Consider the following 288358-nt stretch of genomic DNA (forward strand, 5'->3'; position numbering starts at 1 on the left):
GTTTTGGTGCTCGAGAGGCCTCTGATAAAGAGGATTTTGTCAGTGGGCAGTAAGTTTAAACGCGCTCTCAAGAAGGTGTGCCTTAGCGGTCTGTTCGGTAATCTCTTGATAAATTGCATTGTTACGTTCAGCTTCGTTGAGTGCGGCGGTAAATGGGAGAGGAGTTTGTTTTTGTTTGCCCTTTCTAAGGTATCGATCCAATCTGTCTTCGCTAGTTTCTTTTTGATTCTTACTGGGTTTGAGATTAGGTCGTCCTCTGTACAATCAATTGAGTCAAGCTGTTTTCTTTTTTGGGTTGCCCATTTCGTCAGCATTTTGCAGTTTCCTCCTTTTGCTTCATTGTCAATCAGTCTGTATAGAGGAAGGGCGTCAGGAAGTAGCATTGTTCTGAATAATGACATACTGCTGGATTCGACTGTGGCTTTTAAAGAGGTCAGACCTAGCTCTCTCCTGATTGTTGTGGTTGAGGTTGATTTTGGCAGGTTCATCACCGATCTCCAGAAGTAACCCTCTAGTTTTTGCCAGATGTCTTCAGGGATTGATGGCATTGCCTCTCCTCCATAGACCAAAGAAGGGACAACCTTTGCTTTGTAAAACTTAATTGTTTGGATTAAAGAAAATTTCTTGCCCAGCATGCAGGCTTGCGTTGTTAATGAGCGAGTTTTAGTCCAGAGGTATCTTTGCATACTCAGTTCAGATTTAGAACTGTCGACCATTACTCCCAGGTATTTGAAGTCAGTGACTATTTCAATTTGGACGTTGCCGAGGTTCCAGTGCAGAGTTTTTGCTCTTTACGCCTTTCTTTCCAGTATCAAGATCTTTGTTTTCGATTTTGAGATTGTTCCGGCCTGTATAATCAGACAAGTTGTTCAATTGCAGTTGTAGGCCGAATGGGGTTTGATCCAGCAGTGTGATGTCATCAACATATAGTAGTCAGGATACCGGTACACCTCAGGATTTCTGGTGGAAAGGATCTAATGGCCAGGCACAAGTCTTTATAGTCACCAAGGAAGGCTGTGAAGAGGGCTGGTGCTAAAGGGCAGCCCTGTTTTACCCCCCTGCTCATAGCTATTTCTGCTGAGAGGAGGCCTTCCTTTGTTGAGTTTGACTTTCATTGTTGTGAGGCAGTGAAGAGCTTTTATGGGATCTAGGATTTTGCCTGGGCAGTTCCAAGCCATCAGCTTTGACCACAGCATGTTTCTATCCACTTGGTCGAAGGTTTGCGTAAGATCTATAAACGCTAGGAACGCTCTTGTGGTGCCTTCGAGAATTTTTCTCTTGACAATACTGAGCAACATGATGTTCACTGTTGTGCCTGAGTTTTTCTGAAACCCGCTTGGAAGGGGTCAATGCTGGGAGCTGTTTTTGCCCAAACTTGGAATCTCTGCAGTAGAAGCATCCCGTATATTTTCTCAATGGTGTCGAGGAGGGCGATTGGCCTGTAGTTTCGTGGGTTGGCCCTATCCCCTTTCTTGAAAATTGGCACCACCACCGATGAAGTCCATGACCTTGGGATCGATCTTAGGTCAGAGCATTTGCCGAAAACCAGCCTGATAAAAGTCGCCCACTCTGATGGAAAGTTCTTGAGGTCGATGTTTGTGACCCCATCTGGGCCTGGGGCTCGTGAAGCTTTTAGCTTGCGTATGATTGATTTGATGTCTTCTTCGTTAGAGAGTTCTTCCCACATCGTTTCTGAGTCATCCACTAGGGTCAGGTGGTCTTGCGAGGGGGCTTTGAATAGAGATTTGAAGTAAAGTTTCCATCGTTCTTCGCTGAGGTTGTTTGATATCGAGGGTTCCCTCTCGGCGCCTGAAGTTTTTATTAGTGGCCAGAATTCCCTTGCGTTCTTTCCCACACCTTTCTTCAGCATCTCCTCTGAATCTCTTTGATAGAGGGTTGCGCGATTACTTTTTATCCAGGATTTATATTTCTTGGATTCTTCAAGGAGTTTGGCTTGGAGAAGGTACGAATTGGAATTTGTTGCTTTCCTTTTTAGTTGTCTTAAGAGCGCACGTTTTTCAACCAACCGCTTATCATATTGGTGGATTGTTGGTTGCCATGGTGGTAGGTTTTTTCCAGTCCCTATCTTGTAAGGGCTAAGCAGAGGCTTATAGTCTATTTCCACGTCGGGTCTGACTGTGTTGTGGTTTCCCTGTCTTTGGTAATTGAACGTCAGTTCTTCAATTCTTTGAGCTGTTAGCCTAAGCCGGTTACCTTGACTGTTGCACTCTTTGTTTAGCGTCGTTGTTGGTTTAAAAGCAGAGAATGATTCCCATGTTGCTCTTAGGAGATTATGGTCGCTTGCTGCTGTTCGAATGACCTCAAAAGATGTTACTAGCTTCAGCATTTCTAATGAGACAAAGATGTAGTCAATGCTTGCCCTTGAGTTGTCTCTCTCCCACGTCAGAATGCGGTCCAGATTAGGGAATACCTGGTCTATGTTGTGAAAGCCTTGGGAATCCATAAGATCTTGCCGGAGCCCACCTCTCTTTTCCGTTCGTGTGCTTAAGTGTTTCTTCTGAGCGAGAGGAGCTTCTTTCGGACATTTAGCGTTTAAGCCAATGCAGATGATAATATGGGCGATTTGTTTTTCAGCATAGATATCATCGAGTTCTTTTTCGATGGCCCTCAAAAACGTTTTGTCCGAGATTGTTTGTGAGTTCCAATATGTCGTAATTATTGGTATTGGAGTATTCAGATTTTTCCTCGTCATTGGCTCGACCTGAGCCAAATTATCAGTACCACCAAGTAGTTAAGTGAAAATGCTAACGTTTTTTGGATACTGATTCCAATCCCCGAACGGACAGCTAGTAAAAGTCCAGAGCAGGGTCGTCCTAAACGACTTTTCGCTGCTGGTGAAATTGCTATATCAAAGCCGTCCAAATAGGGTTTATCCATCAGCCAGGTTTCTTGCAAGGAGAGTATATCAAAGTTGCCTAGGTCTATACCCCCAGTTTTCATGAGGTGTTGGTGGCCACGGGTATTCCAAGTTCCAATTTTTATGGTAGTTGTAAGTACTTTGCTCATCGTTAATGTGTCTGTTTGGGCTGGCCCGTTAGCATGGACCACGGATTGCTATTTCTTGGTGTTGGTAGATAAGGATTTGGGGAGCCAAGGCCAGAGCTGCTTCATTGGTGCCAAGACGGTAATTTTTGAGTGCGGGTCAAGAAGATTGTTTGGGGTTGTGGGTACCGGATTTCATTCAGAGCCACTCCGGTGTCTAGTTTGTTCAGGAATTTCAGGAGTGTGATACTGTTGGTTGACGTAAGGGAGTGGCTTAGATTTATCATCTCTTGTTTCAGTGTGGCTCCCATCTTCTTTTGCATCTTTGAAAGTTGCTTCAGTTATTTGGGTTCTGGCAGTCGGTTTATTGGGTATTTCACTTTCCGTATTGCGGGGCATCCAGTTGCCTTGAAGGGGGTTGCATTTTTGGACCGATCTGCAGTTCGTCTTCTCGTCTATTGGCCGACAAGTCTGTTAAGTGGTACCCACGTTGTAGCAGTTCTTCCACTCCGTCTTTGAGTGGTATTCTTAGCGTAGATGATCTTATGTGCAGGAAGGACTTTGCTTTAAAGGCTTTATGGTATGGTTCCACCAAGATGTAATCATCCGGTTTCAGAGTTTTAAACACACAGTTTTTTCTAAATATTTTCATTACCGTTCCCCTGTTTAGGATGAGATCTTCGCAGTTCCGAGCTATTTGTTCCAGTTTAAGAATTGTCATTGGAATGGCGTTTCTCGTCTTTCTGTCTGAGGCAGGTTAATGATTCACTCTCAGTGTGGAAAGTGCGCATTCTGGAGATTGTCTTATTGTGTCCTTAGGTCTAGCCATAGGATCTTTTGGAGAGATGGATCTAAAGTGATTGTTAGTTAGTTTCCGGATTTTACTTTCCGGCTTGCAGCAGTGTTTTTGTTCCAACGGACCTTCCATTCTTCTTGGTTTGCAAGATGGCGGAGAAGAGTAATGTCTTTGATTCCTCTTCCCACGATGGTGCCAGGGGCTGCGTGATGCACGGCGCGGGCGGACCTCTCTCTCGGGTCTCTTTGGTTTCGCCCATTGGTCTTTTCTCTGTTTTGTGTCAGATGGTTGTGTGTTGATGCGGACCTCCTTGTTTTCCTCCGTATCAGACTGAAGGTGCTGCGTAATGTTCATGTAGTTCTTATCGGCCAGAAAGTCTTTGACAGTTGTCAGAGATCCAGACTGTGTCTCCTGCAATGGATTATCAGTTGTGCAGGACTCGGTCGCAGCTATGGCTGGCTGCAGTGCTTTCGCAGGTTTAGTTGTCTTTAGTTGTGTGTGAGTCACTGAATTGTTTGTCGCTGAAGGCGAGCCATTTTTTAAGCTAGCAGGATCTTGGAGTTTCAGTAGCACTTGGTTTCTCTTGTTTTCCTTTGTTCTGGGTTTCTCGCCCACACCAGTGAGGAGGTTATTGTCGCCCCTGCCTCCTTTGGAGGACGATCTATTATGATGCATGAAGGGTCTTCTGTCTGTGCCTGAGCGGGTTCAGCCGTTGCGCATGCCGGCTTAGCGGATGGTTTGGGTTGCTGGTTCTTCTGGAAAAAGAAAACTTCCGGTGGAGAGTTTATCACCCCTGTTGTACATCCTTGTTGGCACTTAAATATGCTGAAGTTTCCTGAATTCGTGTCAACCCTCACTAAGGGGGTATCAGGAGTGTTCTCCATTTGGGGGAGGTGCGATGTTTGTGTTGCCACGTTTTGGGTTGACTTTTTGCTGTTCGATTGATGTATGTTCTTTCACTGGTCTGATACAGCATTGTTAGTCGCTAGCTCTTCTATCTCTTCATTTTTGGTCATGATGGTTTTTTCCATTGCTGTAATATAGCCTTCTAAGTAGATCAGTTTTGTGTACATCATGGCGGATATGGTGGTGTGATCCTTCAAGGTGTTGTTTAATGCTTCGTATAATTTTCTGAACGCAATAGTGACTGCTGACATGATCGTTAGCATGTCTGGTTTCTTAGATGGAGTCTCTTTTTGGGTGGTAGGTGGTTGTTCGCTTTGTCTACATATCCTCAGAGGAGTGTTTAGGGTAGAATCATATGTCGCTGATCGTGGGGGCGACTGAGTTATGGATAGGCCTCTGTTGGATTGTCGCCATAACGGAGACTTAGGTTGGGCATCGTTCTCTGAGGGCAAGCTGGAGGCTGCTAAGTCACTACATTCATTTGGCGGTGCCAATCTTTTGTCTGGCGCAGGGTTAGTGACAGAATTTACACTCGACTTTCTTGAGGAAGGGGCAGAGAGTGCTTCAACACCTTTATGAAGTGGCGACAAATGTAAATTGATCGGATCACAGTTTAGATAGTCCGACAAAGGGTCTGGCGATCTCTAAACTTGGAGGCGAGAGGGACCTATTAAGAGTATTTTCTTTCGTTTTTGCAGAAACATCAGCGTTGGGGCTCTTGGTTTTTTCCTCCTCAGCCCTAGGCTCCAGAGGCTTGACAAGTCGGGCTTCTGGAGTGGGGATTAGAGTGCTACTCCCCAATCTAGGTTGTTTCTGTGGAGAGATTGCCTCTAGGTTTCCTCCTGTTTTGCGAATTCTGATTGCTGGTGAAGGGTCCTGAATCGCATCCAGTGTTTCTGCATCGGATAGTTCTTCTAAGAGATTGTGTTTCCGTTTTCCTTGCCTTTTAAAGAAATTTTTTAATGAGTTGCAGTATGCAGTTTTTAGGAAAGGTTTCTTCAGTGTCGCTCTCTGGTTTCTTCTGTTTTTTGCGCCAGTCGGACGTCTTGCACTGTTTTTTTCAGGTGAGGGAGTTGACGGTGATGCTAAGTCCAGAGTATCTTTTTCGGTTGTGAATGTCTTTTTTTTTCTCTGGTAAGCCCCCGCAAGGTTGGGGGTATCGTTTGTCTTTTTGGTTATTATTATTATTTTTTTTGTTGTTGAATCTGTAAGAGTAACGTGTTGTTCCCCTCCTTGTTCTTGGTTCCAGCCCGGTCAGTGTGGGGTAAATCATGATCAATGGTGAGGGGCTCGTCATGCACGCAAAGGTTTGATGGAATCGTGTCTTCATGGAGCGCCGTCGCGCCCCCACCGCTCAGATGGAATTGATTGCAGACGCCGTCTCTGTTTACATGCACCAGTGTGGCAGTCATCAGGCGGTTGCTGTTTCCTCTCGGTTCCTCTTCCTGCCCTGTGAGTCGGGCGGACGGTGCGAGTGGCTGCTCCAAGTTCACCGGGTTTTGCTCAGTCCCAGTCGAGCCAGTCCCTGCAGTGTCAAGTTCATCGGTAAGTGAGAGATTTACCCCTTGGGGCGGGAGCATTGTGCTCGCAAGCGGGTGCTCACACAGGGACGGCCGCTCCATAGCCGCACTAACTTGGTCCTTGGGCCGCATACTCCCCCCTACTAACTCCGCCTGGGCAGTCCCCCTCCCCGTTGGCCCTCCGACCGGCGGCGTGGGAGCATCGCACTCGGCAGAGACGAGTTGTGAGGTAACAGCCGGGGTTTTGGTCTGAGATTTGGGCTTCCATAGTTACAGGCCGCGTCACCTCAGAGGTCTTTTCAATTTCCAGTCCGCCTTCCGGCCCCATCTGACAGTCGGTTCCTTTGGGAGACTCCTTGGGGTAGTGCTCACTTGGAGCGTTGGTCGAGATTGGTAGTGATATGGGCATTTGTGTGGGCGGAACCATCTTGCAGGCATTCCGATGAGGCAGCATCTCAGACTCCCTAACCGGGGCCGACAGCAAGCGGCCTCTGCTCGATGGATGGGTGGAAGGTAGATCTCGCCTCGGAGCGCTTCCCGAGAGCTCCGCATACATCTTTTCTCGTTGTCACCTTCATGCTGCTTCTTTGGTGTTGAGCTGGGCGCATGGTGGAGTGCCTTCTACTCCATTTCCAGTCTTCCAGTCCCTGCAAGGACTGCAAAGACTGCGACTACCTCTGCGACTAGCTCCGCAGCCGGTAGTAGGCTTTTATGGGTCCTCCCACAAAAGTTGCTGCAGTAGAAAGACTCAGGATCAGAACCGGAGCACACAGCAGAGTAGACTGCAAAGACTGCAACTAACTGCGACTAGCTCCGCGGCCGCACCACGGCCGGTAGTAGGCTTTTATGGGTGCTCCCACAAAAGTTGCTGTAGTAGAAAGACTCAGGATCGGAACAGGAGCGCACAGTAGCATAGACTGCAAAGAATGCGACTATTTGCTATTACCTTGCACAGTCCATTAGAGTACCATTTGCACTCATAATAGCACTGTGTAAGGTGCACTGTTGTAGTATGAGAAATTGCAATGGTGTACGACTGTTTTGTACATGTTCCTACTATGGTTGCAGTTGTATGGCAGTTGGTGTATTGGAACTGTTTACCTGCTTCCGTTTGTTAGCACTGTTTCTTTGCGTTTGGTTGTTGCTGATGTTTCCCAAGTATTGTGCTATTGCACTGTGCTACTGCATAATTGTGAGGGCAGTTATGTACCTGTTGGCGTACTGTAACTATTCATACTTTGAAAGTGTTTGAGGATATGTTTGTAGCACAGTGGTTGGTCAAGGTTGAGTTGGCCTGTGTCACTGCTGTAAGTAATATTGCAGTATTCTGGTTGCAGTTAGATACCAGTTGGCATATTCTAACTGTTTACAGTGTCCCGTTGTATAGGGTACATTTGGAAGGTCCTGCACTCCTGCTGGTAGTTTGACATATTTCCACATTTTGAAGTGGTGGTCCACCACCATGGATTTATGTACTGATGCTTGTATTTAAAATTGAATTTGTATGGGCATTGTTAGACAGGTGGTGACGTAGTTGCGTACTTGATGTTTTCTGAGGTCACAGAGGATAGTTTTGAACCCTTATACTTTGTTGTTTTCTTTTACGTATCATGCAGTAAACAATATTAGTCTAATTTTTGTACACTTATTGTTTCTCTGCGTGTAATCATTGGGTTCATTGAGTAAATAATTGAACAACAGACATTTTCATGTAGTTGCTGCATACTTACTGCATGCTAAGTTGTTCTAGTTCCACACTGTAGAAGGTAATTCCTTTTCTTGTGCAATTACGTAGATACTGGTGGGTGTTGAGGAGTAGGGATTTCCAATTTTGAAGATCAGTACGTAAATATTGGCTTTAGTAAGTAGGCATTTGCAAGATTTGCAGGTAATCTCTGCCTTGGAATGATGAAAGTATCATTGCATTCCCACCATGACCATTGCTTTCTAATGTATGCAGTATAGTGGCCTGCACTGGTTGTGTCGCCTATGTGGTAGATTATGGCTACTGTTGTGAAGGTTTTCTTGCCAAGTGATACTTGTCCATGTGTGAAGGTAGTAAGTTTGCAGTTATTTTTGGTTCCATCTGCTTTGTACCTTAAAAGCATAAATATTACATATTGACTATGTGATTGTATATGTAACGTCAAAAGATTATCGGAGTTGCAAGAAGTACACAATATGCTATGGTTTGCATTTTGCACCAGTTGTTGAAATAGAATGGATTCACAGTTAGGTATTGATACATAGACAAAGTACTCATTAGGGACTTGCTCCTGAATGACATTGTTGCAGAGAGTCCATGTATGTTTCCACATGTAGGAAATCTGAAACATTTCATTTATGGGTATGTTTTGTTTTCCAGGATTTGTAGCAAGTACATTAGAAATTCCTGTGGATCTTCTTGTCTGTTTAACGTGAATTTCAACATTCCTGCACAGTAGTCCAACTCCTGCCTTACTCCTGAGACACTGTAAGTGTTGTCAGGATTATTTGCTGCATTTCTGTGAAGGATTAGCATTTGTAAACACAATTGGCCGCCGGAGTCATATAAAGTGGATACGGCAGCCACACAGACAGCGCCCCCCCAAGACTAGGCTAAGGAGTGTGGGGGCGAGGAGCCCAATGAAGCAGCACATTGAGGAGCCTGGAACTTACCCCTGTGAGTGTATGGAACTGGAGGTGGTCAGGCACGGAGCAGAGGAAGTAAGTAGCAGTATACTACTGGTTGGGCGGTGAGCATGATCCACCCAGCTCTGAGTTGATAGGGGGAGTTGGAGGCCTACAGCATTAATACCCAACAGTGCACCGGTGATAGGCACTATACTCTAAAGGTTCTCCTCTAGACCTGTTTCCTCTCAACCCAATGACCTTTTCTCCAATAAATAAATTTGAAATATATTGCAGTGCACTTACCCAGTCCTACTAATCAGAGTGACTCAAGGTTTATAATACTATATGATAACCAAAACAGACATAATACATAAACAGGCAATTTTGAGGTTCCTAGAACACGCAAAATAACGACAGAATTACGGTCCCGTTTCAAAATGGCGCCTGGCGTGATTACATCATCGCGTTATGCCAAAAACATGTGATGTCATCACGCCAGTCTATATAGTGGACATTTTGACTGGTTACACAACACGGCGTCGGTTATCAGGCCATTTGAGAAGCTCATCCATCAATTTTGGCACATCCAGCAAGGAGTGAGCCCATCTTAATCACTAAAGGTAAGATTATCTATGTGAATAGCCTTGGGTTTTCAAAAGGTTATTCCTTCTTGCCTCACTAGAGCAACACTAAAGGGATCACAACAGAACAAGGATTGATCATACCTTTCAATATTTTTCCTAAAATGACAAGAAGCTAAAAACAATGGAGTTTTACTAACATGTGAAAACAACCATTTTTGACATCACTACTCCTGATTATGATACATGCGTACAAACTCTGTTTATCCTTGAGACACTCACCCACTTAAAATGATAAATGTGCCCCCTCCATCACACCTCTATCCCTTTTCCTTGATTTTTATACTGACCATCAAGTACGCACAACTTATATGGTGTATTCATTTACAGCTTCTTTCACCCAAAAAAACCCTCCTGAAGAACCAGATCATCCCATCTGGAGAAACACGTGTCGAGGGCATTAGTTAACAGTTCCATCAGTCAAATTTGGAAGAAACCTTAGGACAAAATACATGTGAAGTAACATGTATCTAAAACTTTAAAGGCAAAAAAGACAAACTGCAACATTTCTGAAAACGTCATTAATTGTGTTAAGGATCTGTACATTTTGAAGAAACCCATTCTGATAATGAAAAACACAAACTGCAACATTTCTGAAAACTTCATTAATTGTATTAAAGATCTGTACACTTTGAAGAAACCCATTCTGGAGGACTAAATACATGTGAAGTAACATGTATTTAAAACTTTAAGCCAAAAATGCAAAGTTGCAACATTCTTGAAAACGTCATCAATTGTGTTAAGGATTTGTACAAACTGCAAATTTCTTTATTTTTTTCTCATAACAAGTGGAGCAACATGTTATTAACAAGTGTTTTGTTTTGAACTTGCACAAATACAAACGTCAAACACTAAGAAGTTTCGACTTGATTTCTTTCTTTCTTTCCTCACAAGTAAAGGGCACAGGGAATTACAAGGTATTTTTCTTTAATAGAGAAGGAAACGTGCTTGTGAATGGTGGCTTGTCTGCTTTTCAGTTCAACACAGGGATGCTCTTTTTTACCCATGAGAACCTTAGTGCTTTTAATGTGACGTTTTTTGGTGGAGCTCATTTCTTTTTATCCCCCATTGAAAATGCTGTTGTGTTCCAGAATCTACAAGCTATTTTGGAGAAGCTCGTGTAACAATGTAAGGAGGAGAAGAAGAGAACAATACTGAACAAATAGAACAAAAAATGTTTTTTGTTTTGAAGCACTTTTACAAAAAAATATATATATATACTTTTTAGAACCACCAATAAAGAGGGGATCCTCTATCCAGCTTCAAATGTGTTCCCGCACCCGCGCTCAAAGGACAATATGTCTGCGGAGACCGCAGCATTTGGAGGTGCGCACGTGCCATATGTGGGTCTATGCACGGTTGGTTGACATGGAAATGGGACTGTGCTGGCATGGGGATTGGTCAATAAGGTTTCCTGCGTGTGGCGTGCAAGGTCAGATTGTGCCAGAAGGTGTGTTTGTGAATAGGAGAGCACATGGATATGTTTATGGCTGTGCCGTGCAGTAGGCAGAGTGTATGGCTTTTGGGCGACTCTTGGATACATTGGGTAAAAGTGTACGCAGAATGCTGTGGAGTGGCTGCACACCTTGGGTTCCATAATGTGGATGTCCACTGGTACGGAGTCCGTGGGATGCAGTGGCTGCATGTGGCTCCTCTTTGTGCCAGTTTGGTGACACAGAATTTTCCAGACATTATTATTATTCATTGTGGTGGGAATAGTTTAGGACTTGTCACTGGCATCTCACTGCAGTTTTCGATGAAGGAGACACTTAGGCAAGTCATGGAAATGTTACCAAAGTCGCGAGTATTTTTTCTCGCATTATCCAGCGACAGGTGTGGTTGCGTTCTTCCTCATTTGGCCCACAAATGGAGAAAGTGAGGCGCAATGTGAATAAGGCTGTTTGCGCCTTTTTGCGTGACATTGGCATGTTCTATTCCACAATTAAAACATTACGTTTCGTAGTACCAACATTTTTCGATCAGATGGAGTCCATCTTACTGATGCTGGCAACCAGCTATTTCTGCGTAAGATCCAAAACGCAGTGCAGCGCTTCTTAGAAGTACACCAAACATTTCCCAGTAGGTGTTCACCACTCTAAACATTCCAACCACAAACAGAACAAAAAGGCTCTTTTAAGAGCCACCACTTACTTTTGGGAATGCGTGCAATCTTTGTGACAGAGCCACGCTTTGCATTTTTTGTCATATTGCCTGCAGAGCTTATAGTGTGCACAGTGACATGCATCGTTTCATTTGCCTTCTATTTTTTAACTGTGAAAGGTGGCTCTAAAAAGAGGTTTTTTTCTCACTTTTTCATTGTTTTTGCAATTATCCTGTTCTTCCAACACACAATACAGAAGGAAATGAAAGGGAAGGGAGGTTAGGGAATGGGCACCAACCACAGGGAAAAGAAAGGGAAAGTGGAGACAGGAAGATGGGTGGGCGTTACTTAGGTAGGGGGCACGCATTCTCATGCTCCCGGACCGAAGCCTCAAAAGCACTTCGAAGTTGCTCTCCCCTGCAAAGCACCGCATCTCAGTATACGCACAATACAGTGACCTTTGAAAGGTAGGGGTCTGCTGAGGTGCATATGGCCTGCAAAGCTGGTATAGGGATCCGCTGCCCCACTGGAGTGTCCCTAGTGGTGGCAGGAGCAGATGCGGAGGTATGGGAGAATGTTGTAGAGGAAATTAACCTACTGCCTTGTTGGAAGGGGACAACCCTTCGAACTGCTGTCTTGTGGTTCGCTTTTAGGTGCCGTCGCATGGCGGTGGTGCCCTAGCTGTACAAGCCAGTTTTTCTGTGACTGAGTATTGTATTGCACTCCGTGCATCTCACCTGGTTCGCTCGAGATTTGGGGACGTCTCATTTGGTGGTAAATAGTTTCCACACCCATGACTCACGCTGTGGGCAATGGGGAATTCCTCTACTTTATCCTCGTTTTCCTGGTGATCTCTATCTACATTACCACGCATGTTCCCTTATCCATGACCTTCGGAAGGAAGTGGTGGTGGTGCTGAGGGTGTGGGTGCTGCTGAGTTGGAGGCAATAGGAGCAGCCATGGTTGCTCGTAGTTGCAAAGCTAATATAGCAGAGCAGAATTGCTCCCAAAGCAATTTGAGCACGAAGCAATGTGCACTGCTGGTCTGCTCCGGAAAGCCAACCACAGAATGCAGAGAACTGGACCTCTGGGGTGTGGCCTTTTATAGGGCTGCTGTGCAGCACTTGCAACCGGACAGCGGCCCGAAACCTTTCCCAAACAAAATTAGATGTGCAAGGGCAGAGTGTACGGGTGCACTTTCATAGTTATACTCCATACATTGCAAAAACCAGTAGTTTTCCAATGTGCAGGGGCTCGGATCATGTCCGGCAAAAAAGGGCCCACGCGGAGCATACGTTCAGTCCCATGGTGACATTGCAAATGTTCTCTATAGGGATGGCTGTCCGCAGGACGCGTATTAGGTGGAATACTTTGTGCGCTTGTGCATAGGTGTCCTACAGATACCGATGGGATCCGCGGACTAATTTGCAGTGCTACACACATGCACCGAAAATTTTGGAACAAGCTGGGTGTTTGTAGGGTACAGCAGGTGGGATGTTGAGGTGCACAGCTACACGCAGGATGTGGTGGTCGCCTTGAACTACTAAAAAGTAAGTCACATGTTTCTTTGGATATGATGCACAGGGGCGGTGTTACCAGGACACAGAGGAAGAGATAAGCATGAGCGCATGTTGTGCAACAGACAAACGTGCCCACCCACACCTAATTACAGGTGGTTCACAAGATACAGACATGCAGCCCGTAGTGACGTCCTACGGAAGTCTTCATTGTGATTGCAGATAGGCCGGCCATATGCGGTGTCCGTAGGACACCTCCATTTTGCTTACTTGCAGTCATCCCTACCAGTACTGTGCCCCGTTGAGTCATAACAGGATTTTGAAAACAAAGGAAAAAACACATGTACCCTCAGCAACACATTACATATGAACCTTTATTTCCACACATTCATAGACACTATTAGGAATGGTAGCATGAAGAACAGAACTGCATTGCCACATGTCGGTTTCCTTTACAGGTTAGAGGTAAGATGATCATTGACTACCACAAAATGAATGTCTAAAAAAGTTAAAGGGGTAGTATTAGCTACCATAGACAGCTGTAAATTCATGGCACTGTTATTTAAATGCTCAACATAACTCATAAGTTTTTCTTGAGACACATTCCAAATGATAAATAAATCATCAATAAACCTATACCAAATGACTATGTGTTCTACAAATTCAGCATACTTTTCACTCCAAGCTAGGGTTTGTTCCCACCAACCCATATACAATTTAGCATAGGTGGTGGCCATGCATGGACCCATAGTAGTAGCTCGAAATTATCTGTAATGTACCTTGTCAAAAATAAAGAAATTGTGCTCCAAACAAAACCTTAACAGGGATCAAAGCATCTCATTTTGCAGTTTAAAGCTAATAGAACGTGTATCTAAAAAGTACTGGCATGTTTGCAATCCATATTCATGATCAATAGATGTATAAAGTGAAACTACATCCAATGATACCAATGTAAAAATAGTTTTCCGGGTAATGTCATTCAACTTATTCAATAAGTCTGAAGTGTCATGTATATAAATTAAGACTTTGTACAAAAGGTTGACATAATAGTCTAGAAATGTAGAAGCTGATTCAAGAAGGCTAGACATAGAGGATACAATGGGCTGACCAGGAGGATTCAAAGTATTATTATGTACCTTAGGTAACAGATACAAAATAGTCACCAGGTATTCTTTTTTCAAAAAGAAATATTCCTCTGTGGCCAGCAAGTCGTCATCAAGCCATTCCAATGATATTGAAGTTGGGTCTCCATAAGAGTGAATTCTTCCACTATTGAATAGCATTGGAGATCAATGAACTGTCTCATGGCTTCTGCATTGTGCAGTTCCTTGCACCATTTCCACAAAGACTTTGATTTGATTGTTGATGATGTTCAGACAGAATTTACACTTGATTGTAAAGCCACTGTCCACAGTCAAATCAGTGTCAATACCTAATTTGTCTGACAAAGTCTGATTGCTATGAATGGCTGTCACCTCTTCATTGCCAGTTCCGTCCTCCAAATGCGAGTGGCAGGTAAGATCCATCATGTGTCATGATCTCTGCTTCCAAAAGGTCAGGGTTTTCCCAACTCCCTTGGAAGCAGATCCATAACCCAGGTTTCGAGTGCCAACCAGTCCCAATTGGGACCTTTTGGACCCAGTCCTGGCGCCAGTGGCACCAGGCTCATAAATATGCCCAGTCCCAGCGCTGGAAGCGCCGGGCTCATAATGCTTGGGTGGACTTACCTGCAGCAGACCATGCTGCTTACTTGCCTGCCAGTTGAGCCTCTGATCCTCTTCTGTTTGGAACTACTTTTCCTGTTGGGTGGGGCAGGAGCCACTCCCTAGATTCAGAACACTGGAACTCTTCTGGAAAGCAGGAACTCTTTTCTTACCTAGGCGTGGCTGTGGAAGGAGACACTAAGCACTACAGGAGGCTATTTAAACCACACCCGATGGATGAATTTTGCTTTGCGTTATTCTGCATCCTCTGCAGCAGAACGCTCATTGTGTCTTCTGCATCTGATCCTGGGCCTAAGGAAAAAGGCTTACCATCCTGAATCCAGTCTTCAGCAACACCTATAAAGACAAGAAAGAACAGGTTAGCATTACGGTCTTCAGTGACAGCTCTTCACTTACCTGGTCCATCGGCTGTCACCAACGCCTCGCGCTGCATTCCGGCATCTGAAAGACAAAGGCTTACCTACTCTTCGTGCGCTCCGGAGGTCTTCACACTGCATTCCGGCATCTGAAAGACAAAAGCTTACCAACTCTTCGCACGCTCCGGAGGCCTTCGGCGCTGCATCCCGCATCTGAAAGACAAAACAAGGTGCGTTTAAAGACATTGGGGAACTTTAATACTCACGTGCCATTACTCCTTTCCACATCTAACCCAGTGGGTATTCCGGCACCCTGCAGCCGCTCCGAACTTGTACCTGCAAAATAAAAAGACAGTTAGAGCGCATCGTGAAGCAGGCAACAAGCGCTTACTTACATGCTTCCAGGCGCTTCTATTCATCACACGGGCTCCATCTTCAACTCACTTCAGCCCGTCATCCGCCATCGCCGGAACCCTGCAAAACAAGAGACATCATTACTAAAGACTTTAAAGACATTAGAATTACTCGAAACTTACCGTTCGTGCAGTAAATGACGGACAGCAGTCCTCTGAAGTCAAAAGGCCTGCTCCCCTTATCCAGTGAAGAAACTGGTTACAGCACCCTGCCCCGAGGCAGATGGAGAGCACAGCGTTCACTTACCTAAGACATCTTACCCTTCGAGTCAGACATACAGTGCACAGAGGTCCAGCCCAAAGAGCCAGCCGTGTGTTACACATCACCTTTGAAGATACGGTATACGCCCAGTCAAGACCGGCGCCTCTACGGGAATCAGGTGAGCGTTACAGAACGCAAAGCCTACCACAAAACTCCCGTCCAGGCGCTATGGAAACCTCGGATACCGACCAGCTAGCCCAGTTACTTGGGGAACTAAGGGCAGAAGTGCATGCAGCCCGTCAGGAAACGAACGCTCTAAGAAGGGAACTGATTATTTCCAAGGAGCGAACAGATGATCTCGCTAGACAATTGCTACAGTCACAAGCCGGACAGACCCCGTTACCCGCATCTGGGGGAAATCTTCCTTCTACATCCTCTATGAATCCAGTGCAGATCAACCTACCTGGGAATGTACCTCTGGCTCCGCCCGAACGATTTTCTGGTGACCCAAAGAGGTTTGCAGTATTTATCAATCAGTGCCGGTTGCATTTCTTATGCCGGCCAGCAGCCTTTCCAACTGATCAAGCTAAAGTAGCTTTCGTGCTTTCGTACCTTAGTGGCAATGCGGCAGACTGGTCGATCCCTCTAGTAAATCAAGATGATCCGGTCCTCCATGATTTTCAAGCTTTTCAGCTCAGTATGGAAAAACTGTTCGCAAGACATTCACAGGGGCAGGCCTTGGACAATGAGCTTCTTTCGTTGCGACAAGGTAATCAAGACCTTTTGGCTTATATTGCGTCTTTCAACAGACTGATAGTGGAAACTCAATGGCCTGAGGACAAAAGGATTACGCTGTTTTATAGAGGTCTACGTGGAGAGCTCAAAGATGTGTTAGCCCAAGTAGTGAATCCCCCACAAGATTGTTCGGACTATATAGACTTAGTCGTTCAAATAGATCACAGACTGCAGAACAGGAAGGCCGATCGTTCCAAGTTTGATGCTCGAGTATTTTCCAAACCGCCAACTCCTTCCAAAGGAGTAGACTCCGGGGAACCCATGCAAATAGGGGGTCTGAAAGGTCCTCTAACACAAAAGGAGCGGGAAAGGAGAAAACAGTTGCAATTATGCCTCTATTGCGGAAACTCAGGGCACTTTCTTTGAGACTGTCCGGTGAAACCTGCCAAGAAGGCAGTAGGAGCTGCAGTTACCAAAGTTACAAACTCTGAGCAGGGAAACGACCTCGCCCGACAAGAATAGAGGTCCTCTTGCCGAGCGTGAAAACCAGTTCCGTGACCTCGCATTTCGTGATACCTATGGTCCTCATTAGCCCTGATAATCCGGATCGATTACATGCAATTGAAGCTTACGTCGACAGCGGTGCCATCGGCAATTATGTGGATCATGAAATGGTTTTGAGGATGAATCTAACACTTTGTCCCAAGGCTGTAAAGGACGTCATTACTACGGTGGATGGTACGGAGATAGCCTCCGGGCCAGTAACGCATACCACTCAAGAGGTGACGCTAGTAAGTCAAGATGGACACCATGAGAAGATCGTGTTCGATGTGATCAAGGCCCCTCAGTTTCAGATTATTCTAGGAATACCTTGGTTAGAGAAACACAATCCTCTGATCAATTGGCGAGCAAGAACGGTCCAGTTTCCAGAATGTGTCTCTACTTGTCACCCTCCACCTGGTGTTGCACTGGCAGCAATTTCTTCAGAGACTCCCCAGTTACCTCCCGAATACCTAGAATACCAAGATGTTTTCCGGAAGGATCAGGCTAACTCTCTACCTCCTCATAGGTCTTATGACTGCCAGATAGACCTGATACCTGGATCTACTCCTCCTTGTAGTAGAATTTATGCCCTCACCGAGCCTGAGAACCTTCACCTTCGACAATACCTGGATCAATACCTGGCAAATGGGTTTATTCGTCCTTCCAAGTCCCCTGCTTCTTCAGCTTTGTTCTTCGTTCCAAAAAAGGAAGGAGACCTTAGAACTTGTATAGATTATCGCTCCCTGAACCAGATCACCGTTAAGAATAGATATCCGTTACCTTTGATCCCTGAACTCCTGGACCAAGTCAGAAAAGCATGCATATATACAAAGCTGGATCTTAGAGGAGCTTACCACTTGGTACGAGTAAAAGAGGGCGATGAATGGAAGACGGCCTTCCGCACCAAGTATGGGCTATTTGAATATCAGGTCATGCCCTTCGGACTTTGCAATGCCCCGGCCGCCTTTCAATATTTTATGAACGATGTCCTCACAGAGCTCATAGATGTGTGTGTTGTTGTTTACATTGACGACATCCTCGTTTATTCTTCATCGGAATCTGAACATCGGAAACACGTGAAAATGGTCCTCGAAAGATTGCGTCAACACAAACTTTTCGCTAAGTTGGAAAAATGTGTTTTCAACGTGACTGAAGTTGAATTCTTGGGATTCATATTATCACCTGCTGGAGTGCGTATGGATTCAAAGAAGGTCGATGCAGTTCTCAAATGGCCATCACCATCCTCCGTAAAAGGTGTGCAAAGCATGTTAGGCTTCGCTAACTTTTACCGCAGGTTTATCCCCGAATTCTCTCGAATAGTCCAGCCCATCACTGCCTTGTTAAAGAAAAACAAACGTTTTGAATGGTCTACCGAGGCGGAACAAGCTTTCCAGGATTTGAAGACTAAATTCATCTCTGCACCAATCTTAAAACACCCTCGCCCCGAACTCCCCTACATCGTGGAAACTGATGCTTTAAGCCTTGCCATGGGGGCAGTTCTATCACAAAAGGACCCGCTAACCAATCAGTTGCATCCCGTGGCATTTTGGTCCCGCAAATTCTCGCCTCCTGAAATCAATTACACGATTACTGACAAGGAACTTCTGGCTATCAAGTCTGCCTTTAAGGCTTGGCGGCATTATCTGCTGGGGGCCCGACACACCGTTACTGTGATTACGGATCACCGAAACCTGCAATATTTGAAAACCGCAAAAGCCCAATCCTCTAGACAACTCCGTTGGGCATTATTCTTTGTCGAGTTTGACTTCATAATTACCTATCGACCTGGTACAAAGAACGGTAAAGCTGATGCCCTTTCTCGGATGGGAGTGGAAGAACACTTGATCATCCCTAAACCTGTACCAATCATTCCCGAACAAAAAATTCTGGGTGTAATCGCCACAGAATCCCTAGAGGAAGTTAAGGATAAAGCCAGGCAACTTGTAACTCCAGCAGACATACAGAATTGGCATCTGCAGGGAAAGGACTTTGCAGTAAAGGACAACTTATTGTATTTCCAAGAACGATTATACCTACCCAGCACAGATTTACAGAAAAAAGTAATCTCTTGTTATCACGATTCTTTAATGGAAGGACATCCCGGTATGGCCAAGACCTCAGAAAAGATCAAGCGCTACTTCTGGTGGCCGTCTTGGAAAAAAGATATCAGAGACTTTATAATGTCCTGTGGAGTATGCGCCCAAAACAAAAGTCAAAAGGAAAGACCAGCAGGCCTCTTACGCCCTATTGACATCCCACCTCACCCTTGGCATACGCTTTCTATGGACTTCATCACCGATCTACCTCCATGCTCCGGATACAATACGATTCTAGTAATCGTGGACTTATTCTCCAAGATGGCGCATTTCATTCCGCTCAAAGGCTTGCCAACAGCAGCAACTCTGGCCCGAGAATTTCTCGAAAACATCGTCCGACTGCACGGTTTTCCTTCGGTTCTAATTTCGGATCGAGGTAGTCAATTTATTTCTCATTTTTGGCGAAGTTGCTGTCGGTCGGCTCAAATTGATGTGAGACTATCGACCAGTCACCACCCTCAGACCGACGGACAAACCGAGAGGACCAATCAAACTCTGGAACAGTATTTACGCTGCATGCTGCAACAAACTGAAAAAACTTGGAAAGACATCCTTTGGATAGCCGAATATGCCTACAATAACTCTGTCCATTCGGGAACTGGGAAAACCCCGTTTTTTCTTTTGTACGGCAGTCACCCTCGAACCTCGGAGTTGGATCCCCTCCAAGATCTTGAAACACCAGCAGTAGACTACCTGCATTCTACAATCACCCAAGCCTTTAAGGAAGCTGTTTCTCACCTTCAAAGGGCTAAAGAACAATACAAGAAAGGAGCAGATCAACATCGGAAGGAAGCCCCTCAATATCAAGTAGGGGATCAAGTCTGGTTATCCACCAAATATCTACCTCTAAAAGGGCCACGCACATTCAACCCAAGATACCTTGGTCCCTATTCCATCACTACCATAGTAAATCCAGTAGCGGTCAAGTTGGACTTGCCCCCGCACATGAAGATACATCCGGTCTTCCACGTCTCTCTATTAAAACCCGTGCAACCTCAAACCCGACTAACTAAATCTCCAAAACCTATCCTAGTTGATGGAGAACTCGAGTTTGAAGTCAAAAGCATTCTGGACTCCAAGATCTCCAAATCTAAACTATTTTACCTAATTGACTGGAAAGGCTACGGCCCCCAAGAGAGATCCTGGGAACCTGCTGAATATGTCCACGCTCCTCGCCTAATCAAAAGATTTCACCGAACATTTCCTGACAAGCCAAAACCCCCGCAGAAGCCCGGTTTGGGAGGGGCCTTGAGGGGGGGTACTGTCATGATCTCTGCTTCCAAAAGGTCAGGGTTTTCCCAACTCCCTTGGAAGCAGATCCATAACCCAGGTTCCGAGTGCCAACCAGTCCCAATTGGGACCTTTTGGACCCAGTCCTGGCGCCAGTGGCACCAGGCTCATAAATATGCCCAGTCCCAGCGCTGGAAGCGCCGGGCTCATAATGCTTGGGTGGACTTACCTGCAGCAGACCATGCTGCTTACTTGCCTGCCAGTTGAGCCTCTGATCCTCTTCTGTTTGGAACTACTTTTCCTGTTGGGTGGGGCAGGAGCCACTCCCTAGATTCAGAACACTGGAACTCTTCTGGAAAGCAGGAACTCTTTTCTTACCTAGGCGTGGCTGTGGAAGGAGACACCTAAGCACTACAGGAGGCTATTTAAACCACACCCGATGGATGAATCTTGCTTTGCGTTATTCTGCATCCTCTGCAGCAGAACGCTCATCGTGTCTTCTGCATCTGATCCTGGGCCTAAGGAAAAAGGCTTACCATCCTGAATCCAGTCTTCAGCAACACCTATAAAGACAAGAAAGAACAGGTTAGCATTACGGTCTTCAGTGACAGCTCTTCACTTACCTGGTCCATCGGATGTCACCAACGCCTCGCGCTGCATTCCGGCATCTGAAAGACAAAGGCTTACCTACTCTTCGTGCGCTCCGGAGGTCTTCACACTGCATTCCGGCATCTGAAAGACAAAAGCTTACCAACTCTTTGCACGCTCCGGAGGCCTTCGGCGCTGCATCCCGCATCTGAAAGACAAAACAAGGTGCGTTTAAAGACATTGGGGAACTTTAATACTCACGTGCCATTACTCCTTTCCACATCTAACCCAGTGGGTATTCCGGCACCCTGCAGCCGCTCCGAACTTGTACCTGCAAAATAAAAAGACAGTTAGAGCGCATCGTGAAGCAGGCAACAAGCGCTTACTTACGTGCTTCCAGGCGCTTCTATTCATCACACGGGCTCCATCTTCAACTCACTTCAGCCCGTCATCCGCCATCGCCGGAACCCTGCAAAACAAGAGACATCATTACTAAAGACTTTAAAGACATTAGAATTACTCGAAACTTACCGTTCGTGCAGTAAACGATGGACAGCAGTCCTCTGAAGTCAAGAGGCCTGCTCCCCTTATCCAGTGAAGAAACTGGTTACAGCACCCTGCCCCGAGGCAGATGGAGAGCACAGCGTTCACTTACCTAAGACATCTTACCCTTCGAGTCAGACATACAGTGCACAGAGGTCCAGCCCAAAGAGCCAGCCGTGTGTTACACATCACCTTTGAAGATACGGTATACGCCCAGTCAAGACCGGCGCCTCTACGGGAATCAGGTGAGCGTTACATCATGTCTCTCAATGACAAAGGATGTATTGTCCTTTCTTAACTTTCAGATGTCAAATGTCCCAATGATACTTTTGTGGCATAAAATTTGATCAACTTAAGTTTATGAACAAATTTGAAGAGGTCAATTCTAGCATCCGTAGATTGAAATCATGGGTTGGGCAAAAGGACAGACCAAGTTTAAGAATAGATTCTTCAGACAGAAGAATCAGTTTAGAAGAAATATTATAAATCTTCATGGATAATTGTGCAGCTCTCGTCCTTGGCCCTCGATCTCTGTCCCCTTCCAGATCAAGTTGTTCGGTGATGTGTTCCCTGAGGGCTCGTTTTCCCCTCCTTGTCTTACTGTGTCTGCTCTTCCCCCTCTTCTCCTTGATCTTGACGGTGGTCTGCCTCTCCCTCTTCTTTCTATTTTGCTGTCCAGATGTAACAGCTTGAACTCCTCCAAATAATAGAAGCAATTGGGTATCCTCTCCAGGTCTGTTGTATCCACTTTGGAGCTGCTGGCTTCTCCCATAGAAACTTCTTGCACTGATTCTGATGGGAAGGGTATAATAGCACGAGTCTTGATTTGATCATCAAACCTCTTGGCAAACGTATAGATTCTTCCATTTTCGTGGTCTAGTTTGTCTCTTGTAAATTTAATTTGCTTTCTAACCATAATCTCGCCTTAAAATCTTTCGAAGTTCTCCTCTAGGCATGTCATTCTCTTTTTGCATTCATCTCCATCTGCCAAGGTGAAAGGTTGTTCCTCCATGGTCTGAATTTCGTGGATTAATTTAAGTCCGTCCAATTTAGCATATTTCACAAAACTTCCCATCATCTTGAAAGAACAGGCGTTAGTTAGTATGTTCCATCCATTCTTTTATTAGAAGAGGATCGATTTCCTCACAAGTAGGGATGGTCAATATTCTTAAGCCTCTGGGAATCATTTGTTCCTCTAAATAGGTTTGCAGGGTCATGCTTCGCACCACTTGCAGGTTTCTCCAATTTGTCCATTTTTTGACGAATAGTCATACCAGCCGACAACGTCTCTTCATTGGATGTCTCTCTGTTATTGCTGTTTGTTTTAAATAAAATTTGTCCCACTGCTGTGCGTTTTGCCTCCGTGTCCTCTGCCACGATGAAAATATCACGGGTAAAAAACTGTCAAATACCTCATTGATATCTTATCTTCACTTATATTCACAATGACTTTAGAACATTGTCTGCTAGCTTGCATGTAAATGACCATTTAACTATATATATAAACACACTTACTCTGAGCACATACATAATACACTTTTTCTCCAAAAAGTGGTGCTCTTCCTACTGCCAGTGGGCGCTCAAGGACTTGGTCAGAGAAAACCGTTTAGACACACACTGTACATAGTTTTCAGTTGCCCGTTGCTCCTAATCACAACATTGCACACTGAAACAACAAAAAAGTCCTAGCACTCGGTCTAATTTTAGTGCAAAAATGCTACTTTTATTTATTAAAACAATCCATTAAAATTAAGGCCAGCATGGACTTACATAGCAGCATGTATTTAACTAGCAAGAAAATCTGCGCCATGCGTTCCATCCCGTTTGCTGGGACTTCTTCAGGCATACATTACATTGTTTAAAATGGGCTTTCCTCTATTTTCATGCCCATCACAGTCAGCTGATTACACACTGGTCATGTGACCACCACTTCTACACATGAGAATACCAGCCAAAATGGCAGCCATTTTACTCTTCTAATTCCTTCACAGCTCAATCTACCAAACAAACCATCGTCACACAAATGTTTGTTTTATATTATTGCTCCACGGTCTATTAATACATGATAGACTCTACACACAAGCCATGATCATGCAGCGTCAATTTCAGGGACAACGCCTTCAAGCACCTTGACACCTTCCAACATGGCTTGAGTATGCGTTTGTGAGCTTTGAGACTGCACCATAGCCTTGGCCATCGGTGAACCCCAGACACAAGCATTTGTTAGGAAGAACCTGCCATTTTTGCAATGTGCATGCCACGCCCACAGCTTGTTTCTCCAGTCCAGCTTCTCAGAATTGGAGTATATGGAGTCCATGGGTCTCTACTGCTACGCCCTGACAAAGGCGGCTCTCAACAATGCCACACCGTCGAAACGTGATTTGAATTGAGGGCCAACCACACTTGCCTACATTCACCTTCTACTTATTGCAGCCGCCCTGTCACGTAGGCAGGCCCTTTGGTTTTGGTGTATCATCTTCAGGTTGCTTCTAATTCTTTCAACCTAAGAAGAACACGAGAAAATAGAAGCAACTTATCTTCCAGCAATGAGAACTGTTAATATAATATAAGTTATGTGTTCTTATATTATTTATTGTTGCCTCATTTCCTGTTCTGAACAAATAGAATTATTAGATGTAAATGCTCAGTTGAAATGTAACTGTATGTGATTTGATCTAGTATGTCTGTTTCACTCCATGCTATAAACAGGGTATAAAGTTAAGACACATACTTTGTAACATTGAGGACACCTGACGAATAGTGTCCCTACAACAATTTGTTCATTATTTTGTACATATACACATAAATTGTCTGTACACATTTTGTATGCGCACTGTATTGTCGTTCTTTCTCTTTCTTTATTAATTCTCTATAGTGCCCTGTAACCCCTACCACCTAGTCGTGGTTACAGGCACTACCAACACTGGGTCTCCTTCTCGATCTCTCTCTCAATATTACCACTAACTTGTTGTGGTTTTTTTTCCATCCTCTTGAAATTTCTATGTTGTTCCATGAACTATATCTTGAATAATCCATTGTACTATAGGAATAAACTAACATTCATGTTCCATTTTGAACACATTTTCTGGTTTGCATGACTGTTTTTTGTTGACTGTTATCCCTTGAATTATATAATACCTTTAGTTGATGCAATTGGGTTTTTAATTTATAACCACATTAGCATCAACATCGGCAACAGCAATGCTCTCTTGTGTCTCCTCACTGCCTATGATGTGCATATATATTTGATTTTAACTATCCTTAATATAATGCCCTTATGTCCAATGACAAAAATCTTTATAAATATTCTTACAACTACAGATTAATACTGTGTGGCTCGCCCTAGAACACTAACACCGTAAGGCCAATGATATGCAGCTCAGTCCAATTTTTCCTCTCCTGACCAAGTGGGCTGTAAACCAAATAAAGTTTCAAGTGCGCATATGTTACTATCTAAAACATTAACATAAACATCTTAATGTGATACTATTCTAAAATACTAACAGCTTACCATACTAAACCAATATATTAAATATTGCTTTAAACCAAAAACAGGACCAATTGTTAAAAAGCTGATTTTCTTGAACATACAGTCATGATTATCTTAGTTTGATTACAGCATTGCCCTGTAAAATAATATTTATTTATCTAGCAGCAGTTATCTGTTTCAAATAAACTCATCAACATATACTATAATTTATTCACATAAACTAATTTTTCAACAACTTCTTTTCATTAACAAATCTAATCTCTGGTCCTTGTCATGCACTATTAATCATCGTGCACATGTATAGCCAATTCTTCATCTGAGTTGTTTCCATTGGTTTTGTTGTGTTAAATTCCATGATTAACTTTGATTCTAACTTGCATAGTTTCTGTTCCCTGTTTTCTTTCCTTTTGTGTTCTGGGATATGTGCCAATGCAAAGAATTTAATAAGAGTCACATTCCCATCATGCTTCTCCGCAAAGTGTATCTGGGTGGTGGGAGGGCGAAAATAGGATCACTAACCAGCCTCTATGAAGTTTGTGGGGCTGGGCTTTTAAAGAGATGGTAGGGCATGGGAAATAATAAGTACAGCAACATAACATTGCATCTGAGACCTGGTGGCTGGTCAGATCCAGGGGCTACTTTGGGTGGGGAGCAATGTCACAACAGGCCATGGCTTTCATAAGTGGGGTTTAGTTCACAGTGATGTCAACTATAATGGAATACGTGAAATCATCTGTGATGTCATCTGTTTGCTCATTGGCTGCCCATGGATGGGCTCAGAGTTAAAGTAGTGTAGCATCCAACACATCACTTTAACTAAAGTTGCTTCATCATGAGCCTTTTAATCATGCCTCACACAAATACGCCTGCGAGAATAAAGTTGAACAGTGGGGGCACTTTTACAAACCTTGTCAGAACATCACAGAGTCTGAGACAGGGGTACATGTTGGCACCGTTTCTCTTTAACCTTTATCTTGCCCACCTGGGATCCAACTTGGCCATCCCTAGACCTTTTCCACCAGAATTAGGTAAGACTACATTTCTGTTATTAGCCTACAATGACAATATCATTTTGTACCTAACACCTATTGTGCTGCAGCACATTTTAAATGAAGTCAGTGAATTTATAGTAAATAGCGATTTAATTATCAATCAAAAGACTATAATTTCTTACTTTTCTTTATAAAGAAAAGATAGTGCCAGGAATTGTTTATATCTTGGAACTAAACATAAGTTGTGATCAAAATCTACTTAAAAATATTGAGATCTTGTTTGACGAGCCGGTTTAGAGGTGTGCCCAGATTGCCTTTACACTCAATGAGCTTGGACTCCTTTACCTTCAACTCCTTTACCTTCAAGCTATTGTCACCTGGATGTCTTCATTGAATTGTTATAAATTACACATTCCACCAGCCAACTCCCTATATGCAGACTTTTTTCATTCTGCAATGAGCAAGAATCTAAGATTCGTTGGAGACTTTGTCATTCATTCTGATAATCGTTTGAATGAAATCAGTATATATAAAACTTCCTTAATTGAAAACCTGTACAAGACAGGCTGAGGGAGTTTGACTGACTGGTCTAACACGATCAACATAATTTATTCCTACTAATTAATTTGAGGATGTGTTAGAGACGGGGTGATCTATGGCTACCTCCCATTATATGTAACAAAGTTTCCTTGCCCCAAGGCGCGTAGGCTGAATTTAAGATTTTGTTGTAATGTTATGTCTATGCAATATATTATTGGTACGAGATTAAAACTACCCATCCATAAACTAAGGTGTAGATTCTGTGAATGTAAAGAGAGCTTGGAAACATTGAAACACTTATTGTTACTTTGTCAAAGTTCTTTAAGGTCAATGCACTTTGATCACTTTTTACATTGAAATGATTGTGACCAATACGTTTTGGGAACGTCTGCAGAGAGGCAATCAGGTTTCCTTAGTCCTGGCAACCACAAGATTGTTTTGTGCAAATTTGGATAAGCTGAATATATTTGATGCAACCTCAAAGTTTTAGCCATTGGTTACAATATATGTGAGATGTCTGGATTTTAGGAATGAGAGTGTATCCTAAAAAAATGGAAATCATAAATATTGAATATGGTTACTTAGTTGTTCATTTTAATGAAGTGTAAAAGATCCATGGAATAAACAGAGGCAGGCTAGGGGAAATCCCCTGACCCAAAAAACGGAGGAGACCAAAAAACAAACTACTGTTTTATTTAACAAACCCCAGACAAAACAGGGATAGCATGAACATTAGGCAAAACTCTCCATGTTTCTCAGTTTGCTTCAGGCCTGACAGTTTGTTTTAAGGGGCTGTGATGTCTTTAACAACGATAGATTGCACAGACCTAAGGTGGGCGGGGATTGGGTGAGTAGTATGGTAAGGTATACATCCTATATGGGGTTGGTGATCTAATTGGTCCAATCATATTGGGCAGCTTTGCCTGGGACCACCTACAAAAAGAAACATGGGAAAACACATCATCTGGGTGCTCTATGATTGGTGGCTCCAACACTGTTAAGCTGGGCGTGAAAGGTGGATGGCGATTGGTCAGGGGTAGCTTTCTCAGCCTTGGCATCTTGCACAGTTACCAGCACATGAGCACAATAGGGGGTGGTGAGAAGGGCCCCAGATGTCTGCATGTCCCACTAAAGTTACCATTCCCTGATTCCCTACACCTCGAGCCAGGACATTTAGCTTTCAACTTATTGTATTATGGGGCGTGGCCAGCAGCCAGGGAATGAGCACATAGCTCTTTGTGGCTCCCACTCCGCTGGTTGAAATCTTGTGTATAAATCCGGCTTTCAGTGTCAAAACACCACCTACGACTCTGGAAATTGTAGCAGAGAGGCTAGTGCCACTTTTAGCCAAGTAAGGGAGGAAAATGCAGAAGATCCCGGAAGAACGGGACGAATCCCCCCTCGTTGGGGCAGTGGGCTGGGGAGTCAAGATGGCCATCGGCCCAACTGACGGACCACTTACGGGCTAAGCGGTTCATATCCACCGGACCCACATGGCCCACGGGGGTGATAATACCCTGACACGCAGCAGGACAAGACTCCAGGCGGGGTGAAGAGGTAATTGCCCGGCAGGCAGAGGCAGCAGCAGAAGTAGGTGAATAAGGGTGCTGGGCTCCGAGTGGTGCAACGCAGCGCCGCAAGAGGAGGTGCAAGGGTGCACTAAGGAGGTCGGGCCCCATCGGAGGGAGACCGGCAAACCATATGTTCTAGCCAGCACAGAGGCCAGCGGGAAGGGCACAGGCTGGGGGCCCACCACACTTCGCCGGACCGACACTAATACAACAGTCCCTCAAAGCGGGGGAACAAGAAGACATCAACGGGAGTTAGCGACGGCGAGAAACACTGGAGGGTGGTGGGCTGGTGGCAGACTCTCGCCGGAGTCATATAAAGTGGATACGGCAGCCACACAGACAGTGCCCCCAGAAGACTAGGCTAAGGAATGTGGGGGAGAGGAGCCCAATGAAGCAGAACATTGAGGAGCCTGGGACAGGGCTAGACACTGCAACTTACCCATGTGAGTGTATGGAACTGGAGGTGGAACAAATATATAAGGGACGCCTGCTTTTAAGTCTGTGGTCTATCAAGCAAAACGATAAAGCTAATGAAAATTAGACCATCCAGACCAGAGATGACTTTTTCAATTTGTAATCATGAACTATTTATTTTTGTAACAACCTATATGTCAAATTACACAGTAACAAAATATATTTATATAAAATAAGGCTCTTTGAACTTAGAAAACAAACACATCCCTCCAAACAAACTTCATTCACAACTTCTTCATGCATTCATCACATTCACAAACAATAGAAAAAATGATATTTTGTTCATATCACAATAAAAATGGCAATTAAAGCATTTCTCGGTTTCACACTCGATTAATTTACAATGTGTCCATCTGTCAACATTCAGAGGATAGAAAAACTGTTTGTCGACATGTTTCGGTTGAGTTCTTGAAGTGGGCAATAACTTCCCTTTGTGTATTATGTTCAACCTTCTTCAGGACAAGAGACGGTCGCCAATTCCGCGTGGTCTCATAGATGAGTGGGGGTGTGTGTAAGGCAAAGAGGCCTAGGTCTAAAGAATAGAAAATAAGAAAGAATGTCATCTCTGTATTCATAAAAACCCATTTCTTGAGTAACAGCTAACTACTAAGGCTGTGTGTGGACCGGCTCACCTCCTCTGATTTTTTCAGTGGCTGGCGTGTCGGTTCGATGGAGTAAATCCCGGCGTGAGAGATCTCTTTTAATGAGTTCCACGTCGTGCGTCCTACAGAATGAAGGGCATATACTCTCGTAAGTTTTATGAGAGGGGTATAGCATGCTGTCAAACGGAACATTAATGAATCGGTACTCACTCAGTTCGCAAAATAGTCAAATAGTCCGAGCTGTGAGTTCGGTAAGACTGCAGGGGAGGAAACAAAATGTAAGAGCTTGCGGATAGTGCACCCTTGTGTCGCATGACTATTATCACAATATAAAACTTGGTTTAAGAATTCTATTGGGTGTCTGCTCTACGGAATAGAAACATTGTGTGAGGACCCACACTCGGGAGCCCTGAGCCTGCATATCTAAACATCCCTGCGGAGAACTCTCAACCACTCGTGGAAAATGAAACAAAATGGAGCTTACTTCTTAGGTTCTCTGGAGTGAATCCCTTGGGAGAGTGTGCACATTGCTGGTCAATCGCAAGTCACGGAGTCACAAAACTGAAACAACAATACATGGTCTCAGAATATAGACGGAGGAGCACGGACTGGCATAGGCTATGTCTACTGCTATCTACTTACTCGGTGTGACCTCAGCTCTATCCGTCAGTGTATGCATCTGTTAACGCTCCTTCGCAACTGATCGCGGCGATCCGGCGTACGTTCCAAATAGCGCCAATGGACGCGCAGTCGCTTTGAATTCTGGATGCTATGCGGCTGCTCGGCATTCATGGCCAACTTCGAATCAAGGAACATCGACGACATACTACGAACACAACCACATGGACAGCTGAAGATGTGGCGTCGCTATATAGACGACGTATTCCTCATATGGCGAGGTGATAATACATCTCTACTCACCTTCCACAAGTGGCTCAATACGTGCGATTCCAATATAAAATTTACCATCGAATGGAATAATGATCAAGTCAGTTTCCTAGACCTACTGATTAGAAAACAAGGGAATGCGTTGGTCACTTCACTCTATAGGAAACCCACAGACAAGAACACCCTCTTACATTACTCAAGTTTTCATCCGGAGAGTTTGAAATTTAATCTGCCATATGGACAATTTTTAAGGATTCGACGCAATTGCACAGATAGGGCTGATTACAAAACACACGCTACACAACTCAAAGAAAGACTGGACACACGGGGTTACCCGAAACAACTGGTAAAAAGGAACATGAAGAGAGCAGCCAATACCAACAGGGCTCTCATTTTACAGAGTCAAGAAAAAAAGATCCACGAGAGATTGGTCTGTGTCACAACGTATAACCCTATTAGCAATGCCATTAAGAAGATCATTAATAAGAACTGGGATTTAATCAAGAACCCGGGTACATTATCTAAGAAACCCATGTTTGCATTCAAACGAAATTGCAACTTACGACAAAAGCTGGTGCACACGTATTATGAGAAACCCAAAGAAAACTCAATTCTGAATCAATGGGGACTTCCCCCCATTATTGGACACTACAAATGCGGGAACTGCAGCGTATGTCCCCTTACCGAGACCAAACATACTTTCAAATACGGGACTAATACATGGACGATGAAGAATCATACCAACTGCCACACAAAAAATGCAATCTATATCATCTCATGTCCGTGCAATCTATTATACGTGGGAAAAACCACACGAGAGGTCAAAATACGTATTGGGGAACACCGCTCGTGTATTAGGAACCATACAGCTGACAAACCTCTGGTGGATCATTTTGACAGACTTCATCACAAAGATACAGACATCAAGTGGTTTGTATTACAAACCATATGCCCTAAATTAAGAGGTGGGGATATGGCTAGTGCCTTACACCGCCTGGAACAGAAATGGATCTATTCTCTAGATACGGTCCGCCATGGGTTAAACATTTCGGTGGAATGGAATGCCCTGAATAGTACTTGATACTATGGTGGTCCAAGACGAGTACCATACTCTCACATTCGTCAGTAACTTTTCTTCATAATCCTGCGACATGGGAAGAGAGGTTCCATGATTTAAGTGAAATAACAACACATGCGGCCATTGACATATCCCTTAGTGTTTAGCCTTTACATACTCAGTATAGGCACACCAACCATTGTAAGGTAACTAGACGCTGTATTCATGTGGAGATAGTTTTCGGTTCCGCCGGTGTTCGGGAACTACTATGTCCAGAATGCCGAGCAGCCGCATAGCATCCAGAATTCAAAGCGACTGCGCGTCCATTGGCGCTATTTGGAACGTACGCCGGATCGTCGCGATCAGTTGCGAAGGAGCGTTAACAGATGCATACACTGACGGATAGAGCTGAGGTCACACCGAGTAAGTAGATAGCAGTAGACATAGCCTATGCCAGTCCGTGCTCCTCCGTCTATATTCTGAGACCATGTATTGTTGTTTCAGTTTCGTGACTCCGTGACTTGCGATTGACCAGCAATGTGCACACTCTCCCAAGGGATTCACTCCAGAGAACCTAAGAAGTAAGCTCCATTTTGTTTCATTTTCCACGAGTGGTTGAGAGTTCTCCGCAGGGATGTTTAGATATGCAGGCTCAGGGCTCCCGAGTGTGGGTCCTCACACAATGTTTCTATTCCGTAGAGCAGACACCCAATAGAATTCTTAAAGCAAGTTTTATATTGTGATAATAGTCATGCGACACAAGGGTGCACTATCCGCAAGCTCTTACATTTTGTTTCCTCCCCTGCAGTCTTACCGAACTCACAGCTCGGACTATTTGACTATTTTGCGAACTGAGTGAGTACCGATTCATTAATGTTCCGTTTGACAGCATGCTATACCCCTCTCATAAAACTTACGAGAGTATATGCCCTTCATTCTGTAGGACGCACGACGTGGAACTCATTAAAAGAGATCTCTCACGCCGGGATTTACTCCATCGAACCGACACGCCAGCCACTGAAAAAATCAGAGGAGGTGAGCCGGTCCACACACAGCCTTAGTAGTTAGCTGTTACTCAAGAAATGGGTTTTTATGAATACAGAGATGACATTCTTTCTTATTTTCTATTCTTTAGACCTAGGCCTCTTTGCCTTACACACACCCCCACTCGTCTACGAGACCACGCGGAATTGGCGACCGTCTCTTGTCCTGAAGAAGGTTGAACATAATACACAAAGGGAAGTTATTGCCCACTTCAAGAACTCAACCGAAACATGTCGACAAACAGTTTTTCTATCCTCTGAATGTTGACAGATGGACACATTGTAAATTAATCGAGTGTGAAACCGAGAAATGCTTTAATTGTCATTTTTATTGTGATATGAACAAAATATCATTTTTTCTATTGTTTGTGAATGTGATGAATGCATGAAGAAGTTGTGAATGAAGTTTGTTTGGAGGGATGTGTTTGTTTTCTAAGTTCAAAGAGCCTTATTTTATATAAATATATTTTGTTACTGTGTAATTTGACATATAGGTTGTTACAAAAATAAATAGTTCATGATTACAAATTGAAAAAGTCATCTCTGGTCTGGATGGTCTAATTTTCATTAGCTGGAACTGGAGGTGGTCAGGCACGGAGCAGAGGAAGTAAATGAGAGGAAGTAAAATGGCAATCTACTACTAGTTGGGCGGTGAGCATGATCCACCCAGCGATCAAGAGGGATGCAAGAGACACAGGACACATACGTGTGGGCCTCACCAGCTCTGAGTTGATGGGGGGGTGGAGGCCTACAGCATTAATACCCAACAGTGCACAGGTGATAGGCACAGAATGGGGAATACATATCTGGACAACAGGATGCACAGAGGGTCTCCCAGCAGCAGAGGCACGGTGGGGAAAAACGGTAGAAAAAAGGAGCGACCTCCACAGACACAGTGCCACGAATCCGGAGATAAACCTGCCCTGGGACACAGTCAGAATGGTTAAAGGGCAGCACAAAATATACAGACTCAAAAAGTTAAGAGCAGAAGCAGGAAGGGTCAGACCAAGAGGCGGAGGGCACAACTGAGTAAGATGCAGGAGGTGTCACCCTGGTCACGCTTATGGAAGCAATACAGGCCTCAGGGTCGTCCCTGGAAGGAAGCATCAAGGAGGTGGGTGTAGATGGGTCCCTGGTTAGAGCAGACTTGCAGGAGGTGTGTGAGAGGGTCACAGAGGGTCACGGAAGTGGAGCCGAGAATCAGCATGGTGGAAGAGGACCTCCAACACCTCAAGAACCAAGTGGCAGTTCTTTTGGGCGCAACCAGGACCATGGACGCAGAGGACAATCCAGGCAGTTTTATATCCAGTTGGTCGGGATTCCAGAGAGAGAGGAGGGCCCCATTGTGGAACTTTTTGTAGAAAACCTCATTCTAAAGGTGTTGGGCATAAAGGGCTTGTCCACATTTGTTCACGGTCGAACAGGCTCATAGGGTGCCCGGCAGGGATCCCCTACCAGGGGGCCCGCCAAGAATGATAGTGGCAAAGATCATGAACTTCAGAGACAGGGATGCTATCCTGCAGGAAGCCCGCAAGGTGGGATTTTATGAAGTGGGGAACATGAAATTACACATTTTCCCGTACTTTACACTGGAGGTTCAGCGGCAAAGGAGAACATACGATGCAGTGCGACAAAAAATTTAGAGACCTGAACATGAAATACATGATGTTTTTTCCTGCCAAATTGAAAGAACTTTCGGGGCAGGAAGTCATGTTTTTAAACGTCCCCCCCAGGAGGTATGGGATTGACTGGATACACTACCATGCGGTTCAGCTTTGCAGAACGGGAAGGGGGGGTATTACAACCAGGGGATTAAAGATGGACCTAGAGGAGAAGGAGGTTAAATAAGAGGGGGCACATACGTCAGTTAATAAATTCACAGAACGCAGTGGTTCACGCTTGGGAGGGGTACCAGGGAGGGGTGTCCGCTTCCCCCCAAGTTGTGTGCTATGTCAATAGAACCGCTTACCCAGAGGATTAGGGATGACCCAGGAGGGGAGGTTATTAAATTGGGCGGGGTGGATTATAAAGTGACCTTATATGCAGACGACATGCTCCTACACTTCAGCGACCCTCTGGTCTCGGTACCGACAGCGCTCAGACTGATCGAGCAGTATGGCACTATGGCCGGCTGAAAATGAATAGGGTAAAGTCAGTTCTCTTTCCCTTGGACAGGGGGCGAGACAGGGACATCGTGAGGTTCGCCCCAATAGGGTTGGAGGTTAATGTGACCACGATGCAGTATCTAGGTATCAATCTCACCAGGTATCTTGCAAGCTTATTTGACGCAAATTTCCCCCCACTGAAGTTGCAGATATACACGGATATTTCCAAATGGCAAAAACTAACAATCTCTTGGTTGGGTCGTCTCAACGCAATGAAAATAGTGATTCTCCCGAGCATACTGTACTTATTTCAGATGCTACCAATACGCATACTGGAGGATTTTTCCCAGGAGATGCAGGCGACACTTCACAGGTTCCTGTGGCAGGGGAAAAAGGACAGAATCCCAAGTGCCACCCTGATGCTACCAGCGGAGAATGGAGGTGTCGGCCTACCAGATGTGCGGCTCTACTATAAGGCAGCCCAGCTTAGAATTCTGATCCCCCACCTGAGATCGCAGACAGACCAACAATGGGTGGCAATGGATGATTTCCATATGAGCCCGGCCACGGTTGGGGAATGACTGTGGGTACCCAGGAACAAATTGCCAGGGAGAATACGGGAGCACCCCATTCTGGGCACCATATGGGAAATCTGGAGAACGGGGGCTGATATGAAGGGGGTTACTATGTGGCCGTCGCACTTGGGTCACCTCTGGGTACTGGGTATTAGAGACACTTTACCCAACCCGGGAAGGTTTCAGGAATGGTTCGAGGGGTTTTTGTTAACATTACGGACCTTGAGGAGCCCCTGGGTATAGGAAAACGTTCGGTGTTCCTGCTCTTGCAGCTAAAAGGGGCACTCACGGATCCGAAAGTTAGAGACAGGTCGAGCAGGGAGCTCACTCCATTTAAGAAATTATTGGACAGAAGTATAGTAATGAGAGGCCTAATCTCAGCCATGTACAGGGCGTTGGTTGGCGCAGGAGGTGGATCCACTGAGAACCTGAGAGGGCGATGGGAAAGAGAGTTAGGGGCGGATATGGAGAAGGCTCTCTGGAACAGGCTTTGTTGGGGGGTTGCCAAGACGTCATTATCCAGCCAGTACAGGCAGCATGCTATTAAGCCCCTCCATAGGTGGCAGTACGACCCAGTCAGACTGTCAAAGATGTTCCCAGATACAGGTCCCATGTGTTGCAGGGGTTGTGAAGGGACAGCTGATTATTGGCACATGTGGTGGGATTGTCCCAGGATACAGGTGTTCTGGTACAAGGTCCTCGGATGGATCAGGAATTTAGAAAGGGTTCCCAGAGAGAAAAACAACCCTGCTGGTTCTGTTTGGGATGGAGGGAGTGGATGGGCAATACTCCAGGCTTCCAAAAATGGCAGCATCCTTGTTGCTGGCCGCAAGGGCATGCATTGCCAACAAATGGAAAAATGAACATACACCCAGCAGGAGGGAGTGGGCCAACGTGGCCAAGAGCATTAACACAATGGAAAGAATCACAGCGGGGATCCATGGAGGGTCGGGCCGATGGAGTTGGAGTGGTAACCTTATATTGTCAAATATATGAGCCCAGGCCAGCAGGTGGGATAGAAAGAGGTGGAACTTGACAGATATAGGGTCTAGGGGTGGAGTGGAGGGGAGACGTGGGGGGCCACGGACGTGTGTTGGCGTGGCCCTGTGGGGGGCCACAGATGTGTGTTGGTGTGGCCCTGTGGGGGACCACGGATATGTGTTGGTGTGGCCCTGGGGGTGATGTTGGAGTATGGGGGCGGGTGTAACGGAGGGCCTTAACATTGGACAATTAATTGGACAAAGGCCATGGAACCTGAATATTGGAGGAATAAGCGGTACCAGGGGGGAAGGGACGGGGGCAGGGGTGATGTGGGAGGAAGGGGGGGTTAGCAGGGTTTTTCCATTGTGGATTTTTTTCTGTTTCTTTTCGAAGCATTAATGTTGTAAGGTTGAAAAACCATGTTCCTCTGCAAAATAAAAATAAAACCAAATGTGAAAGAAAAGTCTGTGGAAGTAGCGGTAGAAGGGGAGCGTGAGATGTGAAGTAGACGGGTTGGAGTGGGAATGGCAGGGCACCCCCCGATTGAGGACCAGGGTCACTATGTCCAAGATGAGAATGGGCGATGGGAATGGGAGGGAACGGCCCAGGGGACAGGGATATGGGGAGGGGGGAACCGCACCCTAATAAGGGAAGGTTAGGAGGAAAGAGTGGAGGGGGTGGGACTGGGGGAGGGAACGAGGGGGGAGCGAGGCAGGAGGGAGAGAAAAGGGAGTGAGGGGGAGAGGAGGAGGGGGGAGTTGGAGAGGCGAGGGAGGGAAGGGGAGTTGGGGTTGCGATCAAGTTTGACACGGTTGCCTAGTTAGGTGAAGTTCAATTTCATGAAGGGGGGAGGGACTATACGGGAAAACCGGGGAGTAATGGAAGTAAGGCTGAGCAGCGGACCCAGGGAGAGAAGGGGATAACAGTGGACGGGAGGAGTGGGAGAGGGACTCGTTAGAACAGGAGAGGACTATAAGGTATACCGGGAGCTGACAATGGGGTCCATGGAACTGGAGTTTGGAACATGGGCTGGGAACGACTCAAAAGAAACAGAGAGTGGGGGGGGTTTCTAAAGAGACAGGGAATACCGAATAGCGATACAGGAGACGCACCTCACTAGAACCAATCTGACGCCGCTAGGGAGGAGATGGGGAGGGCAAGTGACTGCCACATCCTACTCGTCGCAGGTTAGAGAAGTGCTGATCTGGGTGGTGACAGGGGTGCCAATACAGGTAGAAAAGGTCCTGACGGATGAGGTGGGATGGACGATAGTACTTTTGGGGAAATGGGAGGGACCAACAATATGTATAATAAAATTGTATGCACCGAACATTGATGATAAGGAGTATTTCCCCACGGTGCTACAAATAATAGGGGCATACAGGGATGGCGTGATGATGTGGGGAGGGCATTTCAATTCTCAGCTGGATGCAAAGTTTGGTGGAATTGTGGGACAGGACCCTGCAAAAAATGTATAGTGGCAACACTGCACAAGGTAATGGAGGAATTGGATTTAGTAGAGATGTGGAGAGAGACACATGGGGAGGAGAGGGGGGTTCTCGTATTACTCAGGGACACATGGGTCGTATTCAAGATTGGATTACCTGTTGACGGGGAGGGAAAGTCTTCACCTATTTGGAGGGGTGGAATATTTAGGACGCACCTTATCGGACCATTCACCCCTAGTGGCGAGGTTGCTGAGGTCGGGTAGGAGACCTCTGTGATGGTTTTGGCGTATGCAGAGGACGACGCTGAAGGATGATGCCGTTAGGAGTGAGCTCAGAGGGCGGGTAGAATGCTATTTTGAACAGAACGTAGGGTTGGTGGCAACAATGGGAATGCTGTGAGCAGGGTCGGATTGGCTGGGCCAAAATTGTCCCTGGGGAGTGGGGGCCGGTTTCTGGCCATGCCAGGGCCGGTTTTGAAGAAAAAAAATGGATTTTTTTTTTTTTTCAAATTATTATTATTTTTTTCAAAAAGCCTTTCATCCTTCTTAGGTCGATAAGTGAGTACCAACACAGGTTGGGTGATATTGTATGCATATTTGTTCTATAAAAAAGAGCTTAAGCGTGAGTGCTATACAATAACTAATTATCATTTGGCCTTGGACGTCTGCTTGGATTCACAGTAATTTAGTTTACTTAGGAACAATGCTTTGTGATGCCACTTCCTGTTTTGTCAAGGGGTGAAAGGTCGTGTTTCATTGCTTCCCGGGATGTCACTTTGGGGTGGGGTCAAATGACATTGCTTCCGGTGATATCATCAGAGGTCAAGGGTCGTGAGGCGAGGGGTGCGCCACTTTTTTTGAGTAATCGGGCCTATTTGTTGTCCGAGTCCGACCCTGGCTGTGAGAGGCCTTTAAGGCATACATAAGGGGGTTTGCATCTCTATGACAGTAGGTATGAGGAAAAGGCTGCAGGCAGAACTTGCAGCAGGCAGAAAAACAGGTGGCGGACCTAGATGGGGAAGTGGCAGGAGAAGGACAGATGAGTGATCGCTTAGCTCATGTCTGGTCGTCCTATAACAGGACCTTGGCGGAACTTGCAAACTTTGATAGTAGCAGGCGGGGTGTAAGACTGCATGGGAAAGGGAATAAGGTTGGGAAACTGTTAGCCTGGCTAATAGAGAGGGAACATCAACGCCGGACCATAACTCAAATTAGGACTGGGACAGGGGAAATTGTGGGGACCCAGGACCAGATCAATAGGGCATTCCTGGAATTCTACAGGGAACTATACACGAGTGAGGGGGTCTACGTGGAGGAAGATGCCGATGAGCTTTTCTGTACGGTCCAGTTACCAAGGTTGGGGGCAGACCAGAGGGAGGACTTGGAAGGCCCGATAGAGAAGGAAGATATCCATTGGGTGGTGTGCTCAACGAGGAAGGGAACGGCTCCAGGCAGTGACGGGCTGCGAGGTAAAATTTTATAGCGAATGTATAGATCCCCTGGCCCCATGGCTTAAGAAGGTCTACGAAGAGGAATTTGAAAGTGATGTTCTCCCTGAATCTATGAGGAAGGCTATTATCATGGTCCTGCTGAATGAAGGGAAAGACCCACTGGACTGTATGTCGTATCGCCCCATCTCATTGTTGAATATTGACGGGAAGACCCTGGCAAAGATTCTGGCGAACATAGTGGCGGGAGTGGCCCCGGAACTGGTGCATCCGGACCAGTGCGGGTTCATTGGAGGGAGAAGTACCACAAGGAATATCAGCCGCCTTCATCATATAATGGACCAGACAAGAAAGCAGAAGGGGGAAATGGCGGTGGCAGCGTTCGACACTATGAAGGCGTTCGATTCACTGGAATGGAGCTGGTTGTTCCGGGTACTGGAGAGTTTCTGGTTCGGTAAGAACATACGTAGATGGTTGGGCTTACTCTACAACAAACCGATAGCAGTGGTGAGGACAAATAATTGGGTCTCGGACAGGTGGGAACTTGATAGAGGGACGAGGCAGGGTTGTGCGGTCTCCCCGTTCCTATTTGCATTGGTGTTGGAGCCACTAGTGGGATACATGAGACAAGAGATGTGTTGTGATCTTGAGTGTCATGTAGGCAGAAGAGACCTCCGTCCCCAAGTGCCGCACAGCGAGGACCAAAATCACTCCCTGTGCAGCCCTTGAGGCCATAGGTGGAGATGTTACTCCGGAACCACGAACCTCTGGAGAACCCGATCCGCTGCAAGAAAACAAGTGTTAAGTACCAAGCAATCAAGTAAGCAGCAATACCAAACAACGTGACAAGAGCTTACCAATGATGACTGAAGAAGGGCTGTAAACCTAGGAGATAAGGGTTCCAGGACTCACTTATGCAGCACCGCTCAGGTTGGAGCATCCAGGAGTGGTATAGTGTAGTGTCCACCTGATGTCAAGAACGTAACCAAGCTATGAGGTTTCAAAACATGAAGTCCAGGTTACCAGATGCAAAGGGAAGTTCCGTGTGGCAGTCCGATAAACAATCCGTGGTCGGTGAACATCCAGGGTAAGTTGATGCCAAAAGCGAATTCCAAGAATAGTCTGTGTAACAAAGCCGAGTTGAAAAACCAAGCTATCCAAAGTCCAACAATAAGAAGCATGTGACGCCAAACACGTTACGAGTAACAGCTGTGAAGCAGCGAGTATACGTAAATCTGTGTTTAAATACTCGCACTACTGGCGTTACCCTGTGTATTTGTATTTGTATTTTATTGATTTATAAAGCGCCTTACGCCAAAGCGCTGTACAAAGAACAACATGATACATAACAACATGAACGATAAACTGTGGAAGCATAACAATATGAATCAATCAAACAACAAAACAATGGAAAGAGAAATTAACTGAAAGGGGAGGGGGAGGGAGAAGGGACAGGTTGGGGGTGGAGTGAAGGAGGAGGAGGGCACGAGCGGGAAAGGGATGGAGGAAAAGGGGGTAGAGGAGGGGAGGGAGAGGATGCGTCGTCGCATCACGTGTCCGGCCTACCGGGTCACGTGAGCGAGCGACAGCTGTCACGCGATGCGGAACTCCAACGCCATTTCTCCGGGCTGCCAGACGCCAAGGAAGTTGCCAGTGTAAGAAAGGGCGCAACTTGGAAAGTGTTCTGTTGCCAGCGGAGAGCACATGTGAGTCCCGGACCGTGGAAGGGGAAAGTGATGGAATGGGGGGAGAGGGGCGAGCAACTGGGATTCCAAGGTCTCGGGCAGGAGAGGTATGATTGTCAGGGGTGCGTGGGACAGGGGGTATGACAAGATGGGGGAAGCAGGGATTGTAGTAGGAGGGGTGCGACACGTAGTATTGCTTTACGCGGATGACCTGTAGCTGTATGTGAATAATCCTCGGGATAATCTCCTAATACTGCTGGAAGTACTGGGGAATTTCCGGCATCTGTCGTGTTTCCGGATAAGTAAGGAAAAATCCCTGCTGTTTCCGCTGGGGGGAGGGAGGGTTGTGAGGTATTAAGAGGGAAGATTTGCCGGAGGGGGGGATAAAATGGGAGACGGAGTCCTTTAGGTACCTGACGATCAGGATATTTCATGACCTAGAGAATACCTTCATACACAATACTGGAAGGGCGTTGTCCAAAATAGGAGATTCAGTGCAGTTGTGGAAAGGGCTCCCCCTTTCCCTGATGGGAAGGTTGGCAATATGTAAAATGGTAATACTCCCGAGATTGATACATTTTTTACCAATATACCATACGTAGCCAAAAAGATCTTTTTTTAAATGCTGGATGGTAAAATTGGGGAACTACTGTGGAACACAGGGAAGAGGAGGGTCTCGATGGAGATGTTGTGGCGGCCAAGATCGGAAGGTGGCCTGGGCCTTCCAGACTATGAACGCTATTTCACGGTGGCTCAACTGCACATGGCACTGTGTGTGTGTGTGTGAGGAACCAACGGCCAGCCAGTTGTTACAGGTATTAATGGAACAGGCAGGGGGGAGGGCGAGAGTATCACGTAAATATAAGGCCCTACAGGTGGAGGAGCCCAGGAGGGATTGAAGGTGAAGGGCAAATGGGAGGTGGATATGGGAAACCAGATATCAGATAAGGAATGGACAAAGATCTGGGAACAAGTACAGAAGGTATCGCAAAATGCTAGATTCCAGTTGATCCAATTCAACTTGTTGCAGATGGTATATATGACTCCGACTAGGTTGAGAGCGATGAAGGGGAACCTAAGTTATGACTGTCTGAGGTGTGGGAGGGGACCAGCGGGACACTGGCATATGGTATGGGAATGTGGGGTCATAGCAAGATACTGGGAAAAGGTGGTGGAAAGGGCTGAATGAGCTATTAGGAACATAGTTGGAATGTAATCCAAGACTATGCCTGTGGGGTATTCTCCCAGGCGTAAAAGACATAAGTCGCAAACAAGCTGGTGGGGTTTCTCTTGATTTTGGCTAGACGCCGAATGGTGATTGCCTGGAAGCACCCACAAGGTCCATCGATAAGGTTGTGGCAGGGGGATGTCCGCAGATGGGGGCTGGCTGAACTGGAGGTGCTACAAGCCCACCGTAGCCACATAAAGGAAGAAGGGATAACAGTGGATTGGGGTCAGTTGCCTAATGACCTGTGCATTTCCAAAGACCTGAGACCACCATGAACCCTGGGAAGAGGAGGAGGTGGGATGATAGGAAGAGAGAGGGGAAGGAATGGGTAGGGCTGAAGCCATGGTGAGAGCACCACTGGAAGGGGCTCTCATGCTGGGGCTGCCACTGATGGGAACAGGAGAGGTTGAGACAGGGGAACTGGGAGAAAGAAGTATCTGGGTCACAAGACACTCGGTCGAACAGACAAAGGGGTAAATAGGGAGTGGGGGGCGAGGGGCAGGGAGAGATAATGTGGAAATTATGTTTTTGTTTTGCTTCTTGTTATAAATGCCAATAAAGAGTGTTTAAACAAAAATAAAGGTTGCACTGTATTGTATCTTTCGTCCCAAAGAGATGGATGGGATTGAAGGTCTCTGCCTGCCCATGGTTAGCCCTAATGAATAGGCATTCCCTGCCAGCTGCAAGTCACATGTGTAGGGACTGCATTTTGAATTATTCTGCTCTGTAATTATGAGGATTTTAGCACTTTTTGCTATGGGTGTCATCACCTCCTTGGCCTTTGGAGAATTGTTCGAGCTACTTTCTCTTAATTGTCATGTGTGAGCTGATGGGAACTTGACCTCCCTACAACATTTGTTTCTTTGCTTCTTCAGAAGGAGTTGTGTCTGTTGTCTGGGATCTGCTCATTGTCTGAACGTTTACAATGCTGGTTCAAACCTGTCTTTCCCAAGTAACCTTAGCAAACTGTGCACATTGCTATCTGCACTATTCAGGCTTGGCTCTTTTGCTGGCTCAGCATGACAGGGTCTCTCTCTGCAGTGTTAAAGCTTCTCGATGTCTCCCATTCACCTAATGTGGCTGTATCCTCCATCTTTCTTTGCATGGCCACTCATTTCAGTTTCGTTCTGCATTAAGCAACCATTTATATGTATTCTCATGCGACTTGCGTTTTCAGCATAGAAAAAAAGAGTATATGTTTTCTACCATGGTGGATGCAAGCATATTTTTCATGTCTAAGTGCAATTTGGCCCTAGTGTTTGTGTATCTTCGAGCTTGGGCCTATATGTGCTTTGAGTCTGATGCACCTCCATGTGCTGGACTCAGCCATGACGTCATGTGTCTCTGTCATGAGTACAGCTCACTCAGTTGTCCCATCAAATGTGGGTTTATTGCCTGGATGATATCATCTGATTAGGGCCTTTAGGGCTGCCTCATTGAGTGGCATCTGTCACTTTGGCGGTACAATGGCGGGCAGGGGCTCGATGCCAGGAGCAATGTGCAACGTTCTTGTCTGTCACGCCGAAATGGGGGGAGGGGCCGATGCAATTCGCCTCTCTTCAGAAGAAACTGAATTGTATTCTTAACTGTTGAATTTTGTGGGTTTCCGGGGTCTTTTTTTGTTATTTTGTTTTAGTAAACCAAAACACGTTAATTAAAACAAATTGTTTTAAAATGTTTTATTGTATTTGAGGGGTTATGTTGTGTTCAACTGTTTTAACTTAATTCTCTATTTGCTAAATTTTTTCCACTGGAGTTCCTCCCTTCGTCAAGGTCATCCATGATGCCATTTATTTATGGTAAAGAAAAAGGCTGAATTTAATAAGACTAAATGGGATGATCTCCTAACCTGCTGTAGAAATGGAGACAAGATCAATTTCTGGAAGCGGGGGAAGACAACAGTGCAGGAAATCGGTTGCCATGGTCAATACCTCATTTTGCCTGGTTTGAGTATTTTAGCTGACGGTACGAAGTAAGGCATGTAGCTACATCCAATCTATTATTGCATGGCACTACTGGGGAAGATATAGTGCCACGACCTTCTCTATCAGGGAAGTGAAGGAGGCTGTCAGTATTGTGTCTCACCTTCCTGGGTCTGGCATCCTTTTCTGGCATAGTCTTCTTGGGTTTGGTTTCTTTAGAGGCAAAGGGATAAGGCCTATCGCTCCAGGTCGCCAATGCGCCAAACCAATGTAGAATCTGGGTGGCTCAAGGGCCACCCGGAGAGCTAAGTCTCTAGGAAAAAAAACTCCAGGGGGAAAAACCGGGTGGTCCCACAAAGTATGATCCCCAATAGCTGGTACGTGGAAAGTAGGGTCTGCTTCCCAGCAGGGGAAATGTTGTGAGCGCTGGTAGGTGAATCGAGTCCCAATGCACACTGAGCCAAAGAAGCAGAAGGCAGGATGAGGTCCCGTGGGAGAAGCTACCTTCAGAGCATAAGCGGCAATGAGGCCACCACGAGGAGACAATGAGAGTCAAGGGAGAGATGAAAAAAGTTCGCTGGCAGTGGGATGCCAGAGCATGCAAGGCAGAAGGAAAGTAGCAAGGGCTTAGAGCAGAGAGAAGACAGGAGGGAGGAATGGTAAGCCCGAAGCCGGCACCTGGAACAAGGCACAACACAACCCTGAGGGAGGTGCTGCAGAAGGAGCAAGGAAGAAATGCAAAAGCGAGCAACCTGACAGAACGAGAAGAAGCTAACTAGCGCTTTGCAACATTGAGAGCAGTTGCAATGCAGAGCTTACCGGTTAGTGTCAGGATTAAATGCCAGTTTGTTTCTTCCTGGTTGCATGCTAACGTGATGACGCGCACGCATTGTTTCATGACACACGCAGCCATCTTGGTAGGGGCAGATCATCTCCACCGTTCCCATAGGGATGTAGATGGCAATAGTCTCCAAGGACATGGGGAACGACGCAAAGGCATGACAGCATGCCCCCTTTTATGCCCAATACCCCCAGGCTTCCAGGGGTGCATGCGATGAAACTGGTGAAGCAGCCAAGGGGCCAGAATGTTGGAATAAGGTTCCCAGGATCTGTCCGCATAGGAATCACCCTCCCCATCCACCAAGTATTGGCGGATTCCACAATGAAATTGAGAATCACAAATCTGTCTCACCTCGTAGTGCTTTTCATGGTCTGGTACAGGTGGGACAACCTTATTCTTGGCTTTGCCCAAAAAAAGCTCCAACAATGAGGTGTGAAAGACAGGATGTATATGCTGCTAGGAGTCGGGCAAGCGGAGTTTGTAAGCAACAAGATTGATGACTTTGATGACGGAGAAGTGTCCGAAGTACTGGGGTGAGAATTTACCTAGCTTTAGTCGACCGGGAAGCTGCTTGGCCAGACCAGATTGCCTTTCTTGGATATTTCAGTCTGTCTCCTTCTCTGATCTGCAAACGTCTTGTTTCGCGCTTGATCTTGATGCAATGCTTGACTGGTCTTTTGTTGGATCTCTTGGAGATGTATTATGTTTTCTTCAACTGACAGTACTGTAGTAACCACAGAGGGCAAGTTAGGAATCCAAACGGTGTGAAAGCCAAAGGAGCAGAAAAAGGGCTCTTTCTGAGTGCTGATTGAACCATATTATTGTAAGAGAATTCAGCCAATGGTAAGAGTGCCGCCCATTTGTCCTGAGCATAGTTGGTGAAACACCTAAGATACTATTACAGGGTCTTGTTCAATCACTCTGTCTGCACATTTGTTTCAGGCTGATACCCAGACGACATCGCCTGGGAAATTTCTAGATGTTTGCACAAGGCTCCCCAGAACTTGGAAGTGTACCGTGCCCCTCGATCAGAGATGATGGTTTCTGGCAAACCATGCAGATGAAAGATATCCCGAAGGAACACCGCACTCATCTCTTCAGCAGTCAGATGTTTTTGTAGAGCTGAAAAATGCACTCATTTGGTGCAGTAGTCCACTGTGACTATAATGACTGAGCACCATTGGGTGAGAGGTAACTCCACAATGAAATCCGTTGAGATCTTTTGCAAAGGTCGTGAAAGGATCTTAGGTGAACAGAGAAGACCGGCAGGAAAATGATGGGTGGACTTCTTTTGTGCACAAATTGTGGATTCTTTGATGTAGGTGTTAACATCGCACACCAAGGAAGGCCACCAGAAGTATCTCTGAATCAGTTTGATGGTAGATCTTTGTCCACAATGTCCTCTGACCACTGAATCATGTCCCAGCTCCATCACTTTCCTGTGGTATTTCTGTGTTGGTGCGTAGATCTTGTCTTTATGGTAGAACAATCCATCTCTTTGGAGGAGTTGAGCACGTATCTGAGAGGCAGGAGGATTACCAAGGACTTAATTTCTTAGTTACTGCATCAAAGTGTTTATGGCATGAATGAACACCGTTTTAGGAAACATCTTTCCCTGTAGGGGTCCTTGGGTGTCCAACAGACCATTCCGAGACAACCGATCAGTAACCATGTTTCTGGAGCCCGGGAAATAGGTCAAATTGAAGGTGTAGTGAGAAAAGAAATGTGCCCACCTCCCCTGCTGGCTGTTTTGAAACTCCAGATTCTGTAGCGACATCAGGTTCCGGTGGTACGTTCTTATCTCAATGGGGTAGGAGGCCCCTAGTAGTAGATGCCTCCACTCCTTGCATGCTAACTTAATAGCAAGCATCTCCTTTTCTAACACAGAACAGTTGCGCTCTGCTGATGACAGGGTTTTAGAAAAATAGGCTAGATGATGTTCCTTGCCGGTGTCCTGCACTTGTTTCAGCACTGCTCCCACTGCCGCATCGGAGGCATCTGTTTCCATGATGAAGGCTTTTTGGTGGTCGGTTTGTCTCAAGATGGGTGCCGTGATGAATAATTCCTTGAGGATACAAAATGCTTCTTGGCTTTGCTGGTTCCACTCGAACGGGGCTTCTTTTTTGAGCAATCGGGTGAGTGGTAACACGCAAGTATATAATCTGGAAGTGAACTTTCTATAAAAGTTTGCCATTTCTAGAAAACACTGTAATTCCTTGATGTTCCGTGGGGCAGGTATCTGTTGAATATCTTGAACTTTCCTTGGGTCCATGGTAATCCATTGATCCGAGAGGATATACCCCAAATAGGGTACTGAGGAGGCATTGAAAACACATTTCTCTAGTTTGACCTTCAGATGTTGTTTTTGGAGGTGTCCCAATACTTCCTGGACATGTGAGGTGTGTTCTTCGGGGGTAATGGAAAACACCAAAATGTTGTCTAAATAAACGACTTCTGTACACATCAGAAGATCGACGAAGATTCTATCCATAAATCTCTGGAATACCGCGGGGGCATTGGCCAAACCAAAAGGCATGACCTGGTGTGATAATGCCTCAATGGTGTTCTGAAAGCGGTTTTCCATTCATCGCCTGCTTGTATACTTATCAAGTGATATGCACTAGGGAGGTCAAGTTTAGTGAAGATTCTGGCGTTTGGGATGGCTTCCAAAATGTCCGATATCAATGGTAGCTGGTATTTATCTTTTACTGTGACTCTGTTTAACCCCTGATAGTCCAGGCAAGGTCTATCGGCTGTATACTTCTTGGGGATAAAGAACAGGGAAGCTCCCCCCGACGACTTGGATTCCGTGATCAGTCGGTTGTGCAAGTGCTCATCCAAATACTTCCTTAAAGCCAATCTTTCAGGAGGAGACAAGGAGAACATGCGACTGAAGGGAACCACCACCCCGGTGAGAAGGTTTATCGCACAATCGTCCATCCGGTGCGGAGGTAATATCTTCTTGATGTCGGTGCCAAAGACTTCCTGATATTTCAAATATTTGGAGGGTAGCATAGTCGCCACTGTGGTTTTTATGGTAGTAGAGGCCGTAGCGAGTAGGGGTCTTTCCTTTGACAACCCTGAAAGACAGGAATGTTTACAGTATTTGGAACCCAAGAACAGAGTTTGCGCCGACCAGTTGACATAGGGGTATGTTTAACCAGCCAGGGCATCCCCAGAATCACCGGGTAATGTGTGGTTCATATGAGATCGAACACCAGGGCTTCCGTGTGTTGTTGGATTGACATCTTCAACTGAACTGTGTGTTCCTCTATGGGTCCTCCACTTAGCGGAAAACCATCAACCCCTTCTACAGGTATGACCTGAGACTATTTGATTGTGCGTATCTTCATGCGTTGAGCCTATCCGATGTACATGAATACTCTGGCGGCTCCCGGATCCACCATAGCATGCGCTTCGACAAGAGGTTGGCCAGGTAAAGGAAAACAAACCAAAAGCAGTAGCAAGCCAGTGCTCTGTTCTCCAGTGGTCTCATTAATCAAGGGACGATTGCCTGTCTCCCGCATGTAGGTCCCCACTACAAGCAGGAGTTGGCGTTTCCCGCGTTGCTAGCTGGGGCAACCAAGCAAACTCATAGCAAATGTTCGGCTGAACCGCAGTACATACACAAAGCGAGCCGCATGCGTCTGGGGTGTTCTTCATCTGTCACGGGTCCCCTGGCAGCACTGACCTGCATGGGCTCCTCCTTACTGCCAGCCTTGGGTTCAGTGGTTGGTAAGGTAGAGGAGTACATGGGGTTGAGTTTCGGGAGCGTCTCCACTCCAGGCGTCTCTCCTGAAGTCGGTAATCAATTTATAGAACAAGCTTCATAAGTTCCTTGAAGGAGGGAGGCCTAGGGATGTGTGCTAACTCGTCCTTCAAGTCTTCTGCTAGCCCTCTTTGGAACAGCGTTATGCATGCTACTTCTGGCCATGCGGTTTGATGTGCCAAGTGTTTGAACTTGGTGTCGTAGGCTAACACATACATGCTCCCTTTAGTAAAGTCCAGCAAGCTGTCTTGTCTCGTGTATGTGATTTCCGGGCGGTCAAAAATACTGGAGAAGGCCTCGAGGAAACCTTTGTAATCGCCCTGCAGGGGACTGGAAGAGACCACTAGGGGAATGGCCCAGGACAAAGCACTCCCTGTGAGGTGAGAGATCATAAAGCCCACCCTTGACCGTGCCGTCTGGAAGGATCCTTGTCGAAAGATAAACACCACCATGCAGGTGTCAAGGAATTCTTCAAACTTTTTTAGTTCTCTGTTATATTTCTCCAAAGAAGGACCATGATACTGTCCACTTTCCACAGAGTGGTCCTGCTGTAACAAGGCTTGCTGAAGGACCGCATTCTCTGTCTTCAGGTTTTGTACCTCCAGGGAGAGGCCCTGCACTGCAGCTACCAACTCTTGGACTTGCCCCATATCGACTGTGTCTTCTTTCTTTTTTAGGCGTTGCAAGCTGTCAGTATCGTGTCTCACCTTCCTGGGTCTGACGTCCTTTTCTGGCATAGTCTTCTTGGGTTTGGTTTCTTTAGAGGCGAAGAGATAAGGCCTAACGCTCCAGGTCGCCACCACGCCAACCCAATGTAGAATCTTGGTGGCTCAAGGGCCGCCCGGAGAGCAAGGTCTCTAGGAAAAAAAACTCCTGGGGGAAAAACCTGGTGGTCCCACGAAGCATGATCCCCAATAGCTGGTACGTGGAAAGTAGGATCTGCTTCCCAGCAGGGGAAACGTTGTGAGCGCTGGTAGGTGTATAGAGTCCCAATGCACACTGAGCCAAAGAAGCAGAAGGCAGAATGAGGTCCCGTGGGAGTAGCTACCTTCAGAGCATAAGCGGCAATGAGGTCACCACGAGGAGACAATGAGAGTCAAGGGAGAGATGAAAAAGGTTTGCCGGCAGTGGGATGCCAGAGCGTGCAAGGCAGAAGGAAAGTAGCGAGAGCTTAGAGCAGGGAGCTGGCAGAAGGGAGGAAGGGTACGGCCGAAGCCGGCACCAGGAACAAGGCACAACACAACCCCGGGGGAGGTGCTGCAGAAGGAACAAGGAAGAAATGCAAAAGCGAGCAACTTGACAGAACAAGAAGAAGCTAACTAGCATTTTTCAACATTGAGGGCAGTTGCAACGCAGAGGTTACCTGTTCGTGTCAGGATTAAATGCTGGTCTGTTTCTTCCTGGTTGTGTGCTAACGTGTGTTAGGGAGAATTCTCCAGAATGACTAATTTCCCTTACCTACTGAGTCCCTCAGAAGCTTTGCTGGATTTCTGGGATTTATTTTTCTCACCTGGTAAGAGTGTGAGCCTTTTTTTCCCACTCTAACATGTGTTTTGCGGTGTGTGTTTTACATTTTTGTGTTCATAGACTGTGGAGCCTCACCAACTCCACAGGCATCATCTTTTTACCGTGTGTTACACAGCACCTTCAGTGCAGTGACATAGGGTTGTCTTTTAGACTTCCCAACTCAGACTCCATTTTCTGGGACGGACTACTGTCTCCCAGAACATATAAAGTTGCCATTAACTTTATTAGCCTCTGTAAAACCACAGACCCAGTACAAACCATCTTACATGGAGTACTGGAAAGGGTTAATACTTGTCCCTTTTTGTCTGTTTCTCTTGGAGCATTGCTTCGCTCCCTTTTCATCAAGACTTGGCTGGTGGCAGCGGTTACTACCCTATGTTTCCTACCGTGGTTATGTAAAATAACCTTGGTATTGTTTTAGGCTATCTTGGTAGCCTCAAACTTAAACCCGCTAGACCAAATATGTTTTATTACGGTTCCGGCTGGGTTTATTCGCCATTTCTTTTTGAAAATGTCTTTCTCGTGTTTTACCCTGCGCGCCAAACCAGGTTTGATTCCTTTGTTCACCGTCTTTTCACAGGCTTCTATGCAGAAGCCCTCCTTAGGCGCCTGTATGTGTGGGGGGGGACAGGATGTGAGGGAGGGGTTTAGGACTCCCTGCACAGGGTCTCCTTGGAGACCCATGTCGCACTCTGAAATGATTGGCTGTGGTGACTGTCCAGGCGGGACAGCCACCCTGCTGTGTGATTGACAGCCAGGCTGTGTGAATGGGGGAAAACTGCATAAAAAGCAGGTCTCTGGGTCTGGAAAGGCAGAGTCGCCACTGAAACGAAAGAACCGACGAGGAGCTGATGGAAGCGATCCCCTACCACGACTGAACCGCCCGGTGAAGCCCTGCTGCAGGTCTGAATCCTCGAACTCCAACAACAGAGAAGATCCTACAGGAATCTTCTTCCCCTGAGCTGGTGGGACCAACCAGTTCACCCAAACTGCAAGCCAGGACTCCCTCCTCTGGTCGAATTTGCTGTACAGAGCTACAGTGAGCCGGATAGCCAGGAAGGTCGGACCCTGCTTGGGTTTTAAGGAGCGCACCTTTTATTTCTTGCTTTGCTCTGCTGCTGGTTTCTACCCTGGGTAGTGCAGGACCCTCCAGTCTTCCTACTTCATGTCAGTCTGACAGTCACTTCAGAACCGTGAGCCTGCAGGAACTACCAGGAACATCTGCCTCAGCTACAGCTTCTTCTCCATTGAAATGTACTCTTCAAATCCAGTTGTTCATTTCGTTCAGCTCCGGTGAAAGTGTGTGAAATCTTTCTCCAATCCGAGGGCTTGTCCTTCTCTACTCTTTAACCTAACTTTTCTGCCGACCAACTTCGTCCGGAACTCTTGGCAAAGACTACCCTGAACTGTGTGATCTTGAGCAAACGACTTTTGTCCTATTGACTTTGGCCCTAAGCCTTTTTGTTTTGATTCCAACTCTGTAGTTCCTCTTTTTAGATTGCCCTGCTTACTTACCTGTTGGTGCTGTTCAATTTCTGCCTAACTTTGTCTTTCCCTCCCTTTTAAATTTCTTGAGTGCCATTTTGCTCCCACTTCATTTTGTGAGCTTAACTTGTCTGGAACCTATTGGGAGTGGTGTGGTGTATTAAGAGTGTGATTTTTAAACTTCTAGTGGAATGTTATACAACTGATGTGTAAATAAATGTATATTATTTTACTCTGAAACCTTGAGTAAGTGTTTGTTTGAATCGTAGTAATTGCTGTCCTTTGTGTAACTATTGATCCTGCTCACTTGCTCTTGAGATAAGTCTGGCTGCTCAGCCATCGCTACCACTTTTATTGTGTAGTACAGGCTTGTACCAAAGGTGAATTTGTACTGTCACTTGTAGTCTTAATTGTGTGTGGTGTTCCCAAAGGGTACTGCATATAATTCTGCCAAACAACGTGATGACGCGCACGCAAATTTTGTGACACGTGCAGCCATCTTGGTAGGGGCAGAGCGTCTTCACTGTTGCCATAGGGATGTAGACTGCAATAGTCTCTAAGGACGCGGGGAACAACGCAATGGCGTGACAGAGGCACTTGAGAGTTTATGTGGTGGTAAAGCCCCGGGCCCAGATGGGCCGCCGATAGATCTGTTCAAGGTTGGGCCCGATGTGTGGGCGCCCATTCTAAAGCGGGTCTTTAACTGTATTTCCAAAAAGGGGAATGTACCGCAATCTTGGCGCAGTGCAATAATAGTCCCCATCTATAAAAAAGGGAGACCACAAGTTGCCATGAAATTATACACTGATATCTCTACTTGATGCCCCAGGTAAAGTTTATGCAAAAGAACTGACTACTCAACTCCAAAAATGGTCCACCGAGAATGGCATTCTAAATCAACTCCAAGCAGGGTTTCTCCCAGGTGTCAGTACTATGGACCCATGTGTACATTTGAATGCCATTATCTCTAAGAATGTATTGGGAAAAAAACTCAGGGTTTATGCTGTTTTTGTGGATTTACGAACAGCGTTTGACAGAGTCTGTCGTACCAAGCTATGGCACATACTGACAGAAAAAGGAATCCCTGCAGCTCATTTAGAAAACATCCAAGCCCTTTACTGCGACATTAGGTATGCTTTAAGGCGGGGGATGAATGGTGAAACTACCGATTACTTTGCTGTAGAAAAGGTGGTACGGCAGGGTGTGTCCTGGCCCCCATCCTGTTTTGTTTATACATTAATGTTATCATACAGGGTCTGCTAGTGGCATGTCTTGACCCCCCAAAAGTTGGGAGGGGACATATTTCCAGCACTACTTCACGCAGATGATGTGGGTCTCCTAGCCACAAACCTGAGGGGGCTAAAACACAACCTAGAAAGTTTTACGGAGAAGTGCCAAGAGCTGTCTATGTCACTTAATCTCTAGAAGACCAAGGTGATGGTCTTCGGTAAAAGGAACCAGAAGAAACCCAAACTAACCATTTCTGTAGGTGATTATGTGTTACAACAGGTGCACCAATATGACTATTTGGGAGTTAGATTTGCAGAGGACCTCACATGGTCAGCTCATCTTGTTAAAGCTGCAGCTACCCTGGAAAAGTATTGCGGGGGTATACACTGCCTTTATAACAAAATGGGAAGGGGTGCAGGTACCCCTGCCATTAAATTGTATCAGGAACAGGGGAGGGCAGCGGCTTCATATGGAGCAGAAATCTGGGGTCACTGCTCTTCAGTGGAACTGAGTCGGGTGGACAGTGGCTTCCTAAGTATCCACTTAGTGCAGTTCAAGGGAGCCCTGATGGCAAGTGTAAGGTGGGAGTGTGCCCTAAAACCCCTCAGGGAAGTTATAGCCATGAGATCACTGATGTACGGGGCAAGGCTTTGGTGTACTCCGAAACTTGCCAAATATCCCGAAGCATTGCTAAACGTGAGAGGCACAGCGGGCATGAGCGCTATGCCCTGGCTGTGATTTATTAAGTGTGGCTCAGAGAAGATGGGCATGGGGCTTTTCTGGACTAGCCCAGAGAGTCTAACCCTGAGAGATAAGGCTGGGTTAAGGAGTAAGTGCAATGATGTCATAATTACCCAGATGATAAACTCATGTGAGGTTTTAAGCACTGGGGCATTGTATATACTACAGAAACAGGTATATGGTTTCGAACCTTATCTTTACTTTGTATCTCCTGTTTATGCCCAGTGTTTATATATCCAATTACGCACCAACAGCCTCAAACTGGCAAGCTACATGGCAGAGTGGTCTATGTCTCCTGAGATGGCTGGTAAGGTCTTTGGCAAACCTGAGGAGTCCCCTATGCATTTTTTATTATTCTGCCCAGGATACTTACGGTTGAGAAAGTGCTATCTGCTCTCAGTATTTCGCATAAAGGAGGATAGATCGGCTACTGAGGCCCTGTCCCTGTGTAAAAGCACCACAGACTTAAATCTGATCTATTATATTGCAAAATGTGTACACAGAGCCTGGTTGCACAGGGCTAATTATTGAACATTGGCTCCGTAACGGGGCTAGCTGGGGAAAACTTTTGTTCCAGTAGTTGATGAAATGTATACTACCCTACCCTTGGATCATGGCTTTTATCAAGTGTACTCTTAACGATTTTTGATTTAATGAATTTGTGCAGAAAGCAACGGGATGAGTTGGTGATAACTAACATATATATATATATATGTATATATATATATATATATATATATAGAGAGAGAGAGAGAGAGAGCGAGAGAGAGAGAGAGAGAGAGAATGATGTATCAATCCCACTGTCACTTTGGGTAGCCATTCATGAGCTCTCTCCTGCTCGGTGTTACTGATTCTATGACAAGACAGGAGGCTCATATTATGCATTTCAATCTTTACTCTGAAACCACAGCAGCAAAGAAAAAACTTTTACAAACAAAAACGTTGTAACGAACAGAACTAAATAGAGCTCAATGTCAATGTAAGGGAGCTTCCCAATCCATCATGGAGGACAGGTCATGCCCTGCAGGAGACCAATGAGCAGGGACCCTTCCTTATATAAGTCCATTACTCTAAACCCAATTCCTTTTTCTTTGCTGCTGACACCACAGCTAAGTCACCCCTTTCAGTTGTGTCTTGCATGTTAGTCAGTGGTAGACCTTAATAGTACATTAAGGCCTTAAAATGTATAAATATAAATATGTTTTGTGAATATAATATTTAGGTTACCTTTATTATGTGAAAGATGTTTTACTGATTGAGTGCATTGTCTCTGAGAGGCCGCGTGCGGCCGTTGCTTTATTATGTGTTTTTTGGTTAGAATGTGTTCTAACATTGGGCTTATAGGTTGGCTGCTGCCACCTGCAAGTTAAGTTTGTTATAATGGTAACAAACGTTTCAGCATTTGTTGACATAAAGACTGATATTTGTCACGCCATTGTGCTCTTATTACTGAATATAATATTTGAGTTTTGGGAAATTAATAGTGAATGTGCACTACGCTCTCGCTGCTAATTCTGTGGTTATTAGGAGCGTATTAAGTTTAAACCCATGCGCGAGCTGAAACTTCTGCTCCAGACACGACGAGCACAGGTTTCTATTTCTGTTTCTTTCATGTTGAGCCTTGTGATTTATGGGGGGGTTATCCTGAAAGAAGCTGCGAAGCTTCAGGCCGGCACACAGGGGGGGTTTGTTTGTTTTCTTTGACCTTTTTATTTCACTTCGTGCACTTTATGAGGCGGAGGTCCTTGGGGGTCCTTGTCTGTTTAATTTGGGAAGACACTTCCAGGTATCATAGAGGGCTTGCCTGCCCTTTTATTGTTACGTGCGCATTGGTCTGACAAAAGCTGATAAAGCTTCAGACCCAGCGCCATGGACTTGTGTTTATTTTAGAACTCCTCACTGTAAACAGATGCCTGAGAATTCCAGGGGCTGTTGGCTGGCCTGCCCTTTATGGTCACACACAAGCTCATAGGACGCAAAAGCTTCTGTTTCACTCCATAAGCTGGTTAGCTCAATGATGAAGCTGCATGTTTCTCATGCAGGAGGACCTGGGTTTCCCGTTATATCCAGTACATATTTTTCTTTTTTTTATATACATTTTAAAATATATATTTTAATTCCATATTTTAAACAATGAGGATTTTTAAATTTGTCTTTGACAATAGCCTGCAAGAGGCGCTGCCAGGATGCAGTTTCTTTTAGCGCTGCATATGGCATAGGGGATTACCTTCACCATGGGAGGCCTTAACTTGCTTGGTTTCAGGCGTTGCCTGGGTTCTACTGCGAGGTTCTCGCTCGTGTACTGCTGGTTGCCACACCCTGCTGGGTTGAGCAGTTGAGGTGCACTTGCTCAGTGTTTTCCTCCCTCAGCTTTGTTTAGGTGCTGCATATGGCAGAGGTCATTATCTTCCCTGGAAGGGTGCCGTCACCTGCTCGGTGGAAGGTTTTGCCTGGGTTCTAGTGTGAGGTGTACCCTCGTGTATTATGGGTTGCCACACCCTGCTAGGGTGAACAGTTTGAGGTACACCTGCTCGGTGTATTCCTCGCTTAAAGTCAGCAATTTTGTTTGTGTGCTGCATATGGAATTGGTGATTACCTCAACTATTTGTGTGCCATAACCTGCTCGGTTTCAGGTTCTGCCTGAGTTCTAATGCGAGGTTACCCCTCGTGTACTGCTGATTATCACGCCCTGCTCGGGCGAGCAGTTGGAGGTACACTTGCTCAGTGTATTCCTCCCTTAAAGTCGGCAACTTTGTTTAGGTGCTGCATGTGGCAGTTGTCATTATCTTCCCTGCAGGTGTGCTGTCATCTGCTCGGTGGCAGGCTTGCCTGTGTTCTTCTGCGAGGTAACCCCCTCGTATACTGCTGGTTCCACACCCCGCTAGGGTGAGCAGTTGAGGTGTACTGGCTCAGTGTACTCTTTTGCTAAGCAATAGGTTTAAATGAGTCCTGGAACACAGTTGCATTTTCAGAATTGTCAGTAGGTATCAGTTTCTATAAGGGCCGGGGTTCGGACCCCTTTGAGAGCGTAACCCCTCTTCCTTGGATATTTTATATATTTTTATATTATTTTATATTATTTATTTAGTACTTTAAAGAAAAGAGTGTGTGGAGGTAGTGGTAGACAGACCCACGTGGGGGGTTGTACCTTCCACTCTGGCCATCACTCTGGTGTTAACCTTCGTTTCAGTAAAATTCTGTCGCCCTTTACCTTAGCTAGTTTCAGGACAACTCAGTCCTTTCCTTTGGTTTTGCTTTCCCCAATAACAATTGCTCCACCCAGTACTCATGCTGATTAAGCTGCAGAATTTTTCTCTCAACATAAGAAGGAAAAAATGATACTTTCTGCCCCTATGGAGGTCTGCAGGGCTTGAGGCTCTCTTTTGTGGGGACGTGTTTTCCCTTACTATTTGTCCCATTTTGACATTCATTATACTATTGGACTATTGGTGGAGACAAGGTGAGCTCGAGGGTAACTGTTCAGTTTTGTTGCATGGCAAGTTGAGCAACCATGTCCTACTTGGATGGAGTGTTGGAAACACTTGCTGGTATCAGATGGACGAGTTGCCAAATAATAACTTTCTGGCTCCTGCCCCATGGTTTTCTTACCGAAACTTGGCCTGTTGTTCAGCTAAGCGTCTAGCAGTGTGTTACAATTTCCACTCTGCTCGAGGAGTACAAGCAGGCTTCTGTACCCTCAAGAGAGTTGTTTAACCTCATTCGTTATTATATATATATATATATATATATATATATATATATATATATATATATATATATATTACATGGCTGCAGTAGCGGCCATGTAGTTATGGTTAAGTTGGTGTTTCCATAGGAAGAGCACTTTTTGGGCGGCTTATAACTTCGCTCCCCCTGGATGAATCCTCACCATACTTTGCAAAAAAAGTATATGACCCACTCTGCATTTTTTTGCAAAGTTTGGTGAGGATTCGTCCAGAGGGGGAAAAGTTATAGGGGGGATCCCAAAACTTTTTTTTTCCCATAGACTGAATGGGAAAAAACTTTGCGCACGGCTACAGCCCGAACCGCTCGACGGATTTACACCAAATTTGCGGCAGGAGCGGCGGCCTGGTCCCAAAAGCGTTCTTTTCCAAATTTGGTGTAAATCCGTCTAGTAGTTTTTTTTAAAAATGACCAAAATGTAAGGCAAAAAAATTAGTGATATCTGTGTTCGCTTCGCGGACGGACTTCCCTGTTCGCTCCGCGGACAGCACCCCGATTGGCCCAGCGGCTTGCGTCATGTCCACGGACATGCGACGTGTTCACTGATTGGGCGGCGTGGTGCGTGATGCGCGTCACATTTTCTGTCACGCCCGCCATCTTGCATTTGCGGACGTCCGCGGACAGCGCAGTGAAAGTTTGTTCAAAATGTGTATTTAGTAGAGTGTGTTGGTGTGTAGAAGTCTTTGGGGAGGATGGGGGAGTATGAGATAGGTTCAAAGTTGTATTTTCTTTATGTGCTAGACGCTTTTGTTGTGTTCGATTTGTCTGCGGAGAACACGGCTGTTCTGACATTTTGTAAATAAACTAAATGGTGGGGTGTTTAGAGGACGGAGTATGTGTCATTTTTGTTCGCAAGGAAGGTAAAAATGAGCTATGAACACTCGCGGTGTACTTAATTGTTCGTAAATACACAAACTGGGGGTGTCCTCAGGACGCTGTCCGTATTGTAATCTGTCTAGTTGAATGTTTTCTAAGAACACTCGCAGTGTCCCGAAATGGTTGCAATTACACAAAATGGGGGAGTTCTGAGAACGTTGTTTGTATTGTTCGTTGTCAGGGTGAAAGTGTTTTAAGACCACTCCTTTTGTCCGCTAATAGTACAATTTCCTATGGGCGTCAACCGACTTTTTGTCCACTAAAGAAACGATAAATCCGGCCAGTGTGCGCCGACATTATGTGATAATCCTATGACTGGCGCTATTGGCCTGGCTGACTTGCTTTTGCGACACTAAATCATATCTCCCGCCCCTAAGCCTGATATTATCAAAGCATTCATATTCCCCGCCTCTCTCCGTGACGTTACAGGGTGCGTCATCAAACGCGCCCAGTCCTCTCCAGTCCTAAGTGACTTTACACAGAACCCGGAAGACAACACATATTATGTCACAACACAGCGCACCACGATTCGGAATATGAAACAGTGATTTAAAAGCAAACAGGAAGATTGTAAATTTCGTAAAGTACATTTATTTGACATCAAATGTTTAGAGAATATTCAGCAATTTGCATTTTTCGTTGTTATCGATCCGCAAAAGTTCATGTTGAGGCACGCGATGTTCCTTTGCGGTACAGAGGGTGTTAGATCAGCTTAGAACACAGTGCGCCACAATTCGGAATATGAAACTGTGGTTTAAAGTAAACAGCAGGATTGTACATTTGGTAAAGTACATTTATTTCACATGAAATGTTTAGTGAATATTCAGCTATTTGCTATTGTCTCTGCTGTCGTTCAGCAAAAGTTTATTTGGAGCCACGCGTTGTTCCTTTGCGGTAGATAGGCTGTTGGTTTATGATAAAAGCAGTAAATGGTCGCTCTGATAATCGGAAGGTTGCTCCAAAAACGAGCCATTAGACCACCCTATTGGTTGGTATGTTGTTTGTAGCCGCTAGTACTGCGTAAGGGCATATTGTTCCTTGGCGATTGTCCCATAAAATGGTATGGGTCATGAAGTTGCATATTTGGACCTGCACCTGGCAGTTGAAGACCTCATCCACTGGAGTCTGTAAATTGTGACATAGGCAAAATGGGGCCACATACCTGTTTTAAAAAACATAAATTAGTCTCACCAGCCGATCTTCATTAAAAATCATCATTTTATTTATTAGGGTGTGAAACTATTTGCTATCGAAGATAGTGCAACGGAGTATGTTAATAATAAAATAATAATATTTTCCCATTCATATAGCGCTAAGAACCATGAGGTATCTAAGCAGTGCTTATTATTAACCACAGTGGGTGGTGCTCATTTATCGACCACGGAAGGATGAAAGGCTGAGTTTGGCCTTGCCGGGATTCGAACTTGCGTTAGCAAGTTGTGCACGGATGTCAAAGCGAGTGTTGTACTCGCTGTGCCATTTGACAGGCTACAGTGAAGTGGCACAGCGAGTAGAGCGCTTGACCGCCTATAGACCGGTTAAATTATTTGTACTAACCCACCCTGTGTCGTCTGCCTTTTTCAGAGCCCTCTAAACAACAGGGGATCAATTTGGCGGTGATAGCGCGCGGTAGAAAACATTATGCCACTTTCAACGAACAAGTTCAACTTGAGCGGTCTTTAATGCTACGCTATTGTAATTATATTTGGTATAAAATAATCTAAAGGGTTACTAACAGTACAATTGCAATTTCCATTGTCTACGAGTGGTGCAGTCCCAAAATACGACTCCGCGTGTGCCAACGATCTTTCGCATAGTGATATAATATATAAAAGTGGTTTCGTTTCATAAATTTCATCCTTATCTTCTCTTACGTTTTAGCAACACTCCTTCAAGAGAAGTCTTTCATCACAATCTCTGTCTGTCAAGGTCAAAACACAATACAACCTTATAGTCCGCTTCGTGAGCCTCTCCGGGGCCCGAGAAAAAAATGGAAGCAGCTGACCTTCACTGTGAACGAGCATAAATTCTTACTTTGCAACACTCTGTGTAAAGCCATCTGTAGAAGTTGAATTCACAAAATGGGGGTGTTCTGAGGACGTTATTCGTATTGTGTGATTGCTTAGCTGTATGCAATGAGGGAATGGCACAGAGAGTAAAGTGGACGCTGTCCGCGGACACCGTGGCTGTTCGTGGACAGGGCGTGCTACATCCGGGTTTTTCCAGGAAATCCAACATGGAAAGAAGACTGTACGGATCAGCCAATCAGATGTCGAGGTTGTGGATTTGTGTTGAAAGAGACTGTGTGTGGTGAAGATGGCAGAAGTGGAGAAAGTCAGGGTGTTGGTGCTCAGAGATATGTTTGTGCATGGTTTACAGCAGTACGCTGAATGCAGGCATGTTGCAAAGAACTTTGATGTGAAAGGAGTGGAGGTGGTGGGGAGCACTGTGCCTGATTGCAATGTACAGGGAATTGTACAAGTTTGTGAGGATATGGCCACGATGAACAGTCTGCATGTGGTAGTTTTGCACTATGGTGCTTTCCATTTGGGCAACGTCAGTGCCCCTACTTTGTTGGCTGATTTGGAATGCTTGGTTCAAGCCGTAATGAAGATCCTTCCAAATGCGAAATTATTTTTTTCTGGATTACTACCTAGGGCAATATGGGACAATAGTTCAGTTTTTTGTCCTCAGCAAAACATTGCTAGGTGTGTCATCAACCGAGGCATGTGTGCCTTCATGCTTAGAGCTGGTATGTTCTTCTGTAACAATGAGAATATTGATGCCAGTAATGCTGTTAATTTTAAAGAAGATGGCATTTCTTTATCTTTTACGGGAAATGCCTTTCTATTTTGGAATGTAAGGGTTGCTTTGGAGAAGGTTATGTAAAGATTTTAGGAGTAAAGTAAGAAAAAAAAACAAGAAAAAAAATACAAAAAACCAGGTGTCCGTCAAGCATCTGTAAAAAAAAAATACAACGGCTCTTTTCAGAGCCAACTTCAAAGCGGAAATGGGGCACAATATTTAAATTTACATTCACCACGCTCAGATTTTCGATGTGTCCGCGGACATGGCGGTAGTCCGCGGACATGAAAATCACTACGAGGGAGTTAGTATGTTCTATGTTACATGTATCTGAAGTCACGGATATTATGGTTAAGTTGTGCTACTAAAAACCTATGAAATTCAGTGAAAAAACTTTGTTAAAGGGAGGTTATGGTTAAGTTGCGCTACTAAAAAGCTATGAAATTCAGTAAAAAAAACTTTGTTAAAGGGACGTTATGGTTAAGTTGCGCTACTAAAAACCTATGAAATTCAGTGAAAAAACTTTGTTAAAGGGACGTTATGGTTCAAAGTAAAACCGAAAAACCCCTGAAATTCCGCAGTTATGGTAAGATAAGCAACCATAACTCGCGCCGCCACCGTGCACTGCTAACACTAACACCCAGGAAATCAAAGATGACATCACAAATGTCATTGATGACATCACTGATGACATCACAATGGGCATTTACCTTTCATGAAAAGTCTATACAAGGGATTCTTAGTGTAATGTTAATTAAAAAAGTGTCAAAGATTATTGGAATAAATATCAAGTGCTAATCAGTGCATTAAGCTATGCATTGATATAAATAGCATTCTATTATTAACTTCAATCCAGTATACTAAGGTACTCATGTAGAAACATAGGCATTCTGTGCAGCATACATGATGGAGGTGCAATATTCATAAGCTTGCCATGTTGAATATTGAAACGATAACTGTTTTCATATTAGAGTTTTGCGTACAGTGAAACTTGTGATAAGTAGGTAATAAAACCCACTTACTACATAATTGCATTATTATACACAAATCACAAAGAGACAACACCACATACTAATATGAATATATACAAGGGAATTGAAGTAGGAAAAAGAAACAGCAATAGTAGCAGAAAGTGTTCATAACCTAACTGATTACCTTTATGGAGAGAAATGATTGCTCTGTTTCAAAGCTGTTACTTACCCTATCTATATATATCACATGATGTGTCTGGACCCTAAGGAAAATAGTGTGAGTACAACATATACAAATATGAGCATATACAGGGAAAGTACAGTAATAAAAAAACATCAAAAGTATCAGAAAGTGCTGATAAATCTACTAATAATTTTAATGCACAAAAAGGATTGCTGTCTTTCAAGGTTGTGACTTCTCCTATGTATATGTTTCATATGATATGACTGGACCATAAGGGAATTATTCTAAGAACATACTTGAAGGATAAATCTACGAAGGTTGCCAGTCATTTGGTTGACTACAAACTGGTCGACTGCAATTTGGTCGACGCCATTTGGTCGAAAACCAAATAGTCGAATTTTTTTTTTTATTATTTTCACCCCTTTTTTGGTTTTTTTTGGGGGGGTCCCCCCCCAACCCCCTTTTTTTCCTTTTTTTTTTTTTGTACACGAAAACCCACAAAACACATATATAAATAAAATAAAAAAAATTCGACCATTTGGTTTTCGACCAAATGGCGTCGACCAAATTGCAGTCGACCAGTTTGTAGTCGACCAAATGACTGGACACCGTCTACGAATATAGTAATTTACAATTTTTAGTTCCTGACTGTTACTGAAGAAAATCATGTGGTCTAGATATGTCAGGAAAGTAAAAAAAGGGAGAGCCAGCCATGTGATGTCATCAGTGATGTCATCAATGACATTTGTGATGTCATCTTTGATGTCCTGGGTGTTAGTGTTAGCAGTGCACGGTGGCGGCGCGAGTTATGGTTGCTTATCTTACCATAACTGCCGAATTTCAGGCGTTTTTCAGTTTTACTTTGAACCATAACGTCCCTTTAACAAAGTTTTTTCACTGAATATATATATATATTTCTTTTTTTCTACACTGCATCGAATAGAGTGCTGGCTTTCACATCCGTGCTGACCCTACTGATGCAAGTTACTAATTTGGAAAGGTCTAAATCAGTCTTTCATCCTGCTGCAATCGATAAGTGAACACCTCACACCACACGCCGTTGGTAGTAGTGATGAGCCACACTCGTATGCCTGAGAGTTTGTAGCACTATATAAGTGCTATTTTGCTATGGGCAATGTGCTTAATTTTTTCCTTCCCCTGATTCCTTTAGTGGCCAGTCAGCCTCACACGAATACAGAGACTCAGACCTCAGGGTTTGAGGGGACAGTAGTCCCAGTATTCTTACACAACCTTTCATTTACGGGGCATTGATAATTATCCCAGAGTCCTTTCCCCCTCATTCCCCTTCCCGCCATCCTTGGGGGAGATTGCATCATAATATTACACCTCTTGGAGTAACACCCGATGGTTTCCGTCTTTCCTTTTACAGGAGTTCTGGCTTGTGACCAGTGCAGACTTGCACTGAGCATTTCCCTCCCGTCAGTTTACTTTCCTTTGCGCTAATTTCTGGTATTTCAATAAGTTAAGCGGAGCCCTCCCACGGTCAGGGGATTGGTTAGAAGTGCAAGAGTGTAATTATTTTAAGGGTGTAAAGCGGGGCTTTAATGTGGCCTTCAGGGTAGCCTTCTTCTGGGTTGCAAGGTTTTCCTTAGATAAGTGGAGAAGGGTTCTCCTCCTTTGGGAAGGCTCAATATCCCTTGGTGCGATAGAGGGGTATGGGAGTGCTACTAACCTCCCATCCAAGTTATTACGACCCTCTATCACAATGCGTTCCAGCGTCTCTACATTAACTATCAGAAAGTGTCTGTCAATGCGATTCCCAGAGGGCTGGGATATAGTTAGATAATGACTTGATTCTCCTAGTCACTTGCATAGCAGGTGGACCTTTGGGTTTTTCACAGGTGTTTGCTTTTGCAATAAGGTGCCAGCTCAGGGTGCTGTGAGCTTCAAGGTTCTTCCAATTGGCTAAGATAGAAGTTAGTCTTCTTCTGATGAGCAACTTCAGTTTAACTGTTTAATGATCAGTTCTTTGCAATTTAGAGTCTTTGTTAAGACTTTGGGATTTAGGGGTCCTCCTTCGGTTAGTTTTTAATCCTCTAGGGGATTTATCAACCATGGAGGAGGGAACAAGGTTCAAGCACCGGGCACATCTACAAGGGGGTTTAGGTATCACTATAATGGTAGCGATTGGATGTAAGATACATTTTTATTTTCTCCTTGCCAAGTTTGGTCTCTTAAGCGTCAGGTTTTTGTGAATATCTGCCTTTTGTCATGGTAGCAGAGTGCTTCTTCAAGAGCTCGGAAGGTCTGAAAGTCTCCGTGTTGACGGTGTGACAGGTTTAGCTTTTCAGGTGGGGCCCCTCTCTTCCATTCTGCTTCTGCCTCCAGAAGACATACCTTTCCTTAGTATACGCATATGTCTGAAGGCAATTGTGTGTTAAATCTATTGCTTTTCAGCTCTGCTCAGGATGGGTCGTCCTATTACAGATTATTAAAATGACCTTTTACTCCCATTTTACCTTTTATGAAGATTTGTCTTTCCCACTTGGTTCCCCAATGTAGTTATGTGACATGCCGTGTTGCTAATGCAATATCTTCCTTTAACGCATGGGATGGAAATTACAAAGCTTTCACCCCTAAGGGGTATTTTTTCTTAATCTCCAGGAGAGCTAAGTGCTTATCTTCTTTGGTTTGAGGGCTAGGTTCCCAAAGATCGTATGAATTTAAGTGTTTTAAATGTTTTGATTGGACCACGGAGGAGTTTATTGTTCCGATGGGGTTTGTCCTAACCTATTAGTATAGGAAAACTATGTTCAGTGTTTTCCCCCTCTTTTTAACCAGTTGGTTTTGGTGGCCTGTAAGGGACGCTGGAATTGGCACATCTTCAGTTGTTTTTTCTTGCAGTGGATTTGGCTATGCCTTATAAGACAGTTATTCGGCCAGCCTAGTCTTGGGCAATTCTCTTGCGGTCAGCTGATTGATCTAATGAAAGCATTGAAAACGTTTTCTTCTCCTATTATTTTATTATTTTATTATATTGTCTCTATTTTATTGATCATTTTATACTAATGGGATGCAAGTGCTTCGAACTTGCATAATATGAGCCTCCTGTCTTGTCATAGAATGGCTAATCCCCCACACTAACGTGAAATGGGGGTTTAGATTCTATTAAAGACAAGAAGGCGATTATTATTACACCCACCCACCCCTGATATGATATGACAGTTATGACACGCATGTAAACAAGTGTTTCAAGAGAGAACATTCTTTGGTTTGTTGTTCTTCCCATCCACCCACCCTTCTTGCTTGTTGTTCTTACAGCTACGAGTTGAGGTTCTGATCAGGAGTGTGGCTCGCAGTTACAAGTTATGGAGTGCGTGGTACGAGAGCTTCGCTGGATTTGCCTTCATCGTTTATCATCTAATCTGTGCAGTGGACGTCTGGTTCAAGACAGCTACAGAAAGAGGAATTGGGTTTAGAGTAATGGACTTATATAAGGAAGGGTCCCTGCTCATTGGTCTCCTGCAGGGCATGACCTGTCCTCCATGATGGATTGGGAAGCTCCCTTACATTGACATTGAACTCTATTTAGTTCTGTTCGTTACAACTTTTTGGGTTGTAAAAGTTTTTTCTTTGCTGCTGTGGTTTCAGAGTAAAGATTGAAATGCATAATGATCGCCTCCTTGTCTTTAATAGAATCTAAACCCTCATCTCACATCAGTGTGGGGGATTAGCCATTGTGAATTACAAATCAAGGATGGGGCCTTGACAAATTTCCTTTCAAAATCCAATAACTCAAAGCCTGTTTTCATTAAGTGGACGACTTATGCATGCTTTCTCGCTCTGCTGCATCCTCTTGGTTGGGTATTGGCCCCGAGCCCAGGATTCGTTTGCATCTTAATTTCTAAAGTAATGTTGGAGCGCTTCCACCTCAGCCACACTGCCAGGGACTTCTCGAACACAAGAACCTTTCTTGGTTAAACACGGTTTTACGAATTTTCAATTAAACATGCTCCCCTCCCCCACTGTTGACATTGGAGCCGGTCCATTTTTACACTTTTCGATGAAATGTTTATCGTAAAATGCAAAGTGGCTGCCAAACACGGCCTAGTCTGTCAACAATGCATTATTCAACTCATGCATTAGCTTTAATTGGTTCGCTGATGCTTCCGTCTGATAAAGCCTACGCACAATATCTCTCACCCACTGCAATTCCAGATTGGATATGCATTTATGGGCTGTATAATGGAAGAAAACGGAAAACAACACGTGTGTGCCGCTTGCAATCGGAGTGCTGCCCGGAACCTGTCTGCCGGCTGTCAATCAGAGCCCCCCTAACGGCGCTGAGCCCAGCTCCCGCTTCCGCGCGCGAGCCAAGCTGGCCCTCGCGTTACAGTGACAGCTCTTAATGGGATACGGCAAGAGAAAGGCCGCTGCAGGCGGGCAGGCTCGCGAGGTTCCAGGCTGCGCCTCTGCTGAAGGAAGGCAGGTTCTGATTCACTTTCCCGCGCAACTTTAATTCCAATTTAGGGGCGGACCGACTGCCACTTACTTGACCTCCCCCAGCTTAATTTTTCTTGCAGGCTCGGACTGGGACATATCATTAGGCTGAGAAGTACAAAAAAAACCGCGACAGGGCAACTAACATAAAAGCAAGACTAACTCTTGAAAGTGGCCGTCAAAGCACTACACTTTAGTAGTGTTTTGAGGAGAAGGGGGTTTAAGTGTTACTGTTCAAAGAGACACACAACATAATTAATTTATCACAAACTAACACTATCCTAAGTTGTAAAAAGCAGCATTTCTTCAGTGCGAGAGTGTGCATTCTTGCCTGGCAGCTATGAAGACCTACTACAAAAAAACAGAGACCACTGCATTTTCCAATGGGACCAAAATCTTGAGAAAGGGGGACCGAGCACAAAATACCGGGACAGTCCTGGAAAAACTGACACGTCTGGTCACCCTACATAAAATGGACTCAGGCACCAATCAAAATGTAGCCCACAGTTGCAAATGTCGATTCATTCCTCTTGCAACAGGCCCAAGGGGGAGGTTTTTGATAAAATATGATGCAAATTGTGCATTTTAACGAATATTCATTCAGTAAAACTGGTCAATACTACTAGTCTCTTGGTGGAGTAAATTATCAAAATGGCCTACGTGGGCCAAAAAAACAGTCCCACACTAACATTTTGTGATTTTGGTTCGGGCATGCCCTATTGCCCTACAGGCCAGTACGAGCCTATTTTATTGGCACTACCCTTTGGTGTTGGAAGCGATGTGGCTTGCTAGCCTTCAGAAGTCTTTAGCACATCAATTTTCTTTCTCATATTTCTTACCTATTGAGGTGTTAGATACGCCCAGCCAATTCTATCAAAATACAATAAAAGACACACATCTCATGAAAGTTCTGGGAAGAATTCCCTTCCTGTTTTAGTTACAGGTGCACCTATGCGCCATCTGTAAGTCAAAACTATTTTGTTACAGTACAGCTAGGAAGGAGATGAAATATGAAAAGTAAAACACTGCTTGGGGTGTTGATTGATTCATTTAACCACCCACTGACTGCCCATATTCATGAAAGTCCCTATATATTGTCATTTGCAGTGGCGGCTGGTGAATTCTTTAATTGGAGGCGCGTAAATATTTGCCACAAATATACGTGAGCGACCGAGGCAACCCAAACCAACCAAAAGGGTTTTGATAGGTGCCCCTCCCGTGAAGATTCTTTTAATAATTAGTTAAAATGTTGCATTATACAGCACACCTTCTATGAAAAATTGGGGGGAAAGCCAGACAGTTTGCAATCAGTTTTGTATGGTAATGCATACAAAAATGAAATAGCTACAAGCTACCAACATTGTAAAAGAGCATTTCCCAACACATCTTCATGATACTGTTCTCCACAATATATACCAATATGAGCGGGCCTCTTGATTAATTCTCTCATCAAAGGCCTGCTCACTGTGCTGGTAAGCAGACCTCCTGATTCATTTTCAAATCAAAGGCCTGCTCACCAGTAAGCGCTGCTCACCGTGCCGGCGAGCAGGTCTCTGATTTGGGGAGATCCCCAAATCAGAGGTGCGCTCACTGCTGGTGAGATGGACTCTGATCTGTGGAACGGTGTAGGGGTGCATTTTTTCACACATTCAGTCATACACATTCACTCACGCACCCATATACATTCACTCTCTCATTCACACACGCCCCCACACAACATACACTCATTCACACGCACACTCAAACATACACTGATTCATCGTACACCCAGTCATGCATGTATTCACATGTGTTTCTTACCCGAAGCCTCCAGGTCCCATGATTGCTCTCCAGCTCGTCTCACAACGTGAAGAGGAACCAGGAGGCAGGGAGCACTTCCTGGTCCCTGCACATGCACGTAGGAGCAGAACCAAATGTGTGTGGAAGCGAAGCGCCCCCTTGCACATTCAGAGCTGCAGTACCCCAGACTGCATGGCCCTTTGCACATGCGCGCTGGAGCACGCACTGTCAAAGGGAAACCGCATTTCCCTTTGACAGTTCAAGCAAGCCCAGGGGCGTTCACTCAGCTGCTTGTTGCAGCTGAGGGAGTGCTCAGTGTTTTTACTCGGATGGCTTACCTGCTCATCCAAAATGAGTGGGTCGACGCTCTGTCGCCCATTATGAAAGGGAATCCCCTGGCCATTTGTACCTACTACCTGTTCTATCAAGGAGTGTCATCAAACTTTGACCTGGCAGTGTTGTGGCTTCATTGCAGCTGTAAAAGTGCTACGGATGTATTTAAATTGTCTTAACCAGGTGTGCCTTCAGTCACTTGATTTATATCTGTTCCTTGCACTGAACTACTCTTAAAAACACGCATTTGCAAAGCCAACAGTTTTGACTTGGTATAAGTATTACCCAGGCACTGCTATTCCATGCCCAGGTAATCGTATACTTTTCCAGATGTTTCCATCTGATGATTATGGCAGTGCACGAAAAGCCACAATTGCTCTAAGTGTGGAGAGCAGAGGAATGCATTTGTGGAGGTGTATACATGTAGCTCTGATTCTATTTGTCGCTGCCCTATTCATAAAGTTAATGAAAATTAGACCATCCAGACCAGAGATAACAACTGATTACTCTTTCAATTTGTAATTGTTAGCTATTTATTTTGCAACAATCCATATATCAAATTACACAATGACAAATATATTCATATAAAATATGGCTCTTTGAACTTAGAACAAACACATCCCTCCAAACACACTTCATTCACAACTTCTTCATGCATTCATCACATTCACAAACGATAGAAAAATGATATTTTGTTCATATCACAATAACAATAGCAGTTAAAGCATTTCCTAGTTCAACACTTGATTGATTTACAATGTGTCCATCTGTGAACATTCAGAGGATAGAAAAACTGTTTGTCGACATGTTTCGGTTGAGTTCTTAACGTGGGCAATGAATTCCCTTTGTGTATTATATTCAACCTTCTTCAGGACAAGAGACGATCGCCAAATCCGCGTGGTCTCATAGAAAAGTGGGGGTGTATAAGGCAAAGAGGTCTTGGGTCTCCTCTGATTTTTTCAGTGGCTGGCGTGTCGGTTCAGTGGAATAAATCCCGGCCTGAAAGATCTCTAATAATGAGCTTCACGTCGTACATCTCAGTTAGAGTAGTGGGGCTCGAAAGAGTGCCCGAGCTGTAGGTTCAATCAGATTGTTGGGTTCCCTGTAATGAATCCCTTGGGAGAGTGTATCCGTAGCTGGTCAGTCGCAGATAAAAATGTCACGAAGTCGGTGTTTTCTTCGGCTAGGTCCGTCAATCTATGAATCTGTTGGCGCTCCTCCTCGAGAAGAAGAAAACACAGACTTTGTGACATTTTTTTCATTACAGGGAACCCAACAACTGAGACGTACGACGTGAAGCTCATTATTAGAGATCTTTCATGCCAGGATTTATTCCACTGAACCGACACGCCAGCCACTGAAAAAATCAGAGGAGACCCAAGGCCTCTTTGCCTTATACACCCCCACTTTTCTATGAGACCACGCGGATTTGGCGATCGTCTCTTGTCCTGAAGAAGGTTGAATATAATACACAAAGGGAATTCATTGCCCACGTTAAGAACTCAACTGAAACATGTCGACAAACAGTTTTTCTATCCTCTGAATGTTGACAGATGGACACATTGTAAATCAATCAAGTGTTGAACTAGGAAATGCTTTAACTGCTATTGTTATTGTGATATGAACAAAATATAATTTTTCTATCGTTTGTGAATGTGATGAATGCATGAAGAAGTTGTGAATGAAGTTTGTTTGGAGGGATGTGTTTGTTCTAAGTTCAAAGAGCCATATTTTATATGAATATATTTGTCATTGTGTAATTTGATATATGGATTGTTGCAAAATAAATAGCTAACGATTACAAATTGAAAGAGTAATCAGTTGTTATCTCTGGTCTGGATGGTCTAATTTTCATTAGCTTTATTGTTTTGCCTGATAGACCACAGACTTAAAAGCAGACGCCCCTTATATTTTGTCTGCTGACCTATTCATGCCTATTACAAGTTCACATTGGTTGCCCATGTCAAAAAGGCATATGTATGATGTCATTCAGGATGCTGTTCTTGTGAGAACCAGAATCAAGCAACATGCAATGAGGAGGGGGCATTACAAGTTGATAATGGGCCACTTCCCCAAGTTAGAGGGCTGAGCAAAGCAATGGACTTAGCACTGGCCCAGGGTCATTAACAACCAGTTATCCCACCTCCGACGTGTATGTAGCTTGAACTCTAGGCAAGCCAGTTTAAGTGCTTATAGCATGATTTGTGTCAAGTACACGCACCAATTTCCCATAAAAACCATAGGTGGTGAACATGCGCATAGAAGCACAAACGCTTTTCTATATTTATGGCAGCAGCAGCAACTAAATGCATAACCAAATAGGTAGGGGATATGTGCTGGGTTGTGAGAGAGTTAGGTGCCGTGGGTGGCCAGTGAGAGAGGGCGTGCATGGGAACTTACTTGCTGTTGTTGGGTGCATGGGGCACCTCAGTAAATGTCGGAAGGAAATGTATGAATGTGTTCTATAATTTCTGCTTGGCAACGGATCTCCCACGCATGCGTGAGGAGCAGCCTACTGGTATTTTCGTCAGGAGACGATCAGGACTATATTAGAGTCCGGAACATAACATCCCTCCAAAGCCAAAACAATGTTTAAAGTTTTTTTAAAAAACATTTTATATTTGCATTTTCACAATAACAACAAACTTCAGATGGTAACCATTTCCCTCCCCCCTGCCCCCTTGTTCGCATTCCTAATTTTGTATGGCCTGGTCTCTCCCCTACTTGCGGGCATCATCATTTCTGATCTTCTAGCCCTTTCTGGACCTTGTCCCAGCCGGGTCATGTCTCCTTCTCCTTTCCCATATCCATCGTTCCTCTCTCCCCCTGTATCAAGTGTTTCAGGGTGGTTTCAAGTCATTGGCCCTAGCAAGGTGTTAGGGAGAATTCTCAGAAATGTGCTAATTCCCTCCACCGTAGAGACACCCAGCAACTTTGCTGAATTTTGAGGACTTAATTTTTTCAACCTGGAGAGAGTGAGGCCCTTTTTCCCACTCTCTCATGTATTTTAATGTGATTTCTGAACTTTGTGTTTCTTTTGGTTATGGAGCCTGACAAACTCCATAGGCATCATCTTTTACATTGTGTCACACAGCACCATCAGTGCAGTGGCACAGGGAAGTCTTTCAGATTTCCCAAAGGTTTAAATACCTTCTCTGGGATAAACTACTGTTTCCCAGAGCAGTTAAGTGAAATTGACTTTACTTGCATTTGTAACTTTCTAGACCCAGCACACACTATCTCACAATAGGGTGCTCGAGGGGTTACTTAGTATCCCCTTTGTCTAGCTTCTCATGTAACATTTTTTATGTTACCCTTTCCTCACTGAATGGCTGGTGGCAGTGGTTTCGTTTTAACTACCGTGGTGTGCATTTACCGCGGGCTGAGTTCGCAGCTGCAGTAAAGCTCCCAAGGGTGCCATTTTTGTCAAAATGGTCCTGGTCTTCTTTTTTCGCCATTTCTTTGTGGAAAGGTCCTTCTTGAGATTTACTCTACGCGCCAAACCAGGTTTGGTCCCTTTGTTTGTTTTGCCTTTGGCAGGGTTCACGAGTGAAACCCGCCTCTGGCTCCAGGGTGTCTGGGGTAGGCAGGAAGTGAGGGAGGTGGCCGGAACTCCCTGTGCTTAGTCTCCTAGGAGACCCAAATGCACTCTGTGGTGATTGGCCGGCTGACTGTCCGGCAAGGACAGCCACCCTGCTGGGTGACGGACAGCTTGGCTGGAATGAATGGGAGAGAACTGAATAAAAGGCGAGTCTTTTGGCTTGGAAGGCAGAGTCGACCACTGGATGAAGGAACCGAAGAAGAACCTGAAGAGATGCCTGCTGCAATTCCTGGACCGTTGGTTTGCCCGGTTAAGCCCTGTTGCTGTGCTGAAACTCCAAATTCGTATCGACAGAGAAGCACCTGCAAGGACGACTTCTCCCCTTGAGTTGGTGGGACCAATCAACTCCAAAGTAAGCCACCTGGACATCCATCTCGGAGCTAGTTGAATTTCCACAGAGTTGCTGCTGGAAACCGTACAGCCAGGGAGAGGAACACCAGATTGTGTGCGTTGCTTTTAAGCTGGCTAAGAGCTCAAGGAAGATCCTGCGGACTCCCAGGAAGCAGGACTGACCGAGCCTGAGCCCCCTCAACAGAGTGCAGGACCCCAGAAGCAACGAAAGTCCATCTCGACAGCCACGAACTGCAGTGTTGCTATTTGCGGTAGACGTGAGGAGCTGAAACACTGAACAGCCACTGAAAGTGAAGTTTGCCGGTTGCGAGCTTTGACCATCCCAGCGCAGTGCAGGAGTCCCCCGACGTCCTCCCTCTTGTCCCCACGACTGAGGCCCAGGAACAGTGAGATCTGCAGAGCTGCACAGGAAAAAGAGTCATCTGCTGCATCTTTTCTTCATTTTTTTTTTTTAAACATGTTTATTTAAAACAGGCAGGTTATGACAATACAAAGCTTTATCACTTGCGACATGAAGCATAAAGCAATACCACTTGACGCTCTTCCCACCCCACCCTCCGGTCTCAAGTTCCGTCTTCACGTCCCCGCTGGGGATCTCCATCCTGAACAGTTCTCCTGGCCAGTTGGGGCTTGAATGTCAGGGCCGGGAACCTTTGGTAAAAATCCAAAACCGGACCCCAGATGTTGTGAAAGCGATGTAAAATGCCTGCCCCGGCAGCCGTCACCTTCTCAGCGATCAAGATGTCCCAGACTTTCATCCACCAGAAAGGCATGAGCGGGCCTTCCGTCTTTTTCCAGGTGCGGGCCATCACGTTCCTGCCCGCCAGTAAGCATTGGGATAATAGTTTGGGCTTAGGACCAGACCTTGGGTAGATCCCGGGGATCGGTGCTCCAAGGAGAATAGGTTCGAGGTCCAAGCGCAGTCGCACCTGAGTGATGTCTGCTATCGTCGCTAGGCATTGTTTCCAAAAGGCTTGAGCCTTGGGGCAGGACCACCACATGTGGAAGAAGGAGCCTATTTGGCCACATTGTCTCCAGCATTGTGGGTCGAGTGTGGGGTTCATGTGGTGAAGTCTTAGGGGAGGGTAGTACCAACGGAGGAGGATCTTGTAGGCACATTCTCTGTTTGTGATGCATGATGAGGAGGTGTGAGCTCGGGACCAGATGTCAACCCACTGTTGGTCTTCAATCGGACGGCCCAGGTCCACCTCCCATAGGGCCATGTACCGAGTTTTGGAGGTTAAGAAATCCGTTTGGAGGCGTTTATATAGAGTGGAGATTCTCCCTCAGGGCGGGAGCTCATTAAGGGTCAATTCGATGGCTGTGGGGGGACGAATAGCTGCCTGGCGAGTCTGTGGATGGGTGCACCAGTGGCGCAGCTGGGTATATGTGAATATATGAATCTATCCTGTTCCTGCATCCCAAAGAGTTCTTTGCATCGCTCAAAGGTGCAGGGTTGGCCCCCTTCAAAAAGTTGTCCCAGGGTCTCCAGGCCTCCTGCAATCCAGGACTTAAAATTCCAGGCAGACAGACCAGGTGAAAAGGCCGGGTTCATAAACACCAGGGAGAGGGGGCTGAGCCCCGCTGGGATCCTCTTCTGTTTCAACGCCTTGTCCCATACCGAAATGGTGTGTTTGGTGGTCGCCAGAAGATTCCGCCACTGTCGCCGCTCCAGATGCGGGATACGTGGGAGAAAGCGCGGCGGGAGGGGTAGTTGCGCCTGTCCGAGATCCACCAATCTAGGGCGGTTGGTAAGGATTTGCCACGATTGGATACAGGACAGTTGAGCCGCCATTTGGTATTTCTGTAGGTCTGGGACCCCGAGGCCACGGAGTTTCGCGCTGCCCAGCATCGTGGATTTAGGGATTCTGGGTTTTTTCCCCCCTCCAAATAAACTGCAGCATTTTCTTCTGTAGGCGTTGAAGGGCTGGCGCCGGAACCGGCACCGGAACCGGCACCGGCGTGAGGAGCAAGCGTACAGAAATCTCGGTAGTAAGTTCATTTTACAGGCTGTAATACGGCCCATCAGTGATATCTCTTGTGCCGCCCAGCGCTTCAAATCTGCCTCCAAGTTTGTAAATAATGGGGGGAAATTAGCCCGATAGGCTTCGCTTGGGTTGGCCGGGATCTGGACTCCTAAGTAGCTGATTCCCTTGGTCGTCCATTGTATTGGGCACAGAGGGATTAGGGCTTCTCGGTCTTCCCGGGTCAGACCCACTCCCATGGCAGCTGATTTCCGGAAGTTGATGGCGAAGCCTGTGAGCCTTCCATAGCTCGCTATCTCAGCCAGGGCTTGAGGGAGGGAGGAACGGAGCTTCGTGATAGTCAGGAGCACATCGTCTGCATAGAGGGCCAGCTTGTGGTGTGCCGGGTGTAACGCTCACCTGATTCCCACAGAGGCACAGGTCGTGGCAGGAAGGTGTCTGTGACTCGAAAGGTGATGTGCAGGACTTGATGGGCTTCCGGGGTCGAACCTCTTCGCACTGTGTGACGAACTCGTAGGGTGAGGTTTCTGCAGGTGAAAGAATATAGGGGTTAATGGTCTGGGTTGTGTACTGCCTCTCTTCCTCTCTCTCCCCAGCTTCTCCGTAGAGCCCCCTGGTCAACGTGCTCACCTTAGATAGGTGAATGCTGGACTCTCCATCTGCGTCTGATGCAGGGCGCTGTTGCCAGTTCCTTCACTGGTGAAACATAGGCCTCTTGGACTCAGAGGACCGTTACCGTCGTTAATAGCACGAGCGGTGAGTTTCCAGACACCTTTTTAGTCTTTATAGTCTTTAGAGTCTTTAGGTGCAAGGCAGGACTTCGTATGATGCTTTTCCCCCCTTTTGCTTGCAGGACTCTTGAGGAAGATGAAATAAAGCGCCTGGAAATGCGTGAGTAAATGCAAGCGCTCTAGCTGTTTTTTCCCTTGCAGCGTAGTTCGGGTTGAAGAGGCACCGGAGTATTTGCAGACGTTCTATTGTGAAGAGCGCGATGAGCGTAAGTAAATACCTGTCTAATGTCTCTTCTTTTGTCTTTCAGAAGTTTGTTCGCTGCGCCGGAGTCCGCAGAATGCCCGTAAGTAAATACAATGCTTTTATCTCCGCAGGCGGCGATGCAGCGTGAAGAATTCCAGAGTTCACGGAGTGCCGGTAAGTAATGACAATGCTTTTGTCTTCACAGGCGAAAATACAGCGTGCCGAAATGACCGCAGCCGATGGATCAGGTGAGTAAGCACTGCGAGTTAAGACTGCCTTGCTAACCTGCTGTTTCTTGTCTCTGCAGGTGCTGCTGTCGACTGGATACAGGAATGGTGAGTATGATTCTTGCAGATTCAGGATCGAAAGAAGAAAGGCTGGAACAGACTCGGTGAGCGTTCTGCTGCAGATGCAGAATAACGCGAAGCACGTTTCTTCTATCGGGTGTGGTTTAAATAGCCTTGGATTGATGAGGCGTCTTCCTCCACGGCCCCGCCTAGGTAAGAAAAGAGTTCCAGTTCTAGAAGCTTTCCCCATGCTGAATCCAGGGAATGGAGCTGCCCCACCCAGGTAAGAAAGTAGTTCCTGTTCACAGAGGACTTCTAAGTGGCTGGTAAGTAAGCAGCATGGTCTGCTGCAGGTAAGTCCACCCAAACATCTGCACACATATTATGAGCCCGGCGCTTCCAGTGCCGGGACCGATGATTCTGATGAGCCTGGTGCCACCGGCGCCAGGACAAGGTCCAAAAGGTCCCCGTGGGGACCGGCTGGTGCCTAGGATTAGGGTTAGGGGCCTACTTCCAAGGACGTTGGGCTGGTCCTGGCTCCTTGGAAGCAGTGATCATGACAGTACCCCCCCTCAAGGCCCCTCCTAAGCGTGTCTTCTCCGGGGGTTTTGGCTTGTCGGGGTGATTCAGATGGAATCTCTTGACCAGACGAGGTGCGTGGACATATTCTGAGGGTTCCCAAGACCTTTCCTGGGGACCGTATCCTTTCCAATCGACCAGATAGTATAATTTAGATCTGGAGATTTTGGAGTCTAGGATGTTCTTTACTTCGAATTCTCCGTCTATCAAAACGGGTTCTGGGAGTTCAGTCAATCGAGTTTCTGGTTGTACTGGTTTTAATAAGTAGACATGGAATACTGGATGTATTTTCATATGCGTAGGCAATTCCAATTTGACTGCCACCGGATTAACTATGGTAGAGATGGTGTAGGGTCCAAGATATCTCGGGTTGAAGGTGCAGGATCCTTTTAGAGGCAGGTGCTTAGTGGATAACCAGACCTGGTCTCCTACTGCGTAGTGAGGGGCCTCTTTACAGTGTCGATCTGCTCCCTTTTTGACTTGAGCTTTAGCTCTTTGCAGATGGGCAGTGGCTTCCTTAAAAGCACGGGTAATTTCAGAGTGTAAATGATCCACAGCTGGTGTTTCGAATTCTTGGGGAGGATCCAAATTAGAGGTTTTAGGATGATGTCCGTATAATAGGAAGAAGGGAGTCTTCCCGGTTCCAGAATGAGTCGATTGTTGTAAGCGTATTCAGCGATCCACAGAATATCCTTTCAAGGGTTTTCAGTTTGTTGGAGCATGCAACGCAGATATTGCTCTAGAGTCTGATTAGTCCTCTCGGTTTGTCCGTCAGTTTGGGGATGGTGACTGGTTGAAAGTCTTACATCAATTTGGGCTATACGACAGCAACTTCGCCAAAAGTGGGAGATGAATTGACTTCCCCTATCGGAGATTAAAACCGAGGGAAAACCGTGTAACCGAATGATGTTTTCTAAGAATTCTCGGGCCAATACCGAAGCCGAAGGTAGGCCCTTCAGGGGAATGAAATGAGCCATCTTGGAGAATAGATCCACGACTACTAAAATGGTATTATACCCTGAGCATGGAGGTAAGTCCGTGATGAAATCCATGGACAGGGTATGCCATGGACAGGGAGGAATATCCAGAGGGTGTAAAAGGCCGGCTAGTTTCTCCTTCTGACTTTTATTCTGAGCACACACACCGCAGGAGATTACAAAGTCTCTAATATCCTTCTTCCATGATGGCCACCAGAAATGTCTTTTGATCTTTTCCATGGTTTTGGTAATGCCAGGGTGACCCTCCATCAGAGAGTCGTGATAAGCGGAGATTACTTGTTTTTGTATTTTCTCACAGGGCAAGTACAATCGTCCTTGGAAATATGGTAGGTCTTGATCCACTGAGAATTCTTTTCCCTTTAATTGCCAGTCCTGCAAATCGGCCGGAGTTAGGAGTGCCTTGACTGCAGTCTTGATGTCTTCAAAGGATTGAGTGCTGACTAACCCCAAAATTATTTGTTCTGGGATTATGGGTATTGGTTCTGGATTGGTCAAATGTTCATCTACTCCCATCCGAGAGAGGGCATCTGCTTTTCCGTTTTTACTGCCGGGTCGATAAGTGATTATAAAGTCAAACTCAGCCAGAAACAGAGCCCAGCGAAGCTGTCTGGAAGACTGAGCTTTGGCCGTCTTCAGGTATTGTAGATTGCGGTGATCAGTCATTACGGTGACTGTGTGTCTGGCTCCCAAAAGACAATGTCGCCAGGCTTTAAAGGCCGATCTGATAGCTAAAAGTTCCTTGTCTGTAATGGAATAGTTGATCTCAGGAGACGAGAATTTGCGGGACAAAAAGGCTACAGGATGTAATTGGTGTGTGACTGGATCTCTTTGTGATAAAACTGCCCCCATAGCAAGACTAGAAGCATCCGTTTCCACGATGTAGGGGAGTTCTGGGCGAGGATGTTTCAGAACAGGTGCAGAAATGAATTTTGCTTTTAAGTCCTGAAAAGCTTGTTCTGCTTCAGTAGACCATTCAACACGTTTGTTCTTTTTTAACAGAGTGGTGATGGGCTGGACTATCCGGGAGAATTCAGGAATGAATCTGCGGTAAAAGTTTGCGAAACCTAACATGCTTTGAACTCCTTTTACTGAGGTTGGTGATGGCCACTTGATGATTGCATCGACCTTCTTTGAATCCATATGAACCCCATTAGGTGACAATATGAATCCCAGGAACTCAACTTCAGTTACGTTGAAAACGCATTTTTCAAGCTTGGCAAAAAGGTTATGTTGCCACAGTCTCTCGAGAACCTTTTTAACATGTCTCTGATGTTCCTCTTCAGATGATGAATAGACAAGGATGTCATCAATGTAGACAACAACACACACATCTATGAGTTCTCTAAGGACATCATTCATAAAATACTGGAAAGCGGCAGGAGCGTTACAAAGTCCAAAGGGCATCACTTGATATTCGAATAACCCATACTTGGTGCGGAAGGCCGTCTTCCATTCATCGCCTTCTTTTATTCGTACCAAGTGGTAGGCTCCTCTGAGATCTAACTTTGTATATATACATGCTTCTTTGACTTGGTCCAGGAGTTCAGGGATCAAAGGTAACAGGTATCTGTTTTTAACGGTGATTTGATTCAGGGCGCGGTAATCTATACAAGTTCTAAGGTCTCCTTCCTTTTTCGGAACGAAGAACAAAGCCGAGGAAGCTGGAAACTTAGAAGGACGGATAAACCCGTTAGCTAGGTATTGGTCCAGATATTGTCTGAGGTGAAGATTCTCTGGCTCGGTGAGGGCATAAATCCTACTGCAAGGAGGAGTTGTTCCGGGTATCAAGTCTATTTGACAGTCGTAAGACCTATGAGGAGGCAGGGTGTTAGCTTGATCCTTTCGAAAGACATCTTGGAATTCCTGGTAGTCGGAAGGTAATGTAGGAACCTCAGAAGAAATTGCCGCCACTGAAACTTCAGGCCGAGGATAACAAGTGGTAAAACATTCTGGAAACTGAACCGTCTTTGCTCGCCAGTCGATCTGAGGATTGTGTTTCTCTAACCAAGGGATGCCCAGAATGATCTGGAACTGAGGGGCCTTGATCACATCGAACACAATTTTCTCCCGGTGTCCATCTTGGCTTACTAGCGTCACTTCTTGGGTGGTATGCGTTACTGGTCCGGAGGCTATCTCCGTGCCATCCACTGTAGTAATGACGTCCTTTACTGCCTTAGGGACAAGGGGTAGATTCATCCTTGATGCCATTTCACGGTCCACATAATTGCCGATTGCTCCGCTGTCGATGTAAGCTTCAATTGCATGCAAACGATCCGGACGTGCTGGACTAATGAGGACCATGGGCACCACGAAATGCGAGGTCACGGGACAGATCTTAACGCTCGGCAAGAGGACCTCTACACTTGCCGGGCTAGGTCGTTTCCCTGCTGAGAACTTGTGGCACTGGTGTCTGCGGCTCCTACAGCCTTCTTAGCTGGTTTCACTGGACAGTCTCGAAGAAAGTGCCCTGAGTTCCCGCAATAGAGGCATAATTGCAGCTGTCTTCTTCTTTCCCGCTCCTTTTGGCTTAAAGGACCTTTCATCCCCCCTATTTGCATGGGTTCCACAGTGTCCGCTCCCTTAGTAGGAGTCTGTGGTTTAGAAAACACTCGGGTATCAAATTTAGAGCGATCAGCCTTCCTGTTCTGTAATCTGTGGTCCAATCGGACGACCAAGTCAATATAGTCTGAACATTCTTGTGGAGGATTCACAACTTGAGCTAACACATCCTTGAGCTCTCCACGCAGGCCTCTGTAGAAAAGCGTTATTCTCTTGTCCTCGGGCCATTGAGTTTCTACTATGAGTCTGTTGAATGAGGCTATATAGGTCAAGAGGTCTTGATTACCCTGTCGTAATGAAAGAAGTTCATTGTCCAAGGCCTGCCCTTGTGCATGTCTTGCAAACAGTTTCTCCATACTGGACTGGAAGGCCTGGAAATCATGTAGAACCGGATCATCCTGGGTGACTAAAGGGATCGACCAATCTGCGGCGCTGCCACTGAGATAAGAAAGCACGAAAGCCACTTTGGTCTGATCTGTTGGGAATGCAGCTGGTCGACATAAGAAATGTAAGCGGCACTGGTTGATGAACACTGCATATTTCTTTGGGTCACCAGAAAAACGTTCGGGCGGAGCCAAGGGCACATTACCAGGTAGATTGATTTGCACTGGATTTACAGATGGTGCAGAAGGATAACTTCCTCCTGGAGTGGGCAGAGGTGTCTGTCCTGCCTGCGTTTGTAGCAATTGCCTAGCGAGGTCCTCTGTTCGGTCCTTGGAAAGTGTTAGTTCTCTTCTTAGAGAGCTTGTTTCCTGACGAGCTGCATGTACTTCTGCTCTTAATTCCCCGAGCAACTGGGCTAAGTGATGAGTGTCTGAGGTTTCCATTGCGCCTGGGTAGGAGTTTTGCGGTGGGCTTCGCGTTCTGTAACGCTCACCTGATTCCCACGGAGGCGCAGGTTGTGGCAGGAAGGTGTCTGACTCGAAAGGTGATGTGCAGGACTCGATGGGCTTCCGGGGTCGAACCTCTTCGCACTGTGTGACGAACTCGTAGGGTGAGGTTTCTGCAGGTGAAAGAATATAGGGGTTAATGGTCTGGGTTGTGTAATGCCTCTCTTCCTCTCTCTCCCCAGCTTCTCCGTAGAGCCCCCTGGTCAACGTGCTCACCTTAGATAGGTGAATGCTGGACTCTCCATCTGCCTCTGATGCAGGGCGCTGTTGCCAGTTCCTTCACTGGTGAAACATAGGCCTCTTGGACTCAGAGGACCATTACCGTCGTTAATAGCACGAGCGGTGAGTTTCCAGACACCTTTTTAGTCTTTATAGTCTTTAGAGTCTTTAGGTGCAAGGCAGGACTTCGTATGATGCTTTTCCCCCCTTTTGCTTGCAGGACTCTTGAGGGAGATGAAATAAAGCGCCTGGAAATGCGTGAGTAAATGCAAGCGCTCTAGCTGTTTTTTCCCTTGCAGCGTAGTTCAGGTTGAATGCTTTTGTCTTCACAGGCGAAAATACAGCGTGCCGAAATGACCGCAGCCGATGGATCAGGTGAGTAAGCACTGCGAGTTAAGACTGCCTTGCTAACCTGCTGTTTCTTGTCTCTGCAGGTGCTGCTGTCGACTGGATACAGGAATGGTGAGTATGATTCTTGCAGATTCAGGATCGAAAGAAGAAAGGCTGGAACAGACTCGGTGAGTGTTCTGCTGCAGATGCATGAGCCCCGCTGGGATCCTCTTCTGTTTCAACGCCTTGTCCCATACCGAAATGGTGTGTTTGGTGGTCGCCAGAAGATTCCGCCACTGTCGCCTCTCCAGATGCGGGATACGTGGGAGAAAGCGCGGCGGGAGGGGTAGTTGCGCCTGTCCGAGATCCACCAATCTAGGGCGGTTGGTAAGGATTTGCCACGATTGGATACAGGACAGTTGAGCCGCCATTTGGTATTTCTGTAGGTCTGGGACCCCGAGGCCACGGAGTTTCGCGCTGCCCAGCATCGTGGATTTAGGGATTCTGGGTTTTTTCCCCCTCCAAATAAACTGCAGCATTTTCTTCTGTAGGCGTTGAAGGGCTGGCGCCGGAACCGGCACCGGAACCGGCACCGGCGTGAGGAGCAAGCGTACAGAAATCTCGGTAGTAAGTTCATTTTACAGGCTGTAATACGGCCCATCAGTGATATCTCTTGTGCCGCCCAGCGCTTCAAATCTGCCTCCAAGTTTGTAAATAATGGGGGGAAATTAGCCCGATAGGCTTCGCTTGGGTTGGCCGGGATCTGGACTCCTAAGTAGCTGATTCCCTTGGTCGTCCATTGTATTGGGCACAGAGGGATTAGGGCTTCTCGGTCTTCCCGGGTCAGACCCACTCCCATGGCAGCTGATTTCCGGAAGTTGATGGCGAAGCCTGTGAGCCTTCCATAGCTCGCTATCTCAGCCAGGGCTTGAGGGAGGGAGGAACGGGGCTTCGTGATAGTCAGGAGCACATCGTCTGCATAGAGGGCCAGCTTGTGGTGTGCCGGGTGTAACGCTCACCTGATTCCCACAGAGGCACAGGTCGTGGCAGGAAGGTGTCTGTGACTCGAAAGGTGATGTGCAGGACTTGATGGGCTTCCGGGGTCGAACCTCTTCGCACTGTGTGACGAACTCGTAGGGTGAGGTTTCTGCAGGTGAAAGAATATAGGGGTTAATGGTCTGGGTTGTGTACTGCCTCTCTTCCTCTCTCTCCCCAGCTTCTCCGTAGAGCCCCCTGGTCAACGTGCTCACCTTAGATAGGTGAATGCTGGACTCTCCATCTGCGTCTGATGCAGGGCGCTGTTGCCAGTTCCTTCACTGGTGAAACATAGGCCTCTTGGACTCAGAGGACCGTTACCGTCGTTAATAGCACGAGCGGTGAGTTTCCAGACACCTTTTTAGTCTTTATAGTCTTTAGAGTCTTTAGGTGCAAGGCAGGACTTCGTATGATGCTTTTCCCCCCTTTTGCTTGCAGGACTCTTGAGGAAGATGAAATAAAGCGCCTGGAAATGCGTGAGTAAATGCAAGCGCTCTAGCTGTTTTTTCCCTTGCAGCGTAGTTCGGGTTGAAGAGGCACCGGAGTATTTGCAGACGTTCTATTGTGAAGAGCGCGATGAGCGTAAGTAAATACCTGTCTAATGTCTCTTCTTTTGTCTTTCAGAAGTTTGTTCGCTGCGCCGGAGTCCGCAGAATGCCCGTAAGTAAATACAATGCTTTTATCTCCGCAGGCGGCGATGCAGCGTGAAGAATTCCAGAGTTCACGGAGTGCCGGTAAGTAATGACAATGCTTTTGTCTTCACAGGCGAAAATACAGCGTGCCGAAATGACCGCAGCCGATGGATCAGGTGAGTAAGCACTGCGAGTTAAGACTGCCTTGCTAACCTGCTGTTTCTTGTCTCTGCAGGTGCTGCTGTCGACTGGATACAGGAATGGTGAGTATGATTCTTGCAGATTCAGGATCGAAAGAAGAAAGGCTGGAACAGACTCGGTGAGCGTTCTGCTGCAGAATAACGCAAAGCACGTTTCTTCTATCGGGTGTGGTTTAAATAGCCTTGGAGTGATGAGGCTTCCTCCACGGCCCCGCCTAGGTAAGAAAAGAGTTCCAGTTCTAGAAGCTTTCCCCATGCTGAATCCAGGGAATGGAGCTGCCCCACCCAGGTAAGAAAGTAGTTCCTGTTCACAGAGGACTTCTAAGTGGCTGGTAAGTAAGCAGCATGGTCTGCTGCAGGCAAGTCCACCCAAACATCTGCACACATATTATGAGCCCGGCGCTTCCAGTGCCGGGACCGATGATTCTGATGAGCCTGGTGCCACCGGCGCCAGGACAAGGTCCAAAAGGTCCCCGTGGGGACCGGCTGGTGCCTAGGATTAGGGTTAGGGGCCTGCTTCCAAGGACGTTGGGCTGGTCCTGGCTCCTTGGAAGCAGTGATCATGACACCGGGCCTGATTGAAAGCCTTCGACTGCAGGGTTCAACCTGATCCGCTGGGCAAACGGTTCCATGATTAGAGCGAAGAGGAGTGGAGACAGCGGGCATCCCTTTCTGGTTCCGCAAGTTAGGTCGATAGGGGTGCCATTAACTCTGAGAAGAGTTCTGGGAGCTTTGTAGTTTGCCAGTATCATAGTGCAGAATTCCGGGCCGAATCCAAAGGCCTCAAGGGTGAGCCTCATAAAAGTCCAATCCACTTTGTCAAACACCTTGGTTGCGTCCAGGGCCAGAAGCACCAGCTCCCGGGAGTGAAGTTCCACCAGGTCTAAGGCCCTTCGAATGTTGTCGGCCGTGGAGCGGTTTCTGAGAAAGCCACTCTGATCCGCACTGATTATCTCCGGCAAGAACTGAGATAGTCGTGTTGTTAAGATTTTAGAGTATATATTAGCATCTATGTTGAGCAGGGCATTGGGTCTATATGACGCAGGGTTCTTCGGATCGCCACCAGGTTTAGGTAGTAAGACCGTAATTGACTCCTGCATGGACGGGGTTATAGTGCCCGTGGTCCTGAACGAGTTAAACAACTGTACCAGAGGCGCTAATAATTGGGGTTTGAAAATCTTGTAAAACCTGGTTGTATATCCATCAGGGCCAGGGGCTCGGGATTTAAGGGCTTTTATTGTCTCGTCCACTTCCTCGTCGGTAATCAGCGCCTCCAGAGAGTCACGGGCTGTTCTTTTTAGCCGGGGAAGCGCTGCACTCCGTAGGTATTCCCTCTGTTCCTTCATGTCCGGTACCGGAGCGGTCATCACCTGGGTCAGGTGGGCCGTTGCGAGCTGTAGTTTGTCCTGGTCAGTGTAATGGACCTTGCCTTGTTGGTCCCGCAGGCCCACAATTGTGTTGTTCCTCTTCGCCTTGGCAAGTTTGGCCACCAGTAACTTATTCGCTTTGTTGTTCTTAGCATAATAAAACTGTTTAGCTTTTGCCATTTGGTGGGCAGTATGTTCGGCGTAGTGGGACTCGATCTTTTTTTGCGCTATCCGGATGGCCCGCTGAGTTTTAGGGGTCCAGCCCTTCTCCTTATGGGTCCTTTCTGCATTTTTAAGTTCTTCCTCAAGACCCTGGCGAGTTTGTCGTTTATGCCTGTGATAGGCCGCTCCTTGCGCAATCAGTTCTCCCCGCACTACTGCTTTCATTGTGTCCCAATTATTGGCGGTAGAGGTGTCTTCGCTGGGGTTTTCCTTAAAGAAGTTGGTGATCGTGGTTGTGATCGCGTCTCTGAGTTGCATCTCATTAAGAATCAGACCATATAGTGTCCATCTGCGCAGTTGGCGGTTAGACGGTTCCTGCACTCGGATTTCTAGGGTCACCGGGGCGTGATCAGACAAGATTCTGGAGCCAATTGTCACATTGTTGGTGAATGTGAAGATTTGCGGGGATACTAGGAGAAGATCTATCCTGGAGAAGGTTCTGTGGACATAAGAATAAAAGGAAAAGTCTCTTTCGGATGGGTGGAGTACCCTCCATGAGTCCACCACCCCCAGAGTTCTGAATAGTTGCAGGAGAGCCAGGACTATGGTGAGGACTCCGGCACTGGGCGGGTTCGACTTGTCTTTCGTGGGGTCCGGGACCCCATTGAAGTCTCCACCAATCACTATCTGGCCCTCCAGAAACGGAGAGAGAGTCGTACTCAGGGACTCATAGAACAGCGCCTGGCCTGAGTATGGTGCGTATACAGAGATTATAGAGTAGAGTTGTCCCAGCAGCAGTTATTTCACCGCCATGTACCTCCCCTCCGGGCAGCTTATGGAGTCTAGAATCTGAGGGTTCAGTCCCCTCCCAAATAGGATAGCCATGCCACCCCTCTTGGAGTTCCCAGATGCGAAGAGTTGCTTCGGGAAGTTTTGGGAGCGTAGGCGGCTGTGGTCTGCCGGCAGCAGATGGGTTTCCTGTAGCATAGCTACTGCTGCATCGTCATTCTGAAGCTTCTGTAGGATGGACTTGCGTTTGGCGGGTGAATTCAGTCCCTTGACATTCAGGGAGACGAACCTCAAAGTCTGATGTTCCGGGGCTAGTTCCGGGGCCGTTGACAAGTCCTGGGGGAGAGGGGGAGACGTAGAGGGATCAGCCATCATGTCGCGGAGTGTGTGGCCATTCATTAACCTGCCTATGGGGTTTTTGCTCGGGCCGCCAACGGGAGGGCCGAGTTTTAACTGGGGGAGGCGGACCTTTTGTAGGTCTAGAGCCTTCCTTGGCCAACGGGGCCATAGAACAGTATGTAGCCAACATGGCTAACCTTACAGGTAGTCTCAGTGGATCGTTCCAAGGACTCATAGGTGGACTGTGCCTTGGAACCGGGCATGGGCCGTGGAATAATGCCCGCTGCTTTTTGGGGATGGTGCTCATCTGTGTTCCTGCGGGTGCTGATCGGTTCATGGTGCCGGACTGACGAGCCGGGACAGAAAGTGGTGGCTCCATCATGGGACCGCATCCGGCTACTTCCTCCTCCGGAATCTGGGAACCCTCGACCAGGAATTTTGTGTGGGGTTAGGGGAGGCCACAAGGTCTGAGTCAGCCGTTGCCTCGGAGGGCAGGGAAGGCGAAGGCTTGGAAGCATCTGGGCGCAGGATGTTTTCAGCATCTTCCAGGTGGCTAATTTTCCTTAGTGAGCCCTTATAGGAAAATTGCAAAGCTGTGGGAAAGAGCAATCTGTAGCGGATTTTTTGGGCTTGAAGAAGAGTGGTTAGTGGGCGGAGGGCTCGCCTCTTTTGGAGAGTAAGACGGGAAAGGTCCTGAAAGATCTGGAGGGAGGTCCCTTGGAATGTAATTTCATCTTTGGAGCGGCTTATCGCCGAGATGGCTTCCTTCGCGGTAAAGAAGTGCACCCTAGTGATGATGTCAGGGGGGCCATCTGACTCCACTCCGCGACGGGGGTTCAGCCTGTGGGTGCGATCTAGGAGAAGCTGTGAATCTTCAAGGTCAGGGAGGAGAGACTGGAAGAAGAGGCCCACATATTCAGCCAAACCCTTGTCTGGGATCGAAGTAGGAACCCCCCGAATACGGAGGTTGTTGCGCCGAGCCCTATTTTCCAGGTCTTCCTGATTGTATTCCTTGATGTCGTGTTTGTCTTGCAGAAGTCTGATTGAGGGTTGGACCTCAGTTAGGGCGGAGGCATGATCTTGGATATGGTCCTCAACAACTCCCACTCTTTGTTCAACCTCCGAGACCCTTTTATCCGTACTTTCCATCTTAGTAGTAAGTTCTGTCATACAAGAGCGGAATTCTGATTTAATATCCACCATGAATTCACGTATGTCTTCTTAGGTCGCCAGAGGTCCCTTGTTGTCTAGGGATTCCCATGAAATATAGGAGCAGGAGTCCTGTTTCTTAGCTTTGTCGGATACGATCAGCAGAGTTGCTATGTCCGAAGACTTGGTGGTCTTTTGTTGCTTAGTCATTGCGCTGGTTGTCAGCGGCGGGTCAATGGCCGCCGGGAGCACTGTAGGGGTGAAGGAGAGTTGCTACGAGAGCCACTCAGGGGCCCCCAGAGCCCCGCGAGAGGCTAGGGAGCGCTAACCGTGCAGGTTATAGGCCTTATCCGCGGGCAGCAGGGTCGTGGGCCGGGGCGCCCCAGAAAGGCTCAGGGAGAAGAGCATGCGGGCTAAGCCTACCTTAAATCGAATTCGGGTCGGGTGCTGGTTGTAGACTCAGGGAGGCGGTGAGGTGCGATGGAGTGCTCTCAAGGGGCTCCTGCTGAAGGCTCCCACCGCCAACCGTTGGGGGGAGGGTCTCCTGTCCCCGCTCCAAGGGATTGAGTCGCTTTAAGGGCTGTTGCAAATGTCTATAGACCGGAAGGTAGGCCCCACCAGGCACTCAGAGGAGCCACCAATGCAGCCCGCGTAGGTCTCCGTCTGCCCGGCGTGTAGCTGTAAAGCGACGTGGGCAGGGGCGCCCCTGGAGGAAGAGGGAGGAGAGGGAGCACAAAACAGGGGCCAGGCAAGGAGATCACTCCGCAGGGAATCCCCCGCCAATCCTTGGTGCATGCGGCGCTCCCCGTCGGTCCCAGGGGAGCCCGGGCCGCCCCCCACAGGCAGATGGAAACAGTCCTCGCTTCTTTACTGGATGTCTGGATGCTCGTCCGTCCCCTCCAGCCTGTGTGTTAGGGGGAGGCTCGCCTCCAACTCCCGGTTGCGTACGCATTCATACGTGCGCCCGCCATCTTGGATTCCTTGAGCGGCAGAGGGGGGGACCGGGATTCAGGCAGCGAGTACGGACATAGTGCTCTTTCTCCCGGCTTTCATCTTTGAGCTGCTAGTGCCCCATCGGTTCCGATCCACATAGCTGCCGTCGGTGGATCGTGAAAGCCACAGGAACCACACGAATTTAGCTACAGCAGCGGGCAGTCCACGGGCGGCTTTAGAGGAGCGACTGCATCGTGTCGGCTCCAAGCCATGCCCCATCTTTTCTTCATTTTAAAGGTACTGTACAAAGTCTAAGAGAACTTACCTCTTGCTGTAGAGTTGCTTGCATCTTCTACTACTCACAAGTCTAATCAGCTTGTGGCCCTATATTTGATTCTTCTTTTCTTTAAAGACTTCTAAAACATTGTGCAAAGACTTTTTCCATGAACCTACCAGAGGTGCTTCATCCTATATAAGACGTTTTGCCCATTGACTTTGGCCTAACCTATTGTACTGAATGACTCTTCTTGAGGAGATCCAAAAGTATTTGCCTGCTTAAGAATATTTGTGGTCTCTCGTTTTTTGCTCTAAATAATCTTTTCCTTTGACTTATTACTATGTGATCCTAAATGCAACAGTGATACATTAATGTCCCCAGCACCCTAGCAATTGAAGTCACCTGAGGGTGTAGGTAGTGTCCGTGGGCCATCCCAAAAGAGTATCTACTGATTTAGAGATATTAAGAGTGTGTATTTCATGAAGTGTAAGAGTTTATTTGAATACTTTTGTAGAGGAGGTCCCAGACATGGCCTACACCCCAACCCCACACTTTGAGGTAACAGGAACATACTCGCCAAAGTATGTGACGTACAAGGAGCAATTGAACCAACAGAGAGCTGCACTGGGCCTATGCCCAGTGCCCATCAGAAGAGCAATACCTGTTGAAGTGCCTGTAACCAGACAACCATGGGCAGCTCGGTATCCTCTGAGTCAACCGTACCAGCAGCTGGCCCAAGTGCAGACTACTTACAGGCCATCCCCGAAGAGACCCAAAGAGCCCTAATGGAGGGTAAATGGTGATGACATAAGAGCCTGGACAGTCGTACAGATGCACATAAACGACAAGCGAAAAGGATAACATGAACACGAATAACAATCAAAAGGTGACGCACAAGGACGAAATGGAAAGAACAATGATGTAATGGATTTATAAGAAGAAACGATGTTGATACATAAAGAGACGTAAGGAAACGTAGCTGCAAAGCAAGATGGAAGCATTCAACCAGCTAACGCTTGTAAATAGGCTTGGAACGCACGAAGCTAAGAAAACGGAACTGCTTGCAATGCTTAGTAGAAGGATAGGGCGGCATGCAGCAATTATATATCTACCTCAATGAAGCACAATATAAAAGTCAGACCCCATTTTGTAAAGCAGAGTTAAGCCCATGCTGCAAGGGGATAACAAGGCCAAGATTCATATTCCAGCCAAAGCCAGAGGAACGAGCCGAATCGAAACTCAGTAAGAAGCAGCTCATGCCTGGGAATTCAAGGTCAACCTAAGGAAGGGAGGAGAGCAGCAACCTCAGAGAATCGAAACTTCAGAGCATACCAGCCAGCCAGTGAAGCTCAAGATAAAGAGGCCCCAGGCAGGTGGCGAGGCTACAGAGGAATCAAATACACGAATAACAGGAAAATGAAGCTGTTTCACGGTGAACAGACATGTGACCAGCCAAGGGCGAATAGGTACCAACGTCTGATGTCACCCAGAACCCGAGGATGCCGTAACTTTTCCTGATAAGAAGCTACAGTTTCGAGGCCATCCTCAGCCAACTAATTGACACAGCCCTAAAAGTACTGATTGATGGAAGGGAGGCAGGGTGAATCTTGTGGCACTCTGCATCTGGGTGTCCATTCTGCATGCTGCTAATTAAAGTAGAGATTTATGCCTAGTGGTGTAACCCACCCAATCACAATGGACCAAATAATCTAGGGACCTATAGCTTGTAGAACCAATAAGACGTCGTAGTTGTAGTGACGTCTATCACAAGTGATGTAGAGGGATGGGCGTGGAGGCCCACCCGATAAGAGTTATCTAATCCTCACGCTCTGTCACTATATACAGATATAATACCTATACTTAAGTTACCTTTTCCAACCAATAGAATTGCATGAGAAACTTTGAGTTTTACACATCAAATGATGGTGAATTTTGCCTATAAGAACTGCTGTTTGAATTGAGAGAGTGGAAGTTGAAGCGAGACAGGCGATCGCGACACTGATGATTACCATTTGTTTCCCCGTTTTTTGTACTTGTCATTAAACGGACTTCCCTTTGCCAAACTATTGAGTTGTCCTTATTGAACTGTGTCGGAGTAAGAGAATCCTGCACCCCATCCTCCTCATGGTGCAGCTATCTTATCTTACAGGTACCAGAGGGTGAGTTCTGACCTATGGGCCCGTCAGAAGACGCTCCGCCACCCTGTACACTTGGTAGCGATGAGGATGGTTTTGACCATCAACTATTGATTCATTATTACTAAGACACCTATTGACCATTGACATGAAGTAACTCTAGGCCTTCGGCAATATCACAAGTCCTTCGCCATTCAGCTGAGTAGACTGAGAAGCTTCCCGTGGACAATGATAGTGTAACTCAAAAATCTGCAGTGGGTCTGAAGGAACCTGCCTTTCAAAGCATAACCCTTCTCATTCCTACGGGCAGCCGATCGGACGAAAAGTCCAAAAGAGGCGGTAAAGGAGGGGCAGTGATCCCGAAGATCCAGAGAGGAACCATGTGAGCGGTGAGTGAACTGAAAGTCAATATTTTGGCAAATGTCTTGTAGGCATTAGAACAAGTGAGGGAAAAGGTAACGGAGGGAGGCGGAAAATAAAAATAGTCAGAAGTAGAGAAGACTGTATATATATATATATAAGGAGATAATGACTCGAGCATAATAGAGAAAATAAGTGGTTACCGGGGGACACCCGAGAGAAAATAAGTGGTTACTGGGAGGACACCCGAGAGAAAAACAGTGGTTACCGGGAGGGGCACCCGAGAGAAAAACAGAGGATACCAGGAAGGACACCTGAGATAAAAAAGTAAGAGGATTGGCCTTGTTCCTGTGCTTTAATATAGCGGTCAGAAGAAACGTGAACTCAGAGCCCACATAATAGGGGACGATTAGGCTACTGTGACGATTAAAGACGTCACAAAAGGGGTTAGTTTAAACTCCATGTCGGGGTATTGATTAGAAGGCAGGGATATCTGTGTCCAGCTGCTGTCCGTCTAGTCTGTCAAATGTCTGTCGTGCATGTTCTGTTATATGTCAAATGTAAAGAACTGTATCATTGACTGTTTTGAAATGAAGTTTGGGTTTTTCGCGATTCTGTAACTAAGAGGGAATCGCCAATGGCTTGATGTTCTTGAGTAAATTGATGATATACAATTTTGGCGGGAAAAGAGTGGATTGGAGCTTGCGTATTTGGTGCTCGCTCATATCATTGGAAATATTGAAATTGCATAAAAATATTATTGGTAAGGAAATTTAAGAATGGAGGAGATTACCCCACTTGCCCACTTATGCAAGCAGTTGCCCAAACATGCACCCAAGCTTAAAAAATATAGCACTGAGTGGGTCAAGGGTACCGCCCACAAGATGTTTATGCCATGGCCACAGAATGGGTCCCTGTCCAAAGCCGTTTTACAACACATGATGACTTATCTGCATGCCACATATACAGGTAAAAAACTAGAGAAACGCCTCGCTGTTCTAGAACTGTGGAAAATGTTCGAACAGATGAAGGAGGAAGAACCACCTGCAGACTGGATATTAAACATATGCACGGAGGCGGGGTAAGACGCCTACCGCACCACCAGCCCCGCCTGAGCCGGAAATCGAGGGAAGTCAGAGGGACTTTACCCGCTAAGGGAACTAAAGGCAGCCACGGGATATAGCAACCCCGCGCATGAATCACCTACGTACAGTAGTGACGAAAACAAGGGGAAGGATCAGGAAATTAATCTTACCTCCGCAGTCCGCAGAGGGACAAGGAGAGACACAATGACGAAAGAAAGGACCAGGCACAGATTGGTGCACCTCTCGATAAAGAGAGAGAAGGAAAGAAGAGGAACGGAAGTGAAGATAGAGCTGATGAGATAGCATTCGCAAAAGACGAATGGATGGAAGGACATATATTATTGAAACTCGATGGGAAGGGAGGTGATGGTGTGAGCCTGAGAGAGAAGTCTGATGAGACGCAAAGGAGGGAGAAAGAAAAGGAGAAGGAAATAAGGGACGAAAAGATAAAAAGGAAAGATAGGCTGAGGCGAGAACAGCTATATCGTGAAGAGCAAGAAAAACAGCTTGTTTGCAAACAGAAGGCAGCCTATGACCAGTATAGACAGAATCAGCAAAGTTTGGAAGAAGAGCAAATAGTACGTGAAAAGAGGATAAAGAGGCGAAAGGATGAGGAAGTTAGAAGGGTAAATGAATGTAGGAATGAAAGAAAAAAGGAAGAAGAAAGGACTAGAGAAGATGCGAGGAGACGCAAGGAAGTCGATGATGATATAGAACGCAGGCGTAGACAGAGGGCACGAGATCTTGAATATTTGGAGCTGGAAGTTAAAAAACCCAATCATGTTGTAGAATGGGAAGACATCGAAGAATTCTTTCCTGCGTATGACTCAGTACCAGGCACGAGTGGGGCAAATATTGAAGATGACTTCGACACCAGAAGCATTGGGGAAACGATTGATAAAATATAGGATGAAATGGGGCTGGAACAAATATCCCAAGGGGGAAGGGAAGACGAGCGCTTGGAAAGCACTCAACTGTATGACACTGAGGATGTCACCCGAAGTAGTGGGAGCAGGGGACTGTTCCTGGACAGACTAGAAATTTGTAAGAATGATGAAGATGCAAGGAGTTGCGTGAACTGGGAACAATCAGCGTCCAACTCTGGTGGGGAGATGGAGGACGAGGCACATGAAGAAGGGAGATGGTGCGAGAAGCGGCTCCCAAGGGACAAAGGGGTACGATGGTCAGACGCCAGTGAGTCTGTATCTAGGGCATCAGAGTCTGTCACGCAGCCTGACCGACATGAAGGAACACCCCACGGTCAGAGGGGGGTGTTAGCATCTGCCTATGTAGACAGATTGAGGACATTGCCAGGTAGACGGCGATGCAGGAATTCTACCCCAGCGATAGACAGGAGAGCTACGGGGAAAGAGAAGGAAGACTGCGCATTCCAATTCCTGCTGCTAGAAAAGGGGGGAGCAAGACTGCATTATATATTCCATTGCCACACATGGATCGAGAGAACCTGAAAAACAAGCTTCAGATGCTGACATCGGGAGCCGGGAAGTAGATACACGAGTTAGAAAAAATGACAGGGGGTGTCACGTTAGCCATAGGGGACATTAAAGGTCTCCTGATCGCCATACTTAGTGAGAGAGCAGACGATGTATGTAAACGAGCTGGGTACCCTGGTGTAACCATAATTAACACTACCCATGACAGAGCACCATTTAATAATTGTAGAGCAGCAGTGTGGAAAGCGCTACGAGTGCTGTACCCAGACACTTCCGATATGGGAGCTATAATGATTCGAAAAATGAAAGAGTCAGAGGATCCGTTGATTTATATCCAGAATTTTCAAGACGCATGGGTACTCGAAATGCATGAATCTTGGACGAAATCTATCCCTGTATTCTACCATATATTGTGCCAAGGGTTGCCTGAACCGGTGCAAAAACAGCTCAAGAAATTGGTAGGAGTAGAAGCTAAATCATGGGCCGAGATACAGTTGACAATTGCACATTACTGTAGATTGTTGCAAGAAAAGAATCGAAAAAAGGAGGAAACTCGTAAGGGTGAGGAAGCGAAGCTGGTGCAAAAGAAACTCTCAAAGTATGCTCTTGAAGGAGCAATGCTGACCGGCCCAGCTGAATAGAACGTGCAACAGGCGAATAACCCGTTGCAGAATAACCAGGGTAATGTGGGATTTTACCCGAGGGGAAAGGGATTCAGAGGAAGAGGATGGCAGAGTAATCAGGGAGGGTTTCAAAGTAATCCGGGAGGTTTTCAGAATAATCAAGGTGGCTTTCAAAACATGCAGATGGGCAGTCCATATATGCCAAATGGACAGATGGCCCGACCACCGCCAGTGTGTTGGCTTTGTGGAATGACAGGACATGTGGCGCGCTCGTGCAGAAGCCAAGGCGTGTGGGAAAATGGTCAAGGAATGGGAGCTGGCACTGTGTATCCGCCTGCCATCCCGCAACAGGGCGGTGCACAGAATCACACAGTGCAGCAGCAAGCGCCGGGCTTGCAGCAAGGTACGCAGCAAGGGGTTCAACCCTCGAACATGGGGAACTTGCCACAGGGGCAATCCCAGCAGGCATCGCCGCAAATGTCTCAGGGCACAAACTCCGGAGGGGGAGTCAACCCTGGAAATGGAGGAAATCCACAATTATACAGTGGACCGAACTTATACATGAAATAGGACAGCTCGCTGGGAACTCTGATGTGTTCTATCCTATCAGTGACACCAGACCCTAACAGGGAACCAAGGGTAAATGTCGTCATAGGGGAGAAAGACTATTCCTTCTTAGTTGACACGGGTGCAACACGCTCGTGCATACGAGAAGGCAAGTTTTCCTTGTCTGGCCAGGCCATAGATACTCAGAGTTTTACAGGAGCTCACAGCAGAGTTCCCTTTACGGACAATCTCCCGGTCTCTGTAGGAGATTGCGAGATGAATGTAGCCTTATTATATTCACGTCAGACCCCAGTAAGCATTTTGGGTCGGGACTTAATGACAAAGTTGAATATGACTATCTCGTTCACAGAAGAGGGTGTAGTTTACTCCACTCTCAGAATGCACTATTCAACGGTATGCAAGATGATAAAAGCATACTCAGGACGCATAACCATGAGAGCTATACCCTTAGAACCAGAATTCTTTGCATATGGCATGCGTGTACTTATGGCAGGATTGCCAGGCCTTGCAAATAGAACAATGAGAACCCCTGATAAGTTCCTATTCAGGCCAAGAATACCTATGCATGAAGAAGAGGGACAGGTATTTCCCTTGACGATACTAACCGCAGCAGTCCGAGGGAAAGTAGCATTGGTCGAAGGATACGATGATGAAGGCAGACAATGATGTGCGATTATCGCCATTGAAGAAGGGTATCGAGTGACTGACGTCACTGATGACGATCTGTTCGAAGAACACCCTGACTTAGAAGATAGAAGGGTGGAAGTAAGTCTCGTATTCTGGGTCAAAATGATCAACTGAGAAGTGCCACAGAGAATGTTGTTGGCGCTGGTCCGTCGAGCATACTTTGATGACGACATGGCCGAGGTGCCTGTCTCAGTATGGACTATGGGACCTTATGACATAGGCCTCCTGAAAGGGGTAGGAAAAGTGAAAATTAAACTTAAACCAGGAGCAATTTTACCAAAAGCACAACAATATCCCATGTCCAGAGAGGCAGATGAAGGGATTGCGAAGACAATTTCCGCCATGATGGATCAGGGCATCCTAGTGACGTCAGAGTCACCCTGTAATACAGTGATTTACCCCATCAAGAAATCAAAGGGAGGGTCGTGGCGTTTAATCCAAGATTTAAGAGCATTAAACGATATTGTTGAAGCCGAGTTCCCTATAGTCCCTAATCCATCTACGATCTTGTGTAACATACCGATCGAGGCGAAATACTTCACGGTGATTGATTTGAAAAATGCTTTTTTTTCAATCCCGTTACACCGTGACTCACAAGATCTGACACCATTTACATTCAGACAAATGCATCTGAAGAGCATGAGATTGCCGCATGGGTATTGTGAGTCCCCATCCATTTTCAACAGAGTCCTGCAAATGAACCTAAGCAACATTGCAGTAGACAGTGTTGTTTTGGAGTATGTGGATAACATTCTGATCTGCAGCACCACTGAAGAGCAATGCAGGCATGACTCTGTCCAGCTACTGACTATACTGGCTGGGAAAGGATACAAGGTTGACAAAGAAAAGTTACAATATGATCAACAAGAGGTGCTAAACATAGGCCAGTTAATCTCACACGAGGGGAAAAAGGTCACCCCAGAAAGGGCTGAAGCTATCATGAACACGGCTAAGCCACTCACGATAAAGCAAATGCAGAGCTTCTTAGGCCTGTACAATTACGTTAGAGCATGGGTCTTTGATTACAGCTCGTATACCAAGCCTTTGGTCCAGGCCCTAAAGAAGGCTCAAATGACAAAGGAAAAGATTGAATGGACTGAGGCAATGGAGAAGGGGTTTGCAGAACTCAAGAGGGTGATTTGTACGTCCCCAGTTCTCGGGATTCCTAATTATGCAGAGGAATTCTACCTGTTCTCTCACACTGATGGCAGCGTTATGACAGCAGTACTCGCTCAAAAAAACCTTGTTGGGGTACAAGCCCCTGGCATATTACAGTGGGAGGCTCGACCCAGTCATGACAGGCCACTTCCCATGCAAACAAAGTTTAGCTGCCGCAGCATTCGCCATGGAGAAGGCGACAACCATTGTAATGGGCTGTTCCATGACATTATACGTCGAGCACTCATTGTTCGCCATCTAGGAGAAGCCAAAAGGTACATTGACATCTCAGAGGGCTTCTGCCTATGAAGTGAATATATCTAATCCATCGATCAAAATAAGTCAATGTAAAACTGTAAACCCAGACACGTTCATAGGTGAGCCAGTCACTGAAGGAGAGCCAATACATGACTCTGAAAACTATGAAAAATTCTATGATGAAATCCCCAGGGTGAAGGAAAATGCCCTGGCGGGTGGTGAGATCGTTTTCATTGACGGTTTGTCAAGAATCGACCAAGAAGACGGACAAAGATACACAGGCATGGCCGTGGTAAAAAACATAGCAAATGGAGAATTTCAAGTACTCATCAGTGCATGAATACCTTCTCATTATTCAGCACAAGCTGCTGAATTACTGGCGTTGATACTCGCCATTGAGAATCATGCAGACCAGGAAGTAACGGTGTACAGTGACTCCGCCTATGTGACGTCAACAGTGCACGTAGGCTTAGCGTGCTGGAAAAGGAGGGGCTACCTCAGAGCGGACGGCACGCCAGTGCAGCATGCAGCCTTATTGGACAGGCTGATAAAGGCACTACAGCTCCCAGTGGGCATAGAGGTCGTAAAGTGCGCCGCCCACACTAAGGGGACAGATTTTGTGTCACGTGGAAACCACGAAGCAGACACGAAAGCCAAGCGTATGGCATCCAAGAGTGAGATGATCATGGAAGTAGAAGTGGCACGCACCCATGAACGAAAGATGGTAGCTCGAGCCACACCAGAGGCCTACAGCAGTATGGGACAGACTCAACTGATGGAGCTTCATTGGTGAGGTACCCCAGGACGAAAAGAACCTGTGGAAGCATCAAGGGTGTTCTTTAAACCCCTCAGATGGATTGTGGCAGCAAGACAGCATTGGTAAACCAGTAATGCCTGTAGCCCTACTGAAAATAGCATTGGAACAATTGCATTACCCGTTCCACATGACAAAAGAAAATCTAGCAGCAACGCTCGCAGAAGAGTGGTTTATACCGAATTTAGCAGAGCATGTTACATTTTTTATGGTGAACTGCATAATCTGCCAGCAATTCACCGCTGGGTACACATTAAAAGTAGTGAGAGGAGTCATCCCTTGGCCAAATGGGCCCTTTCAGCACTTGCATATCGATTATGTCGACATGATTCAAGTGTGTAACGGGTACAGGTACTTAATTGTAGTGGTGTGTCCATTCTCTAGATAGATAGAAGCAGGTCCCTGTACACAAACAGACTCAACCTGTGCTGCCAAATTTCTGGTGAGGGAAGTGTTCCCTAGATGGGGGGTGTTCGAGGTGATGAGATCAGATAACGGGGCTCACTTTGTTAACGCAGTCTTTGAACAGATCAGCTTGTTCCTTGGTATAAAGCACAAGTTCTCGTCGGCGTAACATCCGGAAGGTAACGGGATTTGTGAGAGGCTCAACGGCTTGTTAAAAGAAAGGATAGCCAAGTTGAAGCTTACTCTAAAGAGGGGATGGCTGCACTGTCTACCACTGGCATTGTGTGCACTTCGGAACCAACCAGGCTCCGACCATCATCTTATGCCGCACGAGATAGTCACAGGGAGGAGAATGAGGACCCCCCTTACCTCCTGAGACAGAGCTAGATGTGATGCCCAGCCAACCAGAGAGGTCTTGGGAACCGAAATGCAGGACTACCTGAACTGCATGACATCAAGCCTTTCTATCGTTTCAGACCAAATAGAGCGACGACGAAAAGGGTGCAACACAGCACAAGACACAGCAGGAGGTACTGAAACAGATGCAGTTCAAGGTCTATGTGCGCCAATCATCTTCCCAGGTGATGCCGTGTTGGTAAGAAACCACACAAGAAAAAAGGTGGGACGAGCCAAGATTCAACGGCCCGTTCATCGTAGAGGACTGCACTCCCTCAGCTGTCAAACTGCAAGGCAGGAGAGCGTGGATCTTCCTTAATGACATTAAACCCTATATTGGTGAGATCCCTCTAGCTGCACCCCACCACAAAGAAATCACAGACAATGGGGAAGAACCTCAGCACGTGCGAACGAGATCCATGACGAGGAAGAAGGACGCATGAGCAGCAAAGCCAAGACAAATGAACTCTGTTTGAAAACTGTGGCTTTAAACTGGACATTTCCGCCCAACAAAAGGGAAATAAGGACATAATGGACACTCTGTGCATCTCAATTGCAGAGTGAAGAAGAATTACACATCTAAGCCACATCACACTGACAATACAAACTTTTGAATCAAGCCACACTTGGGCATTGTTGAAGAAACAAGTCTCTGGTAGACAGTAAACAAGGACTTTTCGTTAAGAGCTTAACACAATAACTTGAAGCAACCAGCACCAAGACTTTGTTTTGCAGATCTCATGGTATCTCCCAGCATAAATCTCACATGGGATGTACTCACCTACTTCCAGTTAGTGGTATTATCTTATCCGTCACTTATAGGGAGAGTAACCTGTGTCACAGACTTTTTTCAAGATCCTTCTAACAAGAAAGTAATACGGAAACTGCTGACTGTCATTGCAGAAGCCTTCGCCGAGTTGCCCGAATACAGTGATAAGGACACTAATGCTTCCACCACAAGTGATCATAGATGAACTCACGTACACTCTTTTCTTTCGTATCATAGAGGAGTGCCCAGGACTCGTCGGGAGAACCACGGACACACTCAGGTACATCAGAGATCCAAGAAACACTGAACATTTGAACCAACTGTGGATCAAACTAAACCACGTGGTCGCAATCCACGCAGCAGGAAAGTGCAGAGACTGTTCACATTAAAAGAAAGGCCTGTGATCCAGAACCCAGCCAAGCAGGACAAATGTCCCTGTCACCCGAGGACAGCCAACTGGCTCACAATGTCCTGTTCCGCCTAGTCACTGACTATCCAGAAATAGTGGGAAGGCCTGCAGAGGTTGACGTCATCACCTTCCTCAGAGATCCAGCTAATGCCGCACACATGGGAACACTCATCCATGGAATAATGCTCCAAGTGGAGCTGTCTAACTTTCAAAGAGAGTACCTAAGGAGATTCCAGTGAAACCTTCCCCCGAGGGACAGATCCAGGAGACAGAGACACTGTTCTTCATCTTTCCGCCGAGGGACAGGTCGAGAGGACAGAGACACTGTTCTTCATCTTTCCGCCGAGGGACAGATCAAGGGGACAGAGACACAGTTCTTCACCTTTCCGCCGTGGGACAGATCGAGAAGAGCAGAGAAGAGAACTTCACCATTTTGTTTTTATTTTTATTTATTTATTTATGTTTGTTTGATTTTTAGTGATACCATTTTTTCAATTTTTTCCACATTTGAACAGGTTCCAGCATGTCCTCAGGACTGAAGCAGATTCGGGGAGTGCATTGGGAACTTGCCTATTTTGAATATGCATAATGAATGTGATTTACCAAAGGTGTTAGTCTAATCTTTCTCCATAGTCTAATAGGAGAACTGTTTCACATAACCAGAGACAATCGCCACACCGCAAGAGGGGGGATTCTTTAAAGCACTTGACACTTTATGATGCGGAACTTGTGAGAAACAGGAACTGAGTAAGCGAAAAGAATTAAACACTGACAATTGACTCATGATTGAAATGGGGGCCCAGAACAGTAACTTGGTCCTCCCGCAGACAGAGGGGCGACCCCGCTTCCCTGGATGAAAATGCTGGCAACTTTCATATCGGTTGATCATGTGTATATGCATAGTAATTATCATTGTTTTTCTGTCATTAACAATCAGAACTGCATTTTTCATTGGTGCATGAGGTGTCCCAATTTCAGTGCACCCACCGGATAAGGTACGCATGAGTCCAACAAAAACCCCTAGACCTTACATAGTAATTCCAGTCCCAAGAAAATCTGATGGTAAAGTAAACAAACTAAAATTGAATGTAATTAGCAGTGATTCATACACACTTGAAGTAACGAATAAAGAGAAAAGCTGGAGACAGGGTCAGCGCGGAATGAATGAAAATGTAGCACTGACCACTACACGCGCACACACTGAATGCACACGAACAAGGTCAAGTGTCAATGGCTACAGAACCTCGAACGGTGGCAACAGAAAGTACGAGACTGCCTACCGAACAACCAGTCCCAGAAGGTAGTGGAAAAAACCGAGCAGAATTAAGTAAAAGACCAACTAAGGAAGATATAACAAAAGCCCCCAAGAAGACAGAGAGAGCTACAAGAGAATTCACTGCAAAGACACAAATACTGATAGATCATTTGTTCCCATTTATAGCTAGAGCAAAGAAACTGCATGAGCAACTGAAAAATAGAACCACAGAAACTGCCGTGATAAGCACAACAGTTCCAACACAAGAAACAAGCACCAGACCCAAGACAAAGCCATAAATTGGACAGATGGTACACAGGGGGTGGTTAAAGGAGCTCTACGAGAGAATACAAGAGGAGAGGAAGAAAAACACAGAACCCTCTCCTACCACAGCGATACAGATAATGAAGCCTGCTCCACCGACAAGCAGGTTTGAGAAACCCCCAGCATGGTAAAGTAGCACAGACACATTTAAAGATATAGTTATAGCTAACTACAAAAAGACACTAAGAATAAAGAGAAGCCCACATGAAGACAACAATGAACTTAACGATTACCTGGATAGCACAGCACACCTAGGAAACAACATTTGGGACCAGCACATGAAGGAAGTAGGAAGAATAAAAGCTGAAGGAGAATGCTTCGTCTGTGCACTTCTACCGTACAGCATGGGAAAATCCAAGATCTTTGTGGCTGTAGAAATCGATGTCCCTACCGCACACTGTATGTCACACGTAGCAATGTGCAACACCATAGGACATTTTATGGGGAGAGATGCCTCATTGATATGGGCAACTGAAAATGATTACCCCGATGAAGACGGTTACGTCCAGGATATCAAGACAAGAAACAGAGCGCATACTAGGAATCACGTGATCAGGTACGAGAAGCCAGAAACCAAAGGATCAGGAAAAAGATGGCAGATAAACCCCAGGCTGAACGTCCAAGGAAAGACTGCAGAAGAGGCTCAAATATGGAAGAATAGAGGCCAAATGCAGATCTGGGGAACAGTGGTTTGCCCAAACGGATGGGAAGAAGGAGTGGTAATCTGCCGAGCTTGGATGGTCCTTGGAGCCTGCCAAGAAGCAATAGAGAACTCGCAGAGGTTATGCAAAGCTCCATGGCCGAAATTGGTAAAGCTGCTGACCTGGGTCGAAGACAGAGGAGGACCCTTGCAAATAGTACAACTGGAAAGCCTGAAAATGTGCTTCAGAAGCAATGGCACAAGGAAGATGGGAGAGAATCAAAACGGCAGACGAATCTTTGAAGCTCCGGGAATGGCTCAGGGGACCGCAGTTATCATGGACCATTACTGGGCATGTGGATCCAAGGCATATATAAGACTACCAAAAAACTGGGGAGGCATATGCACATTAGTGAATGTCCACGTTCCTGCACTAGTGATCCCGAAAAGTGACCCGAGTATGGGCAGTTTCCCGAAAGCAGATGCTCACCTAAGGAAGAGGAGGTCAGCGGAACTGGTATACCGAATGAAGAGGGAGAATTACTTTTCTACCAAATCAGAAGAAGCATTTTATGCCATCCCATATGAACACAGGCTGTTTAGCCTCACCTCATCAGTATTCACAACAATACTCTTGCCACACATCCAAGTCGGAGCAAGTACTAAATGGTTGCTGATAACCAGATGGGAGTTATTGCAGACCGTCAAAACCACCATAAAAGGATTCAACGCGATTAAATAAGAGCTAAGAGCAATCCGATTGATGACCCTCAAGAACAGATATGTACTTGACATAATCACAGTGATGGATGGAGGTGTTTGTGCAAAAATCGGAGAATCATTTTGCACATTTATACCTTCGCATGATGAAGAAAATGGAACCTTAACAGAAGCCATAAGTATGTTGACAAACCTAAAGAACCAGATGATCGATGAAACTGACGAAGTGGATGATGACAGCTGGTTTGGAGCACTATTCTCATGGGTCCCGCAATGGATGGCAGATATATCCAAGTTTCTGGGAGCCTTACTAGTAATGATACTGCTAGGATTCTGTGTTATCAAGATAATCATCACACAGTGCCAAAAACCGCAAAGAAAGCCATTGAGATGAAAATCATGGTTGATGTCGAACCAGGATGGAAGCCCAGAGACCTGACTGATGAAGAAATAAGAAACTTTGTGAAGGCCAGCGAATTTGCACCAGAGGGAACAAAGTTTGCGTATCCCAGAAAACGAAGAAAGTATGAAGGAAAATGGGTCTATTGCAGCCCAAATGGACAATGCCAGTTAATGACCTGGGACAAAGACGAACACGTAAAAACAGCAGGAAGTTTGAAAGGAGTGATAAAGATATGGACTCCAAAGATGCACACATTCGCACCATCTTGTACAAACCCTGAAGACGATGAACAAGATACAGAAGAACCAAGGAAAATTAATACAAAGGAGGAAGCAGAAGTGGTCGATGAACCGACCAGAGGGTGGAGTGTAGAGGAGGTCCCAGACATGGCCTACACCCCAACCCCACGGTTTGAGGTAACAGGAACATACTTGCCAAAGTACGTGACGTACGAGGAGCAATTGAACCAACAGAGAGCTGCACTGGGCCTATGCCCAGTGCCCATCAGAAGAGCAATACCTGTTGAAGTGCCTATAACCAGACAACCATGGGCAGCTCGGTATCCTCTGAGGGAACTGTACCAGCAGCTGGCCCGAAGTGAAGACTACTTACAGGCCATCCCCGAAGAGACCCAAAGAGCCCTAATGGAGGGTAAATGGTGACGACATAAGAGCCTGGACAGTCGTACAGATGCACATAAACGCAAGCGAAAAGGATAACATGAACACGAACAACAATCGAAAGATGACGCACAAGGACGAAATGGAAAGAACAATGATGTAATGGATTGATAAGAAGAAACGATGTTGATACATAAAGAGACGTAAGGAAACGTAGCTACAAAGCAAGATGGAAGCATTCAACCAGCTAACGCTTGTAAATAGGCTTGGAACGCACGAAGCTAAGAAAATGGAACTGCTTGCAATGCTTAGTAGAAGGATAGAGCGGCATGCGCCAATTATATATCTACCTCAATGAAGCACAATATAAAAGTGCAACTCCATTTTGAAAAGCAGAGTTAAGCCCATGCTGCAAGGGGCTAACAAGGCCAAGATTCATATTCCAGCCAAAGCCAGAGGAACGAGCGGAATCGAAACTCAGTAAGAAGCAGCTCATGCCTGGGAATTCAAGGTCAACCTAAGGAAGGGAGGAGAGCAGCAACCTCGGAGAATCGAAACTTCAGAGCATACCAGCCAGCCAGTGAAGGTCAAGATAAAGAGGCCCCAGGCAGGTGGCGAGGCTACAGAGGAATCAAATACACCAATAACAGGAAAATGAAGCAGATTCACGGTGAACAGACACGTGACCAGCCAAGGGCAAAGAGGTACCAACTTCTGATGTCACCCAGAACCCGAGGATGCCATAACTTTTCCTGATAAGAAGCTACAGTTTTGAGGCCATCCTCAGCCAACTAATTGACACATAGCCCTAAAAGTACTGATTGATGGAAGGGAGGCAGGGTGAATCTTGGGGCACTCCGCATCTGGGTGTCCATTCTGCATGCTGCTAATTAATGTGGAGGTTTATGCCTATGGGGTGTAACCCACCCAATCACAATGGACCAAATAATCTAGGGTCCTATAGCTTGTAGAACCAATAAGACATTGTAGTTGTAGTGATGTCTATCAAGAGTGATGTAGAGGGATGGGCGTAGATGCCCACCCGATAAGAGTTATCCAATCCTCACACTCTGTCACTATATACAGATATAATACCTATACTTAAGTTACCTTTTCCAACCAATAGAATTGCATGAGAAACTTGAGGTTTACACATCAAATGATGATGAATTTTGCCTATAAGAACTGCGGTTTGAATTGAGACAGTGGAAGTTGAAGCGAGACAGGCGATCGCAACACTGCTGATTACCATTTCTTTCCCCGTTTTTTGTACTTGTCATTAAACGGACTTCCCTTTGCCAAACTATTGAGTTGTCCTTATTGAACTGTGTCAGAGTAAGAGAATCCTGCAGCCCATCCTCCTCATGGTGCAGCTATCTTGTCTTACAGGTACCCGAGGGTGAGTTCTGACTTATGGGCCCGTCAGAAGACGCTCCGCACTCCTGTACACTTGTAACTGTAAATCTCTGTGTAACTCCACTACAGCTCACATTGACTCTTGAGATAAGCCTGGCTGTTCAACACGCTACCAAAACTGTGTAGTACAAGCTTATACCAAAGGTTTGGTTTCCTATACCTGTAGTTAGTGTTTGTAGTGTTCCCAGAGGGTACTGCATACAAAATTTGCCTAAGACCAGGTCATTCAGTAGTTGGCTCCACTGAACTGTAACCTCTGACCCCTCTGCGGCAGAGCCCAGCCCCTGTAGTATCGTCGCTTTGGTGAACCCCCATCTGCGGGTGTCCATTAGCCACCTGGCTAGTGCCGGGCCCTGGGGATGTTTCCACACAATGGTTATCCGTTGTTTGGCCAATAATAGTAGAAACGTTATCATTTTTGTGTGTGTTATGTGTTTTTTCTCCCTTGGGAGCGTCCCCCAAATGCATACTTTTGGGCTACACTCTAGTTTCAACCCCATTAATCTGTTCACCTCCTCCACAACTTTATTCCAGCACAGTGTAATGACCCCACAGTCCCAAACCATGTGCCAGAATCCCGCTGGGCCCCTACCACATCTGGGGCATTCGTCTGAAAAGCTATTGTTCATGGCCTTTAGCTTAGGTGGAGTCGCGTATGTTCTATGCAACATGTTAAACTGAATCATTTGGAATCAAGCGTTTCGTGAGACTTTCCGGGTAGATTCGCAGACTGCCTTCCATTCCTTGTCCAGAATCTGGTACCCCATGTCCCGCTCCCATTTCTCCTTCACCTTCAATGCTGCCATGGGTTCCCCTTCATGCAGGGCTTTGTAGATGCGTGAGATCCTAGCTCTGCCTCCCGCTTTTTCTACCAGTACCCTTAATCGCGGGCTCGTTTCCGGTTCTTCCGGAATTTGCTCCCACAGTTCCGCTATTCTACGGACTATAGCCCTGTACGCTAAAAACAAGTCCTTTCGCAGGTCATACTTAGAGGACCACTCCACAAAGGCCAGTAGTTTGCCCCCCTCAGAAAGGTCTCCCACCTTCTCACATACCTTCCGGTCTACTCCCCAAGGCAAGTATCCATCATAGAGACCTCCCCGCCCTTTTTTTTACGAATATATTTCTTCCACATTCCCCTTATTGCCTCGAACACAATTGAAGTTCCTTGTTCCCCACTGGGTTCCACAGCAGCTCAACTCCCTTCCTATGTGGTGGCAGTTCCCCTACCAGGCTCCTTAGGGTTCCCCCCCAGTTGTACCCAGTCCAGCACCGCCTGTAGCTGTGCTGCTATGTAATATTTCTCATAATCAGGTAGGCCTAGACCACCTTCAATTCTGGGTCTGCGTAGCGTTAAGAGGGGCACCCTGCTCCTCCCCTTGTTCCATAACAGTTCCCCCACCATACCATCTAGCATTTTAAAGAATATCATTTTTACGACATATGGTATATTGGTGAGAAAATAGAGCAATCTTGGTAAAATCACCATTTTACATAGCGTCACTCCACCCATGAGGGAAAGTGGGAGGTCTTTCCAGAATTGTATTGAGTTTCCAATCTTTGAGAGGGCCCTGCCACTGTTGGATGCAAATGTTTCCTCCATGTCGTGAAATATTTGTATTCCTAGATATTGAAACAATTCTGTCTCCCATGTTATCCTACCGCTGGGAGGTCCTGTATGTTAGATTCCCAAAGCCCTCCCAATGGGAACAAACTGATTTTCCCTCGTTAATGCGAAAACCCGACATGTGTCGTACCTTTTTCAAAATCTCGAGGAACGCTAGGAGATTCTCCCGCGGGTTGGAAATGTATAACAGAACATCAGCCGTGTATAGTGATACTACGTGTTGGATCCCTCCAACCCCTATCCCTGCCTCAGCTATCTCCTGCCGTAGAAATTCTGCCAAGGGCTCCAGAGCAAGGGCAAAGAGTATTTGGGATGCCACACAGCCCTGACGGGTCCCTCTGCCCATTTCCCAGATACCCAATTATTCGTTCTGACCATTGCCATGGGTTTATTGTACAGTAGGGCCAGCCATTTACATATATTTTCCCCAAAACCCAAATTTCCTCAAAACTCAAAAACAGCCATTTCCATTCCAGGGAGTTGAATGCTTTCATGGCATCGAAGGAGGCCACCGCCAGGGCCTGTTTACCGGACTTGACATGGTCCATGACATGATGGAGGCGGGTTATGTTGGCTGTCGTGTTCGTGCCCCCATTGAACCCACATTGATCCAAATGGACCAGCTGTGGAGCCACTCCCACCAATCTGGCTGCTAACATCTTACCCGGGATTTTCCCATCTAAGTTCAGTAAAGATATGGGGCGATACGACATGCAGTCTAGTGGGTCCTTCCCTTCCTTCAGGATTACTGTAATTATTGTCTCTCTCATAGACTCTGGGAGGACCCCCTTCTCAAAGGCCTCGTCGTACTCTTTTTTGAGTTTTGGAGCTTGGAGATCTATAATTTCAGAGTCAAATTCTATAGGGAATCCATCACTACCTGGGGACGCGTCCTTCCTCATAGAGTGTACTGCCCATCTAATGTCACCTTCCTCTATTGGGACCTCTAATTCCATCCTCATTTCTTCCCAAAATGTTTGCATTCTGATCATGTCCATCAGGTCTTCCACATCCATTTCTACATACCCGTTTTCACTCATATATAGGCCCTCATAGAACTCCCTAAATGCCCCGTTGATCTTTTCTGGGGTGCCCACCGTTTCCCCGTTTTAATTTTGACTTGGGTAATCCCCCTCCTTGGGCCCTCCTTGTTTATCAGCCATGCCAGTAACTTCCCGGCCTTGTCTCCCTCACCATGTAGCCGGGTGTCCCTTTTACTATTATTGAAATGTGCCAGGTCTGCCAGTGTATTGTGGTAGCATATTGTGGTAGCGCTCCAGACATGGTGCCAGTCTATCTCCCACCTAGGTATCTTCCCCTGCTTCCCTATCCAGTTCTGCCACATGTTTCTCTGTTTGGCGCAGTGTCTCCTTTAACCTTTTTCTCATCCCCACCGTCGTGGAGTGGCATAATCCCCTTATATTTGCCTTAAAGGCCTCCTAGAGCATTTTCATCGAGTCCACCGACCCCTCGCTTAGTTCAAAATAAGTTTCCATCCCCTTATGTAACTCACTGGTGAACGCACCCCATCCTTCAAAGCGTCTTCTTGCATTCGCCACAACCGACGCAGGGGTCTCCCACCTCTCCCTACTAGTTTGACCACCCGAGGTGAGTGAACTGAAAGGGTACGTCATAGGTATTCCGGGTCCTCAAATTGTCGATAGTATTCCCTTCCCATCAGGAGGTAATCTAGATGTGAGTACGACCCGTGCACCCCCGAGTAGTATGTGAACCCTTTCTCCTCCCCATATTTCTCGATTCATATCTCTACCAGGTGGAGGTCTTCTATTACCCTGTGGAGGGACATCATCATATGTTTCTTGCTCGGGACCCTCCCTCCAGTTCCATCTAGGCGCGGGTCGAAATGACAATTAAAGTCTGTTCGCACAAAATCATTTCCCCACTGTAGGCCCCAACCATACGCTGGACTGAAAGAAAGTATTCCTTATCGTCCACATTGGGTGCGTAGGAGTTCACTTGACAAATCAGGTTTTCTTCCCATATACCCACCACCATCACTGTTCGCCCAACCTCATCTTCCGGAACCTTTTCCACCCGTAATGGTGCTCCCCTTGCCACCCAGATCAGCACTCCTCTCGCTTGGGTTGAATAGGATGTCCCAAATAACTGTCCACCCCATAGTTTGCCCAGGATCACCAGGTCCCCTTTTCCCATGTGTGTTTCCTGTATCAAAGCCACTGGTATTCCATGGCGTTTGAGATATTCCCCCACCCTCTGTTTTTTTGCCTAGAGCCCAGCCCCCGAACATTCCAGGTGCCAACCTTCAATCCTCCCCGTTCCCCCATGTTATTAAGCTGGAGACATGTCCCAACCCTCTGTTCCAAGTACCCATGTTTACCATTCGTTGCCTCGTTCCCCTCCCATTATCGCTCTTCCAATGCTGCGTCTTCCCGTACTTGGCCACTGCTCCAATCGTATTAGTCCATCTCAGTGCCACTGCAGTACCACAAGTGATACCTGCCCCCAACTTGGTATCATGAACCCCAACTCCCCCTGCCCCCTCATACCCTCTCCCCACCCACCCTTTCCCCCTACTTCTCTCAAAGTCCCCAACCGTAGCATGTGGCTAATTTCCCTTCAGGATCCACCCCTCCTCTCCCCAATCATAGACGCTTTGACTCGGCTGACCCACCTTTTCCCCTAAACTTGTGGGTAGCAGTCAATAGCATTGTACTGGTGTAGGGCAGTTCCACTTTCCCCCGTCACCACACCTCTGATGCAGCCCCCCCTTCATACATCTCTCTCCTCCATTGTCAGGTGACTAGTTCTCAATGGCTATCTCATATCCGAGCCTCCATCCTTGCCCTTGTCATTCCCTTATAGTGGACTGTGACGTTGTCGCGTCCCATTCCGTTCTGGGGATCGCCGCTGTGCGATGAAGTGTCTAAACAATCCACACTTCTTTCGGGGACGTGAAGAACCATGACTTTCCTCCTGATAGGATCTTCAACTTAGCTGAGAAGAATATCATGTACTTTAGGTTAAGTTCCCGAAGTCGGCACCTCACTGCATCATATGTCCTCCTCTGACGCTGTACTTCCAGTGTGAAGTCTGGGAAGATACTCAGCTTTGCATTTCCTATTTCATAGAAGACTACTCTGCAGGCTTCTTGTAGGATGGCATCCCAATCCCGGAAATTCATGATTTTGGACACCAACACTCTTGGTGGGGTGCCTGGTGGTGGAGCTCTACCCGGCACCTTATGTGCCCTTTCTACTCTGAAGAACTTGGATAGGCCTTTAATCCCGAGTACCTTCAGGATCAGGTTCTTCACAAGCAGCTCAGCACTGGGCCTTCTTCCCTCTCCGGCACTTGGACCAGTCGAATGTTGCAATGCCTGGAGAGACCCTCTGCATCCTCCGCTCTTGTTTCCAGGGTTCTGGTCGCCCCCACCAGGCCTGCAACCTGGTTTTTAAGGAGTTGGATGTCGTCCTCCACTGTGCTGATGCTCTGTTCCACTTGCGTGGCCCTCTCGCATACTTTCCAGAGGTCAGCTCTCACCAGGGTGACATCCAGCCCCACTTCCTTGATGCTCTCCTATAAGGTGGATCTGGTGGCCTGTATCGCCTCCATTAGTGAGTCCAGTGTCACTCTGTTCCCTCCACCTCCTGATGTTCTCTCCTCCGTCTGCCGTTTCGGACCATCCTGCCTTTGCGACTTGTCCCTTACCTATGCGTATTTCTCCATGCGCTGCTGGCCCTTGACTATGTTGAGCGCAGGGTCCGCTGTGTTGGGGTTATAGATCTAGTCCCTTGATCCTCACTTGCCCAGTGGTGCTTCTCTAGCCACGTATCACTGGTGTCCGTGTAATGGCCCCTCCGGACTAGTCCCCACTGTGCTGTCTGTTGGTCGAAGTGTTTGATAATGTAATACCACAACTGTAGTGCGTATCGCATGTTTTTGCAGAAATGCCACCGTTGGTCCTTTACACCCCCACCTCCGGATATGTAGCTCTGCTGTTCAGCCCTGTTCAGGTCTCACCCCTACGCTCTTGTTTTGTCACTCCTTATCCCGGCCCAAAAAGGCATGGCCCGGTGGAGGGAATCTGTTGCCGTGATTGTGCTCAGTGTTCCTGTTATGGCATCTGGACACGCTACTCTCCCTCTTCCCCCCCTCTCTCGGCACTGTCTTGAGTCAATATATGGGCTTCATCGAAGTCCCGGGCTCCGGGAGACAGTGGGGTTGTATTGAGACCCAGGGGGGACCCAGACACTGTAACGTTACTGAGTGTAGGGCTCCCAGCATACTTATGAGGCTGTGAGGTCCTCCGCTGCCACTACAGTCTTCCTCAGTAGGTCATCAGCCGCTTGCTGCAGCCCCGCGTTCGTGCCCCTTACCAGCAGGGCCGTTGCCACCGTAGTGGGGGGGAAGAATCTCTAATTTCCGACTTAGGGATTGTTCACTCACTTCAGATCCTTTTGCGTTGCTGTCAGTGTTCCGGATCTCCTCGTCATCCGATGCCAGGCTCAGTGGAACCCGTGGGAAGGGCGCCGGTCCACAGCTCTCCTACAGCAGTTGCGGCCAATGTTGCCTCTGGATTGGGTTCCCTCTTCAGTTGTTTTGCCGCCTCATCCACCGCCGCTTTCCAGCCTGTATGCTTTCCACCCTCACATTCTCATGGGACGCTCCCAGTCTTTGGCTCCGATCTCCTCTGCCTGTAACAGCGTCAGCTTATTTGTATCCCGCACCAGACTAGGACCACCTGATCAACGGCGGGAGGTACTGCTATCACAGGGGGGTGTCCGTTGCTTCTCCTGTGCGGGTAGGTAGTGTCCGCAGCCCTCTCTTGAAATGTGGAGGTGGGCAATCTGAAGCACCGGAACTGGGTGTCCGCTGGTTCTCTCCACACCCCTTCAATATGGTCTGGCGGCCATCTTGGAAGCGATTCTCGCTTCGGACCAGCTGTCACTTGTAGTTTGGATTACGGTGCCTTACTCTGCGTGTATCTCTTCCGCAGTAGCACTGTTCGATGTATCCCTCTTTACCCTCTAGCCCCTTGTTGATTTAGGGTCATAAAACGGATTATGCCGCAGGATTTCCGCAGGATAGAGCCGGTTGTGCAGGAGCTCCCAAGATCTACGTGATCATAACACGCAGGCTGGCCATGCCCCCCAACAATGTTTAAAGTTGAAGTTGATATAAAACTTTTTTTTGCATGGCCTGATATGTAGAAAGCTGTTTTTTCACAGAATGAGGATGTAATGTTTCAGCCTTATCAGCAGTCTTTGGTCTTGTCAGAGGTTACATGTTGATTTGTAGGGTGTTAGAGTGACTTTCAGGGGTGATATTATGTTCTCCAGATGTTGTTGGTCTAATCTGTGTGTATGCTTTGTTAGGAAAGGTTTTGGGGACTTAATTCTGGAAGCCATCAACATCTTTTGAAGTGCTTGTGATCATAGTCAGTGTTTCTTCGGTAACAGTTGTCTCAGGATGTGGTTCTTCCCATGGTTGTCCTTCTAGTCTGTTGAAGTGTGTGATATTTATGGTGACTAAGTCACTATAAATATGGGTGTGCAGGTCAAAAGCCGGACTGGAGCGGGGGATGTGAGATTGAAGATACAAGGATACTTGGGAGTATATGATTTGCTACAAGAGTTTAGATAATAAGGGAGTAAGAGAACTAGGGCGGAAATTGGCAGAAAGGGAGGGGTCGCAAGAGGGTTTTTTCAGTATGGGGATAATAGTTGCATGCTTGGAGATGGAGGGAAAGACAGAGCAAAGGAGAGAGACATTAATAAGAATAGTAAGGTAGGGGAGAAGCTGAGGGTAAACAGAAGGGATTAGAGCAGCAGGGAATAGGGTCAGTTGGAGAGGCAGTAGAATGGGCAAGGCAGAGCAACTGAGTGATATCAAGGTCAGTAAGAGGGAAAAAAAGCAGAGATAGTAGGGGAAGAAGGAGAAATGGGAAGAGGAGAAGGGCGAGAGAGAGGGTTGGGGAGGGTTTGTGAAGTTAGAGCGAAGATCAGAGATCTTGGTAGTGAAATATCTGCAAGGTCGGAAGCAGACTGGGAAGAAGAAAGGGAAGCATCACACAGGCGTGGAGAGAGAATATTGTTGAGGAGTTGGAAGAGACGACATGGATGATGAGATAGGGAAAGCGTGAGTGAGGAAAAGTTTGTTTTTTAGCAGCAAGGAGGAGGTAATCATAGGAAGAGTGAAAGGAGGAGAGCAAGTCAAGATCAGAGTGGGAGTGGGTCTTTTTCCAGTGGTGCTCAAGCTTACGAAGGGAGGAACAGAGGGATATGAGAGAAGGAGTGAGCCATGGTGGGAGTAGGGGGGTTTACGAGAGGGGTTGAAGGGACGAGGGGGGTGAAGAGTCAAGAGTAGAAGAGAGGATTGAAGAGAGATGGCTGAGGAATCGGTAGATCATTGTGAAAACAACTGATAAGAGAGGGAAGAGTGGGAGTAAGAGAGGATACGAACGTAGCAGTATTGAAGGAGCAAAGATCTCAATGTAAAAAGGAAGATTTATGGGAGGGTGGGAGGAGGGAGGTAATGAAAAGGGTAAAAGGTAGAAGAAAATGGTTGGAACATTAGATAGAGCATGAAGAAACTGAGGCGTCACAGGGGACAGAAGAGAAAATAAGATCTAAGAAGGATCCAGAGATATGAGATGGGGAAAGTCTGGGGAAACAGTGATAAGAATCGATGAGAAGAAGAAAAGCTGAAGTGGTGAGTGGAATCAAGATGTAAGTTAAAGTCATCAAGTATTAAAAGTGGAGAGTTCAAAGAAGAATAGAAGAAAGAAGGGGGTCAAAGTGAGAGATAAAGGTTGAACGTGGACCAGGGGGATGGTAGATGATTAGAAAGGGGATTGAGTAGGGCTTAGAGAAAGAAGAGAGATGGTATTCAAAAGAAGTAAAGAAGGGGAGGAAAAAGAATGCTGAGTCCAGGAAGAATGGGAGAGAATTCCTATGTCATTGCCCCTGCCAATTTCGACGGGTTGTGTGAAAGAAATTGGAGAAAGAAGAGGACAGAGAGGCAGGAGTAGTAGTGTTGGAAGGAGACATGCATTTCTGTGAGGCAGAGAAATTGAAGAGTGAGCCATTGGAAGAGATCTAGAGTGGAGGGAGCTTTGGTGCAAATCGATTTTGTATTCCATACTCCAATGGAAATAAGGGAAGGAGGGTGGAGAGAGACAGGAGGAGAGATAAAGTTGGAGGAAAGACGTGAACAGGAGGGCTGATTGGATGAGGGGTGAAAAGAGAGATTAACAGGAATATAAGACTCCATTAGAGAGAGCGATAGAGACAGAAAAAGGAGAAGTTTTGAGGGTGGGAGCAACATCATGAAAGCGAGATGTAATTACACCAAGGGTAAAAGAAAAGAAAGATGTTATGTTTTGTTATACACATTTCTAAAGCACGCAGTCATGCGCATCATGGCACTACCCAGTAACTAGAGGAACCTAAAACAGATAGGTCTTCAAAGATCTCCTCAAGACCAAATAATCCTCCATTCTTTGTATGGCCAAAGGGAGGGTGTTCCATAGGATAGCCCCAGCCACTGACAAGGCACAATCGCCGACTCAGGACAACCTAAAAGGGGGACCTCGACCAAAAAGGCTTCTGCAGAGCGGAGTGAACTACGAGGTACGTGGAACTGGAACTTGGACTGCAAATAAGCAGCCCCCTCGTTCATGTAAAGCATGAAAAACCAGGCAAAGAGACTTAAATAATTTCACTCTCTTTCCCACAGGCTGCCAGTCGAATGAACGCAGCACTGGGGAAATGTGAGCCTCGCCGGGGGTAGAAGCAGTGACTAGGGCTAGCAAGTTTTGCAGAACTTGAAGACAACGGGGTCAGATAGGCGGGCTGACCTAACAGCAGTGCATTACAGTAGTCAAGGGATGACAGTATAACTGAAGAGACCACTGGGGCCCGTTAGTTTGGGGGAAGAAAGTGTAACATTTTCCAAAATACCTTAAGCTTAAGGTTCTCCGTCTGTCAGACAGAGCTGACCTGAGCGACCATGGAGAGGGAGGCAGTGATTTTCACCCCAGATCTTTAACAATAGGCATAGGGATAGAACAAGAGTGCAGTGAAGGGGGCTAAAAAAAGAGGGGACCAGAGTGCAGAGGCTTCAGAGGAACCCACCACCAATATCTCTGTCTTTTCCCCGTTTAGTTTCAGCCATTTAGAGGACATCCACTCGCCCATGGCCTCCAAGCAAGCCCTAAGACTGACAGTTATCTCAGGACCCACCAGATCAAGGCGGACCAAAATCTGGGTGTTCAGCATAGCCATGGCAAGTGAAGCAGTGGGAGGCAATGAGCTGTGTCAGAGGCTGAACACTGATGTTAAATATAACGGGGGAGATGGCGGAGCCCTGAGTCACCCCACACGAAACTGCAGTAGGAGAGGATTTGATAAGGACAGTGATTGAAACCGATCTGAAAGGAACCAGGAGAACCAGGTAAGTACCACTCTGGAGAGGCCAGCCCTTGCAAGGCGTCTCAGCAGGACTGCATGATCGATGGTATCAAAGGCGGTAGACAGATTGAGCAGAAAAACTGCCCCTGCGTCACCAGCATCATGCAGTCTGCGAGATCGTCCACCACAGAGACCAGGACTCCTTCTGCACCGTGCACCAGCTGGAACCCAGATTGAGAGGAGTGAAAGAAAAAAAAAATTTCTAAAAAGGTGGACAGCAAAGGGCAAACTAAAGACTCAAGCAACTTCATTAAATAAAGGAAGCAAGAAGATGGGACGATAGTTAGCCAACACAGCAGAATCAAGAGAATGCATTTTTAGTCAGGGAAACACCAGGGCATGCTTAAGTGAGGTAGGGGTGAAGCCAGATTTAGAGGAGTCTTTTACAGCTCTAGTAACCAGCGGGGCTATTTCACACATCACCTCCTTCATGACCCATAATTGGAACGCATCCATCAGGGAGACAGATTTAATTCTACCTGTGGCCAACACAATATCCTCTGATGAGAAGGATGGAAACACCTCCCAGCAAGAACTGGAGGGGGTGCGGGGGGCTCAAGAGTCAAAGAGAAACTGCTGGGAGAAGCAGATTGCGAGATTTGGATGGAATCACGAATATCAGAAATGAAGATGAAGCATGGTATGTGGTGCAGGTGCAAACAGGAGAAGTCAATGCCCTTATAAAGTTTGCCCTTTAAAAGGACGCCCAGACCTTGGAAGCCTAAGGGGAATGGATATACGTGGGATGAGAGATCACGTCAGAGGTCACGTAACCGAGCCGGCAGCATCACCGGAGGAGGCAGGGGAGACCCATGCGGTATGGGGACTGCACTGGTGAGCAGCACCTCGGGCTGAGTTTCTGTTGGTGGAACGCCTGCCCTCGAAACAGGGGCACAGTGTCTCTCTTTGGTATGCTTTGCATCTCTTGGGCGACTAGGACATTCCTCGGTTTGAGGAGGATAGCTTTGGCTGCTTTTGAATGTGCCATTTAAACATCTGGGTAGAATGAATAGTTGTCAAGTGATGACTAATATGTATCAGCCATTTGGTAGGCAAATCTGCACTCACTTTTTCCCAGGGTGTTCCATTTTTTTCTTGGGAGCAAAGGAGCGGAGGCAGAGTTTTGTTCCGAGTTGGGTGGCACATGACGGATGTGGTAAGTAGAGTATCAACCTGGATATCAATACTGGAAAACAGCAACGTCCATTGAAACCTGGCTTTTGTTTTTACAATGCCTTGATGGGTTTCCTGCATGAGCAGTTTAGCTTTTCCATTCATTGACTCTGGTATCACGATGTGGGTACCTCGCATTAAGAGTCCCGTTGATTTGAAGAGTTATCTTTTGATTTTCATGATTGCTGACGGGCATGATTGAAATGACGTTGTCCTGTGTCTACATGAGGGCTGTTTTTCTCAACTGCTTTTAAGGATATATAGAGGCATTTGTCCTTTTCATTAATATATTCGTACATGCTCCTAAGTACACAGGGCCTAATTGTTTCTCGGACTGTAGCTCCAATTACGTGTCATGAGAGAAAATGTTTTAATTTTAACACACAATGGTGATCTGAATAAAAAAACAGTGTTTGTGCTTCGATTGAATCGCCATAGGCAACTAAACTATCTCTGGCCCTTAACAAAGGACTACGCTGTCCCTGGGGATACAAATTATTCCTAGGAACAGATGGTGTGCCACCTATCTAAAAGAGATAGGAAAAGAGGGGAGCATAAAGTAATATAACTCAAATGATTTACAGATTAGAAAGGGAATGGATGGGACATGTCAGCTGGCAAAACAATTAAAAATCCCTTTCTTTCTATTCTACCTCGCTTATCACATAGATAGAAGGAAGGGGCGCCAATGACACAGATGGAATTGGGAGCCATAGGGTGGGAGCGCACATGCAAAAAGACAGTCCGAAGGCTGAAAAGGCTGGATTGAGGTGGAGGGGATTACTGGTGTTGTACAAAATAATTGATAGCTAACCAAGTAAACACAATTGAGTTATTGAGACGCTGAGAGGCCGCTCAAGTCACTAAAGGAGTTTTACTGATCCGGCTGCCTGCATTGACTGACAGAATAGGAGAATTGAATACACAGTGAAGAAAGAGTGTTTGTGGTCCTGAGGAAGGTGGCGAGCCTTATGCCACTGAAGCCGGTCGACCCAGTTTTCGTAAATATCCATTTTTTTAATTAAGAATGTAGGGTTACCACATCATTCTATATAAAAGAAGGATAATAGAAGGCCAGATGCATGTTTATCCAAAGCCGTCCTGCCCGCTTTGCCTGTTATCACCGCTAGAGGGAGCTGTTGTCTTACGCATACAACAATAAGACTTCAAGTTCATCTTTCAGGCAAACAAATTGTGTATTTCAATAATGATAACATAGCATTATCTGCAGAAAAGGCTCAAGACAGGGATACCACTTTAACAGCATATTTCAAGTTGCATACACCGAGGAAATATATCCATTAAAAAAAACATATAAACAGAAATTCATTTGATTAAGCACTATTTATCTAACAAAATAAGTTACTTTTTAATGTATAATGTAATTATTAATTATAATATTTCTTGGTATGTGTTATTATATAAATAATATTCATCATGTACGTTTTAAAGTTTATTTGACTTCAATTTACTTTATTTTATGCTCTCATGTCTACTTCGAATCATCCTGCAGGTGAATTGTATTACTCTGACATCCCTCAACATTATATATTTGAGTTCGAAACCCATAAGTGGAATCCAAGACAATGAGGAGCAGATACACCAATTGGCCATATGCACTATGTTGAACTTTCAACAGATTCTGTGAGATTTTGTTTGAGGTTACTACTCCTCCACATAAAAGAAGCAGGATCCTTTACACATTTTTTTTGTATTAATATAAATTATGTTAAAATACACCACATAATATATTTACACTCTGAATCTGCTCCGTTTCACCCCGTGAGCCAGCCTGCCCCAAAATGGCCACTACGAACTGTGTTGTTTATGCGTTGCCTAGCAATGCTGCATATTAATTGGATGCACATCTGCCGGCAGGCGGAAGACGGCCCCCTCATGGGAAGACCCACGAGAGGAAAGGCCCCATTTGCCTCTGCCTCCATCATTCCCTTCTACACTGCAGGAGAGGGCAGGAGCCCCTCCTTCAGCCAGCCCATGACAAACAGCTGATGCCCCTTCGACGACGACGGCATCTACACTGCACAACGTTCAGCTACTGCAGGTGAGCACGGACGACATCGTGCTCACATGATATGGGCCCCCTTCTGAAATCTCCAGGCCCCATGCTCCAGTGATCCCACTCCATTTGGGCCTCTACAGATGCCGGCAATCTGCTCCGTTTCACCCCGTGAGCCAGCCTGCCCCAAAATGGCCGCTACGAACTGTGTTGTTTATGCTTTGCCTAGCAACGCCGCATACTAATTGGAAGCACATCTGCCGGCAGGTGGGAAGGCCCACGAGAGGTAAGGCCCTGTTCGCCACAGGGCGCAAAGGGCATAATACAAACTAACCTGTCCTGCAAAATGCTCCCGTGACTCCACTACAGCAACAGAACTCTTTGCACCTATAACTATCCTGAAAATCCCCCGTTGTCCAGACCCGTAAACTGCCTTCTGCCACGCCACCTTCCTGTCCTGCTCTGACTCTTTCCCAACATCAGCATACAAGCCCACTGCACAGCCCGAGCGAACGCCCATGCAAGCTATCCCACCTCATGCATTTGTTACGTTCTCCGAACGGCCGGCAGTGCAAACACCTCCCCGCACGTACCTAAAACGTCCCATGTGTTACGGCTGCCTGCCTCTGTGTAACACCGACAGTTTGTGTACTCCACCCGCGATATACCTGCAACGCATAACGAAATGCCTGTTATGAATGATGATGCCTTTACCAAAGTAAGTAGCTATGAACTACAATGCTATCTGATCGTGCATACCTTGCTCACAACATACCTTGCCTAAATCCACTCATAGGCATAGTAGTCATTCGCGCCTAATACTGTATTAGCTCTGATTTTGTAATCTGCACCCTATCTACAGATCTGCTTAGAATAGTGCCACTTACTATGTGTCACAAATATTTCTTCTGCAAATATCTATGTATTGTTACATTAGCTTTGATCCAAACTAGTTGCCTATGCCCTTGCTCTGCATAACGCCCACTCATTACAGGGTATGCTCAGTTGTACCACTTCGCTAAACTTACTTGTTGATACCCTTGTACTGGCTTGACCATACGCTACTGTTGTCATACTGCATCGATGTGCCACTTTGATGATTGATGCCAATTCGGTCCTTTGCTTTTGCTGCCACATTGTATTAGTCTGCCCCATGCTACGGCCGCCACTTGGCATAGGACAGGCCCCCACACTGATGTCATATTGTATTGACCTGACCTTATGCTATTGATGCCATACTGCTAATCCCTGCACTGCACCTCTGCCACATTGCCAACACCATGATACTCTGCATCTTCTTTATCATGTTCCCATTCTGTGTCGTGCATAACAGTGTACCTTGTAGTGGTAATAACTACATAGTCTACAAAGATGGCCTAGCTAGACTGGCCTGCCCTAGGCACTACCCGATCGCCTGCCCCACACCGTTTTTGCCCACCACACCAGCCTTCCCACAAGGCTCCCAACACGACCATCCTACCTATGGTAGCACTCACGCATATGTCACCCCTGCCAATAGCAACACCAATAGTCCCAAATGGTACAACCCCAGCCCAAACTCATCACGCCCTGCTCGTGATCACAGCCCAATTAGCACTAACACCCAAGCAGACACACACACCACAACGTTCGACCTGACTGAGCGTAACAAAAGACTAGGCACCAGACTCGCTCATAAGAATAGCAACCAACCGACTAAACCTCACACCAAGACCAACAACCAGAATCTAGTTTCTAACAATTCTAACCCACCTCCCTTAAAAGGAGCACTTATAAATGTTAGATCACTAGTCACCCATTCCATAGAAACTGCTGACATCATCCTGACCAACAACCTTGATTTCCTTGCAGTGACAGAAACCTGGTTGCATGACGCTGCAGGCCCATCTCTATCCATAGCTATTCCCCACAAATACTCCATCCTCAGAGCCGATAGACCTAACGCTCGAGGAGGTGGTGTAGCCATTATCTTTAAATCCTCTCTCGACATTAGACTAGCCCCCTCTTCTCCACTAAAATCATGTGAGCATCTCACAGTCAAACTTCAAACATCCCCCAAGAGCACAATTACGGTGCACCTAATATACAGGCCTCCTGGCCCGCCTGGATCCTTTGAAGAAGATATCACATCCCTAGTAGCTGATAGCTCCAAACCTTCAGCACAAGTCATCATCCTTGGGGACTCCAACCTCGGGAATAATGACCCCAACGACACCCCAGCCACCTCCCTGGCCAACGCACTGAGCACGGCCTCACACAACTCTGCTCCCAACCCACAAACTCAAAAGGAAGGACTCTCTACTGGGTAACTGCTCTTAACTGCAACATTACCCTCAAGAACCCCCTACCCCTTGTCTGGACGGATCACCACCTCCTTTGGCTTGATATCAATATCAATAACCTAGTGCCTAAAAAGCCTGCTCTTGCACCTGCCTGCCCAACGAGGAACAAGCATAACATTACAGCTGAAGCTCTTATACCCCTGGTACTCCCCACGCTCAACGCATTACCAGCCACAGCTCATTTGAACCTGCTGGTCAACACCTACAATGAATCCATGTCCAAAGCTATTGCCTCATTGCCCCATTAAAAATGCACAAAGGGAAACCCAAAGCACACTTGAACTCTTGGTACACCCCTGAACTCAAACTACTCAGACAAAGAAAAAGTAAACTTGAAACACTGTGGAAAACAGTTCCCTCATCAGAAAATAGAACTGATCTTACTAATATCACTGATCTCTATAAAACCGAGATAATTTGTGCAAAAAAAAGAAACCTTTAATTCCAGGATTACCAAGGCAGGATCCAGCACTAGAGAACTATTCAACATCTTAAAGGAACTCGAAAACCCCATTCCTCCCACAGATACCTGTACCAAGGATAAACCCTGGTGCACGGCCATCCAGAATGCCCTCGCCAACAAAATCACCGGACTCCAAACTAAAATTGAAAACAAACGACAACAACTCTCCAATGGCCCAACCTCCAATCTAACCTTACAATCGCCCACTGATACCAACTCAGGTTTTACATTCAAAAAGGTAACCTGAAGTACAAAAAATGATAGCCTCCCTGAAACCTTCAAACTGTAAAGGGGATAGTTGCCCCGCTCAGATCATAAAAGATGCAGCCAGGGACCGATCCCCGTTCATCACCAAACTAATAAACCTGTCCTTCACCAGCAATGCAGTCCCAAGTAATTTAAAACAATCTTGGGACCTCCCACTTTTAAAAAAGCAAACTCTCGACCCAGCTATACCTACTAACTATAGACCTATCACCACTGTCCCGTTCTTACTAAAAAATCCTTGATAGAGTTGCCTATTTACAAATTCAGGACTACCTAGAATCTAACCAATTATTAGGAATCCGTCAGTCTGGCTTTCGACCTCAACATGGAACAGAAACGGCCCTTGTTGATCTTAAAAGTCAGATCGACGAACTCAAAGATAAGGGCAGGGCTGCCATCATTCTTCCCTTGGACCTCTCTGCAGCCTTTGACCTGGTCGACCACAAAATCCTATGTAACCACCTGTCATCGGCTGCACACTTCTCCCACTCAGCGGTCACATGGATCCAATCTTTCCTTGCTAACAGGACCATGCGTGTCTTTTCACCACTAGCAGCGGCCGACCCGATACCCATCACATGCGGTGTCCCACAATGTTCATGTGTTTCACCTGCTTTGTATAACATATTTACAAAGCCCCTCTTTGACAAACTGGACTATCTGGGTGTCACCTACACCAACTATGCTGATGACACCCAGATACTCCTAACCCTATCAGGTAACTACAACTCTGATGTCTGCCGAATCAACAAAGTCTTCACCATCATTCAGGCATGGATGGCCACACACAGCCTCTGCCTGAATGATGATAAGACGGAACTGCTCCTGGTTGGCTCCCCTAACACCCACTCGAAACTCGGCCCCAGCTACATCAGCATTATTATCGATGGAAACAGCATACCCATTGCCAAAAGTGTAAAAACCCTCGGTTTCTATCTAGACACCAACCTCTCTAAACAAATCAATATGACCGCCTCAGCCACTGCCTACTCAGGTAAGCTGATAAGGGCTTGCAGACCTCTACTCTCCACTAGCAGCTGCCTCATATTAGCCAGGGCACTCATACAGTCCAAACTAGACTACTGCAAAGGCTTATATGCAGGTGCAAACAAATCCATAATTAACTAACTGCAGGTCCTCCAAAACAACGCACTCCGAGCTGCGCTTAATATTCCCAGAAGAGAACACATCTCTGCTATCAGAAAATCATGTAAATGGATATCCATCCAACAAAAAATTGACCTAAAAACCTTATGTCTCACCTACAAAGCCTTGAACCACCTTGCCCCTCCCTATCTAACCAATAAATTCACCTTGAAACCTAATATCAGAACTACCAGATCCACCAACACACTATGCCTGATGGTGCCCAAATACACCCTAAAACGAGCCAGAGGAACCAGCTTCACGGTTCTAGCCTCCCAACTGTGGAATACACTTCCACTGGACATCAAAACCATCTCTACCTTTCAACCATTCAGAACCCAGGTTATCACCTGGCTACTGAATAAAAACTAACCCCCACCATAGGTGACTCAGGACACCTCATACACTGACCCCTCCCAGCTCTCTTTCATTACCTCCATGTGTCTGTGGGCACTAGCCTCTGTATCATTCTTGTGTACATATTATTACCATTGTATATCTCCTATGCAAATTGTAACTGTATAAAAACTGTATTTGTAAATTATATAACTGTACTATATGTTTAACCTGTATTCTGTAACCATATTCTTGAGCGCCCATATACCCCTGGGTCTGGAGCGCTTTACAAATAAATTAAACAAACAAACAAACAAACAAACATTAGCCCGTGTACACAGGCTTTTCCATTAGTTATCTAAATAACTAATGTTATATAGCACTGTCACACATTGCACAACAGCAATGCATGATATGATATGATAAGGTATTTATAACGCGCCTGTACACACGTGTTTCTAGGCACCACAAGAAAAGGGAGGGGAGAAAGAGGGAAGACAAGACAAGCAATACTACTAGGACTTGAGACATTCGGATCGTGCAACTGCAACAACGAGAAGTGCTGGGGGAAGGAGGAAGGAGAAATGAAGGGGAAAGTGCGATCGGGCCAGCATGGCTCTGAGTAAGTGCAAGGAGGCAGGGGGCTATAGGGGCTACAGTTAAAGTCCCTAAGTGTGTGGTAGGCCAGGAGACAGTGCAAGGTCATGGAGGAGCCTGGTACCCAGTGGGACTCTGAGGGAACCAAGCGACCAGTCAGCACAGCAGACAGGTAGGTTAGCAAGGTAGGGAGAAGGCAGATGAGAAAAGGAGGGTCTTGAGCCACTTCCGGAACTTCGGGTGGTCCGGCTCAAGTCTGAGAGGGGCAGGGGGGCCGTGTTAGAGGGAGGCACCTGCAGAGGAGAGAGATCTACCCCCCACTCTCTGCTTGGAGAGGCATCTGACCCTCAGAAAGTTAGAGGTAGCTGAGTGAAGGGCTCTAGAAGGAAGGTATTTAGGCAGAGAGAGTTGGATATAGTAAGGGCTCTGGCCCCAGAAAGCCATGTGGATGATGCAGAGGGTCTTGAACTTGATCCTTGCAGCCACTGGGATGCAGTGGAGAGATTTCAGGGATGGAGAGATGTGGCCCCTGGGCATGAGGCCAAGCATAAGACTTGCAGTCCTGTTCTGGATTAGTTGCAGGGGGCGAAGAGTAGAGTTAGGCAGATTGAGAAAGAGGCTGTTGCAGTAGTCCAGCCTGGAGAGAACCAGGGCTCTGGAGATATTGAGCTTCTGGGGGAAGGTGAGAAAAAGGTAGAATACCTCTGAGGAGATGCAGCTGGAAGTTGGCCTTCTTGGCAAGGTTCGAAATGTGAGGAGAGAAGGAGAGAGTGGAGCTGAAGATGACACCAAGGTTTGTTGCCTCACAGGAAGGTGAGGGTAGAGGGCAGAGGGCCCAAGGAGGGCAGCCAGAGTGAGAGAGGGAAAGTGGAAGCAGGGGTCCCAATGAGAAGGATCTCAGTCTTAGTTGCATTAAGGCAGAGATTGTTAAATGTGCACCAATCCTGAATCACGGATAGACAGTCAGGAATAAGCGAGGAAGGAGAGGTGGCTGAGGGAAGCCTGAAAGAGAGCTGAGTGCCATCCGTATAACACTGATAGTTAGAAGAGAAGGTGGAGTTCAAGTGGGCCAAAGGGGCCAGATAGGCATTAAAGAGCCAGGGTGAGAGGATAGAGTCCTGGGGGACACCACTTATGGAGTGACAAGTGGTGAAGAGAAAGGACCCAAGTTGGACCTGGGAGGGTTGGTCCAGGAGGAAGGAGGACAGCCATGTCAGGACCTGATCCGAGATTGCCCCTGTTCTCCCAGAGTCGATTTATCAGGGTGGCGTGATTTACCCTATCAAATGCAGAAGACAGGTCAAGGAGGATAAGGATAGAGTGAGAGCTGGAATGAAGATCAGAGAGCAGATCTTCATGGGTGTTCAGGAGAGTAGTTTCCATCCCTCTGGCTGCTCTGAATCCAGACTGACGGTCATGGAGATGGTCAACAGATTCAGTGTGGAGAGTAAGCTGGGAGATGGCCAGAGTTTCCAAGATTGTGCCCAGGGAAGGAGTGATAGACATCAGGCAATAGTTTGCTGGACAGGTAGGATTAGCAGAACGCTTTTTTAGGGGGTGTAGGGTGCACAAGCAAGTGCTTGAGGAGAGAGGGAAAAGATTCAGAGGCAAAAAAGAGATTACAGAAATCAGCCAAGGCTGGAAATGTGGTCCTTAATAGTTCTGAAAGAGCAGGGGAGCACCTGTTTGGGTAACACTTTCATTGGTCGAACTTGTCTAAATACCTCGTCAAATGTGGTGTCAGAGTAATGGAGGAGAAAGGAAGAGGAGATAGAGAGGCGGCCATGATGTCCTGAGTTGTAGTGGTGAAATGAGAAGCCAAAGCCATACAGAGGGCCTGGGAGGGAACAGGAGAGGTGGAAACTGCAGTAGGACTGGCCAGCTCCTTCCAGATTTTAAAGAGTTTGGCTGTGTTGTTAGATGCTGCAGAGATACAGGCTTGAATATGGACCCTGTTCTTGGAGAAGACAGAGAATCTGTAATGCCTTTGGAGTAGGCGGCAGGCCATTTTGTCAGAGGATGGGCCCGAAGGCCTCCACTTCTTCTCAGCCACCCTGCACTTGTGTTTTGGGGCAGCAAGGTCGGAGTCATACCAAGAGTTGCACTTGGAGGTAGGCTTCAGACGGATTCTCATGACAGGGTCAAGGATGTCCAAGTTATTGGAGATAGAAAGATGCAGGTTAGCAAGGGCTGTGTCGGAGAGGGAGTCAGCTGCAGGAGTATGAAGAGCAAAGAAAGTTGAGACAAAGGTGGCCGCTGACACTTGCATCATGGGCCGAATGACCGAGAAGGAGGGTGGCAGTGCTGGGGAGCGCTTTACCTGGAGGACAAAATGTTTCAGGTGGGAGGAGAGCAGAAAATGGTCAGTCCAAGAGAGAGGAGTGGTGAGAGGGGGATGTCTGAGGAGATAAGAACATCCAAGGTGTGTCTGGCAGAGTGTACCGGAACAGAGGGTAGAATGGAAAGGGAGAGAGAGTTGCAAAGGTTGCGGAAGAGCCTGGAAGAGGGATTAGAAGCATCCAGGTGGATGTTGAGGTCTACGATGAGGAGAGGTTGAGCGGTTGAGAGGTAGAAGCAAGGAGAGAAGATGAGAGGACAGCCCATTCTGAGAGGAAGAGGGTGACCTGGCCAGGTGGCCTGTAGATGGTAACCACAGTCTGAGAGAGGGAAGGAGAGATAGAGATCCAGCAGAGCAGGCATTCGAAGGAGGAATAGGCATACGTAGGAATGACAGAAGCAGGGACCCACTCAGGAAAGATCAGAGACACTCCACCTCCGGGCCGGTTGTTACTGGGCTCGGAGAGGATCTTGTAGCCCTCCAAGAAAAGAGTGTCAAACCTTGTGACAGAGCTGGCCGTGAACCATGTCTTGGTGAGAGCGAGGACATCCAGGTCACGGTCTTCAAGGAGGTGGCAGATGTCAGAGGAGTGTTTGACAGCAGAGCGAGAGTTGACAGTAGCGACGTAGAGCAGGTTGCCATATTTGAAAGATTTCCGGGGTGGGGTACAGGAGTGAGGTATACCCAGCCGAAGTGGCAGAGGGACCTCAGAGTGGGCAGAGGCAGTAAATGGGGGTGGCATGGGGCCAGAGAGGAAGAAGAGGAGGGTACCAGAGAGGAGGCAGAGGAGGAGGATGGAGGTGGCAGAGGAGCCAGAGAGGTGGTAGAAAGAGAAGCAGGAGAAGGGAGGCAGTTAATAAGATGCAGGAGATGCCTCTCAAAAAGGTGGAGATTTGGCTGAGAGGCCTGGGCCATTACGGTACCATTTAGATAGATTCTAAGAGTGGTGATTTGGCCCAATTGGAGGTAGGGCAAAAAGGGGAGCATTTGGTTGATAGGGTAATAATAAAAGAGGTGCAAATCTTAGATGAGAGGGAGGACAATTGCTCCAAAAGTGTTCAAGACCGTCCCCAGACTAAACAAACAAAGATGACAGCCTTTGCCACAATAGTTAGTACCAAGCATGCCAGACTGTCGACCGGTTTACACTAACAAGGGGCTCTTAATATGTTGGGCATACAGCCCATAGTGCCCAAACTAAGCGAGTTACCCCTGACAGGCCAGCAGATAATCGCAGCACAGATCGCGATAAACAAAGATAGTAACAATGAGATGAAGGGTGCTGGGTTTACAGACACTACTAAGCTATTAGGAGATAATACCTTAGAGATTGTTGCTACAAATATAGAGAAACCTATTCTTGATAGGAACAAGGGGACTATAGGCCTAGACCGGTCAGTAGCCGTGATTAACACAGGAAAAATTATCCATCTTCTAAACATTTTTAAACAAATCCCCTTATTGCGCTCTATCACCACGGAAGATATAGATGCCATCTCGCTTCTGGCTCATTGTAACGCTTACCTGACTCTGCGGGAACGCCCTTGAAAACCCGGATAATTCCTTCTCTTTTGGAAGCAGAGAAATACTGTGGCGACAACAAACAAAACTTCCCTTAACATGTAACCTAATAATTCTCTCTACCCATAGAAGAAATAGTTGCAGAAAACAAATCTTTTCCAGCTCACCTGATTATTTATTTAGGTGAGCTCTCCATCCTGCTTCTTAACACAGGGGCGCTAGTTCTGAAGAATGTTGATACAATGGAATCAGCAACAACTATATGGGGCTTATGGGACTAGGGAAAATGAATTCTTATAATTATGTAATAGAAACGAACATCCGAGACTTCCCTTTCCTTTTCTTAGCCTAAATACCTAAAAGGCTGTGTCAGTGACTAAGGAAAACCCTAAAATGACCTGCGGGTATAATTGTCACAATTACTACTAATAAAATGAAATGCCTCAGAAACTAAATATTCCATCCTCGGGGAAAATGCTGAAAAGGTTTTGTGTAAACTAGGCTGAGGAGAAAATAAACTGTCTCTCAAACAATAGCAACCACAAGGCTAAAATACAGTGCCTCACAGATACAAGTTAATTCACTTGAAATAAATATGAGTGTTGCTCTGACAAATAATGACGCAGCTCTCAAGCCCTGAGAATGCGTGCTTCCTTGAAGGCAACCCTGGCAGCACGGTAACGTTACACAACAACAACAACAACAACGTGCGTTACCGGCATTTAAATTACCAAACTAAATTCGAAGTACGCCACTGTATGGCGGCATGAATTACAAACGTGCACATGACAATATGAAGAACGGTATCTTCACAAACAAACAATTCAAAGGAATACTTGTGGGTACGTGGAATGTCCTCGTAGATCACTGAGGAGATAACGAAACAGTCCGTGACAGAACGGGGAAATGAGGGGAAAATATACAGACGAAAGGAAACAACAAAACGGGCAGAGGAAAGGACGAGAATATGCTATAACAAGGGGCACGGCAGAGGGCAATGAATGGGAACTGCTGAGAGGAATCTTCCTGAGACCGCGGTAAGCGTCAGTACTGAACTTCAGTCAACAACGCGAAGCGCGCGTCTCAGGAGAGTTCGCTTAATATAGGGATACACTAAGAAAGACTAGACCGGTAAGGCTAGTCTTTCTATGGCACTAAGATGCGGCCATTATAAGGAAACAGGAAGTCCTAATAACTCAAGGGGAATTTATTAGAGTGCCTCAGCACTTACTAAATAATTGGATGAACCCTTCTAGTGCAACAGTTAGCCTTACCCCTAGACTGGCCTGTGGTTGTGACAGTACTCCCCCTCAAGGACCCTCCTCCCGGTTTGCTTGGGTAGTTTCGATGGAATTTCCTTAACAATCTAGGAGCATGAATGTTCTCCAAAAGTTCCCAAGATCTATCTAACGGACCATACCCTTTCCAATCGACCAGGTAATATAACTTGCGCCTAACTATTTTGGAATTCAAAATTTCCTTTACTTCGAATTCTGGCTGATCATCCTCGATTTCTACTGGAGTAGGTGACTGAGGTAAACAAGTTTCTGGTTCAACTGGTTTCAAAAGGGATACATGAAAAACTGGATGGATTTGCATTTTCCTTGGAAGAGCCAATCTCATAGCCACTGGATTAATTATAGCTTCGATGGTAAAAGGACCCAAAAACCTGGGAAGAAACTTCTTGGAACCTTTCAGAGCCAAGTTTCGGGAAGAGAACCAGACAGAGTCACCCACTTGAAATTTTGGGGCATCACTTCGATGTCGATCAGCGAACTTCTTTTGTGAATCCTTTGCTGGAGCTAAACTGGTTTGAGCTTTACTTGTTGCTGTTAAGATATTGTCATGAAGGGTCTTGACTGCCGGCATCTCCAATGGTGCTGGAGGATCAAATGCAGAGGTTCGAGGATGCTGACTTTGAAGAGTGTAAAAAGGCATGAGTTCAGTAGATGAATGAATTGAGTTGTTGTAGCCATATTCTGCCACCCACAAAATGTCCAGCCAGGAGTCATCGGTCTGGTGAAGCATACAACGCAAATACTGCTCTAATGTTTGATTGGTGCGCTCCGTTTGACCATCCGTCTGTGGGTGATGACTCGTGGATAGTCACACATCAATCTTGGCTAAAGCACAGCATTTCCTCCAGAACCTTGAAACAAATTGACTACCTCTGTCAGAAATTACTATGGAAGGAAAACCGTGCAATTTAACAATATTTTCCAAAAAGGTTTTAGCTAATTCCGAGGCAGTTGGAAGTCCTTGTAATGCTATGAAATGAGCCATTTTAGAAAATAAATCTACAATCACCAAAATGGTGTCATAACCCTCACAAGGAGGAAGGTCTGTGATGAAATCCATGGATAAGGTTTGCCACGGGCTTGGCGGAACATTCAAGAGTTGAAGAAGACCTGCTGGCCTTTTCTTGGAGTTCTTATTTTGTACACAATTTCCACAGGTCTGGATAAAACGAGTCACATCCTTACGCCAAGTAGGCCACCAATAATGTCTTTTAATCTTTTCCAAGGTTTTGGTTATCCCAGGATGGCCCTCAATCAAGGAGCTGTGGTAATTTGAAATTACTTGATTTCTAATCGCCTCAGTAGGTAAATATAGACAATCTTGGTAGTACAGAATTTCCTCCTGGATTCTGAATGGAGTTCCTCGATTAACCCATGTTCGCAATTCTTCTTGAGACACGGTTTTCCTCACTTCTTTCTGCAGGTCTTTGAAAAATGGGTCCATAACGTGCACCAGTCCCAAAACTCTCTCTCCAGTGATGACATTAGTGGGACTTGGGGGAATAAAGGCTTCCTCTCCCTTGCCAATTCGAGACAATGCGTCAGCCTTTCCATTACGTACTCCTGGATGAAAAGTAATGATGATATCATATTCAACGAAAAACAGAGCCCATCTCAATTGTCGAGCAGATTGTGCCTTGACGGAATGTAGATACTGTAAGTTTCTGTGGTCTGTGAGAATGGTAATTGTGTGTTGAGCCCCTAACAGATAGTGTCTCCATTCCTTTAACGCACACTTGATTGCCAACAACTCCTTATCAGTGACAGTATAATTACGTTCTGCAGTGGAGAATTTTTTTGACCAGAATGCCACTGAGTGTAATACCTGGGTCTCTGGATTGCGTTGCGACAAGACAGCACCCATCGCCACATTAGAGGCGTCAGTTTCCACTATGAAGGGTAAATCAGGTTGAGGGTGTCATAATACTGGAGCCTCAGTAAACTTGACCTTTAAACACTCAAAGGTGACATCGGCCTCCTTAGACCATTCAAACCTTTTATTCTTTCTGAGCAATGAAGTGATGGGGTGTACCAGTTGTGAGAAGTTTTCCACAAAGCGTTGATAGAAATTTGCAAAGCCCAGAAAACTTTGAACACCTTTTACTGAGGTAGGAGCTGGCCAAGTGAGTATAGCATCCACCTTCCGAATGTCCATCTTGACTCCTTGAGAAGATAATACAAAACCCAAGAATTCCACTTCTTGGACATGAAATGAACATTTCTCCAATTTAACAAAAAAGTGAATTTTCACGCAGTTTCTGGAGAACTGCGGTGACATGCCTTACATGTTCCTGGGGGTCTGGTGAAAACATTAAAATGTCATCAATGTAAACTACGGCGCAAATATCCAGTAGATCTCTTAAGACATCATTCATAAAGCATTGAAATGCTGCTGTTGCATTGCATAATCCGAAAGGCACGACTTGGTACTCAAACAGGCCATATTTTGTGCAAAAAGCAGTCTTCCATTCCTCGCCCTCCTTAATTCAAATTAGGTGGTAAGCGCCTCGGAGATCTAACTTAGTAAAAATCTGCGCTCCCTTAATTTGATCTAACAAATTGGAGATGAGAGGAATGGGATAACGATTTTTGACAGTAATTTGATTTAGTGCACGGTAATCAATACAGTTCCTGAGATCCCCTTCTTTCTTCGGTACGAAAAATAAAGGAGAGGCATCGGGGGACTTAGAGGGTCAGATGAAGCCATTAGATAAATACTGGTCTAAATATTTTTTCAGATGAACATCTTCCTTCTCAGTTAATGAATAAATTTGATTACAAGGAATTTGTCCCCCTGGAAGAAGATCGATCTGACAATTGTAAGGCCGGTGTGGAGGAAGGACCTCCGCCAACCCTTCTTCAAAGACCTCCTGAAATTCCTTATACTCGGGTGGTAAGACACCAATCAAGCCAAGTGTAGAGTCAGCAATTTTCTTGTCAGGACCAGAACTCTCCAGATTATTCTCTAAACAGCAAGATTCTTCACATTCAGCAGCAAAGGTCAAGGATCTAGATTGCCAATCAATGGTTGGGTTGTGTTTCTCGAGCAAGGGCATACCAAGGATGATCTGAAATTGTGGAGCACTTATAAGGTCAAACGTAATCCTCTCTCTATGTCTCTCCTGGCGAATCATGGTGAGATTCTCTGTGCGTTGTGTTACTGGGCCAGAAGCTAAAGGAGTACCGTCGATTGCAGATACATTCTCAGCTTCATACTTGTCCACAAGGGGAAAACCCATCTTGGATGCCAGCTTCAAATCCATGTAGTTACCGACTGCCCCGCAATCAACGTAAGCTTGTACAGCATGCACCTTTGAGGGCTGTTCTTGACTACATAGGATGATGGGAATTACAAAGTGTGAGGTCACAAAATCTTTTTCCATGCTCGACAAGCTGGCCTCTAAACTTGTCGGGCGCTGGAGTTTTCCGAAGCTTGATCTTTCTTTTCTTGGTTGACACCTCCAATGGGTTTCCGTGATGGTTTAACTGGACAGTCCTTGAGGAAATTACCAGGCCTACCACAGTAGAGACACAATTGCTGTTGACGTCTCTTGTCCCTTTCTGCCTGAGAAATGGGCCCTCTGACAACCCCTAGTTGCATTGGCTCGGTGGCACTCTCAGTTCCAATTCTAATTGGATTTTCCTTCTGCCGAACATAATAGGTCCTGTTCCCGGAGCGGAGCGATCCAGTCGATGATCTTGTAAACGCTGATCTAATTGGATAGTCAGGTCAATGAATTCTGCATTATCCTCCGGAGGATTGACTACCTGTGCCAGCACATCCTGTAGCTCACTATGCAACCCTCTGTGGAACAAGGTTGTCCTTTTCTCGGTTGGCCAACTGGTCTCTGCCACTAATCTATTAAAATTAGCGACATAAAATAACAAGTCTTGGTTTCCCTGCCGTAATGAGAGCAGCTCATTATCCAGAGCCTGCCCTGGGTTTGGCACGCAAATAGTTTTTCCATCTCTTTCTGGAATACTGGAAGATTCCTTAAAATTGGATCATCCCTATTGACTAACGGAATCCACCAATCTGCAGCATAACCGCCCAAATAGGATAGTATAAAGGCCACCTTAGACTGGTCTGTGGGGAAAACCTCTGGGCGGCAGAGGAAATGAAGTCGGCATTGATTAATAAACACAGCAAACTTCTTAAGATCCCCCAGAAAACATTCAGGAGGCCCTAAATGAATATTTCCTGGAACAATTACTTGGACTGGAGTTGGGGATGCTACTGGAAGGGAGGCTGAGGGATTAGCTGTGGGCAAGGGAACTTGACCAGCCTGCGTCTGCAAGAGTTGGCGTGCTAATTCTTTAGTACGATCTGTGTTAACTACTAGCTACCTGCGCAGTGCACTGGTCCCTGAGCGAGCGGCATGGACCTCCGCTCTTAATTCCCCTAATAACTGAGCTAATTGATCTACCTCAGGAGTCTCCACGGCGCTCAGGCAGAGTAAATTCAAAATGAGGCTTCGCGTTCTGTAACGCTTACCTGACTCTGTGGGAACGCCCCTGAAGACCTGGATAATGCCTTCTCTTTTGGAAGCAGAGAAATACTGTGGAGACAACAAACAAAACTTCCCTTAACATGTAAACTAATAATTCTCTCTACTCAACCCCCATAGAAGAAATAGTTGCAGAAAACAAGTCTTTTCCAGCTCTCCTGATTATTTCTTTAGGTGAGCTCTCCATCCTGCTTCTTAACACAGGGGCGCTGGTTCTGAAGAATGTTGATACAATGGAATCAGCAACAATTTTATGGGGCTTATGGGACTAGGGAAAATGAATTCTTATAATGATGTAATAGAAACAAACATCTTAGACTTTCCTTTCCTTTTCTTAGCCTAAATACCTAAAAGGCTGTGCCAGTGACTAAGGGAAACCCTAAAATGACCTGCGGGTATAATTGTCACAATTACTACTAATAAAATGCCTCAGAAACTAAACATTCCATCCTCGGGGAAAATGCTGAAAAGGTTTTGTGTAAACTAAGCTGAGGAGAAAATAAACTGTCTCTCAAACAATAGCAACTACAAGGCTAAAATACAGTGCCTCACAGATACAAGTTAATTCACTTGAAATAAAAACCAGTGTTGCTCTGAAAAATAATGACGCAGCTCTCAAGCCCTGAGAATGTGTGCTTCCTTGAAGGCAACCCTGGCAGCATGGTAACGTTACACAACAACAACAACGTGCGTTACCGGCACTTAAATTACCAAACTAAATTCGAAGTACGCCACTGCATGGCGGCATGAATTACAAACATGCACATGACAATATGAAGAATGGTATCTTCACAGACAAACAATTCAAAGAAATACTTGCGTGGCAGAACGGGGAAATGAGGGAAAAATATACAGATGAAAGGAAACTACAAAACGGGCAGAGGAAAGGATAAGAATATGCTATAACAAGGGGCACGGCAGAGGGCAATGAATGGGAACTGCTGAGAGGAATCTTCAATGGGAACTGCTGAGAAGAATCTTCCTGAGACCGCTGTAAGCGTCAGTACTGAACTTCAGTCAACAACGCGAAGTTAGCGTCTCAGGAGAGTTCGCTTAATATAGGGATACACTGAGAAAGTCTAGACCGGTAAGGCTAGTCTTTCTATGGCACTAAAATGCGGCCATTACAACGAAACAGGAAGTCCTAATAACTCAGCACTTACTAAATAACTGGATTAACCCTTCTAGTGCAACATAGTAATCTCCTTATGGTGTGTAACTTCCATTCAGAGATGGTGGCCGACATGGTCAGAGCCCAAGAAAAACATCTGGAATCCCTGGGATTTAACTTAGTACTCTTGCTAATACCAAGGAGGCTGATACGTTTCTTGCATATAAGGAACCAGTTGTGAATCCAGTTAGACCTATGGTAAATATAGGCTCTAATCCTGCTGTAACTTTGGCACCCGTTCTGTCTTTACTAACTAGTCTTATGAGTAGTGGCCAGGACTGGTCCTGGCTCCAGCCAGCCCTTAAAACGACAGGGTTCAGGAAGTGTGTGACAGGATCAAGATAGAAGTGATTTCCTGGAAACGTGTGGTAGCACAAACCTAAATACATTTTTGGGTATGAACCTAAATAACACTTGCCCTTATATCTACCTAGTCTAGGAAACAATGATGCTTGATCATCTGAGCATTGAGGGTTTTCACACATTTTCCCATCCTGCGTCCACGGCTACTGGGGGACGTCCTAGTGGGGGTCTGATGATAGCCGTTGACTCCAACCTGGGGTTTAATTGTGAGGTGTTATATAGCATGGATTGGCTCTTGGGTATTGTTTTGGATGCCGTTAAATTTGTTGACCCCCTACTGGTGTTGAACCTTTACTGCAACCCTCTAAAGGTATCCATTGAGACAGTGGAGGAGTCCCTTAGTGAAATATTAGGGGAATGGTGTGAGAAAGGGCTAAGACATCGCTTTGTGTTGGGAGGCGATTTTAATTCACTGTGTGCAGAAGGTACGAAATGGAATGATAGGGAAGCTTTTCCAAAGACTCTCTACCCTAACCTTGCAAGGGGGATACGATGGGCTACTTTTTTGGAAGGGTGGGACTTTGGCATGTTAGACCACCCTTCGGCTATGACAGACCCTAAGTACACTTGGAGAAGGGGTTCCTAAAATTCTAGGATTGATTTTATTTATGTGTCAAATGGTCTAAAAGTAATTTGTGGGAACCTGATTCACATAAAAACAGATTTGGGAGGCCATATCCCCTTAGCATTCACTGTGACCTTGGTCCTCCCGGCAATAGAAGTAAGACCGATCCTTATGAGTCTCTCCTTGGCAAATAAAGGGTAGATCGATTAATTGGAACCGTAATACTATTAAGACCTTTAACATACTTCTCACAGATTACTTATCAGAAGCCATGGATTGTGAGCACAGGATAGCCTACTTGCTGGTGGAGGCAATGTTTATAATAACATTATGCTTACCTGTGCTTACAAAATCAGTAAGGTGGGTAACAAAACCACCAATAAACCATATAATTTTAGTTGGGATGATAGAATCCATACTTCAAAAATCAATAAAGGAAGGGAATTGGTGGCACTCAAGAAACGAGGTCTGTCACTAAGGGAGTTTATGGTTCTAAAGAAAAAGTTGATCATGAAACACAAAAATGTTGTGAAATCACTTAGGATGGATCATTATTTGAACTTCCACCAGATGATGATGGAAAGCCTCTGCAAGGGTATGGATGGCAAATTTTGGTCTATTGTTAATAGAACGTAAGTCCCCACCAAGGATAACTTAGATTGTCCCATCCAAGCCGTGGATTGGATTACTTTCTATTCCAACAAATTTGCTCTTCCTGTGAAATTCGAAAAATAGTCTAACTTGGATTTGGGACCTACGGTTAAGGGAGCATGTACCTGGGATAATGAGGATATTATATGGCCAATACACAAATTGAAGCACTCTAGAGCGCCGGGCCCTGATGGCATCCCGCCTTTTGTTATCAAGGCCACCCCAGAGCTATAGGCTACTCTTCTAAAACCTCTATTTGACTACATTTTTGAGATCCACACTGTACCCTCTTCTTGGGTCCAATTTATCATTGTTCCCTTTTTATAAAAAGGGGGAGGTCCTGAATCCAAGTAACTATAAAACTCTAGCGCTGATTGATGCAGCAAGTAAAGTCTTTGCCATCCTGCTTTTAAGGGACCTCAATAGAGTTGTTAGACATAATTCACATCTCAGTAAATTCAAAGTCGGCTTTAGGGAGGGGCTAGGAACTAATTTGAATGCAACGATTCTGGCTCACCTTAGAGACTCTGTCCATCAAGCCAATATTTGAGATATGTTTATAGCATTTTTGGACCTCTCTAATGCTTTCGATGGAGTAATCAGATCAAGACTGTGGTCCAAGATGTTGGCCTTAAAGATCCCTCGCAAGATAGTTCAACTTCTCGCATTGCTCCATACTCGGACTTCCATCAGGGTCCGCCTGACCAGGGAGGATGTCCTTTCTGGAGAAATAGCCACCTGTGTGGGGGTCAAGCAGGGCTATTCACTGGCGCCTATTCTTTTCAATCTGTACGTGTGCAATGTGGAGGGAGTGTGGCAGGGTCTTCTGATCGTGCCGGCCAGATTGGGGCGGATAGCAATAGAGTGGATGGCCTTTGCTGATGATTTCATCCTTTTTGATCGTATCCCTGGGGGTCTTAGGAAGAAAATGCATCTTTTCTACCACTACGCCTTGGCCACCAACCTTATGCCCAATGCATAAAAATTGCAGATTCTAGTCTTCACAAAAAAAAGAAAGATCCAAACATATAAGTGGATCATGGGTGAAGAACAAGTGGAACAGGTACAGGCCATTACATACCTGGGGTACTTCCTCACAAATAGGGTCAATATGAAGCAATGGAAACAGAGTCTTGAAGAGAAGATCTGCAGACTTAAGTCTCAGATGAAATATTTGAGAGTAAGGGTCTGCAGATTTTCCCTGATTCCTATAAGGCGCTATTACTTAGCGAAATGTGAGCCTGTTTTGCTCCACGGCCTCGATATTTGTACTCATGAAATTAGTTTATCACTTAATACGATCCAGGGAAAGTTGTGGAAAGAGCTACTAGGTCTATCGATGGCTGCGCCAAATGCAGTTATTCACCACAAGCTGTGTTTAATATCTCTTAAAGCGAGGTATCATTGGAAACAACTTTCCCTGTATAGGAAAATAAGTGATCCTCTCAAAAACTCACTGTATGAGACTCTAAAAGAGGTGGTTATAGCCGGAAAAGTTCCCTCTATGATAAAGTTCTGTGTGGGAATGAATACAATACTTTTATCATTAGGACTTACCATAGAGGATCTTATACATCGTCCAGGACTGGTGAAGAAGTTTCTTCTTAGGGCTGATTGGGTGGAAACGGTTGAGAGTGTTAATTCATATGGCTTCTACAAAGATTATTCTAATTTCTGTCACGCAAGGGAATGTTTGCCCCTTTATTTGCAGAGGTTTCCCTGTGAGAAGGGAAGAATTAGCTATATGTGTTTTAGACTCAACCAGCTACCGACCCTAGAGAGGACAATCCATTGGGATAAGAACAGGGGTTTTAGGTTATAATTCCAAGACACGAGGTGTCGCTTTTGCAGGGATGCCAGCTCTCAAGAGTGACTTAAGCATTTGGTGCTTGGGTGTTCGCACTTTGAGCTGATACATGCCCTGTCTTTTAAAGATAGGTATAGGAAAGATTCAGAGTTTTCGTGAATCTATTCTGGAATAGATGTATGTGGGGTCTAAATATATCACTAATTGTGGCATTGAATGCACTTTTGTAGGTTATAGCTAAAGACTTAGAACAAATGAATTTGGCTATGTAATATTCTTTTTCTTTCTTTTCTTGTGTGGGAATTTTGTATTTTAATACTCTGTTTTTTGTTTGATGTGATTTTTAACTCTTTAGATGAATTTTACAGATAGATATATGTGATGTATTATGGATTGTTTTTAAAAAATATATATTTCTCTATATGTTGTGTAAGGTTTTTTGTAAACTAAAAACGCAACAATAAAAAAAAGGGGAAGCAGGAGAAGGGAGGCAGTTAATAAGACGCAGGAGATGCCTATCAAAAAGGAGGAGATTTGGCTGAGAGCCCTGGGCCATTACGGTACCATTTAGATAGACACTGATGATTTATTTGGAGGAATGGAAGTAGGCCAAGAGGGCCTCCCATTGGGTGCCACCAATAATGGGATAGGAGAAGAAAGGAGAGAGAACAGAGACCATATGAGCGGTCCATAGATCTGGAGAGGGAATGAAAAAGAGGATGTTGGTGACAGTCTGTCTGGAGGAAGCGCTTGTGTAGGTATCAGAAATAGGAAGGCCTGGATTAGAGACCAGGATATCCCTCTTGAACTCTCTACTTCCATGCTTAGTAAGAGGGATAGGATAAGAGATAGAGTATCAATTGGAGTAGATGGGATAAATCAAGAGTACCATAGAGGGTGCGAGGAGAAAAGTTGGAGGCAGCGAGAGAAGAAGAGAAAGAGAGGAGCGCAGCCCAATGCTGCGCAATGCAGGATGCACAGAAGGGGGGATCACACAGTAGGGAACACAGCAAGACGAAGCAAGGCAAGTGACACACAACAAGGGGATTAAATGACACAGCAGGGACAACATAGATCAACCTAGAAGGGGGGACCAAGTGAACACAACAGCAACCAACGCTAACCACAGTGGAGTGGGAACCTAGAGAGTGGGAGAGTCTAGTAGACACAGCAGAAAACAGTAGCCAACAATAACCAACAGTAGAGTAGGAACCTAGAGGTGGGGAAAACAGACCTATAAATCACATCAGTTAACCGTGAGGAGGCACCACAGCTTCAGGACACAGAAGTGATTCACAAATCACAACGTACAGCTAACTGCAAGAGGGGAAAGCCTAAGGTTGTGCAGAGACAGAGCACGTTAAGTCAGGCGTTTAAGTATATGAACATGCAGGACCGGGCAGATTAGTAGAGAGCAGTAGTGGCTGCTCCCACTGCCCGCCCCTTTCTCACCTTATGGTCGCTGCTGGTTGACGGCTGCACAGCATGCTTACATAGTGCATCGCTACATCTTCATCGCCAAACACCTGCGTTGCACAACCCTGCACACTTGGCCTCTGTGGGCTTTGCAGCAGAGGGTCCGGTCCCCGCTTCTTAAAGGGTCCGATGCGTGGACATAGCGCAACATGCTACGTATCAATGGGGAGCGTCTCCTGCAGTCCTACATCACACAACACTGCGCCCTTGGCCTGCAGGGTCTATGCCACACAGGGTCCAGTCCTCACTTCTTAAAAGATCTGATGCGTGGACATAGCGCAACATGCTACGTATCAACAGGCAGAATCTCTTGTGGTCCTGTGTCGCACAACACCGTGCCCTTGACCTGCATGGGCTACATAATCGATTTGGGTATACGTCATACTGACGCACACTATGGATGGGTAGAATAAAGTTAAAAGCCCTTCCAAATGGAGACAGGGTGTTCCCAGCGACAATGACTTTTTAGTAAAGGGTTTTACTGTAATAGATGGTTGTTGAGCGATGACTTGTCTGGTACTTTTTCAGTAAACACCACATGAATAGTAGATTGAATTGCTGCAGGTTTAGTGGAGTAACTGCTCTCCCTTTTTCCTTTCCCTTTTACATAGGCGGTGCACCACCTGTTCCTAGGAATCATTTGTAATCCCCAAGGACAACATAGTCCTTCATTGAGGTCAAGAGATAGTTTAGTAACCTGTTGCAATTCAATCGAAGCACAAACATTGTTTGTTTACTCAGATCACCCTGGTCTTTTGAAATATAGCTGCATGGTGATAGAGTTATAGAACCTTCTGTAGACTAGTTTCCCTGTATATTATTGCATGAGAGAAAATCCATCCAGGTTGTCATCAACAGGCCTAAATTCTATTGAAAAGTTGTATCCTTGCAGTTGGAGTAGGCATTTTTTAATCCTGGGAGCAGATCTCTGTGCCAAACCCTGTAAGTTATGAATTGGTGGCATGTGATCGATGACCGCTTTGACCAAAGGTCCATACGTGTAGAGGTGGAAGTGTTTGGCACCCCAGAGTACAGTGATTGCTTCCTTCTCAATATGTGACTTCATTTCCTCCATTGGGTTGAGGGCAAGAAAGGCATAGGCAATGTTTTTTTTGGTTTTTATCTACTTGAGTGATGATCCCTCTAAGACCACACAAGTTTCTGGAGGTCAAAGTACACCATTGTGGTAGTAGACAAGAGGCTGCCTTTTGTGCTTTTAAAGGCTCTCTATTGAGGATAGGACCATTCCCACTTTTAATTGGACTTTGTAAGAAGTCTATGGGGTTCTGTGTGTGGATGGACGTTTAAATGAAATCTGATGAAGACAAAGTGATGTCCTGAAGAGAATATATGAACCTATGCTGAAACGATGTGAAAATACTTAGATGTAACGTTCTAACTGAAGCATTAAGAGTAACATGTACCTAAAGCTAAAGTAATCATGGATCTAAAGAAGATGAAGTAACTTACTAACCAATAATTGTAAATACGTAGATACGCAAGGCAGAAAGAAAACATATAGAAGCTTGCAATAGAGGAAAATATAACGTGGCAAAGACAGCCATAATAGGAAAATGGATGCTGCCTCACGTTGTACTTAACCAAGGTACCTCAGAGACAGTTCAAGGCTGTAGGATCAGGAGACGCTTGAAAACAGCTCTGTGTGCAGTCAAGGTTGGCCCCGAGTTAAGGATGCTATTTTCAAAGCATGAGTACAGAGCACAAAGGGAGTATGTGGATAAGCTCTGAATGTGGGACATTCTTCATAGATGGAAGAAGATGAAAACATCTGTGAGAGCCAAACTGTTGGTCAATTAAAAGCATAAAAAGTTCATGTGAGATAGAATGAGCAAGTCTCTACAGGCCAAGAGGAGCAACAGCACCCTGCATATTTAAATCAAATCGCAGTAAATGGAATGCTGAAATGGACTAATTTGTGGTCTCTTCACATGTGACTTAGAAGTTGAAAACAAAGGCTATTCATTAGAGCCTTAAGCTAAGATAGTGGTATGCTCACACTCCCTTGAATGTTCCAGGACAATGAGCAATCAACAAGGTCAACTACAAATGGAAGACGTTGGCTTGTGGCCTACAGATGCGAGATGATGGACTAATTGGGAAATGGGGAGTAGTCTGATGGGATTCAAGCACCTAGGATTCGTTTCATGTGTGTGCTGCTAAGGAACCAAATGTCAGAGGTTGGGATACTATGCCTACCAATCAGTGGGGTCGAGGGACAACCTAATGTGCAATGTAGTGTACAGTAGGGTCCTTTCCCATCCCAACAAGCTCTCTTGCATCTGTGAACTCTGACTCTGATACAGGAACAAAGGAACTGAGGCCAGGGTGAGATTTCACAGCCATCTTTATTTACAGGCTCAAAAGACACACTGGAAAGGCGCACAGTCATTCTGCCTTCGCTGCATATATAGGCCTTTTTGAATGATGCAAAATCTACATGTAAATTCAGGGCATATTTCTGATAGGTCCTTTTAGCCAGAGAAAAGCCCTCACTATATTTTGCTTGGGTTGCTTGTCTGTCGCTCACCAAGCCCACATTAGTTCATACTTGGCAAACATTTGCAGACTGACGCATAGACTGATAAGCTTATTTTAGACCCAGCCGAACACAATAACTCATCCTGCAACTCCTGCCAAAAGCAATTATAATCTCCTCATTTGTAAGTTCTTATCTACTCTTCGAGGTCCTGCCAAAATTCAGTCAGTGTCTCATACTGTGGAAAAACAAATAAGCTCATTCATTTGGTGCCAAGTATACACCTGGTCTGTACTAATCGGCCTTCAAAAGTACATCTTGTCTGGTTTTCCTGCCAAGCTCCAAATATAACCTCCCAGATGTGCTTATCTTACAGCAAGGTGCTACCAAAGACCTTCTACTGTATAAGCATGCATAAGGCTTTTCTCACACCTGTCCTTAAGACACCATTTTGTGTTTGGCATCCACTTTAAAATATATCCCAGTCTGCCTATGCTACCAAACTGTGACACAATATTTACTTTTAAGCATATTTCATTGTATATCCTATTTTCATAATATATTTTTACATATTCATCATACGTGTCTAATACTCGAGGCACTCTTCCCTTCCTGGGTCATTCTGACCCAAAATATGCATTGCCCCACATGCCCTTCTTTACCTAAAAATAAAAGCGCTATCATTCTGATTTCTGCAATACTGGAACCATTGATCAGCCTATCATGTTATCTATACTCAGTTAGGGGGGAGGAGCCAGCACCCCCTAGACACTCCACTTTGGTCAGTATTCGACCACTGTTCAATACACGACCACTACACCCAGTGTCCACCCACCCCCATATACAGTGTACCTATACATCTCCATCTCAGCCACTCCCCTCAATGGGGTGTTTCATCTCAACATGGGAGGTATCATAAAAGAAATTCTAAAGAATCAACAGTTTATTGAACCATATTGTATTCTCCTAGTCTAAGACATATATGTATCTCCTTTTGTCATAAGACCATTGCATACGTTTCACCCTCTTTAATATTTGCATTTATGTATATTCAAAGAATGACTGTTTTGCTCTTGTCCAGATCCCACCCCCATTACGCAATAAAATGTAAAATAACATGCACGTCAATTGATTTTAGCCACCACGAGAATCGGCAGAGATCATTCCTTGAGGGAACCCATCAGCCCATTTTCTCCTGTTCCGTCCACATGCAACATTTTATTGTTTATATCCACTTTTTTCTTCCTCCCACCCCAAAACACTTCCTTCTTTCCTGCCCTTTCCCCATGCACATTTTAATTTCGTCCTTGTCTTCCATCGACATGTCTTCCACCCGACTCATCTAATTTTCCTTATTCTGCATCCAAGGACCTTTTTTATGATTATTCCATTTGTTTTATTTGTCCTTTGGGCTGCTTTGCGGCAAGTTCATTGGCCCCTTAATTCACAGGCCAGTCTTTTTGATTTTGTTGTGTCAAATGACCACAGAGAACTTGAACTCTCAACCTTCTGATTCAAATAAGATAGTCAGTGGGGGGGCATTCGATTGTTTCTGGGGAACACAAGGATGGTGGAGTTCTTATTGAAAAAATGTTTCTCAAAGGCTGTTTCAACTGGGCATCAGGCTTGGTCTCTCAAAAAACCCTTTCACAGTGGGTTTGTCTCTCCCTGTTCCTAGGATCGGTTGCTGTCAATCACCTGGTGTACAGGTACCTCTCGTCCATCTGTAATATAAAAACTGAAATCAGTTTCTTGAAAAATAAGTGTATTTTTATCGTCAGTGCTGCCTTCTCAAACCCAAAACATGTACGTTTCAAGTCATTCCTTTAATAGTTTCTACTTCCTAAAAACAATTGCTACTGCCTCTTCTCAGTTTCTAATATAATAGGATGGCTACTCCTTTCTCCCCTTTTGCACATCTTGGTGTCACTTTATACTTTATACGCACTGGTTGATACCTGAATGTGGCTAGGACCTGAGACCATAAAATATATATGTAACTGCCATTTTCTGGCATTGCCCTATTTTTTCACTGGCCTTTTTCTTTCCAATAATGTTAAATAGCAAAGGAAACATTTGCTCTGTGGTTGTCATTCTTCCCACTGCCAAGTTATACAGTCTCCTTCTTTATGATAAAAATAATAAAAGACAAAACAGACAACATAACAAATTCAAAACACTTTTTCGAAAAAGGATGTGTTTTCTTCAGTCGCTCCCTTTCTTTCTTCTTGGCGCATCCATAGCTGAAGAAGAAGAAGATGCTGGTATGGATTCTTGCTCCCTGTAGAAACCGAAATAGAGGCAAAGTCATGTTTTAGCTGACAAAGCGATCAGTTATTTCCTCAAGGTAGACCTTTGCTCTTTCCCTTCAATCAGAATGTTTGCTGAGGGCATCTTTTGACATTCTCAGCCCACTGAAATGTAGGCTTGCTTTTCTGTAAAAAATCAAAGATGTGTGTGCACTTTTTAATCAACCTGTCATTAGTGTAGTAACCAGGCCCTTTTTTTCTTTAGTTTCTTCTGCTATGCTGAAAATGTTCTCTGTACTTTTGAAGCCCTCCTCCTGATGGTATGGGACTGCGGTCTCTTCTTTCTTTGCTGTGTTTATTCTGTTGAGACATAATTAACATTTTTTGTTGCCCTTCCTACACTAATCTTGCCTGCCCCTGTTATTGGGAACCGAGCACTGATTCTATTAAGTGCATGCAAGTGTGACATATAGAAAATACATTGTTTTGCCTATCCATAGTATTTAATGCATTTTCCAAATGCACCTATTTGGCATTTACTTATTACAAGAATAACAAAAAGGTTACTCCATGTTCTATCCAAAGTCTTCTTCATTCTCGTCATTAGATATGACCATACTTGCATTTATATGCTACTCTATGCTCACACCTATTTTGCACCTTTCTTGGGAAAATGCTACATATTCAAAAGGACTATATCCCTTACTACCTTTTTTCTGTACTCACCTGGGTCGTCTTACTCCTAATAATGATCAATAAGGTTTGCTCACACACTTACTGTGTCAGCTGGTACTTAACTTTTCATTTTCTACTTGTCCACTAATACTTACCTTTTCATAATATAATGTTTCTTCCCGTTATATTTCTATGCTCTACTAAGACCATGTTGACATTCCTCCCGTTCTCCAGAAATGACAATATTTTTCATCTGTTAACTGTCTATTATTATCTTACATTAATTAGTCTAATCATAACACAAACCCTCATATTTTTTCATATTATAATCCCTTACATGTGTGTACTTTATTTTTATTCCCCTATTCCTTTCAATAGACCCATGTCATAAGGGCCTGCGGTCCGCAGGACATTTGGCATTCTCTCCAAGTCTTCTTGAAAATCTGCTGGGCGCTGCTGCCTTTTTATCATTTGCTGCGGGATTTCCCCTTTTCTCAATTTTTATCCATTATGCTCATAAAAACACCACTTCATCATCTGTTGAGTCCTCTCTAAATATGTTGTCATCAATGACGTCAGTCAACCTAGACCCTACTTCAAGAGCTATCACTGTTCTCCATGGTCTACCCTCATTGTCTGTTCCTTCAAGTATTGCCAATTCCTTTCGTACTATGGCTGCTTTTAATTCTATAGGGATAGTCTGTTCCCCTTCTTTGTACATAGGTATCTGTGGTCTGAATAGGAATACAGCAGGTATTCTCACCATCTTCTCCACTAGGCAAGGTAGCCATATTAATAAAATGCTCACCTCATAAAGGAAAACCTCTGGCTCCACCCTGTAAATGCCAGTATAGATTCATCCACATGCATGTAGCATTTTCCAGGAGTGGACCACACTATCCCTTAACAATAAATAAAATTGTCAAGTTAGGTTTTGTCATCAAATCCCTTCCCAAAATATTAACTGGTGTCTGTCGCAAATATAACAAAGGAACAGTCATGCCACACTCTCCTATAGGGACTGGTAATTCATCAGTCAAAAGAAACTCAACTTGTATCTCCAAAGAATCCTTGAGCGTTTCCCGCAATTCCCACCATTGGATAGTTTTTCTCCTGTGTACATGAACATGTAGTCTCAGTGTCTACTAGAAAGAAAAAGGATTTGCCTGCTATCATCACAGATAGTACTGAACACATCAAGTCACCCTGTCAACTATCCTATCGTAGGTACATGCTATTCCTGTGAAAGGATTTCCTCCTGCCACAGTGGCACCTCTTAGTCTGGGTGTCAATACCTGTTCTGTGTTTGCACATTGCTAGGTCTGCATGGGGGCTTGCTGTGATTGTCCCTGTATTGGATTCATTTGCACTTGCTGTGGTTGCTTTGTCTGTTGTATTTGCGGCGCTTGTGCCTGATACACTGTCTGATTCTGGGTAAACCCTTCCCTAGCCTGTGAGATATATGCTGTCCCCCCCTCTTGAAAATTGACAATTTTGTACATATCCTTGGCTCCTGCATGTGCGCGCAATGTGCCCTGTCATCCCACATGTCCAACACACAGGAGGACCCTGTCTAACTAGCCCCCCTTGGTTAAACCCGTCTTGCACATTCTGACTCTCATTCTGTGTATTCTGGAACCTACTTTGATTATTTTGAAATCCACCCCTTCCTCTATAGCCCATACCTCTACCTTGTGGTATAAACCCATTTCCTCCTTGATTCATCGGGCACTGATTATTCACCTGTGATGTACCTACTGTTTGCTGTACTCCTAGCCCTTCTCCGCTTTGTCAATACCGCCCCTTGTATGGCATATTTTGACAATTTTTTTTCCTAGCATCGTCTTTCTTCTTATTCTTCTCCTGTAATAGCCGACAATAATGCATTATAGTCAACTGTATCTCAGGCCACGGTTTTGCTTCCATTCCCACTTGCTTCTTAATTTGCTTTTGTACCTTCCCAGGCAATCCCTGACATAAAGTGTGGTAAAAAACTGCCACTGTTTTTCCCCTCGCCTCATGCGTTTCAAGAGTCCAGTGCTCCTGAATGTCCTGAATGTAAGCAAGAGGATCCTCATCCTCTTTATTTATAGTCTTAAAAAAATAAAACTTCTTTTATTCAATATTTTAGCAAAACATAATATCCCTAACTGGTATTACTAATATAAAGCGAAAGCATCCTGTATGTATGTGTGTATGTTCCTATTGCAGTATTGAATTCCTTCTTTGACTATGTGTCTTTTCATGTGATTGTCTGCAATCCATTGATAACCTGTACTTCCACAAAATCATGTGTGCTTGTTTGTGTATGTGCCTGCGCATGTGTGTGTATGTGTGCATGTGTGCATGTGTGTATGTATGTGTGTGTGTGTGTGTACCTGTGTCCCTCCCCCTCTTCTTATAAGCATATCATGACAGAGATTCTAACCTCAATCATCTGTATTTTTTAGCCCAAGAAATCAATTGCTCACATATAATAATAATCCATGTTGTGCTCAATAATTGTGTCAAGCCTTCCTCATTTTTCTTTGTCAGTGCCCAGCCTGCTTGTACTTATTCATAAATACATTTCACTTAAGCAAACCCTGCAAAACAAAACAAATAGTGCATTCCTTATTCTTAAAAGTCAGGCCAATCAGGGTGTGTGCTTCAATAAAAAAAATACTCCTTTATATGCTCAGACCTTTTGAAAATAGTAGTGCACTTTCCTGTGTGTACTTCATAGCTCAATCTCTAAACTAGTGCACATCATCTCCTAGATATTTACTGAGGTCTCCCCTCAATACAACTGTTAAACACATCATGCCCCTCATCCATATTGTGTGTATCCTTAGACCTGGTGCGCTTTGCGAGCACTTCCCCTCATTACTTACGGCTTCCCAATTCTAAATACAAATGTTTGCATTAATACATGAACTTCCACTATTTTTCCCAAAAAGGTGTTTTTTTTAATGTATTCTTGCTATTCCCCATAAATATTCACTGTGCTTAGTTTAATGTCATTCACTATTGCATTAACCTACTTTTTAATGGAATTTGCACTTATAATCACATTTTTATTCTTGGCGATAACCTTTAATAATTTGTTTGATTTTAGACATATTTATTCTTTTTCTTCTTCAAATACCTCTATATTATATAGTTATACTGTGTAGTGGGGGAACCACTGTCCCCCCTCTTGAAGCCTGTCCAATCTGCTCTGGCCCCGGTACACATGCCTAAGTCTTTATTTTAAACTAAGGCAGGAAAACAAGTACAGTTATGCATTAATTCAACATTTCAATCACATTTCCCCCCCCTCCCTCATTCCCTATTGTGGATGCCAGCCCGGGTTAGAGTCCCAGAAGTTGGGGGTTTTTCCCCCTCCCTTTCTATCCCTCGTCCCCCTCATTGGGTGTATTCCCGCTGTATAGAATCCACTTCGCCTGTTGGGGTTTGTACGTGAGGGCCGGGAATTTTCGGTCATAGTCAAGAAATGGGCCGCAAATTTCATGGAAGCGGTGTAGAAGCCCTGCTTTAGCCACTCTCACCTTTTCTGCGATGAGAATGTCCCATACTTTGATCCACCAAAGGGGTAGGAGTGGGCCTTCCCTGGAATTCCAGGAACGGGCAATCGTTATTCTTCCTGCTAGAAGGCATTGGGACAACAGCTTGGCTTTGGCTCCCGACCTTGAGTATATTCCAGGGACACGACCACCTAGCAGGATGGGTTCAGGCTCTAGTGGGAGCGCCGTTTGAGTAATTCCTTCAGTGATATCCAAACACTGTCTCCAAAATTGTTGGGCTTTTGGGCATGTCCTCCACATGTGGAAGAAGGACCCTGTGTGTCTGCATTGTCTCCAACATGCAGGGTCAAGAGTTTGGTTCATGTGGTGGAGCCTCAGGGGGGATAGTACCAGCGCAGCAATATTTTGTAGGCGCATTCCCTGTTGGTGACGCAGGCTGGAGATGAGTGGGCCAGAGTCCATATGTCAACCCACATCTGATCCTCTATGGGATGACCTAGGTCTGCCTCCCTTTATGCCATACAGTGAGTTTTAGAGGCGAGTAAGTCTCCCTGGAAACGTTTATATAAGGCAGAGATCTTACCCCGGGCCGGAAGATCCATCAAGGTTAGTTCCAACGCCATGGGGGGGTGAGTTGCTATGTGATGAGTTTGCGGGTGGGAACACCAATGGGGAAGCTGGATGTAGGAGAACATGTATGTCTCTTGAAGCTAAAAGGCTTCCTTGCATTGGATTAAGGTGCGAGGTTCTCTCCCCCACAAACAGTTGTCCCAGAGTCTCTAGGCTCCCTGCCATCCAGCTCTTGAAATTCTGGGGATTCATACCAGCGGAGAAGGTTGTGTTATGGAATACCGGTGATGAGGGGCTCGGTCCTCTGGGAACCCCTTTTTTCCTTAGAGCTCTGTCCCAAATGTCTATAGTGTGCATAGTAGCTAGCAATAGTCTGCCTGTCTGCCGCATAGGTGGTAAAATGTGTGGGAGAAAGCGTATGGGAGGGATAGGTGAGATTGTTCAAGTTCCACCATCTCGGGCGGTCAGAGGACATCCGCAATGCTTGGATGTTTGCTAATTGTGCTGCCATCTGGTATCCTTGTAGGTCAGGCACCCCCAGGCTGCCTAATCTTGCATTGCCTAGCATTGTTATTTGCGGGATACTGGGTTTTTTCCCCCTCCAGATAAACCGTAACATGTTCATCTGGAGGTCCCGAAGGGCCGGCGGTGGAATAAACACTGGGAGTGATGAGCAGGCATATAGAAATCTGGGAAGGAGGTTCATCTTTCAGGCGGTGATGTGGCCCATTACTGAGATTTCCTGTAGTTTCCAGCCCTTCAAATCATCTTCCAGCTCCTTAAAGAGAGGGGGAAAGTTTCCACGGTAAACGTCTTTTGGGTTCGCCGGGATTTGGAACCCCAGGTAGGGAATTGCTGTGGCCTTCCACTGGTTGGAGCATAGCGGGATCAGGGCTTTTCTTTCGGACGGGGTCAGGCCTATCCCAGGGGCTGTGGACTTATTGAAATTGATGGAGAAGCCAGTGACTCTTCTGTAGTCATCTATCTCAGCCAGGGCAGGTTTCAGTGAGGGGCAGGGCTCTGAGATGGTAAGTAAGACATCATCTGCGTATAGGGAAAGTTTGTGTTGGGAGGGCCCGACGTGGAGTCCCTTGATAGACTTGTTTAGTCTGATTCTTTGGGCGAAGGGTTCCATGATCAGGGCAAACAGGAGTGGTGATAGCGGGCATCCCTGTCTGGTCCCGCTGGTCAGGGGGATTGGAGCGGAGAGGGTGCCATTGATCCTCAGAAGAGTCTCTGGTGATTTGTAATTCGCTAGGACCATGGCTCGGAACTCTGGCCCAAACCCAAAGGCTTCTAGGGTGAGGTTCATGAAGGTCCAGTCCACCTTGTCGAATGCTTTGATGGCGTCGAGGGCCAGGAGTGCCAGGCCTTGTCAGTCCCCGGTAGCCAGGTCCACCAGATCCAGTGCTCTGCGGATGTTGTCGCTTGTTGCTCTATTCCTGATGATTCCGGTCTGGTCTGGATGGATTACGTCGGGCAGGATGTGAGAGTGGCGTGTTGCCAGGACCTTGGAATAGATGTTGGCATCAATGTTCAGCAATGCAATTGGTCTGTAAGAGGCTGGGTTCGTTGGGTCCCCCCCCAGGTTTAGGTAGGAGGACAGTGATGGATTCTTGCATGGAAGGGGTTATTGTGCCCGTTCCCCGAAAGGAATTAAAAAGATTCACCAATGGTGTCAATAGTTGATGCCTGAAGATTTTGTAGAATTTGGTGGTATATCCGTCAGGTCTGGGGGCTCGGGTTTTAATAGCCTTTATGGCCTCTTCTACTTCTTCACCTGAGATCGGCACGTCCAGGATGTCACGGGCTGAGGTCTTCAGCTGGGTGAGGGCAGCTTTCTGCAGGTATTCTGTCTGTTCCTGCAGGTTTTGCGGTGGTGCGGACATTATTTGCGTGAGGTGATCAGTTGCTAGCTGTAGTTTCACTGGTTCTGAGTATTGAATTTTGCCCTGCGGGTCTCGTAGTCCGATAATGGTGCTGCTCTTCTTGATTTTGGCAAGTTTTGCCACAAGTTGCTTGTTTGCTTTATTGTTCCTTACGTAATGAAATTGTTTGGCTTTTGCTAATAGTTGTGCTGTGTGTTCTGCGTAATGCACCTCCATTTATTTCCGTGCAGTCCGGAGGGCTTGTTGTGTTTTGGGGGACCATCCCTTTTTCTTATGGATGACTTCTCCTTCCTGGAGTTCTTCGTCGAGGGACAGGTGAGTTTGCCTCCTGCTCCTATGGTATGCCACTCCTCAAGCTATTAGTTCTCCCCGAATGGCAGCCTTCATGGGGTCCCAGGTATTGGCCAGAGAGGTATCCTCGCTGGGGTTCTCCTGAAAGAAGTTTGCAATTGATTTTGCTACGGCGTCTCTTATTGGCATCTCATTTAGTATTGAGTCGTACAATGACCATCTGCGTTGGGCTGTGGGGGTTGGGTCATGAATGCAGATTTCCAGGGTTACCGGGGCATGATCGGATAGTATCCTTGATCCGATGGATACCTCGTTGGTGAAGGCGAGCACTTGCAGCGATGTCAGGAGGAGGTCAATCCTTGAGAATGTTCTGTGGACATAGGAGTAGAAGGAGAAGTCTGTCTCTGAGGGGTATAGCACCCGCCATGAGTCTACCACCTCCAGGGTCCTGAATAGACGTAGCAATCTGAGGGCTAGGGCGACGCCTTTCAGAAGAGGCCGGGTGTGACTTGTTCATTGTGGGGTCTGGCACTCCATTGAAATCGCCTCCCATCACGATTTGACCCTCTGTAAAGGGAACCAGTGTGGTGCTCAAAGCTTCATAGAATGCGACTTGTCCTGTATTTGGGGCATACACCGAGATTAAGGTATATAGCTGGCCCAGCAGGAGGCATTTCACTGCCACAAATCTTCCCTCTGGGCAAAGTTTAATTTCCAGGATGTGGGGGTTCAACCCCTTCCTGAAGAGAACTGCTGTACCCCCTTTCTTGTTGCTGCCTGAAGCAATTAGTTGCTTTGGGAATTGTTGTGAACGCAGGCGCCCGAAGTCCGCTGGCAGCAAGTGCGTTTCTTGGAGTAGGGCCACTGTTGCATTTTCATCTTGAAGCTTTTGTAGGATAGATTTGCGTTTGGGGGGGGGGGAATTCAACCCCCTGACATTAAGGGAGATGAATCTCAAGGTGCGGTGATCCTGGGTGGGGGGGTTGCTGTTGAGTTCACGTGAAAGGCATGGGTTGGGTATGAGTCAGCCATAGCTTGGGTGAATGAAGCTGTTTATTATCCTGCTCTTGGGATTTTTGCCCCTGCCTCCAACAGGGGGGCTGGGTATTAACTAACGGGGGGTCCAGCTTTGTGGCACTGGCACCACCCCAGGCCAACTGGGCCAGGTAACTGTAGTCAGCCAACATGGCTGAAACTTGAGGCCAGATAGAGTCTAGCATTCCAAGGACTAGTTGATGGATTGTACCTCAGAAGTGGCCAGGAGCCGTGGGAGGGGGCCGCTGCTGTGAGCATGGAACAGTTCTTTTTCAGCTTTTCAGTGGGTGGCATTCTGTCAGGGCCAAGGAGGTCCAGAGAGGGAATAGGGTTTTGCCGATTAGGATTACAGTCGAGCAGGAGCTGCAGGATCCCTTTACGTAGGGTGTCAGCTTCCCGTCCTCTTGCCTGTGTACCCTCCTTTAGCGTTAATCATTTCTTCCTCCTATCCCTTGGGACCTTTGTCCATGTAGTTTGCTTCTTTTTTGGAGGGGGCGTAGGATCCTTGGCTGTGATGGTCTCAGAAGATCCAGGGGAGGTGGTCCCAGGCGAGGTTGGATGCATAATTTGTGTGGCATCTTCAAGGTGGCTAATCCTCCTTAAAGTGCCCTTGTAGGTAAATTGTAGCGCTGTTGGGAAGAGCCATCTATAGCAGACTTGCTGGCTTTGAAGGAAGAGGGTCAGGTGCCGGGGAGATCTTCTTTTTTTTGCAGCGTGAGAAGGGAGAAGTCCTGGTAGATTTGAAGGGGGGGGGAACCCTGGAAAGTTAGCTCGTCCTGGGTGCGACAGATTGACGAGATGGCCTCCTTAGTAGTGAAAAAGTGTAGCTTGGTGATAACATCGGGGGGGAGTCCGACTCCACTCCTCAGCATGGGCACAACCTATGGGTACGGTCTAACAAGAGTTAAGCCTTCTCTAAGTGTGGAATGAGGGACTGAAAGAGGTCCCCCACGTATTACGTTTTTGGTCAGGGATCGAAGCAGCGATACCTCGAATTCGTAGGTTATTGCGCCGAGCTAGATTTTCCAAGTTCTCCTGTTTGAATTCCAAAATTTCGCATCTATCTTGTAGAACTCTAATGGAGTGTTGGATTTTGTCTATAGCCGTAGTATGATCTTGGGTTTGGTCCTCGACTTCCCCCAATCTTTGTTCTGCTTCCATCACCCTCTGGTCAGTGTGCTCTAATTTTGTAGAGAGTTTGGTCATGCAGGACCTGAATTCAGATTTGATATCGGCCATAAAGGCCAGTAGGTCGCTTTGGTTTGCAAGGGTCCCTTTGTCTTCCATTCCCATCTGTGGTGCAGAGTTGGGGGGGTCCTGTTTCTTCCCTTTGTCTGCTGATAGCAGCATTGTGGCAATGTCTGTGTTCCTAGTGGATTTAGGCTGCTTGGCCATGGTGTCACCACTCATAAGGTGGGAGTGTAGAGCAGCTGGGGAGAAACGGGAGTCGGGGAATGGGCCGGCGTGCCCAGGAGCCAGTCGGTCGCAGATGAGGATGTATTCCGTTGTCGCTGCGGAAAGTGAGGTTGCCGGGCTTCTCAGAGGCTATCCGTGTGCGATGGCAGTCTTCAGCCTAATGGGGGAGTTTGGTCATAGCGTGGGGGGGTCCTGGTCATATCAATGGCACTGGTTGGCGTTGCTACACACCTTGTTGCCTTAGGGTGCGTAAGTCCATGGATCGAAGTGGGATACATGAGCAGATGGGGATGGGGGGCCCGACAGGTCTTTAAGGGCAGAGAAGAGGAGCCCTATAAGCTGTGGGCAGGCAAGAAGCCCCGGGTCCCTCTACTCATGAGCGCCGGGGCTCCTGGAAGTTATGCTCCCTCCCAGAGGCGATGAGGGTGGGAGGGGGAAGCCTCCCTTCTCATGCGTCGTGGGGCATGTAGGTATCTCCTTAATGGGGCGCAAGGGGTTGCTGGGTGGGCCGGGGCGCCCCAGGAATGGTGGCGGCCTGGTGGTCCCTCTTCCTCAGTGGGGGGGCCCTGAGGGAGGTCACCCCTCTGCTGGGTTTCAGACAGGGGCTCCCCCAGATGCCCGCACCACAATGCCCTCAGGATGGGGTCAGGGCATCCCACCCGGACTCACACACGCACCATGCTGCAGGCATAGCTGCAAGAGGTGTTGCCGCCGGGCAGCCGTCTTTAAGCTTGAAGCCGCTGCCTCTCCCGATCGGCGCAGTCTCACGGGAGGAGGCGGACTGGCTCTGTGGGATCTGATGTGAAGTTCGGCAGCCGCAGAGCACCAGGTATGGGGACTTGATGCATTTTTTTAACATGTCAAGTGCCAAATTATTTGTAGTTACTTAACCAGAAAAGGATCTCACTGTCGGATTTTGCCTCATCACTCAATGTAATTACCTTTTTTCCAACTACGCAGCTGTTAATCAGCAAAAGTTGCCTCATGTGCAATGTTTTTTCACCTTCGTTTCTATGATCCATTTGTTGAATTTCTACTGTGCAAAGCATTTTAGCTTACTAAGAATCTTATCTTTACAAGTAAATAAAATGTAATACTCTAGATGCCTCAACTCACCCGCCTCAAGGGTGCAAAATAGTCACAATTTTGATTGCATATAATTATTTCTCCTGATTCTTTCTCCATAACATCTTAGACAGCAAATATGACCAAGGCCATCAATGGCTTGCTCACACCTCTAATTTCAATAGCCTATCTATTCATCAACTCATTGTCGCTCTTTGACACCTTCATTTAAAACAGACACGTAGACAGACAGACAGACAGACTAGTCGACTCGTTTACATTTAAACCATGGTACTCATCCTCATCATCTTGCCCCTAATAATACCCTGATCACAGAATTTAGCTCTTCTCCTAATGCAGACCTGTCCTGCACACAGCCTAGTTTATTCCGAATGGAGTGTGAGAACCCCCTTGTTTTAGGAAACATGGGAACACTCTCTCTCTCTCGCTCTCTCTCTCTCTCTCACTCTCTATCTCTCTTTCTTTTATTTACACAAACAAAATCTCTAGTTACTTTTTGATTACTTCCCCATTACTTTCTAAGTTACTACAATCCCCTTAATATATACATACTACATTTTTTTATTTTTCCTTTGTCTCTGTCCCCTACAATACATACCATAATTCACATATGCCAAGTGCGCCATGGTGACAGTCATGGGTAGACCTCCCCGACTAAATGAGGTAACATTGCAGATTTTTTTTTACTTACCTTGCCATTTCCCCCGGGCCTCTCCCCACCTCTGTCAGCATCGGCATGAAGCCTGGGTCCTTATCCCTGAAAGATTTTTAGGGTCCCTTTGTAGTCGCCAAGTGTACAGGAGGGTCCTTTGCCCTCCCAACAAGCTCTCTGGCATCTTTGAACTCTGACTCTGGGATAGGAACAAAGGAACAGAAGCCCGGGTGATATTTCAAAGCCATCTATATTTACAGGTTCACAAGACACACTGGAAAGGCACACGCATTCATTCTGCCTTCCCTGCTTTTGTAGGACCTTTTGAATGATGCAATACCTGCATGTAAATTCAGGGCATATTTCTGATAGGTCCTTTTGAGCCAGAGAAAAGACCTCCCTATCTTTTGATTGGGTGGCTTGTCTGTCGCTCAGCAAGCCCACATTAGTTCATACATGGAAAACACTTGCTGACTGACACATAGACTGATAAGCTTATTTAAGACCCAGCCGAACACAATTACACATCCTTCAACTCCTGCCAATAGCAATTATAATCTCTTCATTTGTCTGTTCTTATCTACTCTTCGAGGTCCTGCCAAGATTCAGTCAGTGTCTCGTACTGTGGAAAACCAAATAAGGTCATTCATTTGGTGCCAAGTATGCAGCTGGTCTGTACTAATTGGCCTTCAAAAGTACTTAATGTCTGGTTTTCCTGCCAAGCTCCAAATATAACCTCCCAGACATGCTTATCTTAGAGCAAGATGCTTCTAAAGACCGTCTACTGTAGAAGCATGAGTCATGCTTTTCTCACACCTGTCCTTAAGACACCATTTTGTGTTTGGCATCCATTGTAAAATATATCCCAGTCTGCCTGTGCTACCAAACGGTGAATCAATATTTACTTTTAAGCATATCTCATTTTCTATTCTATTTTCAGAATATATTTTTACATATTCATGATACGTGTGTAATACTCGAGGCACTCTTCACTTCCTGGGTCATTCTGACCCAAAATATGCGTCGCTTCACATGCACTTTTTACCTAAAAATAAAAGCGCTATAATTCTGATTTCTGCAATACTGGAACCATTGATCAGCATATCATGTTATCTATACTCAGTTGGGGGGAGGGGTTGGTACCCCTCTACAGTAGCAAAGACCAACCCACTGGAGTTTATTCTGCTATAATCAGTACTATACGTATTTGGAGGTAGTTCAAGGCATGCCCCACAGATAAGAGGTAGCCAATATTGCACTAGTCCTTACATATTCTATAAGCAGATATGTTCCCTTCACCAATCCCTTCCCTTGTTAGGTTTTGTATTTTTCCATGTAGAACGATGTGAAAAAGGATGCATATTTGGGTATAAGACCTCCATACAATCAAGTTTGCTTTTGAGAGAGTATACATGAGTCCGATGTCTGCCAGTTACTCTGCTTTATTAAATTGATAGTAAAGTAGTACTTTGCCATATTGTTTGAGTCTGTCTTATTATTTGGTCTGCGATCATTATTATAATTCCATCTAGCACAAAAGACGCTTCAAGGTACTAGAACACATCTTGGTGGAAAGCAAGTCTGCTTTCTTTTATGCATTGGAATAGGGAGCATAATCGTTACAGGTGTTCATCTTCTATGGCCGGTTACACCAGGATGTTGTCACTGATTTTAATGAAAACGTGGGAGTCTGGCAATTGTACTACAGTTATCGTTTGGGGAGACTGGCTGCAAACTACATGCCAATGTTTAACTTCTTGTATCACCTTAATCCCACATGGGTCACAAACAGGTAAGCTCTTCTCAGAATTAAGATGGCGTTACCAGATGTGGGGTCCAGTGTGGAGACGAATTTCGATCCTGTCAGGTCAGCCACTATGCAATCCATGGCCGGGGTGATGTGACACTTCTTCTATGGAGAGCTGAAAGTCGACACGGATGCACACTTGTCCTGGTCACTTGACCTTCCTTACTACAATGAATGAGGACAACCATGCGGTCAGAGACTTTCTGTATGCTGATGCCAACTTTGAAATTGTTGCATTTATCCTCAACTTTTTAGGCGAATGTGGTTTGGTATGTGTCGGTGGCTGAGGAAGATGGGCTATGCTGACTTGTCTATGCAAAGCGGCATTGATTTTCATTCATTTGAAGTTATGTCATTTGAAGTTATGTCGAATTATGTTTTGATAGGTTTATTTATTAATTCTGTTAGGGGAACATAAGCAATGTAATGCCCCTTCATGTACAATCCCACCCCACAATTATGGACAGGAAGAACACACAGTGTGTATCTCAAAATTCAAAATGTATTCAAAAAACTAAAGTAAACTTCAACTAAAGCAGTGTCTGGCTTTGCACCAAGGAAATCACTACAAAAGGCTGGACTCATCAATAAACAATGAGCATTCTGATATTTCCCAGCCTGTCTGAATCCCTCATCTGGTTGCCATGCAGGCATTCAAAGCAACTTCATGTAAATATATATATTTTAAAAGATACTAGACATTCCAAACATTTCTGTTACGCCTATCTAGGCAACTAAGTGATAACATTGCCACTTTTTGGGCAGTGGATTAACATATTTCAAACTCTTCAAAAAATAATTGAAGAGAAAAGTTACTTGAACATATTTATCAAGACATGTACATTCAACTTTGATCTCCTGTAAAAGTGTAATGCAGTGAAGGTATAGGCTATGTGCAGCAAAACAAAATAGGTGATGGCTGGAAGGTTTAGAATGTATCTTAAACCTGAGGCTGAAACATGTCTGGGGATGCTTGTGGTCTTGTACAGAAGGGATGTGGCCAATCAGTTTGGGCTGCACTGCCACGTTTGGGGTGGGTCAAATCCTGATTTGCATATGGACTTTCCCCTTTTGTAATGGCTTGTCAGGCGAAAAACGATGGTCTGGAGGGGTGGCCAGAGCAATGCCAGAGTTTAAGATTAATTATAAACCTTCCAGCCAACGCCTCTTTTCTTTTGCTGTAGGCTGTGTGCATGCCATTTAAATGTAGAAAATGGCCAGCATACATTAGACTTGCACCAGTTTGAATTAGGAAATCATACTTTCAAGGTTTCTTGCACTCTGCTATGAACACATAGCTGTGTAGTCTTCTCAGAATATGTATGTGCAACTTTCAATGAACATGTGTGTGCGACTTTCACTAAACATTAGTGTGCTACTTGCAATCTTTGTGTATGTGTGTGACTTTGAATACAGCTCAGTATGCAGCTTTAAATATGCATGTGCGTGTACATTGCTTTCCATATATTCCTATTGAGTTTTTCTTCAGCTCAACAAGTTTGGGCTGGAAATGTGATCTTCCCCAGTCAAATGTACAATATTAAAACATCCTTTCTCAGTCACGTTTCACATGGGTCTATTTATGGATTCAAAGATACAGAGTTGTAAGGGCTTAACACTTTTCACAATTTTCTATCAATGGGATGAATTCCCTGTTCTAAATGTGTTTTTCACAAACATTTCAATTATGGCTAGACTCACAGTGGGTGCAAATTTGCATGACAGCACACCAGATGAGAGTGGGTCAACAACACTATGACCTGTGTAATTCTATGTCAGCATGAGCCAAGGATTCTATTTTTTGTTGCTTAAAGTTACAAAAACATTCTCTATTTAAAAGCACCAAAGTTACATTAAGTTTTAAATCTCGCCTCTCAATACAAAATACATTGGACTTTAAGGAATGTACATGTAACTTGGCACTCAATATAAATGAGAGACACAGGGCACCATATTTAAGACTGGACCTCTATCTTTCATATTCCCCATCACTCCCACCTTCTTTTCCCCATGTTTTTACCCGGACAGTCTATAGGGACAATTTGGAGTTTGTATACTTATTTTTTAGAAGTGGATTCTTGTTTTTGGAGAATCATCAGTGACTTCCCCAGTCCCCAGTCTGGAATTACTAACTCAGCAAGAGCAGCTGGTTGCCTGGAACCCAGTGTTAAATATGTGCAAGGGTATCTCTCTCAAGGCTGTCTGCCCGTTAAACAGTCACTAAGGGACTCAGGTTTCCCCAGCCGTCTAGTTGCGGACAAGCTCCTTCCAGCTTCAGCTACCTATATTCCATCATAATAATAATGAAGCTTCTATGAGAATGCTTATTATATATAGTCTAACAGCTCCCAGATCTTGACATACGTGTGGTTTCTGCCAGCCTCATGACACTGAAAAGGAGCGGTGAATCCACTTCTAATGGAAAATGGTAATTTCTTTTTTTATATTTGAAACTAAATGTGCAAGCTTAATAAAAAATAGTATCATGCTGTGATAAACACTAGAGGATATAATAGTTTTTCCTATTTACACCCTAATCTATACACAGCATCCTGTGTAAAATGTGTGCCTGGTTTGGTAGATATAAATTGTTGCTCCATAATGCAATTTGTTTTGTGTTACTCCAACCTTGCATCCCAGAATTATGATTTATTTTAATATTTGTGTTCTAATGGGTAACATGCATTTTCCTATCCCGTTTGGAAGTGACAAAAGGTTGGTTTCATCCTATAGAGTGCACCATTGGTACATCTCCTGCATACTCTTTTTTCATGATGGAAATATGCGTTGAGGCAGAATTTCTTTGGCTTCTCATGAACATTTGTAAAACTGCCTCCGTAAATTTAGCTAATGTATTTTTATTGAGGCTTATGTTTTGACAAATGGTGACAAGTCTCTTTGAAGCCTGTAGGTGGCATATGTCAGTGGGGTTATTGGGCTGTCTCTTTAGAAACCTACTTCAGTACAATAGATCAATGGCTCAGTTTGGGCTCATGTCTTGTAATATTCCATTCCTGAACCGTGGTTTTTAGTGTGTGGTGAATTCTCAAACCATTTCAAACTCCACCCAAACTCCAACAGAAATATGTCTAGGCAAGTCTTTTACGAGTTTTAAACACACAATGTGATTCCAAGTGAAATATGTACAATGCAGAATAGAAAGTGACTTTTGAATGCTGCTTTTTCTGTATGGCCTTTTTCATTATTATAGTTAGAATGAAGCATGCAAAATACGATCATTTATAACACGTGACATGTTTGCAACACCAGAGTGTTTATCTTGAGACGTTAAACTCTAAACATGCGTCCTTAGGCCTTCAGAATTCTTTGGAATGTAAATGCACTCCAAAGTTCAGGGCCTTGTCTTTTCCACATGTTTTTAACATTGATTCAGGCAATAACTGAATAAGTGTGCACGTTCCAGTTGTGTTCCAGTTGAAGTCAGGCCTCAGAAATTATTGGTATCCCAAAGTCACTTTCACACTATAACAGGCATCCTCTTAACCATGACAGCAAGTAAGATGCGCAATGCAATAGGACGTATATCTTTATAAATAGGGCCTCTCTCGCTCTTTCAATAAGGATTTTCCTGTTCACTGTATTTTTGCCCATTATCATTTGCTGTATTTTTCCTTACACGCCTCATTATGGCAGAGGGTGCTGTGGTGGTAGGGTCAGCATTAGAGTCATGGGCAGACACGAGCAGATGGTGTATGGCGTGCAGGCGAGGCCTTCAGTACTTACTTAAGTTTGGTTTAAGAGAGAAGAAAATCACCAAGACTTACAAATGAAGAATTCATGAGGAGGAAGCTTTGCACTGCACAGTGGGATGGCCTGGGGTCGACCACCTCAATGTCAGTTGTTGTGCGCCTCTGATGTGGCGTAGTTCAATACAAATCGGCAGGAAACGTGTGTTATACTGTCTGCCTGTTCATGAATCGCCAGCATGAGAACGTCTGAGGGCCCTTTATTCCTGAGTGGTGACATTCACGCATAACCACTCATGCCTGTGTGAACCCATGAGTGTGAGCATCATAGTTGCTCCTATGGGAGCTGATAAAGACCACATTGTTATTCGAAACACAACAGGTGCAGGCAGAAAAAAAATGGCAGACTGGGAGACAGGAGCACGTGGCCTGCATAGAACATGGGTTTTACTGTAAAGTAACGCCCACATTCCCAGTCATCCGATTGGCTATCACTTTTCCCCAGGGTGCTATGTCAGAAAGCAGCATTTCACCAACAAAATGATCTCCTCATTTTTCCTAAAACCCTGTGTGTTCTTTGCATACTATGGGGGTAATTCATAGATTTCAGCGCAGAAGCAGCGCATGTGAGCAGCGCAGAGAGGGAGCGTGCACCAGTGTGCACTAAACAGCATTCTGGCGCACCGCTTATTCATGGATTTCCCAAACCATTTTGAGCCTTGGCGCAGAGAACATCCTGCAGCGCCAGTTACGCCCCCAAGAACGCCCCTTGCGCAAGGAAGAGCCATCGAAATCCCCAATACGGCGCAAAGAGCCGTGCTAACCCTGGACCAGCTTACAGGGCCGCTACACTGTAATCGCGTGAAAATACTACGCGGACCCTGCTCACGGCAGCATAAAACATGTGAAAATGTACTTGCGCACCCCCTTGAATACGGGTACCCCGCTCGCGGCAGCGAAATCGCATGTAAAACTCCCCATGCACCCCTCCGAATACGCGTACCCCGCTCGCAACATGCCTATCGCATGTAAAACTCCCCACACACCCCTCGGAATAAGCGTAACCTGCTCGCGCCAGCGAAATCGTGTGTAAAACTCCCTGTGGGCCCCTCTGAATACGCGTACCCCGCTCGCAACAGGCCTATCGCGTGTTAAACTCCCTGCACACCCCTCGGAATAAGCGTACCCGGATCGCGCCAGCGAAATCGTGTGTAAAACTCCCCGCACACCCTTCTGAATACGTGTACCCCAGTCACGTCAGATAAATTGCCTGGAAAAAGTCCCCCCTGTGGTGTGTGCTGCCTGTGGGGCATGGGGAGGTTGAATGGGCTGCCTGCGGGGCATGCCCTGGGTGGATGGGTTGCCTGCGGGGCATAGCCAGGGTGGATGGGCTGCCTGTGGGGCATGGACTGGGGTTATGGGCTGCCTTCGGGGCATGGGGAGGTTGAATGGGCTGCCTGTGGGGCATGGACTGGGGTGATGGGCTGCCTGCAGGGCATACCAGGGGTGGATGGGCTGCCTGCGGGGCATGGCCAGGGTGGATGGGCTGCCTGCGGGGCATGGGGAGGGTGAATGGGCAGCCTGCAGGGCATGGGGAGGTTGAATGGGCTGCCTGTGGGGCATGGCCAGGGTGGATGGGCTGCCTGAGGCGCATGGACTGGGGTGAAGGGCTGACTGCGGGGCATGGGGAGGGTGAATGGGCTGGCTGCGGAGCATGGTGAGGTTGAAGGGGCTGCCTGCGGGGCATGGGCTGGGGTGATGGGCTGCCTGCGGGGCATGCCCGGGTGGATGGACTGCCTGCGGGGCATGGCCAGGGTGGATGGGCTGCCTGCGGGCATGGACTGGGGTGATGGGCTGCCTGCGGGGCATGGGGAGGGTGAATGGGCTGCCTGCACATATTCTGGGGGAGCGCATGGAATTTTGCATGCGATTACGCTGGCGCGAGTGTGAGGTATGTGTATTCCAGGGGTGTACGGGGAGTTTTACACGCGATAGGCCTGGCGCAAGCGGGGTACGTGTATTCCGGGGGTGCGCGGGGAGTTTTACACGCGATTACACTGGCGCGAGTGGGGTACGTGTATTTCGGGGGTGCGCGGGGAGTTTTACACGCGATAGGCCTGGCGCGAGCGGGGTACGTGTATTCCGGGGGTGTGCAGGGAGTTTTACATGCGATAGGCCTGGCGCGAGCGGGGTACATGTATTCCGGGGGTGCTCGGGGAATGACCCAGTAGCCAAGAAATGCAGTACATTGAGCACCTTTTCCAAGGGACTCAGTGCTTGGGAGCACAGGGTGGGTGATGTGAGGTCATCCTCCCCCTCAGCAACCAGTTCTAGGATGATTTGGGGTGGAAACCTGTACCTCCCATACACCTGGTCATCAGGCATCCCAAAAAAGCTGGTCCTGGGTAAAAAAATGCGGGGCCCGGCTATCCTCCTCCTCCTGAGATGTCCCACGACCACTGCTGCGAGGAACGGTATATTCATCGTAGCGTATGAGCTTGTTTGTTGTTTGCGTGCACTTTTATGCTGCGCGGGGCCGCTTACGTCTGCTTCCTGCAGGCGTACGTGTTTCTGGATCAGCGCATCTTTTGTGGCGCAGGTTTCCCCTGTTCGATTCAATGATATGTGTTGGTAGCGCGCGTGTGGGTGTTGCGAGGATTTAGCAGCGGTACTTCCCCCGTAACGCCCACATTTTCACTTGTTGTTCCCCATTCCATATGTTCCGCACCCTTTTTACGTGTGTGCGCTGCCCTGTCTGCGCCTTCACTGGCCGTCTCGTGCACAGCCTTCGGGATGTCGCAATGACATGTGTGCCACACGCGGATTCAGTGCACATCTCAAGTAAGCCACGCACAGCGCATTCCATGAATGGACAAATGGCTGTGTGCGTGGCTTTAGCACGTGTGCGCTGCGATTTTCACACTTGCGCTCCCTTTTTCAGCACACATTAATTCCATTAATTACCCTGTATATGTGAGCATGTATATTTTCTAGGACTGCTTTCATTCCACATTCAACTGAATACCACCACCACCTACCCAGCCACTGCATATCTCGGTCGATGTCAAACTCGGTCACGCTCTATACCTCGGTCACGCTCTATACCTCACTGCGCCGGCCTCGCCACCAACACGGTCCTCCATATCTCTGTCTTTGCAGTAGCGTCACCTCAATGTCCTTGCCCTCTTCCCATCTTTCCTGTCAAGTTAAGGCACCCCTCTTCTGCTCCACGCTCCCCTTCCGACATCACTCCACTGCTTTCCAAAGACCTCCATGTCTCTATCCATGCAGATCTCGTTTTCCCTAGCACTGCTACACCCACCAGCAGAGTCGCTGGCTCTCTATGTGTCTGCCCATGCAGGTTTCCAATGCCAGTGGTTAGAGGTATCTGCAAAAGGTGATCAAGAGAAGTCCCTTTCCATAGGTGCCCCTTGCCTCTGATAATTGCTTAACTGAACAATGGAAAAAATGGGCGAATTTTCATCCAGAAAAATCAAAAGATGGGGGAGCAATGCGATGAGGGTGAGTGCAAATGAGAAGGGAGTTCATACCTTCCCAAAAGAATGTCGTAACCACCCCAGAGCTGCCTGTTAACAGCTTGTTGATTCTGGTCATACAATCAAAGTAAGTTAAAGGTGGCTATGATAGTGCATACTTTTACACTGGGCATAGTTGCACATGTTCACTGGGAATCAGCCTATTTACCAAACAGAAGCTGCACAGCTCCCCAAGAGTGGCTGTGTCATTTGTCACTAAAGCAACAGGAAGATCCTTGGATATGCAAGCTCAATAGGCGCACTTATGGTATGGAGTATGGTTTCACACCTTAGGCAACACACCACGCCGGCCTCTCTCTGTGTTAAGAGGATGCTTGATGAAGATGTGGAGGGACCTGATTTGCTCCTTTGCATTGTATATTTAGACAGTCAACCAACCGCCAACCGGGTACGAGCATGTAGTTGGCACATAATAAACTCTTAATAAGAGTGCCTCTGGTTATACATATGGCATTACACAGATGAACAGCCACAGCATTCAGAAATCCCAGATTTGGCACACTATGCAGTCAGCAAAGAATCCTTTCTCGGTTGCTCAAAAGCACGTCCTCGCTTACAAGTCTTTAAAGTAATGTTTCCAACATAAAGTATTCTATTGTCTACTCGTGCTGCACATGAGACCATGCAGCACTGTCACACTGCAAACCCACACTCGCACTACACATGCACCTCGCTCTGCCCATGCACTCCCACAATGGATATACACTCTCATACTTCAAATGCACCCTTGCACTTCCAATGTGCCCTGAAGCAGCACATTCCAACTCACACTGCAGATTCGTGCTCAGACTGCACATACACCCACGCAATTCATGCACACCTTCACTCTGAACGTGTGTGTGCAGCCTTTGCTCAAAGCATGCACACTCTTGCGTGACCATATACTGTGCATACACCTATACACTGCAACTAGATATATAATCACATATTATAACATTATTCAGTACCTGTACAAAGGCCAAAACGATTGATTTTGCCAGGGATTGTTTTATTTTAATCCTGCACCAACCCATAAATATGGTCATCTACCTCAATCATTGCTGCTTTTTCTGTCTCTTTGGAGAGGCATTTGCTGTGGGATCTAGTGCTGGATGCTTCCTTCCCATTATTAAGTGTAAGGCCCCAGGTTTGCTGTCAGTTATGCTTGTTTGAATGGGTCCCATGTCATGCTAGGCTATTATCATCAGAAGCTCCCTGAGAACACACCGTCCTTGCGGTATCAGGCGCTGGAACCTGTCTGGAGACATAGCCCAATGGTAACAAGCAATGGTGTCAGACTTTAAAGACAGCACTTTACACAGGTTTGGGGTGTTTGTGTTGCTCTATTTCTAGAAATTATTTCACTGTGTGTTCTAAATTATGGGGAGACACAAGGTGAAATAAAGGCCCATCATCTCTGATCCAGAGGTGGACCCCTTTCCTGCATCTCCTCACATTTGCACAGAAGAATCCACACCAGCACACAGATCAATGCACAGTATTCCCCTCAGACACTATGACAGGATGTGGATGACTCGCATTGCCAACGACACAAAAAAATGTCCAGCCCCTTCAAGATGGTGGTCCTCTCAGGTAGGCATTGTCAATTCTTTCAATCTATCGTTCCATTTGGAACTTTTTACAACTATATCTTATACTACTCAGAGTCAATTTAGAATAATATTGTGCATCATGTGGTTGATTATTCTGTTTTTTTTTCTCCATTCATAGCTCACTATTAGCAATTAGTTTCTTAGCTACGCTTTAAGATGGCGGTCTTTTGTCCCTAAATTCCTCATGTGAGATTTCAGGTCAGGTTACATTATTGGTCACCTGACTGATTCACCCTTTTTAAGAATCGAGCGTGGGGCACGAAGCGGTTTTCCGCTTTTCTGCACCATTGCTCGCAGTACACTTCTTGGTGAGTTTGAGATGTATGCATTATGGTACATTCCTGCCATAGTTTTAGATTTATGGTCTTGAACTGATATTTTTTTGTTGGGTTGTAGGTAGTTTAGCATGAAGAGTGGTTCTTTTTGAGCAAGAGGTGTTGGACATAAACCATAAGGTATGGCTTTTTTCTGTGGATTTCTTATTATTGGATTGATTTGGTTAGTTTTTGTGTTTTCAGACTGGTGATTGTTTTCTGAAAGGTGTATCAGTCTATTTTGATGTATTCAGGTCAGTGTATATACACATAACTATTGGATGATATTTATGTCATAATCTCTTTTATTAGGAATATTATTTACTGTTTTAGGAAGGGTGGTCCCTATACCCCTAAAGAAGATGTTTATCAATTTGAAACGCGTTGGGCATGACCAAAAGATCTGGTTATATTAGGAACACTTGTTTTCAAACAACACATTTCCAACTTTGGATCAATTTGTATTTGGATCAATTTGTATACATTGTGAAACTCTTATACATGGTGATTGATACAAACTTCATTGTATATACCTCACTGTAAGAGCATTTCTAATGCTCACATTATGATGTTATCAACATTTGATTTGTAATTTTGATTTTGTATTTAATTGCGGCTTATATTAACTTTTTGTAAAAAAAAGAAATGTGAAAATCCTTTTATTTATTTTTTTACTTTTCTTTATTGGCATGGTGAGAGAACAGACAATCAACACACTGTACAGCATAGCAAAAGTGACAGGTATATACATAGTAGTGCAATACATGGGAATGTTAGGTAGATATCGGTGGGGCCATTGCCCAGCTCCAAGCGGCACAGCAGTGGATTAGATTACATCACCAGGAGGAGGGGAGGACAATAGTTCTAGGTCGTCCTTGTTATTTAAATATGTACAAAATTCTGTCCACACATTCCTGGGGCGGGAGGCCAGCGGGAGGGTATTGATATAGTCCTCCTCGCACGATTGAGTCCAGGTGCGGGCCTTCATCCACATCTCAAACGAGGGGGGGAATCGGCGCTTCCAACATTGTAATATGCATTTTTTGGCTATTATGGTGGCGACATTGAGAAACCTAGCCCTTTTTGTTAATTCTGGGCTATCCCACAGGCCGAACAGTACAGCTAGGGGTTCTGCAGGGATACGGGACGCTGTAATGTCTGAGAGAGCATCAATTATGGCCTTCCAGTATGGGCCCAGCGCGTCACAGGACCAGAACATGTGTGTATGATCTGCAGCAGGAGAACCGCACTTTGGGCAGGTGCGGGCCTGGTTGTGTGCAAACCTGTCCAGTCTTTGAGGTGTGTAGTATAGTCTGTTAAGGAGCTTGTATTGCATACACCTATGCCTGGCATTTAGAGAGGTGGACCGGGTGTGTGTGCACATTTTCCCCCACATTGTGTCCGTGATGGGGAGGCCCAGCTCCTCACTCCAGGTATCTCGCGCCTTGATTGGCACGTCTGTGGGGTCGGCCATCAACAGTTTGTACAGCGCGGATACTATCCCCCTAGCACCAGCCGAGTTGGACATATACTGGATCTGAGGTGAGTCTGGAGGCTCATCTGGGTATAAGGGCCACCAGGCGCAGAACGCCGCTCTCAGCCTGTAGTATTGTAGCAGTTCCAATGCAGTACCTAAGTGTCCGGGGCGCCACGTCTGTGAAGTGATAAACTTCCCGTCAGGGTAAAAGTCGGTCAGAGCTCGATAGCCTAGATCATGCCAGTGTTTCATTAAAAGCTTATCATGTGTGGGGCTGAGGCCTGGGAACTGCCAAATAAGCAGCCATTTGTAGTACGGGTGGTGATCAGGTTGTATCTGCAAAATATGTTTCCAGGCCCTAACCGTGGCCGCCACGGGGTCTGCCGGGGCGTCGGCATGATATGTATGATGGAGGATTAGGGAGAGGGTGTTAACGCTCTCGCTCGCTAGTTTCTCAAGCTTCACATGCGGGGGGAGGTTGGAGAACGTGTACCAGTGTGTGGCGTGTTGGGCCTGCACAGCTGTCCAATAATTGGCAAAATCGGGGGCGGTGAAGCCCCCGTTACCGTAGGGGAGAGTCATGTGTTGCCATTTCTTGCGAACCGCGCCCGAGTGCCACAGAAATTGGGCACACACAGCGTGTAGATTCTTGAAAGATAAAGGTCACTGGACTTTGTGGTTTTTACTTCTGTTGATTTTGTTTGTGTAATATCTTAAAGGTTTGATTTTAAACCAATAAAATTAAAATAAAAAAAAACATATATATATATATCGTTTTCCGGGCCAGATCGGCACATTTGCAAAGACGTAGAGAAATTTAGGGACCATAATCATTTTGATTAGAGCTAGTCTACCCGACAAAGAGAGTGGGAGACTGCTCCATTTCAACATTTGAGCCTCAGCAAGCTGCGCCACAGCCGCATAATTGTCAGCCAACAGTGAATCTTTAGTGAGGGACACCTGCACTCCAAGGTACTTGATGCCTCCCTGTGACCATCGAAGGGGGAATTCGCAGGACGGTTGTGTAGTGGAAGGGGTGAGCGGGAAGATTTCGGATTTGGAATAATTTATGGTGAAGCCCGAGAAAGTGCCAATTTTGGTTATGTCGCTTAATATCGGATCTAGGTGGGCAGCCGGGTCTCTAATATATAGGAGCACGTCGTCGGCGTATAGAGAAATTATCTCAGGAGTATCACGGAGACGTATACCTTTGCGCGTGTGTGTGTCCCTTGCGTTATCAGCCATGGGCTCTATGGCGAGCGCAAAGAGTATCGGAGAAAACGGTCAGCCCTGGCGGGTACCTCTGTGGAGAGCAAAGGGGGCCGAGGCCCTGGAGTTGACCAGGACTCTGGCAGCGGGGCCTGTGTAGAGGAGTTTGATGTACGACCTCATGCGTGGGCCAATTCCCATTTTGTGGAGCACCGCCCACAAGTATTACCAGGACACCATATCAAATGCCTTCTGCCCATCGAGGGTGACTGCCACGGCCTGTGCGTTGGGGTCAACCCTAGCCAGAACATTGAACAGGCGACGGATATTTAGGGCGGTAGATCTGCTGGGCATGAAGCCACTTTGGTTGGGGTGGACTAGGTGGGGCATAATGGGAGAAACCTATTGGCAATGATCTTGGTGAATATTTTAGTGTCAGTGTTGATCAGAGAAAGGGGCCTATAAGACCCACATTCGTCTAATGGTTTGCCTGGCTTGGGTAGTACAGTTATAAGCGCCTCACGCATGGATGGGGGTAGGATGTTTGACTCTAGGGATTCATTCCACACCTCCAGGAGTCTGGGTGCCAGAATGGCTACATGCTCCTGATAGAACTCCGAGGTGAGGCCGTCGGGCCCGGCGCTTTGCCCCTGGGGCAGTTCGAGATGACCGTGGTTATTTCATCAAAGGTGATAGGGGCCTCAAGGAGGTCACTGGTCGCGCGGGAGAGGAGGGTCATGGGGATCTGATCTAATAGGGCGTCGGTGTCTTGCAGACTGGGTTCTTGCTGTGGGCCGTATAGGGTTGTGTAGAATGTGCTGAATGTCCCGAGGATTTCCTGGTCGGACCAGCACATGGTGCCTCGTGTGTCCTTGATGCAGTCTATGCGATTCCTGCCCCCCTCAGTACGGACCAGTCTGGACAGTGTTCGGCCCGGCCTATCCCCCTCACCATACTTCCTGGCCGCCACAGGGCGGGCGAGGTACCGAACCTCTCTCAGGGCGTGGGACTCGAATGTTTCTAATTCCGCTCTAATTTGTGCCAGTGCAGCCGGGGAAGGGGAGGAGGCATATGCCCTCTCTAGCTCTTTTAATTTTGTTTCTCACTGTTGCAAGCTATTTTCTATGGCCTTGAGTACCCCAGCCTCTCTAGATATGCACATCCCTCTGATGAAGACCTTGAATGCCTCCCAGGGCACTCCATCAGAGGTGTCATGCCTGTTGTTGCACTCGAAGAAGGTATTGATATCAGCTAAGATATCGGCTTTAAAGACTATGTCTAGCAGGGCCTCCGACTTAAATCTCTAAGAGGAGCGGGGGGGCTGGTCGTGTCCCAGTGTTATCTGGAGTGTTACCAGTGAATGGTCCGATAGTGTGCCCGGTAGTATCTTGTTCTCCATGACCCTGCCCATCATGCAGCTCGATATGAGGAACAGGTTGATCCTGGAGAGGCTGCGCGTGACGGGGCTCTGCGGGCCGTCCCAGATCTATCCAGGTCTTTGTCTAGGATCAAATTCATGTCCCTGCCCCAGATGATGGGAATCCCAATGTATTTCAGAAGCGTGGTGGCGATGGCGTCAAAGAACTCAGGGGCATCAAAGTTCGGGGCATATGTGTTCACTAAGAGGCATTCCATATTGGCGAGTGAGCAATGGAGGATCACATATCGACCCTCAGGGTCAATATGGCTGGAGCACAGGGAAAACTGGACTGATTTATGGATTAGGGTTAGGACCCCCCTGGATTGGGTGGAGTACTTTGTGTAGAATCTGTTGTTGCCCCACGTGGGGGCGAGACATGCTGCTAGGCACCCGAGAGCGTGGGTCTCTTGGAGAAAGAGGATTTTGGCGCCATGTCGCTGGGCATAGGCAGTTATCCTGCGGGCCTTAGTGAAATTGCTTAGGCCGCGAACATTCCATGTGACAACGTTTAAAGCGATAGCAATATATTATGGAACATCCCAGTAGTAGTATTCATAAGGGTTGTCCCTCATGTACCTGCCGTGTGCACAGCAGCGTTGAGTGAAGGTCATGCGTCTCTCAGCCATGTTTTTAACTGTTAACACAACCCCAATTACACCACCCCCCACCCTCACTGCCCAACATGCAGTGCAGCTCCCTCACCCCAAAACACACCCGATGCCCCATGGGCTCGCTCCGACTGGGAACCAAAGGTCGGAGGACCAGATCCAATGTGGATAGGGCCACATCCTAGCCCAACAGGGGCCAGTCAATAGGAAGAACCAAATAAAAGTGAAATCAAACATTGCAACTGCAACGGGGGGCGCAAGTGCCGTGCGGCTGGCATGCGTGGCTTGATGTGGGGCAGCAAACGCTGTCCCGAGTGTATTGTTGCGGTAAAACAGGTATCGTAGACAGCCTCTGAGCACCCGAGAAGATGCTCTGGCAAGATGACGTTGCGAGAAAGAGCAGGGCACAGGGATAGCTCCATGGGGCAGGTGAAGGAGAAGTCAAAGAAGCAGTGCAGGAGCTAGCCCGTGGCCCGCATACACATGGCAAGAGGCCGTCGTTATTGACTGGACATGGTGGGGTTGCTATCAACACATCCAAAAGTCACAGATCCGTGGACACTTTGAGAACATCGTAGGCTGTGTAGTCTATGGCGTGTGTCCGGCTCGCGGCCCGGGGAGAGGTATATGTTGTTCAATAAACTTCACAGCTTCGTCAGGACAGTGAAGAAAAAGATTTTACCGTCATGGGTAATCTTTAGTCGTGCCGGGAACAGGATGGCATAGGGGACGTTGCGCTCCCTGAGCAGTTTTTTGACGCCTAGGAACTGGCGCCTTTCCTGCTGGACTGCCAGCGAGAAGTCCGGGAAGATTCTAACCGTCTGGGCTTCAAAGCGCAGGTCCCCCTTTTCCCGCGACAGATGGAGGATGAGATCTCTGTCGCGGTAGTTGAGAATCTTGGCGATAATGGGTCTGGGGATGTCGCCAGTTCTGGGCCGTGGAGCCAGGGCCCGGTGAGCCCACTCGACCGTGAAATACAGAAAGAGAGCAGGGTCGTCCAGCAGGTCCTTGAGGAGTTTCTCCACTGCGTCCTCTATCCGCCCCTTGAGGGCAGTGAAAATCCTTTTATAACATGGTTTTGATTTTTTGTTAAATTGGACTGAGCAGTTCGTTAAAATTTTTGTTAAATTGGACTTTGGGTTTCTCACTAAGATTTAGTGGGCTCATATACAGATCTCATTGCATTGCACACATGTCCATGGGTTTTGTTCTCTTAATCTACAGGCCACCCTCATAGAGCCCTTCCTTTGCAGATGCCATAGCAAACCATGTGGTCAATCACTAATACCTCACGGACAACCACCAATGCCTCACCCTCCTTGCAGATTTCCACCTCTGGCTGGAGGAAGAGGGGAACACTGCAACAAAATCCCCTCTCAGCAATCCTGGATACCTCCAACCGAAGCAATTAGTTAGGGGGCCACTCATGCAGCCGAACCTATTCTGAGTGGAATTTCCTGCAACAGGAATCTTATAACAGTGGTGCTTCACCTTCCCTCTGCCCTGAGGTAACCACCTCACTATTCTGGTTACCACATTAGCTCTAGCTGCATCATTAACCAAAATCGTCAAGGCCTCAATGACACTTATCAGACTTTTGAAGGATGCTCCAGAACTCTAGGACCCAGAGGGAATCCTGCAGTCTTCCGAGGCAGTCCTCTCATGTCTGTTAATCACAAGGCATAAGCCTGCAGTCAAGCACTTGGAAAAATGCATAGAGCTGTAGTTGGGAGGAATAGGCAGCTGGGCGAGCAGTGCCTAGGACGTCTGCTCTCCTGTGCGGTTAGGGGTTCTAGCCTAGCCTACACATAGACACCCCCTGTTGGCTCCTGTGGACTATCCAAACTGTCTTATAAATAAGCCTCCTTGCCCACAGTGAGTGGCATTTTACTTACTATCGTTGGTGCCTGCGCCCCTGAAGGTGTTTGATTTTTACCTGCATCACATGCACAGGCTACTGACATTATATGATTAATTGGTATTGATTTCGATACTATATTTGGGGACTTATCCATCTTGTTCTCTCCCTAGTAGTCTTAATGTCTATTCAAAAACAATGTGTGCATTTGGGACTTTGAGCGATATCCCCGTGGCTAAAAAAGGCTAATGTGGTCCTCACAGGAACACATTATTAAAACGTCTAGTGTAATAGAGGCTTTTAGAGCAAGCGTAAGCAACCGTGTTAAGGAAATTGAGTCACTTTTATGTTATTTCAATGAACCTTGGCAATTGACATTAAACATTTATACTATCTTGACTTTATTCGAGATGACTAGAACTTCTAGTTACACTAAGGTTTGATGTATTGCTTTTCAGTCAATCTCTTGTTTATGTTCTCCACTCTGTCAGTATTTGTAATGCTGACATTTTCTTTTCTTATTCCCTTTTCTGTTAGATTGTTTCTGTTTGTCAATTTAAATGGCAACGTCCATTTTAATGTTTGTTTCCTGATTCCCTTAACTCTTCTCACCTTTTTTGACCATTAGGATTTATAGATTAGATGAATATTGGCATATATGATTTAAAAGCTTATGTATGTTGCCTTGAGAAAGCCCCTTTTATGGCAACACTGATGACCGTTCAGTCAGCACACTTTACGAATTTGATGATGTAAGATGGTCACTAAGGTTTTTCACTTTACTAACACACCTGCAATGCATGAAGCATTTGAACAGTACGTTCAGATTTTCTACACAAGAAACCCGTTTGCTTTTGCCTTTAAGAATTTCAATTAAATACATAAGTATCAAAGTCAACCGTTGCTGAATGAATATTTGTCTTGGACAAAGGAGCTCATGCATTGGTGATAATATCACTTTCCCACTTTTATGTGACCTTATGAAGAAAAGCTTCACCATCCTCTATCTCCATCTGGCCCCTAAAAAGCTATGTTTGAATCCCACACACTTGTGTATTTATTTATTTATTTTTGTATTCATAGCAGCGCACAACACCCACTGGTATCTAGGTGCAATTTACAGGAAATGCAAGCCAGGCAAGGTACAGGAAAAGTAAGTAAGGCAAGGTACAACAGTTGCACAAAGCAGGTGAGTCTTGAGGTTCTTTCTGAACAAGAGGTAGGAGGGGTCGGCTTGCAGGGTGAGGGGCAAATTGTTCCAAAGGGTGGCTGTGCAGGATGGGAAGCTGGATACACCTGCTTTGTTCCGGCAAACACTAGGTATGGTGAGAAGGTGGCTTTTTGAAGAGTATAGCAATCTGGTAGGTGAGTATCTGTTTAGTTTCTGGGCAAGGTAAGAGGGTGCATCATTAGAGAGGCAGCAACGTGAGATGGAGAGGAATTTGATCCTTTCCCTGACAGAGAGCCAGTGAGCGGCTCTTCCAGCATCCGAGATGTGGTCATGTTTCCTTCAATCCACAGCAGCTTGTATGGCATTATCTTGTACAATTTGAAGTTTGTTCAAGTTCTTTTCTGACTTTCCACAAAGGAGGGCGTTACAATAGTCTAGTCTGGAGCCAATAAGGGCACAAGCGACAAGGATGCGGTTGTCAACAGAGAGACAGGGTTTGCTCGCGTAGATGAGCTTAGTGGCATAGGCAGAGCTGAAGGCAATGTAGTTAACCTGCCGTGACTTATTAAGGGTGGCATCCAAATAGATCCCCAGAGTTTGACGTAAGAAGCTATCAGAATGACATGGCCATCTATAGTGAAGGAGTTTTAAGCAAGGTCCATTTTGGCGAGCCAGGCAGGGGTACTCACAAGGAGGAGCTTGGTTTTATCATCATACAAACATAGAAAGTGGGCGGACATCCAGGTTTGAATTCTTTCATAAATGGTGTTGACTTTGAGGCTGTCCTGGGTGTGGTCACCAGAGAGGGGGGTCAGAATTTGAGTATCGTCTGCATAGTTTGTGTAGGAGATGCCAAGAGAGACCACGTGGTTGAATAGGGGTTTAGTGTAAATATTATAGAGGGTAGGTGAGACGCGAGAGACTTTTGGGATGCCGCAGGAGGTAGGTGTGGGAGGTGAAGAGGCTTCGCCAGTGAAGACTCTAGAGGTTCTCTCTGTGAGGAAGGAGGAGATCCATTTGCCAGCTGGGACAGAAAAGTGAGCTGAGGTGGTGAGGTGGTGGCAAAGAGTCTGGTGGTTGACGTGATCAAAGTCGGCCGAGAGGTCAAGAAGCAGGAGGAAGGAGATTTTACCTGCGTCGTTAAAGTCGTCAAGTTGTTTTTTTCAGTCCAGGAGGACTGTTTAGGTTCCATGTCTTGGGTGGAATCCAGATTGGCGGGAGATGAGAATATGGTGGGATTCGAGGAAGCTTTGAATTTGGAGATAGGCCACTGTCAATAATTTTCAGCAGAAAAGGGACAGTGGTTATAGGCCGGTAGTTGGTAGGAATGGTGCGGTCCAGTGAGGCTTTTTGAGGAGGGGGAGACCTAAGATTCTTTCAGTGAAACAGGTAAGTGGCAAGATTCAAAGGAAGAGTTGATCATGGAGGTGATGAGAGGAAACAGGGGTTTGGCGCATTCCTTTACTAGGGATGTGGACAGATATCACCTTGTTAAATCCACTCTTCATTTCCAACCCACTCGCATTATTAGTTTCTCCCCAAGCTCTCAAGTTTGTGAAAAGAATCTTGTTATCTTATTTTGAGGTGCCGCTTTATACTGTCATTTTAAGTGTACTCTCACCCTAAATATACAGTGGCTTCAATTACACTCATGATGCTGATGTTACTCAGGTTGACTTTGAGTGCCAGAAGATCCACTGTATTGTATAACCGAGTGGTTACATTTAATGGACAAGTTTGGACCTTTAGGTACAGTTGCTCTCGATGAACCCAAGCTTCCAAACTGGGATAGATAACTGTTCTGGATAATCATCTGGCTTTGCAAGTGGTAAATTTGGACAACGTCATTTTCTAATAATCCAGATAATCGGATGTGTTTCATTTACCTTCCATTGCATTTAAGGATAAAGACAATTTGTTGTTGAAACTCCCATTTTAGGTATGTCTGCCACTGGTTCTCATGTTCTTTTATCACTGTAAGCCCCCCTCAGCAGGTGGTTCACTGTCTAAGTGTCTCATAAAAAATTCTGGCACGTATTACATGGCTTGGTCAAGTAACCCCATAAGGACTACCTTGACTTTTTCTTTCAACTGTTTCTACTAAATCCTCTCACTTTCCGTGTGCCACCGGCTGTGGTGGCGGTACTGGTTTTCTTTATCACTCTTCACAGACTCTCTTCCACCCTTCACCTGCCTTTCCTCACCTCTCTTGTTTAGAATATAATTTCTCCTCATTTACTAAACCTCCCCTATTTCTTTTCTTACACTCTACCAACCGTGTCCTATCTTGGACTTCTATTAAGATCTTGATTCATGTCTCTCCTTATAATTACCTATGAGCTCTCCATTCTTTCGTTACTGCACATCCCACTCATTATTCAGACCATTTCCTTCTTTGGCTCTCACCCATACATCATACCCATTCCCAACCGCATCCTACTTGATCCGCTTTCCACCATCATGACCTATGCTCGTTTGATACATCATCTTTTCTTGAAACTGTCAGCTCCGTGCTTCATCCGCTGCATGGCTTCTTATTGTCGTCTGATCAGGCGGCCTCTTCTATTCAATCTAATTTTACTTTCTATTCTTGATCCTCTCAATTACTTTTCTCCCTCTGCTAAACCCCCTTAGCAATGGCTCCATCCTTCTCTCGTTACAGTCCATGCATCTCTGCGCTATTGCTCAGCGTCATTGGAAAAATTCTCAATCTCTAGCTGATCTTACTACTCATTCTTCTCTACACTCTACTTATGTTAATTTGGTCTTGTTAGATAGAAAATGCTATTTTCCCTGATCTCACTATTTCCGTGTCACATCATCCTCATTGTCTTTTCCAGCTCCTCAATTCTATGCTTTCCCTCGACCCCCTGATCCCTCTGCTTCTTCTTCACTATCCTCTTTGGACTTTGCCGAGTTGTTTACCTCTAAGGCTCTTCATTCTGGTTTCCTGTCTTCTTCTTCCACATTACCTTCTTCTCATCCTCCTTCTGATTGTCTTTCCTTTTCTTCCTTCACTTCTTAAACTAACATAGACACTGCAGCCCTTCTCTCGCATGCCCACACCACTGCCCCCAAGCTCTTCCCTTCTCTCTTATCCCTTCTGTTTAACCCCATCTTATCTCATATCTTACATTCTTTAGGAATATTTTTTTCTGTACAGCCTCCTTTCCATCCTCATTCAATCTTAATCCTACCCTTCTGGTGAATTTATGACCTATCTCTTGTTTCCCTTTTCTTTACAAACCTTTAGAGCAAACTATTTATTCAAATGTATCTTCCTATCTAAACGCACATTGGGCCTCATTGCAAGTCTGCCGGTCCGGAAATAAGGGTGCCAGTAGCAATGTACCAGCACCCTTTCCAGACCGGCAGACAGCAACTGTGCCTACCGGCGCCGTTGTGCACGGAAGGCCTGACCCATTGAGCGCTATGTTCCCGGTCGCCACAGTTGTCATGGAAATGCTGCCATTCAACTTCTTTTTCTCCTTCGCCACTGTACATCTATCACCCTATCTATTTCTTTTCTTCCCTTTGACTCTTGTCTCTTGTTCCATTTTCTTGTTTTGTCTTTAAGTTCGTCGATGGTGTCACTCCTCCCTACCTTTTCACCCTCATTTCTCTTTATCCTCCTTCCGGCACCTTGCGGCCACAATCCCAGTTTCTCCTGGTGGTCCCCACTCCTCCCTATGCCTCCTCTTTTTTCTGCTCTTCCTCACTTCTCGCACCTAAACTTTGGAACTCTCTCACTCTAAATATTCTCTCTACTTCTACACTTCATCTCTTCCTCACTGGTCTTACAGCTCATCCTCTTTCTACCCTTTGAAACTAATTTTGTACTTCCTACTCTTTTTGCCTCCTTTCATTGTTTCCTGCATATTGTTTGTACCGCTATGCAGGGACGTCACTTCACCAAAATGCCAGGAGTACCGGAAGTGACATCACACGACCCTTGACTTCTGATGACATCACAGGAAGTGATGTCATTTGACCCCACATGAAGTGTTACTAAGGGAGCGATGGAACACAACCTTTCACCCCTTGAAAAAACATGAAGTGGCATCACATAGAATTGTTCCTAAGTACACTATGAAATATATGGTTATGATGTCACTATAATGTGATTTACATTTGATACAGGAATGGATCGCCATATGTATCATTAACAGCAGTGTGTATAGGCCCATATCACCAAATTACTTTAAATGCAAGCAGACGTCCAAGATAATGATGTGTTACGCTTAAGCACTTTATAAAGAAAAAATATACATACAATATCACCCAACCTGTGTTGGTACTCATTTATCGACCTCAGAAGGATGAAAGGCTGAGTTGTTTAAGAACAGACTAAATCAGTGACTCACCCCCTGAAGTGTGCCTGAAATAAACCTTTAATGAGTCTAGCAATTAGAATCTCAGAAAGACACATTATTTGGTATTCTATTCTTTCTTATTTAGGGTCACCGCTGAAAGTGTTAGACTTGTGGAACACCTGTTCATTATTTTTTTAAGAGCCCTGAACAAAAGAGGCAGCCACTTCAGAAGCAAAGAGCCACATGGCGCTGGCCGCAGCCCAGGACCATGTATTTAAAAAAAAAAAGGGGGGTAGCAAGGAAGACCACAGGGGTAGCAAGGGAGACATCAGGGCTTGCAGTTGCGACCCCTGGTGACCTCTAAATGACGTCCTTGCCGCTATGATGAAAAGTGTACAATGCTTGGGCGAAAGTGCTTAGTAAGCTCAAATAAATACAAAATTAAATAGAAAAATGGGTCAATCTGGAAGCCACTAAGGGGGGAGATTACTGGGAAGATCATTGGCCCTTTACCTTGTTGGGAAGGAGCCTAGTGCTTTTCGTCATTCCCAAGTTTCCCAAGCGCTTTGGAATTTGTCAAGACTTCTGTTAACTGTTTTCTAAGCACTACAAGAGTCCAGGGTGGAGGAGGGTCACTAAATAAAGATAGGTAGGATTTAAATATAATGCACAAATAATTATTTAGCTGAATATAATTGTAAAACTGTTGAAGGGTAGTTAGCTTTTCTCAAAGCATGGTAAACAGCAGAATCCTCTGTGCCAAAAAGAATGCATTCTGTGCTAAAAGTATACTACAGGCAGGCGGGCAGAGTACACGCGGTAACTCAGCAGCTGTTCCCTGTCCATTACAAGCCAATGGAGACTAAAAAAGATTCAATGCACGACAGAGTACTATGGGAAAACAGGGTTTTTTTGAAGAAATTACTGGGCCAGATAAAATATAATTTTATTGAGTGAAGTGTTGAGAGTATGGCGGGAAGATGTGTTTATGTATGAATGTTTATAACATAGCAAATGATGCTAAGCAAGGGCTACAATGTATTCCTGCAGAGGCAGCAGTATGTTAAGCAGGATTGGTCTAAATGTAAACCTGGCCATGCAACACTGGAGACTACAGCATGCCTTGTATGGCAAGATGAACAGTTTTAGATGAGCTCTGGCGTTATCCAGTGACCAAGTAGAACAGTATAAAGGCGCCTGCTTGCCATTAGTCTGCAGGAATCAGCCAAGGAAGTGCCATTGCCCCCAATCCTCATCTTTGTAAGATTAAAGTTTGTTATCTCTTGCAAGATAGACACATGGCCTTAATTCCCTAGAGGGGTGCATTTAATCTGGTGTGAGCGTGATCAGAGGGTACCCCACTATATTTAAGGGGTACAAGTATGGCCTACCTTTCAACCTGATTACCAATTGTCAGCCAAAAGTGGCTAATTCCTTGAGTACCGTTTCTAGACCAGCCGTTCGAGATACTCCCAAAGACCACCTGCCCAAAAGACCCATTTCTCTTTAGTGACTGAGAAAACAAGTGTCTCTTGTTGTCTCTTTGTCTGTAATTGCTGGCCCCTCCAACCATGCAATTACTCATTATAAGGATCATCGCCAGTCTTCCGTACCCAACAGACCAGATTTGACCCGCAATTATATTCATAGATTTGGTTGTGTCCCTGTTCTAGTAAAGCAGTCCCTGTCACCCCAATAAACCACATTGAAGGAACCACATGATGCATCCAAATAGTTGGACGATAGGCATAGGAGAGGAGACACACTGATTAATAGGTTTAACATAATTAAACAAGTACTGGTTGACAAACCTTTGGAGGAATGCCTGTTGGCCAAAGGTTTCTCGAGTTCGCACAAAGTTTCGATGTTTAACAGATTGCCACTTAATACTCAAAAGCCTGCTGTGAACTTCATCCCTTGCCACCCACCTGCCATCAACCATTTTCCACGGCCAATATCTATGCACCCAGTGGAATCAGACCAGATTAATTTTGACTGACGTTTTGGTTGTCACACTCAGAATTTAGAGTTAGGGTTAAGTCATTGTGGCAGTTCGACAATTGCTGCTGAGAAATTCTTGTGGCTTATGTCAAGGAGCATTGCCTTTCAAAATGATATGTTTCCAAGAAACAGCACAAGATAGGCTGCTCAACAAATACCATTCCAGCAGTGTAGAATTATCGTGGACACCCTTGTCGAGGTTGTTAATTTGGGAAGCATAGATCTACTCAGGTGGCCAGGGATTGCCCTTCCATTCCTTAGAATTAGGTTGAGCAATGCACTTAGGGTAACACTCACTCTAAGAATCAAACAGATGATCAGTGTCTACATGTGGGGATCATCTTCCTCATCTCTATTAACTTCTAGAATGGACAGAGAACCTTCCTCCATCTCCCTAGGTGAAGGATCCAGAGGCCTCTGTCCTTTATCCCTGGGAAGGCTGTACTTACCACATTCTTCTTTTCTCTCTGATCATCAGCAAACTTTATTTCTTTCCCCTTGCTACTGTCAGGGTAAGGCTCTCACTTGTGGTGTTCCTCAAGGGTCCGTCATCACACCTATGTTGTTTAACATCTACGTTCAACCTCTGACCAAGCCCCTCCTCTGCCACAGCTTTGTTTGTTACTGTTATGCAGATGATAGCCAGATCCTGGTCCACCATGATTTCATGACAACTGAATCAGTGGCCAGGTTGAGGGCCTGCCTCAAGGTCGTGGGGGAATGGATAGGCAACAATTGGCTCAAGTTCAACTGTGAGAAGACTGCGGTGTTGGTGGTTGGCTCCCGTTCTGCTTCCTCTTTCTGGACTGCTGCTTTCTGGCCTACCTGCTATGGTTCTCTGCCTATCCCTTCTACTACTGTGAAGGATCTGGGTGTGAAAATATCTGCCTCTTTCTCTATGGTGCCCCAGGTAGGGGCCTTATGTCAATGGGCCTATTTCCAGATTAAGTTCCTTTGAAAGATTTTTCATCCCGGTTGAGCTTGGAGTCCCTGTGACATCGGCCTTGGTGAGCTCTTCTGTCGACTACTGCAACTCTCTATTCCTGACAAAACCTGCTTATATTCTGAAGCGTCTTCAAGTTCTTCAGAACTCTGCTGCTTGTCTAGTCACATCCACTTCTCGCTATATTCATATTTTGCCAGTTCTTTGTCAACTACACTGGTTGCCTTTTTCTCAGCATATTCAATTTAAAGCGGCTTGCTTGGTGCGTCGTGCATACTATAGTCAGGGAGCAGAGTATCTCCAGGAAAAATTTCACCATTATGTGCCTGGTCGCGAACCTCGCTCTTCCGATGCCTGCTTGCTATTGGTCTCTAGGTGTAGACTCTCTCAGCTTTCTTGGTAGCTGCCTCTTCATGTGGAACTCTCTGCCCCGCGAGTTACACAGCCTGTCTAACCATATCTCTTTCCGGCTAGAGTTAGAAACTCACCTCTTCTAAATTCTATCTGTCTAGTGTCCTGTCGAATAGCTCCAAAATGCCCTTGTGGCGTATGTTGCACTCTACAAATTAATAAGCATAAAGAAACAAACATCCATAAACTGTAAAATGACCACCTTCTTTTCTAAATATAGGCATGATATTACTAAAGGGGTAGCAGGGCCTGGCAGGTGTGCCAGGACAGGCTCCTTATTACTTCTTGGCCACTAGTCAAGAGTCTTTATCTGGCAGAGGAGACCAAGGAACAGCAATTCCTTAGACCGGTAATATAGCCATAGCTCTCAACCTTTCATTGCCCCTGGGCGGGTGAAAACACGCGATTTTGTATTTGGCGGGTGAACACCCATTGGTTCCTATGGGCAGGTAGAGAGCTTGGCGGGTGAGAGGGCTGCCATAGTGGTGGGTGACACGTGCCAAAAGCGTGTGAGTTGAGAGGTATGGATATCAGTAGCTGGGCACAGAGGGCCATTCTCTTTTTGGGTGATGCTTATGTCACAATGATCCAAGAAAGACGCACGTGTATCCTGCTCAAGAAACGCTCAAATGTTTTAGGCTTAGCTGAAACAGAAGGAGCCAAAGATACTTGGCTTCTCTTGTTCGGGACTGAGTTATAAAGGAATATGTCATTACTTTCACCTCACTAGAGGAGGCCCATATAGCTATGGGACGCTATATATTAAACAAGCCAGCTGTTAAACATACATCTTGGTGTGTGGCCATCACTGTCTGAGTGAATGTAGATACATAACAACCTTGTCATAGCTAAGAATGGTCGAATTGTGTATACACTTCTTATATGTATGATGTATGCACTATGCGCCTTACTGTTCTAATGTAAAAAGCGGGGGCATGAGACCATTGTGAGCGATAATCATGATCAATATGCGTGGCGATTTAGCCTATTCCTCATTTTTGTAATCAAAGGGAACTGTAAAGACACATTGGCCTTGATTTTCGTCTCATGTCAACTCGTGTTGGGACAATTGTAAGTCCGTGCGAGTAATGCAAATACTCATATGAGAACAACAAATGCTCCAATGCCTGAATCTGATACATCATGCATGAGGCACTTTATTGAACATCATTTCATGGTATGTATTATGTACTTCACTAACAATGGATAAGGTATAAAATGTATCATGAAGGAATTGTATATGTGGCACAATTAGCAATGTAGGGTCGAATTGTTTACATATTCTCATAGGAATGCACTAAGCACTTTATTGATTTTATGCAGTGATAATTACGTCATAGCAAAGAGCAATGAAAAGCGATATGAGATTATTACAGCGGAAATTATGATGGCACTAAAAGGCACTCTAGCTCACAAATCTGCCTACACAGTTATGTCATGTATTGGACATTTGATCTATTTATCATTATGATTAATATGTGTAAACGTCTGATTTGTCCTGTGTGCTGCTATAACTAAGATAACACATCCTAGTTAGCCCTAACCAACATGGCCGCACAACAGGCAAACTGCAATTAAGTCACCTTCTCGGTGTTCACCATACAGGTGTTTTAGTTTGTTTTCACTAGGGTGGAGTCACTTTGATCAAGCCACCAGTTTGTGACGAAGTGCGTCAGGCTGCCTCCCGGCACTCACTGTTACTGGGAAATCGAGATTTTTTAAACTACAAAATATTTAATAAAGGTTGTTAAATTGTCCCACCTTCGCAGTTCTTTGGCTGTTTTGTTTGTGGCGTCCTAAAGATTTAAGGGTCTGCCAACAGGGAGTGCTGCTCGCTGGAATGGAGTTTTGTTTGTCGTTCAGATACTGGAGATATATATATAATTTGTTTTTTCCAGAGAGTATCATTCATGTGCTTACTCAGCTTTTTACCCCTGATACTTGGGGCAAAGTGGGGTTCTCCTGTCTTGGCTCAGTGGCTATCAGTACAGGCAGAATTATTAGTCCTCTTTCTCTTTGGGTGGCTGAGCCTGTTGGAATTACAAATTAAATGAATCCAACAAAGCTTCAGCTGTATTAGTCGGCTTATACATGACCAAAGGGGATTCCTTTTCTAGACTTGCACAAAATCTAGAACGGTTAAATGTTAAAGGTATTTGTACCGGGCACCGTCACCAACGGAATTGGTCCCCAGGCGCTCTGGCAGATCTGTAAACGATAAAGTGGGATGGGTTAGTAAGGTGAAGAGGGAGTAGAATAGTGAGAGGAGTCGTGTTCTGTTGGCAGCTTCAACTCGGTATACACCGGGTGCTGAGCTTTGGTGCGGGTATTGGATCGGTGTCAGTCCGCGTGTGCTGTTGGTGCGGCTTATGTGTTGTTGCAGTGTTGTGAAGTGCGTGCGGCTTGTTGTGCGAGAGATGGTTGTGTGAGTTTTTTTGAGTGAGATAAGTATGCAGAGAGTTTGAGCTTATAGTGGTTAGTGGGTTGCCTGACATTTAGCATGCTAACATTCACAGTTTTGTCTAAGTGTAGCACTTGCTGACCTTCACAATCCTATCTAGATGCGACGCAGGCTAATGTTCACAATTCTATCTAGGTGAGGGCATGCTAACATTCACAATCTTATCTAGATGCTATGCAGGCTAATGTTCACAATTCTGTCTGAGTGTGGGCATGCTAACATTCAAGTTTCACCTAAGTGCGGGCATGCTAACATTCAAAATCCTATCTTGATGCAACTACTATGTAGTTGAACGTTTTGTGCATATACTAATTTAGGGCCTTTCAGAGTCACACATGCCTGTTTCTACAGGCTACAAAAATCTCTCAGGACAGGAAAGCATAATAGAAGGATCATGAATTGCTTGGGTATTACTCATAGCGTCAGAGGAGCTGGCATCAATCCAAGTTTGATGAACGGTCACGATTCAGCATGCAAATCATAACAGGAAGTAGCAGTTTCCGTCTTAATCAATGGCTGACAAGTCTGTTTGGAGTCACAAGTTTGTTTGTTTTTTGACAAGGGTTCTGCCCTTTATTTTGAGGGTCTATTTGTGACTTTTCCTTCTTCCCTCAACCTCCTTGTGTTTTTTGCTGTTTCGAGTACGGCCACTTGGCCGTGAGGTTTCTAGAGCTCTTTGGAGCATGTTTATTGGGTTACAAGACATGGACTGGTGACTGTTGCCATTTCCCTCTTCTTTTGATTCAGTCAGTGGATTCCACTTTTGCATTTCCGGCTACCTTTTAGTCACCACCACAAGAACAATATATGAGACATATACTATTCCTGACTGCTAGACCTTCGTCCTAGTGTTTAGACCATGAAGTATTTTTAGAAATCTAGACTCCTCATATATCAACATGGCACTGGAAAGGTGTAAGAGTTACATTGATAAATACGTGGCCGATTTACTGGAGAAAGCTTCGTTACTGAGTGGGACTTCCGACACCACAACAAATATTACTAGATGGGACGATCTAAGTAATTTAAAGAAACGCTTAATCAGAACAGAGCTACACGGATCCATCATGCTGGAATATCTCCGAAAAGGCACACTACCGCAAGGCCTAGTAGTTCGCAATGAGCCAAGGTTATTCCTCGACAATCCAATCTTTGTTCTGCAATGGAGTTATGTTGCCAATAAATGTGGCTGGGATGGGTTAATCCTGATTATTGATACTGCTACAGAAATGACCGAGAAAATCTTGATTGACCTTAATACTCTTGAAGAAGAGATTAAAAAGGCAATCCCATTAGAACTCTACAAAAAGCAATTGGACAACCTAGTAACTGATATGTTGGCATTCAAAGAAGACTCCCTTAAGGAGCGTGTACGGAGAATGAATAAAGATCTTGTGAACTTCAGTCACGAAAAAGCATTCCCCTACACTCAGGAAAACTACCAACTGGAACGTCAAGCTACGGTGACACCCTCAAGGAACACACGAGGACACAAAAAGGTAGCTTTTGCCAACACTTCGTTCAGTTCAAGTGATGGGAGCTCTTATGGCTCTGCCCCTCACAATAGAGGAAGGTCGAATTACAGAAGACAGAACAGAGGCAACAACCCCAGAGGAAGAAATAATTCGAATCGAGGACAAACAAGAGGGAATTCGACTAATAGTGGAAGTGGCCTCCCTTTTTTAGAGAGGAGCCGAGAAGCCTGGGATCCAGAGCCAAGAGTAATCACGAGGAGCATGCAAGCATTGTGGTGAATCTCTCTACTTATGTCCCTACATCGACTGAATTGAGTCTACTTGAGAGGGGAATGGGTTTTGTATCTTCAAACCTACACAACCCTTTGAAGTTTCGACAAGAATTCTTTCAACTGATGAGGAAGGTCCACTTACATCAATTCTTTCAGAATAACCCCTATGACATAGAACCATCTGATTCAGGCCTCCAAAACAAGTCTAGCTTTTGTGTACCGAGCGGCACCCATAGTGCAGAGGCAAAAGTTTTTGAGCACAGGGTACTTAAAGATTTGGAAAGAATGGAACAGTCTAATCTCAGAAAAACTTTTCACAACACCAGCAATGCAGAAAATACAGCATTGAGAAATCTGTTGAACAATCAAGAGATAATCATTCGCAAAGCTGACAAAGGCAGCGCGGTAGTACTTTTAAATCGGGATGATTACATACTGGAGTGTAATAGACAACTGCTGGATATCACATGTTACCAACCTCTCGAGGAAGATCCAACATCGAATTTAGCAAGAAACATCGCTAACAAAGTCTCTAAAGCAAGAGAGAGAGATTGGATAACGGATAAGGAAGCTGACTTTCTAGTCAAGGACAAACCTCTAATCCGCAATTTTATGTGCTCCCGAAAATTCACAAATCCTTAGTCAGACCGCCAGGTAGACCAATTGTATCTGGAGTGAATTCGGTTCTTGACCCACTGTCCCGCTTTGCTAATAAGTTTCTCCAACCTCTGGTCAAAAAAATGGCCTCGTACATCCAGGATTCAACACAAATTATCCTGGAAACAGAAGGGATTCCATTTGATTCACATACCGAAATACTCATGAGTCTGGATGTGGTTGCTCTTTATACTAACATACCGCAACAGGCGTCATTGGAAATGCTTGAGGATAAACTCCTTAACGACCACATAGTTAACAAAACTCCTATTTCTTTCATACTCTGGTGTGCAGAGATGGCCCTGACCGAAAATTATTTTCACTTCAATGGGTCTTTTTTTAAACAAATCCAGGGAACGGCCATGGGAGCTACGTTAGAACCAAGTTTAGCTAACTTATATGTGGAACTTTTTGAAACAAGCACAATAATGACCAATTCGAATCCGTTCCGTGAGAATATCAGGTTATGGCGTCGTTATATTGACGACATTTTTGTCATCTGGAACGGTTCAACAGAACGACTCAATGAGTTTCTGGAATGGATTAACAAACAGAATAGTTTCTTGAAATTCACTTTTACCTATAACAAACAGACGATTGATTTTTTGGACATCACTATCACAGCAGATGAAACTGCGAAAGAACTCTATGTGAAACCATATAATAAACCAACTGACAAAAACTCGGTGTTACACTATGGCAGTTTCCATCCAAAGCACGTACGTGACAACCTACCCCTGGGACCATTTTTAAGGCTGAAAAGAAATCTCCAGAAGAGAAGACTTCAAGAAAGAGGCGGAAGACATGAACAAACGCCTGCTAAAAAGAGGCTATCCAAAAAAGATAGTGAGTATTGCCCGTAAACGAGCAGAGAATAACAACAGAGAATCGCTCTTGCAATATAAACAATCAAGAATTGATAAAACTGGACAGGATCGTCTTGTCTTCGTAAACACCTACAGCCATATGTCCAATACCATCAAACGAATAATCGGTAAACACTGGAACATTCTTGAGAAAGGCCCAAATCCCATCCAGAGACCTATTATTGCATTTAAGAGGAGCCGGAATATGAAGGAAACAATCACCAGGAACGACATTTTGCCAAAACCGAAAATCTCCCCAACGATAACTCAACTTTGGGGTTTAGAGGCAGTAAAAGGGCATTTCCCGTGCGGGTCATGCCAGTGCTGTGCCTTTACGCAAAAAAGTTCCTCTATAGAAATTGGTTTAAAGACTCCTTGGCTTCAGACTATGTTAACCAACTGCAACACGAGCTGGGTAATATATGTGATTTGGTGTCCTTGTAGGAAGCTGTATATAGGTAAAACGGAAAGAAAAGTGAAGTTTCGCATAGGAGAACATCGCAGCTGTTTGAAAAACTGGACTAAAAATGCTCCATTGGTGGATCACTGGATAGAGAACATACACCAAACACAGGACCTATCGTGGTCAGTCATTTTTAAACTCAAACCCAGCAATGATGTGAACCGGGACAGGGTTCTCCTATCTAGGAAAGAACGTGAATTTATCTTTCTCACGAAAAGCATGACGATAGGGCTGAATGAGAGATTAGACTGGATATTATGACCTGCATTTTTTCTACAGTGAAATCTATGTCTTTGGAAGTGCTACACTTGATGCCTTATTACACACTTACATTCTTTGACAACAGACGCATACATTCTGAAAGACCTGTTATCCTTTTAGATATTCACCTGGTAACCAAGCTACATAGTGCCTCTTATATGTGCTCGGCCATGCACTAGTTTGCAAGACCGAGGTTAGATACACGCACGTTCCATTACAGACTGCGAGTGCCCCTGGAGTGGCCAGTATACTGTAATGAGTGCATTTTCACTTTACCTGGCCCTGATCGACCGGGAGTCTGTGGGCTTTTGCCCATATGGTGCGGCGACATTGGTTCGGGTTCTTGGGGCGGTAGGCGGGTTCCGATGGTGCCGCTGCCACGGTGTGGATCGCGATGTCCGATGCGATCATGTGACTAACGTTCCGATCACGTGATTCACGCATGAAGAACCACCGGACTGGCGGCTAGGATATAAAGGGCAACCTGCCGTTACGGCTACAACCGTAGCTGAAAGCCGACTTGCTCGAGAAAGTGACGGTACGTGTAATTGGGAACCACTGAAGAATACTACGACGGTAAGAGCGCCCTAGTTCCTTAGATTGGATCGCTATGGGTTAAAATCCTTTGAACGAACAGAGATATGTAAACTGTTGATATAAGTTTCCATATTTTACGCTCCAAAAACATTTTTCAAAGGGAAATTTCAAGGACGTAAACGTTTTTAACCACGTGTGTGCCGTGACTAAAAGAATACTTTTCTTTAAGTGCACCTTGAAAAACGTGAACATTAGCTACCGTTAGACATGGGTTTTCTTTGGTGCTACGGAACACCAGATTATGTGTTCTTAAGTTCCATTTGGTCTCTCCCCTAGAGTTGGAGGTGGGAAGACTTTGAATTCTCCTGACACTTCGGTGGGTGTGTAACAGCCCCACATATAATATACTCGAGTGTATCGGAACAGGCGGAATTGCTACACTACACTAAGACAAATATGCAGTAACTTTCTACGGTCAACGTGAGTAAGAGGTTACATCATAGGAATTTATAGTGATTAGGCAATTACACCTTGTCGTGCCATAGACCTAATATTTGTCTAATAATCATGTATCTCGATATCTGTTATAGATCTGGGAGTTCAATCTGAGTTTCCTAAATAGTTCACAAGAAGACGTGATACGGAGGGCATTGGAGCGTAACGTTAGAACTACTCAGATTTGGAATTTTTGAGCTCACTGGACCATTTCCAAGATCCACTACCACAATGTAATATACTCTTTTTATTTATACACTCATTAATGGTCTCTTTTCTTCCTTTCCCTTTCTGGATTCTCTGCATTTGAATCATTTCTTCTGCTCTCTCCGCTTGCTTCCTCTCCCCAGTTACATTTGCCTTGCCCTTAATGTTAGAGGGCACCTGTATAGGTGCATCAAGTCACGATGGAGATAATAAATATGTTTCATTTTTTAAACCTTTCTAGTATTGAATGAATCAATAACAGGGTCTATGGTATTAGAGCTAGTACTGCTGTCTTGTAACCCAATGATGTAGCAAATTAATGTTGCTGCACTTTTGATACATAGGCTAAAGATAAGCTTTATTTAGTGCTTAAATTCAACTGATAAACTGCACTTCACAATTATAAAATCAGAAATTGACATTCTGCTACATTTACCGCTATCTTACAGGGAGAACCATCTGATGAAGCTCTTGGATTAGGATTCTTGGAAGGATCACAATGGAAATCCTGTGAAATTAACGCACAGATTCTAACTCGTGTAACAATTGGTTCATGCAAGATGTTATGAAGTTTTGTCACACTGTGTTGTGTTGTTTATCTTTATTTTTTGATTACGCCCCTGAAGAATTTCCATGGAATAAAACCCTAGTTAGGAAAGAAACATGTTGGGCTTATTTTAGATTAATGTTTAAAAAAAACCTTTTTTTTTTAAAAAAAAATTCTGTGTGTATGAATGAATAAAGTTCTCATGAGTGGGTATGATTGGTATGATTGTCAAGAATGGGTGAACAGTGAAACAAATACACTTTTTATGTGATCACTTATGCATAGGTCCGCAAGCTTTTAGATCTTTTTGCATGCACGAGATCCATTTTGCGGAAATACGCTTTCTCGGCTTTGCATAGTGTGGCTTTTCTACACGAGTGGTGTTTTAACAACAAAAATATTTTGTTGTATTGAAACTTTTGTATAATGCTCCCTCTCTCCTGATTAAATTTAAGAGGGATTGTATGAATTGTTTGTGTATCAAACTAATATAATGTACATGCGTTTGAAATAAATCTCGCTTCTTTCGTAAAAAATATTGATTCTGGGTCCCAGTTTACTGAGCTATTTCTGCTTGCTGATGTGGTATCGATGATCAGAGCATGAAAGTTGGTTCATAATCACCCTGGTAAGGTAGCGGTATCTGTTTGGAGTCACAAGTTTGTTTGTTTTTTGACAAGGGTTCTGCCCTTTATTTTGAGGGTCTATTTGTGACTTTTCCTTCTTCCCTCAACCTCCTTGTGTTTTTTGCTGACAAGTCTCTAGCAACAATATTGGAAAACAAACCTTCAACCAAGAGAATGAAGGACAGAAATGAAATGACCCTTCAGTGGACAGGCAACAATCAACCAAAGGCCATGCCCCAAGCACACTTTCCAAAGGCCGGCCGCAAGCACAGTGGGCAAAGTGGCCATGGTCTATGGTTAAATTGAGGATCTGGGAGAAGCTCAGTGCAATGCCGAAGGCCGTACTCTGTGAATAGTCTCCACAGTGGACACAATGGACGGTAGAAGAATCCTGGGGTGTGGCCAAAGGGCATGCCCCAGCAAAATGGCCACTGCTGACAAAAAACGTGTCATTCTAGCCTGACTGGAGCCACAGATACAAACAAGCCATACCCGTCTGTTAGGATTAGACCTCACTCCCCCAGCACAAAACAAGGTAAGCATGATGGTGGAAAGTAGATTCACAACTGTAACAGCAATTTTTGGCAAGAATCGAAATAACACGATCATTGTATTTAAAAAGCAGTTTTACTAGCTTATGTACCAAGCAACTCCAATGTAAACAAGTAGAAAAGGTCTTAACCCCATAGACAAATATTTTAGTATGCCACTTCTATGCAGCAATTAGAAACGCTGATGGTGAAACGTATGTAAAGAGCACAGTGAATACAATGTGAGAACAAAATTTGAATTCTGCCTCAAAAAATGTGGGAAATTTTGCCACAAAGTAGATTTGCGTCATTCTTTGTCACAGAAATGTAAATGTGTTTCACGTTCTCTGCAAAAATGTACTTTGGCGGCAAACATTTGTACACCAAATGGGCATGAAACATCCGACGCTATTGTTTATTTTTGCGTTAATTGTGTAACATGCTGTGATCTGTGTGTGTTTGTAATGTCACATATACTTTGCAAATGACCAAATCCATGCTCTGTCCTTAAGCTGAAGTGTAACTGAGCATATTTATGACGCAGCCAGAAATGAAGTGGGCAGCAGAGTCAAGTTGACTGGAGTTAGATAAGTGCACAGTGGAGACATTGTTTTTGACTTTGGAGCCATTCCTTGGATACATTTGTGTGGCTTTATCATTGTTTATTTTATTTTTTTTTAATGGCTCCCTTCCTATACTTTCCTGATCTTCTTTGTTGACTGTGTTGCACTTATTCTGTGATTATTCATTGTGTTTACTTTCATTTTCTCCTGGCACCTGGAAAGATCGTATCTGAACCTTTGAAAGGGGAAATGTTCTTTTGTTTTGTAATTTAAGTTGCCTCTGGACACGCATGCCCAGGAGTGACACATCATTTTCTTTTCTTTTTTTCAAACTCTTTTTATTAGTGGAAACACAGGAACATGGCACCACATCACCTACAGCACACATTTCAAAACAGATTGTCAACGTCATGAATATAGCAGTTACACATATTTACATAGATTCGTCGTCGGAGGAGGACAGGTTGCATAGATAAGTTCTAAAAGGACCCCATATGTCTTTAGGTCTGCAGGCTGTGGGTCGGGTCATCACATATTGTTCTTCTGATTCATTTGCATAGGTCAGTTCATGCAGAAATTGGTTCAAACTGGGGGGGCAAGTATTTTTCCACTTAAGGAGGATACATTTTTTAGCAACTGCGCATGCAACATTGAATAATCTTCTCAATTTTTCTGAACATTTACCTATGTCCCCAAACAGATATTTTTGGGGTTTCAGGTCTGGGGAGATCTGTGTGATTTCCTTAAGCATTACAGCAACTTCTTTCCAAAAGTCCATCACCACCCGACATTCCCAGTACATGTGAAAGTCTCCTGCCTGTGGCATATCACATTTTGGGCATGCATCCGACGCAGTGGGGTGAATTTCGCAATTTTAATTGGAGAGTAATGTAGCCCGTTAAGTATCTTGAATTGGATTAGCCGCAGCCCAGAATTCAGGGAGACCTTTTTAGTCAGGGAACAATATCTATGCCATTTCGCATCTTCAATGGGTGTCTGTAGGTCTCGTTCCCATTTTTCTTTCACCCGGTTTATCGTGGGGTGTGGGCTTGAACCTCCGTGTATAATCTAGATATACCCAGGCCTCCTGTAGCGGTTACCATCTGTAAACAGGGGTGTGGCTGGGGTTCGTGCGGGAATAGTGGCCATTTCCTCTGGAATGCTGCCCGCATGCGGTAGTATTGAAGTGTTATGAGTGGCCCACCCCCAAACGCTCTAATTATTTCCCCAGAGTCGCAAACCTGCCATTTATAAACATATCACCGATTTTCATTTCCATGTTGGGGTCCCAGGCTCCTTGTATTGCGCTGTCATGTGTGGGGGGTATACCAGGGTAGTTCCAAAGAGTTATCTCTGGATTGTACTGTGTTTCAATCTGCAATCTTCTATATATGGCCTCCCATGCTCTAATCGTACAAATGACCGGGTTGTATTCGCAATTATCCTTGCACTGTGTATCGAATATGACAGATTGGATGTTAGTGGGATGTGTGGTGAATTCCTCTATCAGTGCATGAGGTGTCTCTTGTGCAGTGTCATACCAGTGCTTTGCAAATTGTGCTTGGGCCACATAGTAATAGAGTTCAAAATCAGGAGCCGCTATATCGCCTGTGGAATATGACTCAGTCATCTTCTCCCAGCCAATCCTGGCCGTCTTCTCGTTCCAGAGGAACGTCACCACCATGGAGCGAAGCTTAGTGAAGAAGGATCTGCCCGGCCATATGGGGATATTGACGAACAAGTAAAGCAGTTTAGGGAGGATTACCATTTTAAGGACCGCTACTCTTCCATGCAAAGATAACGGCAAGCGACGCCAAATCTGTAGCTTTGTGGTGATGGACTGCAGTGCGGCTTCATGATTGTCCAGGTATAAGGTGGACCTGTCTCTTGAAACCAGGATACCCAAATATCTTATATGTTGATCCGACCATTTGAGACCGTGTAGTGTTGCAGGGCATTCAGTGTTAGGGGTGAGCGGAAATATTTCAGACTTGGCTCGGTTAACCGTGTACCCCGAGTACTCGGCAAAATTTTGTATCTCCGCCATTATGGGACCTATATTTGCGTTAGGCTCACAGATATATAATAAGGTGTCATCGGCATATAGCGAAATCAATTGAACGGATCCCTTTATGTTTATGCCTTTATCAGTGTGTCTCAATCTAACCGCAGCTGCCATTGGCTCTATCGTCAATGCAAACAGCAGAGGCGAAAACGGACAGCCTTGTCTGGTGCCTCTGCCCAACAGGAAGAGTGCAGAGATGGACCTGTTTGTCAAAACACAAGCTCCCGGCTCGGTGTATAATAGCTTAACATATCTAATGAAGCCGGGTCCCACCCCAAACGCCTCCTGCACCTTTAGGAGGTAGACCCAGGAAACCGAATCGAAAGCTTTCTCAGCGTCTAGGGATATTGCGGCAGTGCTTCTCTTGGGGTCTATTTGTGCCATCAGCCCGAAGAGCCTACGGAGATTCAGGGCTGTTGACCTAGCGGGAATGAACCCATTTTGATCGGGGTGGACCAGTGAGGGAACCACCGGTAAAAGTCTATTGGCCATTACTTTAGCGAATAATTTAGCATCTGTGTTTATTAGTGATAGGGGCCTGTAGGAGGACACATCTTGTGGCGGTCTCCTCGGTTTAGGGAGCACTGTGATCACCGCCTCCCTCAAGGTCGGGGGCAGAATGTTGCGTTCAAGGGGTTCCTCCCACACTTGAAGGAGTATCGGGACCAGTTCCTCACGGAATTCTTTGTAAAATTCTGCCCCTATCCCATCGGATCCCGGTGCCCTACCCGATGTCAACCCTTTAATAGCTTCCACCAGCTCTTCTGCAGATATCGGTTGATCAAGCGCCAAGCGATCTGCCTCTGCAAGTTGGGGGAGGTTGAGAGCAGCGAGGTAATTTACAATGTCTGTGGGCGATTTTGGTTCGAGTACAGTCTGGTATAGAATTTGACAAATTCTTGGTTTATCTCCTCTTCCTTTAGGAGTATGTCCCCCTGTGCTGTCTGTAAGCTAGTTATCTGGTGTGGTTTCCTATCGTGTTTGAGGAGATTAGAGAGTGTCCTGCCGGCCTTGTTACCTTCCCCGTATCTGCGTTCATGCACGGGGGCAACCATATACTGCACCTCTCTTGTGGCCACTTTGTCGAACTTCTGTAGATGTGTATGTATATCTGCTAATAGCTCCCTGTTCTGTGTTCGAGTATATCTCCCTTCCAGTACCTCCAGCTTATTTTCGATGTCCGCCAGTTTGGCGCAAACGCTTTTCAGCATGCCAACCGACTTGGACAGCAGCACCCCCCTGACCCACACTTTAAATGATTCCCACACAGTGGAATACCTGTTTACCGTTCCCACATTGTTTGTGAAATATTCAGCTATCTCGACATGTAGTGTTTCCAACACCCCGGGGTCACCCAGCATACCACTCGGCGTTCTCCATCTACGAGCGGGACAAGGTGTGTCCTGGATTTTAAATTCGATCACCACTGGGGAGTGGTCAGAGCACGTACGGGGCAAGATTTCACAATTCTGCAGCGCAGGGGACATGTTCGATGTGACAAACCAGCAGTCTATTCTGGACTCGGAGTTGTGTACCGAGGAGTAGTAAGTGTATCGTCTGTCTCCAGGGTGCATCATACGCCAGGCATCTACCATCGACAGCTGTGTAAGGATGTCACTCAGGGTGGAGGATGTTTTACTGGGGGTTCTAGGGATCTTGGAGGACCTATCTAATGCAGGGTCAATTACCACATTGAAATCCCCACCCCACATCACATTTGATAGGCCCATTTGCGGCGATCGGTTGGTACATGTTTACGTAAAACGAAGGGTCGTCTATATTGGGCCCATATGTATTAACTAGAAGCATTTGCTGGCCAGCGAGCCTGCCCCATACCACCACATATCTTACTTGCTGATCCACCTTATGCCCATCTGGGCAGAACCCCAGGCTTGGATGTATAAGGGTGATCACACCCCTGGCCTGTGTGGAGTAGTCTGTGTAGAAACGCTGATATCACCATTTGGGCAGTATGTGTAAGTTGCTGTTCCCCATCATATGTGTCTCTTGCAACATTAATATCCGAGGGCCATGTCTGGTAACATAATTAGCAATTTTTCTGACCTTAACCTGGTTATTCAGACCCCTCACATTCCAAGTAAGCAGTTTTATTATTAGCCCGTCACCAGTGCTATGTAGCGGCGAATCTTTCTGATTTCATGACCCTTAATATAGTATCGTATGCGCCAGCCGACCAGCGCCGCTCCAAATGCATCCACTTTTTTCTTAACATTGAAGAACTTGATAACCATAGTCAAACCATAACCTGGGTCACTCCTTGCATGGTGATCAAAGAACAACCGATTCCCCTTCCCTTGCTTTGCCCACCCACCCTCATCGTCAACCCCAACTCGACGATGTGCCCAGAATAACTCTTGGATCATTCCAGGGGAAGTCGTGTTGCATCACATGGCCGCCCAATCGTTCCACATCTCTGTCGATCATATAGAGTGGAGCCGCCATGTTCAAGGAACTGCCAGGGCTGTAGCCCTGTTGGTATAACAGTACAGACAGTGCATAGTTAGGAAAGTACCTTAATCCTCTGGCCTGGGCCTGTTGTTTTGGGCCGGTCTGCCCCCTCTGGGTGGGAGGGGTATAGAAGATTCGATGTAATGCGTGGCCTCAGCTGGAGACTCGAAAAAATGTGCTCTGCCCGCATGCTGAATCCTCATCGTGGCGGGGAACATTAGAGCATATGGTATCTGCCGATCCCTTAGGAGTCTCTTTACTGGTTCGTAGGATCTTCTACTCACCTGGACACCAGCCGAGAAGTCAGGGTATATATGAATCCGGTTTCCATCGTGTTGTAGTGTTCCAGCCTCCCTAGCCATACGCAGAATCAAATCCCTATCCCTATAGTTGAGGAGCCTGGCAATTATTGTGCGTGTCGGGGCTCCTGGCTTAGAGACCGGGGCCAGTGTGCAATGTGCCCTCTCGATAAGGAAGTGTTCAGAAAATGCATCCTGGCCGAATATCGTTTTAAGGAGCAGTTCAAGTTGTTTTTCCATTTGGCCTTTCCCGAATGTTTCCACCACGCCCACCACACGGATATTATTGCGTCTGGATCTGGATTCGAGGTCTTATTTTGCATTTTGGACATAGCCTCTTTTAGTTGGGTGATATCCTGACTATGGTGTGCAATCGCATCTTCGTTGATGCTTATTCTGTGTTCTGCTTCAGTTACACGTGCACTCTCTTTGTCCACCCTGGCCTTCAGGGAACCAATGGTGGACACAATATCATCAAGCTTTGTGTTGACGGCCCGGAATCCATCTTGCACTATAGTTGTTAGCCTGTCCTCTTTCTCGCTGTTCTCTGGACTCAGGGCCTCGGTGTTGTTGATGGGTGTGTCTGCCACAGCAGATTGTATTTGGCTGGCCGTATATACATCCATAGGGCCTTTCTTTTTGTTGCTGGGGATCTTGGCCGCCTTACCAGATTTTTGAGGTTCCCCCATATTACTGTCCGTGATATGCTGTGCTAAGATATCTTTTCCCTGGCCGTAGCACTTGTCTACTTACTGCAAGTTCAAGCCCCGCACTCCACCCTATTGCCTGACTATCGGTGTGCCAACGGCGATGGACTGTATCCTCCCACAAATTACCAAATAACGCTCTTAATAGAATGGTTCTAAGGAGCACTTGAGTATTGCCAGTGTCCTATGCGGCTATCCCGCCACAGAAGGATCCTTGTCTGTCTTGCCCCTATCTGCAGAGCCGTGCTCCGACCAGGGGGTAGCCTCCGGGTAGTCAGCAAAAGATGTAAGTGGGGCGCGCAAGCAGAGGAGGGCCGGCAGAAAACGCACCACGATCGTAGCACAGGGCAGCGGGTAGCAATTTAGTTAAGCGGGAGCACAGCCTTTCTCTGGCGTATTATGGGGACAGGTTGCCGGCCGGAGGTCTCAGGCGCAGGCTCGACACCTGCTCAGTGTTCATTGAGGTGCGCCCAGTTGTGCAATCGTTCCAGGCTGGATCGTCAGCCGGGTCTACTGTAGCCGCGGACCTCGGCTACCAGCCATATTGTCTCCCCAGTGAGTCGGTATGCGGTGGGAGGATCGGAGCTCCGGCGTCCAGGACAGGCGCTTCCCCAAAGCAGCGCGGGCAAGCCGTGTCTTCCGGCGGCGAGTCGCTGGGGCCTCTTACCCGATAGCGGTGTCGGAGTCCCCCGTCTCTGGGTGCGCCGAGGGTCATCCTCAAATCCGCCCAGTTCCAGCGCTCTGCACGGGGTAGCCACTGTGTCGCTCTCGACCGGGGCGCCTCAGAGTGGTCAGGCTGCTGGAGCCCTTCAGTAGCAGTGTCGTGGAGTAGCGGCACCAATCCTCCCGTACTGGCTGGGAGCCTTCCAATACTCTGTGCCTAGCCCAGAGCGTGGGCCGGATCCACAGGCCCCGCCCCCCTCGGCCCAGCGGCAGGCCACGACCTGTATGTGAGCAGATCTCCCATTGGGTCCTCTTCGTTTTGGCGTGAAGGAGATTCTAGATAAGAGAAGGCCCCAAACACCCATACCATGTCGATCTCCGGAGTTCTCACTGAATGAAGGATAGGATCCAAGTATCCTGAAACTAAGCAGCCGAGTCGAGGAAACGCTGGTGAACTGCTGGAAGATTTGGCACCCTGAGCCCGCTGTTGTCCCGTGGGACCCCTCTGCATCCGGTCATCCTAGAAGGTCTGCGAAGACGCTTTGACCCATTGGAATAGTGGGAACTACTATTCTCAGCACCTTCATCAAACCTTGCAAATAAGCCTTCTTGTAAGTGTCCCTGGGCCAACCAGTGGGCTGACCAGCTTATACATACTCTTTGCTCTGATACCGCTGCCATTTCGTGTAGGACCTCGAAACTTGATACGTCGCTAGGTCTGTGTTCACAGCACTCTCACACTGTATTTTGTACACTTGGCATTCCCATGTCTGGAGTAAAGGAGTGCGCCCGAACCGGAGTATACGCGGTTACCGTGTCGCCCAGCCGTGGTGACAAACTTTGCAGGTGTGCTGCATTTGTGCCCCTCTTGCCCCTGAAGCCTGCTGTAGTGAAACTGGCCTGATCCATCCACCAGGAGTGGGGAAATCGCCACTGTCCCATTTAGGAATCATCGATATATCTTCGTTGCTGAAAGCTGCAGAGCGGCCAAATTGCTGCACTTAAACCTGCAACCGAAGTGGACTCGACTGCCGAAGTTTGGTCCGGAGTGCACCGGGGGTTGGTCAGTAATCGCAACCCTAACTGGTGGCACCTAGCGCCTCCATCCTTTTTTACGCATGAGTGGCCCCTGCGGGCCCCTCTCATTTCCACTGCTAGTACGAACTAGCAAGCTATTCCCAACTCTTGAAATTGACTAAGCCCTCAAGTGGAGGCCCTCCTCGAATAGTGGGAACCTATTCTTCATCGCCTCAGCCATCTTCCTGGGCTGCTACAGACCCCTGAAGAGACCCTGTTTTGCCCATTTGAACTGCTGCGTGCGCCAGCATTGCATGTACATTTGAGCAATAGGCTCCACTCTTCTTAGGGATTGGACTACCTCTTAGGAGTGTGTTGGATGCAGAAGGGACTAAAGACTATTTGCACTGCCTGTTTCCTTCCCCTTTTAGGTTGTGGGCCCATTTCGTGCATTAACCCTTTAGACCCCATTGGTCTTGTCTATATGTATTTAGATAGGATTGTGTTGGCTTAATAGTATTGCTGTGATTTGATTTGTGTGTTGAAACTCAAAGGCCTTGAAATAAATGTATTTGTATTTTTAATATATCTACACCTGACTGTAAGTGTCCTTTACTCTGTGTGCTCATTGAGGCCTTTCAGTTACCCTCACCCCTCCTGAGACCTAGTCTTGACCGTCGCCAATGCTACCTTGATTGGTCTGGCTTGTCCAGAAGGTTACCTTGTTCCAAGAAACTAGGCTGGCCTCATGAACCTCTGCCGACCAGGTCAGAGTTCAGAAATTCATTTTAACACCCCATTAAAACCATTTCCAGCAAAAGTAATCTTGATATCTTGGATATTTTTGAGACATTAAGCCTCATTACAATTTTGGCAGTATTTCGGTCGTAAATCTGCTGAAATACTGCCTAACGCAATTACTGTAACCACCAGTTGGTCGTGGTAGGCAGTGTAAATCCCGATTTTTCAGAGTCCATAGGACTCCCTGGGGATTTTGTCGGAATTACCGCTGTGGCAATTCTGCTGATTTCACCGTTATTGGCAGTGAGGTGCAGAATTTAGCTTCAGCATTTTGCAGGAAGAAAATCCTCCTCCTTACCACCAAAGTTGTAGTAGGCGGTGCGATAATGCAGTGGTAACAGAGTTACCACTGTTTTTTCCCGCACCGCCGTACTTGTAATGAGGCCCATTGTTTTATTTGCTCTGACACAATAGTGCCTTTTCTATGTTATTTGTTTAAGTTTTTGCGCTGTCTCATTTACATTTGCCAATATTGTATTCTTCTATAGCACCCCTCTCAGGTTTATGTGCTGGAAAGCTAAGTTTTCTTTACTTAGTCCTTGTCACTCATGGATTGATGATGAATGATTATGCTGCAACAGGCTTGACTCAGGACATGCTTGCTCAACTGAGCCTTACAACGACTAGTAGCATGGACACTGCAAATGGGTAAACCAGGAGTGTATTATTGGAGAGACTGTGAGATAGAGAACATAGTGTGGTAGAAAGCATGTACTTTAGATGATGGTGGGCACAGGACAGAGCCACCATCTTTAGCTACTGATATGTTTCACAAATGCTCAAATAGTTAAACAAGTGGTTTGCTTATAAAACGTCACCACCAACAACCAGATTCAGGGACGTCATTTCACCAAAATGTCAGGGGTAGCGCAAGTGACATCATTTGACCCTACCCCGCAGTGATATCGCGGGAAGTGATGGAACACAACCTTTCACCCCTTGTCAAAACAGGAAGTGGCATCACATAGCATTGTTCCTAAGCACACTGCGGAAAATATGGTTACGATATAACTATAATGTGATTTACATTTCATACAAGAATGGATCACCATATGGTTCGTTAATATCAGTGTGCACAGGCCCATATTACCAAATTACAGTGAATGCAAGCAGACGTCCATGGCCAAATGATAATGATGTGCTATTATATAGCACTTACGCTTAATTGCTTTATATAGAACAAATATACATACAATATCACCCTACCTGTGTTAGTACTCTTGTATCTGCCTCAGAAGGATGAAAGGCTGAGTTGAGGTGTTTAAAAACAGACTAAGGGCCTCACTACGACCCTGGCGCTCACTTAATGAACGGTGCCGTTACAGGACCGGCACCGTTCATTATGGGATGCCCTATTACGAGATCCCCTTGTGGGACCCGCTCTGGACGTCTGGTTTTACCAGACGTCCTTAGCGGGTCCTGCGAGGGGGCCAGCATGCTAACAACAGGCCTGTCATTAACGGGCCCGTTTTTAGCATGCTCCCCATTCCCATTGAGCACTATGGGGCTAAAATAGGAATGGGGATTGATTTTTACCGGGTCCAGGAAAAGGGCAATTACCGGGTCCGCCAAGGTCGGCATAACCCAGTTATTGCCCTTTTCTTGGACCCGGTAAAAAATCCTTACTTAAAAAGGGCACGGCTACCGCCAGGGTCGTAATGAGGCCCTAAATCACTGACTCACCCCCTGAAGTGTGCCTGAGATAAATCTTTAATGAGACTAGCAATTATTGTATAGAATTCCAGAAAGACACATTATTTGGTATTCCCATTCTTTCTTAATTAGGGTCACTGCTGAAAGTGTTAGATTTGTGGAACCTCTGTTCTTTTAAAAATAAAATTAAAAATAAAAGGCCTGAAAAAGAAAGCCATGGGAAAGGGGTGCCCGAATCACCGGCACTGTTAGTACCGGTGATTTAGATATATATCTGCCGGTAGGGGCCTGATCTACTGGCAGGTCAGGCCTGTCGGTAGATCAGAGCCCCTACCAGCAGACTTGAAGTTATCTGGTGCGGAAAGGTGCCGGTATACGTTTTTACCAGCACTTTATTTCCAGACAGGCCAACTCATAATGAGGGCCTATGTGCTAGTACTGAAGCTGAAACTGCTCTCTGAAGAAGCTAAGTTAGTGGGGAGCGCTCCAATCGCATGACCTACTTCAAGTAAGTTCGGCAACATACTTTAATGATGCGCTGCCAGAATGTGTCCACGGCGGCCTCTGAATGTGGCACAAAAGATGTCAGTCTACTTTTGTATTGTGATTCCAGAATGGTGACCCAGATATATTCCTGGGAGTACCAAATATCATTCTGGTGCTAAACATAATCACCTGTGTGCACAAGCATGTCCTCTTCCAGAATCACAGCTTCTGTATTGAGAGTGTCGGTGAGTTCTGTCATCAGCTGCTGCAGTTGGCTACTTAGGACACAAATGAGAGGGGTCACATGGCTGAGGGCTGCCGCGTCACTGCTGACTGCATCTGTGGCATATTCAAATGGCGGAAGAATTTGGATGAGTCACGGAATTAATCCGCCTTTGCTGAGGAGATAAGCATGTGTGAGCTTTGCTCACTTTTGTCCCACATTGCACAATTGTTGATGGCTTTGTGTAAGAAGAGACAGTGATGAATATTCAAACTTAAGTTCCATCTTGTGACACCTTCCCGCTTGGGTCCGTGCTAGGGCAGTCCATTCTCCTTGCAGTAGTTTGTGCAAGCCCTGCCGTGCTTTATACGAATGTCTGAAATGGCCACAAATCTCTCTGTATGTGGTCATCATCTTCATAGCTTTGAGGTTCTTTGTCAGAAAGTCCTGTACCATGAGATTCAGACAATGTGAAGAAAATGGCACCCTGAAGTATCTACCATAATCAGGTGGACTCACAATGTTTGCACTATTGCTAGAGGCAACAAAGCCCATGTTTGAAGCCATTTCATAGCCTTGGTATTGAATGCCACCAGTGCGTTGGCAGCGGTGTGGAACTTTTCTGAACATCCTGATAGCAGTGGTTGAATGTTGGCATTGCTATTGGTGCTTGAGCTGGTAGTTAGTGTTTAGAAGTTGGCCTAATGTGCATTGATGCAAATATAGTCAGTAGCTAGACCACCTATCTGGCTGACCGTTTTCAGATAGATGTTTTGCACAGCAATTGTGGAGAAAGATGTCCTGCTAGGCATCTGGCATTTGGGATGAAAATTTGGGACAAATTGTGCAAACATTTTTCCTTCTACGGAGGAATGTGCCTGGTTCCAGTGGCAACATTTTGGCTAGCTTTTTTCTGTACCAATGTATTGTGGGGTGGTTCTGGCTATATTTGGTATCCCTGATGAATAGCTCTTGAATAGTGGCTTGTTTTGTTGGCTTCCCCTGTGCCAACCCGTCTGTAGATGAAGGTGAACTGCTTGGAGAAGGATAAGGGAAGTATCCCCCGGGGATGGCTTAGATTGGTGACGTCTCTATGCCATCTTGAGAAAACAGATCAAACATGGCGTGGTGGTGTGACATCACGCATCAAAAGACTCCAGCTGATGTCTTCTGCAGCATCATCATTTGCCACCAGAACACTTGAGGTTACAGGAGAACCAGCAGCCGGCAGGATTCCTTTCTCGGCATTAAGAACGTGCCATTTTGCTTCATGGTGCTTCGGCATCCGACTCGTTTGTCCTCTGTTCCCAAACTACACACTGGCTTGACATGCTTCACACATTTATTGCACATTGTGCAGACTGAAATGCTTAGCATGTGTATGTCGATTAATGAAAAAGAAAAACAGAGTTGTGACCTTCCAAAAAGTTGCATATGGTGTTGCAGTGGTGGTGCTGCCACAATGAGATGCAGTGTCCTTTGGTATTTGATTGCTGCTTATGTGACTGCTGCTACAGTTGGTCCAGGACTAGGACAGTGGCTGTCTTTTTTAATAATGCATGGCTTTGGCAATGCTGCTGGCACTGCCTTCATCAAAGTATCACCTCCCTCATCTTCAGGCTCAAGGATCCCATGTGCTGCCACAGCTTCTTCCTCACTGCCAGACCCTCTACAATGACCAATTTGCGTGGTATCTTGGCTCTCGTTCTTCTTGCTCTGAGGGGTCTACGCAGCCTCATTATAAGTTTGGTGGTATCTCAGCGGTAAATCTGCCGAGATACCGCCAAACAGAAATACTGTTACCGTGGCATTGGCAGTGTTAGTCCCCGTTTATTTGGAGTCCATAGGACTCCACAGGGCATTTTGGTGGAATTAGTGCCTCAGTAATTCTACCTGCAGTAGTTCTGCTGGAATTTGGGCGGAAGGTTGCCGGATTTACCTCTACCTCATAGCTGGAGGTGAGTCCTCCAACTTTCCACCCAACTCATAGTTGGGGTTGGTGCAGTAATGCGGCGGTATATGGTAAAACCACTGCATTTAAACCGCACCGCCCAACTCGTAATGAGGCCCATCTCCATTACCTGAAATGGAACAGGGAGATGCCGAAAAGAATGGATGTCGCTTTCCTCAACCACATCTTTATTGGATGGCTTGTCTATTAGTAGAGCTGCCTCTTCAATGTTTACTCTGATTACTGCTCTGTCTTGCAACTAAACCACTTCAGTAAAGATGGCGGCAAGAACATTGGACGCACCAAAATGATGCTGGCTTCTCAATCAACTCTGCTGATGAATGTTGCTGGAAAGCCAGTTATGCCATAAGAATATCTTACTGCTCAGACATGTCTGCTGCTGCAACAGTTTTCCATGGCCTGCGGCACGTGATTGTTGGGTGCCTCCAATTTCTGTTGGGGCCCATGTTGGTGTTTTCTCCCACACAAGATTGTAAACAACAAGGATAACGATTGCCAAGATGTGATGACTCACACATTCAGTGTCTGGAAGGAAGAGAAACTTTGTTGTCAAGATTGGTATACTTTGTCTACACTTTTGCTGGCTCAGTCAAAATAGCCCCTCTAGACTGCATAAAGCAAGAAAGAGTGCTACTGCTACGCATTGTTGGTGTGGATTGTACTCACTTCTCTCGCCACTTCGCACTATCAATTAGAGGCTTACTAAACTGTATGTCACACAATAAATTACACAGAGGGATTGCTGCTTACACGAAAGTGAGCATTGATGTGCTGCCCGATTTCTTTACAAATAGACACCACAAGACACGGGCCTCCTTCAGGTTCAAACACTGCACTGATTCCCCCACCACCCAACTCTGCATAGGGCAGAATCAGAGACCGATCAGGAACCTAGAGGAGCTGCTTGACTTGTGTTCGCACTTCGCAGGCAAGATCATGGATCGCTCCATATAAACGAGAACTGCACAGCATTTCAGGACCAGGCTGTAAACCATGAACATCCATCAAGGGTTTTAAGCACTGCAACACGTGAAAAAGAGAAGCTGCACCAAGACCCGCCGGCCTTTCTGGGGCTCGGCAATCTTCTCGAAAAGCTTTGCAAATACCATGTCTACATGGGAAAAATCACGCAAACTCGTTTTGTTGGATCATATCTCCCTTGGCCTGCAAAATGCGCATGCCTCGAAAATGCAAGTCACGCAAACACGGTTTTCCTTTTGCAGAAAACCATATCATTTGCAGATTTGTTTTCTATTAAAAGTGGATTTGTCATCTTTTTTTACAGGTTGCACCTAAAATAAATTCTAAATCACAGAAAAACTATTTGACGTACACCTACCAGTGCCCACCACCAGGCTATGCTTTCCGCATAAAGAAAAAGAAGTAGTAACTTTTCATAAGTGATACTTAAAAGGTGATAGGTTTGTTGGTTGATTCGGTTACCTGGTTTTGTTGGTGTGGTACAGAAGGCAGCACACCCAGCACTAAGGGACTGGGGATAAAGGATGCAAAGGAACACACACATCCCACAAGCCTAGGACAGAATATGGATGCTTCTGTCCACACAGTAGACTCTGGACAATGACCCACGAGGGTAAACGGTACTCAGTAAATACTAAACAATCCGTTACTTGCTGTGCCCATGACCTACTTTCTAGGATCACCTACCATAAACTTTGACATGCTGAAACAACTATTCCCTATAAAAGATGCGCAAATACCATTTCTGCATAGAAAATATTGCGCAAACCAGTTTTGTGAGAATATATGAACACATAATGTTTTTTGTGCAATAGTTTGCAAGAAAAATGCAAATGCCTCGAAAACAGAAACTGTGCAAACACCGGTTTACTTTTCCAGAAAAAGTATAATTTTCAGATTTCTTTTGCGGGGAAAGTGAATATGCATATTTATTTTACTGCTTTCTTTCTGTTAGTCAGACTCCCTTTCACTTAGATGTCTGTTCACTTGTTTACTGAAACTGGAGTTTGAAGAAGATGCAGGGAGACTGACCACTGAGTGCAGAGATGGCTGAGTTACTGCCACAGCGGTTCATTTGGATAATGGGCTCGGACAGTGCAAAAGGGGAGCGATTTGTGAGCAAAACATGTTAAGGCTTAGGATCGCAGCAAGAAGTGAATAACAAAACGTCCGCCTTAAAGAATAAAAATACATTTCATGCTTCCAGGTAAAGAAAAGGCAGAGCAGTTTTAATTCACTTACCTTACTAAGAAGTTGATTTTCTTTATGTTTTACTGGGGGGCTCCCTCCAACCCCTGGCGACTGCTGTGCGTTGAACTCCGCGTCTTGGTTGCTTGTAGGGATACCCCACCAAGGCCTCACTTCGTTCACACACCACCTTTGGGGAATTCAAAACTTAAATAGTATACCAGCAAATCTGGAGAAATGTGGGACGGAATGACAGCACGCCCATATCTTTAGGGCATACAAAGACCCCAAGTCAGAGTGTTACGGTACTGTCACTTGCACAAGTTCATCACGCAAATTAGTCAGTTAATGTCATTTAAGAATCTTCAAATGCCTTAGGAACTGTAGAATTGGAACGGATACAATCAGTGTTGGATGCATGTGGAACGGAATGACACCAGACTCATAAAAATAAATAACACAAAATCGTCACTTATACACACATTCATCAATGAATGAACTCCAGTGAATGGACTTCAAATGCCTCAGGAATTGCAGCATTGGACAGCATGCCATTAAAGTGGGCAAAATGTGGAACGGAATGACACCAGACCGATGTCTGTAGGATATACAATGACCCCAAGTGAAAGCGTTACAAAAATAATGTTACATGAAATTGTCACTTACATTCAACTTCATCAGTGAATAAACTTCAAACGGCTTAGGAATTGCAGCTTTGGAGAGTATACCATTAAAGTGGGCTAAATGTGGAATGGAATGACACCAGACACATGTCTCTAGGACATACAATGACCCCAATATAAAGTGTTAACAAACCCAGAAAGGTGGGTACCTCATCTATCACTGACACCTTGAGGTAGAACAATATAATAGAACAATGATGGTGTCAGGATATCAGGAGAAAACTAGTGAGAACGAGACTGAGGATTGTAAATATTAAATCATTATTTTTATTTCATTCTGATTTAAGTATAAAAAATAGAAATCACTGAACATTTTTAATTAAATCCATAAAAAAACATCCTAATATCGTCATTCATACATACATTCATACTCAAATCTTAAAACAATTCATAATTTTAAGAACTTGGACATATTCCATTTCACTTTGACTGTATCTCTGACAGTTGTTCACTCCAAAAAAGTCTCGACTATAGGTGCCCAAATTTATAGATCTTCATTAACAAAAGGGCTTCCAGGTTAACAAATAGTTTCGACTCAACAGATTGTGTGCGTCTTCCTCAGGATAGGTGAACATTTGCAAATTATAAAATTAAACAAATAACGTACCAGTAAAATACAAGCTCATGTCTCTTCTCATTAAGTTTATCAAGCAATTTATTGGTCAAAATTCAGGGAGCAACCTACATAGTCTGCCTCTTACCAAACCCTTCAACCATCTATAAGGATCCCTTTTGCATTCTGTCCAAATATTTTCAACAAACAGTTAGTATGGCAAGTAGCCTAACCAAGTACAATATATATATCAGTTGCCTAGATTATCCATCCATGCCCCTTCATAACTTAGGGTCAGTAGTCAGATAGAAAAGATGTATATAGAGAAAAACAATCTTCTACACCGTACGTCTTATTACATTGAAAAATAATTTCCTCCCCTTGGGCCCCACACTCTCACCATGGCGTGATTCAAAAACAATGTCTCCTTGTGCCTGATACGACACATCATACTTGCAGGTTAAAATCAGAATTCCAAATAGCTTCTGGTCCAATAATCTTTAACATTCGTCTATTGTTATTTTCCACAGGATAAATAAAGCTGTTATAGAAAAAAACAACAACACACCCGAAATGAGGAACTAGGATGAAGACATTGAACATGACTAATGCTTAGCCAAGAGCTGTAAGATATGCCTTCACTCAGAAAATTACCTGTTTCATATAAATTGGATGGTATACCTTCACTCGGAAGGTTGCCTATTCCATGTCTATTCCATGCCTATTCCATGTAATTTAGATGGAAACTGTATTCAACGTGGTTTTTGCCACAACTTTCTGTGGGTAGACAAAAAGCGAAAAATATGGACTTCAGAATCAGAAGCCTAGTCAAAGCCGTGGGTGTTAGTAAAGCCGGAAAGAAAAGATATAAAGCGTTACACAAACGTTACATAAAAAATTACGCAAAATTGTCACTTATGATTCTATATTATTGGGTAGATAATGCAACGGTAGACTGGAAAGTTGAACTTCTTGCGTAAGAGGTTTTATTCATTTACTTGAGAAAAGTTCCCTCACAAGTTAATTTGCATATGTAATTTCTAGCAAAAATGTCATTTTTTCCAGCAAAAGCACATTGGCAGGGTGTTGTTTTAGCGTTCGCTTGTGAATTTGTTTTCCAGCAAATATCAAATTGAAGGTATGTTTCCAATAAAAAACTTTATGTGAACTTTCTGTTGCCAGCAGTATATGTGGAGAACTCAGTGTTCAGTTTGCCACTTAGTTTCTGAGTTTGTTGAAGAAATTCTCCAGCAATGTTAATACGCAGATTTTGAACGCTGCAAAACCTATTTTACGGATTTAATTTCCTGCAAAGGACATGATGGCATATTTTCCCAGAGTTTTGCGGTTTTTGTAAAATATGCATACTTTTGCGCAATAACTCAGGAACCTGGAGAAAGAGAAATTCCACAATTTTGAACACCTTTATTTGAAATAACATATATATTGCAAAGGCACTTCAAAGCAAACAGGCAGCTGCATATAACAAAACATGAAGTCTCCCTGCAACCTAGTGAAATTCTTAATGCTGTACTAACTAAACAGAAAGAAGAATGAAAAGGTGACGTATAGCACAAACTACCTGTACCCACAATTGCTTAGAAAGCTACTGAAACATGAACACAAACACGCCAACTGATTTTTAACTCAAAGTATGCCTTGATATAATGTTGTAGCTCTGAAACAGAGGACCAGAAAACCTCAGACCAAAACAATGTATTATTCACTCAGTTTCTCAACAACAGAAATATGTCAACATAAAATAAAGTTACCATATACCACAAAGCAGATACCACAGATGACAAAAAACCAAAAATGTACCAAGTACAAAGTAACTAAAAAGTCATCCTCCCCAAAACCTTTTTTTTCTCAGCAGGTTCTGAATGCTGTATTATCTTAAAGGAATAGTGCACTCAGAAATATTATTGTCCCGAGGGTTCTGGCATGTGTTTTTAAGCATAAGTTGATCGATCGTACAAACCTTTCCTATGCGCCTTAACGTAGTTTTCCACTTTTGTACACATGCAAAATCAGGCAGCAGGGCACGGCCATTTTGTGATAATCTGATCCGTTGCCGCATCACCCAAGCAGGACTGCCCTGGCGGTACTAAATCATAACCCCCTCCCCTGAGGCTGACATCACCAAACCTAGTGATATTCTCCGCCTATCTCCATGACGGTACTGGGCAGCATAGCCAAACGCGCACAGTCATCACCTTCGTGACGCAGAACCCGGAAATCAACACACATCATCTCAAAACACTGCGTGTCACAATCCGGAATATAAAACTGTACTTTAAAAGGAAATAGCAAGACAGTACAATTTGTAAAGTACTTTTATTTCACAATAAACGCTCCGAGAACATCCGGCGATTGCGATAGTCAATAAAATGGGAATTTATTTTCTTTGCTCTCGATCTGCAAATGTTTATCGTGAGTCATGCGGGGTACCTTTTGGGTACACGCGGTGTTCCTTTTGGGTAAAAGAAGCGCTTTGGACGCACGATGAAAAGCAAGGCTTGTGCATCAACTTGGCTCTAGACCACCGTAAACAATGTTGTGTTGCTCCTAATCACTGGTACCGCGTAAGGGCATATTGGCCCTTGGCGATCGTCCCAAAAAAGAGTCATTGATATCCAGCCATTGACGTGTATCTGAAGCTGCCGGTTGAAAAAGCCATCAGTTGGTATCTGGAATCGATGACAATCGCAGAATGGCAGGATGTACCTGTTTGGAAAACATAACAGACTCAGTAGCCGATCTTTATTACAATGTATCATTTTACCCATTAATTTGGCATTGTGTTAAAACTAATGATGAGCACAGACGTGAAACAATGTGAACACAGAGAAAACAACGTGGACAGTAGTCTACAATTTGCATTGGAGGTTATTGCTATGGAGTATATTCAGCTTGAAACGGCATGCGGAAGCTGACACTACAATTCGAGGAACACATAGATGGCATGTTAATGAAATATTAGCGTTGAACCTGGGGGAACCGAGTGGTGGTCTACATGCATCTCGATGCTGGACTGCCCATGTGCCCGGTAGAAAGACCAGTATACAAAAAGGATGTACTTGCGTTTCATTGCAATATGCCACACAGAACAAACAAGTACAATGTAACCCAGCAATAACAGTCAGCTAATGATAAGTTGACTCTTTCGGGTATAAAATTGACAAAAGTCAAACTTACATTATATTCGGCATTTCCATTCTCTTGGCGTAAAGCAGACCGTAACGCAGACTCCGTTCGGATCGTTTTCTATGATGCTCCTAAAACCAAGGACAGATGTTTAGCAAAATGGGCTTAAGTTAAAAAGCAATACAATCTTGTAAATATGAAAAGTATTATAAGGGACATTTAAACCTAAAACACCAATCCGTCCATTTAGTTACCTGTTCACTAACCCAAGGGCTATAGCTAAATCCGGAACCGTGACTCACTTGAGGCGGCCTGTGAATGAATAGAGTCGGAATTGCATTTGGGAGTAATTTACGAGTCGTTCTGAGTCGTTTCTTCTTTGTGTACATGGATTGGTCGTACATATTCGGGGTAAAGTGCAGGCTGCAGATGCACCCTCTCCCACCACGCCAGCTCGGGAGAGACCTTGAAAGACTCCCCCGAGCTGGCGTGGCAAGGGGCTAATTGTGCCCCGGGGGCTTGCCTGGGCAGCCTTGCCCTATGGTCGGCCCTGACCCTGGAACTCTGTCCATCCAACGTGTTTGCAACCATGTGCGCTAGGTGCATAGGGTTTGGGGGAAGGTCGGTTGCTTGTATGGGTCTCTGCTGCTACAATAGTCCAGCCGGCACTCCTGACACTCACAACCAAATTTCACTAGTTTTTATTCTAAAAAGGCATATTACACCCCCTGAGGGCATTCCCTGAACCCACTGCTAGCTTCCCAAAGGCAACCTCTGTTAAGCGGCAACACGCCCCCCTTTCTTCCATGGCATCATCAGCTCTTTTCCCAAGTTGGCATTGCTGTCTCCTGGTCCTGCCATGGTGACACTTGCGCACAACCGATGCCCGCTCTGCTACCTTGCGTGCAGCCTTTACGTGAAGAGGTGTGCCAATTGAGTGGCATTCTTTGGGCAGCCATTGTTGTGTGTGCCCCAAACAATGCAGCGTTTTCACCTGCAACGAAGCAAAGTGTGTGAATGAGCTGTGTAAATTCATCTAGCGATTTTTCCGGAGGTGAGACAAAACTCCTGATAACATTTTGTCTGGACAGTGCAACTTTTTGGAACCCCATATAACTTTGCTTCCGCTCGGGTGGAACTTCACAAAACTTTTACAAAATATACGGTGTTGGATGCAGGTTTTTATTGGAAGTTTTTGTGTACAGTTTCGTCAAATGATGAATAAGTTATGAGTTTCGCAAAAAGTACTTTCCTGTAGGGAGTCACATTTTACATTAATTCTATCCATCGCTGACTAGACAATACGCGATATAGATAGGGTGTCATGCATTTTGGTGATTTTGGAAAAGAAGTAGTCGTCCGCAGAGAGATCAGGAAAATGGGTGTTAGGGAAAGCATTGCCTATGATGTTAGGATAATTAGGAGGGTGTGAACAGAGAGAGTATATTAGATCTCTGTAGGAAGAGGATTTAGAAGAGTCAAGAGTGGCAGTGAGTGCAATGAAACAGTTTGTATACACTGTGAGAAGGGTAGTGGGGGATCTTTGCAACAGACGCATAGATAAAGGCCATATTTGATCTCAACTGTTGGATGGCTGCAGAGATTTATGGCTGAAAGTGAGGCTGGGTGGGAGAGGGCAAATGAGTGAGTCAACGGTGGAAGCTGGTGCAGTGCTGAACTAAATTTAGGGGAGTTCTCTAGTGTGAGGGCGAGGGGGGAGAGAGAGCTTGGAGGGATGTCTTAACATGGTCAAGATAGGAGATCATGGAATCATAATCGCACTGTCTCTAGGGGATAGGCGGGAGGAAGAGCGAAAGTGGAGGGGGAATGAAGATGAAGATATGAAAGAGTGAGTGAGTGAGTGAGTGAGTGAGTGAGTGAGTGAGTGGTCAATCGAAGAAGGGTCAATGGAGAGAGCAGACTAGTTGAGAGTGGAGGATAGGAGGATGAGACAAAAGGAGTTACTTTGGGTATAAGTAGGAAGGTTATGTTGGCTGGCCAAAGAGTAGTCAGAGAGAGTGAAGTCCAGCTGTAGTTAATGAGCCATTGTCAATTTGGAATTTGGACAGCAGGGGCATGAGCTGGGGGAGAATTGAGTACTAGATCAAGGTTAGAGAAGAAGAGGTTAAGGGTGCTTTGTGGGCAGTAGATATGGAGGACAGTTGGAAGAGTTGCTCAGAGATAATACTGAAGGAGGAGGGAGGAGGAAATACAGTCAGGGTGGAAATTGGGGCAGAGGGTGACTTCTTGCTGACCATTAGAACAGAAACACTGTTTTTCTTTTTACATTAGGGAAGAAAAGTGAGGGGTAGGAAGCAAAGTTTGGTTTTGATGGCAGTCAAAGGTGGCAGTTTCAGTGGCAGCCATCACAGAGAATGTTGGAGGATGGGAGTCAAAGTCATTATTGCAAAAGGAGGAATTATTACAGAGATACTGTGCAAGAATTCATTTGACAGTAGTCTAACCTGTTGAAAATACCACAAAAAAAAGTTTTTTAAAAAAATGTGATAGTAGGCTAGTAGTACACAACAGTGGTAGAAGTAGGGTGGGGAGGAGCAGGAGGGAAAATGCTTCACAGAAGGGAGGGAGGGAGAAAGAAAACAAGAGTAGAAAGCGCTTACTAGTAAATAGCAGCAATTTGGATGCTTGCGGTTGCCATCATCTTGGCTGCTATGATCATGGCCACTTGGAGTGGAAGGCAAGCTCACCAAATAGGTTGAGAGGTATTACCCTTTGCCAGCCTTTTCCACCGAGCCATCTAAGTGAGTTTGGGGCAGGAAAGTTTGTGTATGATCCATTCCACCACCTATTGCCTGGTATGCAAGAAGGGAGGTTGCAGTGCTGCGTGGGCTCACGAAGGATAGAAGAGGCAGGCTGCCATGCTGGCTATACTCTAGGGGCCACGCTCGAGGTCCGGAAGAGATGGCCGCATGTTGTTCTCTCAACATGTTTTGCATACATGAACAAGCACTCTACCCTCGACTGGACTACACAGGGTACATCATGTGGCCATGTCCTGTGGCTATGCCCTCTGCAACCTACTACTACCATGACATGCAGGTACTGCACCTGGACCATGGCCTGCAGCCATGTCATGTGCACACATCACTGGTCCCAGTGTGTTCCCCAGAAAGCTGCAATAGGTTTCCCAAAAGTATGTATGTAGAATAGTAACCCGGTTTGGTGAAAACTCCAGGCCTTCAGATTTGGCCTCCACCAATCACGTTTCTGTATGTATCATCACATTTTGTGTTTCCATGCCTACTGGCACCAACACACCATGTCTTTTTGTACCCCTTTTGTTTATATTCTATTTTCATGAACACTGGATGAATATTCACCAGATCAAAAAAGGAGTTCATGTTCAACCGGACAACAATGTATGGAACGTGTTTGCTGTCAATGTGAATCACTTTGGTCCTCCCCTTTGATGACTCAACCTAAAACTCTCCAAAAAACACATCGAGCTGGCTGTTTTTGGTCATGCTTTCAGGTCAAAGGGGGGAAAAAAGTTATTTGCTTCCCTAAAATAATCCGTTGGGACACTTTGTGGGGAGAATGTGCCCTGTTCTTAGGAAACCTCTTAAGAGTGTAAAGAAAGAAAGAGCAGACACATTGTAGAGGAGGATGGCACAGACAGTGGAATAACATTGACTGCTCACCATGCAATAATGCAACATAAATGGGCTGCTATTGCTGAAATAACTGCTGCCTTGCCCACACAGTGCCTCACTTACCTATGCATTCTGCGCACCCAAAGGCATATACTTAAAGGGTATGTGGATGCACAGACACATACAACACATCTACGGTACTTGCCTATAGCCCCCGACAGGCACAGTAGATTCCATGGGAGTACCACCCCGACCATCATGCATCTCCCACAGATATTCACTTCTCTTAGAGTACATCAGTGGTGGCACGCTCACCATTCTGGGTCCCTGGGCCCACCACCATTCACCCCAACCTCCTGCTTAACCACTCACAGCTGCATGTGCACCATAACCACCAGATCAGCCTAAGCATGAATAGCAAAAACGAAAACAACAGTCGTATCATACCACCCTACCCTGCATCACAATGTCATCTTGCACATACGGACCTCACATCAACCACCAGGTCCCCATCACACTCCCCAAAACAACACCCTAGCTATCGTATTACCCTCAACATCACAATTCACCCTATAAACACAGAATGTATCCCACCTCACAAACAGCACATCAGAAAACAATCACTGATCACGCACACCAGGCCACAGTTCATATCAACCTCCGCATCACCACCATCCGATCCACATCACCCACACCTTTAGCTGCTCTTCCACATACCTCATCATCACAGGGTCATAACTGCTCTCTGCATCCCCACAGCTCACCACGCCCCACCACACCTCTTTTCGCCATGCTCACATTACATCTACCAATGCCATTGCCACCCCACCATTAGTCAGAACATTAGCTTCATTGCTCTCACAAGCAACACTATGGTCATCACCACCATTTTCATAGGAACTGCACTTCTACACTACCAACATGCTCAACACCACCCACACTCCACACCTTAAGCATCTCCCATACTGCCATGATGCCCTGACCATTATCAATCTTCACACTGCCATCCTGCGCCACTTTCTTTAACTTCCAACCCCGCTATACTTTTGTTGCCATAATTTCACCCCCTTCCATTATCTTTGACCACATCACCTCGCACCAACCATCACCTCCCACCCCAACTCACTTCCACCCATGTCTTACACCATCATCCTCTTCAATGCACCACCCTCATCCACAACTCCACCGACATCTGCTCCATCAATGCCTCCATCATCACCCCATCCACTAATAATCTTTACCTCCCACAGTCATTGAAACTTACCCTGAGCTCTTTCCTCAGTTCCATTCTATGCCCTGTCAACCCCTTTCCCTTGGTATGCAGTGATTATATCTAATAGAAAACAACTAATGAAATTGTAACGAATTTGTCACCTGCAATTTCATCCCCTGTCATTTTAACGTGTACATTCCAACGAAAATGCTCATTGTTCTTTTTTTTCATTTTGGGGGGATACCCCCTCAAGCCCCCTCCCACACTTATTCTTGGCTATTGCCTACCAGCCCAAACCATTATCTGCCCTTTCCCACCCCCTAAAATATTCCATGAGCATATTCGTTGTAATATGCATGTTAAAATGCCATGGGATGAAAATGCAGGCGATGAAAGGACATTGTACCGAAAAAACAACAAAAACAAAAATAACTAATTTTGGAAAAAGCTAAAAACGGGTTGGGAGTGGCAATAGTGGTTTTGAGGTGGGGGGGTGTATTACTAAAAAAGGGGGGGTTGGGAGGAACCCCACCCCCACATAAAAATTACGAAAAAGAAATGTGTTATTTTGGTTTTAGTTTTTTTTTATTCGTTAAATTGTCATTAGAACAAAGCAATATGTCTTACGATGGAAACCCAGTACTTAGGAGTAATAATAAACTCCAGTATTAATTACGACAATATGGTGGCGAAAATTCGTCGGAAATGTAAAGCCTTAGCAGCTCAAGGCGTCGTCTTGAATAAAAAGTATGGTAAATTCAGCTTAAAACCGACCATCGAATTCTACAAAGCGAAGGTCATCCCAGCACTGATTTTTGGTGCCGAGGCGATGTTCGGCTGTCCGACTGGGATTTGGTCCTGGTGTGAAAACACATTCTGGGGAAGTTCTATCATTGCCCAGAGGGACTCCAACTGCCTGTATTCGATACGAGCTTGGATTGACCTCAATTAATGCAAAGGTGATTTGGAACATGCTGTCAGTATACAGGAAAGTTTTGGGAGCCGACGATCTGCCCCAATATCGGATTCTCCGGAATGAGGATAACAATCACCAAGTTTCAGTACTGCGAATGTGGAAACAAACGTGTATGAACACCCTAAAACAATTACAAACAAATCCTGTGTCATTGTTACAGAATCCGAATGCTGTAAAGAAAAAATTATGGGAACTAGATTGGTGCGAAAATCAAGACCAAAGATCTGCGCACAGATGTATGGAAGAAAATGCTTCCGAAGCACGAGCATTCAACACGCTGCATAAATATCTCCAAACCTTCCCATGTATTAAAAAGAGAAATATCTATCTTAAATTTCGGATGAACCTGTTCAAAACCAAAACATTCATGAACATAAGAAGTAAAGTGAAAGATCTAGATGAAGACTCCAGATTCAAACCAATCTGAAGCAGCTGGATCTCGCCCAGGCCGGCTCATCCATTTATGCAGCTGACAGAGTACTCCTGAGCTGGCTTAAACGGTCAAATGGAAACACGGTTTCCATTTGACAGTTTCTGTTCCCCAGCGTGCATGCGCAATGGAGAATGCAAGGCCAGTGCATTTTGCTTCCCCAGTTTGGGATGGCCCATTGGGGATGCAGGCTGGGAAACTACACCACTGAATGTGCGTAGGGGGTGCACATCGCCTCGCTACACATTCAGAACATTTTGGGTGGCGTATCAGAAGCCTTTGGCCAGAAACCAGGAAGCGCTCTTGGCTTCCTGGTTCCTATTTGTTGCGAGAGCCTGAGGGCTTCCAACATATTACCAGGGTGGTGGCGCGCGGCTAAGAGCTGAGCACACCGCAGCTGAATGTAAAAAACATTTTTTATTATGGATGTGTGAATTAATGAGTGAGTGTATGATGCATTGCATGGGTTGTTGCTGGGTGCGCCTATGAATAGGTCGGTCTATGGGTGCACGGGTTAATGCTGTGTGAATGAGCGAGTGATTGTTGCATGAATGTGTGTGCTTGTGTGTTTGTGCCAGACCATGCCACTGATTTGGGGCGTGGAGGGTGGTTTGGTGGGGATATGGCATCTAAAGCAAGCATGTTAAGTTTTCTTAGGCGGCTACACTGGCATTTTTGTGTAGCCAGTCTAACCAGATATGATATGATATGATATGATATGGTATTTGTAACGCGCCTATACACGAGTGTTTCAAGGCGCGACGAGGCAGGGAGGGGGGGAAACAAGGGGAAGACAGACAAACGATCCTACTAGGCCAGGTGTCATTCAGATCGCGCAAGTGCAGAGGTAAGGGGAAAAGGAGAAGTGCAGGGGGAGGAGGTGGGGGGGAAAGTGCAATACAAGGTAAGTAGCGTAATAAAATAATAAATAATAAATAAAAGGGCCAGCTGGTGGCAAGTGCGAGGTAAGTGCAGAGCAAGTGCTGGGAAGGGGGCTGTAGGGATGCAGTGACAGTCCCGCAGTGCAGGGGGAGCCAGGGAGGCAGTGCAAGTGGAGAGTGGCTGGGCCCTGGGCCGAGGTCACAGAGTGGCCCAGATGCAGGTTAAGTGCAGACTTCGGAGGGGAGTTAAGCAGGTTTAGCAGGGGAGAGGGAGAGAGAAGGCAGAAGCGAAGAGGAAGGTTTTGAGGTGCTTCCGGAACCGGAGATGGTTCTCCTCAAGTTTCAGGGAAGCAGGAAGGCTGTTCCAGAGGGAGGCCCCTGCTGCGGAGAGAGATCTGCCCCCAGCTCGTTGCTTCGAGAAGCGGCTGACCCTGAGGGAGTTGGAGACGGATGAGCGAAGGGCTCGTGAAGGCAGATATTTAGGAAGAGAGAGTTGAAGGTATTGTGGCCCCAGGCCCCAGAAGGCCTTGTGGACAATGCAGAGGGTTTTGAACTTAATCCTCGCAGCCACTGGGAGCCAGTGAAGAGATTTCAGTCCTGGAGAGATACGGTCCCTGGGCTTGAGGCCAAGGACAAGTCTCGCAGTTCTGTTCTGGATAAGTTGCAGAGGGCGGAGAGTGGAGGCAGGCAGATTAAGATAGAGGCTATTACAGTAGTCCAGCCTTGAGAGAACCAGGGCTCGGGAGACAGTGAGCTTCTGGGGGAAGGAGAGGAAGGGAAGAATACCTCTGAGGAGGTGCAGTTGGTAATTTCTTACTGTGGCATGACATTTTTTGATGGATATCTATAATAAACCAAGATTAACAAGTGCTAGTACCTGGCTAGACTGGCATTTTGGTGCAGTCAGCCTAGCTATTTCTTTGGCATGGCATTTTTTCCTAGGCATCTCTAATAAAGCAAGAATGATAAGTGTTATTACATGGCTAGATTAGCATTTTGGTGCAGTCAATGCAGATATTTCTTTGGCATGGCATTTTTAACTGGACATCTATGCTAAAGCAAGCATGATATATGTTATTACGTGGGTAGGCTTGTATCTTGGTGCAGGCAGTGTAGCTATTTCTTTAGCATGCCATTTTTACTAGACATCTATAATAAAGCAAGCATTGTAAGTTGTGTTACATGGCTTTCCTGGCATTTTGGTGAAGCCACTCTAGCTATATCTTTGGCATGGCTTTTATTACTGGCCCGCTATAGTAAAGCAAACATGGTAGAGTTATTTCATGGCTAGACCTGCATGTTGGTGCAGCCAGTCTATCTATTTTCTTGGCATGGCATTTTACTGGGCTATAAAATAAGCATGGTGTATTCTTATGTGGCCAGACAAGCATTTTGGCGCTGTCATTCTGGACTGGCATGGCATTTTTAATGGCAAAGTCAACAGGAATATATTTTCATGTGGAATCAGCATGGACATGATTTCTTATAGTATCATTACTGGCACTGTGCGCAAAGCAAACATGGGTATCTTCTTAAATGGAAACTCCTGGCATATATTGGTGCAGCCAGAATGGAAATGTATGTGCACAGCAAGAATGAACATGTTTTTAAACTGGCATTTAATGTGGGCAAAGGCATCATGAAAAGGAGTTGGAAAATGCTCCTGTGCTCTGTTGGTGACTTGCATCTATTGGATTTTTTCATGAGTTAGCCTGCAAAACCAATTGCAAATTATCTGCCTTTTTACCCAATTTTTCAATGAAAAGTGTGATGTAAAATGCACCTTTTAATCCATTATTCAAAAGAATTTCTCTTAGGAAGAACAGCCCCGAAACCTCCTGTTTCGCTTTGGAATCTCTCACTATGTTCAGTAGCTCTGACATATTTTGTGGAAATATTTATGCCCTTCCAATTAAAAAATTCACCAGCTGCCACTAGCCGCTCCCACAGACACCACATGCAGTGCTGAGAGACTATGGAAATGGCGAACGTAAAAAACACATAACATAACCCCTGAGTGTGACGCACGCAGCAGGAGATGGCGCTAGCAGGGCCGAAAGCATCATCTCCTGCGACCAGTGTAACACCAGCTGCTTGATATGCTTTCATTTTATTCTGTAGCAAATATGTTTTAACGTGTTCACTTATGTTGCATAGCTCTCAACCATTTGAGTCGCAAAAGCGGGTGAAAACACCCGATTTTGTTTTTGGCGGGTGAGAGGCCCATTGAAATGAATGGGCCTGCAGGAGGCTTGGCGGGTGAGTCCACTCTTTTCAAGGCGGGTGACACCCGCCAAAAGCGTGTGAGTCATACCTCTCAACCATTTGTCTCACAAAGGCGGGTGCAATCGCCCGATTTTGTTTTTGGCGGGTGAGACGCCCATTGGAATGAATGGGCGTGCAGGAGGCTTGGCGGGTGAGTCAGCCCTTTGCAAGGCGGGTGACACCCGCCAAAAGCGGGTGAGTTGAGAGCTATGGTGTGAGTTGAGAGCTATGATGTTGGGGGCGGGAGGGGATAATTGTCACAAAACAGAAACAAACAGTTGTTTCTATAGTTCCCGAATAAGAAAGTGCATGTTATTTCTTTACTTAGAACTGGAACATACACGAATGTTGTTGAATAAAAGCAAAGCAAACCCTCCTCCTTTAAATAACTACCAAAAAAAAAAAAAACGAAGTCACCATTCTATTATTGTCCTGTCTCCATGTTAGTCGCCTTGTTGTCTGGTGTGTCTTCATGTTGCGCCCTGATGCCTGCGGGCGACCGGCGCGATACAAATCAATAAATAAAAAATAAATAAAATAAAGTGCATATGTCTGAGCAAATGTGCGCCTTGCTAAAAGTCTCGGCTGGGTTTAGCAACCCTGTAAAGGTGATTGTTCGATGCAGTGCAGCACATATTGCACCCCCTTCCTGCGGCTGTCTTTTCCCACTGCTCGCCTGCATGATGAATGACCTTGGCAGGCGACGCGGGGCAGCGAGTTGACGTTTGAGATGTGAAGAGCAGCCAGAGTGCATTACCGGTGAGCGTTCGGAACAGAAAATCAATGGCAGCCATCAGCCGGACCAGGAAATGTCAAACCCGGAACTGCAACTGCCTTGTCCCAGTGCAGCCGACGCTTAATATGCGCTGCACACTCACAGCATGGGCAGGTGAGCAGGCATAATGAGACACAATCGCACACGGATAACGCTGATGCAGGGAAACCCAAATGCCAAAGTTTAAGCAGGTTAGGTCTGCTTGTGGAATACTGAAACAGTGTGGCTGAAACTACCTCTCATGAGGTAAGATAATGGGGAATCCGTTTCTCGTCATAGTGTAATTCAATCACGCCCTTACGCTGCCCCATTGTGTTGGATGAGAGGCGCCACTCGTCCTGTTAGACACCATCTTGGTGCTTTATCTGCAAAAGCGACATGGATTCCACCTGCATCACCTAATGTGGTCCCTTGGCTAATCAGACCCATCAGATAATCACTCACCTATAGTCTGCACTGAGAGAAGGAACACCTATGCACATAAAAGATACGCATGGGCAAAGCTAACAGGTTTGCCTTTGTATTGTCAACTACTTGGGCTGCATATGATAGCGCCCTGGTCCTTGACAGAGAGGCTAGGGGTCATCCAACATGGCCGAAAAAGGGCAGGCGCTGAACAAGAGTGCAGCATTGCATGCCTTGCCCATTGTAATTACTTCATGTCGCCCGGCACGTAGATGGCCGGCGGACATGATGTGGCAATTTAATAAAAGGAACTGCCCTTCCGGGGGCCGGTCACTTAGACCAATTTACTGTGTCCATGTGATCATTCACACAAGGTCTTCCCTTGTGTCACCAGAAAATATAACAACTGGCGACGAAGGTGGCGGGTGAAACCCGACCATCCTCAGCACACAAACCCAACACGGCCGTGCTTGCACTAGAGTGCAGCGTGGACAGAGCTTCGTCTCATCTGTTCCCCGCACTCGCTGTTCACAGCAAAGGCTACACACGTCCGGTAAGGCATGGTCCATGCTTCGTAAAGCACTACCAGCACCACGCAAACAGTTGCTGTCTCTATACCCGTCCTGGAGGACTTGAGTGGACCCTAAATGGCTCATTCCTCAGACATTACAATGCCCTATGGAGAGAAATCTGTCCAGATACTCCTTTCTGGCGTGCCCATGTCAGTGGCCGCTGGAGAGAGGTGTCCATGCTGCAGTATCCACATCCCTTGGAAAGCAGGTTGCTTGTGCGGTCCACGACATGCACGAAGGACAGTGGATAAATCATCTCACACCATAACATCATCAGTTGGAGAAGGGTAGGTTACATCAGTACTAGCATTCCGATCCCATGTACAGACAAGACATGGAGGATGCGCGTGATGAGGACACCGTCTCTTCATCGACCTCTCTTTGGCCACGGGAGAGGGCAACACGGCAAAGGGAACAACATAGAGACTTGAGGTAAATCCATCAAATACATTTCACAGTTGCCCCGGGCCAGAATTTTACTTATCTGGATCTTCTGTGGCCCTGGGTCCCCGGACCGCTTTATGGAAAGAACAACTAGAGATTATTTTTTGCAGCAGCAAGAATACACGAGGATAACAAAAAGTAATCCATGCTCCTATTTTATGCCGGGACGATGGAACTGGCTCACATCTTGAAAAAGGAACTGCACTTACTAATTAGTTCACGTCCATGGTAAACGTTGATTATGCAGGATTTCAACTTCACCAGGCAAGTCAAGGTCAGACCGAATCTCTCAACCCCTTTTACAAGAGGTTACAAAATCTGGCGGCAATGTGCACGGTGCACCTTTCCTGACGAAGTAGGAGAGATTAGAGGACAGATTACACAGAAATATTTTTCATCACACCTGCAGAAACAAATCCTGAAAGAGCCTGGCCTGACACTACTGAGAATCCATGAAATGGGATGAGCGCACAAACTAGTGAGTTTGCGGGCTGCACACATGAAGGAGGCTATGAAGGGTTGCAGGGTGGAAAAGGCCCACGCGTTGAAGACAAGCCCATCCAGAGGGTCACGTACCGAGGTTAGAGCCGCAGGTTGTACAATGGAACAACAGCGGCAAGAACTGGAGAAAACCCCTTGTGAATTCTGTGGAGGTGCACCACCACACTCCCAAGGATACCTGCCGATGCGCAGGCAATCTGGCCATTGCAGGAGGAGGAATCACTTTGCAAACGCCTGCAGGGCGATCTGGCACATCTCAACCATTTCCGAAAATCATGGCTCCGAAACGAGGGCCTCCAGTAAAAATTGTGGTGGTCACCCAGGATGCACTCAAAGACAACACAGACCTAGGTGAGACTGTTGATGTTGTAGATATTGGCGATATGTCAAGGACTACAAGGAAAACGAGGTCAACCTCGAAGTGCGGTCACAAAATTGTCTGCTCAGGTATCAGTGCCTATTGATAATGGGAGCATGCATTAATATAATGCCGTCTGCTCAATTCCACAAATTGCAACCTGCTACCCGACTGGCAAAACCGAAAATAAGGCATTTTACTTATGGAGGCAAACACCACCACCCCTTGAAGGGCTGTTTCATACACTTGTCATACATGACCAGGCGGCAATGCCAGCAACGTTCTACATGACAACAGAGGCTAAGGTCATGTTACTCGGCTGTAACATGGCGCAAGACCTAGGCCTGGTACATTTTGCTTTAAACATCTACCAGCCAGACATTGAAAGTCTACACACTGAATATCAAGACCTTTTCCGGGGCGTGGGCTGTCTGCAAAACCATGTGGTCAGATTGTATAACGATCCCACAATTCAAATAGTGGCCCTCGGCCATCGCCAGATTCCATTCCATCTGAGGAAGAAGGTGGAATAGGAGCTCAAGAAGCTGGAAAGTGATGACATCATAGACCGGGTGTGGCCCTTTTGTGACACCTCCCAAACCTAAACTGCCAGGAGACGTTATTTGTGGACGTGCGGATCCCGACACTGGATGACATTTTAGCTGATTTATAAAGAGCTGGCACCTTTTCCACCACTGATCTCCATCTAGGTTATCACCAGATACCACTCTAACTGGATTCTCCAGCCGTCACAACGTGTTCTTCTGACATGAGACTGTACCGGTATAAGAGGCTGAGATTTGGGGTGTCCTCCGTGGCGAGCTTTTGCAGCACATGATTATTGGCGCCCTGGCGCGTCTCCAGGAGTCCTCATTGTTAGTGTCAATGTCCTTATCTACTCCAAAACTGAAAAGGAACATCTGGAAAGAGTCACTGCGATATTCCAATGCCTCAGACATAACAAGCTCGTGCTACATGAGAAGAAATGGAATTCCCTTCAACAGAAAGTTATTCTTTGGGGGAATTGTGTCTCAAGACAAGGGAATATCTGCAGATCCTCCAAATACTGAGACACTCAAGAATTCTGCTCCGCCCAAATCACCTTCAGAAAGTTCCCTCAGCATGATAAACTTTTGTGGCTGATTTATCCCCAATTTGGCAAACATCACGGAACCCTTATGTAATCCGATTAAACGTGGCCATGAATGGGAAATGGGAATGGAACCATATCAGAGAGAAAGTGGCAGGGGAAACTACTATGGAGCCCATTTTCTAAAAATGAGTAATTTGGCTGCAGAGAGCCGTTACATTTGCACAGCAAGGCAAATGGCTCCCCACTGTCACATTTTCATCATTTGCACTGCAGAGGTCAAATGTAAAGGGCAAAAGGCAGTGTACAGGTGTTTACGGCGCCTTTTACCGTTCACATTTGCACTGTGGAGTGCAAAGTGAGTAGACGCTGCCTGGTATGCCAGGCAGCGTTTACTCACATTGCGCTGCCGAGTGCACATGTGGAGGGCAAAAGGCGGTGGAACATGAATCGTGGTAGAAGCACCGGAGCATTTTTAAAACATTTTTATCATTTATTTATTTATTTTATTTATTTATTTATTTACTTTCCAGGATGAATTCAGGCAGAATCCAGTTATAGATACATGGGTTACTAGGTAAAACGGTTCTATTTGATGCTACCAAAATTAATTTTAACAAATGAAATGTTACTGGAAAAAAATATTGTTTTTTTTATTGGGGGGGTCCCCTCAAACACCTCGTTTCCCCATGCTTGTAAGCCCACCCTGAACCACCCCCAAAACTTTTAACCCTTTGGCTCCACCTCCTTTATATTTATTTTTCGTTATTTTTTCGGTAACATTTCATTTCTTATTTTCTTTTCGGTAACATCACTGGATAACGGTAAAACAGGTTGTTAACAATGAGAGTTAGTCTATAAGAAGGCGACTGGTCCCGTCTGACATTCAGGTGTGCGATGAGGCCTGGATACGAAATAAAAGGCCTTAACACAAGCTGTGTCCCCAACATGATTCAGCGCCATGGAAAATCACGAACAAAAAGGGCTCGATGGTCACAGCAACAATGAATGGTGAGTACATCAGACGTATGTCCAAAGAATGACACTGAGAGTCAAGAAGAGGGTGCCGCCAACGCGCTGGGCAACAATAATGCTCAACCAGTCATCAGTGATGATAAACAATTGCGGTGTTCAGATATCCCAGAGGAACAACAGGCAGATTTTGGCTAGACTGGCAGACTATATAATAGCAGCATAGTTTTGAGAACTCACTAAGGGGGATGTTGATCATGATTTTCACTGAGTAGCCCTATGCAATGTTCTGCTGATGTCAGGATGTTGCCTGGTAAGGTTTGTTTCATATTACAAATAAGCCAGAGTGTGCAAGTTGCAGTCATTAAGAACTGCTGTTTGGCTGTGCTGCAGTGCCACTGGAATCAGCTGTTGTATTGGGAGAGCCGGACGAGAGGAAAAGCTGAGCACCGTAGCGCTATTTGGCGGCACCCTCCACGGTGCGGTCCCGCCCAAGCAGGAAGTATAAGGGGCTAAAAAAAACTCCCAGGCAACCTTGTGGTGCTAAGCCTGAGTGTGCAAGGGGCGAGTTGCAGTCATTAAGAACTGCTGTTTGGCTGTTTGCTGCTTCTCTGGAACGCAGGACACAAAAAATAAAAAAGTGTGCCTGAGGGAGGCAAAAAACACTGCTGCAAACCGCAATAAACTGCTGCCATCCTAGAGGAGCTGCACAACGCTTGCAAATGGGTCGGCTGACAAGTGATCCAAATGATTTGAGGGCGGAGCCGGTGGCAAAAACGCGACATCAGGTAAGACAGAGGCTAGCCTCTCACCGCACCCTACCGATGTCCTCATCACCCTCTAGGATTATGAAAACAAAACTAATGCCGCCTATGAAGCAATCACGATTCCTATCTGTCAAAGACAAGCTCCCTACGGAGACACGCCGAATTTTAGCCCCCCCCATGTGAAAACAAGGAAATAACATGAGACAGGGTAACCAAAAAGGAAACACACCAAACACAGGTTACAAAGGAACATACAAAGCACTTTATTTTATACTGAATCCAGTTACAAAAGAACAGAACAAAATTCAGATAGCTATCGACCCTCAGTACAACACAGCGAACTCTGGCGTGGTTCGGCGTGCTCAGTGAGTTATGTTATGTTATTTTGCACTTATATAGCGCCTTATATACCATTGGTATGGTCTGAAGGCGCTGGTAGGTTGAACGCCCTTGGGAACCGAAGTTCAGATCAGTAGAGAGAGAACAGAGAGTCAAAAAGGTGCGTGTGAGCACCGGGTATGTGTGCAGCTCGTGCGGTACTCGTGTAATAGCTGCTTCTTAGCGGTAGATGTGGTGGTTTAGAGATCAGGAGAATGTGTTCGTTCTGGCAGGATTTATCCGGAACGGATGTGGCTGCGTTAGGCCTGAGGAAAACGCCTGGCTGGGGGTGTGATACCAGCAGTGTTTACATAGAATGATGTGGAGTAAGCGGCGGATGTTGGTATGAGAACAGTTATACCGAATGGTGTCATAGTATCTCTGTGTTCTAGTTGAGTGGTGATGTAAGGAGAGAGTAAGCGTGGTGGTGTGATATGATGGGTTATATGCTCTTTCAATGAGCACCCTTCTAAATGCAACTTTCCCAGAGAGGGTACTGGGCGAACTTCTAAATTCAATTTTCCATAGCAAGCCTACTGGGCGAACTTCTAAATACAATTTTCCACAGAGAGGTTTATTGGGCACACTCCTAAATTCAATTTTCCAGAGAGGCTATTGGGCACACTTCTAAATTCAATTTTCTAGAGAGGCTATTGGGCACACTTCTAAATGCAGCTTTCCAGAGTGTCTATTGGATACACTTCTATAATCAACTTTCACCGATGCTATTGGGAACACTTCTAAATGCAACTTTCACAGCGTGGCTATTGGGCACACTTCTAAAGCAGCTTTCATAGAGGATATTGGGCACACTTTTAAATTCAATTTTCCACAGAGAGGCTACTGGGTGCACTTGTATAATCAATTTTCAAAAGGCTATTGGGAGCAGCTCTAAATTCAATTTTCTCCAGAGGCTATTGGGCACACTTCTAAATGCATTTTTTTACAGAGCGTCTATTGGATACACTTCTATAATCAACTTTCACAGAGGGCATTGGGCACACTTCTAAATGCCACTTTCATAGCGAGGCTATTGGGCACATTTCTAAATTCAAATTTTCCACAGACAGGCTACTGGGCGCACTATTAAAATCAATTTTCCAGAGAGGCTATTGAGAAGACTTCTAAATTCAATTTACCAGAGAGGCTATTGGGCACACTTCTGAATTCACAGCGAGGTTATTGGGCACACTTCTAAATGCAATTTTCACAAAGTGGCTATTGGGAACACTACTAAATTCACAGCAAGGTTATTGGGCACACTTCTAAATGAACTTTCCAGAGTGTGTATTGGGCATACTTCTAAATGCAACTTTCACAGAGGGTCTTGGGCACACTTCTAAATTCGATTTACCAGCGAGGCTGTTGGGCACATTTCTAAATTCACGGAGAGGCTATAGGGCACACTTTCTAAATGCAACTTTCACGTGCTAACAATCACAGTTCCATCTAGATGCGACGCAGGCCAATATTCACAATTCCATCTAAGAGCGGACATGCTGACATTCACAATTCTATCTAAGAGTGGACATGCTGACATTCACAATTCTATCTAATTGTGGACATGATAACATTCACAATTCCATCTAAGAGCGGACATGCTGACATTCACAATTCTATCTAAGAGTGGACATGCTAACATTACCAATTCTATCTTAGAGTGGACATGATAACATTCACAATTCCATCTAAGAGCGGACATGCTGACATTCACAATTCTATCTAAGAGTGGACATGCTGACATTCACAATTCTATCTAAGTGTGGACATGTTAACATTCACAATTCCATCTAGATCCGACGCAGGCCAATATTCATAATTCTATCTAAGAGTGGACATGCTAACATTCACAATTCCATCTAAGAGTGGACATGCTAACATTCACGATTCTATCTTAGAGTGGACATGATAACATTCACAATTCCATCTAAGAGCGGACATGCTGACATTCACAGTTCTATCTAAGAGTGGATATGCTGACATTCACAATTCTATCTAAGTGTGGACATGTTAACATTCACAATTCCATCTAGATCCGTCCAGGCCAATATTCATAATTCTATCTAGGAGTGGACATGCTAACATTCACAATTCCATCTAAGAGTGGACATGCTAACATTCACAATTCTATCAAAGAGTGGACATGTTGACATTCACAATTCTATCTAAGTGTGGACATGCTAACATTCACAATTCTATCAAAGAGTGGAGATGCTGACATTCACAATTCTATCTAAGTGTGGACATGCTAACATTCATAATTCCATCTAAGTGTGGACATGCTAGTATTATGGCACTCTATGTTATTGGTAGGTAAGATAGAGTGACGGAGGTTTTCTGGAGTAGAGTGATTGCTCTATTCCCCACCCATGCCACACTCACGGTTTTTGTTGGTGTCTGTTGGCTTCCTTGGCGTCCCCTGCGGACACCTGCAGACACATCTTGGAGCCGCCAATGTAGGAGCCGCCCTTAGCCTTCGGGCCCTTAGCCGCAGGGGGCTGCCGGGCAGAGGGCTGCCCTGGGGATTTCGGATTTGTCTGTCAAGTGGCCAATCACGGTGGGGGGTGGGAAAATATTCATTGAAACAGTCAGGCTTTTATACATTTCTCCAGCCTGTTGTCCAGCCTTTCTGCAGGTTAACCATTCCATAAATATGTTACTGCTCTAGGGTCCCTTGCCAGGTCAAATCTAGTTCATCTTAGGTTCATACATTAACAAGAAGAAATGGTAATAATGTATGCTCTAGGCCTAACATTACAATGCAGGACTTAGTTTATACAATGTAGTTAAGCAGGTGTTCTCATTCAATTATAGATCAGTTTCGGTGATACAGGTAATCCATTGCACACAGGTCAGCAGAAGGACAAGGTCTCAGCTCATGACCCTAACAAGTGGCCTGCAGGCAAGTTATACATTAGCTGTACAGAGGTCATGACAATCTAGTTCTGTTCTGAATAACATAGGCTACCATTTTAGCTCACATGGTGACTTTATAGAGCAAGAAAACCTAAAATGGCGGCTTGACCCAAAATGACAGTTTACATGGTTTCTAAGGTCAGGACCTTGCAATGCGAGTTTATTCACATGTAGTTTATAAGCAGCTTGTTAGCAGCTTGGCGTAGGCCAATATACATATATTCATAGCAATAGGAGGCTAGATATATTTTCTAGTTTGACACCCAGAGTCAATACTTACACCTATACCATCTACACCATCCGAGAGGACGGATGTAGTCAAAGAGGGGATGATACCCTGGGACTCGGCCCAAACACCCAATAAAGACATGGAAAGTCCGAGGGGGGGAAGGTGGCTTACAGTCTCCTCTACAGACATCGCCCACAAAGGCATCACATGGGGTGTTGGGTATAAGTGACTTGTCCAAAACATCAGAAACTGGGACGAAAACCCTAAGGAAAATAGAAGGACCACATCCACTGTTCCAGCCCCTGATCATAAACATTGGACAGGAGAACTGTGCATACTGTGAAGAGGTTGGTCATGCGGCCCAAATAGACACACTAGATGTGTCGGACAAGGAAAACTCCATTGCCAACTGGATGGGAGAAGGGGCAGAGAAGCCTAAAAATAATCCATCTAAAAGAAGCAAAGTGGAAAAAAAGGACGATGCTGTTTCCACTCCGTTGTTCAGCCCACGGACACCAGGGCTGTTCGTAGAACTGTTGGAAACAGGCAAAGATGCTGTTGACCCAGATTCTGAGACAAAAGAGGATGGGAATCTCCCAGTGCCAGTGCTTATATCAAGCCTCTCAAGGGCACCTGAAAGGGAGAAAACAACTGTCAGTTCATCCAAAGAAGCCAGATCAAATGCTGATCAAGATGTACTCACGCCAGAGCCCCTACCAAGCCCACCCAAGATCCTGGGACTGGCTTATCCAGTCCCTCGCTTTTTGAAGGAAGTCTAACTGCAGACGCTTCCTTTCCCTGAAAATGAACTTTATGAAAGTCGAACAGGAGAAATTAGTGAAGTGGAGATAATGACCTGGCAAGACGAGGCCTTTTGGATAGACATAGATAAATCACCTCAGACTCTGGCTCTAATAAACAACACAAGGCATAATGAAAGTATAATAGTGGAAAATTCGGACCAAATAAAAGGACAATTGGCGGATGAGGAACAGTTTTTTTACCCTCACATAAAATGCCAAAGAATGCCCAGTTTGCGGAGACACATTGGCCTCCTAGGGAGGGAACCGACTCGGGCGGCTCAATGGGTCTCCCTAATGGGAATGTCTTAACCGGATGGAAAACTACAGGAAAAGATCAACACAGCAATTCAAGCCTGGCAGAGAAACTCATTCAGGACATTTCTAATCTAACCGGCAAAATTACAACGGAAAAAAGGAGAAGCCTATCCTTTAGTAAAGAAAAAATAGATGCCCTGGACGTAGAGGAACCCTTTGCTGTGGCTAGTCAAAGACACTGTAGGCGAAGAGAAATGGGTACAAGCCCTCTGCCAATAAACTTGTCAACAGGATTAGTAAGGATACCGGTCCGGTGACAAGAGAGAAATCGGAAATTACTATTGACGAAAACTCCTTGGAAAAAATAAGAGAGCTGTGCAGCAAGGGAGAATGGATGACTTTGTGCACATGCAGAATGTGGTGATGGCGGCTCTGAATATCACAATGCCCCTTTCCTTAAGCTCTATGAGAATATCAACAAATACCTGCAAACGGTTCACTCACTAAACTCGAAAACAAGGGAACAGATAAATGAAATCGAAGGATTCATGAAAAGATTAGATCTGAGAATGGACAAGGAATCAGATCAATCAATTAAATGACAAGACCGACTAAGCGACATAGCACGTCGCGACGCCAACGACAAACAATTACTTACAGAGGCATTGTTAGAAGAGCACAAGTGGCTAAGGAAGATTTGTCAACAAAACACTTCCCAATGCCCTCTGACCGAAGCTAGCAGAGATGCAAGAGGGAAAAGTGAAGAATCGAAGAAACCAAGATCGGTCCCTTTGGGGGAAAATATCCAGGGACCGGAAAAAGGGGGCCCTTTGGTATTAGGAAGAGGTCTTGCTATAACTAAAACAAATCAAGAGGGAAAAGAACCTCTACCTATTGAGGTTCCTCGACCGCCTACACAGGAAACAGCTCACAGCGAAAGCTCTAAATCCAGTTATGCAATATTTCAAGAGTCACTGAACGCGATCAAGAACCCATCAGTAACTGTCCCTATGACGTCTCAAAAAGACTCTCAAAACAAATTGCAAAAGAAAACTAAAAACCAAAACACCAAACAGAAGGAATGTGGCTCAAGATCCTTTCTAAGAAATATTAAAATACCAGCGGGTGAGGAGCAAATCCATCCGGGAAAGAAGCCAAGGATGGAAATGAAAATATGCAACTCATCTAAAGACAAGGAAATCCCTAAGAATTCAGTCTCTATTGAAAATGAAAGTGAAGCCGGGTCAAATGGTTATTTGAGTGATCTAATCGAAATGATAGAAGAGAACAATGAGGATGAAAACTGGCAAAACATCAGCTTGTCAGATTGGCAAACCATAGATAACCAGTCACATCATTATGAAAGGGAAAAAAAGAGGGAAGGAGACAAAATATGTAAAAGATCTGAGAGGGTGGGGGAAGGTTGAGGGCCCTAGTACTCACAAACTCAGTAATCGATCTCGCAGTGAGGAAAAGAAAAAGGAAAAAGAACAAAAAAGAATGGATTTTTTGCACTGTCTAGAAGAAAGAAAGGGAACTAGACTCCAATCAGCTGGAGCGGCTCGAGCGAGCGATCCCAGAAACAAGTCTGAGCGGCAAAGAAACAAAAAAACCGAAGGACACATGATAACCAGATGGAGAATGGTGGTGGAAGAAAGGTCACCCACCAAACATATAAACTTAAGTTGGAGAGAGTAGCAAAAGACACAAAAATGATACTTTTGAATAGAAAGAACTTGATGGCTACACTAAACCAACTCTCATCACTAAGAACGATCTCATTGGACGACATTGTGATAGTCGAATTTCCAGATGAAAAGAGGCCCGACGTGATAATACTCCACCTGAGATCGCAAAGGACCAAAGACACAATACTAAGTGCAAAGGGAAAGCTGGCGGATGCTGGCTTTAGACTAACAGTCGCTGAGTCAGGTGAAGAGACTCAGAGAAAGGAAAATCATGATCGATCAATAATCGAGAGATACAAACTAAGACCTAAAGTGCCGAATTCAAATTTCCAATGAAAATATTCAGAAAGAGAGCACTTCAAAACCAGGCCCATAGAAAGCAAAAGGGAAGAAAGGCTTGTACATTGAAATAGCGAGCGAGAGGCCCCAAAAACTAAATCTGCTAAGGAAACCTCGCGGATCAAACATCACAATCTGTCAGAACGAGAATACCTCAAGCAAAGGCCAAAAGAAATTCAGAGAGCGAGAGGGGAGGATAGAAACATTGTGGATTCCAAAAGAGCAAGAGACTATTTTAGGCCACTTACCGATAGCCATACGGCAAAACTGAGATTCACGGTGGATAACTCTACTCTCAGGCACTACCACGAGGAGGGTTGGAACTCAGGATGGCAACAAGGAGTTCACGAGGTAAAACCAGAGAAAAAGAAACAATAGGCTTACATCGAGGTAGTGTGGGAAAAGTCCCTACTGGCCTCATGGAACACCAGGGGTTTTAATCACCTCTACTCTGGAGGCAATGACTTTTTGGGAAAATACGAAATAATCTGCCTACAGGAATCTTGGATACGATCGGTCCCTCAAAGTGAGGGCTACAATATGTTTATGAATCATGCCAAGAAAGGCCTGCTGGTCAGAACGCGTGCGGGATTAATGATGCTAGTTAAAGGCAATTGCGACCTCCATGTCCTGAGCCATTGCATCCCAAATCCATATGTCCAGATTTTAAAGATCAAGAAAATGACAGAATCCCAGGATATCATGCTCCTCTTAATTAATACGTATTGGAGTCCAACTGACTGTGAAAAAGAAAAATATCTGTTTTATATTATGGAGGTAATAGATGAATCTATGCTAGAAAAAAAAATCAACTCATTATATCTGGAGACCTGAATTTAAAGCTGCTTGATAAAGAAGGCAAACTGAAACCAACCTCGCAGCTGTAGGGAAAAGAAAAACGATTGACAGAAGGAATGGAAATTAGAGAGATGAAAATCTTAAATGGGCGGCCAAAAGGAGATCTCGAAGGAACCACTACATGGTCTAACAACATAAGTAGTCCGGTCTTAGACTATTGCTTTGTTGCCAGAAACTCCCAAAGGTGGATAAACACATTTCGAGTTAAGAAACAGAAGGCCAGTGACCATGCTTTACTTGAGATTGAACTTCATTGGGAGTCTGGAGCAACAACAAATCCTGCCATTTCCACTCTGGAAGTGACATGGGGAAGAAATTGGCTAAGAATAAAACCGCAGGCTATTACAAAACTAGCGGACGGCTTCAACACCCAGATAAAAAGAAATCTAGAGGAAGTAAAATACAAATGGCTACTAAAGGAGTATGAAGTGCAGTGCGATGGAAATAAAAACTCATCAATCTCCCAGGAAACATGCGTATAATGCAGAATTGGTGGCCAAGAGAAAGCAACATTGTGCCGAATTAAGAGGCATAAAACGAAGCTCGCTTCCCAACAAAGATGAATTGTTGCGGAAATGTAAAAAATCATACAAATATTGGGTGATTTCATCAAAGGCTTGGAGAGCTCAATGTGATGCAGAGAAGATGTTGGCAGCAATTCAAACAGCAAACGCTCGCAGCCTATGGGAGATTATTAATAAAGGCGATGAATCCCAACCGGCCTAAACTATCTCTCAAGTCCCAAAAGATCTATAGCTTAAGCATTATACAATCTTGTTCCAGCTGAGCCATGCAGTGGAAACAAACACACACTTAAGGAGCAAAACTCTCTGGCACATCGAATGTGACTATGATGATATCCGGGGGAAAATAAAAAAGCTAAGCTCCTCAATAGCTGCCGGGCCAGATGGGATATCAAACCATATGTTCAAAGAAAATGGAGAAGCCTGGGCCAGCCTTATCCTACTGCTCTTCAACCCAATAAAGAAAACTCAAACTATCCCTCTATCATGGAAGGAAGCACTGATTGTCCCAATATTCAAAAAAGGGGATCGTGGAGACCCTAAGAATTATAGACCTATTGCCTTATTGGACTTCATTGGTAAGATCTTTGCCTCTATCCTTCTGTGAGATCTAAACAAGTGGGTCATAAAGGAAGGTCTTTTGGACAAACGCCAAACGGCTTTCGTGAGTGGAATTGGAACCTCCCTGAATGTATTCATTCTGAATATATTAAAGTTTCGGGCCCTTGAAACAAAATCAAACATCTACCTGGGCTTCATCGACCTAGAGCAGGCGTTCAACGGAGTCAGTAGAGATTTCCTTTGGGCAAAACTGAAGAACTGGAATTGCCCGGTAGATCTCATTGAAGCTATTCAGGAATTATATACAGACACATCAATTCAAATAATAACCACAAAAGGAGCAGCCACCACTGAACAGAACCCGACATTTAAGGGAATTAATCAAGGTTGTGCCTTGGCACCCTTCTTATTCATCCTATACTTGGCTAACATGGTCGAGTCCCAGTGCAAGATAAGAGCCTTTCCACCAATAATCGAAGATGACCAACTGTCCTTGATCCTATATGCTGATGATGTGGTCTTTATAGTCCAAACGGCTATAGGTCTTCAGCGACGCATTACGGAATTCAAAAATTATTTGGACAGAAATCACATGAAGATAAATATTAAAAAATCAGTGATCCTAATAATGAAATCGGATCGGGAACAAAAGTCGAAAAAAAAGAACTTTATGTGGACCATCAACAACCTAAAGCTGGATATAGTTGATTCTACGATCTACCTGGGGTAAGAATACATAAGAATGTAAATCAACAAGGCCAATATACTCTTATCAGAGAGAAACTGGTAAAGTTGACAAATCAAGGGCGAGCTCTCCATCGAAGATATGGGACATATTCAATGATCCCAATATTGACATTTTACAAGCAAAAAGTGGTGGCGGTCCTGACTCATGGAGCGCAGTGTCTGTTAAATCCTCGATGGGAAACCTGGGACATAGTCGAAACCTTTTTCTGGCGGAAAATCCTAAGACTCCCAAATTGCTTGCCCATTTTGACAATAAGGCATGAACTCAGGCTCCAGTCCTTAAGATTGATAGTCCTGTGGAAGACCATCTTGTTCTACAGGAAATGTATCCTCGACTCGCCTCAGCCCCTTTCGCGATCATGGCAAAAACAATAATTTTGAAGTGGGATAACAATCTCTAACTTTGGAAAATTAGATGTCAGGAAGTTCTATCGCACTATAACATCAAAGAAGAGACATTAAGAACAAATCCTGATAAGGCAAAGAAAATCTTGTGAGAAAATGATTGGGATGAAACTAGCACGCTAAAGCAAGTAAGTTAATTCTGCTACAACATCATATTGGAGCGCAAAGCAGTGAATGACCTGCCTCCGTATCTGAGGAAATTTCCATCATCCCATTATAAGGATTTACTGATGTGGTGTAGGTTAAATATCCTACCAACTAAAGAAGTACAACTCCTAAGAAAACAGATTATGCTCAAAGACGTTGGATGTCGATACTGTGGAGATCCCAACATCTTGGAAACAACCAGGCATTTGACATTGTCCTGTTCAAAACTCCTACCTCAAAGGAGAAAGTGCCTGGGAACCTTTGTTTGTCTAATTGACTTGGATACAGAGGAGGAATTTTGGGAAAGGCTGATAACCGTGGAAAGAATTGCCAGGGCACTGGACGCCCTAAAGTTCATAGAACAGATCCTACTCCTTAGTATTCTCTAATGGGTCATAGAACTATTGAAGGTCAGAGAGGGGTCTATGCCTGCCTTTGGTCTCCGGCTCAACCTAAATCTGACTGTAAACCTCCTACCTCTTCCTTCAGCTTCCTCTGCTTCAATTCCAATATGGAAGGAATAGGACATTAGAATGAAAGCAGAGTGAGGCCTCTCAGGACCTATGCTTCGTCATGTTTCAGGGGACTTATGTTTATGTTAATGGTTGATTTGTTTTTTATTATTTAACCAATAAAACATGTAAAAAAATAATAAAATATTACTAATTAATTTGTGGTTAAAGGAGAGATGTTGGAGGGATGTTATTACGTCATGCCGCACAACGAATAGACGGCCAGCAGACATGGCATGACAATCAAATAAAAGGACTCGGTTTCCGGGGTTAGGTCACTTACACCATTATTCTGTGTCCGTGTGGTTATTGACACAAGGCTTCCCCTCGTGTCATCTGAAAATATAACACCCATCACCAATGATTGTCATTGAAATAATATTACCAAATCAGGAAATTTTGCAAGATCACGAAACAAGCTCCCAACTCGTTCGGCCTTCAACCTGAAGTCATGGTAAATGCTTTTGTTAACAGCACCAAAATAAGAATCTCTGAAGACTGTGCAAATCCCAGGCAGACCCCGGGATGTGGTCAGAGCATTTAAACACTGGCCAGTGATTTATCGCAGCCTTGGAGAAGACTGGAGGCTAGAGGGAAACTATGAAATTCTCAGAACACCAGAATGCAGCCCACTGGCCCTTTAGAGTACAACCTGATAAGAAAAGAATCCAAAAAGAAATCCAGAAGATGTGTCATTATTACCCGGCGAGGGACAATGAGCTTGTAACAAGCAAGCTCATTGGCCCACGCTGAGTCGTTACCAGCCCGACAAAGCCGTTCCGCGAAGCGCATTGAATGTTCGCTTTGTTGGGGCCTGTTACTTTGAAACTCTATGGGGCATTACCTGAAGCGGTAATGGCCTTCCAGCTCGGGGCTTACTGCTAAATTAGTACTCAGTATCACAATATCCATCACATGACTGTAGTTTGAGGACAGATCTCTGAGATGAGGACTCACCTCTCTAACAAGTCTCGCCTTCTGTTGTGGAAAGCACTGTTTTAGGTGTTACATAGTTCATTAAGCTTAAGAACTTGCATTGAATATTTGTTGTTCACCTTTTTTAAATCTCAGACATTCAACCTTACTAAATCAAAATTCAATTCCAGACATCTGAAGTTGCCCCGTGTCAGGCGTGAATAGATTTTCCCATCCTTGATTATATTTGCATTCTGGTACTTGCCATTTAATTTTCTCTATATAAATGCAGAACTGCAAAGGCTAGAATGCAAATTATAACATCGGTATGGAGATCGCTTTGTCCATACTGTTAAATCCATTTTCCTAATTCCCAGAGAATACTACAAGAAATAGTGATGTCCTTTTATTGGTTTACTGTGTGAACACAATCTATGAAAATAAAGTTGATCCACCACTATGTCTACAACACAAACAAAGCTGTGGGACAAATGCAGGGAAGCGACTTAGTTTGCTCGAAATCCGAGGAGTTAGAGGACATGTTATTTAAAATCACATAGACAAATGCTAGCATATACTGTTTTGTGTCTGCTTAACTCCTAGACCCTAAGGTTTCTAAGTGCCTGGACCTTTTTGGACCAGGGATAGCAGAGGGACTAATAGGGATAACAATGAGTGTGCCAGGGGGAGCAGCTGCAACCCCTGGCAGCCCCCAAATTAAGTCCATGGATACATGGTACTACCGTGCAGTCCATATTATCCTTTTTTAAAGAAAATATGAACACTTTATGGGGGTTGCAGGTCCACCCAGCAGTAGCCCATACTCAGGGAAGTGAATGGAAACATAGGAAAGTCAGCCCATTTGAACTCAATCTGATCACTGTGAAACCGTGGGCCACCTAGAGTTATTCGCATCTGCGGAAAGAGGTCAGCGTCCTCGCTCGTGCAAAAGGAGGAGGAGGAGGAGGCGGTCCTGGAATAACCTTGTCGCCAGTTGTTAGGCCCTATGGGCCAGACATAAATGAGGGACGTGCCGAGGAGGTTTAACCGTCTTCTTTATTTAAATGACAAACATAAACTGAATCGTTCCTTTCTCCCTCCCCCTGTCGTCACGAGTCACGTGGTAGGGCCCACGTGACTCTGTGTCTCTCTTAAAGGGACACCAGCCCTGCAACAGTGTTCAAGGAGACAGGAACTAGAACTGGCGGCTGGTGTCACTGAGTGATTCGAATGTCCGAGTTGAGCACGCTTGGTAGAGAGTAGGCGGCGGAACGTTGCAGTGCTGGAAGTGCGGCCAGCATGTTTCGGGAAGGTGGTTGGGCTGTTCGGAGGTGTTGCGCGGATGGCGGATGCGTTTGGAAGTGGCGGGTAGTTGGCGGAGCTGCGGACGGGTTGTGAGTTGGTGGGGGCGTTTGTTTGCAGTAGGGTAGCTGTTGGTGTGGATTGGTGGGGTGTGGTTGTTTGCGGTTGGGTGGCTGGTGGTGTGGAATTGGGGGTGGTGGTTGTTTGTGGTTAGGTGCCTGGAGGTTCGTGTGGAAGTGTGGGTGTCGCTCGGGTTGGTCGCGGTGGGTGGGCGGCAGCGCGCGGTGCCTCGACTGAAGCGCATGTGTAGGTGTACGGGTTGGGGTCTCGCGGGTCTGCGCGCCGGTCTCCGGGCTCGCTGGGTGGTGTGAGTTTGGGGTCTTCTGACTGTTGGTGTGGATTGGTGGGGTGTGGTTGTTTGCGGTAGGGTGGCTGGTGGTGTTGAATTGGGGGTAGTGGTTGTTTGTGGTTTGGTGGCTGGAGGTTCGTGTGGAAGTGTGGGTGTCACTCGGGTTGGTCGCGGTGGGTGGGCGGCAGCGCGCGGTGGCTCGCCTGAAGCGCATGTGTAGGCGTACGGACTGGGGTCTCGCGGGTCTGCGCACCGGTCTCTGGGCTCGCTGGGTGGTGTGAGTTTGGTGTGTTGTGACTGTTGGTGTGGATTGGTGGGGTGTGGTTGTTTGCGGTAGGGTGGCTGGTGGTGTTCAATTGGGGTAGTGGTTGTTTGTGGTTTGGTGGCTGGAGGTTCGTGTGGAAGTGTGGGTGTCGCTCGGGTTGGTTGCGGTGGGTGGGCGGCAGCGCGCGGTGCCTCGTCTGAAGCGCATGTGTAGGCGTACGGGCTGGGGTCTAGCGGGTCTGCGCGCCGGTCTCTGGGCTCGCTGGGTGGTGTGAGTTTGGGATGTTGTGACTGTGGGTGTGGATTGGTGGGGTGTGGTTGTTTGCGATAGGGTGGCTGGTGGTGTTGAATTGGGGGTAGTGGTTGTTTGTGGTTTGGTGGCTGGAGGTTTGTGTGGAAGCGTGGGTGTCGCTCGGGTTGGTCGCGATGGGTGGGTGGCAGTGCGCGGTGCCTCGCCTGAAGCCCATGTTTCGGTGTACGGGCCGGAGTCTCGTGGGTCTGCGCGCCGGTCTCCGGGGCTCGCTGGGTGGTGTTTTGAGTGGTGGGGGGTGTGTGTTTGCGGTGGGGTGGCTGGTGGTGTTGGATTGGGGGTGTGGTTGTTTGTGGTTGGGTAGCTGGTGGTTTGTGTGGAAGTGTGGCCCCTGTGTTGATTGGTGGGGTTGGTGCACATCATCCTTTAGGATGGGGAAGCGCCTGCGTGGGTCCGCCCACGCGTTCGATAATTAAGAAGAAGAAGAAGAATAGTGTTCAAGGCAGAGTGGACTAATAGTTCAATATGAAAGGCTGCCCAGCAGCACACAGAGACACTTCTGCTGTGTCCACCAAGTCTTTCAAAAATGCCAAATGCCAGCACAGACAGCTTATATATCTGTATTGGGCAGAGTATAGAGCTATTCTGCCAGTGTTTTCACTTGAATCTAAAACCTCGAGGTTGAGGGTATCAGGTGCCCACTTCCAGACCCTTGCAAGGCCAGATACTGCTTGGTGTGATCCACGTTGGCAGAGGGAAAAAGCAAAGCATAAGTTGAAATCAGCATCTTTGTTAGGGACCTGGCATGCAGTTACTCACATTCAGGAAAACACAGTAATAACATGGGGACAGCCAGCCGGCACAACTGTGTGAATCCCCTTTCATTACAAAGGAACCCAAGAAAAGGAATCTTGCTTGCCTTGCTGAGAAGTGTGGCATACATAACTGCAGCAGAAAAACAGACAAAACCGCAGAAAGAGGAGCCAGTCCATTATACATTTAAGGGGAGGGACTGGAATGTAAAAGAAAATATATATATTTTGTGGCAAGGCAGCTGGGTTTTGCTAGACCGCCACTTGTGCTATCAGAAATAGAGGGGGACAAAGAAAATATGTTTCAAATTATTATTTACAATTGTGTTCAAACCAAACGGTGTCTGGGTTATTTATCAAACGTAACTAAGGTGTTCAAAATATAAAGTGTCAGGATATTTATCAAGCGTAATTCCAAAATCTGTGGTAACGTAAAAACATAAAGTTCACAAAAGAAGCTTCCAGAATCTAATAAAAAGATGTCAGTAAGTACCTGTGTCATGAGAGGGCTCTTTCATCACTCCAGGATTGTAACGAGGAGGTGGACCAGGGAGTGTGGCACCGAGTCCCCTCCCGAAAGGAGTGTGGTTGAGTAAAGCAGGCCCAGGACACGTGGCGGTTCAGGATCGGTGGATTGAGAGGCCTGTGCGGATAAATTCCAGAAAGTTCTGGAATTCTGGATTAGCCCAAGGATTTGGAAGGGAGAGGCGTGCGCTTGGCTCCCATCATGGCGTGAGGCACTGCAGGGAACATCTGTGGGTGTGGGATTTGCGCTCTTTAGACCCACGCGGGTAGGTGCATGCAGAACTGACTTTACGGGATCCCTGGTGCTTGGTGGCACTCCAGGAGCCTTCAGGGGGTTCGGTGATGGCAAGGTGTGGGCTTCTGGGTATTGTGGTCTCCCCTGTGCTTGTTTAAGAAATATGATAATTTAGGGCTAGGATATGGAAGGAGAAATCGTTGGACTTGGGTGCGTTGACATGCACCACTGGCTATAATGGATAGCCCTCAACAGGTCAGCACTGTCAACCCATACAGCCAGGGGGCTCCCAATACTATACTGGCTCTTTTCCGGTGGACCTCCCATGCAGGGGAGGGACTAGAGTTTGGAGTGGCACAGCCCATGCACTCCTTGTCATTTAATAGAGGCATGTGCTTTAGGCAATGTTGCCAGTTTAAAACATGAGTGCACTAGGTGCAGGGGCAGAAATGTGGTCATGCCATGTGATGGGTTCCTGAGGAGAGTTGAGATGTCTATTGACAGAGGAAGAGGCATGGGAGGAAAGGGTGCTACACTGGTTATGATGCACTGGTTAAAGGAGGTATTGCAGTGTTTTCCAGGCAGAGAAGGGGCAACGTTTCTAGGGGGCATTTTGAATATGAGTTTTGGTACTCTTAAAGATTTCTAAGTTTGAGGAGGTGGGCGGAGAACTTGAGGTTGGCGAGGAAGCATCCTGGTGTAAACAGGAGGAAGACGGATAAAGCTGGGGAGGAGAGGGAGGTTAGTTGGACCTTAATTGGGCATGCAAATATTTGGGGGCATCCTCCTCTTCTTGGCCGGAGGGCTTGTCAGGCAATGGCATTATTTATCAGGAGTTCTGTGGTATGTTGTATTCCGACATCGATCAGAGCATTTCCTTGGCCAAGAACTGCGCGGTGGAAGTGCTCATGGCCAAACAAGATTTAAAAGTGACTTTCCAATTGTTTGCGGTCCATCCGCAGGATTTCTGGTTTTTAGGGTTGTAGTTCAAAGCAAGATATTTTTGAGGACAAGACCATGTTCAGTGTCATGCACATTGGTTTAATGAGGATGATTTAGCATTTATATAGCGCTAGGAACCCTCGGGCATCTAAGCGCTGATTATTACTACTCACGGTGTGTCCTGCTCATTTATCAACCTCGGAAGGATGAAAGGCTGAGTTTGGCACTGCCGGGATTCAAACTTGAGTTAGCAGGTTCTGAACCGATGTCAAAGCCAGCGCTCTACTTGCTGTGCTATCAGACCGGCATAATTAATGGTTGTTAAAGTTCATAACTGAGCGTGGGCAGCTGTTGTATTATCAGGATTACTTCTTATTTGTGGGCCAGAGTGGGGAGGAGTAGGTGTGTGAGAGGTTATCGCAGCAATATGTGCAACTGGCAAATGAGCTGAAGGTTCCTTTAATGCCAGAGAAGCCTGCGAGCCCAGCATCTAGGCCAGTGGTATTCAAGCGTTTCCCTACGAAGCCCCCCTTTGAGTAAAATACATTTTTCTGGGCCCCACACACTCATGGATTGGCCTTCCTAGAGGGCACAAGGGATGTCCAGGAAGGCCCCAGACTCTTTAAAAAAAGGATTAAAGTGACTGTTTTTAATAGAAAATATAAGCAGTGCAAAATCTGCTTTTATTTTGTATAAAAACAGTCATCTTAATCGCTTTGTAAAGAGTCTGGGGCCAGCACCCCAGTTTGAAAACCACTGATCTAGGCTGACATTTTTGAGGATCAAACTTGACTCTGAGGTAATGTGTCCTAGGTTGCCAAGAGGGTGGGTGGATGTTCTCATGCAGCTGCTGGATCAGGGTCTATCAGAGGGGGAAGCTGGAATTAAGGAGGGTCTAAACGTTATTGGGGCCCTTCAACTTTGAATGCAAAGTGGTGGCACCAAGGAGAACCTTCTGCAAGAACACAATAGGAGTATGCAGGAGGAAAGGCTTCCAAACTACAGGATCAGGCTGGCAGAGGGGTGAAAGAGGACGGGTGGGTATGGTAAGTTTTCTTACAGAATTTAAATAAAGTGTCAATGTGGCTCCTGAGGAGAGACGTGCCCAGGTCTTTTAAGATGGCGCGGGATCAAAACATTTTGGTTTGTTCTGGATGGGAAATTGGTGTGCAGAGCAATAACTAGAGGGCTGGCATGGAGGGAAGTTCAGTATTTCATCTGTTGGTGGTGGCTCTGGTATTGCCAAGGAAGCGTCTGACAAAAAATGAAGGTAAGCTTTAATGTGGTCAACATGACAATAATTCAATTCATGTCTGTTCCATTCTGGATCAGATCATTTCAAACATATTTGCACTCTCCCAGGAGAAAATCCTAAACTAAAATTGTTCAAGGTGACCCAGGATGAAAAGGAATTCAGGTTGCTGCAGATGTTTTGACAGCAACATCGTTTTTCTGGGTGGACATGTGCCAGGGCCCGATTCATGGAATTATTTGCGTAGGAAATATGGGAATTGCATGCCAAACTGCGCACAAATCTGCATTCGTTGATTCAGGGAACCGACTGCGTGGGACTTTCTTGGGACTTTCGTGGAGATTGCGCAGGTCCGGCACGTCTGGGCGAGTCAACAAGCGCCTTCTTGAAACTCCATGCAGATTGTGGGCCGGGCCTATGCATTGACCAAAATAGGGACGGAACATGCAGAATGAGAAAGAACACACTAAAATGTAGGCCTGTTGAGGGACATTAGACGGCCAAGCAAGCACACGCCCATCGCAGGGCAAATACTACCGTATTCATGGATTTGGACTGGGAGTGTCGGGTTGCGAAAAAAGACACGCAAATCCTAGAACCCATATGACACATGATAGCAGATGTAAACATCAATGTGCATTCAATGCGCATAGGAACAAATGCGTATAAAGCACGCAGTACACACCAAGCGAACATCTACAGCCATGATGAATCCAGCAGTACTCTGAGCCATTGTACACCGACACTACAGGAGGAGGAGGATACCCAGGGCCCGGATCTTCACAAGACACATCACACTCTTTGGGATGCACGATGATTAGGTCTACGGTAGGCACAGGCCCCCCCACATAATCCTAGAGAGGGGGCGTGGCGAACCACCATGTAGAGAAGTCGGGCCTCCTATGAGCTCCGCTTGATGTGCCAGTGATAAGCTGTTTTTCTTCGGCTCGGAGGAATCCCCGGACCCTGCGAGCCACACCATTCGCTGCAGATCTCATCCTGAAACCCAGCAATCTTTTTCCCACGCCTGGGAGAGTCCGCAGGCACTGTTCCCCGTGAGCTGCGAACCGCCGCGCCAGAAGCCAAGATGGCGGCTCCCGCCCGCTGATCCCCTCAAGGGGCTGGAGCGCACAGACGTTGCCAGGGCTGCCGCTACGCAGAGCGGCTACAAATCGGCGAACTGACATAGGGCGCCGGTGAGCTTGAGCGGGCCTCTGCCGCCCTGATCCCGAAGGACCTGTCCGGCCCATGTGTGCTGTGGTTAAGGGGGCTGCGCCTGTGTCGATACCTACCCGAAACGGGCGAGCCGCTCAAACATGAGAGCGCCTGCAGCCGACCCTGCTGCGGGACGCTGAGGAGAAAGCTGCGAGGACCGGAGTCAGACCAGTATCCCGGAGGTGAGCGGGCGTGGGGGAGGATCAAGTTGAACATCGGCTTGGCTCAGGCGGGCTGAAGTCAGGGAAAGTCCCACCCCACGTGCCGCTTGATGCAAACGGCGAAAAGTACTCACCACACGCCGGATTCGTTGCTGAGGCGCGCGCCCTGCCTGCCCCCACAATACATGCTTCTGTACCCCTCACGATTAAAGGTTATACACAACAACAGGGCCCACTTGTTTGATACCCCGGCGCAAGCCCGTGACTGGATGGATGGGCAGCACCTCCCCGACAATGAAGATAAGAGGCGGAAGCCGCATTGAGCCATCCCGCAAGGAATGCAGGAGAACCTTTCCTGGAGGCAGCTTCTTCTCAGTAGATGGACCGTGCCTAAAATGCAGCTGAAATGATCCTTTGTAGTGGGACACCGGACCCAGAGTTCACTCCACCCCCAAGAGTTCCTTTTAGGGTACATATACCCACCCGTAGGGCACCCGAAGACCATGTATGGTCCAACGGAGCGGAAACTGGACTGTCATAACGAGGGTAACCTCGCTGGACCTGTTCTATGTTTGGGGTGTTTGCAGTTAAAGGGGGGAGGGAAACGGGGCATTAGTACCAATGTTGGGAACTTTGACCGAGAGACACAGAGACCACAGGAAAATTCTACAATGGCCATACCACCAGCAGGACCTCAGACGAGGCCGGTAATGAGCGACGGACGGCACGGCACCCATGGCTGACAGAATAAAGGTTATGACGTGGAACGTCAGAGGCATGAATAGCTTCGTTAAACAGCGCCGAATACACGCATACCTGCGAAGATGCAAGGCCGGAATTGCTATGCTCCAGGAGACACACCTTACAGCGAAAAAACTGGAAGCGTTGGCCAAGACATGGCGGGGGACCCTGATTGGATCCTCCTAATCCTCTTACGCTAGAGGGGTCCTGATCTGGATCGACCCGACCATCCCGTTCAAGGTAGTGAGCACCAAGACAGATGATGAGGGCAGGATGGCACTTGTGTATGGTACTATTGAAGGGAGGGAGCTATGCCTGATTAGCACCTACACACCTAATCATGATGCTACTGTTTTCTTCCATTCCCTATATTCTCGACTCAGCCCTTATGGAGACAGCATTATGACTTGGGAAGGAGACCATAATTGCACCCTAGACCCCCTCAAAGACAGGTTGGACACCAGGCACTGCCGCCCATCCCCCCCAGCCAAAATATTGTCTAAATTAGCATGTCAGCTGTTACTCTGTGAACTGTGGAGGGAACAACACCCTGATCAACGCAAATACTCCTTTTAATCCCCGCCACACAATGCCCACATTAGGCTGGCTGGACTACATTTTTGTTAGTCTGGGGCAACAAGCCATGTTTAGAGATGCACACTTTTTGGCTAGAGTGCTGTCAGACCACTCCCCCATGTTGGCCACCTGGGAGGTGTACCCGGCCAGACCCCCGGTGCCTACGTGGAGGCTTAGGGCTGAGGCCCTGCTTGACACAGCTTTCCGCGAACACATAAGGGACAGTACTGAAGAATATTGGCAAAACAACCTAGACAGCGTAGAACATTTCAGCACAGCATGGGAGGCATACAAGGTAGTTATGAGAGGAGAGATGACTGCGGCGGTGGGGGGTGCCCAAAAATCCATCATAACTTCCCTAGAGGGTGCGGAAAAAGAGCCAAGTGAGCTTGAGGGCAAATCTGACTCGGCACCAGAACATCTACAAAAAATAGCCAAACTGCGACAATCCTGTCTATCACACTGGGAATCCTTGGGGAAATTAAGTTACACAAAAATGCACTGAAAAAACTCACGCTCTGGGTGATAAACCCGGTAGACTATTAGCTTGGCTCTATAAGAGGGAAACCCCAGGACACCCATTTGCCACATACATAAACCTGATGGCACCACTGCACATACCCAAGAAGAAATGAACTCGGTCTTCTCTGAGTTCTACCGTGGCCTCTATTCCAAGACCCCGCCCCCCACTGACACCAAGATTGAGGATGTCTTGGATATCATAGAGCTACCCAAATTAGATGCACAGTTGGCCGAAGCCCTAGACGACCCAATCACCCCTGACGAAGTAATGGCAATAATTAGATCGTTACCATCCGGGAACGCCCCGGGCACGGATGGCCTACCCAGGGAATTCTATAAGTCATACGAGGAAACCCTTGCCCCACTGCTAGCACAAGTATTTAACGAGGCCTACAATTGTGGTGCCCTTCCAGACTCCATGAGAGAAGCCATAATAATTCCCTTACTTAAGCCTGGGGAGGATGGGGCAGACTGTGAGTCATATAGGCCGCTTTCCATGTTAAACGTAGATAGCAAGAAACTAACTGCCCTCCTTGCAAATAGATTGCGCAGAGTAATCCCCCTGTTGATCCACCAAGACCAGACTGGCTACGTGCTGGGGCGCTCCATCACCGAGAACCTGCGCAGGTTACGTCACGTCATATACAGCACGGAGCGAGGGCCGCAGAAATATACAGTTGCGTCACTAGACCCACCAAGGCCTTCGATTCGGTGAGATGGGAAAGGTTATATGCCACCATGGTCAAGATGGGGAGTGGACCCGCCTTTCTAAAATGGACCCAATTGATCTATACCAATCCCACCACTAGGGTGCGCACTAACAAGACATATTCTGATAAGGAGTCCCTCCACAGAGGCACCCGGCAGGGATGCCCACTGTCCCCAATGTTGTACATCATTGTTGTGGAGCCCGTAGCCGCATATCTCTGACAGGAATACGGGGACGGGGGCATTGAGATAGACGGGGTAACTCACCTCGTCTCCATGTACGCAGATGATACGCTGCTGTACCTGCACAACCCCTAGCACCTTTTGCCCAACATTTTAGAGACTTTAGATGGCTTCCATAGACATACGGGGATCCAGATTAACAAGGACAAGTCTTGCCTCTACCCCTCGCTGAATTGTACAGAGACGAATACAGATCCCTGCCCCCCCTGGAACTTAAATGGCAGGTGACTTCCTTTAGATATTTGGGTATCACCATACACCAAAATCCAAGCACTGAACACATCCTCAACACGGTCAGGGCCAAAGACTCTCTTGAGAAATCGATGGAATTCTGGGGTAAGCTCCCTCTCTCGGTGGCTGGGCGGGCGGGTCTCCTCAAAATGGTGGCGCTCCCTCGATTACTGCACTACTTCACCAACGTCCCCTTCAAAATCCCCCCCTCATTCTTCAGAGACTTAAACAAACTTTGTTGGGATTTCCTATGGCAGGGAGGTAGGCATAGGGTAGCGTTGGAAATTCTCCAAAGACCCTATGAGAGGGGTGGATGGAAAGTCCCTAACTTTGAGCTAGACTACCTGGCAAGTCAGCTGAGGCACGTGATGCAATGGATGGCCGATGAGACCACCACAGACACTCGACTCCTCCAACCAGCCCTGCCCCAACTGTTGCTCCGAGACTTACTATGGGTCGAGAAGGGGGCTCTGCGACATTGCCCATACCTGGTTAAGCTTGGGACCCAGCTCTGGAAGCGGGCCTGCAGAACAGTGGGGTCAATGGAACCGTTCTCCCCGCAGATTCCCATCGCTCGCGGCAATCATGGCAAAACAGGAACAGGAGCTTATGACATTCACTGAACTTAGCGAAGCCACAGGTCTACCCACAGGCCAGTTCTTGCTCCACAGGGCAGTTATACAGGCTATAAGGAATAGATGGCCGGAGGCTGCAGACCAGGTCATAGAGAATTAGATCAGTGAGACAATGCTAGATACCGAAGAGGGAGGCCATGAAACCTCCAGACTATGCAAAGCCTTGATGCAGGGTACGACCAGGAATTAACTCAAATGCAGGGGGAGGTGGGAGATTGAACTAGGCCTGGAATTCAAAGACAAAGCATGGGAGGAGGTAACCCATTATCACAAGAAAATCTCTAGAAATGCCCGTCTACAACTCATCCAACTATACATCACCAACAGGGTTTACCTTACACCTGAAGCCATATCAAGGTTCAAGGGTGCTGCAATCCAGACTTGCCCCAAATGCAACGAGCCGAAGGCGGGAATGACCCATATGTTCTGGGGCTGTCCGGTGATTAGGGGTTTTTGGGCCCGAGTGAAGGAAAAGGTGGCAAACGCGGAGATTGAATTGGAAGTTCACGAGCGTGTAGCCTGCATATTGGGAAGATACAAGCAAAGCAGCAAGAACAAGCCCCTAAACAAACTTAGAGACTTGATATACATAACGGCGAAAAGACGCATAGCCATGGGATGGAAAAGCGCCAGAAGCCTAAGCGAGGCCCTTTGGTGGGGAGACCTCAAAAGATGGATAGCTGCTGAGACTGCTGCATGGGAAACAGCAATTCAGGTACAGAGGCTGGACTCCAGCGAGGACCTACTCCGTTGGGTAGTGTTAACTGTACCATTGCTCCACCCCGCGGCACCAGATAACGCCTCGGGCAGTACAGATAGCCCCGGCCCGTCACACGGCCCAGAGGGGACTGAGGATTCAACTGTGGTCTCAGAGGGAGGGGGGAGGGTCGGGAGGGTAGGGGAACGTTTTTTTGGAATTAAGTATATTACAATGATAAACCGATGATTGTCTGTTACACTTTGTTAAAAACCAATAAAGACATTTTTTAAAAATATATATAATCCTAGACCTTGTCAAGGAGTGGGAAGATGGCCTAACATCACCCACAATCTGCTCCCATGTCCTTACCCCTCTTTAGTAGCTGAGCCTCACACTTCTGTCTCTCTGCGCCTGGATGCCCACGGGCTTTGGCTCAATACAAATAAAATAACATAACATAACATAACATAGAAAAAGTGCTGAATGCACTACATTTCCTTGCGGCTGAGTTCTTCTAGCAGACCATTGCAATAGTTGGTGGGATTTCACAGGCCACCCAGTCAACCTGTCTACACCAGATGCTGTCCTGTATAACAGCATGTGCATGGCAGACAGTCATGCAGGAGTTCTATGCAGTGGCACGCTTCCCACGTGTACTAGGTGCCATAGAGTGCACCCATGCAGTGCTACTACCACCCCAATTGACAGAGCATATCTACAGGAACAGAAAGCACTGGCATTCCATTAATGTGCAGGTAGTGTGTGATGACATGGGAATCATCGTGGAAGTCTATGCTAATTTCCCGGGCAGCACACATGACAGCTACATCTTCTGCATGTCACCACTGCACCGGGCCCTGGTATCTGGAAAACATGGTAATGCATGGCTCATGAGTGAGTATGAATGCTGATGCACATGCATGTACATCACAAACTGAACTATAGACCCTGACAAAAAATTACAATAACAACCATGTCGACATTAACTGGGGACAGTGCCTATCCCCAACTACCTTCATGGTGACACCCATCAGGAACCCCACAACACCGGCTGAGATGAGGTGCAGTATCAATACGGTACCTATAGCCACTCGGGGCATAGTGGAGCACACATTCGGAGTGCTAAAGTCCCGGTTCCGCTCCCTTGACCACTCTGGTGGGGTGTTGCTGTATGCACCACCAGTAGTCTGTAGAATAATTGTGGCTGCATGTGTCCTGCACAATGTCGCCACACAGTGCCGTGTACCAGTGGACATGCAGGTGGGACACCGCCCGCACCCACAGGCTCCACCCTTGCCCATGCCTGGCCAAAGGACATGTGGAGAGGCTGCACACACACAGCTGGTGCAATCGTACTTCACATAAATACCATCCCCAGTGGAGTACACACAGTGAAGTCACCTCCTATGTGCCATTCAATGATGAATGATGGCCTATCCTCTGTGCCCACACCCTGAGAATGTTCCAATGGGAGTGCACATTTTTGTTTGTCCATTAGACATAAAAAAACATGTCCAAGCAGAGGCCCCTGAAAAGAATTGTAAGTGGCAGTATAACACTACCACTTTGTGAAGTATGTAGTGAAACCAATTTTGAGCATGAACAACTGCGGAAATGGTAAAGATCCATGCACAAGTACAAACATGATGCCACAAAAATAAAATGCATTAACAAGGCAACAATCAAATCTTAGTACCTAGCCATTCACGAACACCAAAATCAACAATTCCACCAATTGTGAGAAGCAAACCAAAAACTGATTAAAGATCTGTGTGGCCATGTGCATCACAGGCACAAACATATTCATGTTGCTGTGAGTGTGAAAGCAGGGGTGCAAGATTAAACATGTGACATATATACTGGGAATAGGTATACATTTCCCCCACATCAAAACAACAGAATAAAAGCTGATTTGTAATACAGCAAAAGTGTTTGACACACCCCAAGGGCCACATTCACAGGACCATTACATAATGGTGCAATCACACATGAAACTAGCCTGTTACTCATGTCCCTAATCTGCATGGTAGTGCACAACTGAACCACACAGGCAAATCAACCTGACACAACAGTGTCCATGCAGTGCACCCAAAAGCACACAGCATGAGGAACAAAGTCCCAGAGTGCCGTCACATGTACAACACCAACAACTGTACTGCATGTAAACATAAAACCACCCACATGAGACCACAAGTAGGAAGGCATACTACACATTTGATGCCAACAAACTCGTGCGAGGACAGCCCTGGACCCACAATGTGTGTCACACAACAATAAACTGGTTCAGTGGCCATCCCATTCCCTAACCACCAATATGCCCACAATACACAGTCACATCAAAGCAGTCATGTTGATACCGGAAAATAAAGTGCACTGCAAGAAAAATGCCCATCTTACCTCCTCCGATGTGGGCCTGCATCATCGGGACCGTGCAGTCCACCAAACCCCACCTCTGTCAGCCTGAAAACCACCAAACCCTCATGCTGTGTCCTGTGCATGCATAGAGCTGCTACTTCCTTCACAATTCCTGCATCCATCATTCCCTACCAAAATCATCTGTAGAGAAAAACAATTCAATGTGAGGGTCGGCAACATATCTATGTGCCCAAACATACACCAACATGTTCCCCCCTGAGTTACATGCCACAAATGCATACACCAACTCAACAGCCACCCATCACGATGGGTCCTGGCACACATGCAGCCACCTCCACCCAACTCATGCCAATGCAACATGAACAACCCACCATAGCCACCCACAACCCCATACACTGCCCACCCCTCGGCCCCCCGATTGACAAGCAGTGAATGACCATGTTACACTTACCCATCATCATGCTGATGTTACCTTCCCAATACATGCATCTGGCCACAGTCAGCATGACACTGAGACACTCTCTAAAAAGAGAACATTGAGAGGGTGGAAACACAGGAGCACCTTCGTAGTTTTGTCAACGCCATGATATGCCATCCTCTCATCAATGTAGCAGTGTGACAATGCAGTAAACACTGGCAGTGGAGATGATAATGCTAAACCCAAGAAGAAGTGAATCAAAAATCTCACCAATTGCACAAAAAACTGGATCTTGGAGAAGTCAGCACTTCACAGAGGCAGCTGTTATACTGCAAGGCAGGTCACTGAGGCAACTGGCAGGAAACACACAAGCCGACATGAGAAAGCAATGACAGTCAGAGGTCAAGGACAAACACACACAAAAGGGAACATGCAAAAGGAAAGTGCAAGGGAAGTCAGACTTCACCAGTAATGGATAGAAATGAGTGAAATGTGCATTGAACTGAGGTTAGCATTGAAAAGCACCCAGCAGCTGTCCACATGCCTCATAATAAATGATGATGCACCCTGCATGGCACATGGTCACCATGACAACCAACAAAGAATGGACAATCATGTGTGCCTGGTGTCTGTGGAGTACATTGCATCACAAAAATGTGCAGAACTGTTGGTATGTGTGTGGGTTGGTTTAGGGACAGTAACCCCAGAAGGGGAAGAAGCACCAAGATTGGACTGCCTCGGTGGATATGAATTACTACTAAAAAATCTTAAAACTGGAAGACATGTGACAAGCAAGACACGTGTAAAGTGCAAGGAAACACCCACCACCACTACCACTTTAAAGACGTGTTACAGCACATAAACAGCCAGGGCAGCCACCCTAATGACAACTCACCAACTAAAACTAATGCCCTACAGTGATACCCACACCCTACTAAGTTCCAGCAACCAGTGCCAACATGATTATCAGTAAAAAAAGGGCATGCATACACAGACTATCCTAACAACAACCTGTGTCACATGCACCCATGAAGCTGGACCTGTTCCTCCCAAACAAGTGAAATAAAAGCAACCCCACACAGTGCCAGACTTCATGCCACAAAACACAACACAAGTCAAACCCTGAGTGCACTTCACCTACCTGCACATGTCATCCACCGGGCTTGCATCCAATGCATCCCCCCTGCAAATACATTTGCAAATCGCAAAGACATGCATTGCAACAACTTCAAGATACTGGCCATTCATGGCAACACATGTAGGGAAGACAAATCACAGAGTGCAAGAAGGAGACAGGACACAGATTGATGATTGACGAACAGTAGAGTGGAGTGGGACAGAGTGAGAGAAAGGGACAGGAGAAAACAGTGCAAGGAGGAGACTGTCTTGAGCAGAGATTAGGACAGATCTTACTGACATCACAGTGTGTGAGGGCATAAACAATCCGCCCTAGGGAAGTGGATGGAGACATGAACACCTCTTTAAGTAGTATCCTGGTCAGAGAGCACGGAAGGAACAGAGATGGACAAGAACCACATCTAGTGGTACATGAAGAACAAAAGTGGGTGATGGTGAAGGGCAGACTGGCAAAGAATGGGCACATGTGAAAAGTCAATCATCAGCTCTACATCAGACCAAACACTTGCAACACACACCATGGCATGCAAATCAACCAAATACCCATGTACCCTACACCCCTGCAAAGAAGGCCCTCCAACCATATATACAGACCCAGCACCAAACATACACCCTGGTACTACAACACTGCAAATGGACCTATGGACAACATGCAGCTGTTCCCTCGCCCGCCAACACCCTACACACCCTGAATGAGACTGTCCCAAGAAGTGTGCATGGATTCCAGGGTGCACTTGCAACTCACACAGGGAGAACAGATGAAGACAAGCTGTGGGGAGTGGATGATCCTACACATGCATGGGTCCCCAATGTGGACACGCATTTTTCACTCACTGATAGTGGCAGGTGACATGAAGAAGGAATCAAAACCAAATGACATGTAACACACCCTGGTGCAGATCACCAACCAAATCAAACACTGTAATAAAAGTGTCCTCATTGTGTAACACAAAACCAGTCAGTCACGAGCACACATGCACATATTTGTCTAACCCGACATGCATTAAGTGTGACAAACATGTCCTGTGGAGTCAATGCACACAAGAGGGCAGAATGATCATCCATAGTCTGCGTCATGAAGCGCTGCAGTGGAGGATGATGATACAAGAGAATCAATTTGTGTGGCACATGTTGAACAGTGGCATGTCTGGGCAGGTCATGAAAGTGTAGAAGGGAATGGATTACGAAGTGGCACAGGTCAAAGAGAAGTGTGCACAGGTAGTACTCCTGCAGGGTAGTGGAAGGGTGGAAGTAAAAACACATCATCACGGTTGGCCATGCAGATGCACAGTGAATGCATGCCATCAATCAGTCCGTACATCCAGACTCAATGAAGCATTGCCAATGGGGAAGGTGTGTATAATGCCATCCATTCACTTTCAATTATGCCATCAATGATCTAAGTGCATCCACACAAACAGTGCACACGCATAGAGGTGTAACTGTACATACACACACATCTGCCCAGACAATCCCCAAAACACAAGGTTAAGCCACCACTATGTCAGGATTTGCACTGCATGCAAAATCAATGGTGACCAATAACACCCACACAACATGCAAGACATAGCACATGTTTACCTGCTGACTGAGCTGGCATGATGTGATTCCCTCATTACCTCCACCAGGAACTGTGCCTCCAAATGCATGAGAGGAGGGCCAGTGCCTGGCAGAGGGCATGGGGACTGCGGATGCAAAAGTCCCCATGCAAAAGTGTGTATGGTGAACCTCCCATGGAGTGCAGTCACTGCATGAAAAAATGCTATACACCAGCCATATTTCACAACCATTAATCAAGCACACATGCATTAAGAATCACTTAACCCAATGTTACCTGCACATGCCCTCCTGTTTTCCACTATGCAACCATGGCAGTTGACGTCCCTGTGCATGGCTGCTTGTCCCCAGCTGCATCCATCATGTCCCTGAGAGTGCAACTGCACATGTCAAGGGACCCAAAAAAAGAAAAAAGAATAAATCCACCTTGGAAAGTGAAAAAAATAGAGAAGCCCACATCCAGGCCAGGGGAATGTAACAAACCAACAAAATGTGTCCATGCAGAATGAAGGGGAACCCCACAAATAAAATAAACTCTGGCCATGGACCAAAAAAAAAGAAAAAAAGCTCCTTCATGGACGTGGGTTTGGGGGTGCACCCTCTAGAGGGGAGGGGTAGGTTAAATCTCAATATACAAAAACCTCCATGGGCTTATGGATTTCACGGCAATGGTGGACAAGGAGGCTGGTCTGTGTTGGGACCCCCATCATGCAGTTGATCTGCAGGAGGGTCTGGTGTTGGAGCCACACCACACAGTGCTGAGGCCTGGTCTTCACTGACCATGGCCAGCCGGGACACAGTCGAATGCTCTAGCACAGTGAGGTTGGTGAGGATTCCACATGCATTTCCTCAGAGATGGCTGCAGAGTCTGTATGCGTGCGTGTTCACCCCTGATCCATTGAGTTGCTTGGAGAGTGTCTGCCTGAAGGTATCATCTCCTCATGGATCAGTGTCCTAGTGGCTGAGAGCTCGTCATGGATAGCAGTTCTCATGGGGAACATTTCACGCCTCAGGACTTCACTTTGTGCCTAAAGATAAGCCTGTCAGCCCTTAATGTCCGCCTCCATGCGCAGTCTGTGGGAGCAGCATGAGGACCGCGTGACCTGCAGCTGTTGCTCTACCCGGGCCACTGGTGGGGTCATTGACTTGGCCATCTTATCCATCCCTTCAGATATCTTGTCCAAAACATTCCCATGCCGGAGGCGGCATGCAACATCTGCTGCTCCAACTCTGTCTCCCCAGGCAAGGGTCCATGCCTGTTGCTGTGGTGCCCCTGTCGTTGGCTGCAGGTCTAAAACCCTTCCTTGGACATCAGCCCCAGGACCTGCAGCCATATCATGGGAGGGTGGCCTTGCAGCCGTAACCACCACAGACGGGAGGACAACCACTGACTGGCCTTGAGAAGCCAGCTGCTCTGCCGTAGACTCATGGGCCCCACCTGATCCACCCATTGGATAAGTGATCTTTGCCCTCTTTGAGGTATGCACATCAGGTTCAGCATCAAAGCCAGCTGAGTCAGAGAAGAGCCTGAAGAGTCTCCGGCACAACTCAGGATGGTCGGGAGCACCAGTGGGTTCTCACGGCCTACCACACCACGACCCCTACTGGTGGTTTGATGCACCATCAACTCTTCCTCCTCCTCCTGCTCCTGCATCCGGTGCATCCTCGCCTGCACATGGGCAGAGAAAGACATATTGTTCCATGTTCAAAGAGACAACAATGGACATATGCTTCAAAGGGCACTCTAACAAGTAATGGCAGGACATGCACCCATCAAACATTGTGCATTCACACCCTTGGTCCAGTAAGCAACAGATGCATGCCATTTGCTGACAAGGTACCGCCCCCATTATGTCCATGCCAGCAGTGGGCACATTGACATTCATCAGTGGTGTAAACACACAATGAGGGAACATTCAACTGTCAAGTCACCAAAGGTGTGAAAAGTAATGCACTGCACATGTGAAATTTGAAAGTTCAATGACATCACATGGGAACAGCCAAACATCCATATCCACGGATTACACCACGGTCAACACATGACACACTAATCAGGTCTGGGACAGGGAACTGGAGACAATCAGGACCTGCCGGAAGGTGTAGAAAGGGAAGAAACCCATGAGTAGGTACACCCGAGAGTGTGCCTTCTAGTCAAGGTCCGTGAAGTGCAGAGAGACGGAAAGAGGATTGAGCAATGTAAACAAGGTCCACTGATCCACAAGAGGGTGAGGGGAGTGGCCCCATGGAGTGGGCCCAGAGTGTTGGAGGGTAAGAGGGAGCATGTTTCACAATGAGTAGGCTATCTGTGTCACTGGAATTGAGTCAATGTGTATGTGGTCTATGGATACTCATGCAACTACACTCTGGGAACCTGACAATGGCCCTAATTACAAGTCCGGCACTGGACCATGGTGCTATTAGCACCATGGTCCATGCCGGAGTCCGGCATGGTGGATGGCGGAATTACCGCCCCATTCCAAGGTGAGTGGGGCGGTAATTCCCCATTCACCATTTGCCCTTCCCCATTCCCATTTTTGCCCCATAGGGCATAATGGAGATGGGGAAGGCGCTAATTACGGCACGGTAATTAGCACCAAGGTCGCTTATGATATGATATGATATGGCATTTGTAACGCACCTATACACAAGTGTTTCAAGGCGCGACGAGGAAGGGAGGGGGGAACAAGGGGAAGACAGACAACGATCCTACTAGGCCAGGTGTCATTCAGACCGCGCAAGTGCAGGGGTAGGGGGAAGGGAAAAGTGCAAGGGGAAGGGGAGGGGGGAAGTGCAGTACAAGTAAGTAGAATAAGTAAAGAAATAGGGCCAGCTGGTGGCAAGTGCAAGGTAAGTGCAGACAAGTGCTGGGAAAGGGGGGGCTGTAGGGATACAGAGACAGTCCCTCAGTGCAGGGGTTACCAGGGAGGCAGTGCGAGAGGAGAGTGGCTGGGACCAGGACCGAGGTCGGTGAGAGTGGCCCAGTTGCAGATTCGGTGCAGATTCAGTCGAGACTTTAGCAGGGGAGAGGGAGAGAGAAAGCAGAAGCAAAGAGGAAGGTTTTGAGGTGCTTCCGGAACCGGAGATGGTTCTCCTCAAGTTTCAGGGAGGCAGGAAGGCTGTTCCAGAGGGAGGCCCCTGCCACGGCGAGAGATCGACCCCCAACTCGTTGCTTCGAGAAGCGGCTGACCCTGAGGGAGTTGGAGATGGATGAGCGAAGGGCTCGTGAAGGAAGATATTTAGGAAGAGAGAGTTGAAGGTATTTAGGCCCCAGGCCCCAGAAGGCCTTGTGGACAATGCAGAGGGTTTTGAACTTAATCCTCGCAGCCACTGGGAGCCAGTGTAGAGATTTCAGTCCTGGAGAGATACGGTCCCTGGGCTTGAGGCCAAGGACAAGTCTCGCAGTTCTGTTCTGGATGAGTTGCAGGGGGCGGAGAGTGGAGGCAGGCAGATTAAGATAGAGGCTGTTACAGTAGTCCAGCTTCGAGAGAACCAGGGCTCGGGAGACAGTGAGCTTCTGGGGGAAGGAGAGGAAGGGAAGAATACCTCTGAGGAGGTGCAGCTGGTAGTGTGACTTCTTAGAGACGTCAGATATATGAGGAGAGAAGGAGAGTGTGGAGTCGAAGATGACCCCAAGGTTTTTTGCCTTGCAGGTAGGAGCAGGAGGAGGGCCAAGCGAGGCTGGCCAGAGAGCTCTTGGGAAGGAGGGAGTGGGTGTGCCGATGAGTAGAATCTCAGTCTTACTAGCATTAAGGCAGAGGTCATTGGCGGCACACCATTCCTGGATGGCAGACAGACAGTCAGAGATGAGGGAAGGAAAGGAGGAGGCCGAGGGTAGCCTGAAAATGAGTTGGGTGTCGTCCGCATAGCACTGAAAGTAGGGGCAGAGAGCGGCGATGCGGTGGGCAAGGAGTGCCAGGTACTGGTTGAACAGCCAGGGAGAGAGATCAGATCCCTGGGGAACACCACAGGTGGAGAAAAAGATGTCAGAGAGGAAGGACCCAAGTTGGACCTGGGAGGGTCGATTGGAAAGGAAAGAGGTCAGCCACGCCAGAGCCTGACCAGTGATACCCAGGTCATCATGGAGACGGTTGAGCAGGATGGCATGGTTGACAGTGTCAAAGGCAGAAGAGAGATCAAGCAGAATGAGAACACACGGAGTGTTGGAGTCAAGGTTCAAGAGCAGGTCCTCACGGATGTTCAGGAGAGCAGTTTCCGTGCTTCTGGCCGCTCTGAAGCCAGATTGATGGTCATGGAGACTACCAACAGTTTCAGCATGGAGGTTAAGCTGGGAGATGGCCAGTTTCTCCAGGAGTTTGCCCAGGAAGGGAGTGATGGAGATTTGGCGATAGTTAGCCGGGCAGGAGGGGTCGGAGGAGGGTTTCTTAAGAAGAGGGTGCACAAGGGAGTGCTTGAGGGGGGATGGGAAGACTCCAGAGGCGAAGGAGTGGTTGCAAAAGTCAGCCATGGCAGGAGCCAGGGAGTCGATGTGGTCCTTGATAGTTTTGGAGGAACACGGGTGAACCTGTTTAGACGAGACTTTCATAGATCGGACTTGTCTGGAAACCTCGTCAGCAGAAAAAAGTGGAAAGGCAGAGAAGGAGGGAGGAGGGGTGGCTGCAGAAGGGCCAGAAGAAGAGCCGGGAAGAGAGGGAGGGAGGTGATAGGAGGAGAGTGAGGACAGGATGTCCTGAGTTTTTGAGATGAAGTGAGAGGCCAGTGCAGTGCAGAGGGCCTGGGAGGGGACAGGAGAGGTAGAGACTGCAGCAGGGTTGGCAAGCTCCTTGCAGATTTTAAAGAGTTCAACCGAGTTGTTGGATGCCGCAGAGATGCGGACTTGGATAAGGGCTCTCTTTTTGGTGAGAACGGAGAGACGGTATTGCCTTTGGAGCAGGCGGCAGGCCAGTTTATCAGAGGATGAACATGAAGCACGCCATTTCCTCTCAGCCACCCTGCACTTGCGTTTTAGGGTGACGAGATCCGAGTCATACCAGGAGTTACATTTGGCTTTGGGCTTCAGGCGGATTCTCATGACAGGGGCAAGGATATCAAGAGTATCAGATATAGCAGAGTGGAGCATGGAGAGGGCTGTGTCAGGGTGGGAGTCAGCCGAAGGGGGGGGGGGGGCGAGAAGGTGGCAGCGAAAGCCTCAACTGACACGCGCTTCATGGGTCGGATGACCGAGAAGGTGGGTGGCAATGATGAGGGTCGCTTTGCCTGTAGGGTAGGGAGGGTGAGGTGGGTGGTTAGGAGAAAGTGATCACTCCAGGAGAGAGGAGTGGAGAGAGGGACAGAGAGGGGAAGGTCAGAAGAGATCAGAGCATCAAGAGTGTGCCCTGCAGAATGAGTAGGCCCAGACGGGAGAATAGAGAGTGAGAGAGAGTCGCAGAGGTCACGAAAGAGTCAAGTGGGGGGACAGGAGGTATCAAGGTGGATGTTGAAATCACCAAGAAAGAGGAGTTGAGTGGTTGAGGACAGGGGTGAGGAGGAGAGGTCAGCCCACTCAGAGAGGAAGGAGGACATTTGACCAGGTGGCCAGTAGATAGTAGCCACAGTAAGGGAATGGCTAGGAGAGAGAGAGAGTCGGCAGACAAGACATTCAAAAGAGGAGTAGGTCTGCGTAGGAGTGAGAGTGGCAGGAATCCACTCAGGGAAGATAAGGGTAACACCCCCACCTGCATGGTTGGGCCTGGGCACGGAGAAGATCTTGTAACCGTCAGGTAGGAGTGTGTCAAAGCTGGTGACAGAGCTGGCTGCGAACCATGTCTCAGTGAGACCGAGGACGTCAAGGTCCAGTTCCTCAAGAAGGCGACAGATATCAGAGGAATGCTTGATGGCAGAGCGAGAGTTGAGAGTGGCAATGTGGAGAAGGTTGCCAGCCCTGAAGGACTTCCGGGGAGGGGTACAGATCAGAGGTACGCCCTGCGGAGGTGTAGAAGAAGGAGGTGAAGAAGGAGCACGAGAGGGGGCAGGGAGGGAGGGTAGAGGCAAGGTAGCCAAGGACAGAGGAGGGGGGACAGCGGGAGAGGAAAGGAAGTTGATGAGGCGAGGGAAGCGTCTATCAAAGAGGTGAAGGTTGGCCTGAGGACCTTGGACCAAGACGGTCCCATTAGCATAGACATTAATGATGGCCTTAGAGGAGCGGAAGTGGGCCAGGAGGACATCCCAACGGGTGCCACCATTAATGGGAGAAGAGGAGAAAGGAGAGAGCACAGAGACCATATGAAGGGTCCATAGGTCAGGCGAAGGCACAAAAAAGAAGATGCCAGTAAGAGTTTCCTTGGAGCAGGCACTGGTATAGGTGTCAGCGATAGGGAGGCCTGGGTTGGAGACCAGGATGTCCTTTTTAAACTTTTTCCTACCAGATTTAGTGAGGAGAGCAGGATAGTCAATGGAGAAGCAGTTAGAGAAGATAGGCGAGATAGAGAGCACCATGGAGTAGGAGGGAGTGGGAGGGGGGAAGACAGACGATGCGAGAACCCGCAGACAGGAATAGAGCGGCAAGCACAGGTTTACCACAATTCAGAACAACAACATTAATGCGTATTAGGTGCATTAGCGCCTTGGACTTTAACGCCTGCAAAAAGCAGGCGTTAAAGTGTGAATCAGGCGTTAAGGGTTAACGGCGCCGATGGCGCCGTTAAACCCTTAACGCCTGACTTGTAATGAAGGCCAATGTGCGTTGACAGACAGCTCAGGTATGCATTGTGACAACGAAACCCATAGGAGCAGGTGACACATTGAACATGCAACTCTGCATGACATGGCGTGAAAGTTAAACTTTGCATGCACTGGTCTAGCAGTGCAGAGTGAAAAGCAAAAAGAATGTAGCACTGAACAGCACTTGTAGGTGTCACATGGTGCACATGTGCCGGGGGAGTACCCTGTGGGGGATGTATCCTGTCAAACAGACACGTACCACAAATGGCAGCCACATGGGCTACGCCCAGTATGATGGCCATTTGACATGAGTCTGTACGTCACAGGACAAGCTTTACCCAAGACTGTCATACGAATGCAGCCAAATGTGCCAATACACAAATGATGTGGGTGATGCATGACTGGCAAAACACAGGAGGCACAATGACGGACACTCACCTGATGTGTCCTCATAATTCTCTAGGCCTCCCTCGCCTTGCACCTGAGGATGAATTGGCTTGTGACCTCTTCATGCAGTGTCAGCTGCTCATCCTCTGCTTGACCCCTCCAGTTGCCATTGCAGAGGCCAGGTTGACATTCAGCTTGGGCTTGGTGCGATGGATGAGATAATTCCAGTGCTTCACAACCTGTTTGCTGTGCGCATCCTTTATCTAGTCCGTGATATGGAGCAACGTTGTGCGGATGCATGTGTGCTCCCCGCATAAGACACATGTCACGATGGTGACCGGTCAAGTAGTCAATGAGGATCTGGAGCTCCTCGTCAGTAAAATTATTCTTCCTCTGCGGGCCAGTGTCCTATGCTGTGTTTTGGGGTTGAGCCTCTTCCTGCTGTGCAGGGCATCCCTTCCAGCCACAAGTGGTACAGGGTGTTGGAGCTGCCCCTGTCTGGCTGGAACCACGTTGGCATCCAGGTGCCGGGCCACCTTTGGACTGGGGCCTGTCATGACCTCCTGGGGCTGGGGCTGGGGCAGGTGTCTCCACACCACATCCCCAACCCCCTGGGGCTGGGGAAGGTGTTTCTACACCACGTCTCCAAACCTTTGGAACTAGGGCAGGTGTTTCACCACCACGTCCCTCACCCCGACCCTGTCTGCTCCCTTTCCCTCATGGGGCCTTTCTACTAATTTCACAGGTGTAAGAGATGAATGGGAGGCACACCAAGTTATTGTCCTGGGCAATGTGAGCCAGGGAACAGTATACATGATGTACGACATAGATGTGTGGTCCAGTAAGGCTCAAATGTACCACAAAAGGGAAAAAACAGAACGCGATACGCAGTGGCACACCAAACACAAAAATTGTGCACATGGTACCCAGAAAGCTTCCGATAACTGAAAAAGTGTTACGCAGTGGAACCCAATTGAAAAAATGTGTGCACGCGACACACCATATACCATATAACAAAAAAAATGCATATGCGCAGAGGCAAACACCCACCAAAGAAAATTGGGTATGTGATATCTGAATGTAAGGTTTCCGTAGCAAAAACACATACGACTTTGTAACTCCTCCGGATCGTAACCTTCGCGCACAACTAGTGTGGTGCTTCACTTGCCTTATCTTACAGCGTCATTGCCGTGAGCCATGTGGGTGTGTTGTGTAGGTGTGCAGCGATACCGCACACATGACGTAACATACGTGTTTAGGACCGTTACTCTGCTATCGGCTGCTACGGATGCAAGACGCGCACCACTGTTCATCCTGCCTAAACTGCTGCTGATTTTGCCTCCTCTGGTCTTGCTTGGCCTCATTCAGTCCTATAGTGCTTCTGCCTGCTCGAGAGTGAGTGCCAGCCTGCAACCTGCACTGTGTTGGTGTGCCAGCTGCCCCACTTTTGCCTGGACTCCTGTGTTGGCCCTGTGACCACTTTCTCTGTACTTTCTAGGACTTCCACCCCTACCAACACCACTGTTGCTCCACTACACCTACCCAGGACCCAGGAAGCCCATACCTGCTTCTGGTGTGCCATGTCTGCCCCATCCACGTCATCTGGGGAGGGCAGCACCCCCATGTTTAGGCAGAGGGCTGCCAACTTCAGCAACACCGAACTTGGCATCCTGGTGGATTGGGTCCTGGGAGCCTAGGATACCCTCTTCAACCCTGCTAAACAGCTGGGCACCAACGGAAGGCAAACGATCTGGGATGACATCATGGCTGCCATTAGCGTGGAGGAGGCAGCAGTCCGGGCTAAGGGGACAGTCTAGATATGCTGGGACAACCTCAAGACCCGCAGCCATACTAAGGGCCTGGCATCCCTCTCCACAGAACCCACTGTGGAGGAGTACCGTGCTGGCTGCCACCGATTCAGCCAGATACAGCTGTGGGTACTTAAGAGGTTCTATCCGGACCTCCACTCCCGGCTCGTTGCCTGGAAAAGTCTTCTTGATGGCGTCGGTGAGTACCTATGTAGGCCAATTCTCTATGGCTTATGTGTGGCATGCATGTTTGCAGTTGCCACATCCTGTTTGTGGCTTGTGTGTGTTGTGAGATGCAGCTAATTGGTGACTCATGCCAGTGCAGGACATTTGTGACGTCAGACATTGTATGCTGCCATTTGCATGAGGATTGCCGGATTGTGGGTTCCTGGATTGTTGTTGTTGTGCACGTGCAGTGTGTGAGCATGGAGCAAGTGCTTCGACATGACCAATTTGAACATGCTATGTTGTGGGCATGTGAGTGACGTGCATGATGTCTGAGTCGATGTGTGACACAACTGGCAGTGCATCCATGCAGGCACATCTGATGATAGACACACATGTGCTTTGATGCCTGCGTGTGTGGGGTTCATGCATTGACGCCTCCGGTACTGGTATGTGACATTTCATTCCACTGGATTTGTAAGAAGAGTGTATGTGTGTACATGCAATAATAGTATGGTTGGACAACTGACATGTGCAATTTGATATCCGACATGGCTGGCGGTACATGTTTCTTGCTTGCAGGTCATGCAGTGGCATGTGGACATTGGTGAATGGGTTTGTGTGGGCAGGTGACCTGGTGCTGTCTACCTGACCTTGGCTGAAGGTCGTTCTTGTGTTGGTTGATTATTGGTATGTTGCCTTTTGTAGGGTATGTGTTGTTGGGCACTGTACGATGTGTGTTGTTAAGGACAAAATAATTTCCCACTTAGGGAACTCCCGTCCCCTGCACTCTATTTGTAGCTAAAAAGCTTAATAGATTTATATTTCCTATGGGAATTCAATATAAATATAGTAATCAGATTACATTCTATCCAAGTACATGATATTTAGGAACAAAACCAAATGATTTAGGTCCAACTTCAAAGTAAATTTGTTCTCAAAGATGATTTATTTTTCATATGCATATGCCCAACGCGTTTCGAGATCATTTCTCTTCACCAGGGGCTGTAATAGTTCATTCAATGGTCAAAGAATTCCAAAGAAATACAAAACAAGTGTATCAAAATTCAGTTTTGAACAACTCATAGTGTCAAAGACAAACTTTCACTTGTGTAAACATGATTGGGGATTTTGTCCTTACAACAACTCAGTGCTGCTAGAAACCATAAATATATGTTCAAGTGTTCTCACAATACAATCAATCTCTAATTCATGTTTGGCTGAAGTCTTACCAATGGTGCCAAAAAGGCCTAGTTTAACAAGTAGTTCCTTACATAAGTTGTAGCCTAAACGAAAAAAATATATATGTATATACCAATATTGTAAGAAAAGGTAAAGCATTCCGTGTAATCCTTATTAAAGGGTAAAGGCCAAATGATCAACAATATAGTTCCAAATGGAGAGGTTGTGAGAATCCCCTATTGTGGAAAAAACAAAATACTCTGTAAAAAAGTAGTGTCAGCAGTGTGCGCTGCCTACTAACTTAAAAGATTGGTTAGGAGTTGGTAGACACTTACTGATAAATGTCCAAGCTGTAAATCAGTACACTGTCCCTCAATTAAAAGCGGTGGATAATGGACTTCAAAGGGACTTCAAAGGGACAAATATGCACTCCAAGTCTCGTCAGCGGCACCTTGAAAAAAAATGGCGCCATGTGTTAGTGTCATAAAAAATGACTCGTATAAGAACAGACACGTACTAAGGGTGTTAGGTAAGTATTAGAATGGCCGTTAGAAAGTGGGTGCTATTCCCCCTGTAGAAACATTACATAACGTGATGAGATAGGATCAGAGTACTTACTGGTGTCTCAGTCGATAGAGCCGGTCCGGACAAGCGCTGTGATTACGGCTGTCAAGATGGTGGCTAATGTATGCGTCATTGGTGTGACATCGTCACGATGTGTGTTGTTCACATGTTCATGGGTCATGACTGTGATTGAGCCTTCACACTACAATCATGCCACATTTTCAATGCTGTTTGACAGGGCACAGACATGTATGTGTGCATTGTGTGTGTCGGTTCATGGCTATGACATGAAGAATGTCTCCTCCTGTTAATCCATTGATGACGTTTACTGATGTCAATCTTTTGCGGCAATTTTCTACAGTTTCTGCAGCTCATGAAGAGGGTGGAGGGGAAGGGTACACACAAAGCCACCAGGCAAAATCACAGACCCCGGCCAGCCCGACTGGAGTCTACATCTTCCGAGGGTGAGTTGGCTGGGGGAGCGCGGGTTCCATCGGGCAGAGCTGCTCAGGGAATGTGCCAGGAGGTTGTTGTGGAGGGGGACTCCTCAATAGCTGGCGAACAGGGTGCAGGGACTGAGGGGCCATCCAGGGAGGAAGGCTCTCTAGAGTCATCCAGGCAGATGGAGGTGATGGTGGAGGAAGGAGGAAGATGAAGGACAGCGCACAGAGTCATGTTCAGGCTGAACCCCTGGGCCAGGGACTGAAGGATGTGCAGTGCACCGTGGAGGGAGCTGACCAACCTCCTGTCCCTGCTCCATCTGATGCAGCCGTGATCACCATCGTGGATGCCTCCACCCAGTCCGGGCCCGCCTTTGGGGCCACAGAGATCACCCCTGAGATGTTCCATACCCTGCTGGCTGGGATTGCGAGGTGTACATCTGGGATTCCTGATGATGTGAGAGTGATTTGTGAACTCCTCTCAGATCATCACAAAACCTTGTGTGTCTAAATGTCCCAGCTGTCAAATGCACTGCTCTCGGGTGTATTATGTGCGCTGGCACATTCAGCTGCCCCCTCCTCCACTGCCTCCTCTGTGCCCCAGTCGTCCTCCGGGGGGCCTTCCTTGCCACTTCCCATGACGGCCCCCTCTCCTCCTGTCCCACTCACCCCACCCAGTCTGGTGGTCAGCACGTCCCTGCCTAAGGAGGAAGTTAGAAAAAGTACAGCGGAGGTGGTCGCTGTGCCTGCCCAGGCACATGCACAGGAACAGGCATCACTGGGGCAGCTGGCACATCATGACAGGGCTGGTACTGTACCCCCCCCACCATCGTGCAACATCCAGATGGTGTGGGTGCATGCGCAGGGTATGCTTGGCCAGGCAGCAGCCCTGTAGGACTGGCCAGGGGCAAGCAACACAGAGCCCAACAACATCAGGGAGGTAAGCGACTCAGCAAGGTTTGGACAACTGGCAGGAGGAGTTCAGGCATATGGTGTGCGTCCGGATGGATTTGCAAATGCAGCTGATGGCAGAAAGGCAGCGGGCTACAGTGGCACGGTTTGCCAAGGCCAGGGCAGAAGTGGTGGAAAGAAGCACACTGAGGCTGGTTGAGATTCAGGAGGATGCTTGCACGGATGAGGGGGAGGAGGCTGCAGAGGATGTGGGACAGCTGCAAGCCATCCAGGACTGGATAGTGAGCCGCCTCCAGGTGGAGGAGGAAGAATGTGACTCTGACCTGGAGGACATAATGACAAAGTATTGAGCCTGCTGCCTATGTAAATAGTTGATTTTGTGGTTTATAGTTTCGGTTCATTTTTCCCTTGGACATTTCCTTCTTTCCACATAGAGATTTTTGCTAGTGTATATATTCTTAATACAGTTTCTTGTTGTTCATAACCCAGTTGTTTCTTTGTTCATGTGTTTTAGTTTTATTTTGCTATGCATTTCTTGTGTGAATCTCACGTGGGTTGGGGACAAACTGTGGAGGGGTGGCATATGCTCTACAATTATGTATGGGGCTGGTGTGGGGGGCCTCACAACGCATGGCCACCCACCAACACACATCAACTTACAGTGTGTGGTGTCATTTCATGCAGAACCTCTGCCACTGTATTTCTTCTTCATCACATGTGAGTTTGGTTATATGTGGCTGTACACATCATACGTCTGCATGGCTCACACACTCTCAGAATTCCTTTGCATCACCCCAAAACATGCCATTTCGAGTTTTGTTGGTTGCAGAGGCTTAGAGTGCCGTGCTTTCGGCCTCAGTCCATTGATTCATTGCATGTTGTTTGCTACTGTGCACTGACATCACATGTGCCACTGTCCTGTCAGTGATATCTTGGATTAGTGCCGTCCTAGGTCATTCACGTACAGCAGTTTGAGGCAATTGCAATGACACATGTGCACAATGATTCATCAGATTGCTTTACTGTGTGACATGTACATATTGACATGTACATAGTGGTTTCACTGTGTAGCCGATGCTAAATTCAGCTGTCCTGTCGCTGTGCCACTGGTCGTGATGTACCAGGGAGTCATGTGATGAGGTAAAAACCTGTTTTCTGCATCAGTGCACCCTGTCGTTGGGTATATGGGTGGATATGTGGCCTATGTGCTTCATGTTGGTGGCGGGCCAGTAGCATTGAGTAAGAACAGTAATATTGCACTGTTAGAGGGGTGATATGGCAGGGCTAGGCTGGGTTGGTGTCAGGGTTAGGGGGGCTGGTGAGTGGTGTCTGGACTTGAGGGGGCTGCCTGGTGCAGTGTCGGAGGTCAGGGGACAGGTGGGTGGTGCCTGGACTTGTGGGGGCTGCCTGGAGGCAGTGTCGAAGGTGAGGGGGGCTGGTCTTGAGGGGGCTGCCTGGGGGCAGTGTCGGAGGTGATGGTGGTGTGCGCAGGGTGATATCCTGCCATGGGGCTGCCTTCATAACAGCAGCCCTGCACTGGCCGAACGCACGTCTTTCGGCAGCAGGCTGACTACTAGGATTTGACTCCGCGCACAGCGCCATATCAACACAGGCAAGTTTCAGTGTATATTACTACACGGCCTCCCACGAGGTTTGTGCTCCTCACGGCGCACAAGTGGCAGCGCAGCACGACTTACCGGTTTACCTCACTTCACACAGACACGTGAACCGTCCAATAATCACTGTTAATAATCAGCTTTTTTCTCTCTCTTGCTACAGAAACATAGAATTTAGACGGCCATACACTGTTTGAGCCTCCCCAACTTCGGGTCTTTTTACGATAGAGGAACACTTGGATTATCCATTGAATATCCACACCCAGGTACTGTGCCCTACTTTTCTTTTCATAAATGCGCACAGGTACAAGAGTCAGGAAGTTCACGCCTCCTATTAATTCCTGAATTTATTCATATCTCTATAACTGTCTTACAGAGCATTATCCAGGGAGTGCGAGCCACACACAGCAGACAAGAGGGGTAGTCATGGAAATAACCTTTTCTTTCCACCTGCCCCCCACGCACTATTACTGCAACCATCTCTGCATCCTGCGTCGCCCAGTTCGGAGAGTCTGCACGACTAAGAGAGTGTCCACAAGGTTTCTGTGGTGAGATACTTATCTATTACGCCCACCACAACCCAATAGAGATAGGAGTCCACACAGAGTTCACTCCATCTCCCATTAAAGGTTTCCACACTCCTTCAATTTTTAGCATGCTCCACATTGGGAATTGTTTTCCTCCAGGTTCAGATTCGGTCAACCTTTTACTAATCCACCCTTATAAGTCCAGGAGGGAAACACCACTGTGACAAGAGAGTAATCGAGCTATGTTTTTCTCTCTTGGTCTTCCCTCCACAGGGGTCACTCAACCGCCCTGAAGAAGGCGGCTTCCACGTCCCTCTAATTTTGATACAAGATGGACGCCCAGGCCGCCGAAACGTCAGTTTTCAAGCAAGGGGGACTTATTCAACAACCCAATTTGGTCAAGTGATACAATACTATACATAGATTGCTACACTTCTAGAAGTGGGACCCCCAGTTATATATACCCCCCTGCGACGTTGGCATACAACCAATTGGCATACAACCAGTTGGAATTATCTGGTACACTAAGAGTTGGGATCATTTTGTCCCAATATAACTTTTTTGCATAGACATCCAACCATTGTGAATTACACTGATTTTACACAGATGGATCGCTTTAGGACCACTGGACCAACTTAAGAATTTGTTTCAAAGTAAAAACTCATGAAGAGTACAAGTTGTTGATCAGTATTAACTTTTCTGTTCTATGTCCAAATTTTAGGATTTCTCTTTATCACATTATGTTTAAGTTGTACTATTGTTTTATTTGAAAACATTATGGTTTGTTTTTTTGTAATCAATGTTTAATGTTTCACACAAAACTGTAAATACGTGCGTCTAATACAAGTTATACATTTTCACAACCCCTAGTGTGTATGTGGGTTTTTCCTTCTGGACTTGTTCTTTTTGGGTCAAACATTTCATTGAAGATATATTCTATTAGTAAAAAACCAGTGAAGGTTCCTTGATTTCATAAATTGGTCAGGCTTTATTCCATGACTCATAATCAAGATGAACCCTTCCAAGTAGCAGTTCTAGCTTTTGTGTATTGGGGCCGTGTCAGAGGTCAGGGGGGCTGGTGGGTGGTGTCTGGAGTTGAGGGGCCTGACTGGGGGCAGTGTCGGAAGTGAGGGTGGTGTGGGGGACGGTGGTGTACTGTAAGGGTGCTGCCTGGGGTAGTGTCGGAGGTGAGGGCAGTGTGGGAAGGGGAGTGTACTGCCAGGGGGCTGCCTGGGATAGTGTCGCAGGTGAGGGGGGCTGGTGGGTGGTGTCTGGACTTGAGGGGGCTGCCTGGGGGCAGAGTCAGAGATGAGGGGGGTATGGGGAGGGTGGAGTACTGTGAGAGCGCTGCCTCGGGTAGCGTCAGAGATGAGGGGGGCTGGTGGGTGGTGTGAGGGCTGCCTGGGGTAATGGCCAAGGTGAGGAAGGCTGGGGGGTGGTGTCTGCACCCGAGAGGTCTGATGTGCAGCCGGGGTTTAGTTTCGTTTAGTTTGTTTATTTATAAAGCACGTCCGAACCCTCAGGTAGCTGGGCGCAAAATCATGTGCACAGCAGAGTTACATATCATTGCACGAACACATTAATACAGCAATAAAAACAGGGTACATACATTAGTCCAGGCTCAGAGTAGTTACATACAGAGAACAGAATGTAAAGAAAACATGGTACAAGAATATTACAGTGGAGAGTGAGGACCGGGTTACAGGGTGGTCCTGAATAGGATTTAGATAGGGTAAACATTTCAATATGGTGGAAAGAAGCGGCTGGCCGAGTGTGTAGGTGAAAGACTAGGTGTTTAAGCTGATGGCCATGATTTCACCATGGCTCTGAATGGCCAGAATACGGCTTCCGATCTACTTTCGAGAGGGAGAGCGTTCCAGCATTGTGCTGCGAGAACTGGAAAACTGGAACCTCCTGCTGTTTTTAGGTTGTAGTTGGGAACCTTTAGTTGGTGCAGGTAAGGGGTTCTGGTGGGCCTATTGGAGCAGTGTCTGGAGAATTTGTCTGAGAGGTAGCGTGGGGCAGTGCGTGACAGGCCCTTATGGGTGATGACAAGCGTTCTTAGCTTAATTCTTTCACGGATAGGGAGCCAATGGGCTTCTTTGCTAGCCATAGATATGTGAGCCTTGCGCGGGAGGTTAAGGGCACATCTTAATGCATTATTTTGCAAAATCTGGAGCCTGTTCAGATTTTTTATAGTGGTGCCTAGGTAAAGTGTGTTGCAGTAGTCTAATTTAGACAGTATCAACGCTCTGGATAGGGTAAGGCAGCTTGAGGGGGAGATAAAGGGCCTGCAGGCGTTGATCAGTTTATTGGTGTAGGTGGTGGTTGAAATGGTGGAGTTTATTTGTTTTTTTAGTGACAAGGTGGAGTCGAGGTACACACCTAGTGTTTTGACCTCTTTGGAGACTTTTATGATGTTGCCATCAATGGTAAAGGATTGGTACCTGTGGTCCAGTTTGTTGAGGCGAGCCTGGGATCCTACGATAAGCAGTTCTGTCTTATCGTTATTGAGGCAGAGACTGTGTGTGGCCATCCAGGCTTGGATTTCTAGGTAGATTTCATTAAGCTTTGCAACATCTTCTTCATAGCTGCCAGTGAGAGTGATGAGGACCTTGAGTGTCATCCGCGTAATTAGTGTAGCTGACACCCAGATCATCAAGACGGTCAAAGAGGGTCTTAGTGAAGATGTTGTAGAGTGTGGGAGAAATGCAGGAGCCTTGGGGGACTCCACATTGGATTGGGATGGGGTCCGCAGCCGTGGAGGGGTCGAAGACCCTAGTTGACCTGTCAGACAGAAATGACTGGATCCACTTAGTGGCATTCTGTGAGAATGCAGCAGCCGAGGAGAGGTGTTGTGTGAGGATCTGGTGGTGAACCAGATCAAAGGCAGCGGAGAGATCCAACAAGAGCAAAATGGCCAGTTTGCCCTTGTCTTTGGCATCATCCATTTGGATTTTTAGATCCAAGAGGGTAGTTTCGGTCCCGTGCCTTGGTCTAAAGCCGGATTGTCGCAGGCCTAAGGGGTTGTTGTCTTCCAAGTGTTGTTGTATTTGGAGGTAGGCTACCCTGTCCAAGATTTTGAGGAGAAATGGGACTGTGGTGATGGGTCTGCAATTTGTGGGGATGTTTGGGGTCTAGGTTAGGTTTTTTGAGCAGGGGGAGGACCCACGCTTCTTTGAGGTTGTTGGGGACCACTGAGTTTTTGAAGGAAGAATTGATCAATGAGGTGATGAGAGGGGCTAACTCAATAGCTCCATCTTTGATGACGGAGGCGGAACATATGTCACCTTTGCAGTTGGATGGTTTGAGGCTGGCGATTATCTTGACTACTTCCTCCTCTGTGACTGGTGAGAAGTGGAAGGAGGGGCAATTAGGGGTGGTGTGGTCTATTTTACTGTTGGGGTTCTCTTTGGTGGCAAGGTTGGCTTTTTTAGCTTCTATCTTAGCTTGGAGGAGGGCGATTTTGTTGGCGAGGGCAAGCTGGATATTATTACACCAGGCCTTGTCTTTAGTGCAGTCCTCTGTAGGAGGCAGAGTTGATTCAAGTTCCCTTAATATAGAGAATAATTTTTTAGTGCTAGATTTGGCGTTTTGTATTCTCGTGTTGTAGATCTCTTTTTTAGCGTTTAGGATGGCAGATTTGTAGGTGGAGGCTTCAGAAAAGAATGTATCTTTAGTGGAGAGAGATGGGGCTTTTCTCCAACTAGTTTCTGCAGTTTTTTTGATGTTGCGGAGAACCTTTAGTTCTGCTGAGAACCATTTGTTGGAGTGGGAAATGGGGTTGGCTTTTCGTTGTTTAAGAGGCGCTATCTGGTTGAGAGCTAGTTCTAGAGTATTGTTGTATAAGTTTACAATGGCTGTTGGGTTGTCATTCTGCATAGGAAGATTAGCTTTATTGATAGGCACAAGAAGAGGTCTAAGGTTCTCTATGGTGATATTGCGGTTATTTCTGGAAATTATTCAAGGTATCCTAGTGGGTAGTGTGGTTGAGGGTATGGATCTGGGTAGAGAGAAGGTAATAAGGTTATGGTCAGTCCAAGCACAAGGAGTGATGTCATTTAGTGAAAGGTTGCAGTTGGCATCTGCAAGCCAGTCCAGGGATCTTCCTTTTGTGTGTGTTATTAATGTGTTGGGTGAGGCCTAGATGAGTAATGGTGTCATTAAGAGAGGTGGCGTGATTGTCATTGGGGTCATTGAGTCCCAAATTGAAATCACCCAAAATGATGATTTGTGTTTTAGGTTTCATGTTTGTAGTGAGTAAGAGAGAGATATCCTCTTCAAAGGTGGAGGGGGGACCTGGAGGTCTGTATATAATGTGGAGAAGGATGGTTTGGGTGTTAGATTATGGGGGTTTGATGGATAGGAGTTTGGCTGAGGGTAGGGTAGTACTAGTTACTTCTCTGATGTTTAGGGTGGATTTAGCAATAATTGCTGTCCCTCCTCCTATTCCATTTTTTCTGTCAGCTCAGATAATGTTGTAGTTATCCGGGGTAGCTAGAGCTATAGTGGGACCGGCTATATGTGCCAGCACTTTGTGTGCCGTTGGACTAAGGGGGATGGTTCACAGGGTTGCAGACATTAATTACGTGGGACCTCAGGCACAGTAGCTGGGGTAAATCTGTTACTTACGTGGGACCTCGCGCAGAATAGCTAGGGTACAACCGTTACTTACATGAGACCTTGCGCTGAGTAGCTGGGCTGCAGCCGTTACTTACGTGGGGCCTCGCGTAGAGTAGCTGGGTTGCAGCCATTACTTACATGGGACCTCGTGTAGCGTAGCTGGGGTGCAGCCATTACTTATGTGGAGCCTCACCCGGAGTAGCTGGGGCCCAGCCGTTACTTACGCGGGACCTCGCACAGAGTAGCTGAGGTGCACCCGTTACTTATGTGGGGCCTCGCGCAGAGTAGCTGGGGTGCAGCCGCTACTTATGTGGGGCCTCACACAGAGTAGCTGGTGGCGTGCAGCCATTACTTACGTGGAACCTCACCCAGAGTAGCTAGGGTGCAGCCGTTACTTACATGGAACCTCGCGCACAGTAGTTAGTGTGCAGAAGTCATTTCTTACGTGGGCCTTGCACAGAGTAGCTGGGGTGCTAGATGTAGTATCAGAGGTGGGCATCAAGCTTTGCAGAAAGGTTGGTCTTCGGCTATATTTTTGGTTTGCGTGGGGGTGTGTTGTGGGCGTTCCTCGCGCAGCTCAATTCCCTTTGCCTGTCTGCTAGAAATGCGCATTTAGAACAATTAATATGCAGAGTGCACATTTTTTATTCTGTGTTCAAGCTCACGCAGTGTTGTTCTCGGTGCGTGCAAATGCAGGAGAAATGCGTACTTTTCCATGAATCAGGGTCTTTGGCTCATTACCAGCGTCAGAGATTCCGCGTGGATGTCCACATGGGATGTGGAACAATGAACTGTGAGAGCGCTGCAGGTCATCGAGCTTTCCTTGGGGCCCTCATTACCAGACCAGGTGGGCAGAAGGATCTGGGAGGAATGAGCTTAGGAGCAGGGTAACACAGGCAAGGCAAGGAGAGCAATTATGGTTCCATTAGTGAGGTTGTCATGGGCTCTTTGCTGGAGATTTGCATGTCCTTGAAGGAGCATTTACTGTTTGGTTTACTTTTTTTGTTGCTTTGTTCTGGGTCATTTAGGATATCTGAGGTTCTTGGGATTGAGTAGGGACCGGGACGAGGTTAGGCTGACACTCTATTAGTTTGTTGTTAGGTTGATAGTCTGTAAAGTTGGTGAGCGAGGTGAGCATTGTTGGTAAGCGTGTGACCTGTCACATCAAAAGCACACAAGCAACATGTCTGTGGTGCTTGCTCTGTCTCTTGCAGAGATGGATGACAGGGTAAAGTCATAACACTGTCATGTCATGACTACTGGGCTCTGCGTACTCGCATTGTTATGTGGGAAGGCCCACGTTCCGGCCTGAACTCAAGGGAAGTGACATTGGGTTGGGGAGGGGGTGGGAACAGGGAAAGGAAGGGGAAGTTACATCCAGTACGGATTACAGTGGTGTGGAATAAAGATGTGTTACTTCCACCAGCCACTGGGTACCCATCTCTTTTTTTATCCAGGCCCCTGGGAGCACAAGGCCCAACTCAACACTGGCAATGAAGGGTCTGACATGGGACCCACGCCACCTATGCAACCGTGCCCTGTGGGTGCCAAAGACTCCAACAACCACACACACGTAGTTTTACTACATGGCCCGCAGTACCACAGTGCTGCAGCGCTCCGACACCGCAGGGTGCCGTCAGGCACGCGTCTGCATACCTCCTGAGGCACATAACCAGGACATAGAGCCGCAAGGTACGGAGGGGGGAAGAGGAGATAACCTCCGTTGCAAGCAGCCTTACAGCATGCGGACCTGGTGGCGTGCAAGGCCTACGCACGCCCACCCTCGGGCAAGAGAGAACATTACCCTAGCAGTAAAGGACAAAGAAAGACACCAGAGGACCATATGCTCACAGGCACAGCAGCCATTAAGGCCACTGCACCCAGTACCCACGGGGTGACCTCACTGCTCACAACAGCCTTCTCAACCCTACAAAGAAGCCATAGACAGGCACAAAGGGGGAAGGAAACCCCGGCCCCTAAACTGAAACAGCACCTCCAAGCACCCACGATCACTGACATGATCCATCTATTACACAGAGCCAAATTCTTCTCAAAACTAGACCTCATGAAAGCTTACCACCAGATCGAGATCGCCGCTGAATCAAAGTACATCACCACCTTCATCACCCATATCGGCTTGTTCCAATACAAACATCTCAATTTCGGCATTTTGTCTGCTGCAGCAATTTTCCAAGAGGCGATCCATAAAGTCATACGTCACGTCCCCAACTGCCTCAACCGACGATGTCCTCGTATTTGTCAAATCGAAAGGAAGAACACAACGCAGCACTATAACGAGTCTGCGGAGCACTGGAGGCAGTGGGTTTATCGCTCAACAAACACAAATGTGAGTTTCGAAAGGGCTTGCTCAAGTTCTTCAGACAAATATTTTCAGAGACCGGTATGCAACCAGACCAAGACAAGGGGGTGGCACCGAACACCACCCAGCCACTCCAGAATGTCTCAGAACTTCGCTCCTTCCTGCGGCTTGCAAGCTACAGCTCAAGATACCTACACGATTACGCAACCGCCAGCAATCCTCTGCGCCTACTCACGAGAAAGGACCACCCCTTTGAGTGGTCAATGGACTGCCAGCACGCCTTTGAAACAATCCAAAACAACATCTCTAAGGCAGAAGACATGACTTATTTCAATGCAGAAAGGTAGACGGAAGTCATAGTAGACTCAGCCCCGTAGGTCTCGGAGCCATACTAACACAGCGGGACACCATGGACCATACCAATCTGTTCATAGTGGGTACGCCAGCCGCAGCCTCACGACTACCGAGCAGGTGTACTCCCAGGCAGAAAAGGAAAGCCTGGCAGTAGTATGAGCCTGCAAGTATTTCCATCTCTTCCTGTACAGAGAGGCATTCACTGCATCACAGATCACCAGGCCCTCCTGACAATTTACGGAGACCCAAAAGCGAGAATGTCACCAAGAATAGCATGATGAGGCTCAGACTACAGGTCTACAAATTCAACATTGTACATTAGCCAGGCAAGAAAGACAACCCCACAGACTACCTCTCAAGACACCCCCTCGGGCCGGGCCAAACAGGCCCCGCCATTGCTGATGCATACATCAACTACGTGATACATCACCTGCAGCCCTTACCAGTGGACTGGACCAATCTCGGAAAAGAATCCGAAAGGGGCCCGGCCCTCACAATTGTGGCCCACTGCATCAAAACCGGAAAGACATCCCACCTCAAGAACCAGGCCAGGAACGAGCCGGACTTGGTGAAGGACAACGTAAGATGCATGCAGCTAGTGAAGGACGAACTGATGGTCGTGGATGAGCACATCATTATGAAAGGATGCAAAGTCATCATCCCAGCAACACTAAGAGAAAAGACAGTCATGCTGGCACACAAGTGCCACCAGGGGGTAGTATCCACAGAACGTCTCCTACGACAAAAAAGTAAGGTTCCACAAACTCGGCGCCATTGTGGAAGACATTATAGGCAGATGCACCATTTTCTCACAGGTAGTGCAGCCCCCTCACCCCAACCCCTTACAGATGTCCCCACTCCCAGAAGGCATCTGGGAGGAACTAGCGGGGACTTCTTTGAACCGCTAGGAAATGACACATACATACTCGTACTAATTGATGAACACTCATGTTTCCCAGATGCCCAGCTGTTAGAATCCACAGCAGACACATGTTATCAACATATGGGATACCCAAGATCATAAAATCAACGGCCCACCTTTCACTAGCCATAACTTTGAAAACTTTGCACAATACATGGGGTTATGACACAGAAGATAACGCCACAATGGCACCACACCAACGGCATTGTAGAACGATTCATGGCCAACATCAAAAGGACTCTACAGTCAGCCAACATCGTCAACAAGCCATTCGAGCAAGCCTTGTACCAACTCTTGTGGGAATATCGTCACACCCCACATAGCACCATGGGGGTCTGCACATCCCACCTCATGTCCCGCCGATCTGTCAGAATGCGACTCCCCAAGAACCACACACTGGCGCACACAACGCCCCTAGAACAACAAGCCATGGATCGGGATCAAGAAGAGAAAGAGAAGATGAAAGACAGAGCAGACTCCAGATGAGGAGCGAAAGAGTGCAACATAGAACTAGGAGATAAGGTACTTGTGCGTCAGCCGAAAGCCAGAAATGAGGTCCCCACCTTCGCACCAGAACGCCAGGTTGTAACCAGCAAAAAGGGCACCATGATGACAGCGTGCAGGGACCAGCAACAGTCCATAACAAGAAATTCATCCCACTTTAGAAAGATCAGGGGCCCCATGCCCGACACATGGGAACCCTTGTACAGCAGTCAAAACTACCTAGATTCGGATGACTCCTATCAAGGTGAAAGCGAGCAGTCAGAGGAGGAGACCAGCAGACGAGAGCTGGAAGGACCACCATCCACCAGGCACTCATCCCCTGACGCGACCTCAACGATGCCGCATAAAACCCCAGAGACTGATCGAAGAAATGGGGTAAGTCGTAAGTGATCTGACATGCAAAAAACGGGAGAGATATCATGTTGTAACTATTTTGCTCTGCACCTTCCCGCATCGTTTTGTGGGAAGACGTTCGGGCCTGAACTTAAGGGAAGTGACGTTGGGTTGGGGGGCCGGGAACAGGGAAAGGAAGGGGCAGTTGCATCCAGTACGGATTACAGTGGTGTAGAATAAAGATGTGATACTTCCACCGGCCACTGTGTACCCGTCTCTTTTATTTATCCAGGCCCCTGGCCTAGGGGGGCCCCTGGGAGCACAAGGCCAGACTCAACAAACACCATCCCATGATTTCCTGACAACAAAATAGGCAGGGCACTGGATGATGGTGACACCAATGATAGTGCGCCCCACGAGTGAGATCCGTAAGGGTTTACGGGCAGCGGTAAGGATGCCGGTGCCGGTAAACCCTTACCGCCCTATTCCGAGGTCCCTTAGCGGGTCCCAGCAGGAAAGGCTGTTATTAACGCCTTCCCCATTCTCAAATGGGAATGGGGAATGGTCTACTGAATGGGGACTTACCGGGTCCTCCAAGGTCGGAATGACCCGGAAAGTCGCCATTCAGTCAGACCGGACCTGGACCCGGGTTTGGAGGCAGCCATGGCGCTAATAGCGCCATGGCTGCCTCCAAACTCGTAATGACCCCCTATGTTTAAAGAGTGGCAGTGATCACGGCCCGCATGACACTGAGCTTCGCCATGCTGCTGGGGTGACATCACGCGGCACCAGGAGCTGCCTTGTGGTTGGATAACTCTCTCTGAGGGCACTATCAGGTGTGAGCGTGCACAGGGCCTCTGCTCACTGTGAAAAGGATGCTGTGGTTAACGCTGAAGGGGCGCCCAGTGCCAGTTGAGTTTCCATCTGCTGCTCTGGCAGGCTGCTGGCGTCAGAATTCAGAACAGGCCTTGGACATCATCTCCATTCCTTTTTACAAGCGGGGATGAGGCCTTTTTGCCCAGCCTCAGCTCTATGAAACCTCCGCAGCTATTCAGCTGAGCAGGAGCTTTGAGTGTGTGCATCCCGCCAGCCTTCCCTCTTGAGTGATGTGGAAATATTGCAAGTTCATGCAGACAAACTGTTCAAGGGATTATTTTGGCGAGTTCATACCAGGCTTTGCCAAGGGGAACAATTCATGTCTAGATTACTTGTTATGCATGCATTTTAATTTAGTACAGTGCTGCCTGGGCAGAGGCAGACTGCTATAGGGAAAATTGAGAGATTTCCCGCCAGGCAGAGTCTTCCAAAATACCAGCGTTGTCAGGAGATACTTAGGGTCTGATTCACAGCAATCTTTTATAATGGCACATTCCTATTGAAAAACGCTCTGAGAATCAGGCCCTGAGGCACATGCTAGGAAATAGAGATGATGGCCCAAGATCTAGGACCCCAACAATCTTTTCCTATGTGTATGTGTGGGCCTAAAGTTGGCAATTTCATCCCTTCAGTAGTTTTCTGGTGTTAAGCCCCTGCAGCAACTTCATATTTTTAACTTTTCTATGTCATTTGATACTTACTGCTTTAACTGTTCCCATTTATATCCCATTAAAACATTTCAACAAAGACCAATGTGTTGAAGAACAATGTATTTATAGAAATTGGTAGCTAAATCCCACATTGCCTCACTGTCTCACTTCAATCCATCGCCGGATGGCTCTCCGCTGCTTCATCCTGAACTCTTCAAATGTGGAAGTGAACTTTCTCCCGGCTTCCAACGCAATCCCTATACGCCTCTGACCTTTCTGCCTGACCTTCTTGCTCCCTTGCCCGAGGCTTGCAACCTTCGGGTCCTCTTTGATAGCAACATCTGACTGCAGCAATTCATCACTACCACATGTGCTGCTGCTTGTGTTAACCTTCTCAACTTTCGGGAAATTCATTAATTTCGTACTCACCACTTTACAAAAACTCTAATCTCCACCCTCGTGCTCAGCCAACTCGACTACTGCTGGTGCCTACTCCCTCACCTTCCTCTCTACTCCTTCCTTCTGCTGGGTAAAGTCATCAACCTTGCTACCCGCACCCTCTGCAACCTACCCAGATCCTCCTCTACTTCTACCTAGTGACAACATGCTGCTTGGCTCTTCATGTCCAACCACTCCCTTTTCAAGTTCATTCTGATCTACAAAGCTGTCAACGTTTTTGCTCCTCAATACCTGACTGTATCTCTACTTCTCACCTCCTTCTCGCCGCTCCTCCTCTGCACTCAACCTCACTGTCCCTTGGCCCACCTCTTCCTCCTCTCACTTCCACACCTTCTCGCTACTCGCCCATATCCTTTGGAACTTGCTGCCTATCACAATCAAAGCCAGCCCCCCACTCTATAGGCCCTCATTCCGAGTTAGGACTACGCCATGGAGTAAATAGCTCCATGGTTGGCAACCATGGAGCTATTTACTCCATGGAATACCGGCATGGTGAATGGAGTAATTTCCGGTCCATTCCAAGGTTGGATGGACTGGTAATTCCCCATTCACCATAGCCCTTCCCCATCCCCATTTCTGCCCCCATAGGGCTCAATGGGAATGGGGAAGGAGGTAATTACGGCACCGAAAAATTACGGTGCCGTACTTTACTCCAAGGTCACTTTGCGGGTCCCGTAATTTACTCCTGCTAAAAGCAGGAGGTAAAGAGGGACCCGCAAAGGGAACTCGGAATACGGAGGTAAGGGATTACCGCCATTGGTGCCCTTACAGGCGCCGGTAATCCCTTACCTCCAACCTCGGAATGACCCCCCTATCTCTTCAAAGCTTGCCTTAAACTTCACATACTTGCCGAATAGGGAGCGCCCTCCCTCCAGGGCTGCTTAATAATTAAGGCTCCCTTTTTTCTGTTTTTACTGATTTTACACATAAATACAGACGGAAATCAGTCTGCTTTCTGTCTGTATTTAGTTACAAAAATGAAAAAATTGGTCCTTCTGCTTGGCTCCGTATTCTGTCAATCATGTATTGCAGACCAATCACATTCCATGCCTGCAGCTTGGAGAGTGTAAATGATGTATACAAAATAGTATTAGTTCTTCAAACTGCTGACAACAAACATTTTTGGTCAGCAGCAATTTCAGTAGCAACCATTTGTTATTATTGCAAAAATGGAGCGACCATTTCTTTCCTGTCTGGCTGCGTGTGATATGGTATGATATAATGTGGCATTTATAATGCACCTGTACAAAAGTGTTTCTAGGCACAACAAGACAAGGAGGGGGAAGCAAAGAGAGGACAAAATGACGATCTTACATGGCCTTGTGTCATTCAGATGGCGCAAGTGCGGGGAAGAGGGAATGGGAGAAATGCCAGGGGGGAGAGGAAGGGGGAAGTGCAATTACCTCATAAGTGCAGCCAGCAGGTGGCTAATAAGTGCCGAGAGAAGGGACTGTAGGGTTGAAGATACAGACCCTTAAGTGCTGGGAGCCCAGAGGCAGTGCAAGGGCAAGTGGACATGCAGGAGCCTGGGCCCAGTCTCCTTTAATAGTTGCCTTTTTTCATTCCAATAAAAGTAGAAAAATACTCATTGCAAATAGGTGTTTTATATGACAGAAAAGGTGGATAAATATAGACAAAAAGGTCCGAAAATTAATATGGTTAAATACAGATGGAAATGACAGAAAAATAAAAACCATAAAACCGGGATCCTTAATAATAATGTACTTTTGTATATTTGTGGAATACACCTCGTTAGATTGAAGCTCCTATCCCCATATGTTAATGTTACCTTAGTAAATCACGTGCTTCTAATTTATTTGCTTTGTTTTGCGTTGTCGCTGGTCTATGTCCCACTTTGTTCCCACCCTCCTAACTGGCTCACCACATGTCCTTGTCTTTGCACTTTAGTACAGGCAGCTTCACAGCGAATGCCTCCTCCATCTGTACATGTCTGTAAGTCATTTCCAATCGGAATTGAAATCCCTGTTCTTCAACACAGCATCAACCATTCAAGAGTGAAGAGATAGGCAAAGATAACAATCTGTGTCAATCTACTTTTAGAATACTTTGCTATCCCCTTCAGTTTCACAGAATGAACACCTTCGTCCATTCCACGCCTCCTGATGTGTGCACAGGAGGTTCTATTCACTCTCAGGTCTATCATCAACAGAAGTAAAGTTCTAGTGTAGGGTAGGTAGTAGAACAATCTCAAAGGGTTGCCGACATCCATCTCTTACTGATCAAAATTAATTTCCATGGAATCAAAGTATAACATCTGGCAATCCCTCCACTGATAGAATCAGTGTGAATCTGATGATTAACCATCCGATTTTGATTGACTTTTAGTGTGGATCATACCAAGTTCTGCTTCACGTGCATTCCAATGTAACATTTGAGAACACGGGCAAGAAACTTAATCCCATCATGAAGCCCTTTTTCTCTTTGCCCAATCATGGCATTTTGACTAGATATTGCTTGTGATCTAATATGCAGAAAGCTGTCTACATTTACATAAATGTCAGAAACTCCAATTTCCCCCAAAACTCTGATCTCCTGATTTCTCAATTGTTTAAGGGCTTGATTATCAGGGAGTCCCTCTAATGGCTCTTCTTGGGAGTGCAATGACAAAAGCAAGTGGAAGTATTAAAGTTCTTTCTCAACAATATTAATTAGGGATTTATCAAGATATCCTGAGTTTTTTTTTGCCGAATGACATTTTTGGCTACTTTTTTGCCAATATTGACACTTTTATGACAACAGAAAGCAGGGGGGGAAATACCCACACCTCACCTTACCCCTCAGGCCGCACACCCTTCTTTCTATATACCTAACCCAAAATCCCTGTCTGGGGTAAAAAAAAGTAGTTAACAAATGCAGCAAAAAAAGAATTGGTGAAAAAATGGGTAATACCCTGCTTGCACAAGACCCTCTAATTCCCGTCCTCGGTTTTTAGTGATATGGCTATAAATAGAATGAAAATGTGTGACTCAGTATCTCCTCGTCTGTGTTACAAAGATTCCTTACTCTGCCTCTTGCAATCACTGTCTAAGATTATAATGCTGCTGTGATCCCCTACCCAAGCAGTTACCTACTTTTTATCAGTGCAATATTTTGGCAATTCACAGAGATCGGGGTTGATTAATATATCTTTATTTTATAGATCTGCTCTATCTCTTCTCTCGTTCTCCGTGGCTCCCTTCTTTAATCCTCCGCCATTCTAGATGGCATCACCAACACCACAATCAGGTTAGTTTGGATAGAGGCCATGATGATGACATACAAATATGCTCTCAACCAATAATGTGCTCATACGTCAATTGAACACAGCGTCACTTCCATGTAAGCAAAACCTAGATCACCAGATTACATTACTGCAATACCTGTCGGCTACAATACTTCTCTTTGCAAAAGTTACTATCTGCAGAAGATTATTTTTATTACGCGTACCTTAACGTCTCATAACATAACTACCACAGACAATACCTTATTAGAAATGTTCAACATTTCTCTTAATAAACTTTAGCCAATCAAAGACAAATTGAGAGACTGTACTTCTATATGGAAACATTGTATCTGTCCCGAAACTCCAGTGCTCCATTTATTTTTACAAAATTGTCCGATTGGGCTGATTGTTTGGTCCCTGCTGCACCCCCTGTTTAATTTGAGCATTAGGTTTTGCTTAGCTTTAAGTAGTCGCAAATTCACACTTTTGCCTTTCCCACCTGAATTCATCATATCCAACGCCTACACACATAAGTCTATTTCTTTGCACTTCTTAGTTATGTAGTGGTTGGCCGGAGATGCTTGTAGCATATTCTGTCTCGTCTGTGAGCCAGCCCTATACTGGTCATGTGAAATATAGCTATGCAAAAGGGTGTTCCATGCAATCATTTGATTTTGTAGATTGGCACGAAAATTCGGAATGTTACACTTTACATTGCCATGTAGGAATTCCTTAGTCCCTTTTGTAAATGCCACGCGGCACATCCACCACGTGGGTAATGACCCAGAAGGGTGTTAACTACCCAATGCGTTAAGGTTTCTAGGTGCCCATCCTACCTGCTCCTGGAATGAATTAAATGGTGGCTCTAGTTGAAGTCAGCAAAGACGGTGCCAACGCTTCCTCATTTGGATTACTCAAAGGTCAACTTGTTAGAATCAGCTTTATAATATCAATCATATAGTTTGAGAAATACTATGCCTAGGTATGACACATGCTAAATCCAGGCCAAGTTGCCTTCAGCTGCCTTTATCGAAGGGAGGCTACGAGAACGGGTTCACACACACCACATAACAGGTCATTTGTTAGCATTCAGTTTCCGATCCAATGTAGGCATATGCTTTTCCTGGCCCTCCCTGTAAATCTAAACGTGTAGAGGCCAACAGGAAAGCATTGTCAGCATCGATGAACACAGGGGTGTTCTGCCTTACAATTCTTGGGGTGCCTTGGGTACTTTTGTTTAATTTCATTGGTAATGTAAGGGAGGCATGGTAGCACAAGTATGACACTGACACAAGAGGTACACGTTTCAAAGCCTTTATTAAATTCTTGGGGTTTGGAAAAACTCCTACTTTGCCCCAAAGCTATGATGGGAGTAGTCTCTACCATCAAATAATAAAGAAAACGCAGTCCTAGTCAGTCTATGTCAAACCAAAATGGCCTATACTAAAAAACCTAATGCCTGCCCTATCTCTTATACTAAAAGTGTGTAAAGGGGAATGTGTATGCAAAGGAAAGTCATGTGTTATAAAATAAAGGATCAAGATGGGTGAGTCAGCTCTCCTCCCCACGTTGGCAGCACAGGGTAATGTAGCCCCTGTAGACAGGATGACACACTCTAGCTCAGGTTATCAAAAAAAGGCAGTTCAAAATGTCGGTCGAGACCCGCTTTGCTGTTAAAGTCACTTATTTTCACAAAAGGTTCTTTCACGATTCAACAAAATTCAAGTAGGTCTCCCTCTGTTGGGCTTGGATCTCTCAAGAAAAGTGCCTGATTCAACAAAATTCACATAGGTCTCCCTCTGTGGGGCTCAAACCTGTCAACAAAAGTACCTGATTCAATGCAGATCTCCCTCAGGCAGGCTCAGACCTCGCAATCACAGCACTGACATGGGTTCCCTTCCCTAAGTTTCATTTACATTCAACAGAATCACCTGATTCAAAGTAGATCTCACTCAGCTGGGCTCGGACCTCGCATTCACGGCACTTGTAGAGGTTCCCTTCCCCCAAGCTTGATTCACATTCATTAGGGGGTTCCCTTCCCCTAACTTATTACATGTTCTAGATCCCCCTCAATCGGGCTCAGACCTTTCACTGATGTCAAAGACTTTAAAATGTGCAAGGCTTTTCCACAAACCTCCACTGGACCACTTTGGCTTTCACCTCAGCTCTCCCTTATGGTATTTGCCCGAGTGTCTCTTGGTCTGGGTAGTTCCACAGCACAATCAGAAAGTTCACGGTAGGCTTTCTAAGCCGGACTCAAGTCTGCTTTATAGTTTATATCAAACATTTCGCTGAGACTTTTGAGTGGGCTGTTTCCTTTTGCTGGACCACTCTGCTACTCTATCACTGGCTTCACAGTTACCGCTGACTTTACAGTTCACTACAGGTTTGCTTTCTTTCGCGTCTCATCAGAACATGCGCAACCTTCAATTGTGAGATAAACTGTTGCGGCTTCAATCTTTCCATGACATGAACTGGCCTTTCATGTCCTTCGCCAACTCACTGGTTGTGTGCATTCTTTTCTGTTCTTTGCTGCTTTGATTCACAAGTCAAGGTTAATACCACAGACTTGTCCGTGCCTCCCCAACTCTGCCATTCACCCGGAAGGGTCACTGGTGTCCTTGAAACTCAATGCAGGCTTCTTCTTGTTTGGGTTTTGCTTTCTCTGTGTATCTCTCAAGGTTTTCCCAGGGGCAACAACCTCCTTCCATGATGTTCAGGGTTTCCCAGCTCTTCACTCTGGTCCTTCGATTGGAAGTCCTGCTCAGATGGGTTCGCCTTTCCCCGTAAGATCTGCTGCTTCTCGTGTTTCACCTTGATCAGAGTGTTCCTTTTAACCGTGTGGTGGGAGTCAATGGGTATCAGATGTATGTGAGTAAGGTCAAGTGTCTGACTTTCGCTGACCTTATTAACGGGATGTGTCCAATGGGATGTGTATGGGTTAGCCTCTTTTCTCTCATTCCTCCTCTTCCTCTGCCTAGTGTTTGTATATAAAGGGGGGAGTTGGGATGTTGGAGAATCCTATAAAAAAGAATAGGGTGTGGGCACGGGAAAGGGGGGATACTGCCTCTCCCCATAGGTTGTCTCACCCCCATTCCCCAAAGATCCCTCACCCAGGTGATGCTCCCGCACTGGTCCACCCCCAGGGTCTGAATCCAAAGGCGATGGCCGTGCCCTGGCTGCCTGAGAGAGAGATCCCGGGGACTAGCCAGTGAGACATGCTTTGGTTTCTAACAGTAAGGAGTGGACATGTACATTAAATAAAAGGGAAGGCAAGATGGACCTCTGCCTAACTCTCCATTAAATTGGAAAAGGAGCTGAATATTCAGCTCCAATAGAATAGCTACTAGCCCCATCTGCATTCCCAGAGATGCCAGAGTGATCCATAGGTTTGTTTGATTTACACAGTCAAATGCAGCAGATAGATCCATGAACCACAGATACATTCTACACTTACAACCACGTAGATACGTATCAAGAAACAGACTCATCACCAATGCTAACCACTTTGTAGACGAAAAAAGAAGGAAGACACGACAGTGACACATAAGATACGCCGGGTCACCCTTTTTCGAAGACTGGGCCAACAAAAAGTCTGCCTCCTGCTTGACGGAAGGTTACCAGTAGCCGCTACTGTGTTACGTTATTAGGAAATACCAACAAACGTGAACTAGTCCATAGAGACTGTGACAGGACCAGGTGCCTTTAAATGTGCAGGTGCCACAAGCAGTTTCTGGACCGCTTTAGAGGTAAAATGGAAGGATTCCGAAAAGACTTTCTACTAGGAATCCATATTTTAAGGTGTGCAATCACCTAGAGCAATTGCACAATTGGCCAAGGCAAAACTATACGAAGTAGAGAAGTCGTTGCAAAATGTCTTTGGGTAAAACACAGGACAATGTCAGCTAGGTAGTGTTGGGAATGAAATGGTCCTATCCCACCCCCCTCTCTTCAACCGAAGTAAATAAACTACGCTTAAGACAAGGGGGGGAGACACACCCACCCATTCGGTATGAACGCACAAGGTATAACGTAAAGAATTACACAAATAACAGTGCCTGTGTTCCTGTAATAACACACCATTTTGTACTAGGCCAGATGCCATCTTTTTACTAGGCCCGAAAAATCACCTCTCTGTAAAATCACAGCTCTCCCAGCTCCAGCCTGTCACATAGAGGGACCATGACACCATCATCCCAGCCCGTCTCCGCACGAGCCTTGTTCCCACGGAAGTCCAGCCGTTCCATGTTGTAAATCTTTAGTATCTTTTTCCGAAATAATGTGCTCTGCGGAGAGTGTGAGACAAAGACAGGCTTTGGCCCAAGTGCCCGTTAATCTCCACTAAACTGCCCATTCCTCTCAACCCCCTCCCTGCCAGGTAAGGGTCCACCAGCCCCGACCCCCAATCCCTTTCATGCGGATACACATCTGACCACCTCAAACTGACCATTCCAGAACACCCACCACAGATCCTGTTCAGCAGTATATTCTCCCAAAAGAAACCCACGTCTGTTTGTATCATAATGCACCAGTGAGGGTAGACTGTAGATCAAACCCCCGGGTGGGAGACGCCTGGATGCAGGAACTGCGGTATCAAAGAAAGCCCTGAATGTGGAGGTCGGCATGCCAGTATATTATTCCCTCTTTTCTAAGTACCCCCATTCATGCAATGATCAGGTGTCCACCATTATTCTTGATTTGTTAATTCCTGTTGTTTAGTTTAGATAGTTTTAACGCTTTTCGCCCTGACCTTCACCGCAGAGATGAGCCCAGCTGACCATGATCGACTGGAAAACAACAAACAATGGAACCCAGGCATCCCATATGGAGCTGGGTTTAGTATATGTCTCCAGCCAATCAACTATGCCAAATGTGTTACCTATGTATTACGTCACATATGATGCTTGGTGCCTTTTTAATGTGTTGCCCTTGATTTTTAGCAGAGCTCTCTTGGGCAGCAGAGTTCTTTGCTGTCATTTTGAATTATTATATAAACTTTGTTTCCCTTGCAATCTATCTCTTGGTCTTATTACCTGATGGGATTTGTAGTTTTCGAGACACGAGTTGAGGATGTTGCCTTCAGTAGGGGCACTGCCTCATCCCGCCAGCAACAGGTTTTCAAAACGTACCACTGTTTGAATTCCACGTGGCCTGTTCAAGATCACATTACAATTCTTTTTTGTTGTACTCACCCCCTCTCCAATCAAAGCTTTTTATAGGTCCACCTACAGGCACTTACCAATGATACACCTTGAGGAGTTTTCATTAAGACACATAGGGAAGCGAACTTAGCTCACTCACATTCCTCATTATTCCAGCGGGCGGGGGGAGCAAACCAACCTAGTCTGCACACGCCATGGAGTGATAAGGTTCATACAAGCATCATCGATGATTTGATGAAAAGAAAACATGTCAAAGGTTAAAAGTAGATCTGTGCCTAAATTGAAAGTCACTTCTTTGTTTCTATTAATAGCATCAGTGGTATCTTTAATATTTACCCTTTGATAAAGAGTAAAGAAATCTGTCGATGTACTTGTTTAGCGATTCCAAGGTTGATCAGCTGAACCACAACCGGAAAAAAACTGGGCAGCACAGTGGTTGGCAAAACTGCTCTGAACCTTTGGTAGTACATAAACAGATGTCATGGTGTAATGTTGTTTAAAGAAGTGTGTTCTTTGGTAGTTGAGTCCTCCACCTGAGCTGCACAGTCATTGGCTATAATAATGTCCTAATTTCAGGAAGTGGATCGCAGTCAAGTGTATCATAGTTTTACCCATTATTTAAAGCATATATCCCATGCCATCATAATTATTTTTACTTAAATGCATGATAGGCCCACCTTTATCGACTGGCTTAATTAACTAGATTACGATCATTTTTTAGAAATAAGAAAGCATCTCTTTCCATTTTATCTATATTATCAGGCTATTCCCAAGTATAAAATATCTCTCTAATACCTTTGGATTTAGTATGCTCAAAAGGTAATAGGCCTGATTCATGGAAGTGTGTTATAAGGGTGCAATGCCATAGGAAAACGTTCTGTGACTCAGGCCCAATATTTTGGGGGGCATCCTGTGATTTTTAAACTTGAATTCCGATTGAGGTTAAAAACCAGTATCATCCAGCTCAAATGTATGCAGATGATTTTCAAAGAACACTTTCAGTCTGATATTTCGGAAACATTTCTGTATCTGAAGTTCACTGTCTGACAAGAATATGGTTTCTGTAAGTGTGATGCACAGACCCCGTGAGGAGGAAATACTCCTACATAGATTGCCCGTGTTTGCTTTTCCCTGTTATTTGGGGAACCCTCCATCAAAGGGTGATTGTCAGATTTGTTCTTCCAGGACTAGTTTCACCTGAGGAACATCTTTCTATAATTAGTGAGGATGTAATATGGGATCAAAGTATGAAAACTAAATTATTCCA

Source organism: Ambystoma mexicanum, chromosome 1p, assembly GCF_040938575.1.
Source record: "Ambystoma mexicanum isolate Mex_15411 chromosome 1p, UKY_AmexF1_1, whole genome shotgun sequence".
NCBI lineage: Eukaryota > Metazoa > Chordata > Amphibia > Caudata > Ambystomatidae > Ambystoma > Ambystoma mexicanum.